Raw genomic sequence first — 288358 nt, 5'->3', positions numbered from 1 at the left:
CGTTCCATACATATGTAGCAACATCCTGTCAGTGGTCATCATAACAGCATTGATGCGTTTTCTGCGCTGTTCCAGTGTTCTTGGCAGTGGGCGTACGTGAACAGGTTCCTTAACGCAACCGCAAAGAAAAAAGTCACCATGCGTTAGTTCAGGCAACTTGCGGAGGGGCAAAGGAACCGAGTCAAATCATCTTCACCACTACGACCAATGCAGCGATGCAGAAGTCAGCCGTTGTAAGTAGGCTGTTTAGGTTCTTATATTGGTAACGCCGCCGCCACGTAGCGCTCTCTGTATGAAAATCACTGGCTGTGCTGTGTGCAGTCTGTGGCTAGTTTGCATTGTTGTCTGCCATTGTAGTGTTGGGCAGCTGGATGTGAACAGCGGGTAGCGATGCGCAGTTGGAGGTGAGCCGGCAGCAGTGGTGGATGTGGGGAGAGAGATGGCGGAGTTTTGAAATTTGTAACACTGGATGTCATGAACTGATATATATATTATGACTGTTAAGGTAAATACATTGTTTGTTCTCTATTAACATCTTGCAATTGCTAACTATACCTATCAGTAGTTAGTGCCTTCCGTAGTTTGAATCTTTTATTTAGCTGGCAGTAGTGGCGCTCGCTGTATTGCAGTAGTTCGAGTAACGAAGATTTTTGTGAGCTAAGTGATTTGTGAAAGGTATAGGTTAATGTTAGTCGGGGCCATTCTTTTGTAGGGATTATTGAATTAGATTGCGTTGCGCTAAAAATATTGTGTGTCAGTTTAAGCACAGTCATGTATAATTGTTCAAAGGGGACGTTTCATACCGTTTACATGGCGGTGCTCCAATGTGGGGATGTCCCACCTCGTTGGAAGATGAAATTCTCGGAATCAGCAGTCAGTCGTGGAAACAACCACAACTGGAACACATCAAGCTAAGCAGTAGCAGTTTTCTCGCAAAAGAAAAGTTGCCCGTACAGGTTCGTGTGTGACACTGCACAGAAAACATTAACCTTCGACGAATCTCGTCCATGCGCCACAATTTCATGAGGATTTTCAGCACACCCACACTCTCATATTATGGCGATTAAAACTTCCAAATAAATGGAAGGTTGCAGCATCGCTCAGCATCAACATGGAGACGAAATATTCATCCTCTAGTACTCCATGCAATGTGTTGCAAAACAGGAGACCGGCCAAACCCCGGCCATTGCAGCACGAGCTGCAGACAGTATGGTTTGAAATGTAACCGCCGTCGCAAAACCTTCCATACAGTTCGCTGCTGTATTCAAAGTTCGTGGCTTGCACGTATCGCTGAATTTCTTGGACTGCGTACGAAACTTTTCCTCAGCCTCTCCATGACTACATAACAATTTGTCGACTGGTGCATTTCTGTTCACAGAGATAGCCAGTGTCCTAAATTTGTTGATAACAATGCAAAAAGTTCCGTTTACATGGTGACTATTTTCCGTAATTCCTTCTGAACGAACGCTGCAGTCCTGTAACAGATAAACGTCTCCCATAGCCCAACACACAAAACTCTCTTCCAGTTTTGTCGCCATCTTGTCAAGCACTACACTCGTAACACCAACTGGTGGTCACAACGCAAAGTCGCGTGTTTACGATCATACGTGTACATCCAATACTTTGGAAAATACAGAACAGTGAAAACGAATGAATCATTTGTTAACAGCCCTGCATTTTTGTTGTATCCAGCATACGTTCAAGGGAGCTAAGCGTTGCTCAAAAGTTACTACTGTTCATCGCTTCACCGAGGCATGCAGTGGGCAATTCACCAGAAAGAAAGCTGTTTCATCCGTTTAAGGGGCTCCGGAGAGGCTCAAAATCTTGAAAAGTTCAATTTTTACTTTTTTGCGTTTTCTGAATCTGCAGACTATTACCTTTTAATAGATATATAATTTATTCAATTCCGAAGACTACAACTATTTTTAAATTTTTTTTTTTTGAAGTGTGTTCTACATGGGCATGACCCACTGTGGCGCTGTTAAACTGCTGTCAAATGGTGTTATTATTAACGTCCGTGTTCATCAGGTACATTTTAGTGATGTGAGATAAAGTATGTGTTGTGGCTAACCTGTGATGGTTCAATATATATCGCTGGTGTGATTGTCGATTGCTTCATGTTTATTTACTCTGTCGTTATCTCGAAAATATTCGTAATTAATTCTGTTTCTTGAGTCTCTGTTTTGTCGAAGTATAATAATGAGTAAAAGTAAAGTTATTAGAAATCCTCTGAAGGCTTTTAAGAAAAGGAGAAATGTTGGAAAGCCAAAGGTATGTGTTATTACTGTAAATAATAACATTCTAACATGGTACGAGCGATGCTTGCTTTAGACAAGGAACGCCTTCGGGCTGCAGACAGGGCTGTAAAGAGTCTAGAAATACAAGCAAGAGTAAACAGGAGGAGGAACAAGAGGAAGCTGGAGGAGGAGTTTGCAGAGGATGAAGATAATCCATCCTATGGACCTGGAATGCACTAAAATGTTAATCCAATCTTTGTCGCTCGATTCCCAAAACTTTTATTTTCTCATACTAATTACATGTTTTCTAGGGATCTTCCAAACATATTTGTTTCAAACTTTCAGTAAATGTTACACAGTACCTTCTGCATAATTTAACACAGCCTTTTTCCAAAAAACGGTATATTTTTGAATATATAAATAAAAAATTGCAAAAAAATGTTGCGAATTTTCATTACAAGTGAAAAAAATCATCTTTAATAACTGAACTAAAATTTTGTAAAATCTCTGTGTTAAGTTGTAGCCCATATTCTAATAAATAATCTGTAAAAAGTTCAACTTCCTACCTCAAATACTTTGTGAGGAAAGATGTAATTTATAAGCGTTATTTTAACATTGCAAGTATAGGGCGTTCCGGAGCCCCTTAAGGAGAAGAGAGAAAGTAAACCAGTCGATACGCAATTCCTATGTAATAATGAAGTAGGTCTTTCCATGTTTATACTTCAATAAAACTTTTCTTCATGCAAACAAAAGAAAAATTACTGGTCATTCTAACTGTTGTGGGTTGGCAGGAGAGTCAACACCGGTATGAGAGGAAGCCGAAAGGCACGCGTTTTAGCTCACGCAGGCTGGCGTGAGGTCAGGAACAGGACAAGGAAATTAGACTGTAGAAAAAACTGACGTAGCTGGTGGAATACTTAACTTTAATCCATAAATGGTGAACGTCGCTCTTGACGGTACATGTTTTACAGCATCAATAGTGACCGGTAATGGCGCCTTGCTAGGTCGTAGCAAATGACGTAGCTGAAGGCTATGGTAACTATCGTCTCGGCAAATGAGAGCGTATTTTGTCAGTGAACCATCGCTAGCAAAGTCGGCTGTACAACTGGGGCGAGTGCTAGTAAGTCTCTCTAGACCTGCCGTGTGGCGGCGCTCGGTCTGCAATCACTGATAGTGGCGACACGCGGGTCCGACGTATACTAACGAACCGCGGCCGATTTAAAGGCTACCACCTAGCAAGTGTGGTATCTGGCGGTGACACCACACTAACGACCTGTATTTTGATAATTTTTTCGTTTAATACGAAGTCTCATTGTGACAAAACTGTGTGGCGTACAGACAGAAATTGAGGTCTGATATGCAATCAGTACCACAAAAAATCATACGACTTAGCTACTACTTAACAAAAAGCAACCAAAAACTGTTTTGTCTTTGGCATGGTTAATTAATGCTGTGACAGTAGAATAGATCAGGCGATCATTGTAGGCAAAACCACCCCTTCCTTCCGCCTCCTTGATTTCTATCTCACCATCTATGGCCGTCCTATCGCCCTCGCCCCCACCCTTAAGTACCTTGGCGTCACCCTCGACCGTCGCCTCTCCTGGACTCCCCACCTCCGGACAATCCAAGCCAAGGCACGCTCCCGACTCAATCTCCTCAAGCTCCTCTCCGGCCGTACGTGGGATCTGGACCCCTCCACCATCCTCCACACCTATAAATCCCTCATCCGCCCTATCCTTTGTTATGCCCATCTGGCTTCGATCTCCGCCCCCCCTACCTTTTATAAATCCCTCCAAATCCTTGAACGCCATGCTCTCTGCCTCGCCTATCGCATCCGTCTCCCCTCCCCCATGCGGATCCTGTATGACCTCATCCCCTTTCCCCACCTCCTCCTTTTCCTTGAAAGGTTACGGATCCTGTACGCCTCCCGTAAACTCGACTCTCCTCACCCGCTCGTCTCCCCGATCCTCTCCCACCCCCGCCCGCTGCCGCGCCTGTATTCCCACGTTCCACCAGGTCTCCATTTCTCAACCCTCCTTACCCTCTCCCAAGGTGGCTTCCACCAGCTCCCTCTCCCTGATGATGTCCTCCTCCCCTCCATCTACCCCTCCTACCAACTTTGATCCTCCTGTCCTCCTCCTGTGCTTGCTCCTCTGGGCACCCTCCCTCCCTTCTCTCCTTTTTCCTTCCCTCCTCCATTTCTCCCCCCTCCTCCCCCAGGCTTCCCCTCCCCTGTCCCTCTCCTCCTGCCCCCATCTCCCCAGCCATTGGCATCCTTTTTCTCCCCTCTCCCCCACCTCACCCCTGTTCCCCTCTTGGCAGGTCCCCGGACTCGCACACGCTAAGTGGACTTTCGCGCGCCGGAGATCACCGCCATAAGTGTTTCGTGTGTGCCGTCATGCTTAGTGTTCAGTGTTCACCGTCACACTCCATCGTTCACCAGTGCCATCGTCTTCTTCAGTGTTTGTGCGTCGTATCAACAGTTTGCAGTGTGGATTATCGTCGAGTGTGAACGGCTCCGTGTTTGTCTTTATGTGTCTACCGTTTTATTGCCCACCGTTCTGTAACTTATGTATCTTCTCAATGTTTCTTCTCTTTGTGTATCCTCTGGCTGAAGAGCGGCGTAGAATGCTGCTGCCAGCCTGCCTGTTGTACAGGTTTAAACTAACAATAAAGTAAAAAAAAATAGAATAGATATCATCAATAGACACTAATGCGAAAATGATCGCGGAATTTTCAAGATGCACTCCAAAACGTATGCGACGGAAGTGGAGGCCAAAATGACTGTCGCATATCACGTTCCTTTGCTAGCAGGTGTCTGCCCTTCAACCACCTACGTATCCGCGCTACACCTAAACTGATGGTTTGACTGACTTACCGCTCCACGTAAAGTTCCTTGAGGTCCTCCCTCTTGGAATTTCAAACACCTGACCGTCGCAGATCTGGACTCTGAGGTTTCTGAAATACCATCATTAACCATCCATCGCAGAGAATCTTTCCGAGTAGGGCGTCCTTATGTGATAACCACGAACAAATACACTGGATTCGAGTTTTCCATGTACTGCTGCTGATATGAAGAACCACCAAATGTGACTATATTTTTATTGACTCATGGGCAAAGCTATCATCAACCTAAAGATTGACCGTACAATGTAAGGTTTCACTGCCGGTATTGTCTTAACTTAAAACTTCCGGGCTGATAGGCGGTGGTCGAAGTATAAAACTCTCCCCTGACGTTTCGTCTCCGACTGTGGGGGACATCCTCGGAGGTACAGCGGCGAACTGCAGTCGGAGACGAAACGTCAGGGGAGAATTTTATGCTTCGACCACGGCCTTTCAGGCCGGAAGCTTTAAGTGAAAACCTAAAGATTGGTTTGAGTACCACAGTGTTTTACAAGGCGTGGAACTGTTTGGAATTTTGCATTTTTCATGTTACAAACACAGCGAGAGGTGAAGTGTGTGCTAAATGAGAAATAAAAAATCCTATTACTGCCTGGGGCACGAACCCCAAACTTGTGGATAGCCGCGCGGGGTTAGCCGAGCGGTCTGCGGCGCTGCAGTCATCGAATATGCGGCTGGTCCCGGCAGAGGTTCGAGTCCTTCCTCGGGCATGGGTGTGTGTGTTTGTCCTTAGGATAATTTAGGTTAAGTAGTGTGTAAGCTTAGGGACTGATGACCTTAGCAGTTAAGTCCCGTAAGATTTCACACACATTTGAACATTTGAACTTGTGGATTCGTGGTTGGAAACTTAACCAATCAGGTAACGGGCAGCAGCCCTATTGATTCACGCGCATGTCACTGGTCTCGCGACTTATCGCCAGCATGCTTATCTGCCCTACATAACTGAGTCAGAAGAACTGGCTGGCACCGGGCATGGCCCATGTGCGTTCCTTTCGTAAAGGGTCAGTCAGCTTTGACCACGAATGCTGTTCTAGAGCAATCCATTTAGTTTAGGTATCTTACTTTATTTAAGTTCGTTAACAGCAAATATTAATCGTAATTTGTACACAGAACATCTCAGTAACCTACACGTATCAATACGTTTCCTCTCTAGCGCGTGGAATATAAAAAAAAAGTTTTTGCAACTCCCCTGCGCATGCACAGTTTGCGATCACCTGTGTAACGGAGACACAAATAAACCTGCCTCGCTATGTCTTCAGTCGTAAATTCAACTTGTTATAGGTAGACAACATTCAGGAAATTAGAAATTGCTCAATATAAAGACAAACCAAAAAGCGGTACTTCGTTATTCACTCCTACGAGGGCGCACTGAAAAGTAATGCCACCGAATTCTTTACTTGAAAACTCAAAGCTTTTCAGATAAAACAAACGTTATTAACAGAGTACATCTTTATCCTTCATATCTGCATATTTATTTCTCAACATACCCTGGCGACGAACACATTTCTCCCATTGACAGACCAGTTTGAGATACTGTCATTGTAGAGTGTTTGTTGACGGAGCCACAACCTCACTTCTGCTTGCACCGTCTCATCGCGATCAAAGTGAAGTCCTCGACAATGTTGTTGAAGTTTTGGAAACAGATGAAAGTGAAATCCTCGACAATGTTGTTGAAGTTTTGGAAACAGATGAAAATCGGATGGGGCCAAGTCGGGACTACATGGAGGATAATGAATGACATAGAAACCAAGTCGTCGGATTGTTTCAGATGTCGCAGCGCTCGTTTGTGGTCTGGAATTTTCTTGCTGGAGGCGAGGGTGCTCCATTTGTGGACGATTACAAAACTCGATTACAGCAAGTCGTTTCTCACGCACCGACATAGTTAAGTTACACAGCACCATCTTACAAGCTACAATTCGGGGAGCTCTAGCGGCAGAGGATTGCAGCTTGCATCAGCGAAGCGGGAAACTTGACCGAATAAAATGCATGACATAATACTTCAACCGATAATGAGAAAAGAATAAAAATTCGGAGGCATTACTACCCAGCTCGTCCTCGTATAAATTACCGGATTATTTGGATGTGTCGATGAAAATTGTGTTGATTACAAATTTTAAATTTTCTCTTATTATATAGAGTGTAAAAAAACTTCGTATACAGAATGGTAGAATGATTAGAGATGATAAAAAGGAACACTTATCATGTGACAAAAATGTCGCAAGTGTAACGTTTCACCGCGAGGCGTCCATAGATTCAAAAATGGCTCTGAGCATTATGGGACTCAACTGCTGTGGTCATAAGTCCCCTAGAACTTAGAGCTACTTAAACCTAACTAACCTAAGGACAGCACACAACACCCAGCCATCACGAGGCAGAGAAAATCCCTGACCCCACCGGGAATCGAACCCGGGAACCCGGGCGTGGGAAGCGAGAACGCTACCGCACGACCACGAGATGCGGGCTGCGTCCATAGAGATTATGACGTTGATGTTCAGAGACAATGTTCAAACTGCATTTTGTTTTATAGCTGTTGCTGACATCCTATGGATTCTTTTTGTGGGGGAATGTGAAACGTGTGGTGTACAAGACACAGATAGATTCTCCACAAGAAGTAGATGCCCATTTGTCAGAAGCTGCAGCCTTATAATGAAACACCTGGTTTTTTTGTTAGATAGTCATTAGCACGCAGATGTCATATATGCATTAATGTAAACGGATGACATTTTCAGCAATATCCCTAAAAAATACTCATCGCGTAGTACTTCGAACACTGTCTCTGGACATCACCAGCGTCAGAATCCAAACAGTGCATCAGTTACATTTTTGTCATATAATAAGTCTTTCGTTCGTTCGTTTGCCAGTGACTTTGTCCCACATTTTGTGCAGGGACAGCATAGTTAACGACGGATTTGGCATGACTACTTTTAAGGGGTGGCTGGATGCCCTTTTTGCAACCACCCCATAACCCCCAGGATGGAAAGAGTGTACCCCAGCTGTCTGCTTCTAGTGGATGTCATGGAATAGTGCGAACGTGTTCAAGATGTCTGCTAGTCGTGTAACTGAGGCGGAATGTGGGGACCGGCCCGGTATTCACCTAGGGGGGGGGGGGTGGAAAACCGCCTAAAAACCACATCCAGGTTGGCTGGCACACTGGTCCTCGTCAGTAAGCCGACGGGCGGATTCGATCCGGGGCCGGCGCGCAGCCTGCATGCAGCGCATTAGTGCTTTCAGCTAACCTGGCGAATCATATAATAAGTCTTTATCTATTCTAAAATCTTGTGTACGTACTTCTATTACACCCAATATGAACAGCTGATAGTGAAGTTACATTAATGCTTAGTATAAAGTAATAGCTAATAACAACAACTGTGCAACGACTTTCAAGTTATCTGCTAGTAATTCGCAGAAATATCAGTGTGAGCAGATTACACCTAGCCATAACTGGTTATTAGTAACCTTACACAGACAGACGTCAGTGGCTGCTACTGCCTTTTGACTTCTGACAAATCACTTATACACTATCCAGCTACATTAATGTAGCCTATGGTCGACATCATCGTGAAACAAACACTCACAGACGGCAGATGGCAGCATTAGCAGGGGAGGGTATATAAAGCACGCCGGGGGACGCGGAAAACAATGCTGTCACAGAACCAAAGTATCAGAAGTGCAAGGTCCATGTTACGATACGGAAACCGACATCAACTCTCAGAATGGCCTGGCAATGAACTTCGAATTCGGGAAAATATTATCCAAGCAATTGCATTGACAATACTATTATTTTCAATTTTGTTGATTCAAATAAAGTATCCAATAGGATGAGAAACAGAATTTATTCCATCAATAATAATCAGATCTAGATTATTATTAAAGATTGGAGCTGCACCTTTTCATTTCTGATTTCCAGAAGTAATAGGAGCTTTGAGATGGAATAATTGACTAACATTAACAACATGACAAAAAATTGCCCCAATAATGGTATTATCCTATTGTATTCAACTAAGAACTTTCATTTGAACAATTATCATTTAAGAATCATTATTGGAGCAATAGGAGGTTTAAATCAAACATCTCTATGGCAACTTCTAGCATATTCTTCAATTAGACATTTAGGGTGAATAATTAGATCCCTAACAGTCAGAGAAAACATGTGAGAACTATATTTTATTATTTACTCACTACTAAGATTAATCATGGTTTTATTATTTAAGCAAATAAACCTATTTTTCATAAACCAAATCTATTCAGCCAGAAATATAAAAACTGAAATTAAATTCATAATATTGTTATCTCTCCTATCTCTAGGTGGTTTTCCAACATTTCTTGGATTCCTGCCAAAATGAATTGTAATACAATCATTAATGGAAAACAACATAACAACTATTATAACCATTATAGTTGTATTAACTACAATTACACTTTATTATTACATATGTATTAGATTCTCAGCCTTAATTATGTCATACACAGAAAATTCATGATCTATAAAGATAAAGTCTCAAAAATCAAGAATTATTCTTCCTATAACAGTAATAATTTCAACAATAGGATTGATTTCAACATCAACCCTAATTTCATTATACTAAGGACTTCAGTTAATTAAACTAATAACCCTCAAAGTTATAATTAAAAGAATAATCTTTTAGGCCTTAGTAAAATTTTACACCTCTAGAATTGCAGTCTAGAATCATAATTGAATATAAGACCAAAATATGGTAAGAGAGAAAACATCTCATAAGTAGATTTACAGTCTACCACCTAAAATTCAGCCATCTTACTGCAAAAATGATTATTCTCAACAAACCATAAGGACATTGGACTTTATACTTCCTATTTGGAGCATGAGCAGGAATAGTAGGAACATCAATATGAATACTTATTCATGCTGAACTTGGTCAACCAGGATCTCTAATTGGAGATGACCAGATTTATAATGTTATTATTACAGCCCATGCAATTGTAATAATTTTCTTTATAGTAATACCTATTATAATTGGTGGATTTGGTAATTGACTTGAACCATTAATAATTGGTGGACCAGATATAGCATTCCCACGAATAAATAATATAAGTTTTTGATTACTACCACCTTCATTAACCCTTCTTCTTACATCTTCTATAGTAGATAACGGTGCTGGTACAGGATGAACAGTTTACCCTCCTCTAGCAGCAGCTATCGCACACGGAGGTGCATCTGTAGACCTAGTTATTCTCTCACTCCACTTAGCAGGTGTATCATCTATTCTTGGTGCAGTAAACTTCAATACAACAGCAATTAATATACGATCAGAAAGTATAACTTTAGATTAAACACCTTTATTTGTTTGATCTGTAGCTATTACAGCCCTTCTCCTCCTTCTTTCACTTCCAGTTTTAGCAGGAGCTATTACTATACTATTAACAGATCGAAATTTAAATACATCATTCTTTGATCCTGCGGGAGGAGGGGACCCAATTTTATACCAACACCTATTCTTCTTCTTTGGACACCCAGAAGTTTACATTTTAATTCTACCTGGATTTGGAATTATTTCACACATTGTATGTCAAGAAAGAGGAAAAATTGAATCATTTGGAACATTAGGTATAATTTATGCTATGTTATCAATTGGACTAATAGGATTTATTGTATGAGCACATCATATATTTACAGTAGGAATGGATGTTGACACACTAGCCTACTTCACATCAGCAACGATAATTATTGCCGTACCTACAGGAATTAAGGTATTCAGATGACTAGCTACACTATATGGAACTAAATTCAAGTTCAATCCACCATTATTATGAGCTCTAGGATTTATTTTCCTATTCACAATTGGTGGATTAACAGGATTAGTATTAGCAAATTCATCACTTGATATTGTATTACATGATACATATTATGTAGTAGCCCACTTCCATTATGTATTATCTATAGGTGCAGTATTCGCAATTATAGGAGGTGTTATTCAATGATACCTACTACTCACAGGATTAACTATAAACAATACATGATTAAAAATCCAATTTACAATTATATTTATTGCAGTAAACTTAACATTCTTCCCTCAACACTTCTTAGGCTTAGCAGGAATACCACAACGATATTCAGACTACCCAGGCGCATATACGTCATGAAATGTAGTATCACGAATTGGATCTACAATTTCTATTGTAGGAATTATTATATTTATTGTAATTATATGAGAAAGAATGGTTACAAACCGAGCAATTATGTTTAGAGGTAATATAAGAAGATCAACAGAATGGCTACAAAATAACCCATCTGCAGAACACAGTTACTCAGAGTTACCATTAATTTCTAGATTCTAATATGGCAGATTAGTGCAGTAGATTTAAGCTCTACAAATAAAGGTTTGACCTTTTATTAGAAAAATATTCTTAATGGCAACATGATCAAATTTATCCCCTCAAGATGGAGCTTCACCATTAATGGAGCAACTATCGTTCTTTCATGATCATACTATGGTCATATTATTATTAATTACAGTAACTGTAGGTTATGCCATAAGTTATATATTATTTATTGCATATTCAAACCGAAACATACTTCATGGACATTTAATTGAAACAATCTGAAGAGCATTACCAGCAATTACCCTAATTTTTATTGCCCTTCCATCATTACGACTATTATACTTACTTAATGATTTAGTAGACTCAATAATTACAATCAAAACCATTGGACGACAATGATACTGAAGATATGAATATTCAGACTTTATAGACGTAGAATTTGACTCTTATATAACACCAGAACAAGACCTAGAAAATGATGGATTTCGACTTCTAGATGTAGATAACCGAACAATACTTCCAATAAATACAGAAGTACGAGTATTAACAAGAGCATCAGATGTTCTACACTCATGAGCAGTTCCTGCATTAGGAGTTAAAATTGATGCAACACCAGGTCGACTAAATCAAGGAACATTCACAATAAACCGACCTGGATTATTCTTTGGACAATGCTCAGAAATCTGTGGAGCAAACCACAGATACATACCAATTGTAATTGAAAGAACTTCAGTAAATTTATTTATCAAGTGATTATCTAAGATAATCTAAGGAGTTAGTTAAAATATATAACATAAGAGTGTCAATCTAAAATAACTAAACAATTAGTACACCTTGAAAGACATCAGATGACTGAAAGTAAGTAATGGTCTCTTAAACCAAACAATAGTAAATTAACGACTACTTCTGCTGGGGAAATTAAATCCAAATCCCTCAAATATCCCCTCTCATATAATTCTCCCTATTCATTATATTTTCAGCTACCTTAATTCTATTCAGCCAAATAAACTTTTTCTCATTTAAGCCTAATCTTATTAAAAGAGCAGAAAAAAGAACAATTGAGATAAAAAACTTATTGAAAATGATAACAAACTTACTCTCAACATTTGACCCATCAACTAACATCTTCAATTTATCATTAAAAACATTGTCTGTCATACACAACTTGAAACAGGTCATGTCGACCAAATCATATGAAAGAACTGACAGCGACTTATATCGGAAGGCAGTAAGATCTCTTGCATTTTGGTTCGGAGGTACTCGATAGCCATTTCTAAGCGCTAGTAAATGAAGAAAGGCAGTGCATTTCTGTTATCAAGTAACGTCTTCATCAATTACTTGAGTTTGAATGTAATCTACGAGTAATTACTGAAGTTTGATATTAACATGAAAAGGATTCTGTAGACAGGGAAAGAACCGTGTTGGGTTCGTATCTCTGTTACAGAACTTCACATCATGCACTTCTTTAAATGCTTGCACACTTTGTTACTTCAGAATAGAGGTATATCAGACATCTTTCGTGGTTAATTAACAGGGACGAAAGGCTCTTGACAGAAGTCCCGGTTTAATGTGATTTGAGACTTTCTCGGCGTATTCCATTCGTGAAATCTTTTCGGGTGATCAGCCGAGTAAAAGCGTCGTCTTCTCGCAACGTTTCGAAGGGTTTCGTACCCATCATCTTCAAGCGAAGTGTCGAGATGCTGTGTTGCGCGGTCCTATAAAGGCTCCTGGACCAGTGACTGATCCCGGGCGCCGACCAATCAGGTACCTGCGGAATCGGCCGCCGCGCCAGTGGTGGGGGGTTCGCGGCGCGGACCGGGCGTCGAGTCCCTGCCGGTTCCTACTACGTCTTTGACCGCTACCGTCTTCGTGCCGGAGCGTTCTCTTCTAATTTTAGTTATTGCGGGATTCCAAGCTGTACTAAGTTGGAAACCAGTGTCTCGATTGATCAGGTTGCTGTTCAACCGAATTTCTACAGCCTCTTTGAAAACCGAATCCCAAAATCCTTTAGCGTCACACAGCTTCTTCGTACCCTCAAAGAGGAAGGTGTGTCCTTCGTTAAGGCTATGTTCCGCAACCGCCGATTTTTCTGTCTGACCAAGGCGTACATGTCTAATGTGTTCCGAGCGCCTCTGCGTGATGCAGCGCTGCGTTTGTCCGATGTATTTCGTACCACATTCACATTCAATACTGTATACGCCCGGAGTCTGCAGTCCTAGGTGGTCTTTGACTGAGCCAAGTATGTCTTTAATTTTACTTGGGGCATGAAAAATTGTCTTGATGTTGTGTTTCTCCAGAATGCGGGCAATCTTGGCTGTTGGCGGTCCCGCGTATGGTAGAAATGCCAGGCATCTGGTCTCATCTTCTTCTTCCGGTGTGTCTACCTTCCTGCTCTTGTGTAGGGCGCGCGAGATTTGCGTCTCATTATAACCGTTGCTGCGGAAGGTCTTCCTTAGGTGTTGTAACTCTGCAGGTAGGCTGTCATCATCACAGATAGACTTGGCCCTGTGCACAAGTGTGTTAAGCACTGAGTTGCGTTGTGCCGGGTGGTGGCAACTCTGTGCATGAAGGTATAAATCCGTATGTGTCTTCTTCCTATACACAGCGTGACCCAAGGTGCCATCAGGGTGCTTCTTGATTAGAATGTCAAGGAAGGGCAAGCTTCCGTTTTCTTCCACCTCCATAGTGAATTGTATGTTGTTGTGTATGCTGTTCAGATGTCGCAGGAAGTCTTGCAGGTTCTCTCTGCCATGTGGCCACACGACAAAAGTGTCATCCACATATCTGTGGAAGGCTTTAGGTTTCAGTGGGGCGGTGTCCAGGGCTATGTCTTCAAAGTGCTCCATGTAAAGATTAGCGATGCCTGGAGCTAAGGGGGACCCCATGGCTACACCATCCACTTGTTCATAAAATTTGCCTCCACATTTGAAGTGGGTGTTTGTTAACACATGCCGGAACAGCTTTATTGTGTCCTCACTAAAGCGTGTTTCGAGCAGCGCTAGGGAGTCTTCCAGCGGTACTCGTGTGAAGAGTGAGGCGACGTCAAAGCTGACAAGAAGATCTTCCTTATCCAGGCGAAAGCCTTGTAGTACCTTCACAAACTCCGCCGAGTTCTTGACATGGTGCTCACAGTGACCCACGATCGGTTTGAGCAGTTGTGCTAGGTACTTGGCTAAACCATATGTCGGTGAGTTGATGGTGCTCACTATGGGTCGCAATGGAACTCCGTCTTTGTGGATCTTAGGGAGCCCATATAGCCGTGGTGGTGCCGGTGCTCTGGGGTACAGCTTCCTGATGACGTCCTTTTCCAGTCCAGAGTCATTGAGCAAGGCGATGGTCTTGCGAGTCACGGAGGCTGTCGTGTCCTTGTCCAGTTGCTTGTAGGCAGTATCTTGTAGCAGTGAGTTTATCTTCTGCCAATAATCTTCTTTCCTCAGTATCACCGTGGCATTGCCTTTGTCAGCAGCTAGAACGACAGTGTCCTCATCCTCACGTAGGGCCTTAAGAGCCTTCCTTTCAGCAGACGTTATGTTGTTCTTGGGCATTTTTGCCTTCTCCAGGACCCTGCACGTTTCTCTCCTAACTTCCTCAGCTGCCTCCGTAGGGAGGCCGCGCACGGCTTGCTCGATGCTGCTGATAATGTCTCGCTTAGGTAGTGTCCTGGGTACTGGAGCAAAGTTAAGTCCTCTCGACAGCACTGATATTGTGGTCTCGTCCAGTTCTTTGCCTGCCAGATTGATGACAGTCTTGGCATTGGTTGTGTGGTCGGCATGTTGCCGGGCTCCAGACAGTCTGGTGAACTTGCCACATTGTTTTTCCGTGGCTTTTCTCTTGTGGATCTCCCTGCTTGCATATGTGTTTCCGTCGATCCACTCCCATGTGTGTGGTGGGAGATAGGAGGCCAATCGAAGGTGTTGAGTAAGCAGCATCCTTCACACGAGTACCGCTGGAAGACTCCCTAGCGCTGCTCGAAACACGCTTTAGTGAGGACACAATAAAGCTGTTCCGGCATGTGTTAACAAACACCCACTTCAAATGTGGAGGCAAATTTTATGAACAAGTGGATGGTGTAGCCATGGGGTCCCCCTTAGCTCCAGGCATCGCTAATCTTTACATGGAGCACTTTGAAGACATAGCCCTGGACACCGCCCCACTGAAACCTAAAGCCTTCCACAGATATGTGGATGACACTTTTGTCGTGTGGCCACATGGCAGAGAGAACCTGCAAGACTTCCTGCGACATCTGAACAGCATACACAACAACATACAATTCACTATGGAGGTGGAAGAAAACGGAAGCTTGCCCTTCCTTGACATTCTAATCAAGAAGCACCCTGATGGCACCTTGGGTCACGCTGTGTATAGGAAGAAGACACATACGGATTTATACCTTCATGCACAGAGTTGCCACCACCCGGCACAACGCAACTCAGTGCTTAACACACTTGTGCACAGGGCCAAGTCTATCTGTGATGATGACAGCCTACCTGCAGAGTTACAACACCTAAGGAAGACCTTCCGCAGCAACGGTTATAATGAGACGCAAATCTCGCGCGCCCTACACAAGAGCAGGAAGGTAGACACACCGGAAGAAGAAGATGAGACCAGATGCCTGGCATTTCTACCATACGCGGGACCGCCAACAGCCAAGATTGCCCGCATTCTGGAGAAACACAACATCAAGACAATTTTTCATGCCCCAAGTAAAATTAAAGACATACTTGGCTCAGTCAAAGACCACCTAGGACTGCAGACTCCGGGCGTATACAGTATTGAATGTGAATGTGGTACGAAATACATCGGACAAACGCAGCGCTGCATCACGCAGAGGCGCTCGGAACACATTAGACATGTACGCCTTGGTCAGACAGAAAAATCGGCGGTTGCGGAACATAGCCTTAACGAAGGACACACCTTCCTCTTTGAGGGTACGAAGAAGCTGTGTGACGCTAAAGGATTTTGGGATTCGGTTTTCAAAGAGGCTGTAGAAATTCGGTTGAACAGCAACCTGATCAATCGAGACACTGGTTTCCAACTTAGTACAGCTTGGAATCCCGCAATAACTAAAATTAGAAGAGAACGCTCCGGCACGAAGACGGTAGCGGTCAAAGACGTAGTAGGAACCGGCAGGGACTCGACGCCCGGTCCGCGCCGCGAACCCCCCACCACTGGCGCGGCGGCCGATTCCGCAGGTACCTGATTGGTCGGCGCCCGGGATCAGTCACTGGTCCAGGAGCCTTTATAGGACCGCGCAACACAGCATCTCGACACTTCGTTTGAAGATGATGGGTACGAAACCCTTCGAAACGTTGCGAGAAGACGACGCTTTTACTCGGCTGATCACCCGAGAAGATTTCACGAAAGTCCCGGTTTATTACAAAAATTGTCGTCTTTTATTTTCAAGTTTAGATTTGGTTACTGGTATAGGCAAAAACTTCGGTAATTCATGACTCTTTATGGCTAGTCATCAATATGATATGATTAGATTAGATTACATTAGATTAATTCTTGTTTCATAGACCCTGAACACGATATTTCGTAATGAACTGGAATGGGTCATTTTAATTAAAGATTTCTTTACATACCATGATTCAATTTCTTTACAATTTTTTACTCTCTCTGTCACTCTCATTCTTTTTTATTTTTATCTCTCTCTCTCTCTCTCTCTCTCTCTCTCTCTCTTTCTCTCTCTCTCTCTGTCACACACACACACACACATTCTTTTTTAATTTTTATTTGTTTGTTGTGCTCGACTATCGGCGAGGCACTAAAACGTCTGTTAATGAATTTCTTAGTTTTGAGTACACTTACGGAAGAAATATAAAAACAACTATGAGAGTTACTGATTTATGATGCTTAGTTTGCAGTCGGTTCTGAGTGTGATTAGTAACTACGCTCCAGTCCCTAAACTTAGTTATAGAAACGCGAATCAGACGCATTACGTATTCCAGGCCATAGAAGCTGCGACTTGGAGACACCAGCTATGGTCACTTCCCAGCCCGCTGTAAGATCACATCGGTTCGTCTTCTTCGTGCTGTTATTGTAACTGGGATTTGGCAACAAGGCAATGTATGCTTGGCAACTCTGTGATCGACGAGTTACTTCCTGGTGTGCACGGAATTAAGCCTCAAAGTTCACTTGATTTTACCTGTCATTTCCATTGAATAATCTGAGTTATTATCGCTTGAGGTGTAACAAAAGATTGTAAATTTACGGTTTTCAGCCCAGAAAAGTCGTTGCACGTTGACATCGCAACTACTCTCGTCCTTCAAATAGCGGTTTACGAGTTCTAGCCACTATTGGCCTCGTAAGAGGAAGCTGAGACACATACTTCTTCATCAGCTCTGTGGCAACGTGCTGACCTATGACACAGTGTCTGTTATGGTTCGCAGTTCCAGTCTCACTGAGTGTAGCGTTTTTATCCCTTCTGTGAAAGGGCTACAAACAGTCATATCAAACATTGATAAGAAAATCGCAAGAAAATAGTTACGGCTCATAGTGCAATGGTGAAAAACTTACAATGCTGCACAACAGGTAACGCCTCTTTCCGCTGCTGACAAGCAAATTTTGGGTTTCTAGGAATACATAACTTTATTTATGAAATGCCACATTTGCATACATCTTGAGTATGACACAGCATACCAATTAAACACAGAACCAATCAAAATCTAAGTGAGTAGTACTTTACCAATTCGTGACGATAGAGGCACGCTTGTGTACAGATACTCAATTTTATTAAAACAGACTTTCGTCGTAAGGGTATCGTGGGTAGTTTTACTTCATTTTTTATAATACAGTTCACAATTTTCGTAAGGTTTCCTTTAATGTTGTTAAAACAATAGTAAACATGAGAGAGAAATTAATCATCAACGATATATGCGAATTCTCTGATGTTATCTATAACAGTCTGAAAATGCACATGCGGTTTATTGATTACATGCATGTAGAAAACCTGTTCTGAGTTAAAGCTCTCAAATAAGGTTTGAAGAAGAATAAAATGCCACTGCCAGACGACAGCTAATGTAGAAAATACTTTTCCGACGTATTTTGGCACGATGCGCTCTACCCATACATAATACAAAAGTTTCGAGATGCATCTACTGTCTGGTTGTCTGTTAAACCTGAAATGAACAAAATGTCGCAGAAGTTAGTCCTTTCTCCACATACGACTATTTTGGGTTGAGAAGTGAAGGGAATTATGTTACAAGATCCATTAGATTGATAACTTTAGCAGACAGCAGAATTGCGTTTTAAAAAATATAGCAGTGAATGTACTCGAACTCGCGACATCTTATCTACCGTGCGCGCCACTTACCACTACGCTACTAGCCGACACGTAACTAATAACAGCTCCAGAAGTCAAAAACAGTTCCTCCAGAACTTCTGCATTCCACAGCGCTGTGGGATAATGCATATGGCCAGATCAATACTTATGAGAGACAAACAGTTATACCTTTTCTTTTGCACTGCACGACGTTTTCAACAAACAGATAGCGCAATAGAGTAGCTCAAGTGGAAAGGAACACTTCGTATTTAAATTTCTGCATCCTACACTGTTGGCAGTTCTGTGTTGGTGGCAGTTACGTGATTTTATTTTGGTGATTACAAATAAAGTTGAATGTATGCACTGGGTAGCCGAGGAAGCTAGTTCATGGTGATTCGGTCAACCAAGTAAATGAATTTACTTAACATGCTGCAAATTGATACAGGGAGACTGTGTGTCAGACTTTTCAGCCAGTGTGGCACAACGGCGTTATGATAGAAAAATGAACCAGTGAAAAGAGGATTTGGTGGTCTGTTGGGCTGATCAGAGGTTCGTATATCTATGGTCTGGGTTCGGTTCCAACTTTGGTCAGTGATTTTAGATAGGGAGAGACAGATTCCATTCTATTCTGGCTATACCAAGTGAAGAAGATATAATAGCATTGTGGTCCGAAATTCGCATTAAAAATGATATTCCTTCTCTACCAAGTAGACGTTAGGTTGAGCCACAATAAATTCTGGAGTGGCGACATGTAGAAACTCTATCACCAGTAACCTTTCTTATACTAGTTATTTATTTCTAGTGACGAAACAAACACTACGTAGGGTCACAGGACACTTATTCCATCTTTTATCTGAGCTTCTGTATGTCAATAAAATTGGTTCTGAACTGTGAATGCAACTCAGACCGCCCTTAACGCGGAATTTGTTCCCTTCGTGACAATACAGCTCGGCTACAATTTGTTGTTTGTTCAAAACTGCTGATTCCTCAACATCTCCACATATTGTGCGTGAATGGGTTCGAATCCTGGCCCGGCACTAAGGATTTCATTATGTATTATCAAGATCTAGCATGAGAACACCTATCTGCTGGTGGATAATAATTTCGATTTTTAATGTATTTTCATTCGTTGTCAACACTAGCGATATTTGACGTTTTTTACTCCCAGTGAGACACAGAACTATTTGCGAGATCACTGTAAGTTCAAGATGTTATTCCGAGCTGCTGGTGGAGAAAAATTCGGTAGCTCACGTCTCTTGTCGTGTAGTCAACAACGATATGTGTGGGGCTCTATTCCCAGTCAGCACTGAACTCTTCGTCATACTATTTCTAGTTCAAACATGCTCACATGTCACTGCTGGTGCAACAAACCCATATTTAACGTTCGTTTTCTCTAGAATATAACAGCGATAGGTGCCGGGTTGGAGTCCTGGGAAGGAAAAAATTAATGTTTCGTCTCGTCATTTCAGTTAAAACATCTAGCTACTGCCGAGAAAATCCGACACGTCACAGTTGATTGTGCTTCGATATCAATCTTATTAGATTCTGGGTTCGAATCCCTGTCCAACACAAAGCTTTACCTCACGGCATTTCAAGTAAGTCACTTGTTAAGAAGCAATATTTAACATCTCTCGTAGTTCGTTAACAGGGACAATAGGTGCTGGATGGGAATTCGCGTCCGTTAAAAATGTTTGCGTTATGTAATTTAAAGTTGATATTTGCTAACTGATACTGTCTAAAATCGAGGTGTATCACTCTCTGTATGCCAAATCAGGAATGACTGTTACCATCAGTCACGAAATCTTTGCTTAGTCTGCATGACCTGGGTTTGAATCCATATGCAGAACGAGACGGTTCGTCGTGTCATTTGAAGTTCATACATATTCTCAACCAGCTGCTCGTGCATAACTTAAATTTTTAATGTCATTTTGTGTTAAATAATATGTACGGTATGTTACTTTGAAGAGGAAATCATGAATACGACGAACTTACTACGTGCATTACCTATCTGACGTAATAATGAGCGTGGTAACATTTCAGGTATGTCATTTATTGTAATAAATGTGAGCTTACAAGCCTTAAGGACAGTCTTACCTGTGATAAGGTGTTCCCTGATATTTGTAGTATCGTAGAATTACTTTACATCTTGAGTTATTGCGATACAGAGCGGTGCTTTCTAGTGGTGACTTGTTGGAACCATTCTCAATAGTCAAACGACTGTACCAAGGAGCGATTAGAGGACATGCTAGACAGCTGCGTTATGTGGATTGCATGCGAATCAGGCGAAATGCAATTCAGGTCGTTCGGATACTTTTGAGCACGACTGCACGTTCACCGCGATGTCGCCAAACACGGATGCGACCACCGCGATGTTGTAAACAGAACCTGGATTCATCTGAAAAAATGACGTTTTGTCATTCGTGCACCCAGGTTCGTCGTCGAGTACACCATCGCAGGCGCTCCTGTCTGTGATGCGGCGTCAAGGGTAACCGCAGCCATGGTCTCCGAGCTGATAGTCCATGCTGCTGCAAACGTCGTCGAACTTTTCGTGCAGATGGTTGTTGTCTTGCAAACGTCCCCATCTGTTGACTCAGGGATCGAGACGTGGCTGCACGATCCGTTACAGCCATGCAGATAAGATGCCTGTCATCTCGACAGCTAATGATACGAGGCCGTTGGGATCCAGAACGGCGTTCCGTATTACCCGCCTGAACCCACCGATTCCATGTTCCGCTAACAGTCATTGTATCTTGACCAACGCGAGCAGCAATGTCGCGATACGATAAACTGCAATCGCGATAGGCTACAATCGGACCTTTATCAATGTCGGAAACGTGATGGTACGCATTTCTCCTCCTTACACGAGGCATCACAGCAACGTTTCACCAGGCAACGCCGGTCAACTGCTGTTTGTGTATGAGAAATCGATTGGAAACTTTCCTCATGTCAGCACGTTGTAGGTGTCGCCACCGGCGCCAACCTTGTGTGAATGCTCTGAAAAGCTAATCATTTGCATATCACAGCCTCTGTAGCAATTTTAATGGCCAGTAGTGTATATTGCAGCAACCAAGAATGCACCAAGTACAGAGCTGCTGGTGCTATGGCTCAACGGGTGTGCTTAATTGGGTCCGCCGGGTTCCGCAAAACCACTATCAGCGTCCGACATAAACTTTCAACTCCACTGCCAACTGTGATGCGCTGGCAGAAGGTATCGATACATGATAGCAGAAGCGGAAATATTTATTTTACTTGTGACAATTCTCAAAATCGATAAAGAAATTTAAGTCAACCTTTCAGTGAGCATACACATTTATTTGTCATGAAGTAGCTGTCACAGCATGGCTATAAACTGAGGTGACAAAATGACAGAAGCCATTGGATAGCAATATGCACATATACTGATTGCAGTAGTAATGTGTACCCAAGTTATAAAAGGGTGGTGCATTGGTAGAGATGTAGGCAACGGCCTTGCCGCAGTGGATACACCGGTTCCCGTGAGATCACCGAAGTTAAGCGCCGTCGGGCGTGGTCGGCACTTGGATGGATGACCCTCCAGGCCACCATGCGCTGTTGCCATTTTTTGGGGTGCACTCAGCCTCGTGATGCCAATTGAGGAGCTATTCGACCGAAAAGTAATGGCTTCGTTCAAGAATACCATCATAACTACCGGGAGAGCGGTGTGCTGACCCCACGCCCCTCCTATTCGCATCCTCCATGAGGATGACACGGCGGTCGGATGGTCCCGGTAGGCCACTCGTGGCCTGAAGACGGAGTGGAATTGGTGAAGATGTCATTTGTACTCATTTGATCTATGTAGAAAGGTTTCTGGCGTGATTAAGCCCATAGGACTTTGAATATGGAATGGTAGTTGATGAATGGGACGTTCCATTTCGAGATCCACGGTGTCAAATGCATGCCAAGAATACCAAATTTCAGACATTACATCTCACCACGAACAGAACAGTGGCCACCGGCCTTCACTTACAGACCAAGAGCAGCGGCATTTGAGTGGAGTTGTCAGTGCTAACAGACAAGAAACACAATATGAAATAAGCACAGAAAACAATGTGGGAGGTACGGCGAACGGCGACAGTGCGGTGAAATATGGCGTTAATGGGCTATGACGGCAAACGACCGACGCAGTTGCCTTTGCTAACAGCACCACATCGCCTGCAACGCTTCTCCTGGGCTTGTGATCATATCGGTTGAAGTCTAGACGACTGGAAACCCATGTCCTGGTCAGATGATTCCCAATTTCAGTTGGCAAGAGCTGATGGCAGGGCTTGAGTGTGGCGCAGATCCCATGAAGGCATGGACCCAAGTTGTCAAGTTCCAATGGTTCAAATGGCTCTAAGTACATCTGAGGTCATCAGTCCTGTACACTCAAAACTACTTAAACCTAACTAACCTAAGGACATCACACATATCCATGCCCGAGGCAGGATTCGAACCTGCGACCTGCAGCAGCGCCGTTCCGGACTGAAGCGCCTAGAACCGCTCGGCCACAGCTGCCGGCTGTCAACAAGTCACTGTGCAAACTGGTGGTGGTTCCATAATGATGTGCGCTATGTTTAAATGGAATGGAGGAGTCCGGTGGTCCAACTGAACAGATCATTGACTGGAAATGGCTATGTTCGGCTATTTGGAGACCATTTTCAGCTGTTCATCGACTTCATCGAATTTTTATGGATGACGGAGTGGCATGTCTCCGGCCCACAGTTGTTCACGATTAGTTTGAAGAACATTCTGGACCGTTTCGGCAAATGATTTGATCACCCAAATCACTCGACATGAGTCCAATATAACATTTACGGGGCATAATCGACAAGTCAGTTCGTGCACAGCCTACGGTACAGGCAGCAATTATAAACGGCTGTAGAGGCAGCATTGCTCCATATTTCTGCAGGGGACTTCCAACGACTTGTGGAGACATGCCACGTCGAGTTCTGCACTACGCCGGGAAAAAGGCGGTCCGACATGATATTAGCAGGTATCCCGTGAGTTTTGTTACGCCAGTGTAGGCTCGCATATGCTTTCTAAACCTTCATTATTTTACTTCGTTTGTAACAGTTGTAACGGCGGATAAATTAATAGAAAACAGTGCATTTACGCAACAAATTACACAGTGCTCTTGTTTATTTTGTAATTGGAACTTTTATCCATTCTTGATTTGGAACACTGTGACTGTCTTGTTAAAGGTTTTAGGAATTACTGCAACCAATCGCCGTTTTTATTTAATTTTTATTTATTCGTGACCGGTTTCGAATCGCCTGGCGATTCGTCATCAAATGGTACAATTTAGTTTGGAGTATTGCGTGGGTCGTGCACCTGTGGCAAATATGCAGACGAAAAAGTAAGCACTGTATGTGAGAAGAATATTAAGATTGTAAGAATAATTTGATTGTATTGCTCACTGTTTTTATTGTTGTGGCAGGCACTGCACTGGAAAACATAATGTATGCTTTCCAGTATCGTTGAATGTCAAGTGAAACAGGCACTTTTCCACCGATGGCGACTCCCACAATATAAACAAAACAAAGAGTGTGGCTGTTGTTGTCTCCAAAGAGTTTTGTAGAAGCAGAGATTTTCTTTGTTAATTTTTCGTTTTGTGCGGCATTCGTAGTAATATATATATTTATTACATTATTTCCTTTATAAAAATGAGTATTATGTTTCACATTGCAAAATTTTCTTATGCTATTTACAAAATTTTCAACACAGTGTTTAGGACAATATTTCTGGTGGTGAAGTTATGCTCGGCATGTTTCTCTTCTTGCTCAATAAAGAGGATGGTATAGATATGGGTAGAGGAGGGGGAGAGAGAGAAGAGGGAGGGAGGGAAGGGAGGGGGAAAAGGGAAGGAGGGAGAGAGAGAGAGAGAGAGAGAGAGAGAGAGAGAGAGAGAGAGAAAAGATTGTGTGTATGTGTGTGTGTGTGTGTGTGTGTGTGTGTGTAGAAAGAGAGGTAGAGAAAATGCTGCCTAGGTGTGGTAATTCAAGGTGGGGAATGAGTACGGGAGTGGATGAGTATAGTATTTATTAGTTTTTCAAATGTAAGGACTCTTTAAAATTTTGGAAGAATGGTTTTGTGGTGTCACCGCCAGACACCACACTTGCTAGGTGGTAGCTTTTAAATCGGCCGCGGTCCGCTAGTATACGACGGACCCGCGTGTCGCCACTGTCAGTAATTGCAGACCGAGCGCCACCACACGGCAGGTCTAGAGAGACGTACTAGCACTCGTCCCAGTTGTACAGCCGACTTTACAAGGAACGGTTCACTGACAACTACGCTCTCATTTGCCGAGACGATAGTTAGCATAGCCTTCAGCATAGCCTTGCTACGACCTAGCAAGGCGCCGTATTCAATTGATATTGAGATTCTATTAATGTATCATTAAGAGCGATGTTCTACAAATGTGGATTAAAGTTAAGTATTCCAGAAGCTACGTACTTTTCTTTATACCATTCATTACGTATCCTGTTTCAGACCTCACGCCAGCCTGTGTGAGTTTAAGCGCGTGCCTTTCGGCTTCCTCTCATTGTGTCTAGGCTGTCTTGTCTAGACACAACAGGTTTATTTGCTAAATCAATTTGTTCATTTAAGATGGTGTGGGGTGTTTTATTGTTATGCATGAAAATTTCTAGTTGTTCCAAGAGGTCCATTTTTATTCCTTTGTCTACAATAAGTGGAGTGTGGAGGTTGGTTTTTATATCTGTGATTGAATGACTATTTTGGGCTAGAAGGGCTGTAAAAGTGGAGTTATTTAAATTATTTAAATGGAGTGCGTCAGTGTGCGCTTTGTATCGGATTTCAAAATTTCTGTCCTATGTAGTAGTAAGAACAACTGTCTCAAGTTAATTTGTATATGCCTGATTTGTGATATCGTGGGCTGTTTTTTTTTTTGTAATTATTTTGTAATTATTGTTATTGTGGTGTACGAATTTATGAAAGAGTCCTTGATTCATTAAGACGTTCACAGAATGCTTCTCGAACTTGTTTCGCCTGCTCTGCATAATTTCTGCTTGCGTTTTGCAAGACAAGCACCCCACTCGCAATAGACATCCACATCGTCGAACGCCGATACTTTGACTATGAAAGCCGTGTTCTAACTGAGGTGTCCCGGACATAATTAGTATTGCACCGTAGTATTGTGCCGTTCCATGGCTTCACACTTGCGCGCAGTGTATCGTCACAATAATATTGTGACATTGACGTGCAGAGTGAGAGGCCGTTTCAGGGTTCTTTCAAACAGTAGGAGGGGCCCTCGTCGATGACAGCTACACGCAGCGGAAAGAATGGAGCCGTGTTATCTAATGGGCCAGCGCAGAGTGCCAGGCAGTTGTCGGCACCGACTGCAGTCGATAGGTGAGGGAAGGCTAACCAGAATAGAAGAAAAATTCCACGTCCGCTTCGGCGGCACCATGTAGTGTACACATGCCTGGTGATCTGCCATCTTTTAGGTTGGTGCATAAGTTCGTAGCGTTTTTGCTTTGCATGTCGGTTTCCCGGTTGTTATGGGTTTATTTATCGACTGTCAATTTTTATTTATAGTTCACTGTTGCTATCTGAGTTTACGTATTGTCATTTTGTCGTGCGGAGACAGTGAGTGGAATTGTGGACGCTAGAAAATAGAGCGTCAAGGGGAGAGATCGGAACGTTTGCGACATATTCTTCCGTTTGAGTTCAGCAGAGAGGTGAAAGCACCGAAGACAGCCATAAGCATTTGCGTCGTGTATGGGGATAATGGCACTGGACAGAACAAGACAAGAGAATGGCTTTCTCGTTTTAAGGAGCGCGTTTGACAGTTAGTGACTCTCAACGTTTAGGACGACCTTCGGGGTTTGATGAAGATCGTTTAAACCAGGGCTTAACAACTGGCCGGTTTTGAGCGCGAGTACTCGCGTCTGCTCAGGCACGTGCTCACGAGCAGGTGTAAGGTCGCAGAGTAGGGAGGGAGGGGAAATGCGTGCGCACGTTTGAATGTGATCACGCGTTCGTAGCAGATTTAACTAGCCATCTGAATGCTTTGAACATTTTACTACAAGGTAAAGATCTGCTAGTTACTCATTTCACAGATATAATACGAGCTTTTAAAATGAAATTGACACTTTGGGTGAGTCAGCAGGAAACAGGAAACCTAGCTCATTTTCCTAAATTATCATCCATGCAAGATATTCACAAAGACTGTGAACGTTATTCACATAGTTTAGTTGATCAGCGCTTTCAAGATCTGACAGCGCTAGACAGTGATTTTGATCTGTTCTCTCCATATTCAGCGAATATTTAAGAGATTCGTCCTGAGCTGCAGCAAGAAATTATTGACCTGCAGTGTGACAGAGAATACACAGACAAATTTCAGAACAAGAAAAACATTTTGGAATTCTACAGACACTTCCCTCAGGATAGATTTCCTCGTTTGCACAAACTGGCGGCTACAATAATATCAATGTTCGGTTCCACGTATGTTTGTGAACAACTGTTCTCTGCAATGAAATGTAACAAGACGCGCCTGAGAAACGCATTGTCTGATCGAAATTTAAACTGCACGCTGCACCTAAAATGCACAAGAACAATTACTCCGAACATAAGACGCAATTGTAAAGGGCAAAAAGTACAAGATAACCGAGAATCCCACACTTCAGTGACACCTTTTATTGTGTAACAGTTCACAAATTAATGCGAATGTAGAGGCGTACACTAAGCTAATAAAATTATGTGGCATGTGTACATTCTCCTTTATTTGTTTCATTTGTCACAGTAATAATTCGTGAGTGATATCCCTGCAGGTGGCCGCGGATTTACATTGACTGGCGGCAGCTGTTGTGTGCCCCACGTGATTTTCCCCACTTTCCGCTCTGGTCCGGTGGTCCGGTAGTGGGGGTAGCGTGCTCGCGCTGCTCCGTACTCGCGCCTTGCTGCTCACAGCTTGCTCCGCGAGCACGTATGTTGTGAAGCCCTGGGTTAAACGTATTAATCCACACTGATCCACATCAGTGTACTCAAGAACTGGCAAAAATGATGAACTGTGATCATTCCACCATCGTGCGACATTTACATGCAATCTCTAAGCTAAAATCACAAAAAGTCAGCGGATTGGCTCGTGAACAACACCGACCATTCGTATCCCGTATCATTGCGTGACGAGAAATGGTGTGTGAAACCTGGTAGTCAAGGGAAGGCAGGATTCGGTTACGATTGTGGACAGGGCCGTAATCAGCTACTATTGGTTGTCTTTTATAGTTGCACACAATTTATTTTAAACCAATTATTCCAGACTCAACCAAAAAAAAAAATACCACACGTTATTAATGAAGGAATAAACAACTCTGTAAATAATAGTTTTTTCAGTGAGTTACAATTTAGCAAATCACCATTAAATACAGATACAACAGATAATGTTTTATAAGCAAGCCACTATGATCTGGACAGAAGGCCTTACACGCCAGGAATGGCAATAAATTAAGAATTGTTTAAAACTCGCTCCAACTTACAAATTACAGGTACTGAAATATTAAAGGCAAGTCGCCACAAACACAGCAGACGGCATCAGACGCCAGAAATGGCAGTATTTAACGTTTTAAAGGCTTACTGCGTAAATACAAATACCAAATTAGAATTTTAAGGCAAGTGACCACAATCACGGGTGAAGGCCTTACACGCCAAGAACGGCAATAAATTAAGAATTGTTTAAGAACTCGCTCCAACTTACAAATTACAGGTACTGAAATATTAAGGTAAGTCGCCACAAACACAGCAGACGACATCAGACGCCAGAAATGGCAGTAAATAAGGTTTTAAGGCTTACTGCTAAAATACAAATACCAAATTAAAATTTTAAGGCAAATGACCACAATCACGGCTGAAGGCCTTACACGCCAGGAACGGAAATACTACAAAAAATTTTGAAGCGTGCTGTAAAACAGCAAATACAATAGTAAAAGTTAATTAAAAAAGACAAGCAACTGATCCAGACGGTGTTCCAGGAATCGACCTCTCAGAAGGTCCGGCAACAAACACTTTCGCGAGCGATGAGATAGGCAGCCAAGAGTTGCATCCATTCCACAAGATGGTAACTCACACTAGTGGCAGTCTAACGACTGACTAATGATAATCTTGACGAAGCTACCTGACGTCCGATAAACAAAATGCAACGGTGGAACAATAGGCCAAAGCCGGAACCGGCGGTCTGCACTATGACCCCAGAATGCTGTGTTTAGAGCGCCCGGTACGAGAAAGGAACCACTACCACCAGAGTGGAAAGCACTCCACTCGCTGCTCTTCCCCTCGGCGACCCTACGAGCAGCAACACGAAGTCACTGGAGAATCGCGAGATACCACAATGCTGAAGGTTTCTCTACTTGGATTGAAATGCGCTCATCTTAAGGCTTGCTGGATCCGGTTTACAACGAGGTCGTGCACTTACAGACAACAAGCTTCGGGCCTTGAAACCTCTTCCCGTGGCTTGGACGTCCTCCTCCCGCCCTTCTCGGCGGGAGAGGTCGTTTTGGCCCGGTTGCGAATTGGACACTGCCGGTTCAGCCATCGCCATCTGCTGACGGCTGCGCCGGCGCCGTTCTGCCCATGTGGGCAATTGCTGACGGTCCGCCACATTTTAACGTCCTGCCGGATTTTAACACACTGCGTCTTGATCTTGGCCTGCGATGTAGTCTAGATGCCATTTTAGCGGATGACCCACGAGCAGCTGCTCGCGTTCTTCATTTTATCAACTTGACCAACCTCTCTAAGGACCTTTGATTATGCTGTTTTTTTTTTTTAATCCTATGCCTGTCAGTCTGTCTTTTATTGTGTTTTCCCTTTTAGTTGCTGTTTTAAACTTGTGCCTGGCGGTGCATTCCTAACGTAGTCTGGGCGCTAATGTTCTGGCACTGTGCGGACCTGACTCCTCCTGAGTCCCCAACCGAACTCCACACTCAACACAACCCGGAAAAACAACGACGTCGCCCCAAGATAGGGCAACAGTTACTACATATCGATAACCGTCACTGCCGCCGCTAGCGGACAGGCAACGCTTCCGAAACCGAGTGGCGTCAGTCAACACGAGGAGAGGACAAACAACCGCAACCGTGCCAACTAAACAATACCGTCTGGCCTGCAGCAGAGGGCGGAGACCTATAAACAGCACCAACGCGAGCCGCGGCGCGGCTCGGTGTGTTTATGCTAACATATGGAAAAGATAGCAGTGTTTGAGCCCAAACAAAGCAGTTACTCTCCGTACAAAGACCTGCGCGCATGTGGTTGAACAGCGACGGTGCAGCTAAGCGGTTCTAGGCGTTTCAAGCTTGAAATTCAGTTTAAGAGAAGCCTAAAGGATTTATTGGTGGCCAACTCCTTCTACTCCATTGATGAATTTCTTAGTAAAACCAACTGATTTGTATATAAGTACAACATAACTTCTGCACAATTTCAGTGCACTAATGTGTTCATTGAAAATTTGTGTGTCTGTGTGTGTGTGTGTGTGTGTGTGTGTGTGTGTGTGTGTTAGTATAATCTAACTTCTGCACCATTTCAGTGCAGTAATGTGTTCATTGTAAATAAGTATTGCAGTAGTTGTATTACCTTATAAACAAATAAAAAACTTTTTTATTTTAAATTCAGTGCATTAGTATTTGTAAAATGACTCTTAGTGTTCATTAAAAAATGACGATCATTCCACTTGGAACCTGTGGAATGGTACATTAGCTTATTTGTTTTAGTTGTAAATATTTGTCATGTATTGTTGTTATTCTGACATGTTCCAGATTCTGGAGGACCTCCTCACTACGGATCAATTGGAATGAAAGTAAATCTAATCTAATCTAATCAGTCCGGAACCGCGCTGCTGCGACGGTCGCAGGTTCGAATCCTGCCTCGGGCATGGATGTGTGTGATGTTCTTCGGTTAGTTAGGTTCAAGTAGTTCTAAGTCTAGGGGACTGATACCTCAGATGCTAAGTCCCATAGTGCTTAGAGCCATTTGAACCATCTGAACGACGGTGCAGTGTGTTACGAGGTGTAACCGTCACTGCTGATATTTATAGTCAATAACAGACACGTCTTGCAGACTAAATCCAAGAGCAACTACCAGGAAGACTGTGTGAAGTGATGCTACTCCACAATAACACCCGCCCTCATTCTCCTAGACTGACAAAGAGCACTATACAGGAGTTGGGCTGGGAAACCATTCCGCACCCACCTTATTCACCTGAATTGGCATCCTCACATTTTCACTTTTTCCCCTCTTTATCGAACTACCTCCAAGGGACTTCCGAATGGAAATGTACTCCGAACATGGATCGATGAGTTCTCGGCCCTAAAACCATGTGATTTCTACAGTCGCGGAATCGAGAAGTTGCACCAGCTTTGGCAGACTGTTGTAAAGAGTGAAGGAGAATATATTACTGATGGCTAAAGTCTCTGTTATGTGTATCTGTTGTATTTATTAAATTTGTGGAAAAACGCTACGAAGTTATTCACCAACTCAAATTTCAAAAGTTTTTATACGAACTATTCGGTAAATAATTGCTTGCTTCGCGTCTTATAGCCTCGTATGTCAGTTTCATGGTGAGCTGTATAATATTTTTTCGTTGGCGTCTCTAGAAGGTGTGGCAGAAAAACACTGTTTTAATTACTCTCTAAAAGTGGAACGGTATTATTAGCAACACTGAATATGTTTCAGCCAGGTACGCCATTTGCTGAGATGGAGCGCTGGAGTGGATATGAAACTGCTTTGTAGACTTGGCCACTGTTTCTATGTTTCGATACAGTGTATCGATACGTGGAACTGTTTCAGTGTTTCGGAACGGCTGTGGTTCACTGTTTCGAAACAGTGGTGTTTCATTCCGCTCCTGTCTCGGAAAACCGGACCACATTCGATCTCGAGCCAGACACAGAAACTGTATCGTTGTTTCAAAATAAGGCTGTTTCAATCCACCTGTGCTTGGAACGGGCTAATTGTATCGAAACAGTGATGTTTCATTCCGCTCTGTGTCGGACGAGATTCGGGCTCGGCACAGGTACTGAAACACAACATACCACTTCGTGAAACACTTTCAAGAGTGTCGAAATCTTTTTGACAAGCAATAGCATGAAGCTTAAGATATCTGAAAATAAAGCTTCGTTTCTAGCTGACTGTCCTACTCCGAAAATGGCGTAACATCTGCTTTATAAACACTAACCAAACTATAAAACAACGCATACTATTCACATTGAAAATAATAAATATGTGAAAATCATTCAGTTAAATTACACTTTTTTATAACATACGCTTCTCTGTTCATGTACAGTAATCATATTAAGAAACGCAAGTAAGCCTACAACATTTTGAATAAAAAAAGCGTAAAGTGACAGTTATTAGACATATATACAAATTTGATGTAGGTATAATTGCAAGCAATCTGTCTGACATATCACTGATAGTGTAATAGTGAACGGGAAGGGCTGGAAAGCATGGTGAATTTATAGTAACGGTTCGAAACACCTTGAAAGACAAAACTTTTTCTGTTATATTTTGCTATTTATTCGAATTATTTGACATTATTTGTAAGTCTACAGTCACTGTGCCTATTATCCACAATGATTCCCGTTGTGTGCATGGAAATTAGCGGGATGGGTATATTACCCATACTAACGGAATGTGGGAATCCCAGTAGCATATCCGCTGTTTCTGCAGTTTCCTCCCACCTCCAATTCTGTTCGTTGGTCTTCTGTCTTCGGCTATGGCTGTCCTCAGCGAATTGAAAAGTATGAAAGTCACACGACACGAAAGCAGCGCATTTGCTGCATGAAATACGAAACTGCCAAGACGCCTAAGTGATAGTTTCATACTTTCTGCGATATGATTAGCGCTCTCGCAGATTATTTGTGTTTATATGGACATACTTATACAGTAGACATTCAAGATGATAAAATGTGTAGGTTTATTAGATTACAAAACACAAACTGTTTCACTATTTCGAAACACCGTATCGAAACATTTCATTGTACTGTTTCATTTGTTTCGAAACAGTTACGTGTTTCAGTTTGCCCATCTCTACTGCTTTGGCTGTGAATGCCTGTTTCAAAAACGGCGACTGCGTTGCTGCTGCAAGGCGGGAATACTTTCGTTATTTCAGCCTCAGACGGTATGACCTTGTACCGTCGGCATATGCAGTCAGTTTATGGGTGAAAAGCTTTGAAGCAGCAGGAAGTGTACCACGGTGGTGCTAGATTTAGAATTCGATATTTTTTCAATAAATTAACAAACGATTTACAAAACTGACTTTAGACCTTTATAGTACATGCTTAAGATTGTATTATGTGTATTTTAAGTAAAAAGCTTGTATCCAGAGGACGCTACACGACAGCGACGAAAGGCCTTCGTGAAGTGCAACGGCTGTTGGTGGGAGCCCTGAACGCCACAATGTTCCTAGAACAAAATTTCAAAAACTGCTTTGAAACTGATGATATTGTCTAACGGAGTACATAGGGATATTTAAAAAGGTGGTTTCTGACAAAATGGAGGCACTCTGAAATGAAAATCATTTTTTTCGACAAAGAAATCGTTATAAAAACGGGCGTCAGCATTCGAAATTTAAAAAATATAGCAATAATCCAACGTACTACAGTAGAAAAAACGCTGACTCACAAGTTACAGAAAGGTACAATGTAAACGCATGTAAACCAGTATTTCGAGAGTGATAACATTTTTGACGATGGCGGGAGCTGTTTTGAAAAAACAAGCGTTTAACGTTTCAACTTGTATTTTTAACAATGAAATTGAACAAACCTTTAATTGGCAATGCCAGCGTCGTACAGTTGGTGTTCCTTTCGCCGATGTGGAAACACTCTCATTTTTACGAAATTGTATCGATTAACTGGCTTCCGCTTAGCAATCAAAGCGTTTTTTTGCACGGTAGGTGTTACTTTTCTAAGCTTTTCTATCCGTATGAATACATTTGTTTGTGATTTTTACATTTTACTTCGTGCAAAAAACAAGAGAAATGAGAAGCAAACGCTAGAAAAGTTCGTGATTTTTTACTGTTTACCATAACGAATCATGTTACGAAGAGAAATCTTGTTGAGAATAGTATTTCAATTGATAGTAATGCCTTCTGTGGTACTATCCGAAATTAACAGGGCCCCTAAGCCGTCGGTAACTACACTCCTGGAAATTGAAATAAGAACACCGTGAATTCATTGTCCCAGGAGGGGGAAACTTTATTGACACATTCCTGGGGTCAGATACATCACATGATCACACTGACAGAACCACAGGCACATAGACACAGGCAACAGAGCATGCACAATGTCGGCACTAGTACAGTGTATATCCACCTTTCGCAGCAATGCAGGCTGCTATTCTCCCATGGAGACGATCGTAGAGATGCTGGATGTAGTCCTGTGGAACGGCTTGCCATGCCATTTCCACCTGGCGCCTCACTTGGACCAGCGTTCGTGCTGGACGTGCAGACCGCGTGAGACGACGCTTCATCCAGTCCCAAACATGCTCAATGGGGGACAGATCCGGAGATCTTGCTGGCCAGGGTAGTTGACTTACACCTTCTAGAGCACGTTGGGTGGCACGGGATACATGCGGACGTGCATTGTCCTGTTGGAACAGCAAGTTCCCTTGCCGGTCTAGGAATGGTAGAACGATGGGTTCGATGACGGTTTGGATGTACCGTGCACTATTCAGTGTCCCCTCGACGATCACCAGTGGTGTACGGCCAGTGTAGGAGATCGCTCCCCACACCATGATGCCGGGTGTTGGCCCTGTGTGCCTCGGTCGTATGCAGTCCTGATTGTGGCGCTCACCTGCACGGCGCCAAACACGCATACGACCATCATTGGCACCAAGGCAGAAGCGACTCTCATCGCTGAAGACGACACGTCTCCATTCGTCCCTCCATTCACGCCTGTCGCGACACCACTGGAGGCGGGCTGCACGATGTTGGGGCGTGAGCGGAAGACGACCTAACGGTGTGCGGGACCGTAGCCCAGCTTCATGGAGACGGTTGCGAATGGTCCTCGCCGATACCCCAGGAGCAACAGTGTCACTAATTTGCTGGGAAGTGGCGGTGCGGTCCCCTACGGCACTGCGTAGGATCCTACGGTCTTGGCGTGCATCCGTGCGTCGCTGCGGTCCGGTCCCAGGTCGACGGGCACGTGCACCTTCCGCCGACCACTGGCGACAACATCGATGTACTGTGGAGACCTCACGCCCCACGTGTTGAGCAATTCGGCGGTACGTCCACCCGGCCTCCCGCATGCCCACTATACGCCCTCGCTCAAAGTCCGTCAACTGCACATACGGTTCACGTCCACGCTGTCGCGGCATGCTACCAGTGTTAAAGACTGCGATGGAGCTCCGTATGCCACGGCAAACTGGCTGACACTGACGGCGGCGGTGCACAAATGCTGCGCAGCTAGCGCCATTCGACGGCCAACACCGCGGTTCCTGGTGTGTCCGCTGTGCCGTGCGTGTGATCATTGCTTGTACAGCCCTCTCGCAGTGTCCGGAGCATGTATGGTGGGTCTGACACACCGGTGTCAATGTGTTCTTTTTTCCATTTCCAGGAGTGTATTACAGTATTACATCGGTTGCATTAGAGCGCTAGGGTGCACCAGACCGCTATGCAATAAATCGCGGTTTTAACATATTTTAACATTTATAACATACATTATAAGAATGAATCTTAAAAATAGACTCCCTAAGTAAAGTTTTAAACCAATATAAAATTAGGCTCAAAAAAATTTGTTCCCTGGTCTACCCTCTTGTGTAATCGCCAGGAAGAGCCAGCAGCTGTCGGGCACATGAAAGAACACAGGAGATGCAAAACGCTGTAACCAACAGTCCAAAGTTTTCTGTGAGACAAAATGCGGCCATAGTGGCAATGTTCAGTCGTAGTGTACACAGAATTTTACGGAATGATTTGAAGTTGCAACCTTACAAGATAGAGGATGTGCAACAGTTAAATGAAAGTGATTAGGAAAGCCGAATGTTGAACTGTTTATTAAAATTAGAGACAGTGAAGTCTTCTTAAATTTGCTATAGATGAATGGCGATGACCATTTTGACCTCAGTGACTGTCAGCAAACGGAACTGCACTTATTGGTGCAAGGATAATCCTCACGAAACCCATCAACGCCGCTTAAACAGCGTCAAAGTATGGTGCGCTGTCTGTTCGATGGGCATATTAGGCCCTTTCTTTTTGGAAGATAAACATGGACGAACAATCACACAGTCACACCTCAACGGTATGCCGGCACGGTTGACGCATTCCTTGCATCTGAACTCGAACGGTTTCCTGCCAGTGAGTACTGGTTTCGACAAGATGTTGCTCTGTCTCATCGTGCTCATATTTCAGTCGCAGCAGTGCGCGTAGTGTTCCGTAACCACCCCATTTCAAGTAGTGGGGACATTCAGCGGCCTCCCAGTTCTCCAGATCTGGGTCTGTGATACTTTCTTTGCAGGATCCTGAAACACAGGATGTATGCTAGACGTCTACACACAACTGCGGAACTGAAAGACATAATTCATGCGCAAGTGTTGTGTACATAGTTCCGTGTAGTCAGCGCGTACACAACTTTCCCACTAGAGCGCACCCCGCTAAGTACAACAGCGTAGGAGCAGCGCTTGTCCGTCTCCACTCTGAGAGATGGCGCTGCCATAAAGACGGACCAAATTCTGCTTCCGCCGATCCGCGTATTAATATGTAACGCAGCCAATGAGATTGCTGCTAACGTAGAACCTTTTCTTTTCGCGGATCACACTCGCACAGTGATACCTGAACGCTCGAGGTATTATAACGAGAGTACAGCTCCCAGTACTTGGGCCACACACCACCATCTGAACTCAACACTCCCATCACTACACAGGACATGAGCCTCACACTCCGCACTAAATTCAACACTGCTCCCGGCCACGACTGCATTACTTACTGCCACCTCAAACACTGCCCTCCGTCCTTCCTTTGAGTCCTTGCCACCCTCTACAATGTCATCCTTGCCACTGGCTTCTATCCCGACCTGTGGAAAACCTCCCGTATCCTGATGTTCTCCAAACCCAACAAGCCTCCATCTGATGGCTCTTCCTATCGTCCTGTCTCTCTCACATCGGTGTTCAGCAATCTCTTGGAATCCATCCTTTCCCGGCGCATCCATCACCACCTCCGCCAAAACCATCTCCTCCCCAACACCCAATGTGGCTTTCGACCTTCCTTCTCTGCCGATGACCAACTCCCCTACCTCACTCATCTCCTCTCCCTCTAGTTTAACTCCCATCGCTCTGCCATTTTTGGCTCCCTTGACCTCGAAAAGGCCTACGACCGTGTCTGGCATCCCGGTCTCCTGTTTAAACTCCAAACCTACGCCCTTCCTATCAACTACATCCATCTGATGGCCTCCTTCCTCTCCCACTGCCCCTCCTATGTTACCATCCATAATGCTAATTCCCACACCTTCTACCCCTCTACAGGTGTGCCCCAGGGCTCCGTCCTCTCCCTGCTCCTCTACCTCCTGTACACGGCATATATGCCCCAACCCCCCCCCCCCTCCAGTACACCTCATGCAATATGCCGATGACACCGCATTTCTTGCCCTCATTCCTACCCTCCAATGGACCCAACGCCTTCTCCAGATTCACCTTGACATTTTTGCTGCATGGTCTAACCAGTGGCTCCTGAAAATCAATCCTTCCAAGACCCAGGTCATCGTAGGTCATACCACTCACTCCTTCTGGCTCCTGGATTTCTCCCTTACCATCTGCACCCGTCCTGTCCACCTCACCCCCACCCTCACCTACCTCGGCCTCACCATTGACCGTCACCTCACCTGGATCCCTCATCTCCGCTCCATCCAATCCAAAGCCCACAACTGCCTCCAACTCTCTGGCCGGACATGGGGGTTGCACCCCTCTACCATCCTCCACACCTACAAATTCTTAATCCGTCCCATCCTCTGTTATGCCAGTCCCGCCTGGATATCTGCCCCCCCCCCCCTCAAATTCTATAAGTCCCTCCAGATCCTTGAACGTCATGCACTCCGCCTCGCCTTCCGTATATGCCTCCTGTCCCCCATGCGGATCCTGTATGACCTCATTCCTTTCCCCCATCTGCTCCTATTCCTCGAACATATCTGCATCCTCTACACCTCCCGCCGCCTTGATCCCCCTCACCCCCTGGCTGCTCCTCTCCTCTCCCATCCCCGCCTCCTGCCACGTCTTCACTGTTGTGTCCCCCCTACCCTCCATCTCTACACCCTTCATCTCCTTTCCCAAGGTGGCTTCCATCAACTCCCCGTCCCGGATGATGCCCTCTCTTCCTCCATTTATCTGTCCTATCAACTCTGATCCTCACTCCCCCTCTTTTCCTCTGTTCTTTTCCCGGGCTCCCTCCCCCTCCCTTCCATCCTCTTTGTCCCCACCTCTCCTCTCTCTGCCTCCTTCTCTCCCCCGAGTCCTTTTGCATTTTGCCTTTTCTCATTCACTCTCGCGTCTGCCCTGCCCCTCCCCCCCCCCCCTTATGAGTCCTCTCCCTCCTTGGTTCCCCCCCTTTTTCGTTTTTTCCTCTCCTCCCTCCTTGTTTTTCCCCCTCCTCCAGGTCCCCCTCCCCCCGTCTGCCCTTGGCTCGGGAGTGTCATCTTTGTGCCGGCATCTTTGTGCAGTGTTTTACAGTGAGTGTTCCGTGTTGTGTGTCTTTTGGGAAGTGTTGCGAATGGCCATTATACTGTCGCTGGGTGTGATTTTTTATCTCTTGCGAACAGAAACCAGACTGTCGCCATGTTTTTTTTAATTGTGTGTCTACTATGTTACTTGTCTGATTCCTGTGTATTTTATTAAAATTGCCAACCCCTTTGCTTTCTGTTTTAACTTTCCGCGTTTTTCCGCCATTTTACGCTTTAAGTCACCGTTTTATCGCATCGCCTGTTTTTCTTGTTTCTTTTCTTCTTCCGTTTTTAAAAAAGTGTGTAGGCTGTAGAGCAGCGTACTAAGCTGCTGCCAGCCCGCCCCCTTTGGGGGGGAATTGAAAATCAATAAAGGAAAAAATACTCCGATTAGTCAGTCTGCATTAGTCTGCCTTAGTCTGCATCAGTCTGCACTAGTCTGCATTAGTCTGCATTTGTCTGTACCAGTCTGTAGTCAAGTTTCAGTCTGCGCCTAATAAGATTATCATATTCCTGTACATAGCCATGAAGAGAAATGTATAGACACTTTGTCAAGTATCAGAGATATGTGAGAATAAAATTAACGTACCAAGACCAAAGGAACTTCAGATTGTCCATTATAAATAGCATCCAGAACCAAGTTAAGTAATTTTTATGCTTGTTATTATTTTAATAAATGTGTGTGAAAATTAATCAAGTTCTGTTTAAAGTTGGGCACCGTCAATCTGCTACTCTAAGCGTGCAAGTGGCATTTCTATCGTCTGACCTAACGGCAGAAGATAAACACGCCACGATAAGACCACGAGACATATTGCTGACACTCGCCTACTTCGTTAGAGCGACAAGTAAAATAACCTGATGGTGTGTGTACCGAAGGTCTTACAGTACGCACAGCACAGCAAGTCAGAAACATTTCTGTAAAGAAGCTCGAACGTACCGTGAACGATTTACATCGCAGTGGTGGACACCTACAAGACATTATTTTCAAAACGTGAACGATTCGAGAAATGGCTGTATGCAAGGGTTTAGTTGTGATTGAAACTGTTTTACAGTATTTGGATAATCCTCGGCTTAATAACACTGGACTCGCATTTGGGAGGACGACGGTTCAATCCCACGTCGTTCCATCCTGATTTAGGTTTTCCGTGATTTCCCTAAATCGCTCCAGGCAAATGCCGGGATGGTTCCTTTGAAAGGGCACGGCCGACTTCCTTCCCTAAACCGATGACCTCGCAGTTTGGTCTCTTCCCCCAAAACAACCCTTCCCCCCCCCCTCGGCTTAATAAGTCAAACATCCGCCTCAGTTGCGAAATGTTACTCGTCTTTACCCAGGTTTCAGCTAGAGTAAACTAGCCTTCTTCAGAAGCATAAAATAGACTAACACATGCCAGAATAAGGCAAGGTCAAACATAAAAAGCTTAAGTACCATGGTACCATGTCAAGCTACGTTACTCAGGTGATGAACAGCCCCGGCCCCACTTCGTGGAAAGCAGGCGGTTACCGCGGACGCTACATTGGAACTGACTGGCACGCGGATATACGAGGTGCATTCAAGTTCTAAGGCCTCCGATTTTTTTTTCTAATTAACTACTCACCCGAAATCGATGAAACTGGCGTTACTTCTCGACGTAATCGCCCTGCAGACGTACACATTTTTCACAACGCTGACGCCATGATTCCATGGCAGCGGCGAAGGCTTCTTTAGGAGTCTGTTTTGACCACTGGAAAATCACTGAGGCAATAGCAGCACGGCTGGTGAATGTGCGGCCACGGAGAGTGTCTTTCATTGTTGGAAAAAGCCAAAAATCACTAAGAGCCAGGTCAGGTGAGTAGGGAGCATGAGGAATCACTTCAAAGTTGTTATCACGAAGAAACTGTTGCGTAACGTTAGCTGGATGTGCGGATGCGTTGTCTTGGTGAAACAGCACACGCGCAGCCCTTCCCGGACGTTTTTGTTGCAGTGCAGGAAGGAATTTGTTCTTCAAAACATTTTCGTAGGATGCACCTGTTACCGTAGTGCCCTTTGGAACGCAATGGGTAAGAATTACGCCCTCGCTGTCCGAGAACATGGACACCATCATTTTTTCAGCACTGGCGGTTGCCCGAAATTTTTTTGGTGGCGGTGAATCTGTGTGCTTCCATTGAGCTGACTGGCGCTTTGTTTCTGGATTGAAAAATGGCATCCACGTCTCATCCATTGTCACAACCGACGAAAAGAAAGTCCCATTCATGCTGTCGTTGCGCGTCAACATTGCTTGGCAACATGCCACACGGGCAGCCATGTGGTCGTCCGTCAGCATTCGTGGCACCCACCTGGATGACACTTTCCGCATTTTCAGGTCGTCATGCAGGATTGTGTGCACAGAACCCACAGAAATGCCAACTCTGGAGGCGATCTGTTCAACAGTCATTCGGCGTTCCCCCAAAACAATTCTCTCCACTTTCTCGATCATGTCGTCAGACCGGCTTGTGTGAGCCCGAGGTTGTTTCAGTTTGTTGTCACACGATGTTCTGCCTTCATTAAACTGTCGCACCCACGAACGCACTTTCGACGCATCCATAACTCCATCACCACATGTCTCCTGCAACTGTCGATGAATTTCAATTGGTTTCACACCACGCAAATTCAGAAAACGAATGATTGCACACTGTTCAAGTAAGGAAAACGTCGCCATTTTACGTATTTAAAACAGTTCTCATTCTCGCCGCTGGCGGTAAAATTCCATCTGCCGTACGGTGCTGCCATCTCTGGGACGTATTGACAATGAACGCGGCCTCATTTTAAAACAATGCGCATGTTTCTATCTCTTTCCAGTCCGGAGAAAAGAAAATGGGAGGCCTTAGAACTTGAATGCACCTCGTATGCCGAGCAAGACGGTGGATCACGCGCATGCGCGCACGGAAAGTCAAAGGTGTCTGCCGTGTTAAGTACTGGGAAATTACCTATAATGTTAAACCGTAATTTGTGAGAGAGCAAGGCGCTAAGTAGATAGACTCTCGATGAGCATTAACTGTAAAACGAGATCTTATTAACTGATAAGAAATTTAATTAGATATTAAGATCAGCTTGTTAGATTAAAAAAGCGCATATGATCACCGCTATATTGTATGGTGCTGCACGATCTCGTGATGGTGTAAACAACGTTTTATGTCCGTAACGCGAGAACTTCTCAGTGTTAGGAGAACGTGGAAATAAAATAATTTCCATTATACATGGAGTAATGCATCACTTTGTTAACGTGAAATATGACTAACGTTGTTATGTTACGGCACTACATTGCTAGGGGCGTAAAGCTTAGGGCATCATTTATGACTTTATAGACAGATGGTGAACGTTGTGTTAGGGAACCTGAAATAACTTAACCAAACATACACTAACTATAAATACACTCCTGGAAATGGAAAAAAAACACATTGACACCGGTGTGTCAGACCCACCATACTTGCTCCGGACACTGCGAGAGGGCTGTACAAGCAATGATCACACGCACGGCACAGCGGACACACCAGGAACCGCGGTGTTGGCCGTCGAATGGCGCTAGCTGCGCAGCATTTGTGCACCGCCGCCGTCAGTGTCAGCCAGTTTGCCGTGGCATACGGAGCTCCATCGCAGTCTTTAACACTGGTAGCATGCCGCGACAGCGTGGACGTGAACCGTATGTGCAGTTGACGGACTTTGAGCGAGGGCGTATAGTTGGCATGTGGACGTACCGCCGAATTGCTCAACACGTGGGGCGTGAGGTCTCCACAGTACATCGATGTTGTCGCCAGTGGTCGGCGGAAGGTGCGCGTGCCCGTCGACCTGGGACCGGACCGCAGCGACGCACGGATTCACGCCAAGACCGTAGGATCCTACGCAGTGCCGTAGGGGACCGCACCGCCACTTCCCAGCAAATTAGGGACACTGTTGCTCCTGGGGTATCGGCGAGGACCATTCGCAACCGTCTCCATGAGGCTGGGCTACGGTCCCGCACACCGTTAGGCCGTCTTCCGCTCACGCCCCAACATCGTGCAGCCCGCCTCCAGTGGTGTCGCGACAGGCGTGAATGGAGGGACGAATGGAGACGTGTCGTCTTCAGCGATGAGAGTCGCTTCTGCCTTGGTGCCAATGATGGTCGTATGCGTGTTTGGCGCCGTGCAGGTGAGCGCCACAATCAGGACTGCATACGACCGAGGCACACAGGGCCAACACCCGGCATCATGGTGTGGGGAGCGATCTCCTACACTGGCCGTACACCACTGGTGATCGTCGAGGGGACACTGAATAGGCACGGTACATCCAAACCGTCATCGAACCCATCGTTCTACCATTCCTAGACCGGCAAGGGAACTTGCTGTTCCAACAGGACAATGCACGTCCGCATGTATCCCGTGCCACCCAACGTGCTCTAGAAGGTGTAAGTCAACTACCCTGGCCAGCAAGATCTCCGGATCTGTCCCCCATTGAGCATGTTTGGAACTGGATGAAGCGTCGTCTCACGCGGTCTGCACGTCCAGCACGAACGCTGGTCCAACTGAGGCGCCAGGTGGAAATGGCATGGCAAGCCGTTCCACAGGACTACATCCAGCATCTCTACGATCGTCTCCATGGGAGAATAGCAGCCTGCATTGCTGCGAAAGGTGGATATACACTGTACTAGTGCCGACATTGTGCATGCTCTGTTGCCTGTGTCTATGTGCCTGTGGTTCTGTCAGTGTGATCATGTGATGTATCTGACCCCAGGAATGTGTCAATAAAGTTTCCCCTTCCTGGGACAATGAATTCACGGTGTTCTTATTTCAATTTCCAGGAGTGTATAATATGTAAGACCGTCCACAAGGGTGACGTGGAACAAACTCTTAATGGAAAACGTTAATTATTAGTTAGTGGTTAGCTTTTTATGTTTGAGCGTGCCTTATTCTTTCATGCATTAATCTATTTTATGCTTCTGAAGAAGGCTAGAATAATCTAGCTGAGGCCTGGGTAAAGACCAGTAACATTTCGCAACTGAGGCGGATTTTTGACGTGCTAATATATCACAGTTGTGACAGGGCTGCAACATGTTAAAAATCCTCGGCTTTCTTCGCTGCATCCAAAAACGCCCGTTTTTCTGACGCACGTTGTAGTTACTGTGATGTTTCGAAGTTAAGTAGCTCAGTGTTCAAAATTTGAAGAGTTTGCCGTCAATAACTGGAGGCCGCTATGAGTTGACGTCTGGCACATGATAGATAATACACAGGTAACCTGTCCAGCCCCGAGTCTATAAAGAATAGAATTCCTGTGTATAGAACTCCTTCAAACGTCCAATTACAAATGAGCTAACGTCTTAAATACTTGACGTTCAGCATATAAAACCTCTATGTTTGAAGACACAAAGCCCCTGTTATGTTCATTCTATTATTCACTCACAGACTAACAAAAAAGTCAGAATCAAAACCGTTTAAAAAAGTTAGTATTTCATGAACCATAGTGTTTATGACGTCGTACAATAACATAATTTCCTAAGTACATTCAGTGATATATGTGGTTGTACTGCAAATAGAGTTAGTAGAAAGGAAATAGTCGATTAAAACATCACGCCTGATGGTGAAGTTTTACTGCTTAAACAGCAAAAACATAGTGATGAGTACTCATTTTCGATCTTTTTTTTGGGGGGGGGGCGTGTCACCGAGAAAAGTATTAAAAGGGTTACATTACGTGTAAAGTTTGTTCTCGAATACTGGGGTAGTATGTGCCCCGTGAGTTACTCTACCTCGAGACACATACACACACAAACACACACACAGACACACACACACAGTTTCTAATTTTGATACTTGACTTACTGTGTGTTGAACAATTAATGCAAGATTATACCTCGCGATGAGGTCTACACCTAGAAGTACACCCCAACATCAAATTCACTATGGAGACTGAAACGGAGGGTAAATTACCTTTCCTTGACGTCTTGGTCAAGAGAAGGGCTGACGACACCCTAGGTCACGGGGTGTATCGGAAGGCAACGCACACTGATCCGTATTTGCACGCAGACAGCTGCCACCACCCTTCACAGAGGAACGGGGTATTTAAAACTCTAGTACATAGGGCGCGCACTATCTCTGACGCAGAGAGTCTACCCCAGGAACTGGAACCCCTGAGAACTGTATTTCGAAAAAATGGGTACTCAGAGTGGCAGATTCAACGTGCTCTCCGCCCAACCACTGCAGCACAACCTGTTGAGATGGATGAAGTCACGAGGGAGGAGGTAGGCAAGGCATTTATTCCATACACAGGCGCACTCTCGGGGAAAATCGCCCGCATTCTGAAGAAACACCAGTCGGAACTGTGTTTTGTCCTCCAAATAAAACTCGTGCATTGGTGGGGAGCGCCAAAGATGACCTCGGTTTGAGGAAGGCCGGCGTGTACCAGATTCCGTGTCAATGTGGCAAGTCGTATATTGGTCAGACGATGCGTACCGTCGAGGATCGATGCCGTGAACACCAGAGGCACACTCGACTGATGTATCCGAGCAAGTCGGCGGTCGCTGAACATTGTTTGTCGTAAAATCACGCCATGGAGTATGACCGCACGAGGCTTCTGGTACAGACGTCGAGATACTGGGACAGCGTTGTTAGAGAGGCCATCGAAATTCGCACCAATGACGACCTCATAAACCGTGATTGTGGCTATAATGTTAGCAAGGCTTGGGAACCAGCGATTGGGTTAATCAAGAGTAAATCTAGCAAACGTATAGTTGTGACGACCACGGCGGACAGAGCCATCACACGGACGTCATCTCAGACGCCGTCGCAATCTGTTCCACCGCGCGACCGTGGCGCGGACGGCGGAGGGAGCGCGCCGCGGGCGGAGGGTATTTAAATCGGCCGCCGCCGCGACCGAACCCAGTTCCCTCTGAGCAGCCATAGCGTACGGATCTCCGTGCCGGCACGTTCACAGGAGCCCAATCCGACAGTTCACCTGATGATGGCGACATGTATGATTGCCGAAATATTGTGCCCGTTGGACACTATAGACCGGCAGCACACCCGTGGATATTTTGATTATCAAATACGCCGGGAGAAACTCAAGAATCACAATAAGAGCGATGTTAACTTAAAAGGCACATTCATGGCAAGCTGAGCCTTTTCCGCTTGCCCTTGCGCTTTCCTTCAATAATGTTTTCAACGAAGCGTACTCCTTTCACCTACCTCCGTAGCGTAGACAGGTATTAGATGCCTGCGCAACGGCTTCGTATCTTTCTATTTTATTATTACTATTATTATGTCCGCTTCTGTAGCGTAGGGGTAGCGTTACCGCCTACCACGCAGGGGGCCCACGTTTGATTCCCAGCAGGAGAGAGGGTGCTGTGTGTCTTTCATCATCATTGATGCCCAAGTCGCCGATGTGGTGTCACCTGAAAAGCGCTTGCGGCCGAACTCCCCCGAACGGGGCCTCCCGGTGAACAATGCCATACGCAAATTTTATTTTTATTACTCGTATTAAGTGCAGAGAAGCAAATGGCACGGTTTTGCATATTGCGTCTGATTTCATATGTGCACAGTTTAATTAACAAGTTGGACAGATTATTTTCACTTGCAAAAAAATTTGAACAAATCATTCATACCGTTAGCAAATTATCGCTTTAGCCAACCAAAAATCCACAAACCAAATCTTCCTGTGGGACCAATACTGGCCTTAGAAAGTCCCCCACCTACAAACTTGCTGGATACGTATTAAAATTACTGTCTGAAAATGTCAAAGTAAAGAGGACAGAACCATCAAAAACACTACACAGCTAATAATCCCAGACACGTCAACACTCAGAAACATACCAATACCAGAAACAATAGAAATCATACATAAGAACATGAGAAGGCATAGTCAACTCCCTGATCAACAGATTAAGAAAATACTCACATTACTAAAGCTCGTAACGGAACAAAATTACTTCCAATTCAATAATGAATTTTACTTACAAGAAGATGGATAACCAATGGGGACCCCAGAGTCAGGAGCCTTAGCAAATATTTTTATAAACAACATTGAACAGACCATTTTCACAAAAATAATAGCAAGAGAATACAATACACTATATTGGCTCAGGTATATGGATGATATCCTCTGCAATAGATGAATCACAAACAGAAATTGAAAAAGTACATATTGACGTCTACAAGCTACATAAAAACATAAAAATCATAATGGAAAGAGAACAGAATAACCAAATTAACTTTGTGGATATAACAATCAAAAAGCAAAACAATAAGCATATGTTTGAAATTTCCCATAAACCCATAGCAACTGACATTATCATCTCTCAATCCTCAAACCATCCACACTCACAAAAGCAAGTAGCGCCGACGTATGCTCCATAGACTAAACATAGTCCCATTCAACAAAAAAAGCTGGCAAAAAGATCTGGACTTAATAATGTAGATAGCCTAAACCAATGTGTACAATTCCCATAAAGCTAAACAACCAAATTAAAATATAAGCAGAAAGCACAAAATCACTGACAACATCGCAACAGAACAAGACACAGTCAGAAAAACTCAGTGCCATAACGAACAACCAGGAAAATACAAGAGGAAAAACAACGTGGCTCACAATGACATATGTACTGAAACTCACACATGAAATCAAAAGACGAGGAAGAAACATAGTATACACAACAGACGGTATGCATCAATTACAGCGTAACACTTATGATGACAGACAAATAGGACAAACAGGCAAAACACTTGGTGGCAGTTACAAAGAACACATGAGAACCTGAAAGTATGGAACAAATCACTCCACATTTTCAGAACACCTAAGAGAACACAGCCACAAACCAACAACTAGAGAATAAGACATGAAAATAACTAGAATCAACCTAAACTTGCAAGAAATTTACCAAGTACAGAAAACCAAAGTAGAAAAGAAAACCCTGTTGAATGGTCAAGTACACATGGCAAACAACTCATTGTTTACACTAATAGATGAAATAATAGAGGAACTCTGCAACAGAGAATTAAAATCACCATGATAATAATATCATCCAACCTCTTTTCCCTCATTTGTCCATGAACTTCTCCACAAAAAATTTAAACCAAAACTCAAATCAGCTGAATAGAATAACTTTCAACTATTCTCTGACAGCCATTACATTCATTTATACTCTCTCTCTCTCTCTCTCTCTCTCTCTCTCTCTCTCGCGTGCTACACGCGCCCGCGCACACACACACACACACACACACACACACACACACACACACACACACACACACACAGATATAAACATAGCAGAAATGAATAGACGTTAGTTTTCAGCATACGCTTCGCTAGGTTGGCAACATGTATGTAAACAAACCAAACAGGAAAAGATAGACAGGAAACTCAAAGTAGTTACGTCTTGAAGTCACAGTTTCCGATCAGATGTCTGTATTAATGACAGAAGACAACAAAAAGGGCAAACAAGAAAAATGTTCGAAACATAAAAACAGGCTTATGTTTTGTAAATAGAGCGGCAGTGCGACCTACAGAATGTGACCAGATGAGAGGAAACGCAGATACCAACTAAAAACGCGAAGAACTGTAAGTAATCTCTTATTTACAAGTACATAAAATGCGAGTAGCGCACTGTTTTATAATCTACGAATAATACATATCAAAACAAAAGTGTATCATAAGTGTATCATTATACATTATGTGATCAGAAGTATCCGGACATCTGCCTGAAAATGACTTTCAAGTTCGTGGAACCTTGAATCGGTAATGCTGGAATTCAGTATGGTGTTGGCCCACCCTTGGCCTTGATGACAGCTTCCACTCACGCAGGCATACGTTCAATCAGATGGTGGAAGGTTTCTTAGGGAATGGCAGCCTATTCTTCACGGAGTGCTGCACTGAGGAGAGGTATCGATGTCTGTCGGTGAGGCCTCGCACGAAGTCGGCGTTCCAAAATATCCCAAAGGTGTTCTATAGGATTCAGGTCTGGACTCTGTGCGGGCCAGTCCATTACAGAGATGTTATTGTCGTGTAACCACTCCTCCATAGGCTGTGCATTATGAACAGGTGATCGATCGTGTTGAAATGTGTAATCGCCATCCCCGAATTGCTCTTCAACAGTGGGAAGCAAGAAAGTGCTTAAACACAAAAATTTAGGCCTGTGCTGTGATAGTGCCACGCAAAACAACAAGGGATCCAAGCCCCCTGAATGAAAAATACGACCTCACGATAACACCGCCACCTCCGAATGTTACTGCTGGCACTACACACGCTGGCAGATGACATTCACCGGGCATTCGCCATACCCACACCCTCCCACCGGATCGCCACATTGTGTACCGTGATTCGTCACTCCACACAAGGTTTTTCCACTGTTCAATCGTCCGATGTTTACGCTCCTTACACCAAGCGAGACTGGCATTTACCGGCGTGATGTGTGGCTTATGAGCAGCCGCTCGACCATGAAATTCAAGTTTTCTCACCTCCCGCCTAACTTCATAGTACTTGCAGTGGATCCTGATGCAGTTTGGAATTCCTGTGTAATGGTCTGGATATACGTCTGCCTATTACACATTACGACTCTCTTCAGCTGTCGGCAGTCTCTGTCAGTCAACAGACGAGGTCGGCCTGTACGCTTTTGTGCTGGACGTGTCCCTTCACGTTTCCTCTTCACTGTCAAATTGGAAACAGTGGAGCCAGGGATGTTTAGGAGTGTGGAAATCTCGCTTACAGACGAATGACACAAGTGACACCCAATCACCCGACCAGGTTCGAAGTACGTGAGTTCCGCGGAGCGCCCCATTCTGCTCTCTCACGATGTCTAGTAGATAGTCATCTCACGATGACCTAGTAGATAGTGTCGGAAGTTCCATGCGGCTTTTCGCGGATGATGCTGTAGTATACAGAGAAGTTGCAGCATTAGAAAATTGTAGCGAAATGCAGGAAGATCTGCAGCGGATAGGCAGTTGGTGCAGGGAGTGGCAACTGACCCTTAACATAGACAAATGTAATGTATTGAGAATACATAGAAAGAAGGATCCTTTATTGTATGATTATATGATAGCGGAACAAACACTGGTAGCAGTTACTTCTGTAAAGTATCTGGGAGTATGCGTGCGGAACGATTTGAAGTGGAATGATCATATAAAATTAATTGTTGGTGAGGCGGGTACCAGGTTGAGATTCATTGGGAGAGTCCTTAGAAAATGTAGTCCATCCACAAAGAAGGTGGCTTACAAAACACTCGTTCGACCTATACTTGAGTATTGCTCATCAGTGTGGGATCCGCACCAGATCGGGTTGACGGAGGAGATAGAGAAGATCCAAAGAAGAGCGGCGCGTTTCGTCACAGGGTTATTTGGTAATCGTGATAGCGTTACGGAGATGTTTAACAAACTCAAGTGGCAGACTCTGCAAGAGAGGCGCTCTGCATCGCGATGTAGCTTGCTCGCCAGGTTTCGAGAGGGTTCGTTTCTGGATGAGGTATCGAATATATTGCTTCCCCCTACTTATACCTCCCGAGGAGATCACGAATGTAAAATTAGAGAGATTAGAACGCGCACAGAGGCTTTCAGACAGTCGTTCTTCCCACGAACCATACGCGACTGGAACAGGAAAGGGAGGTAATGACAGTGGCACGTAAAGTGCCCTCCGCCACACACCATTGGGTGGCTTGCGGAGTATAAATGTAGATGTAGATGTCTAATGACTACTGAGGTCGCTGATATGGAGTACCTGGCAGTAGGCGGTGGCACAATGCACCTCATATGATCACATAGTGTAGATCCGACTGATGATGCGTTAAAGTAAAAAAGGCGAAATTCGTCTATGAGAATAAAATACAGTGCAGCGAGAGAAAGCGGTTTTTTATTTACAAATCAAATAAATTCTCACTTTTTTCCACCGAATCACTACAAAACTTTATCATAATTAACTCCTTTAACATCCGCCAATAACTAATAAGATTCATTACTTAAAACATCCATTACATCTGCCGGCACGTTGTAGAAATCACCGCCAAAAGTTCCGTTAACCTCCACCAATATACCGTATAAACTGCCAGTATTGCAGCGTACAACATCAGAACTCACAGTACACATAAATTCCGCCAAACTCGGATCGAACCCTTTCTCCTTCAGATTTTCTCCTCTATCAGACGCCTCCGCCACCTTATGCGTTAATACGGCGCCTAACACAATTTCAAATTCATCCTTCAACATCCACTTAAAATTGATGTTCTCATCAAGAGCCGCCGGTTCACCTCCTTCAACAGAAATACACTCCTGGAAATGGAAAAAAGAACACATTGACACCGGTGTATCAGACCCACCATACTTGCTCCGGACACTGCGAGAGGGCTGTACAAGCAATGATCACACGCACGGCACAGCGGACACACCAGGAACCGCGGTGTTGGCCGTCGAATGGCGCTAGCTGCGCAGCATTTGTGCACCGCCGCCGTCAGTGTCAGCCAGTTTGCCGTGGCATACGGAGCTCCATCGCAGTCTTTAACACTGGTAGCACGCCGCGACAGCGTGGACGTGAACCGTATGTGCAGTTGACGGACTTTGAGCGAGGGCGTATAGTGGGCATGCGGGAGGCCGGGTGGACGTACCGCCGAATTGCTCAACACGTGGGGCGTGAGGTCTCCACAGTACATCGATGTTGTCGCCAGTGGTCGGCGGAAGGTGCGCGTGCCCGTCGACCTGGGACCGGACCGCAGCGACGCACGGATGCACGCCAAGACCGTAGGATCCTACGCAGTGCCGTAGGGGACCGCACCGCCACTTCCCAGCAAATTAGGGACACTGTTGCTCCTGGGGTATCGGCGAGGACCATTCGCAACCGTCTCCATGAAGCTGGGCTACGGTCCCGCACACCGTTAGGCCGTCTTCCGCTCACGCCCCAACATCGTGCAGCCCGCCTCCAGTGGTGTCGCGACAGGCGTGAATGGAGGGACGAATGGAGACGTGTCGTCTTCAGCGATGAGAGTCGCTTCTGCCTTGGTGCCAATGATGGTCGTATGCGTGTTTGGCGCCGTGCAGGTGAGCGCCACAATCAGGACTGCATACGACCGAGGCACACAGGGCCAACACCCGGCATCATGGTGTGGGGAGCGATCTCCTACACTGGCCGTACACCACTGGTGATCGTCGAGGGGACACTGAATAGTGCACGGTACATCCAAACCGTCATCGAACCCATCGTTCTACCATTCCTAGACCGGCAAGGGAACTTGCTGTTCCAACAGGACAATGCACGTCCGCATGTATCCCGTGCCACCCAACGTGCTCTAGAAGGTGTAAGTCAACTACCCTGGCCAGCAAGATCTCCGGATCTGTCCCCCATTGAGCATGTTTGGGACTGGATGAAGCGTCGTCTCACGCGGTCTGCACGTCCAGCACGAACGCTGGTCCAACTGAGGCGCCAGGTAGAAATGGCATGGCAAGCCGTTCCACAGGACTACATCCAGCATCTCTACGATCGTCTCCATGGGAGAATAGCAGCCTGCATTGCTGCGAAAGGTGGATATACACTGTACTAGTGCCGACATTGTGCATGCTCTGTTGCCTGTGTCTATGTGCCTGTGGTTCTGTCAGTGTGATCATGTGATGTATCTGACCCCAGGAATGTGTCAATAAAGTTTCCCCTTCCTGGGACAATGAATTCACGGTGTTCTTATTTCAATTTCCAGGAGTGTAAATGCACAGACTCCTTCCTGCGAGATCCGTAAATCAGTAGCTTCAACCTTCGCAACATCAGCTCCTAAAGCATCACTTTTACTTTCCTTTAACAGTAAATCGCCCACATCTGTCAATAGATAATAAAATTCATCAGTAGCTGACGAGACTATTGCTAAGGCATCTTCACAAATATCCTCACGTCCTTCCGCCGATAAACCACAAAATTCATCTCCAACTGACGAGACTACAACGACGCCGCCTTCGCATATATCCTCACATATTTCCGTCGATACAGCATCTACATAATTTCAACTACAACAGTTGCTACTGATTAGCGCCTCATCAGAACTCATCATACATTCTATCTCCACCCCATTCAGGTTTACCCCTGCATCTCTTCTGATCACAAAATTTCCCTCCAAACATACATTCATTCCTTCCATCATTCACATCCATTTCACAAAACAAATTTTTCACCCCTCTATCATTATTATCAAATATCTCTACACATTGTACAACATCTCTTGTGCCCTCTTTATGGTTGCGCTGCTTAAAATTATTTCCCGTTTTATTCTTTCTTATTACAACCTTTATCTCCATCATTTGTGGCTTCTTCTTGTAATTTTCGACACCCACAGAATTTTTAAAATAGCGTGTCCGTTTCAACGACAGTTAATTTCGCCACCTCCGGACCTGAGATGGTGCGCTCTCTAATTTCCCGACCTCGTATTCTTGCACTTCGTTGCGAAAGACTCCTGCCCCTCAACTCTTCTTTCTAGTTTTTGATTTCCGTTATGAGAATTCCCATTTCCCCTTCGAAAATCATTGTTACCAATAGTTATTTTGATGGTTATTGTGATGACTGTGGATTTTATTTTGTTCCCATTCTGACTCACACCTTCAACCGGACAATTGTCGGAGACGTGTTTGGAGGCAACTGGGTCAGGCTGAACGCCTCAGACACACTGTCCAGCAAGGTGGAGGTTCCCTGCTGTTTTGGGGTAGCATTATGTGGAGCCGACGTACGCCGCCTGTGGTCATGGAATGCGCCTTAACAGCTGTACGATACGTGAATACCCTCCTCCGACCGACCATATCGGCAGCATATTGGCGAGGCATTCGTCTTCATGGACGACAATTCGATCCCCCATCGTGCACATCTTGTGAATGACTTCCTTCAGGATAACGACATCGCTCGACTAGAGTGGCCAGCATGTTCTCCAGATATGAACCCTATCCAACATGCCTGGGATAGATTGAAAAGGGCTGTTTATGGACGACGTGGCCCACCAACCACTCTGAGGGATCTGCACCGAATCGTCGCTGAGGAGTGAGACAAACTGGGTCAACAGTGCCTTGATGAACTTGTGGATAGTATGATAAGACAAATACAGGCATGCACCAGTGCAAGAGGACGTGCTACTGGGTATTAGAGGTACCGGTAGTACAGCAGTCTGGACCACTGGTGGTCCCGCTGTATGGTGCTACAACATGCAGTGTGCGGTTTTCATGAGCAATAAAAAGGGTGGAAATGATGTTTATGTTGATCTCTATTCCAATTTTCTGTACAGTTTCCGGAACTCTCTGAGCCGAGGTGATGCAAAACTTTCTTTGATGTGTGTATGTAAAATCGTCAACGGAAGTTGTTGGACTGTGGACAATATCTCATTGTAAAAATTCTGATAGTCGTCTCTTCAGCATCGTAATCGCCATTAACGCTCCCAGCGGACGATTTATATATGTCAACTTAACCAATTCTCGCTGATAAAAAATCCCACATAGATCCACTTCCAGTTTTGAAATTTGGTCCATTTAGGAACTCATTCTGAAGTCGTATTTGGTTTGCATCACTTCAGAATATGTTCAGGAAGCAAATCTCAGACACTTCATAGATAGTAAATGAAGCACTCATTAAATTTGGCCATGATTATGCTTTGCCCTCAAGATGTTTTTTAGCGAACTTAAATTTTGCTTCTTCCGACTCCTCTCACAAAAACATCTCTGGATACAGCTAGAAAATCAATTAGATAGCATTTACCATCGTGTGCAAAACAATTTGTCCTTCCTGAATTATCCCACGGAACACCTAATACACTATCAGCCTGGTTTGTTGCTAAAGAATTTAATTATACTCTCACGCCTTTAAATTGCTGTTCACAGTTCACAGATTCTTTAATTAATACAACTTCAAAACGCTCTCCGTTCTTAAGCATCTCCTTCTGACAAATTTTCCTTCAGCATACAATTCTCAACATCGCTAACCAGCTCGTCCTGTAACTTTTCCAACATTTTCCCGAAATCTTTTTCTGTGCTATCGACTCTCGTATTAACCAAGCGAACCTCCTCAAAAATTTTACCCGTGTCTGCCCTTGTAGCTTCTAATTTTGTATCAATAACCATTTCAATATCTGATTTGATTTTGTCCACTTCAGATTTTACACTTTCAATATTTCAGTTGAATTCGGATTTCCCCGTTCGATTTTTGTAGCCAATGGTCCCTTGACTAGACTGCATTTCTTGCAGGATTGGCAATAATTGTGACGATGTATTGTTTGAGAGCTTAATTCCTCTCTCCGATTTTGGAGTATCTGCCGCATCAGTAAGTTCCTTTCGCCATTACCACGCTCAGATTGAGGACTAAATGACTCACTAGCGTTATCTGAATCACTCAGACTGGGCAGGCGTTCATCTGTCGTAGGCTCCTTTACTGACGATGACGCTGCAGATTCACGCATATTAGTAGTATCGGAGCATGTACTTGACGACCACACAGCCTGCCTGTGCTGTGCTGCTGCTGCTGCCGAATGTGCAGATGCTGCTGATGCCGATGCTGATGGACGAACAACCGGTCACCTAGACTCCCACTGCTGCCGTCATCCTCCGGTGCCGCTGTCCGCTGCAGACTCGAAACAAGCATGTCTCTGCCTAGCTTTCTTCTTCATTTTTGAAGTTCCACGCCTTACTTCCCGACTTTTAACTTTTGCTGCCGAACTGATTCTCACGCACGCAGTTGGTGTAAAATCTTATGCAATAGATTTGGGACGTGGATCACAGAATATTGCGAAGTGGCAGAATTACGCCCGCATCTCGTGGTCGTGCGGTAGCGTTCTCGCTTCCCACGCCCGGGTTCCCGGGTTCGATTCCCGGCGGGGTCAGGGATTTTCTCTGCCTCGTGATGGCTGGGTGTAGTGTACGGTCCTTAGGTTAGTTACGTTTAAGTAGTTCTAAGTTCTAGGGGACTGATGACCATAGATGTTTAGTCCCATAGTGCTCAGAGCCATTTGATCCATTTTTGATAGAATTACAGTTATAATTCTAATGGGTTTAAATTCATATCCTGGACGAGCCACAATTGCGACGGTCCCTAATGGGTACTTCTAGTGTAGCTGCCCTACTAAACAGCAGCGCATACGAGCACAGGAGTATCACCCTTACTAGTAGTTACTCGTACTTTAGGCACTTGGGCTACGCACGGCTCTGTTTAAAAAGCAATAGCTCGAAATAGTCACAGGATTCAGCCGCACACGTCTATTTTCACGCCCTGGTACTACTTCGCTGCAAGTATTAACCTGTACTTGTTATCCTGCAGTAAGAGAGTCTATGCATTGACTAGAAGAGCGAATTGATAAAAGACGCAGAAATACAAAGCAAAAGTTAAATGAAAAATTTAATACAAGGATTCTATTCTAACATCTGTAATTGGTTGGTTGGTTTGGGGAAGGAGACCAGACAGCGTGGTCATCGGTCTCATCGGACTAGGGAAGGATTGGGAAGGAAGTCGGAGTGCCCTTTCAGAGGAACCATCCCGGCATTTGCCTGGAGTGACATCTGTAATTGATGCACACGACAGACAATTATGTTGAATAATGAGTATTCAAGAAAGGACATCTCAAATAAATTGGAATTGTTCCTACGATATTCAGTTAAACTACAGACAGAAAATGCCCTTATTAAATGCTGTAAGGTTACATTGAGACCGTTACGAGTATGGTGGCAAAATTCCCTAACTAAACTGTAATCAAAGCTACATGAAAAATAGGTCCATTTTGTAATCATAACAAACGAAATGATTATCAGCTGAAAACAGTCCAAGAGCTCAACGATGATGGTTCACAAACTGACACACATGATGCAAAGAATAGTAACTCATACTCTGTCTATCCTCAGTTCCGTAATACGAGCGGGAATGCTACAGTCCTACTCTGGAGCATATTCAGACGTCTCGAAATATGAAGGCCCTTGAGAAATTAAAGCACGGTAGCAGCCGTTCACCACCCAGAATTTATCAGCTACTCTACCAAAAACCACACGGTAACGCAGAATGGTCTGCCTTTTTCCAGAACGAACATGCAGGGGTTCCCTTCAAAATCTACACTCATGCTCATAAATTAAGGATAATACTGATACATGGTGAAACAACGCACTGCTGGGCGGTTTGCGCGTTTAAATCACCTCGGGGTATGGCCATGCGATGCATTTGACCTCCGGTCGTCGCATTGTGGCGCTGGAAGCAGTCCACATACGCAGAGGTGTGCTGGTGCATGTCAGACTACGGTGAAGCGACGTGCCAATGGTGACTGTATGTTGAAAATGGCTCAAAGAACACATTTTGATGATGTTATGAGGGGTAGAATACTAGGGCGATTTGAAGCTGGTCAAACACAGCAGGTCGTAGCATGGGCCCTCCATGTGCCACAAAGTGTGATCTCAAGATTACGGCAACGATTCCAGCAGACAGGAAACGTGTCCAGGAGCTACAGTACGGGACGTCCACAGTATAAAACACAACAAGAAGACCGATATCTCACCACCAGTGCCCGCACACAGCCACGGAGTACTGCAGGTAGCCTTGCTCGGGACCTTACCGCAGCCACTGGAACAGACAGACAGTCTACAGACGACTGAACAGACATGGTTTATTCGCCCAGAGACCTGCAAGGTGCACTCTAGTGACCTCTGGTTACAGCAGAGCCCGTAAAGCCTGGTGTCACTAACATGGTACATGGTCATTGGAACAGTGGTCCCAGGTTATGTTCACGGACGAGTCCAAGTATAGTCTGAACGGTGATTCTCGCCGGGTTTTCATCTGGCGTGAACCAGGAACCAGATACCAACCCCTTAGTCCTTGAAAGGGACCTGTATGGAGGTCGTGGTTTGATGGTGTGGCGTGGGATTATGATTGGTGGACGTACACTCCTGCATGTCTTTGACAGAGGAACTGCAACAGGTCAGGTGTATCGGGACGTCATTTTGCACCAGATTGTCCACCTTTTCAGCCGGCCGGTGTGGCCGTGCGGTTAAAGGCACTTCAGTCTGGAACCGCGTGACCGCTCCGGTCGCAGGTTCGAATCCTGCCTCGGGCATGGATGTGTGTGAGGTCCTTAGGTTAGGTAGGTTTAAGTAGTTCTAAGTTCTAGGGGACTGATGACCACAGATGTTAAGTCCCATAGTGCTCAGAGCCATTTGAACCATTTTGAACCACCTTTTCAGGGGTGCAGTGGGTCCCACCTTCCTCCTGATGGATGATAAAGAACGGTCCCACCGAGCTGCCATCGTGGAAGAGTACCCTGAAACAGAAGGTATCAGGAATGGAGTGGCCTGCCTGTTCTCCAGACCTAAACCCCATCGGGCACGTCTGGGTTGCTCTCGGTCGACGTATCGCTGCACGTCTTCAAACCCCTAGGACACTTCAGGAGCTCCGACAGGCACTGGTGCAAGAATGGGAGGCTATACCCCAGCATCTGCTCGACCTCCTGATCCAGAGTATGCCAACCCGTTGTGCGGCCTGTGTACGTGTTCGTGGTGACCATATCCTATGTTGATGTCGGCCTACATGTGCAGGAAACAGTGGCGTTTTGAAGCACATGTGTTTCGGGACGGTTTTCTCAACTTATCACCAATACCGTGGACTTACAGATCTGTGTCATGTGTACTCCCTATGTGCCTATGGTATTAGCGCCAGTTTCGTGTAGTGCCACGTTGTGTGGCACCACATTCTGCAGTTATCCTTAATTTATGAGCATGAGTGTAACTGAAAAGTGCTCACAAAATTTAAAGTCTCATAGCTTGTGATCACCACCAGATTAGATAATCTATAGTTTTTGTATGTCCATCCTTTTGACTGGAGGTTTTCGGGACCACGACCGTTCACTATTTTATGAAGATGAAACACCTACAGCCGTCCTTATGATCATATTTATTGTGTAGCTACCAGTTTCGGCACTTCAATGCACCATCTTCCAGCCTTAGCAGTTGATGCTGAAGGGTTATCACGATCCACATACACGCTGCATCAGTGGCCAAGATAACTGGTTTACAGGCACTGTCTGTAACTGTGATGTCAGCACTCCAACCGTCAACTACCAACTGCTGGCAGTTGATGGTTGGAGTGCTGACATCGCAGTTACAGATACTCTGCGTAAACCAATTATATTGGCCACTGATGCAGCGTGTATATGGATCGTGATAACCCTTTCAGCATCAACTAAGGCTTGAAGATGGTGCACTGAAGTGCCGAAACTGGTAGCTGCACAATAAATATGACCACAAGGACGGCTGCAGGTGTTTTGTTTTCTTACAATATCACCTATACGTCCAAATCGCACACGTTACCTTAGGTAGGTCTACCTTCTTCAGGAACTCGACGTAAAGTACCAAGAATCGCTCCCTTGAACTCTTCACTCGAAAAGTCCGACTCTCCAGTTGACTCCTGCAGAGTTCTGCTACTGTCTGCTTTTCCACTGATTGAAGGTCGTCCCCATCAAAAATAGATCATCCTTAAGTTCTGCAGGCATGATATGACTCAACACGACCGCTTCGCGAACTAATGGTTCAAATGGCTCTTAACACTATGGGACTTAGCATCTATGGTCATCAGTCCTCTAGAACGTAGAACTACTTAAACCTAACTAACCTAAGGACATTACACAACACCCAGTCATCACGAGGCAGAGAAAATCCCTGACCCCGCCGGGAATCGAACCCGGGAACCCGGGCGTGTCGCGGACTAAACTAACATATTGCAACAGCAATTAAGTAAAGAATTTCTACAAACATTCGGTCACACTCAGATCAGTCACAATAATTATAAACAAACGTTTGTTCATAAATAAATAAATTAGTATTCTTGCAAAAGGGCACTCACATTGTTGCTAAATTTCGTTTCAACAATTATTGATGCCTTCCTGACAGAAGCGTTCAAAAATGGTTCAAATGGCTCTGTGCACTATGGGACTTAACATCTGAGGTCATCAGTCCCCTAGAACTTAAAACTAGTTAAACCTAACTGACCTAAGGACATCACACACATCCATGCCCGAGGCAGGATTCGAACCTGCGAACGTAGCGGTCGCGCGGTTCCAGACTGAAGGGCCTAGAACCGCTCGGCCACTCTGGCCGGCTGACAGAAGCGTCCGTTGGTTCCCTTTTCAATTGTGGTGTCTGCTAACAAACGAGATTGACCACTTTTAAATTAGCACGGGTTTTTAATAGCACTTGCAATCAACATCTGAATGGAGCTACTGCTAAAATAGTAAGCTGTTCATTAAATAAATACACACATATGGCAAAATATGAGGTATTCATTTGCAATGTAACTGTGGAGAAGACGATGTTTTGACAAACATTTGCATAATAACACAGATATAAAAGATGTTGTAAGCCAATGAATAAAATACATACAAATGAGAAGCTTTCTGGGATAATAGGTGTTGTGATTGCTTCCATCTGAGATACTGTTATTGAATTCACATGAAGATTTAAAAGTTGTTAATTCAGAGGTTCATTGTGAAAATGTTCATTCGACGTGATTTACTAACTTTTGATGTTTTAAATGTATCGAAATTATTGTTGTGTCGTTGTATGCATCCCATTTTTCTGAGACTGGAGATGTTTTCAGATTTCTTTTAATACTTGACTGTGCATTATTGTACGCTAAAGCGCCAAAGAAACTACTTTAGGCATGCGTATTCAAATACAGAGATATGTAAACAGACGGAATACGGCACTGCGGTCGGCATCGCCTTTATCGGACAACAAGTGTCTGGCGTTGTTAGATTGTTTATTGTTGTTACAACACTAGGTAATCAAGATTTAAGTGACTTTGAAAGTGGTGTTTAGTCAGCGCACGAGCAATGGGACACAGCATCTCCAAGGTAGTGATGAAGTGGGGCTTTTCCCGTACGACCATTTCAAAAGTGAACCCCCAGAGAATTGTTCAGTGCAGCCCTTCCGCAAATTATTGCACATCTCAACGCTGGGCAATCAACAAGTGTCAGTATGGGAACCATTCAACGAAATATCATCGATATGGGCTTTCGAAGTCAAAGGTCCACTCGTGTACCCTCGATGACTGCACAACACAAAACGTGGCGCCTCGCCTGGGCCCGTCAACACAGACGTTGGAGTGCTGATGACTGGAAATATGTTGCCTCGTCGGAAGGGTCTCGTTTTTAATTGCATCCAGGAGATGGACGTGTACAACTATGGAGACAGCCGTATGAATCCATGGACCCTGCATGTCAGCAGGGGGCTGTTGAAGCTGGTGGTGGCTCTGTAATAGTGTGGGGAGGGCGCAGTTGGGGTGTTACGGGACCCCTGATACGTCTAGATACGACTCTGACAGGTGACACGTATGTAAGCAAGCATCCTGTCTGATCACCTGCATCCATTCGTGTCCATTGTGCATTCCGACGGACTTGAGCAATTTCAGCAGAACAATGCGACACCATATACGAGGGCAGTTCAATAAGTAATGCAACACTTTTTTTTCTCGGCCAAGTTTGGTTGAAAAAACCGGAAATTTCTTGTGGAATATTTTCAGACATTCCCGCTTCGTCTCGTATAGTTTCATTGCCTTCCGACAGGTGGCAGCGCTGTACGGAGCTGTTAAAATGGCGTCTGTAACGGATGTGCGTTGCAAACAACGGGCAGTGATCGAGTTTCTTTTGGCGGAAAACCAGGGCATCTCAGATATTCATAGGCGCTTGCAGAATGTCTACGGTGATCTGGCAGTGGACAAAAGCACGGTTCTTCCTCATGCACCCTACAGCCCCGATCTCGCACCGTCGGATTTCCATATGTTTGGCCCAATGAAGGACGCAATCCGTGGGAGGCACTACGCGGATGTTGAAGAAGTTATTGATGCAGTACGACGTTGGCTCCGACATCGACCAGTGGAATGGTACCGTGCAGGCATACAGGCCCTCATTTCAAGGTGGCGTAAGGCCGTAGCATTGAATGGAGATTACGTTGAAAAATAGTGTTGTGTAGTAAAAGATTGGGGAATAACCTGGTGTATTTCAATGCTGAATAAAACAACTCCTGTTTCAGAAAAAAAATGTGTTGCATTACTTATTGAACTGCCCTCGTACATCCAGAAATGCTACAGAATGACTCCAGGAACACTCCTATGAGCTTAAACACTTCCGCTGGCCACCAAACTCCTCAGACATGAACATTATTGAGCATATCTGGGGTGTCTTGCAACGTACTGTTCAGAAGAGATCTCCACCCCTCGTACTCTTACGGATTTACGGACAGCCCTGCAGGGTTCCCTCCATCACTATTTCAGAAATTAGTCGAGTCCATGGCACGTTGTGTTGCGGCACTTTTGCGTGCTCGCGGGGGCCCTACACGATATTAGGAAGATGTACCAGTTTCTTTGGCTCTTCAGTGTAGATTCTCATAGACATGTGAGAAGCCATCTTTTAGCCTGTCTGTCACTCCACCATTTCTTGGAGCACCGTCTACAAAGGCCATGTGAGCGACAGCCGTCCAAATTCCCAGCTTTGGGATTTACCCATTTCCGGCAACGCGCTTCTTGTGTCTACACCTGAGCCGACACCCCCGGGATAACAAGGCCGCCCAGCAGTGTTAGTGACGTCACACTAAGCGGCCCATAGCCGACGCAGCAGTCCACGGACACCTCCGTACAGACGCGCCTGATGCTAACGATCTTCTGTCCGTCATACAGAAAGGAGCGAACTATAATTCGAACCAAATACCAAATTATATATATTCTTGTAAACGGCATAAAGGTTCATAACGAAATACCGATTACATATACGGGCAGGAATAGGTTCTAGAACTCCTCTGAAAAGTGTTTATCTTCAGTTCCAGAATGAACATCAAATTGTCAGGTTTTCTAAATAGAAAAGCACTTTGTTAGTAACATACAGCAATAATGAGACTTGCAGTTGGTGATTTCTATGTGGAAAAGGAAATAAGCTGTAGAGAGATTGAAAATGGTAAGTAAAGAGAGCCTCAGCCTTTTGCTCACATTCGTAATGCACTTGGTTGTTTTTCATTTCCTTACCTTTCATAACATTTTTAATATTGTTTAAAGAAGAGTATCTTCAATAGCAGAGTGAACTTCAAATTGTCAGGCTTTTCTTAAAGGAAAGAGCAGTCCCTTAGTATCACAGTGCAAGACAGAATCTTGTGTTCAGTGATGTCTATGTTAAAAGGAGAATATTTGATATCTATCTTTTGTTTCCATTCTTTATTACTGGGGATACACTTGTAAAAATTCTTGAAAAGAGCTGTCACCATGAACATATGAGTAAATTCACAATAGTCATGAGTTTTATGATATAAAGCGAACTCTTGTTACCTTATTGTAAACGAAAGTTGTGAGGGTATTGCTATGTATGACAGTGTTTAAGATAATTTACTTTCAGTGTAATAGCCTGAAAATGTTAAGTCCTGCTGTCAGTTGGTATTTGTCACCACCTGTATGCGAGTTTTAAAGCTAAATAGTGTTCTGACAATTATAAAATAGTGGCAAAGTTCCTCAATCGATTAAACTTATTCCCGCCCTTATATGTAATCGGTATTTCGTTATGAACCTTTATGCTGTTTACACGAATATATATAATTTGGTCTTTGGTTCGAATTATAGTTCGCTCCTTTCTGTATGACGGACAGAAGATCGTTAGCATCAGGCGCGTCTGTACGGAGGTGTCCGTGGACTGCTGCGTCGGCTATGGGCCGCTTAGTGTGACGTCACTAACACTGCTGGGCGGCCTTGTTATCCCGGGGGTGTCGCCTGAGCTCGGCCGCAGTGGCAGCGCGACGTACTCGTCCTGCCGACTCGCACCCACAACAGTGAGCAAATTCAGCTCTCCTCAGCTCGCCCTAGGTGGGCGAAAAGCATGTCCACATACTCCTAACTTTACACGGAGGCAGTGTCACCAGACATGTCCTTCGTTTGGTTTCCTCAAACCGATCGACCACAGATATTGCTTACTTAAATTTATCACTTCCGAAAATGGGGTATTTTAACTGGTAATGAACATCTGAATAAGTGGTAACACACGGATACACAGATGTCTGTGCAGTATCGCATTTTAGTGTGTGCAAGTGCTTGAATTTGCACGTCCAACGACCTGACTGGCTAACGTAAACGCTGATTAAATCGGAAATAGTGCAACGTATCGAATTTTTTTCTTAACAATTATTTCTCAGCACAACCTACCTTGCAACAATCTTACAAGCTTTCCAGACTATTTCTGACCACCCTATATCACACAGCATAAAGAAAAAGTTCTAGAAGAGGAAAATTTACGTTGTTTTAAAAAAAAGTACTCCTCTGGATACAAAAGTTCTATGTTAGCCTTTTTGTCGTCATATTATTATTATTATTATTATTACTATTATTATTATTACTATTAATTCGTCATCTATGTAAATAGTTACAAGAGTATACTGATAATATACGAAGGGCGTGCAGTATGTTATGCAACAGATTTTCTTTTCTCGGAAAATTTCGGTAAAAAAATGCGGAATTTTGTTGTGCAAGGTCGTGGAATATTCTCACTTCAGCCCCCACAGTTTCATGAAGTTCCGATAAATGACGGTGCTAGACGTAGCCTACAAAATGAGGTGTGCAACGAAGGTGCGTTCCAAGCGGAGAACTGTCATCGTGACTTTGTGGCGGGAAACCGAAGCATCGCTTATATTCATAGGCACTCGCAGAATATCTACGGAGACATGTCAGTAAACAAAAACACGGTGAGCGTTGGGCGAGGCGTCTGCCACCATCGAAACAAGGCCGTGCTTGTCTGTCCAGTCCTTCGACCATAAATATAATAGACTGGCCCTGACGTCATTCTCGTGGCTCTAACATCTCTGGGCATGTTGGCAAAAGATGGTTGTTTCGTGTTGCGCTTATGGCTGTACTCAGCGTTTTGTCGGGGGAAATGGCATTACATTTCACGTGTGTTTCTATGATAGTGCAGATGCGTTTATTGAAATCTGCTGAAGTGACTTTTATATTTTTTTTACACTTGAAATAGAGTATCACGTAAATTAAAGTGTTGAAAGTGATGCCTGTAAAGTCAGACTCATATTACATTTTGGAAAGTATCTGTGATAATTCGGTTACAGAAGCGAGTATAACTGTTTCTCGTTCCTACTCATAGGTTCCCTAAGGATGAAAACCGAAGGCAGCTTTGGATACAGGCCCTGAAACGGAAAAACTTTAAGCCATCTGCACATACGCGCCTTTTTGTAGATACAAGTGAGATTATAAGGTAAGAGCACCTATTGTCGACACATGAAGAGAATTTTTTCTACCTTCTAATACTATTAAACAAATGTAGGCTCCAACATTATTTTCTGAAACTTCAAAGTCTCACCTTTCATCTAAAATATAACTTTTTTAAACTGATAGTTTAAACTTTTGTAAAAATAGTAGGAACTGAACCTTCGAAGTGCACCTAAAATTGATACTCTAAAATGGACCTGCTCTTAAAGTCGACAATTTTGGCACCTTTGGTTGACATCATTCCCATATCACATTTTCTTTTATAAGTGACTAGAGCTCAAAACACGGCGAATCCAACATTTAAGTTTTGACACGAGCCCACTCTTACTGTTTAAAAGAATTTTAACGACATTTTACTTCAACTGATAGTTTATAGTAATTTCGTCCCGCTGCCCGCAAGAGGGGCGTTCGATGTATTTGTTAGATTTTATAAATGGTACTGTGGACAAATCCAGGTCAAATGTAGTACTGACATAATTTTTCGCAAATAAAAAAGTAATTTTTGTTGGAAGCGTTTGGCAGTCAATTGAGAAATGTGGGTAAAATACGATACAAACATAGGATGGCAGAGCGCTGATTTGAAATCCCGCCACGTTTTGCCAACAGTCACGTGGTTTATGTTGGAGCCACACCAGCCCTATAGCTTCTGCACAGCAAGGTCAGTCTACTAGTACCTCTGGTCGAAGGTCCAGTCTTCCGCGTGCCGGCCAGCCTTGCATAGCTGTAACTCCTACCATGCTAGAAGGCACGGATGCGGATGCTCTCATTCGAAGTGACTGACTGATCACAAAGAAACACCTTGCTTATTTTTGGCCATAATGGCTACGTCTGTGAACCGTGACTGTGGGATAATTATTTATTTGTAACTTCTGCTACCAGTCATTTTTATTTGTTTAATCTGACATAATACACTCCTGGAAATTGAAATAAGAACACCGTGAATTCATTATCCCAGGAAGGGGAAACTTTATTGACACATTCCTGGGGTCAGATACATCACATGATCACACTGACAGAACCACAGGCACATAGACACAGGCAACAGAGCATGCACAATGTCGGCACTAGTACAGTGTATATCCACCTTTCGCAGCAATGCAGGCTGCTATTCTCCCATGGAGACGATCGTAGAGATGCTGGATGTAGTCCTGTGGAACGGCTTGCCATGCCATTTCCACCTGGCGCCTCAGTTGGACCAGCGTTCGTGCTGGACGTGCAGACCGCGTGAGACGACGCTTCATCCAGTCCCAAACATGCTCAATGGGGGACAGATCCGGAGATCTTGCTGGCCAGGGTAGTTGACTTACACCTTCTAGAGCACGTTGGGTGGCACGGGATACATGCGGACGTGCATTATCCTGTTGGAACAGCAAGTTCCCTTGCCGGTCTAGGAATGGTAGAACGATGGGTTCGATGACGGTTTGGATGTACTGTGAACTATTCAGTGTCCCCTCGACGATCACCAGTGGTGTACGGCCAGTGTAGGAGATCGCTCCCCACACCATGATGCCGGGTGTTGGCCCTGTGTGCCTCGGTCGTATGCAGTCCTGATTGTGGCGCTCACCTGCACGGCGCCAAACACGCATACGACCATCATTGGCACCAAGGCAGAAGCGACTCTCATCGCTGAAGACGACACGTCTCCATTCGTCCCTCCATTCACGCCTGTCGCGACACCACTGGAGGCGGGCTGCACGATGTTGGGGCGTGAGCGGAAGACGGCCTAACGGTGTGCGGGACCGTAGCCCAGCTTCATGGAGACGGTTGCGAATGGTCCTCGCCGATACCCCAGGAGCAACAGTGTCCCTAATTTGCTGGGAAGTGGCGGTGCGGTCCCCTACGGCACTGCGTAGGATCCTACAGTCTTGGCGTGCATCCGTGCGTCGCTGCTGTCCGGTCCCAGGTCGACGGGCACGTGCACCTTCCGCCGACCACTGGCGACAACATCGATGTACTGTGGAGACCTCACGCCCCACGTGTTGAGCAATTCGGCGGTACGTCCACCCGGCCTCCCGCATGCCCACTATACGCCCTCGCTCCAAGTCCGTCAACTGCACATACGGTTCACGTCCACGCTGTCGCGGCATGCTACCAGTGTTAAAGACTGCGATGGAGCTCCGTATGCCATGGCAAACTGGCTGACACTGACGGCGGCGGTGCACAAATGCTGCGCAGCTAGCGCCATTCGACGGCCAACACCGCGGTTCCTGGTGTGTCCGCTGTGCCGTGCGTGTGATCATTGCTTGTACAGCCCTCTCGCAGTGTCCGGAGCAAGTATGGTGGGTCTGACACACCGGTGTCAATGTGTTCTTTTTTCCATTTCCAGGAGTGTACAATGTGTTTCGAATATGTTCTGTTCATCATCAGACGTTTAAACATACATACTGAGCCGTGCACGGCTCGTGTTCATGCTATTTATTGTTTGTCATCTTCTATTACGGTACTGCCCTCTCGTTTTCTTATTGCATTTACTGGCGTCACTAACTTTCTGCCTTACTTGCCCGTGAGCGGCAGCAGCAGCGCGTATCGATAAGCGCACTGTCGTACCATCTCTGGAGCGACCGATAGTATTTCCAGGTCGTCATGTGTCGGACTAGTCAGTTAAAACGGACCAGCAGTGCAGTCGGGTCGCAGCAGCAGTTGAGTCGAGGACGGAGCGCCGGTGAAGTGCCGACAGCCAGTGCTCGCCGACCGCTGGAACTGTCCGACGGAGGGAGATTGGAGCGGGACGACCGTTGGTTGGTCGTTCGGTTGGTCGTCTCATCGGCCGACGTATATTTGGCCCTTTCACCATTTTCGGGCCTGCAGTTCGTCGGTTGGCACGGAGCAGCGAGGAAATCTCCACGACGCGTAGTTTGAGCGAGGCCGCTGGCGGCGTCGACGTGCGGTCGGACTGTGTGGAGCTGTTCCCATTGCTGCGAAGTCTGTGGCTCACCGATCCTGGAGACGAAAGTTGAGTTCTGACTTAATCTACCAGCAAGTCACGACTGTACACATTGTGTCGTTTGGATTTCGTTGTCGGCTGTTGGGACATTCCCATGAGCAACAATGTGTGTTTTCAAGTTCGCAAATTATAGCCACTCTCCAGTGGAGTTTAAATGTACTTGGTTATTTGAATTGAAGTGCTCCAGCGGAATCTTCTGCCTTGTGGCCGTTAACGTTCCGGATACCTGCCCTGGCCGTTGACGTAAATTCGGGCAGTGTCTTTTCCTTATCGTGTTGTCGCTGTCCAGCACGGTGTGTAGTTTGACAGCACAATGTATAATTGGTTGTGGGCGCCAATACCTTCTACGTTGTTCCATTGAACTCCCTGTCGTGTGCTGGTCGGGTGGAGCGGAAGTTGTCTTGTCGGTGGGTCCCTTGTCTCTCTGTCGGTTGGGTTGTTGTCAGATCGAGAATGGTTGAGCTGACTGCCTGTCTCACCTAAATTTTTTTTTCCTTTATTGAATTTCAATTCCCCCTCCCCCCCCCCCCGAAGGGGGCGGGCTGGCAGCAGCTTAGTACGCTGCCCTACAGCCTACAGACTTTTTTTAAAACGGAAGAAGAAACACTTAAAGTGTAAAATGGCGGAAGATTGCGGAAAGTTAAAACAGAAAGCAAAGGGGTTGGCAATGTTAATAAAATACACACGAGTCAGACAAGTAACATAGTAGACACACATTTAAAAAAAACATGGCGACAGTCTGGTTTCTGTTCGCAAGAGATAACAAAATCACACCCAGCGACAGTATGATGGCCGTTCGCAACACTGCCCAAAAGACACACAACACGGAACACTCACTGTAAAACACTGCACGAAAATGTCGGCGCAAAGATGACACTCCCTAGCCAAGGGCAGATGGGGGGGGGGGACCTGGAGGAGGAGGAAAACAAGGAGGGAGGAGAGGAAAAAACGAAAAGGGGGGGGGGATGTCTCACCTAAGCGAGCCTTTGTGTTTAAATTGCAGGGCGACCCTCAGAAACGTCTGAATGCCGTTGGGTGTACTGCCTTTTCTTATTTGTTCTTGTTGTTTGTATTTGTATGCCCTCTAGCCGATATTTAAATTAAGGTTGTTTTGCCCTTAAGGTGTCAGATTGTTTGGGCCTCCAGCATTATTAAAGAACTGTTTTAAGATAAGGCCCTTTGCCTTTTAAAAAATTAATTTTGATTTGAGTCTTAAGAGATGGGACATCAGCCGATTTTTTTATAATTAAAGTTGTTTTGCTCTTGTAAGTAGGCTGTTTATGTTTTCTTATTGGCAACGTTACATAGCGCTCTGTATGAAAATCACTGGCTGTGCTGTGTGCAGTCTGTGGCTAGTTTGCCTTGTTGTCTGCCATTGTAGTGTTGGGCAGCTGGATGTGAACAGCGCGTAGCGTTGCGCAGTTGGAGGTGAGCCGCCAGCAGTGGTGGATGTGGGGAGAGAGATGGCGGAGTTTTTAAATTTGTAATACTGGATATCATGAACTACTATATATATTATGACTGTTAAGGTAAATACATTGTTTGTTCTCTATTAACATCTTTCAATTGCTAACTATGCCTATCAGTAGTTAGTGCCTTCTGTAGTTTGAATCTTTTATTTAGCTGGCAGTAGTGGCGCTCGCTGTATTGCAGTAGTTGTAACGAAGATTTTTGGTGAGGTAAGTGATTTGTGAAAGGTATAGGTTAATGTTAGTCAGGGCCATTCTTTTGTAGGGATTTTTGAAAGTCAGATTGCGTTGCGCTAAAAATATTGTGTGTCAGTTTAAGCACAGTAATTCATTAATTTTTCTAAGGGGACGTTTCACTCTTAATGTCTGAGATTGGGCCTTCAGCCTAATTGAAAGAACTGATTTGAGATAAAGCCTTCTGCCTTTTAAATTTCTGATTTTGGTTTGAGTCTTAAGTTATTAGCTTTCAGCCTATTTAAAATTAAAGTGGTCTTGCCCTTAAGGCATGAGATTGTATGGAGCATTCAGTCAGTAAATTAATGCTGTGTTTGTTTTTTAATTTTCTTGGCTCTTGTAATGTTTGGTCAAATAAATAAAGTTGTTATGTTCGAGTGTAACTGACAGCGACTTATTTTGGCCCCTTTCCACAATCTGAACTATCTTTCCTGTCCTGCAGGTTTAGCAGGCCGTTTCACACACATACATACAAACATACATACAGAGAAATGTTACTTAAAAATAAATTTAAGTTACATTCATCTGTATGTATATATATATGTATGTATGAATGTGTAAACTCATGGTGATAAACGGAAACGCGTCGTATTATGTTACACTAAAAATAAAACAAATAAAAGTGACTAATAGCAGAAATTACAAATAAATAATTAAACACCTTGCTGCTCAACTGGACGTCTCTGTTGTTAGTGCTGGCACATCCGTCCGCCAATTTGGGTTCTGAAAGATGTGTGCCGTCTGGTTTCCTCGCCGCCTAACCTAAGACCATTAAGAACAACAAAAGACCATCTGTGCAGAATGCACTCCGCAGGCAGCTAGCTGCACGTGGCCGATGGGTAAGTTACTGACGCAACAAGAGCGTGGCTCCGCCGTCGACACGTAGAGTTGTATCGAGCAGGTGTAGAGGCCCTCTCAGCGAAGTGGCATAAGTCCGTCGCATTGAACGGAGATTATGTTGAAAAATAAGTTTTGTAGCTAAAGGAGTGGGCAATATTAAAGTGTATTGGAGAATACTAAATAAAATGAATCTGCTTTCAGAAAAAAAAGTGTTGCATTACATACTGAACGCCGGTCGTACTTCGAATTAATTAAAAAATGCTGGCGGCAGAAGAAATTTTCATCGCTAGCAATTGCTACGTTTCTGCCTGCCATATTGGTCTATTTACCAGCACAGTGAAGTCATATGGTCAGTTACCGAGGGCGACGAGAGTCACAGTGAAGTCATATGGTCAGTTACCGAGGGCGACGAGAGTCCACGAGAAAGACAGGCTGCAGCGCGTACGTCGCTCACTCGGCTCAGCCGACGAACTGCGTGTCTAGACCTGCTCACTCGTAACCGGGTATCTGCATACGACCGAAAATTGTATCTTTTACTGGAGTCCGCTATTGTGGAGTCTTCCTGTTCATTAGTCCTGTAACGATCGGAAGTCAAGAGGCCTATTTATAACTTATTATTGCTTTAGAGAAAGCTTTTGACAATGTTGACTGGAATACTCTCTTTCAAATTCTAAAGCTGGCAGGGGTAAAATACAGGGAGCGAAAGGCTATTTACAATTTGTACAGAAACCAGATGGCAGTTATAAGAGTCGAGGGACATGAAAGGGAAGCAGTGGTTGGGAAGGGAGTAAGACAGGGTTGTAGCCTCTCCCCGATGTTATTCAATCTGTATATTGAGCAAGCAGTTAAGGAAACAAAAGAAAAATTCGGAGTAGGTATTAAAATCCATGGAGAAGAAATAAAAACTTTGAGGTTCGCTGATGACATTGTAATTCTGTCAGAGACAGCAAAGGACTTGGAAGAGCAGTTGAACGGAATGGATGGTGTCTTGAAGGGAGGATATAAGATGAACATCAACAAAAGCAAAACGAGGATAATGGAATGTAGTCTAATTAAGTCGGGTGATGTTGAGGGAATTAGATTAGGAAATGAGACACTTAAAGTAGTAAAGGAGTTTTGCTATTTGGGGAGCAAAATAACTGATGATGGTCGAAGTAGAGGAGATATAAAATGTAGACTGGCAATGGCAAGGAAAGCGTTTCTGAAGAAGAAAAATTTGTTAACATCGAGTATAGATTTAAGTGTCAGGAAGTCATTTCTGAAAGTATTTGTATGGAGTGTAGCCATGTATGGAAGTGAAACCTGGACGGTAAATAGTTTGGACAAGAAGAGAATAGAAGCTTTCGAAATGTGATGCTACAGAAGAATGCTGAAGATTAGATGGGTAGATCACATAACTAATGAGGAAGTATTGAATAGGATTGGGGAGAAGAGAAGTTTGTGGCACAACTTGACCAGAAGAAGGGATCGGTTGGTAGGACATGTTCTGAGGCATCAAGGGATCACCAATTTAGTATTGGAGGGCAGCGTGGAGGGTAAAAATCGTAGGGGCAGACCAAGAGATGAATACACTAAGCAGATTCAGAAGGATGTAAGTTGCATTAGGTACTGGGAGATGAAGAAGCTTGCACAGGATAGAGTAGCATGGAGAGCTGCATCAAACCAGTGTCAGGACTGAAGACCACAACAACAACAAGAAGAATTGCTTTAATTATGCCATACATGTCGAGTGAGCCGTGTTGGCTCGTTCTATGTTCTCCATCCTTGCCTAGTCGCCAGGTGGCACCTTGGTGGCCGCTCCGTAGAGTCTTTGGTTCTAGTTCCTTGTGCAGCTTGTTGACGACATTGGCGGTTAGTCGGTCGTAGTCAGGGGACAGAGAGAGACAGAGGGACATGTGATGACGGTGGGCTGTGCGCGGAGTTTACGGGCGGTCGTCACTAAAGTCAGTGTCGGTCGGCAGTACTTGGGCCTAAGGTCGATGCAGCCGATCCACCCTGCGTTAGGAGGCACAGGTGCCGATACGGGGGTTGGAGTGCTGTTCATTTTCAAATGCCGTCTGGTCTGACCTTCCGGGTAAGGTACTCGTTACTTGACTGCCGCGTGTGCCCCCGTGTTGAAGTTGCTCCCGCCACGCTGGATTGTCTGCTTTTCTCCATCAATCTGTTCCAACAACTGAATTTACCTTTTGGTGCCTCTGTTTGACATTATTTGAGTGCCACATCTGCGTGCTTTGAAATTTCCTTTAATTACAATACACAGGATAATTGAAATGGCCTGGGAGTCGGGACAGGTTCCATCAGACTGGACAAAAGCAGTAATCACACCAATCTTTAAACATGGAAACAGAAAAGATTGTAACAACTACAGAGGTATCTCTTTAATCACCGTTGTGGGTAAAATCTTCGCAGGTATTGTTGAAAGGAAAATGCGAGTATTAGTTGAGGACCAATTGGATGAAAATCAGTGTGGGTTTAGGCCTCTTAGAGGTTGTCAGGACCAGATCTTTAGCTTACGGCAAATAATGGAGAAGTGTTATGAGTGGAACAGGGAATTGTATCTATGCTTTATAGATCTAGAAAAGGCATATGACCGGGTTCCTAGGAGGAAGTTATTGTCTGTTCTACAAGATTATGGAATAGGAGGCAAACTTTTGCAAGCAATTAAAGGTCTCTACATAGATAGTCAGGCAGCAGTTAGAGTTGACGGTAAATTGAGTTCATGGTTCAGAGTAGTTTCAGGGGTAAGACAAGGCTGCAACCTGTCTCCACTGTTGTCCATATTATTTATGGATCATATGTTGAAAACAATAGACTGGCTGGGTGAGATTAAGATATGTGAACACAAAATGAGCAGTCTTGCATATGCGGATGACTTAGTTGTGATGGCAGATTCGATTGAAAGTTTGCAAAGTAATATTTCAGAGCTAGATCAGAAATGGTATGAAGATTAGCATCTCCAAGACGAAAGTAATGTCAGTGGGAAAGAAATATAAACGGATTGAGTGCCAATTAGGAGGAACAAAGTTAGAACAGATGTACGGTTTCAAGTACTTAGGATGCATATTCTCACAGGATGGCAACATAGTGAAAGAACTGGAAGCGATGTGTAGCAAAGCTAATGCAGTGAGCGCTCAGCTACGATCCACTCTCTTCTGCAAGAAGGAAGTCAGTACCAAGACTAAGTTATCTGTGCACCGTTCAATCTTTCGACCAACTTTGTTGTATGGGAGCGAAAGCTGGGTGGATTCAGGTTACCTTATCAACAAGGTTGAGGTTACGGATATGAAAGTAGCTAGGATGATTGCAGGTACTAGTAGATGGGAACAATGGCAGGAGGGTGTCCACAATGAGGAAATCAAAGAAAAACTGGGAATGAACTCTATAGATGTAGCAGTCAGGGCGAACAGGCTTAGATGGTGGGGTCATGTTACATGCATGGGAGAATCAAGGTTACCCAAGAGACTCATGGATTCAGCAGTAGAGGGTAGGAGGAGTCGGGGCAGACCGAGGAGAAGGTACCTGGATTCGGTTAAGAATGATTTTGAAGTAATAGGTTTAACATCAGAAGAGGTACCAATGTTAGCACTGAATAGGGGATCATGGGGGAACTGTATAAGGGGGTCTATGCTCCAGACTGAACGCTGAAAGGCATAATCAGTCTTAAATGATGTTGATGATGATGATGATGATGACGATTACATTTCGTTCAATGTCTGCTTATTTGTCAGCTGCGTCTGAAATTTTCATCCAGTGAGACCAAAAAGTATTCGTCTAGTTGTAATTTTTTTTTTTAAACTAAGTATACGTCACGTGGTTCAAATGGCTCTGAGCACTATGGGACTTAACAGCTATGGTCATCAGTCCCCTGGAACTTAGAACTACTTAAACCTAACTAACCTAAGGACATCACACAACACCCAGCCATCACGAGGCAGAGAAAATCCCTGACCCCGCCGGAAATCGAACCCGGGAACCCGGGCGCGGGAAGCGAGAACGCTACCGCACGACGACGAGCTGCGGGCATATGTCACGTGAAAGGAAGCGAACATAAAATGTGAGCATCCAGTCATATGCAACGAACCTTGGTAAGTCATTTTTATTGATGGACAAAGAAATAAGTACATCCATAGCGATAACAGATTTGACAGAATGGAGAATTTATTCAAGGGCTACTTCAAAAACTATTCATCCACCTTATTATTTAATTTACAATCTGAAAAAATGATTTCAATTACAAAAATTAATATTTACTGGGGTTTCCCTTTGCAGCTATTACTGCTTGTAGTCGTCTGGGCATCGACTTCACCAACTTTGTCGTCAGAGAGGCTGGAATTTTGTCCCATTCGTCTTGAGTGCTTCTTTCAGGTCTCTCCTGTTAGAAACGTGTCTTCTCCTGATGCTATCTTCCAGTGCTTTCTATAGGCGTTCACTAGGTTTAATGTCTGGGCTCTCAGGAGGAGGGTTAAGTTGTTTTGGGGTATTGCACAGGAGCCACAGCCTCGTATTTAGAGCCGTATGCTTAGGGTCGTCATCTTGTTGCAAAATGTAATTTCCTTGCGGACGTAATTTATCGGCGCTAGGATTCAGATTGTCCTTCAAAATGTTGATATACATATGGCGATCCATTTTACCTTCTATGAAAAGTAATTTTCCAATACCTGCAGCACTCATACAGCCCCACATCATCAGGGAGCCACCACTGTGTTTAAACGCTGGCACAAGATTGCGTAGCAACATCTCCGCATTTTCTTCTTACGGCGCACTATTCGACTGCCATCGCCTGCCATTCGTTATATTTCCTCTCATCAGAAAATATTACTCGATTGCAGAAGTCTTCCTTTTTGAATCTGTGTTCCATCGTAAAATGAAGACGTCTGTTTCGATTCTGTTCACTGGCCCAAAATTTCTTGCGCGCTACCCGTCCGTGATACCCACACGTTTTGAAAGTATTTCTGATTGTGTTGGCACATACAGGGTGTTTCAAAAATGACCGGTATATTTGAAACGGCAATAAAAACTAAACGAGCAGCGATAGAAATACACCGTTTGTTGCAATATGCTTGGGACAACAGTACATTTTCAGGCAGACATTACAGTAGTTACAATTTTAAACAACAGATGGCGCTGCGGTCTGGGAAACTCTATAGTACGATATTTTCCACATATCCACCATGCGTAGCAATAATACGGCGTAGTCTCTGAATGAAATTACCCGAAACCTTTGACAACGTGTCTGGCGGAATGGCTTCACATGCAGATGAGATGTACTGCTTCAGCTGTTCAATTGTTTCTGGATTCTGGCGGTACACCTGGTCTTTCAAGTGTCCCCACAGAAAGAAGTCACAGGGGTTCATGTCTGGCGAATAGGAAGGCCAATCCATGCCACCTCCTGTATGTTTCGGATAGCCCAAAGCAATCACACGATCATCGAAATATTCATTCAGGAAATTAAAGACGTCGGCCGTGCGATGTGGCCGGGCACCATCTTGCATAAACCACGAGGTGTTCGCAGTGTCGTCTAAGGCAGTTTGTACCGCCACAAATTCACGAAGAATGTCCAGATAGCGTGATGCAGTAATCGTTTCGCATCAGAAAAATGGGCCAATGATTCCTTTGGAAGAAATGGCGGCCCAGACCAGTACTTTTTGAGGATGCAGGGACAATGGGACTGCAACATGGGGCTTTTCGGTTCCCCACATGCGCCAGTTCTGTTTATTGACGAAGCCGTCCAGGTAAAAATAAGCTTCGTCAGTAAACCAAATGCTGCCCACATGCATATCGTCGTCATCAATCCTGTGCACTATATCGTTAGCGAATGTCTCTCGTGCAGCAGTGGTAGCGGCGCTGAGGGGTTGCCGCGTTTGAATTTTGTACGGATAGAGGTGTAAACTCTGGTGCATGAGATGATACGTGGACGTTGGCGTCATTTGGACCGCAGCTGCAACACGGCGAACGGAAGCCCGAGGCCGCTGTGGGATCACCTGCTGCACTAGCTGCGCGTTGCCCTCTGTGGTTGCCGTACACGGTCGCCCTACCTTTCCAGCACGTTCATCCGTCACGTTCCCAGTCCGTTGAAATTTTTCAAACAGATCCTTTATCGTATCGCTTTTCGGTCCTTTGGTTACATTAAACCTCCGTTGAAAACTTTGCCTTGTTGCAACAACACTGTGTTCTAGGTGGTGGAATTCCAACACCAGAAAAATCCTCTGTTCTAAGGAATAAACCATGTTGTCTACAGCACACTTGCACGTTGTGAACAGCACACGCTTACAACAGAAAGACGACGTACAGAATGGCGCACCGACAGACTGCGTTGTCTTCTATATCTTTCACATCACTTGCAGCGCCATCTGTTGTTGAAAATTGTAACTACTGTAATTTCGAAAGTTTGTCCGCCTGAAAATGTACGGTTGTCCCAAGCATATTGCAACAAACGGTGTATTTCTATCGCTGCTCGTTTAGTTTTTATTGCCGTTTCAAATATACCGGTCATTTTTGAAACACCCTGTACCTTCTTTCCCCTAGACTATAACTCCCCAGCCAACTTAAGAGCGCTGATTTTAGGTTTATTCTTCATTTCCCTCATGATAAATCTCACGTCTGCATCAGTCAAAATGCGAGGGCGTCCGGTACATGGTAGGTTTCTTAATAATTTTTTTATCTGATTTTGTTCTATATTGTTCATTGAATTTGTTCATGGCGGACGTCCGATGACACTCGTTCAGTTTGTTCGATGACCCGTTCACTCACTTTTTTTGTTACAGAGGGTAGCTAAACCGTCTGATCGAACGCGCTGAGCTACCGTGCCGGCACCGGTCAGAACCACAACAGACGATAGAGTGGGGGCAGCGCACGGTTGACTCCAGTGTGTGCCGGGGAACACCGTTATAGTTTAACCACTGTGCGCAGAATTTCGGCATGTTCAGGTGGTTGGTCGAATACTTTATGAACTAGCTCTTGCTTTACATTTTCTATTTTGTTAACTTTGCTGTCATTTTGGACGTATTTCTGTACTTGCTTTTCAACAAAAATTACTTGCCGAGGTACTTCTTGCATGACTGGCTCTTTAGATTTTGTAAACATTTCTTTTCATGTTACATAGACTTCGTTTTCCAAAAGATATGCAGCTAGACGAATACTTTTTGGACTCACTGTATGTTCTAGGCCGCCGCGTGTGTTAATGACCACTGAGGTCGAATTTAAATCTGATTTGTAATGGAGGTTGCTGCTTCACTGACTGATGTAGCGACTATAAAATGGCCTACAGCTATGGTCAGCAAATGCTAGAGGCCAGTGAATCTTTGTTCTTCACATAAGGGTTCTTTTACTCTGGTGAGATTTACCCTTTCAGGAAAATTAATATTTATTTCAAATATGGTTATGATTTTAGTTGAGTTCCAGCACTCAAGATTCGCCTGTTGCCTTCTAAGCTAGTTAATTTGACTGAGAGTTCCGTGTGATTGCTACATTGAATTGCTAATTTTATTCTAAGATTAACCGATCGATCATTAATAGTCCTTGCTACTATTCTGCTTTATTCTGATTTAGGAACCAGGTTTTAAATTGTAAGACATTTCCAGGGGCAGATGTGGACTCCGACCACAATCTATTGGTTATGAACTGTACATTAAAACTGAAGAAACTGCAAAAAGATGGGAATTTAAGGAGATTGGACCTGGATAAACTGGCTAAAGCAGAGGTTGTACAGAGTTTCAAGAAGAGCATAAGGGAATAATTGACAGGAATAGGGGAAAGAAATATAGTAGAAGAAGAATGGGTAGCTTTGAGGGATGAAGTCGTGAAGGCAGCAGAGGATCAAGTAGGTAAAAAGACGAGGGCTAGTAGAAATCCTTGGATAACAAAAGAAATATTGATTTTAACTGATGAAAGGAGAAAATATAAAAATGCAGTAAATGAAGCAGGCAAAAAGGAATACAAACGTCTCAAAAATGAGATCGACAGGAAGTGCAAAATGGCTATGCCGGGATGGCTAGAGGACAAATGTAAGGATGTAGAGCCTTATCTCACTAGGGGTAAGATATATACTGCGAACAGGAAAATTAAAGAGACCTTTGGAGGAAAGAGAACCACTTGTATGAATATCAAGAGCTCAGATGGAACCCAGTTCTAAGCGAAGAAGGGAAAGCAGAAAGGTGGAAGGAGTATATAGAGGGTCTATACAAGGGCGATGTACTTGAGGACAATATTATGGAAATGGAAGAGGATGTAGATGAAGATGAAATGGGAGATACGATACTGCGTGAAGAGTTTGACAGAGCACTGAAAGACCTGAGTCGAAACAAGGCCCCAGGAGTAGACAACATTCCATTGGAACTACTGATGGCCTTGGGAGAGCCAGTCCTGACAAAACTCTACCACCTGGTGAGCGAGATGTATGAAACAGGGGAAATACCCTCAGACTTCAAGAAGAATGTAATAATCCCAATCCCAAAGAAAGCGGGTGTTGACAGATGTGAATATTACCGAACTATCAGTTTAATAAGTCACAGCTGCAAAATACTAACGCGAATTCTTTACAGACGAATAGAAAAACTGGTAGAAGCCAATCTCGGGGAAGATCTGTTTGGATTCCTTAGAAATATTGGAACACGTGAGGCAATACTGACCTTACGACTTATCTTAGAAGAAAGATTAAGGAAAGGCAAACCTACGTTTCTAGCATTTGTAGACTTAGAGAAAGCTTTTGACAATGTTGACTGGAATACTCTCTTTCAAATTCTAAAGGTGGCAGGGGTAAAATACAGGGAGCGAAAGGATATTTACAATTTGTACAGAAACCAGATAGCAGTTATAAGAGTCGAGGGGCATGAAAGGGAAGCAGTGGTTGGGAAGGGAGTGAGACAGGGTTGTAGCCTCTCCCCGGTGTTATTCAATCTGTATATTCAGCAAGCAGTAAAGGAAACAAAATAAAAATTCGGAGTAGGTATTAAAATCCATGGAGAAGAAATAAAAAACTTTGAGTTTCGCCAATGACATTGCAATTCTGTCAGAGACAGCAAAGGACTTGGAAGAGGAGTTGAACGGAATGGACAGTGTCTTGAAAGGATATAAGATGAACATCAACAAAAGCAAAACGAAGATAATGGAATGTAGTCGAATTAAGTCGGGTGATGCTGAGGGGAAATGAGACACTTAAAGTAGTAAAGGAGTTTTGCTATTTGGGGAGCAAAATAACTGATGATGGTCGAAGTAAAGAGAATATAAAATGTAGACTGGCAATGGCGGGGAAAGAGTTTCTGAAGAAGAGGAATTTGTTAACATCGAGTATACATTTAAGTGTCAGGAAGTCGTTTCTGAAAGTGTTTGTGTGGAGTGTAGCCATGTATGGAAGTGAAACATGGACGATAACTAGTTTGGACAAGAAGAGAATAGAAGCTTTCGAAATGTGGTGCTACAGAAGAATGCTGCAGATTAGATGGGTAGATCACATAACTAATGAGGAAGTATTGAATAGGATTGGGGAGAAGAGGAGTTTGTGGCACAACTTGACTAGAAGAAGGGATCGGTTGGTAGGACATGTGTTGAGGCATCAAGGGATCACCAATTTAGTATTGGAGGGCAGCGTGGAGGGTAAAAATCGTAGAGGGAGACCAAGAGATGAATAGACTAAGCAGATTCGGAAGGATGTAGGTTGCAGTAGGTACTGGGAGATGAAGAAGCTTGCACAGGATAGAGTAGCATGGAGAGCTGCATCAAACCAGTCTCAGGTCTGAAGACCACAACATTCTGCTTGTTACACGTAAGATTTGGTCGGGGCTTGGGGCTATGCTCACGCCGAGCTCTGGTCTTCGTCTGAGTATTTCCGTATGTTACATGATTATGATGTGTGATTTACCTGTTTGTTTTCTCTCGGCCCGGTCCACGGGGCGTAGCCCGTCCTCGTCGCCTGTGTACGCGCTCGCTGGCGGCGTGCCGCTTCCCGTCTGACCGTAGCCTCTGAGACGTTACGGCCTCCTGGTTGTCTACGTCACACTTTATAAGTTGTTTCTGTCTCGTAGGAATCGGGCTTTAGTTTGCTCAGCTGTGCCCGCTATTTTATTCATCTTATTCAGACCTGGCCTGCCGCACCAGCCTCTTCTGTTTTTTCCCTGGCTGAAGTTCGGCGGTTTTTAACGTAATAGTTATTATGTTGCTGTAATGCACAGCTGTTAAATAGTATTTATTATTATTCCACGCCAGTAGCTTGAATATGCCAAGGAGCCTTCCATGATTCAACGAATGTTCTCAAATTGATTCACTTTGGCCAGAGTTGTAAGAAATTTATCTTTTTGTTTATTTACGTTGAACATATTGTATTGTTTATCTGTAAATCTGCACTTAAGTTTCCTTTTTTGACGTATCTTTTAGAAATGCTCTATTTATGGTGGTAAGATGGAGTAAAAGAATTCAGAGCCGGCCGCGGTGGCCAAGCGGTTCTAGGCGCTTCAGTCCGGAACCGCACGACCACCATGGTCGCAGGTTCGAATCCTGCCTCGGGCATGGATGTGTGTGATGTCCTTAGGTTAGTTAGGTTTAAGTAGTTCTAAGTTCTAGGGGACTGATGACCTCAGATGTTAAGTCCCATAGTGCTCAGAGCCATTTGAACCATTAAAAGAATTCAGAGTGGCGTGTTTTGCCAAGTCGTTTTCTCTGCTTGATCAAATGTTTTCAGAATTCTGAGTTAGCTTTAGCCAGTGCTACAAATAACTTTTACTTATTTTTATTGAATCTATTCTTCTGTTTACCTGTAAATTTGAGTTGCAGTTCCCTTTTTTTTAATGTATGTTTGAACAGTTCTCTATATTCAGTGTGAATGTGTTTTGTCAGGCAAATTTTTCTGTGGACTAAAATATTGTTGAACTTTGTGAAATAGCAAATGACTTGTCATAAATGGCCTGCACCTTCCCACGTCGGTTTAGTTCTCCTTTTATCCTGAGGCGTCCACTGGCATTTGATCGAGCATAGATCTTAACTTGCAGCATACTGCAAAGTTGTGTATTTAATTGTAGTACTACTGATCAGTAAGACTCCATAATAGATTTCTGTAGAAGATGCAATTCTAGTTACTACGTACCTATTTACGAGTTTGTAGGTTTACAAAAGCATTTTGTCTGCTGAGCCAAGTGAACGAGTTCGGGCCTACCTTCGTGACGTACGCACCGCAGCGTGCCTGACTCAGTTACGTTGGATTCGAGTGAACAAGGAGTGTGGCTACACTGAACTAACTTTTCGATTAATTCCTGAGATTGCAGTGCCCTCTGTACGATATCACACGGACAGCTAAGTTTCATGGCTGCAGTTAACGGTCCGCTCTGTCTGCCGTACAGCGTGTATCAGAAAAAGTGGGCCAAGTGCGAGTAGCGCAAAATCTCTACTGTGGTTTGTCAGACTACTCCAGACATACAAAACGAAACAGTTTATACGAGGGGCGTTTGAAAACTCCGTGCAAAGTCTGAGAGATGGCACCATCGGCGCGTATCGAGGTCATGTTTATTTAGTAGCATCTTCGGGAAGAACACACGTCAAGTTTCAGCCATATTGGTCTATTTCTTTGTGTTTGGCATTCGTGTGAATCAAGGAAGTCGAGTGGTTGTCAAAAAATGGACGAAAAAGAATTTCGTGTAGTGATTAAACATTACTTTATGAAATGGAAACCGCCTCAGGAGACTAAAGAGAAGCTTGATAGACATTACGGTGACTCTGCACCTTCGATTAGAACAGTTTATAAGTGGTTTCAAAATTTTCGGAGTGGCTATATCGGCACAAGTGATGCCGAACGCTCTGGACGCCCTGTGGAGGTTACCACTCCGGAAATCATTGATAAAATCCATGATATGGTGATGGATGACAGAAGAGTTAAGGTGCGTGAGAGTGCTAGCGCTGTGGGCATCTAGATCGGGTACATAATATTTTGCATAAACATTTGGACATGAGAAAGCTATCCGCAAGATGGGTTCCGCGATTGCTCAAGCTTGACCAAAAACGGAATCGTGTGAAGTGTTGCAAGGATGGTTTGCAGCTATTCTGGAAGCATCCGCAGGACTTTAAGCGTCGTTTCGTCACTGTGGATGAAACATGGATACATTACTACACTCCCGAGACCAAACAACAATTTAAACAATGGGTTACCAAGGTAGACTCTGCACCAAAAAGGGCGAAGACCATTCCTTCGGCAAGGGATAATCCTCTTCGACTATCTGGAAAAGGGTAAAACTATTACAGGTGCACATTATTAATCGTTTTTGGACTGTTTGATAACCGAGCTGCAAGAAAATCGCCGGCGATTGGACTGCAAAAATGTCCTTTTCCATCACGACAATGCACCAGCACACACCTCAGCAGTTGTGGTCGCAAAATTATTGGAAATAGGGTTCTTCCAACTAGTTTCACATCCCCCCTATTCTCCAGACTTGGGTCCCTTGAACTGCTATTTGTTCCCCAATTTGAAGAAATGGCTGGCGGGACAAAGATTTTATTCAAATGAGGAGGTGATTGCAGCAACTAATAACTATTTTGCAGACTTGGACAATTCCTCTTATTCGGAAGGGATGAACAGATTAGAACAGCGTTGGACGAAGTGTATAAGTCTAAAAGGGAGACTATGTCGAAAAAAAGTAGTTTTTATTTTTGCACAGTCTTATCAAACCCCCCTCGTATATGTAGAGAGAGATGATTTAATAAAACTTTCATTTACTTACTAAAGCATGACTACAACTTACATTTTATGTTTGCATACAATAATAATGTTCGTCAATTATGTTTTTGACGAGTGACGAAATAAAATATACGATCAAGTGGCAAAAGATGTTGATATAATTACAGTTTAACAAGTTTCAAATTTTTTTACATTACTTGTACTGTGAAACCTTGCTTCTTGCCGAATTTCACGATTCTACGTCAACGGGAAGTACATTATAGGTTTAGATTTTCACGAGTATCAAAATACGTGATACAAATTACCAAATCTTTTGATTCTATTGACTTAGCTAAATTTTTTTTACCCTCAAGGGGCCATAGACATCAGTATACGACAAATTTTAACTTCATATGCCAAACAATTCCAGAGAAAAAGGGTCTCAAGAGATGGGGGAGAGAGACAGTTAAAACATGACGACACATATTTTTTTCATTTAATATAGTTACAAAATTAACAATTTTCTCATTTCTTCCTTTATTTCTACTGTGAAACTTTGCTTCTTGCCAAATTTCATGATTCTAGGTCAATGAGAAGCACCTTACGGGTTTTGATGTGAGTTTTCGAGCATCAAAATGAGACATAAACGGCCGCGTCTTCTGATCGGAGATACTTAAAAGCTTAAAATGTGACAGTTTAATATGACATAAAGCTTAATATGTGACATAAATTTGAACTTGATTCATATATCCATTCCTGAGAAAAAAGGTTAACAGTTGGACACGACATAAAGCTTAATAAGTGACATAAATTTAAACTTGATTCATACACTACTGGCCATTAAAATTGCTACACCAAGAAGAAATGCAGATGATAAACGGGTATTCATTAGACAAATATATTATACCAGAACTGACATGTCATTACATTTTCACGCAATTTGGATGCATAGATCTTGAGAAATCAGTACCCAGAACAATCACCTCTGGCTGTAATAATGGCCTTCATACGCCTGGGCATTGAGTCAGACAGAGCTTGGATGGCGTGTACAGGTACAGCTCCCCATGCAGCTTCAACACGTTACAACAGTTCATCAAGAGTAGTGACTGGCGTATTGTGACGAGCCAGTTGCTTGGCCACCATTGACCAGACGTTTTCAGTTGGCGAGAGATCTGGAGAATGTGCTGGCTAGGGCAGCAGTCGAACATTTTCTGTACCCAGAAAGGCCCGTACAGGACCTCCAACATGCGGTCGTGCATTATCCTGCTGAAATGTAAGGTTTCGCAGGGATCGAATGAAGGGTAGACTTGTGGGTCGTAACACATCTGAAATGTAACGTCAACTGTTCACAGTGCCGTCAATGCAAACAAGAGTTGACCGAGACGTGTAACCGATGGCACCCCATACCATCATGCCGGGTGATACGCCAGTTTGGCGATGACGAATACACGCTTCCAATGTGCGTTCACCGCGATGTCACCAAACACGGATGCGACCATCGTGATGCTGTAAACAGAACCTGGATTCATCCGAAAAAACGACTTTTTGCCATTCGTGCACCCAGGTTCGTCGTTGAGTACACCATCGCAGGCGCTCCTGTCTGTGATGTGTTTGCAGTCGGGTGCACCCAGTGCAGTCAAGGGTAACCGCAGCCATGGTCTCCGAGCTGATAGTCCATGCTGCTGCAAAAATCGTCGAATTGTTCGTGCAGATGGTTGTTGTCTTGCAAACGTCCCCATTGTCGACTCAGGGATCGAGACGTGGCTGCACGATCCGTTACATCCATGCGGATAAGATGCCTGTCATCTCGACTGCTAGTGAGACTGCCGTTGGGATTGACCACGGCGTTCCGTATTACCCTCCTGAACCCACCGATTCCAAATTCTGCTAACAGTCATTGGATTTCGACCAATGCGAGCAGCAATGTCGCGATACGATAAACCGCATTCGCGATAGGCTATAATCCGACCTTTATCAAAGTCGTAAACGTGATGGTACGCATTTCTCCTCCTTACACGAAGCATCACAACAATGTTTCACCAGGCAACGCCGGTCAACTGCTGTTTGTGTATGAGAAATCGGTTGGAAACTTTCCTCATATCACTCGTTGCAAGTGTCGCCACCAGCGCCAACCATGGGCGAATGCTCTGAAAAGCTAATCATTTGCTTATCACAGAATCTTCTTGCTGTCGGTTAAATTTCGCGTCTGTAGCACGTCATCTTCGAGGTGTAGCAATTTTAATGGCCAGTAGTGTATATCCATTCCTGAGAAAAAGGGTTAACTGTTGGACACGCACACACACCCACACACACACACACACACACACACAGACACACACACGCACACATACAGCAAAGAGATCGTATTGGGGTTTTTACAGATTCAGTCACGGAACTTGAATTAATTTTAAAAAAACACTTTATCGAATTCCTTATCCATCACTGTTTTACACACCTGATTTGAATTCCCTCTCATTCAGTCATGCCTGTTTTTAGGGTGCCTGACGCCACTGGGGAAAAGTCAGCAGCACACTTCCTGCCCCTTGCCCCAGACCGGAAATAGATATTTATTAAGGTTTGCGTAACATGTGGGCATGTTTTTTCTCTGTGTAATACTCAGCTATGAGCTGCAAACATAAAAAAACGCTATTTTAAAAACTTCAAACAGAAAAACTTAATAAAGTAAATGAGAATAGTATAATTTTGCTTTTGTTAAAATTAAATAGAAACAATATAAACAACTTACTTTATATTTCGAATGGTTCCAGGAAACAAAACAGTGATAAGTAAAACTAAGTGGTTTTTTCCTGTGGACGAGTTTCTGATTTCTTCATAGTTCCGCTTCACTATCGAATGAGACACAATATCAAGGACACTAAATAACTAAGATCTTTTTGTGATACCTTTAAGTAATTATCCATGTTACAGCAGCAAAGGACTAAGTGTGAAATGTTACTCAACAAGGGTAGGCGTTCCATTTTCACTTTCGTTTGGTGGAAGTTTCTTTTTCATCTTTGGGTTTATTTAGGATGTCTGGTCTTTTCTGGTCTCCTACAATTACACTTTGGAAGTCTATTTTTTCTCTACCTGAAAACTTTGAGGATTTTAGAAAAACATCAAGGCGTGGAACTTAACTTCAATGTTTTTTCTTTTTGTTTTCTTTTGCTAGAGATGCTGAGGCACACTTCGTTTCCTTCCAATAATTTTCTACAGTGGTTATCAAAATATCGCAAAGCACCAGCCATTAACGTAGGGCAGGAGTCATATTAGAAGTAACTTGCCATTTGATTTAACGAAATAAAGCATACTGTATTTGGTCGTTCGCGTAAAAATCACGCAGAGTGCGTCTACTTCTCTCTGCTGTTATAGGCGCAGGGCAATGTAAAACAGGTAACAAAAACGCGATTTTAAGTTGATTCATTTGACTCACAATAGTTTGAATCGCTCCGTTTGTAAAAGACGCCCGGAAATTTTCAAAAATAACTGGAAAAAATGTGCATGAATATCTGCTGTTAACAGTTTACTGACAGTTAATGAAACTACGCTGTTGTGGACGTACCTTAAACCTTTTTCAGCCACAATAAAACTTAATTATCAGTAGAAAATGAAACACGTAAAACCGCCCCCTCATAAATATTAAAAAAAGAACTAAGCAACAACTCTATGTCAAACTATTTCTTACATATACAGGGTGGTCCATTGATCGTGACCGGACCAAATATCTCACGAAATAAGCGTCAAACGAAAAAACTACAAAGAACGAAAATTGTCTAGCTTGAAAGGGGAAACCAGATGGCGCTATGGTTGGCCCGCTAGATGGCGCTGCCATAGGTCAAACGGATATCAACTGCGTTTTTTTTAAAATAGGAACCCCATTTTTTATTACACATTCGTGTAGTACGTAAAGAAATATGAATGTTTTAGTTGGACCACTTTTTTCGCTTTGTGATAGATGGCGCTGTAATAGTCACAAACATATGGCTCACAATTTTAGACGAACAGTTGGTAACAGGTAGGTTTTTTAAATTAAAGTACAGAACGTAGGTATGTTTGAACATTTTATTTCGGTTGTTCTAATGTGATGGATGTACCTTTGTGAACTTATCATTTCTAAGAACGCACGCTGTTACAGCGTGATTACCTGTAAATACCACATTAATGCAATAAATGCTCAAAATGATGTCCGTCAACCTCAATGCAGTTGGCAATACGTGTAACGAGATTCCTCTCAACAGCGAGTAGTTCGCCTTCCGTGATGTTCGCACATGCATTGACAATGCGTTGACGCATGTTGTCAGGCGTTGTCGGTGGAGCACGATAGCAAATATCCTTCAAATTTTCCCACAGAAATAAATCCGGGGACGTCAGATCCGGTGAACGTGCGGGCCGTGGTATGGTGTTTCGACGACCAATCCACCTGTCATGAAATATGCTATTCAATACCGCTTCAACCGCACGAGAGCTATGTGCCGGACATCCATCATGTTGGAAGTACATCGCCATTCTGTCATGCAGTGAAACATCTTGTAGTAACATCGGTAGAACATTACGTAGGAAATCACCATACATTGCACCATTTAGATTGGCATCGATAAAATGGGGGCCGTTTATCCTTCCTCCCATAATGCCGCACCATAGATTAACCCGCCAAGATCGCTGGTGTTCCACTTGTCGCAGCCATCGTGGATTTTCCCGTGCCCAATAGTGCATATTATGCTGGTTTACGTTACCGCTGTTGATGAATGACGCTTCGTCGCTAAATAGAACGCGTGTAAAAAAATCTGTCATCGTCCCGTAATTTCTCTTGTGCCCAGTGGCAGAACAGTACACGACGTTCAAAGTCGTCGCCATGCAATTCCTGGTGCATAGAAAAATGATACGGGTGCAATCGATGTTGATGTAGCATTCTCAACACCGACGTTTTTCAGATTCCCGATTCTCGCGCAGTCTGTCTGCTACTGACGTGCGGATTAGCCGCGACAGCAGCTAAAACACCTACTTGGGCATCATCATTTGTTGCAGGTCGTGGTTGACGTTTCACATGTGGCTGAACACGTCCTCTTTCCTTAAATAACGTAACTATCCGGCGAACGGTCCGGACACTTACATCAACACAATGTCGACCTTTTCCGCAATTGGTAAACGGTCCATTTTAACACGGGTAATGTATCACGAAGCAAACACCGTCCGCACTGGCGAAATGTTACGTGATACAACTTACTTATACGTTTGTGACTATAACAGCGCCATCTATCACAAACCGAAAAAAGTGGTCCAACTAAAATATTCATATTTCTTTACGTACTACACGAATATGTAATAAAAATGGGGTTTCCTATTTAAAAAAAACGCAGTGGATATCCGTTTGAACTAGAGCAGCGCCATCTAACGGGCCAACCATAGCGCCATCTGGTTTCCCCCTTCAAGCTAGACGAGTTTCGTTCTTTGTAGTTTTTTCGCTTGATGCTTATTTCGTGAGATATTTGGTCCGGTCGCTATCAATGGACCACTTTGTATATTCGATCTCTTTCTTTCGGATATGACGACGGTCAACGATCCTTACGGGGATCAGAAATTGCGATAAGGGGTTCTTTGGTAAGGGTGACACCACGTCAGTAGCTAATGTGTAACTGGCCGGGGGGAAGAGGGGATGCGTTCTAGGATGGCCGAGGTGGTTAACTGTCGCCCACGTAATGCTGGAATTCTTGATAAGAGTACGGGTCCGGCACAAATTATATCACCTGTTAAGATTGATACATTTCAAGGCCCAAATGCGGCTAACTACGTAGATTAAAACGTTGAACTATTTCTTATTTTTGCTAATAGTATCGTTAATAAACGAGACCAAGTGACACCATTCTGCGTGTGCATCAATATTTCCCAGTGGGCGGGAGATTTAAATTTTAGGAATCTGTACGTGACACGGAAAGTAGTCAGCAATACTAATGTGCGTCAATTAAATTTCCCGTGTGAGCAAGAGATTTGAATTTTAGGAATTTGTGTGATGCCCATGCTTTATATACAACTTTTCACTAATATTGCTGACCCCCTAAAACCTGCCGCCCTGGGAAATTGCCCATCTGCTCCCGGCCCTGCCCCGCTCCCTCCCCCCAAATAGGGCCCAGAAGATACTGCTTATTATCTTTTTAACTGAGACATGATGACAGCAAAACGTACTTTCAGTTCAACAGCGAGTGGGCTCATCAATCCTGTCGCTAATTTCTTTCGCTTTTCCGAGTAGCACGTCACTGCCTGTACAAAGTAGAGCAGAATGTTCTACAATCACCGGGAAGTAAGGACGATTTTGAATTTTGCGCCACTTTGTCATATGACGGTTGGCAGCGGTGGTTTTTTCATGTTTGTTATCCGGGATCCTTCCCTTCAACAACCTGATAACTTTTGTGTGGAGAGCATTGTTGTTTGACATTTATTTTCGTCACGGAGCAGATAACTGAGCAACTTATCCGACTGATAAAAAGTTATTACAAAAACAGTGAAAGTCCCACGGAACCGTTCGTGCCGGCCGGAGTGGCCGTGCGTTTCTAGGCGCTACAGTCTGGAACCGCGTGAACGCTACTGTCGCAGGTTCGAATTCTGCCTCGGGCGTGGATGTGTGTGATGTCCTTAGGTTAGTTAGGTTTAAGTAGTTCTAAGTTCTAGGGGACTGATGACCACAGCAGTTAAGTCCCATAGTGCTGAGAGCCATTTGAACCATTTTTTGAACCGTACGTGAACTGCGTGTGGCACTCAGATGTAATGTTGCACCAACGGAATCATCACTCTGGAAGTTGATCCGGAAGTTGGAGACCACGGATTCTGTTTCAAACGTTAAGAAAACAGGACGACCGCGTTCTTTTCGAACACAAGAAAACATTGTTGTCGTACGTGACAATGCGACCGTAAGCCACACAAAATCGGTTTGCTGACGAGCTCAACAATTGATCACAAAGTTCACAGCATGAAATCCTTTCAAAAGATCTGAAAATGCGTCATACAAGATTGAACCTACACAAGACTTGAAGCCTGCGGATCATAGTAGGAGGCGTCGATTTTCTCAATGAGTCTTGGTTCAAAAAGCGGAGAGCGAGAACTTCACAAAAAGAATAATTTTCCCAGACGAGGCGCATTTCCTCAGTGGGTGCGTCAATTAGCAGAACTGCAGAACTTGGGATAACGAAAATTCCGCGAGTGACTGTGGAAGATGAGACGCATCCACAACGCAGCGCTGTGTGGTGTGGGTGATGGGCAGGAGGAGTAATCGGCCCGTAATTTCTTGAAAATGATGAAGCTGCCGTCATTGTGAACAGCGACCGTTACCGAAACATGCTTCTGATTGGTTTTTCCCTCTTATTGATGAAAATGACGATTTTTGGTTTCAACAAGAATGGGCGACATGTCACTCAACCCGTGAAACGATTGCTCTGCTGAATGAAAAGTTTCAAAAATGGTTCAAATGGCTCTGAGCACTATGGGACTTAACATCTGTGGTCATCAGTCCCCTAGAAGTTAGAACTACTTAAACCTAACTAACCTAAGGACATCACACACATCCATGCCAGAGGCAGGATTCGAACCTGCGACCGTAGCAGTCGCGCGGTTCCGGACTGAGCGCCTAGAACCGCTAGACCACCGCGGCCGGCTGAAAAGTTTCCTCCAAATGTTCTTTCCGCGGCAACCAGGAATGACCTGCCAGATAATGCGATCTTTCGCCTCGTCATTTTTGTTTGTGTGGATTTGTGAAACCAAAAGTGTACGTGAACAAACTGCAAACAATACAATTGAAGGATGAAATCTAAAGGGTTTTTAACGATATCCCACTAGATGTTTGTTAACGCGTCACGGAGAACTTGAATGAACGCACTGTTCGTTGCCGCGTGGCCTTGGATGGTCTTATGGAGGATATAATTTTTGCATATAAATGATAGTTACTAAACGTGTTTGTGAAAAAAAGAAATATGACATTTTCAATAAATTTTGAATGTTCTGTAGCATTTTAATATTCGTCTTCACTTCCCGGACACCGTTTGTGTGGCAACACGAAGCATCGTGGTACTGCCGAAAATCGGAAATTATACAATTTTTTTCACTAGGATTTTTAAAGGTATTCCTCAAAAACTCGTCGCGTAAAAAGACGTGTTTTCAAATTGCCATAGGTGCAGTGCAACAGCTACGATGATACACTGTCTACGCCGGCCGGAGTGGCCGCGTGGTTCTAGGCGCTACAATCTGGAGCCGAGCGACCGCTACGGTCGCAGGTTCGAATCCTGCCTCGGGCATGGCTGTGTGTGATGTCCTTAGGTTAGTTAGGTTTAATTAGTTCTAAGTGACTGATGACCTCAGAAGTTGTCGCATAGTGCTCAGAGCCATTTTTTACACTGTCTACATCTTCACCTTTGAAAGAGATCGTCTACCAGGGAAAAATTACTGTATATCAACAGATACTCTAACTGGATCGCTGTAGGTGATTTACAGACTCTTTTTGCCCACGGCTTGTGAGGCAAAAGAGCTGTAAACTAATGAGAATACGAGGAAAATTTTGATTTTTAAAAAAAAAAAGGCATTTGCATTATATGTGGGTCAGTAAATGAAGAGTTTTACCTGCAATGATTACCGCATTGTGTACACAGCTGTCCACCAGTCTCAGCGCCAGTATTTGGACGGAGGTGGTTACAATCACGGCCTAATCCGTGACGCTCCGGTGCCTGCTGCCCGCCTGATACCTGATCGCTGTGAGGGCTGCCCCTCCCTCTTTTTATTCCGGCTTCCGTGATCGAATTCCACTGTCAGCCGTGTGGTAACTGCCACTTGTACTCATGCTGAAGATGAAGTCAGACCGAACGCCTTGATACGTATTTTAAACCATCAAATCATCTATACTTCGCCTCCGTACATGTAATATTATACCAATAATATTATCTTGGAACTCTTCCATTTGGTCCGTTTTTGCATAGAAAAAACAGTAATATCAGAAATTGAGTCCGCCTTGGTGCAAAACACCTTGTTATTCGTTTATTTATTTATTATCCCAAACTAGTTTCGGCGGCAAATATCACCATCATCAGTGGAGCTTTTTAATCTTATTTATTGTATGTTACAGCATGTTTTAAACAATTATTGGCGCCGTTTGCGACATATACTCTGTGCTCTCTTTTTTCTGTTGCCGTCTTTTTACTCAGCGAACATCATGTCACGTTCGTTGGATGGTATGTGGCTGCTTTTATACACAGAGAAACAAAACTTTTGCACTTTGTTTCTGATCCAAAATATTACGCGAACAGCAAGATGGCGTAATATTATGGATCAGAAACAAAGTGCAAAAGTTTTGTTTCTCTGTGTATAAAAGCAGCCACATACCACCAACGAACGTGACATGATGTTCGCTGAGTAAAAAGACGGCAACAGAAAAAAGAGAGCACAGAGTATATGTCGCAAACGGCGCCAATAATTGTTTAAAACATGCTGTAACATACAATAAATAAGATTAAAAAGCTCCACTGATGATGGTGATATTTGCCGCCGAAACTAGTTTGGGATAATAAAGAAATAAACGAATAACAAGGTGTTTTGCATCAAGACGGACTCAATTTCTGATATTACTGTAATATTATACCAGTTCGTTTGCGCAATATATTCCATATGAACTAACGATTGACGTTGGATAATTGATCATTTCTTTGGTTGACACTGGGTAGCACCACGTACTAACTTTTTTCTGTAGTGTTGCATGCGTGGGAATTAATTTGAGCTGGATGCTGATAGCAGCGAACAGAATAAGTTAGAAAATGGAAAGGAAATAGCGCAAAAGCGTGATGTACGCAGAAAATATTTTTCTGCCGAAAAACCAGATCCTGACAACGAATTACCATATACAGTACATTAAACGTACTTGCAATTGCGAATATGGACTACCTTCAGCTGCAGAATAGACTCACAATGAAAACTTGTGCCGGAGCGGAACGATTTCCCGCTTATCACGAGCGGTTGCCTTACAAACTGGCTATCCGTGCACGACACACCACCAGTCCCAAATTTCCATATGTCGTCAACCGTGCGTCTACAACCTATACTCGCTCATCCATTACGTACAGGGTTATTACAAATGATTGAAGCGATTCCACAGCTCTACAATAACTTTATTATTTGAGATATTTTCACAATGCTTTGCACACACATACAAAAACTCAAAAAGTTTTTTTAGGCATTCACAAATGTTCGATATGTGCCCCTTTAGTGATTCGGCAGACATCAAGCCGATAATCAAGTTCCTTCCACACTCAGCGCAGCATGTCCCCATCAATGAGTTCGAAAGCATCGTTGATGCGAGCTCGCAGTTCTGGCACGTTTCTTGGTAGACGTGGTTTAAACACTGAATCTCTCACATAACCCCACAGAAAGAAATCGCATGGGGTTAAGTCGGGAGAGCGTGGAGGCCATGACATGAATTGCTGATCATGATCTCCACCACGACCGATCCATCGGTTTTCCAATCTCCTGTTTAAGAAATGCCGAACATCATGATGGAAGTGCGGTGGAGCACCATCCTGTTGAAACATGAAGTCGGCGCTGTCGGTCTCCAGTTCTGGCATGAGCCAATTTTCCGCGGGCTACGCGTGAAACTTGCCCGCACGCGTTCAACCGTTTCTTCGCTCACTGCAGTCCGACCCGGTGATTTCCCCTTACAGAGGCATCCAGAAGCTTTAAACTGCGCACACCATCGCCGAATGGAGTTAGCAGTTGGTGGAACTTTGTTGAACTTCGTCCTGAAGAGTCGTTGCACTGTTATGACTGACTGATGTGAGTGCATTTCAAGCACGACATACGTTTTCTCGGCTCCTGTCGCCATTTTGTCTCCCTGCGCTCTCGAGCGCTCTGACGGCAGAAACCTGAAGTGCGGCTTCAGCCGAACAAAACTTTATGAGTTTTTCTACGTATCTGTAATGTGTCGTGACCATATGTCAATGAATGGAGCTACAATGAATGTATGAAATCGCTTCAATCATTTGTAATAGCCCTGTATATTCCCGTACATGTGAGACATTCTACGCTGATGCTCATAAATTAAGGATAATGCTGATACATGGGGAAACAACGCTCTGGTGGGCGGTTTGCGGGTTTAACCCACCTCGGGGTATGACCATGCGGTGCATTTGACCTGCGGTCGTTGCACGGTGGCACTGGCAGCAATCCACATACGCACAGGTGTGTTGGTGAATGTCAGAGTACGGTGGAGCGAGTAAGTGTGCAGACGTTTTCAGACGTGCTCATGGTGACTGTGCATTGAAAATGGCTCAGAGAACACATATTGATGACGTTATGAGGGGTAGAATACTAGGGCGGCTGGAGGCTGGTCAAACACAGCAGGTCGTAGCACGGGCCCTCCGTGTGCCACAAAGTGGGATCTCAAGATTATGGCAACGATTCCAGCAGACAGGAAACGTGTCCAGGAGCTACAGTACGGGACATCCACAGTGTACAACACAACAAGAAGACCGATACCTGACCATCAGTGCCCGCACACAGCCACGGAGTACTGCAGGTAGCCTTGCTCAGGCCCTTACCGCAGCCACTGGAACAGACAGACAGTCTACAGACGACTGAACAGACATGGTTTATTCGCCCCGAGACCTGCAAGGTACCTTCCACTGACCCCTGGTCACAGGAGAGCCCGTAAAGCCTGGTGTCAAGAACACAGTACATGGTCATTGGAACAGTGGTCCCAGGTTATGTTCGCGGACGAGTCCAGGTATAGTCTGAACAGTGATTCTCTCCGGGTTTACATCTGATGTGAACCAGGAACCAGACACCAACCCCTTAATGTCCTTGAAAGGGACCTGTATAGAGGTCGTGGTTTGATGGTGTGGGGTGGGATTATGATTGGTGCACATAAACCCCTGCATGTCTTTGACAGAGGAACTGTAACAGGTCAGGTGTATCGGGGACGTCATTTTGCATCAGTATGTCCGCCTTTTCAAGGGTGCAGTGGGTCCCACCTTCCTCCTGATGTATGATAAAGCACGGTCCCACCGAGCTGCCATCGTGGAAGAGTGCCCTGAAACAGAAGATAAGAGATGAATGGAGTGGCCTGCCTGTTCTCCAGACCTAAACCCCTTTGAGCACGTCTGGGATGCTCTCGGTCGACGTATCACTGCACGTCTCCAAGCCCTTACGACACTTCAGGAGGTCCGACAGGCACTGGTGCAAGAATGTGAGGCTGTACCTCAGCAGCTGCTCGATCACCTGATCCAGAGTATGCCAACCCGTTGTGCGACCTGTCTACGTGTGCATGGTGATCATATCCCATACTGATGTCGGGGTACATGCGCAGGAAACAGTGGCGTTTTGTAGCACATGTGTTTCGGGGCAGTTTTCTCAACTTATCACCAATACCGTGGACTTTTACAGATCTGAGTCGTGTGTGTTCCCTATGTGCGTATGCTACTAGCGCCAGTTTTGTGTAGTGCCACTTTGTGTGGCACCACGTTCTGCAATTATCCTTAATTTATGAGCATGAGTGTACTTGAAAATCGCTTGCCCTCTACCGGCGGATAAATACGTCTGTTATTCTGAATTACAATGCAAAGTTCTTTTAGACATGCATACGTGTCCAAAGAGACTGGCACTGCGGCGACTACAGCCACTATGAAATAAATACATTAAATGTATTCCCAATTGCGAAAACTGAGAACCGTCAGCTGTAGAATGGAACGACGAAGATGAAAATTTATGGTGGACCGGGACTCGAACCCGCATTCCGCGCTTGCCACGAACGGACGTCTTACCATTTGGCTGTCCGTGCACGACTCCTGGGTAGATTCAAACTTCTTACGTCGTCAACCATGCATCTACAACACGCACTCGTACTTTCATTATGCGCCGGCTGACAATTATTAAACTACACTCCTGGAAATGGAAAAAAGAAAACATTGACACCGGTGTGTCAGACCCACCATACTTGCTCCGGACACTGCGAGAGGGCTGTACAAGCAATGATCACACGCACGGCACAGCGGACACACCAGGAACCGCGGTGTTGGCCGTCGAATGGCGCTAGCTGCGCAGCATTTGTGCACCGCCGCCGTCAGTGTCAGCCAGTTTGCCGTGGCATACGGAGCTCCATCGCAGTCTTTAACACTGGTAGCATGCCGCGACAGCGTGGACGTGAACCGTATGTGCAGTCGACGGACTTTGAGCGAGGGCGTATAGTGGGCATGCGGGAGGCCGGGTGGACGTACCGCCGAATTGCTCAACACGTGGGGCGTGAGGTCTCCACAGTACATCGATGTTGTCGCCAGTGGTCGGCGGAAGGTGCACGTGCCCGTCGACCTGGGACCGGACCGCAGCGACGCACGGATGCACGCCAAGACCGTAGGATCCTACGCAGTGCCGTAGGGGACCGCACCGCCACTTCCCAGCAAATTAGGGACACTGTTGCTCCTGGGGTATCGGCGAGGACCATTCGCAACCGTCTCCATGAAGCTGGGCTACGGTCCCGCACACCGTTAGGCCGTCTTCCGCTCACGCCCCAACATCGTGCAGCCCGCCTCCAGTGGTGTCGCGACAGGCGTGAATGGAGGGACGAATGGAGACGTGTCGTCTTCAGCGATGAGAGTCGCTTCTGCCTTGGTGCCAATGATGGTCGTACGCGTGTTTGGCGCCGTGCAGGTGAGCGCCACAATCAGGACTGCATACGACCGAGGCACATAGGGCCAACACCCGGCATCATGGTGTGGGGAGCGATCTCCTACACTGGCCGTACACCACTGGTGATCGTCGAGGGGACACTGAATAGTGCACGGTACATCCAAACCGTCATCGAACCCATCGTTCTACCATTTCTAGACCGGCAAGGGAACTTGCTGTTCCAACAGGACAATGCACGTCCGCATGTATCCCGTGCCACCAACGTGCTCTAGAAGGTGTAAGTCAACTACCCTGGCCAGCAAGATCTCCGGATCTGTCCCCCATTGAGCATGTTTGGGACTGGATGAAGCGTCGTCTCACTCGGTCTGCACGTCCAGCACGAACGCTGGTCCAGCTGAGGCGCCAGGTGGAAATGGCATGGCAAGCCGTTCCACAGGACTACATCCAGCATCTCTACGATCGTCTCCATGGGAGAATAGCAGCCTGCATTGCTGCGAAAGGTGGATATATACTGTACTAGTGCCGACATTGTGCATGCTCTGTTGCCTGTGTCTATGTGCCTGTGGTCCTGTCAGTGTGATCATGTGATGTATCTGACCCCAGGAATGTGTCAATAATGTTTCCCCTTCCTGGGACAATGAATTCACGGTGTTCTTATTTCAATTTCCAGGAGTGTATATGAAAAAGCGTTACAGGCCCTTTCCTCTTTCTTATCAATATAAACGATTTGGGAGACAATCTGAGCAGCCGTCTTCGGTTGTTTGCAGATGACGCTGTCGTTTATCGACTAATAAAGTCATCAGAGGATCAAAACAAACTGCAAAACGATTTAGAAGAAATATGTGAATGGTGCGAAAAGTGGCAGTTGACCCTAAATAACACAAAGTGTGAGGTCATCCACATGAGTGCTAAAAGGAACTCGTTAAACTTCGGTTACACCATAAATCAGTCTAATCTAAAAGCCGTAAATTCAACTAAGTACCTAGGTATTACAATAACGAACGACTTAAATAGGAAAGAACACAGAAAATATTTGTAACACTTCCTGAAATAATAAGCAGATGTGGAGACGATGAAGCGTTCAGAAGAATATTGCGGGAAGTAGAATTTCTGATGGAAGAAGAACAGGCAAGAAAGAAAAGAGGACAGCTCGAGGCCAACTTTCTGCAGATGCTTAATAACAATAACGAGGAGAATTTTAAGACACCAAACAACTGAAAAAGTAACACAACAGGTCATATCATATCGGTTCGCAGTTCAGAATGATAGTGGGCCGAAATGGAACAGTAGCCAACGGAATAATGGGCCACATTTTCAGCAAAATGAAACGGTGCGAAACGGTACACGGCCTGGGGTTCAGATTGTTGAGGTGCGTTGTGTCAGAGAGGAAGAAGGCGCGCAAAACAGACTAGCACAGGAAGCGGGAAAGACTGCAAACGAACCCACAAATGAAACCGGAGCAGTCATCTGAAATTGACAGATTATGAAGACATTTCAGAACTGTTAGTTGAGGAAACGGAGACAAGAAGCAGGCATGACTTGTATCCTATTGTACAAATTACAATAGGCGAAATCAAAATGGGAGCCATTCTGGATAGCGCCAGTCAGCTGTCTCTGAAGATTTATAAAATACTTGTTCAAAATATTTAAATAACCCACTTTAAAAGTTCAGAAAACGAAGATACCAGGGGCAATACAGAAATTAGCGGGCAAAGCAGGTTGAAATTTTTGCGGCAAGGGGACAAGCTTGAAGCTAATTTCTTTGAGGTGCCCGATTTGGCCACTGGCATAATTATTGCTATGCATTTCCTGAGTGAGCATAAAGGAATACTGGACATGAGAGGCGGGCAGATCACATTGGGATAAGAGGTGAAATCATCATTCGATTTGATGAACAAGCTACGAAGAGACTGATTCTAACTAGCTGTGTGAAACCATCGAGGATAACTCGTGATATAACGAGTGAATGGACACCAGTGACATGGATAAGGCGGCAATTTCAGAAACATCCTGGCCGAAGACGTCAAATTAGCCGGCATTACCGGAATCACAGAATCAGAGAAGGCGGAACTGGAGGCAGTACTGTAGCGCATTTCCTAAGTATCTTACTGGGCTCCATTAAGGGCTTCCAGTGCAGCTTTAACGTAGAACCACACAAAACATTCCCAGTCCCGCCACACGCGATTCCTCTGGCTTACAGAAAAAAAGTTTGTCTGGCGCTACAGAAGATGATTGACACTGGTGTAACTGAAGAAGCAATATCTGCATACAACAGACCACTCAGGGTTGTGGACAAACGGGACGGCAGTTTCCGTTTAGTCCTAGATTCGACACAAATTAACACAATAATTGTGGAAGAAACAGATCGACCCGTTCAAAAGACTTGTTCAAAAGGCTTTCACTCTTCGTTCCGTAAGGGATCTATTGTAATTCGATTGCAAGTGACGTCGGTATTAATTACATAATCGAGGTCGAAATTAGGCATCAGTCCTTTCGTCTGTATCTGGAAACACATACACTATTTGATGATATTCTGTACGACGAAACTGAAAGAAATAAGTACACAGGCAGGAGTTTAACGACTACCGCAAGCGTTGAAGTCATGAAACTTAGCCACTGCGCTACACTGGCTTGGTGGGAACGCATTTAATGTTACAAACATAACAGGTATGCATAAAATTTCAGCATCGATTTTGTCCGAAACTAGTGGCCGACGCATGAAAAGGCGCTAGTAAGCCCCTCTACAACATACCGAAGACTCATCAAATTCCGTTATTAACATGCCTGATAGCCCCTTGTAAAAAAAAAAAAAACAAGTACGAAAGAGACACAAAGAGAGAGAGACAGAGAGAGAGAGAGAGTGAGACACACACACAAACACACACACACACACACACACACACACACACACACACAGAGAGAGAGAGAGAGAGAGAGAGAGAGAGAGAGAGAGAGAGACGGAGAGAAGGAAAGCAAAAATCGGAGAAGCACTTGTTTTATAAGGGTCCATACACCCCAGAGTGATTTAAGTGAGTGAGCAACTGTTTCTAATACGTGGCGACACTGTGTGATGGGCCTTGTAACAGACGCCTTAACCTGCCTCTCGGAGCAGATTACGAGCTTGTTTCTGCCTTCCTGGGCCCACGCTGTTGACACGCGGTAAGCTCCCGTTACACACTCATTCGGTTGATGAGAGTTCCAGCCATAACGGAGTACTTCAGCTCCATTCGTGTGTTATCAAGACTCACACACAGCTGTTTTCAGCTGGCAGTCTAGTAGTAAAAAAATCACATCTTGAGGCTTAAATAGACTGCCTGTAAGCAGTTCTGCACCACCTTCATTCCATTTGTGCACATGTGCTGGCTTAGAGTCAAAGGAAGCAGGTAATCAAAGAATAAACCGTATGAAATTAAATGTATAGCTTTAGTGTGAAATAACAACAGAATAATGACCAAAATAAAGGCACTGTCCTCGGCAATGCACAACTTAGCTCATCTATGAATTCAAGATCTACATTTCACAGATCTATCTCCATCATCACACGAATTTTATGTCAATTAATAAGACACGGATGCATCGTATGCACGACTTTTTGAGTAACCTGTGACACTGCTTTCCACTGATCGCAGTTCCCCCTTTCCCGTCGTATCTTCAATTACATACTACACACTGAAAGGAAAACATATAGTGTATTAAGAGCTGGCAAGTGAACACGAAATTTTTCAGTCAAGCCTAATATGAATTGCTCACTTGTAAAGCCAAAGACTTCACTGGTACGAAATTTATTTTGTAATGAATTCCTTCAATACACATACACTCCTGGAAATTGAAATAAGAACACCGTGAATTCATTGTCCCAGGAAGGGGAAACTTTATTGACACATTCCTGGGGTCAGATACATCACATGATCACACTCACAGAACCACAGGCACATAGACACAGGCAACAGAGCATGCACAATGTCGGCACTAGTATAGTGTATATCCACCTTTCGCAGCAATGCAGGCTGCTATTCTCCCATGGAGACGATCGTAGAGATGCTGGATGTATTCCTGTGGAACGGCTTGCCATGCCATTTCCACCTGGCGCCTCAGTTGGACCAGCGTTCTTGCTGGACGTGCAGACCGCGTGAGACGACGCTTCATCCAGTCCCAAACATGCTCAATGGGGGACAGATCCGGAGATCTTGCTGGCCAGGGTAGTTGACTTACACCTTCTAGAGCACGTTGGGTGGCACGGGATACATGCGGACGTGCATTGTCCTGTTGGAACAGCAAGTTCCCTTGCCGGTCTAGGAATGGTAGAACGATGGGTTCGATGACGGTTTGGATGTACCGTGCACTATTCAGTGTCCCCTCGACGATCACCAGTGGTGTACGGCCAGTGTAGGAGATCGCTCCCCACACCATGATGCCGGGTGTTGGCCCTGTGTGCCTCGGTCGTATACAGTCCTGATTGTGGCGCTCACCTGCACGGCGCCAAACACGCATACGACCATCATTGGCACCAAGGCAGAAGCGACTCTCATCGCTGAAGACGACACGTCTCCATTCGTCCCTCCATTCACGCCTGTCGCGAGACCACTGGAGGCGGGCTGCACGATGTTGGGGCGTGAGCGGAAGACGGCCTAACGGTGTGCGGGACCGTAGCCCAGCTTCATGGAGACGGTTGCGAATGGTCCTCGCCGATACCCCAGGAGCAACAGTGTCCCTAATTTGCTGGGAAGTGGCGGTGCGGTCCCCTACGGCACTGCGTAGGATCCTACGGTCTTGGCGTGCATCCGTGCGTCGCTGCGGTCCGGTCCCAGGTCGACGGGCACGTGCACCTTCCGCCGACCACTGGCGACAACATCGATGTACTGTGGAGACCTCACGCCCCACGTGTTGAGCAATTCGGCGGTACGTCCACCCGGCCTCCCGCATGCCCACTATACGCCCTCGCTCAAAGTCCGTCGACTGCACATACGGTTCACGTCCACGCTGTCGCGGCATGCTACCAGTGTTAAAGACTGCGATGGAGCTCCGTATGCCACGGCAAACTGGCTGACACTGACGGCGGCGGTGCACAAATGCTGCGCAGCTAACGCCATTCGACGGCCAACACCGCGGTTCCTGGTGCGTCCGCTGTGCCGTGCGTGTGATCATTGCTTGTACAGCCCTCTCGCAGTGTCCGGAGCAAGTATGGTGGGTCTGACACACCGGTGTCAATGTGTTCTTTTTTCCATTTCCAGGAGTGTATATCCCCTGTGACCTCTTCTGTCACACATCGAATAAAACATTGTTCTTCTATTAGGGGAGTGTCTAAGCGCGGGCCAGGTGTTCATAGGTAACTTCTGATGGTTTTACTACATCATACCATGGAAAAGCAAGGTTCACCTTTTCGAAAGGACGCTGCACAATTTTCCTCCAGTATTCTCAAACTGAATTTGTTCTGCAATAGATTCCACACCGAAAAGGGAAAGAAACTGGTACACCTACCTAATATCGTGTAGGGCTCTTGTAAGCACGTAGAAGTACTTCAACATGATGTGGGCTGGACTCGACTGTTGTCTGAAGTGGCGCTGGAAGGAACTGACACCATGAATCCTGCACGGTTGCCCATAAATCCGTAACAGTAGGAGGGGGTGGAGATCTCTTCTCAACAGCACGTTGCAAAGCATCTCAGATATGTTCAATAATGTTCGTGTCTGGGGAGTTTGGTGGCCGGCGAAAGTATTTAAACTCAGAGGAGTGCTCCTGGAGTCACTCTGCAGCAATTCTGGACGTGTGGGATGTCGCATTGTCCTGCTGGAATCGCCCATGTCCATCGGAATGCACAATGGACGTGAATGGATGTAGGTGATCAGACAGGATCCTTACGTACGTCTCATCTGTCAGAGTCGTATCCAGACATATCAGGGGTCCAATATCACTCCAAATGCACACGCCACACACCGTTACAGAGCCATCATCAACTTGAACAGTCCCCTGATGACATGCTGGGTCCATGGATTCATTAGGTTGTGTCCATACGTGTGCACGTCCATCCGCTCGATACAATTTGAAACTAGACTCGTCCGACCAGGCAACATGTTTCCAGTCATCGGTTCCAATGTCTGTGATGACACGTCCAGACGAGGTGTAAAGCTTTGCGTCGTACAGTCATCAAGGATACTCGAGTGGCTCTTCGGCTGCGAAAGTCCATATCGATGAGGTTTCGTTGAATGGTTTGCTCGCTGACACTTGATGACTGCCCAGGATTCAAATCTGCAGCAATTTCAGGAAGGGTTGTACTTCTGTCGCATTGAACAATTCTCTTCAGTCATCGTCGGTACCGTTCTTAGAAGATCTTTTTCCTGCCGGAGCGATGTCGGAAATTTGATGTTTTACAGGATTCCTGATATTCACGGTACACTCGTGAAATGGTTGTGCGGGAAAATCACCACTTCATCGCTACATCGAAGATGCTGTGTCCCATCGCTCGTGCGCCAACTATAACGCCACGTTCAAACTCACTTAAATCTTGATAACCTGCCATTGTAGCAGCAGCAACCGATCTAACAACTGCGCCAGACACTTGTCATCTAATACAGGTGCTACTGACCGCAGCGCCGTGTTCTACCTGTGTACATATCTATGTATTTGAATACGCATGATGTGATGTATCATGCAGCGTAAACTGCTGTGACAGTACGAGAGAGAGAGAGAGAGAGAGAGAGAGAGAGAGACAAAGATACTGTTTATTACTCTGTGGCGGTCAGCGCTCACATAATTATTCTTAGGATATAGAGCTTTTGTTCTTGTCAAGAGTAATTTTACAAGTGGAGAGCCATTCTTGAGATGTGAAAATCGACGCCATTGCGAGATTTTGATTCACATTGTAAAATATTTGTGTATATGGAAGGAAATCAGTTAATAGAACAATCAAATATTGTTCATTTCAAGAAGGTGTGGTGTCACCGCCAGACACCACACTTGCTAGGTGGTAGCTTTTAAATCGGCCGCGGTCCGCTAGTATACGACGGACCCGCGTGTCGCCACTGTCGGTAATTGCAGACCCAGCGCCGCCACACGGCAGGTCTAGAGACAGATCCTAGCACTCAGCCCAGTTGTACAGCCGACGTTGCTAGCCATGGTTCACTGAGAATTACGATCTCATTTGCCGAGACGATAGTTAGCATAGCCTTCAGCTACGTCATTTGCTACGACCTAGCAAGGCGCCGTATTCAAGTGATATTGAGATTCTATTAATGTATCATCAAGAGCGATGTTCTACAAATGTGGATTAAAGTTAAGTATTCCAGAAGCTACGTACTTTTCTTTATAGCATTCATTACGTATCCTGTTTCAGACCTCACGCCAGCCTGCATGAGATTAAGCGCGTGCCTTTCGGCTTCCTCTCATTGTGTCTAGGCTGTCTTGTCTAGACACAACAGAAGGTACGTGTTATTCTGCAACCAGCGTATATTTCTATTGTGATTTAATAATAAATACCAGCTTGAGAACAGTTACGACGGGAGCGTTCAGTTCTAGTGAAATAGTTCGATGCTTTCTTCGGAAAAGAAGTCACTTCATGGATCATTCAAATCCACAATTGTACCTGGACATTTCTCAGAACTGAAAGCAATCTGATTGCTATGCAACGGAGCCCCGAAGAATATTTCTCCGTACTTTGGTTACCACTTTCAGCTCAACACGGTATCTGCAGCATCTGGAGCAGATTTCTACAACAGCGGAAGCGTGTAATCGCTATCAGTTTCACACATCGCCCTGTGTACGCTGTATGTATTTACCCACAACAGTGAACATACAGTTACTCAAACACATAGAAAGACAATACAAGGTGGTGTGAGAAACATTTCAGTATAAAGGTCCTGTAGAGATAAACAGTAATTAGCCTAGCAGTAGTAGTAGCAGTAGTAAACAAATTTAATTTTTTTCAAAGGAGCCTTTATAATGACTATACTAGTTTCTTTGCCTCTTTAGTGTATTTCGCACGACGTTCAACATTTTTTAAAGTAACTTTACAGGTAAACTCGAGCTAACAACGGTTTTTAATTTTTCACGTAATGTTACAGGCAAATAATTTTACATTTATTATCTCCTTACTTATATGTATCCGCGCAACGAGTTCCGAGTGTATTTCGTGTCTGATAACACCAGTGTATTTCGTGTCTGATAACACCAGTACACCGCCGTCCCACGAACTCCCATGTATAAAACAGCTTCAAATATCTGATTACTTTACAAATGAGATAAGGTGTTAAACATTTGACGTTAAGCGTGAAGTTTAGAAAATGTTTGAAATTATGTTTAAAGTTTGTTGGAAGTCGTTAAGTGTTCTCGTCATCGAACACTGGATGAGTAGCCCTAAAGTCTGGGTGACTGACGCTCCGTTTGAAGAAAAAGCTAGTTTTTCACGCATCTCAGTGCTTATGACATCGTATTTCCTGGACTGTGTCGTACTATTATATAATTTCGTAGGCATATTCAGTGGTATAAGTAAATAATTTATGTGCTGCCAGTAGAGTTAGCAGTTAAGAAGTGATAAAACTTCATGTATTATGTTACACTTTTACTGAACAATCAGCGAAAATGTAAGTGATAAACTTTTCTCCTTTCATTATTTTCTGAGGCGTATCTCGTAGAAAGAACTTCGTAAAGGTTTGAAATTATGTATAAAGTTTGTTGGAAGGCGTTAACTCATTTCGTTCTCAAAATGCTGGACGAAATAATGTATTCTGGATAATTTTCTCTCCGTGAACTATGCTGCCTCAACATGTAACAGAGAGCGTACCGTAAAGCGATTCCCTTGAATTTTTTGTTTTATGCTCAATACGAGTTGAGGTTTTACGTGTCACAAGGACTTACGACCGGGGAGTATGGTGGGATGGTACAGTACTTCCCACTCCCATCGACCGAACAGAGCAGCCGCAGCTTGCGCTGTATGCGCCCGCGCATTGTCGTGCAAATTGATGGGTGGGTTGCGCAGAAAGTGTCGCCGCTTCTTTCGCAAAGCTGGCCGGCCGCAGGGGATGCTCCAAAAACGAACAGTAATACGACTTAAGTTCTTGTGACTTTGATTTGATTCCGAAGGTAAAAGAACCACTTCGTGACATTCGCTTCAGAACTGTTCCAGAGATTCGACGAGCAGTAGACCGCTCCATTCGCACCATCAACAGAATAGGCTCTGCTAACGGTATACTACGCCTTTCCAATCGCTGGCAACGGGTTCTACACAATGCTGGTGGCTACTCTGAAGGACTTAAGGACATCAATAATGTAGGACGAAAAAATAGTTCAAATGGCTCTGAGCACTATGGGACTTAACAGCTGTGGTCATCAGTCCCCTAGAACTTAGAACTACTTAAACCTAACTAACCTAAGGACATCACATACATCCATGCCCGAGGCAGGATTCGAACCTGCGACCGTAGCAGTCGCACGGTTCCGGACTGCGCGCCTAGAACCGCGAGACCACCGCGGCCGGCAAAACGAAATGTAGGACAGCTATGCTGCTAGAATGAACTCAACTAGATACCGTAAAATTGTTTTCTACCAACAGTGAAATGAAATTAATGTATAACATCAATACAGAGTGTTAAATACTCTTAATCTAGCTTTGAGATTGGGAGAACGTCTGTGACTTTCCTCAAAATCGCGCCCCCGTTTTTTAGACGGACACACAAAGTTGGTTAGTATTCATTAGCCATGTGAAACAGAAGACGTACACACTGACTGGCACTGACGGTAAGGACCTCAGTGAACAAGCCAATCGAAAGCAACATAATCGTTCAAGTGGCTCTGAGCACTATGCGACTTAACTTCTGAGGTCATCAGTCGCCTAGAACTCAGAACTAATTAAACCTAACTAACCTAAGGACAACACACACATCCATGCCCGAGGCAGGATTCGAACCTGCGACAGTAGCGGTCGCTCGGTTCCAGACTGTAGCGCCTAGAACCGCACGGCCACTCCAGCCGGTGAACGCAACACATTTACTGTGATTGTTTCCCTACCTGCCAAGTGCTGGAAGACGTGGTACTGTTGCGTCGATCTGCTCGGTACCGTTAGTGTGTGTGTGTAGTCTTAAGGGACCAAACTGCTGAGATCATCGGTCCTTGACTTACACACTACTTTAACTTATACTGAGAACACACACAGCCATGCCCGAGGGAAGACTCGAACAGCCTGCCAAAGAGTACATCACTAGTGATAAATCTGAAGCATACACAGTGGTTAATAAGCAAGGCTGGATATTTAAATTTTTGGGTACATGTGATTATGAGAATTTAAATTGAAAGAAACAAATTCTTGATGTTCTAAGGAAGTCAGTCACATTTGCTCTTTATTTTTTAGTGGGTCTTTGAATCAGATAAATCAGTAAGTTAACATGCTTAGCTTATTTATATTCAGTAAGAAGGAATAATGACAGCCATGACAGCAAAATTAGAAAAAATTGATCCTCATTACTCTTTATTGAAAGTGACTGTATTGCTGAAAGGAATGAATGGTGCTGCTAGTGAATTATTTTATCATTTACCCAATGGTAATAAATGTCTGAAAGACATCAAGGCTAGATTTCAAAGCAAGGTGGAAAACTTCTTTCTGGACAACTCCTTCAATAAAACAGAAGACTTTCTATGTAGAAAATTCTCCCTTATTCAGTGGAGAAGTGTTAAATAGGGACTTCAGTGACAAAACTAAATATTATTTTGTGTTATTTGAACTCATCTGCAAATGGCCTGTCTTCAGCCACCATGCAATTTATAGTCTGTAAACTGAACTGCTCCACATCAGAGTCAGCTTGTAGGTAACTAACTAATCAGTACTAAGAGTTCAGAACTGAAGTGTCACATAAGCAAATTGTGCATTTCAACTAACTTCCATGATCAGATTCAAGAAGACATAAGTAATCAATACAGGACATACAGTTAAATTTATACCAAATCATACCATGTACAAGTGTTACAATTATCTTCTTTATTTGATTTACCTTCATAGCATTTACACACTTTATAGCCATGTTTATATAACAGAACAATGTGTTTCATGGCTGAAGCCTCTTGTTTAAGTGCTAGAAGTCTTTAAGTTATCTCACCCAAATTACTAAATGTCTATATGCATTAGACATCCAAAAATGTGGAAACATTCCACAATATATTTCAAATGCCAGCGTTCACACAGGTCATCAACAGAATGGAATGGTGTGCCAACATTAAGGTTGGGAAGAAGTTTTGATGTTAACAAAGGTGGTGGAACTGGGAACTGTAACATCATCTGCTAACATTGGAACATAAATAATTCTTGTCATTGTCACTCACATTGTTGTACTGGATTTTGTGTCTTTCTCAGTTTTTATTTATTGTTTGCTTTAATTTTTGTGACAGGTTGGGAAGATTCTAAGTAACTTGGCTGTTTTACTTTCTAGTGTTCTTCGAGCACAGATGAGATATCTTTAAGCAAAAAGTTACTTTGCTTCAGTATTGTACCTGGACAAAGAAAGAGCCTACATTTATGAGCCATAAGAATATGAATTATTAAAACAATTTTCATTCAACAGCTAATAATTCACCTCTATTGAAGTAGAAAAATCGCTGTTAATTTTAACCGTATTTGGTATATAGAAAGAAAAACCACAATAGGTGAGGTAAATATGTTGTTTGATGTGTTTGCGTTTATTCTCTAGCAAATAAATGTCTATTTGTTGAAATGTTTGGCTGAAACATTTCCAATTGTTTCATTTCTCAGCAGTTTATTATACACATTTTTTGCAGAATGTTTGTTATGTATTATGCTTCAGCCTTTAATAAACTTTATCTTTTTTAGTTCCTTAATTGTGATACTATATCCAGACCTTTTGTATCACTTAATGTACCATATCTCATAACCTCAATTATGCTGTTCAGTACTGGGATGAACCAATGAAGTGATACGGCGATGTTCCATGTAGTATGAACACATCACCATGTTCCAGCTTCGTTTCCCAGTTTGCACACATTTTGCATCTAAAAAAAGTTCGGATCTACATGTCAGGATCTGTCTGCATGGATGTTACATGCACAAACATTTGTGCAGGTAGACTGTAGCATGTAGATCAACTATAAGATTTTAGATGTCTGTTTTTCAAGTTGGTCGGAGAAAAGGAATTAATATTGAAAATGAAATTGAACCTTTATAAGTTAAAAAGAGAAAAGTACTTGGAGATTTTACTAAATAAAGTTAATTTTTCATTACGCAAATGCAGAACACACATTGATTGAAATATTGTCTGAATTTAATCATGTATTGCAGGTGGCATCACTGCTGAGGTTGACAGCAATATATCACCTATGTTTGGGAGGGTACCTTATGGGCAATGGACATTTCTTTGGCACCATATTAAATAAAAATCTTTACTGTCTCTTCCATGCACTATTTTTATATATCTTTTAAAATTTTGTAGTGCATCACAGTTAAGGGAGAGTACCTTCTAAAAAATTTGCACTATGTACAAAATTTTCTAAAATCGTACTTAAAAATTCATGTTTCATTTAATTTCATAACAGACATGTGGAGGCAGCCAATTTTTACCACACATGATGATTTGATGACTAACATACTAGACCAATTTAATGCCACACATTATGTATATTAACCATAAAAATATTATATTTTACATTTTACTTTTGGAACATGTTGCTAATTAATAACTTTATTTTTCTGAAATTTAGTTGAAACTGCAATGGTCTATGATATAGGTATAGACAATATTGAAAATATGACCTGGACAAGATTAAAAATGGAGATTTGTTTCATATTACATTGCACCAAAGACCATTCCTGAAGCATAGTTATCATCCTGTGGTATTTCTTTGTCTTCAAACTTCTTCTTGTCATTCCTTTCTGCACAGCTTGCTTCTTTGGTCAATGTATATTAATTATATTTATGTTCACCTAGTTCAACAGAAACAACTATTCAGCTTCTTTATGTACAATTATGTTGCTTAGGAGATATATATATTTTACATAGATGAATCGCTTATAATAAATAATATCTGCCTAGCAATAAAACATTGACTTAATTTACCATTACGCACATAATTCCGGCAGATATTGTTGTATAATTTCGTAAGTATCTTCTTTGATAAAGAAATTGTCGAAATGTAAACAATGTGATGGTGTGGATTGTCTGGAAGTAATTGAATAACAAAGTAGTAGGAAGGGTTTAGCATCTACTAGAAACATAGTGACTGCTAATTTTATTTATTTATTTCATTTTATATAGATCCTGAAGTGTGAGCATGTCACATGAGATGTGGCACGACTCATATATACAAAACAACAAAATTACAAAAAGATACGAAATATACAAAACAATCTTCTTTAAATACCTAAACATTTTCTGTGTAATTACACATTCTAACACAAGATTTAAAAGAAAAGTACATATAAGAGCAGATTTCTTTGATTATTACATAACTGAAAAGCAGTACTACAATTTTACATATTTTAAATTGGAAGTAGTACTGACTGCTCCGTTCATAAATTGATCATACTTTATTTTTTTCATTTAATGAATTTATGGATGTATTGGGTTGTTAGTATTTACCGCATGCCAAAAAATTCTACACACACAGAACCTATTTATTTATTTGTCTATAGACCATTCAGTACAACAGTATTAGACTGTCATATGTTAAAGAAATAATATATACATATGTAAAACAATAACAGTGTATGATAGGCTTAGGTGAGGATAGGGCAGGAAGTCAGCTTTGGCCTAATCAAAGGAACCATCCGAATATTTACTTTAGCAAACTGTCAAGACCAGGTATACTAGAAACTCCGCTACTGCCTCTTACTATGGCAACGGTGAACCATCCATTTCCATGTGAGAAAGTCTCGTTTATATCTAAACTAAAATTAAGAGAACATCCCAGAAATACACAAGGTCCATCAACAAGCGCGTGGGCTGCAACACTCTGCACTGGAATGCGATTTTTCTTGTCTCCTGACGTTGTTGTAAGTGCAATGTTTTCTATGGTTTTGCAGACCTCATCTAAGGTATCGTCGCAGCTGCACAACAGTCTACAAAACCATAGAAAACATTGAACTTACAACAACGTCAGGAGACAAGAAAAATCGCATTCCAGTGAAGAGTGTAGCAGCCCATGCGCTTGTTAATGGACCTTGTGTATTTCATGGATTTTCTCTTAATTAAGACTGACATAATCATCTCACTCAGCATGTGACTGGAAGAAGAATCACAAATACATAGTCTATTTTGTGACTGTAACGTGCACAAGAAGTAAATCAATGGTATAACAAGAACAAGAAATTTTGAAAATAATGCTGCTGAAAAAGTGAAAACATATCAACACGTTATGTAACACTACTGAAAAGTACAACATACACAGTAAGTAAACCAATGGTATACTCTAACTAACACATGAAAGTTTGATATAAAACACCCTTGAAAAACTAAAAACATACAAAATACATGACGTACCTAACACTGCTGAAAAGTACAATGCACAAAGCCCGTCAACACTACATCTTTTCACAACTAGGCGAGAACCAGATCGCTCCTCAGAGGAGATGGTATTGCACTGTATCTGTAAGAGCTTAGGCAACATTCTTTCAGTAGAATGTAAACAAAATACTTCACCAAAGTTAAAATAAACAGGTGCAAACATGATGATTTGCGAGTGCTGGAACACCATGGCAGGAATCACATAACATAAAGTCATTGAGGTCACTACTAACAAGTAAAGTCATTGAGCTCAATACTAATAAGGAGAGGTCCCTAGTAGTGGGATCGACTTTTTAAAACCAAATGTACAGTGATGTAGGTTAAGACCCAAAGTATCACATCCTGCATCCATTCACCCTGGTGGGCCCTCGTTTGTGGGTAACTGGCAAAAAAAATTCGGAATTTTAGTGATTCCCAATGGAGTTAGAAAAGCTAATTATGTACTCTGGTTGCATGGTGTACTCGATAGGACAACAGCTTAATATGCAACAGGTTGTGAGTTCGATTCCTATCGGGTGCAGCAATTTGGTTTTTTTTATCTTTATCGAAATGACTTTGATTATTGCTTTTAATTCGCAGTGGATACACCAGTTCCCGTGAGATCAGCGAAGTTAAGCACTGTCGGGCGTGGTCGGCACTTGGATGGGTGACCATTCAGCCGCCATGTGCTGTTGCCATTTTTCGGGGTGCACTCAGCCTCGTGATGCCAATTGAGGAGCTACTCGACCGAATAGTAGCGGCTCCGTTCAAAGAAAACCATCATAATGACCAGGAGAGCGGTGTGCTGACCACACGCCCCTCCTATCCGCATCCTCACTGAGGATGACACGGCGGTCGGAAGGTTCCGATGGGCCACTTGTGGCCTGAAGACTGAGTGCATTGCTTTTAATTCAATTAATTGGTTTTAATGCAACTTTTTTTTTATTTCTACTCCTCTACTTTATATTAATCACAATATGAACTTCTTACATTTGTTTCATTTTTTCTTTATATCATTCTCTTTACAATCGGAATTTTTATGAATATGAATTTAATTATATTTATATATTATTATATTCAGTTATTGGAAAATTCCGATCTATCAGTTAGAAAACAAAAGACCAAATAATCTTTTTATTTATTTATTAATTTACACATCAAGTTCTGTAGGACCAAATTGAGAAGCAAATCTCCAAGGTCATGGAATGTGTCAGTACATGAACTTACAACATAAAAGTAATAACACATAAAAATAAATGTTCATGAAACTGAAAAAAAGTCTGTCCATAAGTTTAAGTAAACGCTATCAGCAATACAATAAGAATAAGCTTAATTTTTCAAGGAACTCCTCCATAGAACTGAAGGAGTGACTCATGAGGAAACTCTTCAGTTTCGATTTGAAATCGCGTGGATTACTGCTAAGAGTTTTGAAACCGAGTGGCAGCAATATTGATTGTGCAGTGGTGTGAAAATGTATTTTTTTGTTGCCAGATATGTAACTTTTTTGCATGGTAATCTTCATACAAACATTTAAAATGTAACATAGTACCTATTGCACAATGCACAAAATAACGAAGGTGAAGATTTAAATGAAAAAGGGGCTTTTAACTATAGCAAAATCCAAACAAAATGAGAAATAGAAGTAATGAATGCAATAATATGAATGAAAAAACAGGGTGATAAAACAAAATAAATTAAATCGAAATTAATACATAAAATTAACTAAAAGCATATGAACAAAGCTTCCAAGTTGAAAAAGAATGACAGGAGGAAAAATGGGAGCAAATCAAGAAGTCGATATAATGAGTAAAATGATGTGACAAAGGAATGGAAAAAATTAAACCTTTAAATCAATTACTTGAATAAAAATAATGATCAAAGTTATTTAGATAAAGATTTAAAAATTTACAGCATGTGGCAAGATCCAAATCCAGAACCTCCTGCGTGTGAAGCTACTATCCTGTCCCTTACACCACAAAACCAGACTATTTAACATTTTTAATGCCACACAAAATTCCTAAATTCCTTTCGTCAATTACTAGCAAATGAGAGCCCACTAAGGTGAACAGCTGCATTGTCTGATACTGCAGATCTTAACCTTCATAACCATATAGATGATTTCGAAAAGTTCATCCCACTGCTGGAGACCTATCCTCGTAAGTATGTGTGTGGGGCCCACTGTATACAATGTACCTCAAACAGGATTGCTGGAAAAAAAAATCCAGTTGCTTTCCAGAACTCTAATGGTTTTCTGTTATTCAAATAAGGTGCAGCAGCAGACACGATCTTCACTCTAACATTTTGTGTCTTACGGTCATTTCTCATTCTGTACCCAGTAAAGTACGTCAATGTAATCAAGAAAGACTATGCAATTTAATAAAATCATAAAAAAATTCTGTTTATCGGTCATTCACAAATACATTGTAGCTTAACACTATTATAAAGGTTTGCAAATCTGTTATGTCCAGCATTGATGCTAATTCTCCACATATCCTGAAGCTTTCTTCTTAACATACACATTCGGAGTTCATTAACACAAACTTCAAATGTTTCAAGAGGAGTTTGATTACTATCCTATAGTGCTCACATCACTCTTCTAATGTTTACTATTGATGATAGCAGTATTTTTGCTAGCGATACTGACTAGCCTACGAGAACCATAAACATGTGATATTTAAATGAAAATAGCAATTTAATAGTCTTCGTTGAAAACCATTAACTTTCTGTCATCATTGCTATTCATCTCAAAATTAATAATGATGTTTTAAAGTGCGTACGTGATTAATCGCTAGCTGAGAGCTGATACGATAAATGAAGACGCATCTACAACTACGGTAGCCAAATTTTTTAATGAAACTTTAGATCAGATGCAAAGCAGAGATATTATTTGAGCCGCAGCTTTTCATTTCATCATAAATTTTCTTCTTAAAACTAGTACTAGTATATAAAATTTACATTTGATATTGTGATCCTTGTATTTATTCTTCAGGTAGACCTAAATGTTTCTTGACGATTGTTTTAAGCTACTCTCTTATGCGCTGGATATAAGGTCTATATGAGAACGTAGATGAGAACTTTCTGAAACTATTTTACTCCATTATGGCTTTTTATAGGTGAAAAACCGTGTAGGAAAGGTCATTGGAAGTGATAGAAAAATCGAGTATCATTACAAAAATGTTTGATTGAACGCTGCGGTGTACTCTTGATGAATCAGCTGATGCAATTGAATTTTGCGTAGCAACGTCCGCAGTATAATGTCTATTACAATTAAAATTTGCTTTTACTTGAACAACGAAAACAATTAAATGAAACTTCTGCGAAACTGAAAGCAACATACCACAATTTGTATCAGCGGCATTTAGGTCTGAGTATTTTGTTTTGACAAATCGCTGTACAGTTGGTAAGACTACTGTGCAGTGGATGCAGTGTTTGTGGCGATGGAGGACTACTCAGCTACGCTAGAAAATATTATACGTAAGTTGTTAATGCTATGTAGCTGGATGATATTAATTCAAAAGTATAGTGCTCAAAGAGGATACCATTGTCAATATTGTTCGTCCAATGAAATGCGTCAGTCAGCAACGAAGATTTTAAAACGTCGCTTTCTATGTTGTTACCTTCTGTTTGACAAGACCTGAGAACCGCTCGACATGAATTAGTTTTGCTTCTTGAGTATTCAGTTATTGTCAATACCATAGAGTTACAATGCGTGGTACATTGTTAGTAGGCGATGTACGAATGAAAAGTTTGTGTTTAGGTGCTACTTCTGACTATGAATAAAAATAAACTATTCATGACTACGAGAACCAAAATTTCATGGAACCTCGAACCTTTCGGAAGATAGCGAAATTCAGTTTTTTTGGCACGACTAGCATTTGGTTACTGCGATGGCATTTCCAACAAAAGAGCAGTGTGTGTTTCTGATTTTCATTACGTTCCATAGAATTAAAGTGAATTTTGGAAAGTAGGACGACACTATAGCGCTAAATAGAGTAAACAATTTCCTTGGTAAACAGTTTCCTTGTGCTTCAGTGATGTAAAAATAAAAAATGGCTACAATAGTTTTTATCAGCAGTTGACTGGTAGGGAGGTTGTAATGCTTACGGAAACTAAAACAAACGAAGTGAGGAACAGCTTCGTAACAAAATCGAATACTTGAGACTTGTCGACTTATGTGTTTTCATATTTCTAAGAAAACATTTTGTAATGACTTGTATTAAAAATCTGAAGCTTTCGACTGTTGTCAATATTTTGATGAAATGCGTACACACAGAATGTCAGCATTGTTCCTGTAACTGTGATGTGCAGGTGTCTGGCGTCAGATCTAATTGTGCTCTCGTAAAAGGTAACTGTGTGCCTGGTTAATCACTGCGTGCAGAAGGATTGTGTTGAATATTTGCTTTTTTGTAGGCGAAAATTGTTTTTGTCTGCATCATCGTAAAACATTTTTTCTTGACAAACTGTTACATTGGGATTGAAATAATTTGTTAGAGAACGTGTGTGGACAGGAATAGTTTTACGCCAGATCCCCAGTTTTGTGCAGTGCGTCCAGAACAAATTATACTCATTCTAGATGTACGTATATTGCTCGTGGCCAAGCGAAGTTAGGATATGAATCGCAAAGGATAAAACAAAAGTTTCATGAAAAGTAGCTAGTTGAGTTAATTTCATGATTCCAAGAATTTAGTACACCACCTTATCTAAAACATAAAGTACACTATTGGCAGTGTGTTGCTTCACTTAGACTGGGATGCAGTTGTGTGTATAACTTGTATTGAGAGTAAACTATCCTTTCGACAAGTTTTGTGTTATTTCAGAGGATACGGTATTAGAAAATAGTTATTTTAATCTTAATTTGGTTGAGAGAGAGCCTAAGCTAAGTATTCATAAAAATCACCACATACAATTGACCAAAGTTCAGAATTATTATTGCCTACTAGTATGCTGGATTCCCTTCTGAGCAGGGTATCAAGAATTTGTTAATTGTGGATCCTTTTTCAATGGAATGGCTTTCGTAATTGGCAGGCCATTAGAAAATAAAATGCATAATAAATAATGTGTTAGTACAGTAGGTCACAATATAAACAACTCAAATCGTATTATCCTCATCATGCAAATCAAAGAATTCTTCAATGTTGTTAGTTGTTTAGAGCTACATGTTCCGTGAATTATAAGTACATTTACTACCAATGCAATATCATTGTCAAGGTAGGACCAAATAAGCCCCATTGGAATTTCATTAAGATACTATAATAAAATGGAGAAATGCACTTTGTTAATGTAATATATGGCAACATGCTGACCATGCATTGATTTTATTATATGATAATGAAACTTAAATTATAAGTTCGTAAATACAAGTACTTTGAATGCGATGCAAGTAGGATGACAGTGCTCCATTCATTTATATGGAGTTTTTTTGCATTTTTCAAATGATGATGATATGAAGAAAATGATCAAATACAAGTAGGTTGTATGAATTATGTGAATGTAATAGCTTACATTACACCACAAGAAGATAATTGAGCTTTTCAGTTTGCTTATTTTCAACGAGATGTATTTTGCACAAAGTAGCCTATCTTTTCATAGATGTTAAGATATGTCGCCATTTTCAGGAGATGATGGTTTAAATTTTCCTCCAGGTTTATTTTTTAACACATTGCCTTCTTTGATTAAGTTGAATGCTTCCTTAATCGGTGTATCCTCCACATAAGTGACCCAATGATGGATCGCTGATAACTCCACTGTTTATGCAGGCTTTGAAAACTTATGCTTCTTATTGTATTCATTGTCTGGTAATAGGAATTGATTTTTCGTGCTTGTGTGATCTTTTTACTATTTTCAAAATCTTTTACGTAGTATTTGAAGTAAATCTCCATTAATTGGTCAGCTGCATCTTAAAAAACTTGGAGATATATCATATAGCTTTTCTTTGTATTGTGTCTGTGTGAATTTTTTGAATGTTTTTGATTTGGGAAAATCAAATGAAAGTCATAGCAGTACTCTGTGGATTGTTCTTGTGTAAACATTTCTTTTGTAATTAATTGTCTAACTATTGTTCTCTAATCTTGTAAGAGTTCATTGAATCCTAACATTTATTGCTCCATACAGAGTACTTGGTCTCTTTGTTTACAGTTCAGTAGGACTACATCAAAGCATTTTACAAGTAGTGTATGTAAAAATGTCGTGTTTGTTCTGTACAGTGTGTGTGAGAAATTCCATGTCTGAATGTGTATTTATGTTTCACTAAATGTGGGTAACCTCATTTAAGTTTGCATTATTTTTCTCAGGTAAGGTGCCTGTCATGTAGAACATTTTTGTTTCAAAGAGAGAAAAAAAGAAAAAAAACTTTGAAATATATTGTCTCTAAACAAGTGCAGAAAACACCAAGTAGATGAAACTTCCTGGCAGATTAAAACTCTGTGCCAGACCGAGACTCAAACTCGTGACCTTTGCCTTTCGCGGGCACATGCTTGGTACAGCACTTGCCTGCGAAAGACAAAGGTCCCGAGTTCGAGTCTTGGTCCAGCACACAGTTTTAATCTGCCAGAAAGTTTCATATCAGCGTACACTATGCTGCAGAGTGAAAATCTCATTCTGGAAACCAAGTAGATGATTGTCAGCTCTGAAAGAATGGTACCATGTTAATATGCCGAAGTCGGGTCTCTGACATTTTAGCACAACAAACCTAACTGTTGAATATGAAAATCAGTGAAAGTGGTTTGGATGAGCTCTACTGTATCTTTTGTGAAAATCCCTCACGGAGAATAATTTTCCTATTTGGGTGAAATTAAGCCAATAGCAAGTTTATGTTCAACAGCAAATATTTTAACATTCATTGTCATTAATAACTAGAAAGCAGATACCTCCCCCCCCCCCCCCCCCCCTCTCTGCAACAGCACAGGGTAATTAATAGATCTGGCAATATAAGGGATGGCTGAATGTCCTTCCTGTCACCAACCTGTAACCCTGAGAATGAAATATGTGTATTCTGACTATCTGTGTGTAGTGTTTGTCACGTGAAAATAAGGGAAAAAAAACAACAACTCTCTCTCTCTTTCTCACGCAAATGCAATTTCATACTCACACGACCACAAAGAAAGAAAGAAAGAGAGAGAGAGAGAGAGAGAGAGAGAGAGAGAGAGAGAGAGAGAGAGAGGGGGGGGGGGGGGGGGGATGGGGTGCAAGTGTGTCTCAATGTTGTCATTGTGAGAGTCCTTTTGTTCTGTGTATCTCCGACCCAGCATCTCCACTATATGGCAAGTAACAAGTATCCTTTTCTTAATATTGTTGCGTTACATCCTAGATTTTCCATTGTTTGATTTCGTTTGACTGTTCCATGTTAGTTAAAAAAATGTGACAGTGAATGTCGGCAACTTTCTTGGCAAAGTCATGAAACCTGGAGATTATTGAGTTACTATCGTTCTTTGTAGAAGGCTGGATAAGTATAAAGAATTTTTCTTCCTCTTCTCAGTAATGACAAAGTGATATAAAATTGTACCTCAAAAGAGTAATGGTTTGTCTCTAGAAAATCAGAATGGAAGCTGTTGCTAGAGTGCGAGAGTACTTAGTACTGTATTAATAAAAATGATGTTCGAGACTATTAAATTTTCAGTTCTGTTGTACCTTAAACGCATGTCCCTAAATCTAGGCAGTTTATTGTATAACACAGGCATTTGCCTCCTCATAAAGGTATTTTAATATGCAAAATGAATTATTTTTCAGATAAAGCAACAAACCCCAGTAAACTTGTACACGACACACAGGCCATATATGAAGCATGCAAGTTTCTGGAAAGAGAAACATTTTGTGCACACGAAGCAACACGCCTGCTTGCAGCGAAAATTCAGTCACCTGATGAAAAGGAAGCCATGCGTGCTCTGGTGGTAGGGATATTACTGTTATTTCTAAATGTGTAGTATTTGCCTAAAATTGTTTTAATTTTGACAGTATGTTGTGTCACAGATGTGTTCTAAGTGTACTTCATTGTGGATCTAAATATTTTTGCTTGTATCTTTGTCAGTCATAAGTTATGTATTTGGTGTTGTGTTAGCATCGTTTCACTGCATGCAAATAAAACATTTTCCATTGTCTATAATTTGTTATCCATATCTTTCAAATCCTCATTAAAGTCATCATTGTGTATTGCTTAATGTATGGAATATGAGACATTTTGTGGGAACTATTGGTCAGCATTGATAAGATTCAAATATTGACTCACTGAAATGGCAAAATGACATGTTAGCCACATTACAGAGGTACAAAAAATTTTAAGAGACCTCTCCTTGTCACTTTTGTGTAAACAAGCCAGAATTTGCAATAAAGTGTCATTATGTTTAAGACAGAAGACTTGTGTTCAGGAGTAGTGTTAAAGCTCTTTCTGGTTATTCAGTACACCTGTTAGATTTCTGCAGTTTCCCCAAAATTGCTTGATGTTATCACTGGGGAGCGGACTTCAACAAGTTCCCTGCCTATTCTGTTCCCTTTGCTGAAATGAATTAGGTAGTGCAATGGTCAAGGTGGTATATTTGTGTTAAAGAAAGGTGAAACTTTGTTCAGCATCTTCAAATCAAATGGGCTAAATACCACTTAACATATAATGTGGTATATGCTAGCAACGTCACGAAACCCACATAAGGCTTGTGCCTTTTTCCTTTTACATATTGACTTCACGTCTGGTATAGTTGGGCCCGTGTGTACTGTGGTTGTTTGAAAACTCTTATTAGGGACACAATCACTTGTTGCTTCCCGTATGTGGATGTGTGGAATATATTGTGTGATATACATAACAATTTTTACTGTGATGAAGCTTGATAATGCCCGAGGGGGTGAAATTAGTTAATTATCAAGTTGTAGAACAAAGTGTTTACTTCAAAGTAAAATAGCAGCCTATGCAGGAAAATGATGTCCTTCAAGAAACAAGTAAAGTAAATTTGCTTTACTCTTTTTTTCAGCACCAAGCAGTGATAGCACACAAAAAGTGTTAACGTGGGAGGGGCAAAAGAACAGTACCTATGTTTCCAGTTACAGTTTTCTTTTTGCTAAACAATTTATTGTTTTCTTCTTTATTACACCAGTAGATAATCCTCAGTCTGCACAAAATGAAAATATACCGAAGGTATCTTTTTTGTATGAAGGCCAGTGCAGGGACAGGCATTATTGAATGTAAAGAAAGTTATATTTTTAAGATGTATAAAATTCACTTTATTATTTATTTCATGCTTCGAGGGCATTTATTGTGTCGCCAATGTCAGTGTCCTGAGACTAGTTTGTCATTGAAATTTGTTTGCCACTAACTGTTCCCGGCCATGTGTTGCTATGACTCAGTCTGGTTAAATGGAAAAGAATGAAAAGAGAAATCGCATTTTTCTAATACATATGAGAACTGGATATGTGTCTTCCCCCATCTCTGTCAATCTCCTCCTCCCCCCTCTTCGTCCATCACCACTTCCCCTCTTACCATCTACTGCTTTCTGTGCTCATGTCCTCCCACTTCCATCACCCCCTCCTCGACAGTGAGTCTTATTTATTGTAATTGCAAATACAGATTCTGTAGTAATATGTATATTCATTGGAGTATAATAATGTGCGTATTTGAATATTTGTTGTAAATAATCCACTACAGTTCAAAAGGAACAATGATGTAGGGCTACATAATTACAGTACCAGAAGAAAAAATGACATTTGTTATTCCACATAAAGTTTGTCTTCAGCACAAAAAGGGGTGTGGACAGTGGAACAACAAAAAATTTTGATCATTTACCCAGTGATATAAAATGCCTTACAGACAGCAAAGTAAAATTTGCAAAGAAACTGAGCAGGTTTCTGCTCGATAGCCGGCCGGAGTGGCCGAGCGGTTCTAGGCACTACAGTCTGGAACTGCGGGACTGCTACAGTCACAGGTTCGAATCCTGCCTCGGGCATGGATGTGTGTGATGTCCTTAGGTTAGTTAGGTTTAAGTAGTTCTAAGTTCTAGGGGACTGATGACCTCGGAAGTTAAGTCACATAGTGCTCAGAGCCATTTGAACCATTTTTCTGCTTGACACTACTTCTATTCAGTAGAAGAATTTCTATCTCTGTAATGTGCAAAAGCTGATGGGTAGGAATTACTAACTCACATCTATTTTCTTTTTGTACAAATTGAAATGTTCAGAATGTAACCATATGTACAAATTAATTTATGATGTGAATGTAAAATGATATGTTCCACATCATTACAATTTATTGTACAAAATGATCCATGGAACATGCAACTAACTAATGGAACATCATTCCAGAATTTCAGAGCAATCTGTGAAGGACTTTTGGAGATTTACTATGATTTTGTAGGAAACAGACGTGCATTTTTATTTATATAGATTGTGTAATATGAATTTTTGTGAGATTGAAAGTATAACTATTTCAGCGACCACAAATTGGTAGACTCATCTGTTATTTTCTTTTAGCTTGGCATGTTTAAAACTAGACTCATCATTATATGGTGATGATCAGGAGGATCAGTCCTTATTTGTCAGCCAGTTGGCAGGTAGTAATTGATTAAACTTTCATTTTATTCAGAACTGATTTACAATTTCAACATCAGTGTGATGTATGATCCCCACAGACACAAGTACTTTCTTATATCCATTGTGGATGGAAGTAAGTAGCCTCTAAATATCATTTTGGGGAATTACATGTCAGGCCTGGAGCACATGCTGTGTCAGTTCAGGTTCGTGAACATTGCTGGCTGGTGGCTGGCATGGAAGTGTATGTTTAGCCATTGCTTGCCAGACGTGCTCTGTGGGTAACAAATCAGGGGATTAGGCAGGCCAATCAAGGATCCATACATTCCTCAAGCAGCTTGTGGTGTGAACTACATAGTGAGGTCTTGCATTGTTGTACCGGAATATGCCTTTTGGAACCCTGCTCATGAAGGGTACAACAACAGGATTTACTGTTCTTGCCACATGGTGGCAAAAGATTCGGCATGTGTTCAACAGTAACCAGATCAATCCAATAATTCCCACACACCATAATCCCAGATGTTGGAGAGATATGGGTCTTAATCATTTCTGCTACTTGTGTTCTGTGAGCAAGCTGTCTGTGGATGTGGTGTTGATCTGATTGCCACAAACAGAAGCAAGAATCCTCTCCAAACACCACAGAATGCCATTCAATGTCCTAGTTGACTCTGGAACTACAATATGCAGCCCCCTGTTTGTGGTGTAGTGTCAGCTGAAAATAGCACATGGCAAATAAAGATCTCAACCCAGATTTCAGTTATCTGTTCCCGACTGTTGTGGTGATACACTACCTGTAACCTTCGACCAAATTTCAACTGTTGCCTTGTGTCTGTTCATCAGTTCTACAATATTCTCATGGTGTAGTCATATTGAAAGGACTCGCAGCTTATCTTCAAACTGAAGTGTTATTGTGGGTCCAGCTTGTCACCACTCGCTCTGCACCAATGTCAATTGTCTGTATGATAAGTTGGTTTCATCATTGTCTATTCATAATGCTAATGACTCAGGCTTTTTTAAAACTCTGAAAGGTGGTGGAAAAACTGTGCATGCATTTTGTGTTGTAATTTCAAACTGAAAAGTTGCCGCAACATTACACACACCCAGTAGCAATCATGTACACGAAACATTCTTCTTCTGTGGGAATGGCTATATACCGTAATGAAAATAAGCTTGTGTGAGTAGTGTCTCCCACATTCAGGGAAATGAGTTCGACAACATTTTTTCAAAGTGTTCATGATATAACATTGTCCATTTCCAATAGTGTGTTCCAAAAAATCTAAATAGCTATCACCTTTAGAATGCCTTTCTCTACTGTCCTTTCCTTCTGTATTTATGCAGTAATCCAATATCATTGTGTGTGTCTCATTGTGTATTCGTGTCTCTCATTGAATTCATTATTCCTCAATTTCCAAATAGCATCCTGATATTGAATGGTCATCAGCAGGTAAAGCATTTGGTTTTGCTCATTCTTTCTTTCTTTCCGTTTAAGACATAATCATGCTCATTGGTGAAAGTTACTCAAAGAATATGATACAGATCGTAAGTTCTTTCATAGCTGCAATATTTATTCTTTGTTTCATTGTAGTTGTTCCTGATGTTCACTGTGTAAGAGATATATATTTCTGAATTTCGGGGCATATTCCATGCAGCAGAAGAAGAAAATAACTCTAAACAACTATATACTTGCTTCCCCCCCCCCCCCCCCCCCCCCCCCTTGTGGATTGTTGTACCCTTCAAAATGTCTCTGATAGTATTAAATGGTTTCACAGAATTTCGTGACATTTTAGTGAAGTGACACTGTATTGGCAGTGTTTGCTGCATAAATCTACTGTTTCAGGTGGTTTAGTAAATGATGATCCAAAGCATCGATTTCAAGAATACGTGCAAGCCATGGAACTGATTTTATTCTTCTGTTAATGTATTTATCTACCTTATGTGGTGGGTCTCGTCCATTTTATCTTGAACACTGTTACTGAAAACATGTGCTTCCTACTATTCGCAGAGACACCTGTTGTAACAAGTCTGAAAGAGCAATCTGTTTTGGAGAACATATAAAGCCACCAGACAGTCCCCTACATTTTCAGCCCACAAGTTGATCTTAAATTGTTGCTGGTATCTTGGCAGAATTGAAAGATTCCAAACACTGCCACATCAATAAGCAACTCTGAATATACAACTGTTGGATTGACACAGTTTGTATCAAACCATCACAAAGTTTACTTCTCTGATCAGTGATAAGCATGTGAAAGACCCCACACATGATGATGATGATGATGATATCAGCACAAGAACTGCATGTGAAATAATTTCCAAGCTGCCCTATGAGCATATCACCTGCTGTGGTGATGTGTATTGTATGTATGCATGGTATCTTTGAATCTGAAGATAGGAAAGGGAAATCAAATGGTCTGAGATATAATCCTCAGCTAGTTCTAGGATTTTTTTTGTCACATTGTGGGTTTTTTGCTCCTGACAATGATTTGTTAAATCTGAAAATGCCGAGTTGTATTAAGGTTCAATATCTGTTAAACTACAGGTCACCCTATCACTGGCTGGTTAAGTCACTTCGAAGGCTGAAGGAAGCAAGGAGTATACCATCCCTAATAGGACAATGTCTAGTAAGACATAGTGGTTTTCAAACTTACCTTTAGGTTGAAGGTGGGCTTCACGTTTACAGTAGAGTACACACAGTTTATAAAACTGTGATGGATTAAAATGGTGTGCTGAACAAGGACTCAAGTCTGAAGCACACACAATAATTACAATCAAGGTATTTTGCAGGGGTTGTGTCAACATTTGAAAGAAGCTACAGCTGCCTGTTGCATGATCTTCATAGTACAGCAGCAGTGTGTCAATCCTGAAGTGTACTACATTAAGCTGCAAGTTGCTTTCACCCTCATAAAGAGAGGAATTCATTTACTCAAAGGTTTATCTCATCAGTGAGGTTTAAAATACTTTCCACACATTAGTTAAGAGTCCTGGTCTAGCACATAGTTTTAATGTGCAAGGAAGCTTCAGAGAGTTGAGTATGATGCTGCTGACTGCAAGAACACTCTAATTTTGCTGTGCTATAACTGTCAACAGAATTTGAAGAGGGAAAAATATTAATCCTGGCCCATGACTGCAATTTAGGAAAGGGGTTAAGCTTGGGAGTAGATTAACAGAGCAGTTTACAAAGCTGCCCCCCATCCCACCTCGGGAGAAATCCGCGCACTTCTTCTGCCTGTGTCTAATTTAATCATATGTTTAAATGTGACATTTAACTGACAGCAGATAGCGCAATATTCGAATGGCGCTGTCTTTGAGTCATCTGCAATGTTATCATGAGGTGGAGCACGGCTTTCTGACGTGTATTGTGATCGCTGACGAAACATGGTCTCACCATTTTGAACTAGAAAACAAGTGTCGGAGCAAGCAGTGGAAACATGTGACTTCATCACCTCCAAAGAAGCAAAAGGCTGTGCACACCAGTTCTGGTAAGATCATGATGTCCTTTTTTTTTTATACCACAAGGGCCCACTGCTTGTTGAGTTCCTGGTATGGGGAACCACCATCAATGCCCAGCATTATCATGCCACTTTACAGAATCTTAGACAAACCGTCATGTCAAAATGCTAAGGCATGTTGTGCAATGGCGTTATCCTCCTGCATAACAATGCCCACCCAAACACGGCCAATGCGGTGAAAATAACATTGCAGCAGTTTCGGTGGGAAACACTGGAACATCTACCGTACAGTCCTGACCTTTCACTGTGCGAATTGAATTGCGCGTGTTTGGACATCTAAAACAAGCTATTCGCAGACATCGATTCACAACGGATGACGAAGTGTGTGACTGGGTCCAGGCTTGGATCTGACAGCAGCCTACTACCTTTTTCAAGAATGGAATTGGATGGCTTGTATCGGAATGGGATAAATGTGCCAACAGTTTTGGCAACTCTTTTTGAGTATGTGTACTGTGTATAACTACATTTTTGAGTTAATGAAATCGTTACTTTACACTAGTAACCATGACAGATGACTCAAAAATTGTTTTCTTGTAGATGACACAAGTGTAACTGTGGAGGAAGTGGAATGTAATATAAGCAGTGGAGCTAATAGCTGATAGAGTAGTAATATCAGCACTTGGTTTTCAGAGGACAGATAAACCCTTAACATTAATAAATTGCTATGCACGTAGGTTCAGACATGGAACTCCAGTAAATATAGAATTTTACTGTCCATTGCTGTTCGACAGTCAGTGAAGTTGATCATTTTAAATTCTTAGGGCTGATTGCAAATGGTAGACTTTCTGGAAGGATCACTGACAAAATCTTGGGCCGAAATCAAATGCTAGTGACTTCACCATAAGAATGATCTCCACTTTCTCAGACAGTGCTTTTGCATACTCTTCTTACCTTCACGTTGTTATCTTACATTGTGTTATATTTTGGGGCAACTCTGTGCACTCACGAAGAATATTCTTAGCTTAGAAAAGGGTGGTTAGAGTGATAGCAGTTTCAGTTCACGAAGTTTGTGGTAGGTCACTGTCTAGGTGTCTTGGAATTCTGACTCTGCTATCCCTGTACAAATATTCCACTGTGGGATTTGTTGTTGACAATATGGACTCATTCACGAGAAACTGCAACTTTCATTCATCAACTACTAGGTGAATATACAATTTGCTCTTGGATAATGCTTGCTGTACAGAAAGGCATGTACTATTCAGCAAGTTTCATTTTGAATAGTCTTCCACCAGAACTGAAAAAAATTGAGTGATAAACCCCAAGTATTCAAATCGCAAGTTGAAAGGTTTCCCTGTTGTTTTTGCTTTTATTTTGTACAAGAATTCCTTGCAATAGTTGAGAACTTTTCTGTGTAATGTGTTATTTATTCGTATACTCCCGTACAACTTTTCCTTTGTTTTATTTATTCTTTCATTCATACATTTTCTTATAAGCATTCTGTAAGCTATGTGCTGACTCATTCTGTGACCAAGTAGCTTAATTAGTTAATTAATTACAAGTGATGCCTAAACCGTTATCAGTTATTTTTCAGTCTTTGTTACACAATGGCTTGTCTTCAGATCTGAAACAGAATAAAACTAAGTATGTACCACCTGATATTTTACAGTAAGTAGAAAAGAATCGTACATAAAAGTAGAAAATGTTGTTCAACAGCAATAGTACAGTGGCTGCTCCTGTGCTACACCGTTCAAGCACACTATTTATGCAGTGTCTTCCGCTTTGCGGCAGTTCAGAACTTGGCTGCCAAGTGGAAAAGGAAAATTGTGCTGTTAGTATTTGTGTGATCTTTTTTAACATCTATGTTATTTAAGCATTTGTTGATTGCATGGTAATAGAAAGAATATACCTGGGATAGGTTTTCAGTATGAGTTACAAAAGTTCCTCCCAGTTGCAAACTAACTGGAGGTTTTCTGTGATGGTAACAGGTGGAAAAGTAACTGAACAATGTTGCACACTGCTTACAGCTTATCCCAGGCAGGTGCAGATTAAAAGAGAATACTATAACACACTCTCACATTTTAAAATCTCATTCGGTACAGTCCCCAACACTTAATCAATTCTCCTCAACCTGTCCGGTAAGTCTCCCCTGACTCGGGGTTGTGGACTAATTTTCCAAACTCTACCCATTATGTAAACCTCACCAGTACATTTTCTTCATCCCTCTTCCTTTCCCTCCAATTCTTCTGCCAGATGAAGGAGCCACTGGCTCTGAAAGCTTCCAAGATTCATTACCTACATATGTGTGTTCTCCTGCTGCTGCTTGGAAACGAGATTTTTTTTAATCTAATTACATTATATTTTCAAAAATTGACTGTTTTCATTAATACAATCTCTTATAAGAGTTACTTGTATAAATCACATAGTAGAAAATCTTTTGACAAAGTTGTGGTGTGTTAGTGGACATTTTAAAGAGGGCAGTGCTACTATTTTGCCAGTGGGCCTAGTTATGGCAATTATTTTTGTACTCCTGAATAACTGTAGTCATCAGGATGAATTTCCCTGTGCACCGGAGTGTGTACTAATAAGAAACTCCCTGGATGATTAAAACAGGGTGCCGAACAGGGACTTGAAGCTGAGACCTTTTAGTCCCGTAAGTTTCGCAGGAGAACTTCTGTGATCGTTGGAAGGAAGATGAGATGAGCTACTGGCAGAAGTAGAGCTGTGAGGATGTGTTGTGAATTGATTTTCAGTAGCTCAGTTGGTAGAGCACTTGCCCATGGAAGGCATGGGTCTGGGATCCAATTCCCAGCCCAGTGCACAGTTTTAATCTGCCAGGAAGTTTCAACTATAGACATACTTCTAAGAATTTTTGGAGAAACAGAAAAGGACAACTTGGACAGCAAAAGATGTAATAATCAAAATACATTTTGAGTTTCCAATAAAAACATAAGAAACCTGTTAAATAAGAAAAATGTTGTTTGCATATTGCTATAGTGTACTGAAGAATCAGAATGTATTGCTACACATGTGTTATGAATAACAGAACATCATTTAGATGTCACAGAAGTTGCACAGATGCACCTATGCGGATACAATTTAGTATCACATTGCCATAGTTATAATAAAAGGATAGGGAAGAAGTGGCTTCATAGAGGGTTTGTCTGGAAAATAATGTATCACTCTTTTTTTTCTTTAATTTATTGCTCAGATAAGTTCCACAACTTAAAATTCTCTGACATGTGGTGACATATGGTCCTTCTGCATCGTACCTTTTTGCCGGTGTGATTTCCAGGCATCATAAGCTTTCTGGAACTTCTCTGTCAGGATGCTTTTCAAGAAAGCTGTTGAAGTAACTTGCACATTGCCCACCAACGTGATGTTTTCCTTTGAGTTTGCTTTTCAGTCAAGGAAACAGATAAAGTGCACTGAGGCCAGGTCAGAGCTGTACGGTGGCTGTGGCACCCTCGTCACACTGATATAGGTCAGATAGGCCGATACAACAAAGGCAATGTCAGCCAGCACACTGTCGGTGCGTAGTTTCCATGATGCAAGGAACTCCTATGAATACAGGCGACCCTGTGAGTCAATCTCTGGAGCACTGTCATGTCCACCTGCGGGCACGGGGGTTAGAATAGGCCCGAGGTATTCCTGCCTGTTGTAAGAGTCGACTAAAAGGAGTCTCACACCTTTCGGCCTTTGTGATGTTCTGCTGTAGGGTTTGACCTACATTTTTCAAAATTTTCCCGAAGAGTGACCCAATTGGTGAAGGGCGCCTTACATGGTGCATCATGTCCATCATGCATTAAGATCTTTAGCCCACTTTCTCATCATGGTATTGCAGTCCCGCTCATCCTCCATCTCCTGAGCGAGGACACCTTCCTGGGTGCATTTTCCTCCACCCACTATGCAGTGTCATTTTCTGCACCGACGAGGACCATGGAATTCTTTGAACCTCATATCCAGCACGGTAGCCAGTCCATTGTGGTGGTGGGGCCACCATGTACCCTGTTGGTTGTAGCTCCCTGACAATACAGGGTCGATCTGCTGATGCCTGTGCTGTTAATTCCTCATGTATGCCATGGAGTAGATGCCCATCACCCTGGGGCATGGGGACTCCCAGCAATGACCATCCTGCCAGGTGGCCCTTGCTGAGGCTGGGTGGCACTCGTGGGGAGGGCCCCTGGTCGGAGTGGTTGGCATCAGGGCGGATGACACACCATGAAGTGTAATACATTATCTATTGCTGGTGGTCCGCCGCCAGCAGTCTCTAAGCAGGCAAAGTCTAACTTCAGTGCTAAGAAATATGACCCCAAGTTGTTCCCCTCCCTGGCCACACCATGGGAGGAACGCCAGGCTAAGGATGGCAGTGACGCTTATTCATCCCGGTACCTCATATGTACGAGAGTTGATGGGTAATCTTTCATATCCATGAAGCCTCAGTTTTTTGTGGAGCATTTGGAGGACAAGTTTGGGGAGGTGGAAGGCTTGTCAAACTGTGCTCTGGGTCGGTCTTGATAAAAACAGCATCCTCTGCCCAGTAATGGGCATTATTCGCTTGTGACAAGTTGGGGGGGATGTTTGTTACCATCACGCCCCATAAGATCTTAAATATGGTCCAGGGTATTATATTTCACAGCGACTTTCTTTTTCAGTCTGACAACGAGCTGCACGCAAATTTAAGAGTGGCGAGGTGTTCATTTCGTCTGGTGTGTACATAGGGAACCGAGGCATAATCAGGTTGCCAATGGTGCCTTTATCTTGGTCTTCGAGGGTGACACATTACCCGAGAAGGTCAAGATGATGGTCTGCCGCTGTGATTTCAAGCCATATATCCCTCCCCCAATGCGGTGCTTTAAGTGCTGGAAGTTTGGCCATACATCTTCCCGCTGTACTTCCAGCGTCACATGTCAAGTTGTGGACATCCATCACATCCCATTACTCCATGTGCCCTGCCTCCCATCTGCATCAAATGCAAAGAGTATCATTCACTTTGCTCACCAGACTGCAGGATTTTACAGAAAGAGAGGGAAATAATGGAATACAAGCCACTGGACTGACTGACCTACACTGAGGCTAAGAGGAAATTTGAGGGCCTACATCCTGTGGCTATGACCTCTTCCTACTCTGCCACTGTGAGAACAGTTGTCGCCTTGTAGGTTCCTTGCATTCCAGTCGCCTCTCAGAACCAGAAGCCTACACCTGCCCCCTTGATGGGGGGGGGGGCACTTCCCTCCCTGTTGCTTCCGCACCACCTATTTCGGGAGCAATACCCCCCCAACCATTGGGGATATCAGTCCCCACTTCTGAGCTGGAGAAGTGTAAGTCTTCTTCGGCTCTTCGGCACTGTCCTTACTGGTCAAGGCAGAGATGTCGAAACTTGACTGTCTCAGTACGACCTTTGCCTCTTAAATACTGGGGTTGCTTACACATTTCAATGTGGCTCATGGTAGCTACTTGGCCATTGATTTATCAATTTGCAGCACAGGACTTCTCCCATCTATCCGTACATGGCGACCTGTGTGGTAGTGACCACTTCCCCATCTTCTTGTCATTGCCTTGGCATCAGGTCCACGGTAGAGATGGGCAAAACTGTTCTTTTCAGAGATTGGATCAGAACTGTTCACTCCCTGAAATGAATTAGCTCTTTTTCATGACTCACCACTCATTTACAATAGAAAATAAATGGAAGGCACATTGCCCTTTAAACTTGGTTTATTCCAGTACTATACCTGTATTTTGATCTTATTTGATCCTATTTTGAAGTAACACAGATAATGAGTAAGAATTTTGTATTGTTTATTGAAATTTCCACGATATGACAAAGTTTTTGATTATTGATTTATTTTGCACTATCGTGGTTTTTTGGGTGATCGGAAAATGTTGTAACTTGAGATTTACATTAACAATATATTTGGCTATAATGTATTAAAATTTCATTAACCTCATACAAATACATCGCAAGCCATATATTTTTAAAGTGAACGTTTCCTTCCGAAGACGCCTAAAATCGCGAAATCCATACCAGAATAAGAAAAAAAAAATATAAATTTGACTGTAAGACGAAAGTGCTGCATATAGCCTTACGCAGAATAAAACAAGGAAAATATTGGTGTATCACATTTTGCGATATGTTTATCGGTTCGCTCGTAATTAAAGCGTAAATTCGAGTGTCCATAATAAAAATCCTATAGTAAGAGGAGTCATCAGGAACCTAATCTAATCAGTTTAAACAAATAAAAATAAAATAAAAACAATTGATGTATACATAACATAATAATGTAATATACATAGCGGTATTACTACGAAGAACAATATCCAGTAGAGACAGACTCCGATGCAGAGGCGCTGAGTCGAGTAGGTCGAGCCGCGAGCTGTATTACTGTGTGAGCTGAGACCGCAGAGACCAGCCGTGACACCTGAGTCGCTTTGCTCGACGCTCTGGCTAGAGTCGAGACGGTGGGGCGAGCGTTGAGCGGGCGAGTTCCGAGGGTGGGGGTAGCGGTGAACTCACCCGCTCCGAGACAAATCGTTCGTTCCCTTGCGAGCAGGTTTTTGCAAGTAGTTCCTATGTTATCCGCTAGGTGGCTCTCTGTCCTGTTGCTCGCATCAACTGCCCAGAGGGCAGGACGTGCGACTGAAACGATCGCCGACAGAGAGCGATGCGAAGTTACGCTGCACCAGACACTGCAGGCGGCAGACGACGCACAGAGACGGCACGGCATATGTGAAACACAAAATCCAATGGGCCACTGCACAATGCAGGCAGCCAAGGTAGAAGCAGGGCAGAGGCCGGCGCTGGCTGTGTTGTGTGGCGTGCACTGTGCTCTGACCAGTAGAGGCGGTGCTGATATGCTCCGTCTCTCTCTCTCTCTCTCTCTCTCTCTCTCTCTCTCTCTCTCTGTCGTGGGAAACGTTTGGAGCTACCGTTCTTTTTTTCTGAATCACTGATTGTTCACTCCTTTGAAAGATTGAACTCTATGAATTAGTTCAAGAGCGGATCTCCCATCTCTAGTGCACGGACACCTGCCCAGATGGGCTTTAAACAAGATGGACAGGGGAACTTTCAGCTCTGCTGTCATAATTTAATCTCCCCCACACGGTAACATCGATGTGATGGTTGAGCAGGTGACAACAATCATTTCTGTGGCAGAAAACAAGATCCCTCGCTCTTTTGGGTGCCCCTGGCGAAAGGCAGTCTCTTGGTGGTCACCGGAAGTCGCTGAAGCAATTAAGGAGCATTGGCGAGCTCTACAGCGGCACCCTTCATTGGAGCACTTCATAGCCTTTAAACAGCTCCGTGCCCACGTTTGCCAACATATCAGACGGCACCTTCCCAAGTCTGAGGAAAGATCAAATGTGTTTTTGAGTACCAGACTCCAACAGGTGTTCCCGGTGTTGACATAAATGGTGTGTTATCTACCAATGCAAACGCGATTGCTGAGCACTTTGCAGAGCACTATGCTCGAGTGTCTGCATCGGAGAATTACCCCTCAGCCTTTCGCGCTCTCAAACTGCAGCTGGAAGGGAAAGTCCTGTCATTTACTATACACCACAGTGAAGCCTATAATGCCCCATTTACAGAGTGGGAGCTCCTCAGTGCCCTTGCACATTGCCCCGACACGGCTCCTGGGCCAGATTGGATCCACAATCAGATGATTAAACACCTCTCATCTGACTACAAGCAACATCTCCTCATCATCTTCAACCGGATCTGGTGCAATGGTGTCTTTCCATCACAATGGCAGGAGAGCGCCATCATTCTGGTGCTCAAACCCGGTAAAAACCCACTTGATTTGGATAGCTGTCAGCCTATCAGCTTCACCAATGTTCTTTGTAAGCTGCTGGAATGTATGGTGTGTCGGCGGTTGGGTTGGGTCCTGGAGTCACGTGGCCTATTGGCTCCATGTCAGGGCAGCTACCACCAGGGTCGCTCTACCACTGATAATCTTAGGTACCTCGAATCTTCCATCGGAACAGCCTTTTCCAGACGCCAACACCTGGTTGCAGTATTTTTTGATTTACGAAAAGTGTATGACACCACCTGGCGACATCATATCCATGCTACATTATACAAGTGGGGTCTCCGAGGACCGCTCCCGATTTTTATCCAAAATTTCCTGTCGCTTCATACTTTCTGTGTCCAAGTTGGTGCTTCCCATAGTTCCTCCCCCCCCCCCCCCCCCCCCCTCCATCCCCTGCCCGCCCCCCATGTCCAGGAGAATAGGGTCCCACAGGACTCTGTATTGAGTGACTCTATTTTTAGTGGCCATTAATGGTCTAGCAGCAGCTGTAGTGCCATCCATCTCACCTTCTCTGTATGCAGACGTCTTCTGCATTTCGTACTGCTCCACCAGTACTAGTGTTGCTGAGCGGCGCCTACAGTGAGCCATCCACAGGGCACAGTCATGGGCTCTAGCCCACGGTCTTCAGTTTTCGGCTGCAAAGTCATGTGTTATGCACTTCTGTCGGCATCGTACGGTTCATCCAGAACCATGACTTTACTGCAACAACGATCCACTCACTGTAGTGGAGACATGTCGATTTTTAGGACTGGTTTTCAACGCCCGATTGACTTGGCTTCCTCACCTTCATCAGCTTAAGCGGAAGTGCTGGCAGCACCTCAATGCCCTCTGCTGCCTGAGCAACACAAACTGGGGTCACGCTCTACACTGCTGCAGCTCTACAGAGCCCTGGTTCAATGCTGCCTTGACTATGGGAGTCTGGTTTATGGTTTGGCAGTGCCCTCAGCATTGTGTTTACTCGACCCACTGCACCACTGTGGCATTTGCCTAGTGACAGGAGCTTTTAGGACAAGTCCGGTGACTAGTGTGCTGGCGGAGGTTGGAGTCCCTCCATTGCAGGTTAGGCATGTAGGCATGCACAACTGCTGCCCAGTTACATTGCACACGTTTGTAGTTCTTCTGCACATCCGATTCACCGTCTTTTTTTCCTACCCACAACAGTTCATGTCCCGCATTGGTGGCCCAAGTCAGGGCTTCCAATTGCAGTTTGTGTCCGATCCCTTCTTTCTGAACTGGAGTTCTTGCCTTTACCACCTATACTTAAGGTTCATTCACATACATTTCTGTGGTGTACACCTAGGCCGCGGCTTTGCCTGGACCTTTCACATGACCCTAAGGACTCAGTTAACCCTGCAGCTCTTCGCTGCCACTTCCTATCGATTCTTGACGTGTACCGAGGCCACGAAGTGGCTTACACCAACGGCTCGATGGCTGATGTTCACGTTAGCTTTGCGTATGTCCATGGAGGACATATTGACAGCATTCCCTGCCCAATGGCTGCAGTGTTTTCACTGCTGAGCTGGTGGCTATATCTCTTGCTCTTGAGCACATCCATTCGTGCCCTTGGGAGTCGTTTCTTCTGTGTGCTGACTTGTTGAGCAGCGTACAAGCTATTGACCAGTGCTACTCTCGTCATCCTTTGGTAGCGATCATCCAGGAGTCCATCTATGCACTGGAATGGTCTAGTCGTTCAGTGGTGTTTGTCCCAGGTCATGTCGGAATCCCAGGCAAAGAACTTGCCGACAGGCTGGCCGAGCAGGCTACGCGAAAACCGCTAATGGAGATCGGCTTCTCTGCAAGTGACGTTCGTTCAGTACTACGCCGCAAGGTTTTGTGACTTTGGGAGACAAATTAGCATAACCTCACCATGCACAACAAGCTGCATGTCATTAAGGAGACTACGAATGTGTGGCAGTCCTCCATGCGGGCCTCTCGCAGGGACTCTGTGGTCCTCTGCCGGCTCCGCATTGGCACGTTTGGGTGACACGTGGCTACCTCCTGCATCGTGATGACCCACCTCAGTGTCGGTGGGGCCCCCGGCTGACAGTGGCCCATATCTTGGTGAGCTGTCCTCCTTTGGCTGTCCTGCGACGGACTCTTCATTTACCAGACTCGTTGCCATTAATTTTAGCTGACAATGCCTCGTTGGCTAATTTAGTTTTACATTTTATACATGACGGTGGGTTGTATCGTTCTATATAAGCTTTAGCGCATTTCCTTTGTCCCTTAGTGTTCTGCACTCTAATGCTTTTGGATGTTTCAGTGTGTGTCACAGAGTGGATGGCTTTTCTTTTTTATTCTCGTGATTGGCCAGCCACGGTCATCTACTCTTTTGATTTTACCCCTTCTACCTCTTTCTTGCTTTTCTCTGTGGTTTTCTTTTCCTGTTTTGTCCATAGTAGTGTTGGTTGTCCTACTGTCATTTTTCTGGTTCTTCCTTTCTCCTGTTATTGTGCTGTACATCTCCTTTCTTTTCTTCTTTCTATTGTGTAATTATTTTATCGGGAACAAGGGACTGATGATTTCGCAGTTTGGTCTCTTCCCCCGATCTTTTAACCAACCAACCAACCAACCAATCACTGTCATGTAAAACTGAGCATTGATGGTCTAGTCTGGGGGATATAAACTCATGATGCATTATCCCCATTGGAAAAAAAAGAAAAGAAAAGAAAAGAAAAGAGCATGGACTTCACCCATGTGTTACTCATGTGAGCCTTCTTCTGGCGTGAGAATGACTTTGTGTGCCATTCTGTACTTTGCCTCTTTGACTCTGAATTGTGCTGAAAGACGCATGCCTTATCCCCAGTGATCACATTGTCTAGAAAATTGGGATCATCTTTGCAGAGTTTCTTAAGTTCTTCACACACTTCCACTCAGTGTTCTTTTGCACACCAATCAATAGTCTGGGTACAAGTTTCATGCAAATATTCTGCATGGCCAAGTCTTCAGGTATAGTCTCATAAACATCCATTATCAGCAAGTCAAATATTTCCAACATCAAGCGAACACTCATTTGACAGCCTGGATTCAGTAACTGGCACACGAGTTGCCTGATTGTCTCTTTGCAATGTTGATGGGCATTCTGCAAAAGCCTCATTGGCGACATCCTCCCGATCTCCTCTAAACACCTTATGCCGCCTTTTTGATTTGATCTGGAAAGGCAAACATCCCCGAAAGTTTCCGTGGCAACTTCAACAACTTCTTGAGTCCATGCATGTTGAGTTGCTGCACTACGCCAGCCAATAGGACATCCAACAGGACTTTTGTCACGAGATTTACTTTGGAGAGCTGTCTTTTGGGAAACCACTAAGAAGCAGTCGTATTCAAATTTCCCTTCTTGCTGCAAGGTCATTTTACATTCATCTTCTTTCAGTCTGGATCTGAGCCGAGGAAGTGATCAGGAACGGATGAGCACTAACTTTTTGAGGCAATGTGATTATTACCGACAGGGCTCTTGGAGTAAAGAGATCTCTACAAAACTGTTAAGCCTCCTGTGGCCACTTGCGGCTAACTACCTGTTGGCTTTTGCCTTGGGTTCTTTGCCCAACGTTTGTTTGATGATTTTTCTGATGTTTTGACAGCACAAAAGGCTGGCATTGTCGAAGCTTCATCCCCCATTGCTGGTGGTGGATTGAAGTTGAGCTCACAGCCACAGATTATATATCCCTGGCGCACAAACGTCCAAAGGCTTTTCCATGGTCATTTTTGGTGCAGTTCTCTTCTTGCTACCTACAACGGTCGTTTGCTACAGGATGGAAATCCAGGATCTGTTCACCTTGAGGCTTTCTCTGTTCATGTTGAAGCTATTCTCAAGTTTGTGTGTTTCTATAGCTTATCTGAACAAGTGGGTGCAATAGCTCTTCTTGACAGCCAGAACTTCTATCTCATCAAATTTTACTATATGATAGGCCTCACACAGCACGTGCCGTGCCACAGCCAATTTGTCCACCTGCACCAACCTGCAAAGCTGCTTATGTTCAATGATGCTGGTGTCAATTGATTGTCCAGTCATTCCAACATAAACTTTCCCACATGTGCATGGTATGTGGTATATTCCCGACATTACAAGTTAGTCTCTTTTTCTCCTTTGCCAATCTGACACTCTTTAATCTACTTTGTTGGATTATAAATAGGCTTTATGCTGTGTTTGCACAATATACATAAAGGACTCAAGACATTTCTTTGAGAGCTGAAGAAACTAAAACTAGGACCAAACAACATTTCTGGTTGGCTTTGATGTTGTTGCTTTGTTTACCAGAGTACCACTTAGTGACACTCTGGAGCATATTGGTTCCATTTGCCTGCAAGACGTCACCACACTCTTTCATGCATGTCTCACCACTAAGTATTTCACATGGAATGGCAACTTCTATGAGCAGCTGGAATATGTTGCAGTGGGCAGTCCTCTTAGTCTAGTGGTGACCAACTTCTTCATAGAACGTTTCGAAGCACAGACACTGGACTTGGCACCTTATATATCTAAGGTTTGGTACAGATATGTTGATGATACCTTCGTTGTGTGGAGCCATCTCCTCAGGTGTGGAGCTCGGTGACCTCCTAAGATACTTGAACAGACTCCATGCCAACATAAAATTTATCACGTAAATAGAAAAAGACAAACAGCTACCCTTTCTAGATGTGCTGTTTACAAGGGATAGTGAAAACCTGGGACGCAATGCGTGTGTCGAAATCCGACACACAAGGACTGACACATACACCAACTGTCAAATCACCACATGAGCCAGAAAAGAGGCATGATTAATACGTTCTTAGAGCAAGATGAATATGTGAGCTGCAGCACCTCAGATGTGAGATGCAACACCTGGAAAGTGCTCTGAGGAGCAGTGGGTTCTCTACCAGTTAAAAAGAAGTGTAACAGTGTCAAACACTCAGTGAATTGACACATCGGAAAAAGAAATGTTGGGTAGGCCTTTCTGCCATATATTCCTAGAGTCAGACAGAATTGGTTGTGTATTGTGCAAAAAATGGTGTAAAGACTATTTATAAACTAACAAAGAAAAGCAGAGTGCCTGAGATTGGCAAAGGAGAAAAGGGACCCACTTACAATATTGGGAATACACCACATACCATGCACATGCGAAAAAGTTTATGTGGGAATGACTGGATGATCAATCAACAACTGGAATACAGAATATATAAGCGGCATTGCTGGTTAGGGCTGGTGGAGAAATCAGACGTGGCAGAGCACGCGCTATGTGAAGCCTATCACATAGTAAAATTCGCCGAGACAGAGTTTCTAGCTGTAGAGTAGAGCTGTTGCATCTGCTTGTTCAGAGAAGCTTTAGAAATGCACAATGTGAGAATAGATTCAACAAGAAAGAAGAAGTCATCAAAGTGAACGGATCCTGGGCTCCTGTGCTGCAGCGAATGACTGTTGCAGGTTGCAAGAAGAGAGCCGTACCAGAAAGGCCCTTGATGTTTGCACTCCAGGTACATATAATCTGTGGCTACAAGCTCGACTTCAGTCCATCACCAGTAATGGAGGGTGAAGCTTTGACAATGCCAGCCACACATGCTGGTGAAACATCAGAAAAATCATCAAACAAACATCAACCAAAGAACTAGAGGCAGACGCCAACAGGCAGTTTGTCAAAGAGATCTATGTTTGACAGAGAAGCTAGAACAATTTTTGGCAGTGAAAATGAGAAGGATCTGGAGAATTATTCAGCCATACACATTCCCAAATTTCCTCATTTAAGTATGCATCTGCCACTTCTTGTGTTGTAAGAAACATCATTTCCTGCATTGAAGAATCTCCCAGTAAATAAATTCTTGAGCCTAAATCATGAGAATTTGTATGATTGTTTATTTATTTATTTATTTATCTATCTATTTATCATATGGATTCTAGTGCTGGGAGTTCCCGAAGAGGTGAATGGCTCACATTTGATGCAGCTCTTTTTTATTTAATCAGAGGAGCTGCATCTTTAAGGAAATTGAAATCTTTCAGGAAAGAAAGGTATTTGGAAAGGTTTGGCTGTGGCCTACAGTAAGCAACCAAACCCGGCCTTTGCCTAAATTGGAAGTGGAACCCTCACAGAAAACCATTTTCAAGGTTGCCAGCAGATGGATTCAAACCATCACTGCTCCCGAATCCAGGGATTGCTACCTCAGCCCCTCGACATGCAGAGCCACCTGAAGCTGGTGGAGAATTTGAAAAGCATGGTTGTTGTACACTTTGTTTTAAAATAAAATGCACCACAACAAAAGATGTTTTCCCATTAATTGTGCATGTTTTAGTCATTTTGATTGTGCATGCATATTTTAGTATGTAATTGTGCATGGAATAACTGGCTTCAGTTATTATAGTATTACAAGAGTGTAAATAGATTTTGGATGAAAAGGTGTTGCAGGGCACAGTCAGCTGTGATGAAGTCAAGAAGCCAGATGAAAAAATCTTTTAGAAACAAACAAACTACGGAATGTGCTGTCAGCACACATATATTCCACTCTCCATAAACCCCTCCCCATCTTTCCTTTCCATATTGGAACTAGTTTTCATAAATGAGTTTGCCCCAGGTGACCAGACTGGATGATATTTTGCCATTTTGGCTAGCAATGATAAAATAATCAGCAAATTTTTATAAAGGAAATGTAACCATAGCCATTTGGGCAGTATATTTATTAATCAATGCAATTTTTAGACTGCACAGGCAAATTCATGCACTGAATTGAATTTAGTGTTGTTTGAAATGATATTGACCGCCCCACTGCCATGCGAAATACTAAAATATTACTACCCCCAAGTTCTTCCAGCCTCCAGATAATGAATCTAGTGCCAAAATTAAAGTGCTATAGCAGGTAATTACACTATTACAGTAGTACATACTTTTAACTTACCATAACTCTAGCATCAGTGTGGGATCCGTACCATATCGGGTTGACGAAGGAGATAGAGAAGTTCCAAAGAAGAGCGGCGCGTTTCGTCACTGGGTTATTTGGTAACTGTGATAGCGTTACGGAGATGTTTAGCAAACTCAAGTGGCAGACTCTGCAAGAGAGGTGCTCTGCATTGCGGTGTAGCTTGCTCACCAGGTTTCGAGAGGGTGCGTTTCTGGATGAGGTATCTACTATATTGCTTCCCCCTACTTATACCTCCCGAGGAGATCACGAATGTAAAATTAGAGAGATTAGAGCGTGCACGGAGGCTTTTAGACAGTTGTTCTTCCCGTGAACCATACGCGACTGGAACAGAAAAGGGGAGTAATGACTGTGGCACGTAAAGCGCCCTCTGCCTCACACCGTTGGGTGGCTTGCAGAGTATAAATGTAGATGTAGATGAAAACCAGTTTTCTTCCTCTTTCTTGTCACAGACTTACCCATAGATAGAAACTAACACAACAGCACACAACACAAAACAATAAGTTGTAGCACTTACATTAAATTCAACTGCAAGTAAGAACTGAACTTATTAACAAAACAACTGAGCTCAAGCAAGGCCAACACTTGGTCTTCACTAAAACAGGGTCGTACTATGGATAAATAGATAGTTTAAATCTGTTGTTGGGCTTGCTGACTATAGATAGTGCGTAACTCTTTTTAATCGTATTACTGAAAATCGAAATATCATTCAATTTCACGACACAGCAACTAGGTCGTGTGTAATTTTGCGGATGTCTGCATGCCTTGGGATGTGCCCCCCCTTCTGGGCTATATATATATATATATATATATATATATGTGTGTGTGTGTGTGTGTGTGTGTGTGTGTCTGTCTGTCACATTTATCCCACCTTTTGACAGAAGGATTTCCGTGTCTGTGGATGAGTACAACAAACTGAAGGGTGTAGTGCAGAAGCAGAAAGATGTCCAGATTGCTGATTGTGAGCACCTTCAGGAGGCTGCTGCTCGGAATTGAGAGGTGCCAGGCAGCGGTTGTGCCTGTGTGGTGGCAGCCTCTCATGGTATTTGTTGCGTACCTCTTGTTTTGTCCACATAATGCGGAGTAATCATCTGTGTGGCAGCAAAAAATCATCCCCATCAATCAGATTTGATTAAGAAGAGAAAAAATGTAATTTTGTAGAACCATCAATGTTGACTCCTCACATTATTCGGTGACAATTTACTGGAAAAACAATATGAAGTAGTTTACTAAGGACACATGGTAGATGAGAAATTTAATTCCATCTTAAAATATTTGTCAAATACTCCGAATCCAGTTCTCTTTTATGTCAAGTCAGGGGAATATACAGTGGTGTGTAGGGGGGGGGGGGTGGAGAGAGAGAGAGAGAGAGAGAGAGAGAGAGAGAGGGGGGGGGGGGGGGGTTATGGGATCTGAAGGGAATTTTGGACTAGTTTTAATCAAGACTTAGCTATGCTACACTACAAACAAAAAATCTGCAGCATTCTACATTGTGTAATGAAACAGAATGAACAGAAAATCAAAATTCCAAGAACAAAGCAAAGATAATTTGGTGTGTTATTAGGTGCAGAATGAATAAACTCGGTAAGATAGTCTCTGCAGTTGCAAGACAGATGGTTTTAAATTTTAAACATTAACCACCATTTCCAATGAATACTTCCTAACATCAGTTAGAGGAATGCAATTTTACTCATCTAGACTGAGGTACAAACACACAGTAAATGTCATCTTTACAGTGTGGTGGTAATGCAATTTAAAGATAAAAAGTTGACTGATAAATATAAAGGTGGCAAACAGAAAAACGTAAGCACTAAACTTGAAAATTGTGCCTGCTTAACAGTTTTCATTAATAAATAAAAGTCCAATAGAAGAAAAGAAAATTAATACCTGACAAGACTATTTAAAGAGGTATTAAACATGGAAAGTGATACAGAAACCAATTGAAAGAAAGAATTAACAATTGCAGCAGCCGCATATATACACGGCATACATAATCACAATAAAATAACAAGAAATGAGTACATACAGGCAAATGGAGGAATAAGAAGGAACAGTTAGTGTGGAATGCAACTGAGAGGATTATGTGGAGAAGAAGGGAAGTATTAAGCTGCGTTTGGTCATTTAAGATTAAATCAGGACTGTAGGCTAGATGTTAGTTGATAACCAGGGCATCCAACAGATTTAGTTTTCGGCCTTTGTATGCTAAGTGAAGGACATGGGACGGTGGCTGGTAGTTGTGGCCCTCACACAGTACATACTAAGCAATTGTGGAGTCCTAATTCTGCAACCTCCTGCTGCAGTCATAATCAGCCAGCCTAGTTGCTACACTAGATAAAACTTATCACAATCAGGAAAAGTAATTTTGAGTACCCTACGGTTAGCTAGTAATTAGTTCTTATCTTTGTTATTGAAGAAAGGAAAAAAAAATTGGGCTGTGAAGTTCTTCATATAGTAGGAAATTCTGTAGTTGAAGGATGCCATTGTTTGTTATAGTCTGTGATACCTATCCTAGGTATGGTATTGTATACCACTTCTTGCAGACAGTGGAGGAGGCAGCAGATGGAGTGAAGAGGAAGGGTATAATTTTCAATTTTTATTTCTTTTGCAAGATGTTGTCAATGAGAACAGGACTGTATCCATTGGTTGTGTCAATAACTTTCCTTTTTTTCTAATTCTGCTGTGAAATCTTCTTTGGACATGGGAACATATATGGGACAGTGTACCATTGAGTGGAAAGTTGCATGTTTGTGTTACTAGGTGTTGTGAGCTAGAAATTATTACTATGTCTGCAGTAGTTATCCTAGGGTGTCCATTTCAGTTTCATTGAAAAGGGGGACATTTAAAATAAATTAGAGAAAAACCTGGGAAATAAATATTGTATTGACTAAATTTAATACACATACAAGTTTACCTTTACAATGTGCACTCAGATGATTCGAAATCACTTTTTACAATTATTCTGCCACACTATCACCGTACTTTTCACTTTGATGTACTTTATCAAGAAGTGCATTTTTGTTTGAGATTGTATCATAAAAGTCAGTACACGATACACCATTAAAGTGTGCTTTGACAATGAGCAAGGCCCTCACTGTTTCAACTTTCATTCTGTTTTTTTCATCTGACCACAAGGAGTTCACTAACGGAAACACACGTTCCACAGCAACATCTAACCCAGGAATTGCCAGACAAAACTCCACCAAATGAATAATGTTTTTACTTTTGAAATAAGCAAATATTTTACACGACGTTGCACTAACACTTTCTTTGTCTCCTTCTTCATTTTTTATGAAGTTCTGTGCACATGAAAATTCATTGAACAGTTAGTCTTCATCAACAGGAAAATTTGGTACAATACTTTTAACAAAAACACAACAGTCCTGAATATCCTTCCACTGTAGCTGCTCCTTTTCAGTATTAACCCACTCAAATGCTTTAAAAGGTGTGAGAAATGGTAAACACCACTCTTTAATATACTCAGTGCAAGAGTCACTGAAGATGTCAGCATAAATATGAAATTGTTCTACAGTAATTTCACCCTCTTCTTCCAGCTTTCTTAGAGTCTCATGTACGAAGGATGTGAGAAATCTTTCAGATTTTCTACATTGTAATTTGCCCAATAATTTGTTTATTTCTTGATAAACTTCCGCTATTGTGATTTCTTGTTTCTCAATACATTTAATTGTTGTGGAGGAAGGTTTTAGCTGGCTAACTAGAAAATGTAGAAGAACAATGGACACAGGGTTATCAAAGAATTGTTTAAGGATAACAGTACCCTTATCAAGGGAAATGAAATATGATTTCAAAGCAGGAAATATCTCTACAATTCAATTCTTTCCAATGCTGGTAGCAGAGATAGCCACCTTGTCTTGCTGTGCCCAAGTACAGTTTTGTATTCAGTTTCAGTAAACTTACAGAGTGACTTCAGAGATTCAACCCTTACTGTATACAGGGTGTTACAAAAAGGTACGGCCAAACTTTCAGGAAACAGTCCTCACACACAAAGAAAGAAAATATGTTACGTGGACATGTGTCCAGAAACGCTTACTTTCCATGTTAGAGCTCATTTTATTACTTCTCTTCAAATCACATTAATCATGGAATGGAAACACAGCAACAGAGTGTACCAGCGTGACTTCAAACACTTTGTTACAGAAAATGTTCAAAATGTCCTCCGTTAGCGAGGATACATGCATCCACCCTCCGTCGCATGGAATCCCTGATCCGCTGATGCAGCCCTGGAGAATGGCGTATTATATCACAGCCGTCCACAATACAAGCATGAAGAGTCTGTACATTTGGTACCGGGGTTGCGTAGACAAGAGCTTTCAAATGCCCCCATAAATTAAAGTCGAGAGGGTTGAGGTTAGGAGAGCGTGGAGGCCATGGAATTGGTCTGCCTCCACCAATCCATCGGTCACCGAATCTGTTGTTGAGAAGCATACGAACACTTCGACTGAAATGTGCAGGAGCTCCATCGTGCGTGAACCACATGTTGTGTCGTACTTGTAAAGGGACATGTTCTAGCAGCACAGGTAGAGTATCCCGTATGAAATCATGACAACGTGCTCCATTGAGCATAGGTGGAAGAACATGGAGCCCAATCAAGACCTCACCAACAATGCCTGCCCAAATGTTCACAGAAAATCTGTGTTGATGATGTGATTGCACAATTGCGTGCGGATTCTCGTCAGCCCACACATGTTGATTGTGAAAATTTACAATTTGATCACATTGGAATGAAGCCTCATCCGTAAAGAGAACATTTGCACTGAAATGAGGATTGACACATTGTTGGATGAACCATTCGCAGAAGTGTACCCGTGGAGCCAATCAGCTGCTGATAGTGCCTGCACACGCAACTGGTTCTCCCGTAGCACTCTCCATACAGTGACATGGTCAACATTACCTTGTACAGCAGCAACTCCTCTGACGCTGACATTAGGGTTATCGTCAACTGCTCTAAGAATTGCCTCGTCCATTGCAGGTGTCCTCGTCGTTCTAGGTTTTGCCCAGTCGCGAGTCATAGGCTGGAATGTTCCGTGCTCCCTAAGACGCCGATCAATTGCTTCGAACATATTCCTGTCAGGACACCTTCATTCTGGAAATCTGTCTCGATACAAACGTACCGCGCCATGGCTATTGCGATGTGCTAATCCATACATCAAATGGGCATCTGCCAACTCCGCATTTGTAAACATTGCACTGACTGCAAAACCACGTTCGTGATGAACACTAACCTGTTGATGCTACGTACTGATGTGCTCGATGCTAGTACTGTAGAGCAATGAGTCGCATGTCAACCCAAGCACCGACGTCACCATTACCTTCTTTCAATTGGGCCAACTGGCGGTGAATCGAGGAAGTACAGTACATACTGACGAAACTAAAATGAACTCTAACATGGGAATTAAGCGTTTCTGGACACATGTCCACATAACATCTTTTCTTTATTTATGTGTGAGGAATGTTTCCTGAAAGTTTGGCCGTATCATTTTGTAACACCCTGTATATGTGGAAATGCTGGCAGATTTTGTTTACAATCAATTGGCAGTCGATGGGTAGGCAATCTGAGCCAGTTTGTGAAACTGCAATTACCTTTCCCTCAAGATCATATTTCTTTAAAACCTCCAGCACATAATTCTGAAGTAAATCTGAAGTTTCTCCAGCTAAATTAACCAATTCAAGCACTTTCACCATGATGCCATTTTCAGGGTTAAAATAGTTGATAAGGAGAGGAACCAACTTCAAATCCAGATGATTCGATGTATCAATCATTACAGAAATGAATCGAGCACTTTTCAGTTCATTTGAAACCTGCTGAGCTGCATATGGTGCAATAACATTTGAAATGATTGCATTACATTTTGTGTGTCCACATGTGAATTTAGGATTGTAAAGTTTTTTAACAACTGCTGTAGTACAGTCCATTGACTTAAAGCTATGGTTATGCATTGCACTGTGGTATGCAAATGTAGCTTCTTGTGCTGCCAACTGCCTATCAGTTTCTGTTACTGATTTTAAGTTTACATAGTAGTCACTCAAGCATTTATTTGCTCTTTTTATTTGATCACTCGTGCGATGTGATTCACAGTGTCAGACCTTCCACCATGACTAATAGCAAATTTTGATCTGCACAACGTACATTCTATAGTTTCTCCACTACCAGTGATAAAAGGAAACTGGTTTTTTATATTGCTGTTAAAATTACACTTTCGTTTTGGCACAATGAAACAGTGACTGCACAGTGCAAAACATTAACAGTGTGATGACGAAAGCCAGAGAGCAAGTATCAGTGGTATAGAGTATCTCTGGACCGAAAGGACGGATTCAGTGGATTGATTTAGAAGAGAAGAATCTTCGTTGTTATTTGTAACCCATAGTGCACTTAAAATTACTTGCGATTTTTGACAGTTCGGTACATGTTTGGAGTATGCTGAAAGTCATCACATGCTTCCTAGCGTAAATAATTGCATAGTTAATAGCAAGTCAAACAACCAGTAGCGTAAAATACTCTAGCCAAGCGGAATCATAAAAACACGGGACATTTGAGCGTCCCCAAAAAACTTTCAGGACAGCGGGACATTTTGGTAAAAAAACGGGACTGTCCCGGGAAAAACGAGACGAATGGACACCCTAAGTTATCCTATAAATTTTGAAACAATGTGTCTGTGTACTGATGTCAGTGATGAAATCTAGGAAGTTGATGGATTTGTTGCCAATCTGCAGGCACAGTAATACCTTCTTGTTCACAACTCCCACTAACACACAAACATGCGGATTTCCACACAAATGCAGCTGGAGGTTGCAGAATTATGACCACATGTGCTGAATATGTACCGAGTGAAGACCACAACTACCAGCCATGGTCCCATGTCCTTAATTTAGCATACAAAGGCTGGAAACTCAGTCTGTTGGAAGCCTATGAAATCAATGAGCATCTAGCCCACAGTCCTTATTTAATCTTAAACGACTTCCCCTCTTCCAAACTTCTCGTAATCCTCTGTTTTCCATTACTTTTGCACACTGGCTGTTCCTTGCTATTCCTCCATTTTCTGTCTGTAATCATTTCTTTTTATTTTATTGTGATTGCCTGTGTACTTCACATATTGAGTTGTTACAATTGTTAATTCTTTCTTTTAATTGGTTTCTGTATTACTTTCCATGTGTAACACCTCTTGAAGTAGTCCTGTCAAGTACTAACTTTACTTTATTTATTTGGTTTGTTTATTTAATATAAAATGTTATATAGGCATGAGTTTAAAGTATAGTGTCTATTTTTCCTGTTTACTCCCTTTATATTATATTTATTTATTTTACAATGTTTTGCCTTTTAAACTGCATTATGACCGCACTGTGAAAAAAGAGATTTATTGTGTGTTTGTGCCTCAGTCTATATGAGTAACATCTTTCCTAATGTCGTTTACAAACACAGTAACTTCTTGGGTGACGAAAGTCAGTTAAAGTGTGATGATGGCGTTATAAGCCGAAAACCAGTTAACTCATTAATTTAATACTGCAGAACATAGAACATTTAGCAATAGACATCACTTTCACCAGCTCAGGTATGAGAGTAAGATTAACAAAAACTTAAAAAACAGTAACTCTTCCAGACATGATGGTGTATTAAGCAGAGTACTGAAATCTTGTGCCGACTTGGTTGTGTGCCATTGAGTTACTTTTGAAATCAGTTGATGAGCAAAGTTGTAGTTCCTGAATGATTGAACTATACAATAGTAACACCTATTTATAGAAGTGAAGATAACAATGACCTCAGTTTGTAGACCTATATTCCATCTTCCTAAGCTTTTTGAGAAGGTAGGTTATGGCAATATTGAACCACTTTTCTGGGAATAACGTTCTAGCCACTGCTTGGTTTGGCCTGCACAGAGAATTCTCTGCGGTCAAAGTAATATGCAATATCATGCGCTAGTTTGTAGAACTAGGCAACTGTTAGCTTTTTCTGTGAACTTGACAAGGCCTTTGCTACCAACAGTAGACATTTTGAACATCTTACCTGACCAACTGTTAACTGGAGACAGTACTTGATTTGCCAAAGATTTTGAAGGTCTTTTCAAATACTGTTACGTTTGCAGGTTATACAAGTATGTGGATGAAGTAACAAAATGCATTTGCATGGGCCTCAGCCTGGAGAAAGATGCAGCTGGTTTACAGCTTGTTCATTGTAAACAGCTTAACTTTTTATCTTACAAAGCCTCATATTATGCCATTCCTAACAAATAAAAATGACTTTAAGGTATCAGAAATAGAGGTCAATGGGCACGCAGTGAGTGGCACATTATGTGTAAAATTCCTAGGTACTTTGGAAGATGACAAACTGAGTAGGCCCATTTCCACCTTCTTTCCATTTAAAAATTTAGCTCATTGCATTGATCTGTGGATAAGATTGTTAGCATACTTTACATATTTGCAGTAGATGCTGTCCTATGGCATCACCTTCTGGAGCAAAGCAGTAAGTTCAAAAAGTAGTTTTTCTACAGAAGTGTATAGTAAGAATATTATATAAATCTGATAACGAGCTGTCTTCAGAAGCCTCAGTTCTGTTCCACTTTCCAGTGCAGTTTTTCTATATTTGTATTACTGCTGGATAGTAAGAATGACAGTAGTATGAACTGTGGAATTCACAACCACAGTACTGAAAGAAAAAGTAATTTCCATGTGGACCATTCATCTCTGTCTATTTTTCAAAAAAGTCATATATTGTGGTGCAAAAGGCCTTAACAGGTTGCTACCAGGCTTCGGTCAGCTGATTGGAAACCTTCAGTATGCCATACTAAAGTAGCTATCTTATAGTCTCTACTGTAATTTGTCATAATATTGGGGCTCTGGGACGAAAATCCTGGCATTGTGTTTTGTATGATGAGATTTATAACCATTAAAAAAGCCCTTGCCCCATGAAATGAACTGGTATTGCCTAACACAGTGCTTCTGCAGCAATAGTATTTATATAAGTAATGGAAGAATTGTTTGTTAAAGTACTGATTTCATTTAATTGCTTATGTGCAATGTGTACTCGAGTTGGCTGTCATAACAATTATGAAACTCCATCACAGATTGCTAACATACAAAACTCTTTTGTTCTAAACTGTCTGAAATAGATATCTTAATGCTCCATTAGCAACTTTAATTTGTATCACCAACATTCAGAAACTCTCTCTTTAATTTGCTGTAGGCCTACATGACAGTTAACAGAGTTCCTGTGCTCTGTTTCCTTCTCATCAAGCACTTTCAATTCTTAGCACTTTCAATTCACACTTTCAATTTTTAGCACGTTCAATTCTTTCTTCCCTTTTCGACCACTGATAATGTCCCTCTGTTATTTACTTCTGTTTCTGTCTTACTAAGGAACTTTATATGTTTTGTTTTCTATTTATTTATTTAAAAAATGCTTTTTTTGTTTTATTTAGCTTCCATTCCTACCTACAGTTTGATTTACATCTCATATACATTCTGGAGACCACTTGCATCTCATAACCTGGAATTCAGAGTGATAATTTGTTCTACCTAATTTATGGTATCATATTTGATCTTCTTTTCTCCTTTTCATACCGCATGTTCAGCTTTTAAAAAAGCTGCCTGTCACTTGTTCTGAAAGATTGAGGTTCATCTCCTTGGCTATTGAATGCCAATCATATTGGCCTAGATGTTCCAAGTTCGGTCATTAAATGTTTAGAGAAAATCGTTAAAAAGAGGTTTTGTATGCAATGTATACATATGCAGATAGGTTGCAGCCACTCTAACATATCTGTCCACTGCAAATGTAAACAATTGAATATTTAGACCACCTGAGGGAAGAGGAGCGGAAGGGGGGACCAGTCTCACCTCCCTCTCACAGGGCTGGCAGCCTATGTCTGTGATTTGTACTTCTGTGAAGGCTGAACTGACATATAACAGTCACAGGGATCACTGATCAGGTTTGGTATCGCGAAGGTCATATTCAGACCCCATCATGAACCAGGATTACTCTCTTCACTCATTTCACAGTAAAAGAAAACAATGAACATTACACAGCACAAACTAGATTGGAGTGCACGAAGTATTTAGCAACGGCTACAATACAGTTTTTTGCTGCTTTGGCAGTGTCATAAACATTGTACACTCCTGGAAATGGAAAAAAGAACACATTGACACCGGTGTGTCAGACCCACCATACTTGCTCCGGACACAGCGAGAGGGCTGTACAAGCAATGATCACACGCACGGCACAGCGGACGCACCAGGAACCGCGGTGTTGGCCGTCGAATGGCGTTAGCTGCGCAGCATTTGTGCACCGCCGCCGTCAGTGTCAGCCAGTTTGCCGTGGCATACGGAGCTCCATCGCAGTCTTTAACACTGGTAGCATGCCGCGACAGCGTGGACGTGAACCGTATGTGCAGTTGACGGACTTTGAGCGAGGGCGTATAGTGGGCATGCGGGAGGCCGGGTGGACGTACCGCCGAATTGCTCAACACGTGGGGCGTGACGTCTCCACAGTACATCGATGTTGTCGCCAGTGGTCGGCGGAAGGTGCACGTGCCCGTCGACCTGGGACCGGACCGCAGCGACGCACGGATGCACGCCAAGACCGTAGGATCCTACGCAGTGCCGTAGGGGACCGCACCGCCACTTCCCAGAAAATTAGGGACACTGTTGCTCCTGGGGTATCGGCGAGGACCATTCGCAACCGTCTCCATGAAGCTGGGCTACGGTCCCGCACACCGTTAGGCCGTCTTCCGCTCACGCCCCAACATCGTGCAGCCCGCCTCCAGTGGTGTCGCGACAGGCGTGAATGGAGGGACGAATGGAGACGTGTCGTCTTCAGCGATGAGAGTCGCTTCTGCCTTGGTGCCAATGATGGTCGTATGCGTGTTTGGCGCCGTGCAGGTGAGCGCCACAATCAGGACTGCATACGACCGAGGCACACAGGGCCAACACCCGGCATCATGGTGTGGGGAGTGATCTCCTACACTGGCCGTACACCACTGGTGATCGTCGAGGGGACACTGAATAGTGCACGGTACATCCAAACCGTCATCGAACCCATCGTTCTACCATTCCTAGACCGGCAAGGGAACTTGCTGTTCCAACAGGACAATGCACGTCCGCATGTATCCCGTGCCACCCAACGTGCTCTAGAAGGTGTAAGTCAACTACCCTGGCCAGCAAGATCTCCGGATCTGTCCCCCATTGAGCATGTTTGGGACTGGATGAAGCGTCGTCTCACGCGGTCTGCACGTCCAGCATGAACGCTGGTCCAACTGAGGCGCCAGGTGGAAATGGCATGGCAAGCCGTTCCACAGGACTACATCCAGCATCTCTACGATCGTCTCCATGGGAGAATAGCAGCCTGCATTGCTGCGAAAGGTGGATATACGCTGTACTAGTGCCGACATTGTGCATGCTCTGTTGCCTGTGTCTATGTGCCTGTGGTTCTGTCAGTGTGATCATGTGATGTATCTGACCCCAGGAATGTGTCAATAAAGTTTCCCCTTCCTGGGACAATGAATTCACGGTGTTCTTATTTCAATTTCCAGGAGTGTAGTTCAGGTCCAGTCTTCACCAGTGTCCTATGCAACCATGATTCAAACCACTTCCTATTTAACCTGTCTCATTAAAGTATCTGCATAATGATACATCATGTTGTTGCACATTTATTAAAACCTTAAATGAACTGCTTCCATTTCCAGGATACTTTTGTACTTTAGAGTAAACACTATTTTTAAGGCACAGTGTTAGTTGATGCCAATGAAATATTGTTTTTGCAGCATCTGAAACATACATTTTTATTTTAAGAAGAATGAAATAAATTGAAACTGCATTGTAAATTTAAAAAAAAACACATGTAGTCCTCTGTACATGTAGGGTTTTTTGTGCATGATAATAGTGGAAAAGACTTGTGTGCTGCAATACAGTAAGAGTCTTTAAATGTGTTCCAGGTTGTAGATACGTGTATGAGGCATAGTGGACCAACATTTCAAGCGGAAGTTGGGAAGTTCAGATTCCTGAATGAAATGATTAAATTAGTATCCCCAAAGTATCTTGGGGCTCACACATCTCCCGTAGTGAAGAAGAGAGTGCTGCAGCTAATGTATATGTGGACAAAAGAGTTTCCCCATGAGACAAAAATCCGTGAAGCTTATGAAATGCTGAAGAAACAAGGTGTGATAAAGGTAATCTTCCCAGTAATGTGTAAGTAAGGAAGTGATCATATAATACAACATAAAATTAAAATTTTCATGAGTTACAACATTTTTTATATATACAGTACTGTGTGTATTTAAATGCATGTTATTTTTGTTAATCAGCTGTTCTGATACTCTTTGTGTCATTTCTTCCTAAATAAACGTTAAGATGGATTATTCTGAAGAAAATCATTTAATTTTTAGGAAGATCCTCCTCTTCCTATTTACCAAACTGACAGTGCAGTAAGTCCGACACCAGCTCCAGCACCACCACCACCACTACCAAGAACAAAAAAGTCTATTTTTGATGATGATGAACAGTCACGACTATTGCAAAGGTTGCTGCAGAGCAAGAACCCTGATGATTTGCAGGCAGCTAACAGACTTATCAAAAACATGGTGAAAGAGGTAAATGATCTCATTTTTGGTTGTTATTAGTTAATTGTGGTTAGTCAACGAGTCACCTACTGATAATTGACATGTGGCACATGGTTGACTTTTCTGAGATATTATGTGGAGCTAAGTTTAGAGATGTCAGCCTTTCTTGGCATAACAGGAAACACCTATCAGCAGCTCACTCTTTGAGAACAATAATGAATAAAACTATTCAATTTATGATGAACATCTAAGTCCACCATGCATTGTGGGCTGGTAAATATTCAAACCAGTAAACCAGGAGGAAAAAAATCATACATGGTCAATTCAAGGTACTTGCAGTGGTGTGTATATATATTTAATAGTGACATTTAGGGCATTAACTCTTTTTTCTAGTTTGAGTACACACACTTGCAATCATTCACCCAGAATCCCAAACACCCAGCCCTTTGCTGTATTGACCCTGTTGATGGACTGGAAAAGAGATGAAAAATGTGGTATGGCTTGAAAAAGGATGTGGGCAGGCTTTTGGAAATAGGATGTAGGAGATGGAGACTGCTTGAGATTTATGCCAGGGAGATTGTTGGAATGAAGGGTATGGTCGAACAACAGTTTTCAGCTACACATTTTAGAGGAGCTGTTACTTTGGGGCAGGATGGACATAGCACAGGCATTGAAATAGCTGTTGAAGTAATTGGTGTTGTCATGTTCACCATTGCTGTGCTGGAGTTTGCTGCTAGACACATTTAAGTTGTGGTCACTTATGGGAGGAGGCAGTGGATTAGCTGTCATACTCACATAGAACACTGCACATTTATTACAGTATAAAGTTATAATGTGGAGCTGTCATATGTGCCCCTTTCATTTGTAGCACATTAAATGGCCATGGCCCTCTGTTTTGTAGCATATTAAGTGTCTGTTACTGAGGTGCAATAGGAGATGGTGGATGGGTATTTGACAAAACTTGCAGCTAGGTCACCTACTGGGAATTGTGTGTGGAGCACAGATGGCTTATGGATAGATGAGAGTATAGCTAAGGTTGGTGTGTGACAGAAAACTACTTAGAGGGATAAGGGTAAGATTTTGCATAGAATATGCCTTGTCTCCAATACAGGGATATATAGACAAAACACATTAAAGATATGTTTGAGATTTTCAAGGCGTGCCTGATAAGGCAAGTACTGGTTGTTGGCCAGGCAATGTGTTGAGACATTTGCTGGTGTTATGGTAAAAAATGGCGTAGTAAATTTCTGTAATAGCTGGGCAAATTATTTTTTCCCTCCCCCTTTTTTCTCCTTGTGCTCCACCCATCAGTTTTGTGTTTATTGCCTTGTTACCAGAGTTCATAATCATTTTTGTGCTGCTAGTTGATACTGAGGGCAGTGGCAACCAGTCCTGAATGTCAGTGACCTTGTCAGTGCTGAGTTGAACATGATAATGTGTGCTTAGACTAGAAATAAGCTGAAAGCTCAAATGCAGGTGTGATTTTCAGAACAGTTATTTGTATTTTTGTGCCATCCAGCTATTATCTGCTGTTGAGTAAGTATTGTTCCTAATTTTAGTTTGCTGTTTCTGTCATGAAATTTCCATTCTTGTGTTGTTAAATACATTGTGGATTAGGCAGACATGTATACCAAAACATAATTCTACATGACTCCTACAAGTACATATGGAACATAAGTATATATTGTGGTTTACGGTAAGGCTATATTTTCGTTAATGGTAGTGGGATGCTTATACATGCATTGTCTTTGTACCTTCAATTCCGAGTTAGTGTTAGTGATTTATTCTTTTCTTGTGTTTGCTGGTAGAATTATTGATTTACTCTTTTCTTATTTTTCCTTTAAGTTACACCTTCATTATTTCTTGCATATGGCATTACAGAACATACACATATATGTGGGGTGGGCACTCTGAGCAGGGTAGCGCCATGGTTAGCACTTGGACTCGCATTCGGGAAGATAATGGTTCAAACTTGCATCTGACCATCCTGATTTAGGTTTTCCACGATTTCCCTAAATCGCTTACGGCAAATGCTGGGACGGTTCCTTTGAAGGACACAGCTGCTTTCTTTCTGCATCCTTCCTTAATCTGAACTTGTGCTCTGCCAGTAATGACCTTGTTGTAAATGGGGTGTTAAACACTAATCTCCTCTTTCTCCCCTTCCTCTTCCTTCTCCTCCTCCAGCATTTATAGTGCCATAACCGTGTTGCTCTTGAAACAAAGGGGAAAATTGGAAATGTTTACATACAAAATTTGCAGTATTCATAAGGGGGGGATAAGAGAGTGACTGTTAAAATTCCTTTCTCAACATTTTTTTCAGGGTCACATTACTTACTTTAAATGTGATTGTGTATTTTCTTCTACAGAAATAGGAAGGACATTAAATTTTTAGTATAAAAGTTGTACTACATTTGTTGTTTTGTAGTTATAGGTGATGTGATATTTGACAAATAAGACAGCAAATGGTTTTCATACATTTTGACTTTACTGGCATCAATTTACATAATATACATACAGTACTTTTACACTGCATAACCATAATTCATTTTCACATTAGAAACAATTTCAGTTTCACAGATGCTCAAAGTTACGACCATTAACGTCGATGCATTTCTGAAAACGTGCTTCAAGACATTTCTTTATTGATTCCAGTGTGGACATTCCTTTTGATGTACATTTTCAGGTGTGACTGGCATTTCGTGATAAAGTTTGTCCTTAACGTATCCAGTGGCCTATGGGCAGGCTCTCAGCATCCTATCCGTCGATCATGATAATCGCTGTTTAGTATTTCTTGAGCTGTAGCTGGGTAATGAGATGGACAACAGCTGAGTAATGAGATGGACAACCGCCGTGTTGATACCGCATGGCACCCTGTTCCGTAAGGGGTACAGCAATGCTGGAAGTTCTTTGTCCAAAAACTTTCTATATCTGCAGCCATTCAGTTTACCTTCAGTGAAGTATGGTCTATTGATATGTAATCCTAGAATTCTACATCAAACATTCATGCTCCACTACCTGTAATGCTCAGCTTCACATAACTATCGTGGATTTTCCTCTGACCAACAATGCATATTATGTTGGTTCACTTGGCCAACATTTGCGAATGTTGCCTCATCAGAAAATAAAATGTTTGAAAATGTACTATGTTCACATTGTACTACAACCCTTTGGCAAAATTAAACATGCTTCTGGACTAATGTGATATGGACGGAATTTATTACACTTAAGTATTCGAAGAACACTCCTTTGAGAAATTCCCAAATCACATTTCAGTTGACGGGAACTTACTTGAGGATTAGTGGCAGTTGCAGCTAATACAGTGACTTCCAAATTTTTATCAGTTGCAGTTCTTTGTCGACTGTGTTTTTTTGCGTAACACCTCTCAGTTTGGTGAATAAGTTGGCAAGTCATTGAAACTTTCTTGCAGATGATTGTCTCCTTTCAGGATATCATTCTCTGTATAAGTCTCAAGTTGCTCCAGCATTCTTATGAGCTTCACCATAATGTAAATCATATCGATTCTATCATTAATTGTGCATCAAACATCCATGATTACAAAACAAGGTGGATCTCATTGAGAATAGTAGGTAATGTTCTTAAGAGATTCACCTTGGCTCTGGATAAGCTTGTACCAATGCCGACAAACCTGTAAACAAATGAGTATCGTTATGGGAATACAAGTAAAAGAACAACAAACCTACTTACATCAAAAAAAGAATTCCCTTCATTGTATAACAATAACAAAATAAAAATAGAGATAGAAAATCAAAGTGCGTGAAAACCATTTGATCTCATATTTGTTCAATGTCATATCACCTATCACCCCTAGTTAAATGTACTAAAACTTTTATACTCAAAATTAAATACCTTTACCATTTCCGTAGAAGAAAATATACCATCCCATTTTTTTAAAAAAAGTAATTTGCCCTGATAAAACTCTGAAATGTCATTTTGAGGATGAGTTCAGTAACTCACTTAGGTTCCCTTATGCCTACTGCAAATTTTGTATGAAAACATTTTCGATTTTCCCCTTTGTTTTGTAGCAAAATGGAAAATGGCCATGACACTATTTAAATGCCTCACCCTGTATATATGCAATATAAGTTCATTGCACAAAAAATTGGTCTCCCCCCACCCATTAAAAGAGCATGCTGGTCACTTTGGAGTGCCAGTGTGGTCTGACATGTAGCAGTTTTGCCTCTCTTTAAATTATGAAAGCTTTGAGTGTGCTGATTGCCCAGAGGGGCATTATACCCTTACTATGTGGAGGGTGTAACTCTACCTGGAGGTTGGGGATGTATAATGACTTGGACACACTCATTCATGTTACTGTGAAAATGAACTAGGCTATTCATTTCAGCATTCTCATAAATTGGGTGTTGCCCTTTCTTCTGCATCTTCATAATGAGTAAGCTGTGGGCACTTCCATTTTATTAGATAACAGCCAACTTCACAGGGCTGGTGCGCATATGTTTCCATTTTGGCGAATGCTTGGCTTGACTGGACTGCTGAATCAATCAATCTTCATCTGGATAAGGCATACCTGGGAAGACTTGAGGACTCCTTTCACCACCAAATTGTTGGTGTTATAAAGGGTAAAGGCGGTGTTGCATGGTATTTGAGTGATGTCCCCTAGGGTAATAATAAAATCTGACAGCCAGATCACAACACTTAGTATGCAAGTCTTTTAGGCCATCTTTCAAAGCATGTACGGGGCAGTTATCTGCTCACAAGAGTCAAATGCAGCACTTTTCACAGGTATTTCCCTTCTTCAAGATGTAGCACCATACTCATGCTCTTGTTCAGACATGATGAATCTTGACCTTTCATGATGGGGGGACATCAAACCATGCAGCCTTATCTGTTGCGTTTTGATTTAAATGGGCATTCTGAAGTGGATGTTGGTTCCAGCTTTTGTCCCATTTCTCAGTGACATCGAAAACGTATGTGATCCGAAGATAAAAACTTCACGTGTATAGCTGGTGGATTCTGAAAAGTGAGTTCTTTTGGGACTTCGTATTTTTTAGAATTTGCCCCTTCATCATTTTTCTCCTGAGATCTGGAGGAACAGGGCACTACTGAATGGGAATTTATCTGCCAGTGCCAGTGATGGTCCTCATAGCCTCATTCAGACTTGCATCTATGGTATTTGTATGTAATTGCACAATGTGGTTGCTGGAATTAATTTGACTTACCTATCTTCATTGTGAATTAGTCCGGTTGAAATTGTGTTCCTTTATTAAAGGTGTCGATTTCCACAGAACATTATTAAGGACTTTCTTTTCTTCTATTTTGAACTAGATATTGCTGTCATTTTATCATTAGTGATACCAGTGATAACAAATTTTGAAATGTAGTACTATCATTGTTTTTATAGAACAGTGGAAAATAATGTTACAGGCACTGAAATAATCACTTTTGAGGGATGGATATTGCAACCGGAAGTGATACGCTACACTTCAAACTTAACAGTATTGTAACATTTTGTTCTGTTTAGGCTATACTAATCTTTCATAATTCTGTTGTTAACAGTTTAATGTTGTGATTTTCAGAATGTATATGGTAGTGTTAGTGTATTTATTGTTCCAGGATGAAAGAAGACTTGAAATGACCACCCGTTGTAATAATGAAATAGAGTCTGTACACAGCAGTGTTAGATTACTATCAGAAATGCTGGACTCTTACAAGCCTGGCGAGACTTCAGAAGAGGAACTTGAACTTATCAAGGAGTTGCATCAAAGCTGTAATAATCTACGAACAAACTTATTTCGCTTTGCAACAGAGATACACAACAATGAACATCTTCTCAACAAAGTACTTCAAGCAAGTGATGCTCTGGGTCATGTGTCTGACAAATACAATGCCATAATTGTTCAAGGTGAACTGCCTGAAACCAAAAGTACGTCTTTGCTGGATCTCAGCACACCAAGTGAAGAAAAGCTCCCACCAGTACCAACGGAACTTCTTGGCAAACAACTTGCTGATTTGGGTAACACTTTAATGTCTTGTAATTGCAAGTCTTAAGGTCCCAGTAAAGCGCATCACAAATTAGAAATATGAATTGCCTTACCAAAAAGGATATATTTAATTGGTGAACCACAATTAATGTTATATTCTCTATTGTTAGGTCTTGATGTAGAGCCTCCAAAACAGTCTGCAAATACGCCAAACGCATCAGTTACACAATCAAACATAGAAGTACTCGGAGATATATTTGGTGGTGCAGATATTGCACCTAAACCTCTTCCTGTTCTGCAGCCTGTCACACTCCAACAGCAGACGCATAAAAGTAGGTATTCATTTAGTACTATCTTAGATTTACTTTTTTATCCATGTTAGTGAACATAATGTTTAAAATAATAACAATGTGTTCCAAAATGTAACAGACAAATCTATTGTTGCCAAATACTGGCTTTATTATTCATGGCAGAGATAATTAAAACTTAGAGTTTTCTTGTAAGCCACACTGTGTTGATTGTTGATAAGTGGATTGTCATTGCTTTATGTAATAATGAAATTTAGGAGAACTCAACTAGCCATCACCTATTTCGTAGAATTTATAGTTAACATTTTGTTTTAGAGAAGTAGATCATGAAAGAAACAAAGCAATATATTTATTTGATTTGGAAGGATGAATGAAAAACGCTGGTTGTGTACTTCTCAAAGAGATGATCCTGACATTTGCGACATCAGCATTATTGGATGGGGATACAAACCACTATTCTTCCAAATGTGAGGCCTATGCACTGTGTTAGTTATTAAGTTGAAAGAAGAGATAGATATTGGAGGACACTGGGCATTATACACTGACGGAAAAAAATCACAACATCAAAAGTAATTAATTTAGAGTAATGAAATTTCAGAAACACATTTGTATAGGCAACATATTTAAATGACTAACATTGCAAGATCATAGGTTAATGTAAATGCGAGATAAACCATTGCAAATCTAAAATGCTGAAATATTAAAAACCAATGTAACTGCCCGAATGTTGAATGCAGGCATGCAAACTTGCATGCATTGTGTTGTACAAGTGCTGGGTGTCAGTTGTCAGTTTGTGGGATGGTGTGCCTGTTGCATGTGTTGGTCAATACAGGGATTGTTAATCCTGCTTGTGGATGATGCTGGAGTTATCAGTGGGTGTTCATTATCATGGTGGAAAACACCCCTTGGAATTCTGTTAATCAATGGCAGCACAAGAAGTCGAATCCCCAGACTGATGTATAATTTTGTAGTCACAGTGTGTGGAAAAACCACAAGAGTGCTCCAACTGTCATACAAAATCGCACTGCAGACCATTCCTCCACGCTGAGGCCCAGTGTGTGTAGCACGCAGACAGGTTGTTTGCAGGCCTTGAACTGGCCTCCCCCTAACCAACACATAGCCATCACTGGGACTGAGGCTGAAGCAGCTTTCATCAGAAAACACAACAGGCCCCCACCTCACCCTCCAATGGGCTCTTACTTGCCACCAGTGAAGTTGCAGATGTCTGTGCTTTGGGGTCAATGGAAGGTGTGCCATAGTGTGTTTGGCTCGGAGTGGTCCTTGAAGTTACTGATTTGTAAAAGTACGTAGTGTCACTAACTGCTGCTCAGATTGCTGCTGCAATGCAGTATGAAGCACCTGAACTACATTCTGAACATGATTGTCTTCCCTCTTGGTAGTGCCACATGGCTTTCTGGACCAGGCCTTCTTGTGACCGTACATTCTATTGACTCCCACTGCCAGCAGTTGTATACAAAGTCTACATTACTGTCAAGTCTTTCTGCAATACTGCAGAAAGAACACCCAGCTTTTTGTATCCCTATTATACACGACCTTGTTCAAACTCTGTGAGGTGTGGACAGTGGCATCTTTGTGGTCTTAAAAGCATTCTCGATTAACATTAACTCACCATGTCCAAATCCCAAAAGTAACAAACACTTATGACTGTTATAGTGTGTATTTAAAGCCAACCTGATTTGCATCCTCTTAGTGGTGCTATTAGCATCACGTGTGAAATTTGAATAGACATCATATTTCAGATGCAAACAAGCCTATCAACTTTCGTTTATGTCGCACAACTCCTTCTTGATGTTGTCATTTTGCAGAAAGTTGGAGAATATCAGAATTGTGCAGAAGAGTGTATAAGCACCATCCAGAAGTAGAAAAAAGTAGTGTAATTTGAAACCTCATAGAAAAGTCACATGGACAGGCTGTAGGAGATATCTGTAGGAAGTAGAAGAGGAAAGTTAAATTAAAAGACAATGTAGTATGCAAATATTAAGGGGCCAAGTCTCTAACAGCCGGGTTGGGACCAGGCGGTCCTGGGGTTCCAGAGCTGTTGGGTGGTCAGCTCAGCTAGTCCTGTTACTGTAATGTCAGGGCATGTTTTGGCAACCACTGTAGGATGTGACAGTCAAATGTGGTGTCTCTTAGAGAGCAGGAGCCTTGGATTATTCTGTACAGATCATGAGGCTGGTACAAACATATATGTTTTTAATTAGGTGCTAGTGAGGTGAATGGCAATTGAGGCAAAATAGTTACTGTAGGGGTGTGTGCATAAGCAACCCCCCCCCCCCCCCCGAACAGACACACACACACACACACACACACACACACACACACACACACACAATGCTAGGGTGAGTGCTGCACTGGGCCACTGTTCCTCCTCCTCACTTTCCCGAGTATAATTTATATACTTGAAAAACTATGACTCACTTCTTTAAGTAATTCTTGGTTTGTGTGCTTTATGCCACTCAAAATGAAAACTATAGTGGCTAAATAACATCAGCATAACTAAATTAACATTAAAATCAATCCTAACTGTTCTAAGTGCATGCCAAAGTGCATACTATGGGTTGAAGTGGCAGAATGATGTCATGTGGTACATTGCTTCTTGCCTCTATGCATCACCCGTCTTACCATAATCTTATGTGAACACAATTATATTTGGCAACTTTTGGGCTAGCTGCCACGCCTCAGCTGTATGAGGCTTACCCAGGCAAGCAGGGTTCTACCTGGGCGTAAGCAAATGAATCTGCACATGTCCAGCAAACACTCACAATTCTTCATGTGCGCTTATCCTGAAGAAGGAAAAAATCAGGAATTGAAAATTATGAGGAGATTACTTTATGGATGAGTAAAAAAGCTTACAAAGCAAAAGCAATTGGCAGCATTCACAACATACATTCCAGAAAATCCTAAAAAATCCATCGCCAAGAGCAAAGCCTCAACCCACACTCGCATCAACATTGGACACAGGCACAGGTAGTTGCATGTGAGAGAGCAGAACTTCCTGTGAACCTTCAAATGCTCTGAAATCTGTACAAATAAAAATATTTGAATATTAAGAAGCTAAAAAGTCAGTGTTCTTGTCCATAAAAAACACCACTACCTCCAAATAAAGAGAGGCTGAGCATCGCCAAAGAAAATCAATTTAAAACCATCAAATTACAATGCAGAGTCACTTTCCAATGTGAAGGCAGTGGTAGGTTATTAATGTCCCTATGGTGCATTCCAGCTCTTTATTTTATCATCTACTGCACATCTCCAACACAAAGAGGAGTAGGAAAAGAAAACTTTCAATGATTGATAGTTTCTGTGATTCGCTGGAATGGAAAAGAATGGAGAACATATATAAGATGAGTTCAGATTCCTAGTACAAAGGGAGCCTTTATGCAAGTGTTTGCAGAAGACAGGCTTGAAAACTATTGACATGCTACAAAGTCAAAGAGCTTTGTGAAATCTGTTAAAAAAGAGTCACACAGCAACTTTTATAAAACATTCTGTAAAAGTAGCCTAGAACACTGTCAAAGACTTCATGAAATTTCTTTTATAAAAGATACTTGATAGAGTTATTCTTAGCACATGCCACACTTCACCTGTCTCATGCACCACCAGCTTACAGGTTATAATTGTTATCATCCATGCATGGCGGAATATCTTCATATATGATGTGTGATGAAAATATCATTCTGAAAAGTTGAGATCTGGAAATGCCTTGTCTGCTGCTAACAATACTGCACCTTGATCAGACACTAATGTACCATATTTATCTAATTATAAGATGAGGCTTTGTGTCCAAATTCATCATTCGAAAAATACATGGTCATCTTATATTTGCAGATCAAACTATTGCTGCCGAGGTTTAACATTTTTATGTTGTTTGTAGAGTATATAGTGGTCATCTTACATTTACAGTTGAAGCTTGGTTATGTGCAGATTTATTTTGAAGAATTTGGAAGGACATCTGGGCAAATGATTTGCATGTTTGAACAGGCTCAAGATTTCCTGATTCGCTGAAGCACTTGAAACAGTATTGGCATTGCTCGAATAATCCCGTGACATTTTACTCACATGGTGCCAGTGCAAGGGGTATGCGAGAATCTATGAAATGGTTGCTAAACAGTTAACTGCTCTGCTTAAAATTTGACAATTTTGTGAGACGCAGGAGGAACTAGTGCTAAATTCAATTGTCTTACAAACTCTTGTTGTATTTGAACTGTTTTGCAATAAAAGTTCTCGTACAAGTTCAGATACTGTGTAGAAATATTAATGCTGCTTTTTAAATAAAGGTTACATTCAAAAGCAGAAATGCTCTTCAATAAATATTACTTGATTCTGAATGCAGATCAATATTTGATTTGATTATAAGAGACTGTAATGACTTATTAAATGGGTTGCAAATGAAAAATTTGGTCACTGTTCACGTATTAGAATACTGGGTTAAAATGTTACCAGCTTTTAATCAGGTTTAGAACATGATGGCGACATTCAGATGAAACAAGAAGAAAAATCGATCTAGATTGAAATAAATTATTTTAAAGTGATTGTAGTTGTTTTCATGAGAATAAATTACATCGTCAAGACCTGTCTTGTAGATGGTCCCAACAGACCTCAACAGATTGCAGGGAGCGTGAAAGTTTGAGAACATGACTTACCATGATTGGGATCTTTTATTTATGTATTAGTTACTGTTGTAACATATTACTTGCTCCCCAGAAGGTATTGCAGTCCATGTTTTACAGTTGCTCAAGAACAGCACCAATGGAAGGGTTGTAGGGGGAAAAGTGATAACAGCTTGGTTGAGAACATGAGTGTATGGAGGAGAGTAGTGAGTGGGCAGCAATTACACTATGTTGCCAACCATGGGTATCTAGGCACATACTGTGGAATTTTAGAAACATCTACCATGTTTAAACTGCAGTTGTCTGAATCCATATGAGGTCGGAATTTAATTGACTGTAGGGACCAATGGTGTACTCAAGTGTTTTGTGCTGCAATGTTGTCAGTGCTCACCGTGACTTACGATGGGAACGAAAGGGGGTGTGACAGCTGCTGGTTCTATACAGCCAATGAGAGAGCAGCAGGCAAATGATAATTTTGAAAGCAAGAAACATTGCAACATTCTCATGTAAGTATCAAATTAAAATCTGATATTCATTTGGAAGGAAACAGCTGTGTTCTCGGGTCCCATGGTAAGCAGAACCTCAGAAATCACAACATGTTCAGAAAAAACAGCCAGATATTAGTGACAACAAGGTATAAATTTCAAGCTGTACTATTAGGATGATGATTAAAAAATGATACCACAGATGATAGGTTTATTAAGTGATAAATGTAGAAAAGGATCAGCCTGAAAATTAATGTAAACCATTTCCTTTCATTTATTTATTTCCTTTTATATTATCAGAATGTAGACACTCAATAACTGTCATAAATTTGGAATAGGTATAAAGTTTACTTTTTAGGGAGACACTTTGTTAGTAAAACAGTGAAATTTTGATTAATCAGAATATGTTAAAAATAAATTTTTCTCAAGAAGCCCCATGAAAAGAAGGGTGTTGTCTTATAGTCAGGTAAATATGTTATATGTATAGCATTTTGTATCAGCCTTATAAAGGATCAAAAGAAACCCTTCTTGGTATTTTCAACCGCATATCATCATAGGAGCTATACACGGATTTGTGAAGTGAATCCATTATCAAATACTCCTCCAAAAACTGGAAAATGGTAGAACCATCATGAGAAATGACCATAGTGGTGCTCTTGCAAGTTAAGTTGAAAATATGCATCTCGTTTGGATGTTGCATAGGAAGAAACTTGTCACCCACCTCCAGTGTGGATTCAGGAAGTATCATTGTGCCCTAGATAATTTGACTTCACTGGAGGCAGCTCTACAGGAATCCCTCCAATGCAGAAAGTACCTATAGGGGTACCCTCTGATACCGGAAAAGTACAAGGTTGTCTTTCTGTTATTCTTATACACACTGTTAAGGAATTTTATACAAGAGAAAGATGTCCCTTAAGGCATTGTTTTAAGTGTCATACTCTTTGCCATTGTTATAAACAATGTAACTGACCCTGTGAACAGTCCAGTGAGTTCTTATTTGTTTATTGACTGTTTTATGATATACTTTTCCTCCCACTGTCTTTCACCCACAAATCATCAGTTATGTTAACACTTCAGAGGACAGGACAGAAGACAGATTGCAAGGTTTCAACAGATAAAACAATGTCTGTTCATTGTGATTGTATCCATCACAGTTTCGGTGAACAAAAACTGTTTTTTAATGGCACCATTTTCAGTTTCAACAAGTATACTTGTTGTTTCAAGAAGGAAATGGTAATTGGTTTGAAGAAACTCATGATAATTTCTGTATGTGATTACTGATGGCAGAATGCTCATGTGGTTAGAACTAAATAATACCCCAGTTTAAGTGGGGAATGGGTGGTTCTCACTAAGCCCATGTCCATGTCCCCCATTATGATGGTGTACTATATGACGTTTTACTATTGAGACTGAAATGCGTGTAATGCTGACTGGAAGCATGACATTGTGTAGTTCTTTGGTGGTTTATAAATGGTGTCAGCTATGTACTGTGGGCTCATAGGCGTAGCTCCATGAATATGGATTCTGCTTACATTTCATCTCTGACATTCAACATTTTTATAACTTTAATTTTGATGTGAGATCTGACATACGTACTACCACTGCAACCATGCTTGTTTAGCTTGTCAGCTCTGAGCACATTGTATCTTGAGAGACTCACAGACTTTAGGACATATGTTGCTTCAACTCTGTTTCAGGCAAGAAGAAAGTGTATAAGTTTAGTTCTTCATTGTGTGCAACCAGGTGCTGAACTTTGGAATGGATGACTTAACAAGTTTGAAGTGTACCTGTGTTTATGTCTAGTGTTACTGGAGATATACAGTTGCAAGGGTATGGAAAGTGAAAAACATATCATACTGTCAAAGAGCTTTGATAAATCTTTTATCAAGCGAGGTGGTGCAGTGGTTAGCACACTGTACTTACATTTGGGAGGATGACGGTTCAAACCTGCATCTGACCATCCAGATTTAGGTTGTCCGTGATTTCACTAAATTGCCAGAATAGTTTCTTTGGAAAGTCATGACCGATTTCCTCCCAAACCCTTCCCCAGCCCAAGCTTGTGCTCTGTCGCCAATTACCTCATTGTCAATGGGACGTTAAACACAAATCTTTTATAATAATTAGTACCATAGCTCAACTTTTGGGGGAAGGATGTAAAAGATACACTATCAAAGATTTTATGAGAGGTCTTTTGTAAATGACACTTGGAAGAGCTCTTTTATTGTACAGTTTTAAATATGGCTGTTACTCAGCAACCACATACAAGTTTCAACATAGGATTATACAGCCAAACGGTTGCAAAAAACGGTTTCGACATCTACTAAGAGTGTCTTCGTCAGAATGAAATTTTGATAAACCTTATAAAAAAATATATGGAAAATTTAGTATGACAAAAAACACATTAACCAAGATGTCAATTGTCATGAGGTACGAAGGTTACTTATGAAAAATTACGTTGTGAAAAGGGAGTGGTCCAATTTTAGAGCAGCTGAGCTCAAGCTAAAAATAAAGTAAAATGTTCCAGCCTTTGCCACGTGTGCCTCACTAGGAACATCATCAGACTTACCAGCCCAGCGGCGTACATTGCCACCACGAAAACAATATAAATTGTGCCGCCCATCGCACACGGACGGTGACATGTGCCCGTTTGAAATATTGTAACGGAAATAATTGGGGAAAAAAAAACCAGTTAATTTTAAAAACAAATGTAAAGGAAGACAGCTTAATGTATAATTGAAAATATACAGTAGTCAAGCAGATGAAGTACAAATAAGAGCCATTTATTAGGCTTTACAGAAATTACTATTACATAAAGGACAGAATAATATAGAATTTTTTTTTTCAAACAGGTGTACAATCCAGAAAAAATTTTCATGAAGGTAACTTCAGTAGCACATGTCTATGAGTGTCAAAGGAAATAGCATTTTGGAACCAGAGTCAGGAAAATGCAGTAAAAATAAAGGATTCAAAATTCTGTGAGCAGTGGATTGAAACCACTGAAAAATTTTTTGTTACGTAGTTGTAACTGTTCATTGAGGATGAGGCCATTGTTCTTAGAAATATGCTTGAAAATCTCCAGCTCTTTGAGTACATCGAGCCTGTGACCTTTCTTTTCTCTATGTAAAATGGAAATTTCTTCGATGCTTTTCAGTTTGTGCCCAAAAATAACCAGGTGATCAGCAAAAGTGGAAGTGCCTCTTGTGGTGTCACCGCCAGACACCACACTTACTAGGTGGTAGCCCTTAAATCGGCCACGGTCCGTTAGTATACGTCGGACCCGCCTGTTGCTACTATCAGTGATTGCAGACTGAGTGCCGCCACACGGCAGGTCTAGAGAGACTTCCTAGCACTCACCCCAGTTGTACAACAGACTTTGCTAGCGATGGTTCACTGACAAAATACGCTCTCATTTGCCGAGACGATAGTTAGCATAGCCTTCAGCTACGTCATTTGCTACGACCTAGCAAGGCGCCATTACCAGTTACTATTGATACTGTGAATCATGTACCGTCAAGAGCGACGTTCACCATTAATGGATTAAAGTTAAGTATTCCACCAGCTACGTCCGTTTTTTTCTAAATTCTAATTTCCTTGTCCTGTTCCAGACCTCACGCCAGCCCGCGTGAGCTAAAACGCGTGCCTTTCGGCTTCCTCTAGTAACACGGTGTTGGCTCTCCTGCCAACCACAACACCTCTTTTTCACAATAAATGTTCCTTGTACCTGGCATTAAAGGACCTTCCAGTTTGTCCTATACAACAAACGGGACACGTATTACAAGTGATTTTATATACTCCCGAACTGTTTATAGGAACAGCTGTGTACGGGAGGTTATGAATGAGATTTTTTATGGGAAAGGTAACTTTGAATCCATATTTTTTATCAGAAGATGATGAATTTTATACAAAATAGGGCCTAAAAATGGAATCGAGGAAACATGGTACTTGTGACTCCCAGAATCATCACTACTGCCTAAAGTGGTCACTTTAGCATCAGTTTTAACTTTGAAGATCTTGTCAACTAACATTGGATCATAGCCGTTATTAACTGCAATAATTTTTGATATTCATCTCTTCATGAAACTTGTCGGGTGACAAAGGTACAGAAACAGCATGATGAATGGCTGAATGGAAAAATGCTTTCTCATAAGAATGAGGATGCACTGAACTAATGGGCACAATTTTATCTGTGTTAGTGGCTTTTCGAAAAATAGCAAAAGTAAGTCTGTCGTTGTCAGTAGCAATACTAAGGTCCAAGTAATTAAGCTGACAGTCATCATTTTCTAATTTACAAGGGAAGCTGATTTTTTCATGAAGACTATTAAAAATTTCAAATATATGCTGAAATCCTCCTCAGGAACCACTGTATATATCAAAATGTCGTCTACGCATCGAGCATAAGACAGAATCCCCAGATCAGCACTGAAAAATGATTGAAGAATTTCTCTTCTAGCAAATTAATGAAAAGGTATTTCTGATGAGCAAATCACTGACGTAATTTGTTTGCTATTAATGGTAGTGAAATGTAACTACTTTGTTTTCAATGGCAAATTTACCACCAGCATGACGGCCAGGCAATGGGTGACCCTCTTGCTGGCACCTTGGATGATATTTTCATTAATACACTAGAAAAAAATTCTTCAATAGTTTTTCAGCTGCTGATACGGCCATTTTGTCATATGCTTGGTACGTAGACGATATTTTGATCATATATTGTGGTTCCCGGGGAGGAATTCGGCATTTGCTTGAAATTTTTAATAGTCTTCATGAAAAAAATCAGCTCCATTTGTGAATTAGAAAGTAACTGTTGTCAGCTTAATAACTTGGACCTTGGTATTGCTACTGACAGTAACAGACTTTCTTTGGTATTTTTCGAAAAACCATAATACAGATCAACTTGTGCCTGCTAGTTCAGTGCATCCTCATTCCCACGTGAAAACATTTTTCCATTCAGCCATTCATCGTGCAGTTTACCTTTGTCACCTGACAAGCTTCATGACGAGGTGAATGTAATAAAAATTATAGCAGTTAGAAACAGCTATGATCCAATTTTAGTTGAAAAGATCTTCAAAGTTAAAATTGACACTAAGGTGACCACTTTAGGCAACAGTGCTGATTCTGACAGTCACAAGTAGCATAATGTTTTTTCGGTTCCACTTTTAAGCCCTGTTTCATACAAAATTTGTTTTCTTCTAATTAAAAAATATGGATTCAAAGTTACCTTTCCCATGAACAATAACTGCAAAAAGATCTCATTCACAATCTCAAGTCCACAGTTTCTCCTATAAACAGTAAGGAGTTTATAAAATCACTTGTGATATGTGTCCTGTTTGTTATATAGGACAATCTGGAAGGTCTTTTAGTGTTGGGTATGAGGAACATTTATTGGGAAAAAGAGGCACTAATATACACAATTCCATTTTTGCTGATCATCTGGTAATTTCCAGATGCAAACCGAAAAGCTTTGAAAAAAATTCCATTTTACTTACAGAAAAGCAAAGTCATAGGCTTGATGTATTCAAAGAGCTGGAGATTTTCTAGAACATTTCTAAAAACAATGGCCTCATTCTCAATGAACAGTTACCACTATGTAACAAAAATTTTTTCAATTGTTTCAATCCACTGCTCGTAGAATTTTGATTCCTTTATTTTTACTGTATTTTCCTGTCTCTGATTCCAAAATGTCATTTCCTTTGAAGCTCATAGATATGTGCTACTAAAGTTACCTTCATACAGATATTTCCTGGATTGTACATCTATTTGCAAAAAACGTATTATTCTGACCTTTATATAATAGTAATTTCTGTAAAATCTAATAGATGGCTCTTATTTATACTTAATCTGATTGACTACTGTGTATTTTCAATAATACATTAAGCTCTCTTTCTTTATATTGTCACAGAAGAAGTTGAGTAGCACCGTGGTGTAGTGGTTATGATACTAAACTGTTACATGGAGGATCGTGAGTTCAAAACTCACCTGGACTGTACAATTTTAATTTCTATATTCGGTTCGAGTAAATTCTAGAATTATCCACAAATGTCAAGAACCATTGTTCTGGAATGTTCCATAGCTGTATATATACTGTATGTCTTTTGGATGGAGGCAGTTTTTGGATGGAGGCAGTTTTTGGACGGAGGCAGTTTTTGGACGGAGGCAGTTTTTGGACGGAGGCAGTTTTTGGACGGAGGCAGTTTTTGGACGGAGGCAGTTTGCTCCGTGCTCTTGTATGTGCAAGTGTTGAATAAACATTCATTAAGTGAAGTTAGTGTCCCTCATTCATCTAATTACACCTTCTTCTTCGTGACATTATTCTGGTGGAGGCACTGAGTATTGGAACTTGTGGTAGCGCACATTATCGATGACACAGTGCCTCCCATCAGGCCACGACAGAGCTGCCATTTATGTGACGAGAAACCTGAGTTCGAGCCATATTCAAAAGATCGCAATCTGTCGGAGACGAAGAAGAAGAAGATGTTACGTTGACAGCAACTGTATGCCACTATGTGAGGCATCCTTCCGGGTTCTCTGGTGACGATGGCCAAGATCCAATCAAGTGGCTGAAGGTATATGAGCGTTAAGCCAAATTTAACAAATGGGATGACACCGTGTGTTTGGCCAACGTATTTTTCTAATTGGAGGGCACTGCCAAGCAATGGTATGAGAACGAGGAGGAAAAATAGTGCAAATGGCTCTGAGCACTATGGGACTTAACTTCTGAGGCCATCAGTCCCCTAGAACTTAGAACTACTTAAACCTAACTAACCTAAGGACATCACACACATCCATGCCCGAGGCAGGATTCGAACCTGCGACCATAGCGGTCGCGCGGTTCCAGACTGTAGCACCTAGAACCGCTCGGCCACTCCGGCCGGCGACGAGGAGAAGTTCACAAGCTGGGAAGTATTCCAGGTGCAACTGCACAAGTATTTCGGCAACACACGATGACAGAAGTGCAAGGCTGAAGATAAATGAAAGTGCCAGACACAGGGTCCAGGAGAAACTACAGCATCCTACATTCAAGACACCTTGGAGCTGTGTAAAATGGTTGATCCTAGAATGGAGGAGGAAGATGAAGGTTGCACATCTCATGAAGGGTATTGCTGAGGACATGTATCAAGCCCTACTCCTGAAGGAGGTTTCGACTGCAGACGACTTCGTAAAATGGTGCCAGTATATTGACACAATACATCAAAACAGAATTACAAGCAACAAGTTTGAACATCTTCCAAATGTCATATCAATGTCTGTGATGGAGGGAGCAACTGATTTCACAAGTGTTCTTTGTCGGATAGTGAGAGAGGAAGTTCGGATAGTGAGAGAGGAAGTTCAGAAGGCACTTGGATTGCACGGTGAGCAGAAAACCGAGATGCTTCAAGAGGTCATAAGGGAGGAAGTGGAACAGACATTGAACCCAATCTCTCGTCCTTAATTTCCCTTTACAACTGTGAAAAAGTTGAGACCCAGGTGGAGTTACATTTGTACAATGAAGCATGAGGAACCTGTTTGGGCACCAAGGAAGACTGACGTCTGGAGGACCCAGAATAACCAACCAGTATGTTTCCACTGCAGACGACTGGGACATGTTGTGCGCTATTCTCGAGAAAGGTGGCGGATATTTGATGACACCCGCGCCAGAAGACAGCAGACCTATCTTAGCAGATGCCAACTCCGGGATGAAGAAGGTGAACAAGATGATGTGGGTGCAGGACGACGTAGGTCACCATCGCCACAAGCTAGCCGCTGGAGAGGATGCACCCCAACACCCCAATCAAGGTCTCAATCACCGTTTAGAAGCTCCAGACGATCACCTAGCCGCCGCAACCTGGAAAACTAAAGTGTGCTACCTTTCTTGGAGGTGAGGCTGTCGATCATTACAAAAATGATAGGAAACTATGTCGATATCCTCATGGATGGCCGACCAGCCCAAGCTTTTCTGGACTCTGGAGCATTATATTCAGTCATTTTGTAGAAGTACCATCGCCAGTTGCAGAAAACTGTATTCGTTGACGACAAAACATCTCTGCTGAAGGTGGCTAATTGGAAATATGTAAAACCTTCAGGAAGATCTACCATTTGTGGGTATAAATGGCCATACACAGCCTTTAGAATTCATCTTCCAAGAGTGTAGTCATGACGTCATTCTTGGATGGGACTTTTTGAAAGCTTCTCAGGCAATTATAGATAGTGGTCGCTCAAAGATTATGCTAGACGAGATGAGATACTGTGGACAGGAATATGCGCATCCAAGTGTGCTAGATGTAGTGATCATTCCTGCAGTCATTGCTAGAAAGGTAACTGTCATGTGTCATGCCATGCATCAACCCATGGATCTTGTAGTAGAATGTAAGAGAAGCATACCACTGAAAAATAACTTGGTCATCCCAGCCTCTGTCATCTCGTTTAAGAACAGATTCGGTGAATTGTGGATAGTTAACTGTCGCCGAGAACCGCAGATCCTTCCAAGACGCATGTGCGTAGCAAACACTGAGCCATTAATTGAAGAACAGCTGAGTGTCATAGAAACCTCCCATGCAGAGTCTGTGGGCGAAATTAGCGCTTCCACTACAAGACAAGATCTTCTTGCTCAACTGTCACCAGATCTCACTAAGGAACAATAGAAGTAGCTACTTGCCATTCTTCAAGAGTTCTCTGAATGCTTCAGTCCACAGCTGAAGAGAAAATTAGACAAATTGATGGTGAAGCACCGGGTTAGCACTGGAGACCATCAACCAATAAGCCAGAGAGCATACTGTGTGTCAGCAATGGAACGTTGAATAATTTGTGACGTGGTAGAGAAAATGGTGAAGAATGACATCATTCAGCCTTCGCAGAGCCCATGGTCATCACCAGTGGTTCTCGTCAGGAAGAAGGATGGTAGTTGGCGCTTTTGTGTTGATTACAAGAAGCTTAATAAGATAACTAAAAAGGATGTTTACCCTCTTCCACAAACTGACAATACACTAGATTGTCTGAAGGGGGCCAAGTTCTTCTCAACCAAGACCATGTACTCAGGATGCTGGCAAATTGAAGTAGATGAGGCTGATTGTGAGGAAACTGCATTCATCACCCCTGAGGGCCCGTATGAGTTTGAGGTAATGCCATTTGGTTTCTGTAATGCACCAGCAACTTTTGAAGGGATGATGGATAGTCTTCTAAGGCACCTGACGTGGACGATGTGTCTTTGTTATTTAGATGACAGTATAGTGCTCTCAGAGACATTAGATGAACATATAAAAAGACTGAGGGCCGTTCTTAAGTGTCTCCAACAAGACAGACTGAAACTTAATCCAAGAAAGTCTCCCTTTAGAGCAAAAGAAATCAAAATACTTGGACACCTTGTGTCAAACAAAGGTGTGCGGCCAGACCCAGAAAAGGTGAATCTTTACGGAATTTCCTATTCCTAAAAGTATTAGAGATGTGAGAAGCTTCCTCAGATAATGTTCTTATTACCGTTGTTTTATCAAAGACTTTTGTATCAAAGCCAGGCCACTCAGAGTTGTTAAAAGCTGATGCTAAATTTATCTGGGGTTGTACTCAACAAGATTCTTTCGATGTGCTGCAAAAAACTCTGACGACTGACCCTCTGCTTGGTACAGAACTACGCACAGATGCCAGCGGGTATGGGATCACTGTCTCTCAAGAAACCTTGTGCAAGACCGTCAAGACTTTGATGAAGATAGTGACTGTCTCGCTGCACTCCAGGATCTCTCTGCTGAGGAGGAGGAGGAGGAGGAGGAGGACGCCAAAATATCTCAAATTATGCTTGCCTTAAATCAGTCAGAGGATGTGAAAGGACAATTTAAGGTAGTTAATGGATTACTTCGCAAGAAAAACTTTGATCCGTTTGGAAAGAGGTGGCTACCAGTGATTCCTAAACACATGCTCTTAGATGTTCTACAGAAATTCCATGACACACCCGAGGCTAGACATTTAGGATTTATTAAGACATACAATAGAATCTGCAAGAATTTTTTCTGGCCAGATTTATGTAGTAGTGTCCGTCATTATGTGTCGCATTGTCAAGAGTGCCAGAGGAGAAAGATAGTTCCTCAGAAGCCACATGGGCGACTCATACCAATTCCAGCAGCCAAAATGCCTTTCCAGCGAGTTTTGATTGACCTCGTTGGACGATTTCCAACGTCTGCTAGTGGCAGTAGATGGATTATTGTTTGCACTTATTATCTGACATGCTATGCCATTACAAAAGCCGTGAAAACAGCCGAAGCATCCAAGGTAGCCAAATTCATCGTGGAAGACATTGTATTAAAACACGGTGCCCCAAGGTCATTAATTATGGATCGAGGGAAAGTTTTTCAATCGAATTTTGTGACAGAGATAAACCTTCGTTGCAACATTATTCATCACATGACGACTACCTACCATCTGCAAATTAACAGGCTTACTGAACGCCTTAATAAGACTTTGGCCAACATTCTATCGGTGTTCATTAATGTTCAGCAGAGCAACTGGGATGAAGTGCTAACTTTTGTGAACGTTTGTCTACAAAACCGCCAAACAAGACACCATTGGACTTACACCATTTTTCCTGGTGCATGGGTGTGATGTGACTACGATGATGGACACTGTGTTTCCGTTACATCCTGACGATGTGGACGACGACTATGTCAGCCAGCTGTTAACCAGAGCTGTGTTGCTCGACTCTGCATGCTGCAGGATCAAAACAATCGCCGAAGGTATTACGCGAGCCATCATCCTATTGTTTAACAGCCTGGTGACCTCGTCTGGATCTTATCTCCTGTTTGGACAGTTGATCTGTCTGAGATGCTCCTCAGGCGCTACTTTTGACCTTATAAGGTTGTAAGACAGTTGTCTGGTGTTACTTATGAAGTTGAAGATTTCGACCCCGACACAATATGACAAAAGACGAGAGATACGGTCAATATCCTTCGAATGAAGCCCTATAAGGATCCCGCAACCCGGGTAAATTCAAAGCTCCATCGACAGGCAACAAGCAGAAAGGTGATGAAGAGCACAGTGGCAAAGGAAGTTCTAAGATCACCGCCAGGGCGAGCATTAGTCATTGGGAGTCAGAGTATGCAGGACCGATGACCCGTTCCCGGACTAGGAGGAACTCCAGTTCTGTTTTTTCTGGTAACTACATCCTTTCGAGTAGTCCCTGGTTGGAGATGCCAATGAGGGACTATTTTGCTTCTAGAATATTGTACTGAAGGAGATGCCATCATTATTAAACTATACAGTTGGGCTGCATGTCCTTGGGAAAAATATGGCTGTGGTGTACCTTTGATTTCAACCATTAGCAGTACCAACATGGCAACATTTTTTTGTTGAGCCAAGCGGTACACCACCACCACCACCTGTGGTTTGTGTGTGTGTGTGTGTGTGTGGGGGGGGGGGGTGTTACACATGTATTTTACACCAATATTGGCTTTGTTGTCATTTGCCCAGATATGATTTGCTCATCTTCTGATAAAAGTTTGTGCAGGTCTTGGATTAACAGCTGCAGTGAACACAGATTTATGAAATTCTGCAGCCCAATGTAAATACTCGGTTGATGTGTTGCATCTGCTGTCATAAGTATATTCTGTGGATAAGATCTTCTGTTATAGGAGCTATCCCTTACTTTGTAAATGTGGCCATTGTTGCTGTTATTTTTTTGGAAGCATAATCCAGCTAAAACAAGCACTAGAGAATGGTACATGTGCTGTATTTCATCAAAAGTCTAAAAATTATTAATGTTGTTGTGACATTTTATACAAATCTCCTTCCATTGTAGAATGGGATATTATTGTAACATGTGTGGCATTTAAATAGTAATTGTGTTACAAAATACTGTTAATAATTCAACTGGATAGATAAAAAATCTACTCACCAAGTGGCAGCAGAACACACACATAAGACGGTTGTAATTGGCAAGCTTTTGAAGCCAGTGACTCCTCCTTCAGGCAGAAGGCTTGAAGGGGAAGGGAGAGGCGTGAAGGAAAACGAATGGAGAGGTCTAGGAAAAAGGGTAGATTTCGGGAGAGTCACCCAGGACTACAGTTCAGGTGCGACTTACTGCAACAGGAAGAGAGGGAAAGACAATTAATGATGTTTTTATCTGCCGCATTACCAGTAAATGTGAACTATTGTGTAAGAAATTGGGTCACTGTGCCATGATTCATTGTGATTCTGAATGTTAATTGATGTTTACATTTAATGATTAATTGAAACTTATTATGTTGCAGTCTCTAATTTGTTGGATCCTCCTGAGAAGCCCAGTAAACAAAAGGCATTGGAGGATCTTGATGTCCTGGGGGAAACACTTCTTAAACAGAGTTTGCCTGCTACATCCAAAATTGGTTCACAATTTTCCAAGTAAGTCACCAGCATTAAAAGTAGATTATAAAAAGAGAATTAGAATTTAATAAAATATTTCACATAGTGACATAAATTTTCTCAAACTTATAATAAGTTGACTCTCCTTGTTAGCTTACTGCAATTTGAGCAATAGAATACTGTTGGGAATAGAGGAAATAATTTTTCTGCATATAAGAAAATAATTTCATGTCTGGTCCTTAGAGTCTTTTCTGATGCATCTGTAACCAGAATCCACACACTCTTTGCAATACTCAGAAACATTTTTCAGTGTGCCCAAATTAATCCTCTACATAGCTAAATTAAATCATTTTAAATAATGGTCACCAGCCTTACCGTAATCCGTGATGCAGGATTAAAATTGTCACTATTCCTGTACCAGTAATAAATCCCCTATACCAGTCTTTTTACTTTGAGATAGATTCTTAGAATGAACTGGAAAATGTGCATCACTAACAGTTTATACACTGCCTCCAGCTGACTATTAGAAACTTTTGCTGTTAGTATAAAAAAAATGCGAAAACAGAAATACAATACAAGATCAACTAGTCCAGAGATACAAAAGCATTTCACTTCAAATTTCTGTGGAAATAAGTGGAATTTGTTATTTCAAGCAGTCTGTGTGTAATCCACCCTATTCAGTAAACACCACTTCAGCTCAGCACACTGAGGCCCTTTTTTTCCGACTAAGTACATGCTCACTAAAATGCAACACTCACCAAGAAAACCTGCAGATTAAGCAAACTTCCAAGCATGTACACATGTGGGAAAGCAATTGTGAACTCTTCCAGAATTTTCTGTGCTGGTGTAATGATAACTTTCTATATCATGAAGGATCAGTCACACTATACCTTCGTATATGCAGCATTCTTAAAACATATCATCGCAAGGCCCATGACTCACCACCACCTTTCTGCTGGGCTGCTTACCAATGCCACAATTTAGTGAGCTCCAAGTTGCTCTGTGAAATTCTTTCAGAATTTAACCCTTTCAGCCAGTCAACCTTGAGATATGAATGCAAGCATTTCATTTGTCAATTCTTACACCTGCTTATAAAATCCTTGTGGAAGGGGCTGCTTATTATCAGAAGTCTAGCTCTTTAGGTCAGCTTTGTAGACATTGACCATAACCCTGTGTGAAGGATTATGGAAAGTCCGATCCATTCTCTCAAGGCTGGACAAAGCTCCCTGCCACAGCATACCAGAATCAGACCCTGTCATCCACTATGGCCCAAATTTTTCACGAGGTGTGACATGTTACAATATCACGGATATGTGCATAGAAAAATGGCAGGAAGCAAGGAAATACAGGTATAACAGAATTTCAGAATTTTATAAAAAAAAAAGTAAATTTAACCTTAGATAGAACTACCATTATTAAGATTTTATGCATCTGTGTTTCTGTAACATAAAAAGACAGAATATATATGTGAAAAGGCACGAAGTCCATAATTGTATTGTGCAGAATGTTAAGCCCAAATATTAATTTTATAAATTCAGATGCCTTTTATTGCTGCAGTCTATTTCATTTGTTCCAAACACTTTCCACTATTTTGCATTAAGTAATGTTTGGTGGATGTAATCTGGAATAATACAGTTTTGCTTTTATATGTGATGTTTGTAAATTAAAAAACAGCTCAGCTATAGCCGACTGGTATGTGGCTCATAGAAACTCTCAACAAAATACAACAGTTACATTAACTTTTGAGCTGTTGCTCTTTCTCTAGAAAAAGTACACACATTCACATGGACAACCACATAGACATCCAAACTCTCACATCTGCAACTGTGGAAAGATTGACTGCTGATTATTGATAGCAGTTCCCTGGGTAGATAGAGGTGGGAAGAAGGTAGGAAAAGGATGCACGAGGCAAAGAGGGGGCAAACAGGACAGTGTGAAACAGCTTGTTCGACAGATGAATCAGTAGCTATACAACAAGATGAAGGGTTTAGCGCATAAGAGATGGAGTTAGGGAGGAGGGGAGGAAAGGAGATGTGGAAGGGGATAAAGGGGGAGACAGGGAGGGAAGAGAAGAGAAAAGGGGGAGAGGGTGTAGGAGAAGGCAGTACATGATCTGGACAGGGAAGGATTGGTGGGGAGAGAAGAAAGAAGGCAAAAGTTAAAGTGACACGATAGGAAATAGGTTAGTGGAGATTTAGACCAGGAGGATTACAAGAGTGCAGGATATAATGGAGAGAGAATTCTCACCTGTTGTTTCAGAGAAACTAGTGCTGGAAGGGAGAGCTTGCATAGTGAAGCAGCTGTTAAGTCATTTATGTTGTGGTGTACAACATCTTCAGAAATGGGAGGATTAAGCTTGTGCTGTACTACTCTTTGGCAGTGGCCATTCATGCGAGTAGATAGTTGGTTACTTGTCATGCCCACTTAAACTTCTACACGGTAATGCAGCACAGATAATATATAACATGGCTCCTTTCACATGTGTCCCTGCCTTTTATGGGTAAGAAAGGCCTGTAACTGGACTGCAGTAAGTGTTGATAGGTGGGTCAATTACAAGGGATGACCCTTGGGGCACAGCAGGGTTGGAGTAGGAATGGATAATGATGTTTTGTAGGTTGGGTGCACAATGAAACACTGGTCTGGTTTATGTGGGTAATGTCCCTCATCTCAGGACATGATGAAAGGTAGTCAGGGCCCCAAAGAAGAATGTGGTTGTGCATTTCAAGTCTGTAGTAATGCTGGGTGATTGGAGTAGTGCTTGTCAGTGGCTGGTTAACAGGCTTCATGCTTTCAAACAAGTAAATTGCATAGGAGATCTATTTGTGGATGAGCTGGATAGGATGCTGTGGCCAGTAAAAGCTCTGGTATTATTGTACGAGGGCTATTCAGAAACTAAGGTCTGATTGGACGCTAAATGGAAACCACAGTGAAAATCTGATGAATCTTTGCACATATATATTGCATATAATGCATGCGCATCGATCACATCACGTTTCTCTTTTCGCTTCTGAATGCACAGTGAGCACATAAAAATGCCTAGAAAATATTGTCTCCCACCAAGTATGAGGGCCTGGTGAGAGATTTCTCTTGATGTCATGCAGCACACATAAAATATCTGTCATGTGTTTCCTTCTTCATGACAATTCTTGGCTGCACTCTGGAGGCATAGCGAAGATGCTCCTACACTGTTTTCAATGTGAAGTGTTCGATCTCTCTCAATACACACTGTAATTGGCTCCCCTGAGTGTCATCTCTGCTCCCATGAACCACTAGTGATGAAGACAACATTTTGGCACAGACCATGAGCTGTAGACTAGCGTTCAGAATTGACAGAAAGCACAGGCCTTCTATGACGAGGCTGTTGGAAAGTAGATACAATGCTACAACAAATGTCTTAACTCAGAGTGGCGACTATGTAGAGAAACAGCTGTAAGATGTAACTAACTGTTGCAAATAAAAAAAATTTGATTTTCACAGTTTTTTCCATTTTGTGAGCAATCAGACCTTACTTTCCAAATAGCCCTTGATTTCCACACCACCTGATTTCCACCGCTGATCTGCCATTACAGGTGGCTAGGCTGTAAGGAAGAGACTTTCTGACATAGAATTAGTGACAGCTATCCAAGTGGAAGTACTGCTGGTGGTTGGTATGCTTGATATGAACAGATGTTTTAACGGAGCCTCTGAGAGGTGAAGATCGACATCTGGGAAGGTGGGTTGTTGAATTGAGAAGGACCTTGAGGTTACGGGGGAAAGAGCAGAGGTCATCCATGCCATGAGTCCAGATAAGCAAAATGTCATCAGTGAATCTGAACTAAACTAGGGTTTTAGGCACTGACTGGATAGGAAGGATTCCTCCAGTTGGCCTATAAATAAGTTGACATAGGATGTTGCCATGTGAATACCCATGGCAGTACCATGGATATGTTTGTATATTTGGCTTTTGAACGTGCTATAATTGTGGCTTGCAGTGTGGTTGGCTAGGAGGATTATGAAAGAGGTAGTGGGTTTTGTAGGAGGAGTATATTGGGAAAGGTAGTGTCACATGGCCGCAAGGTCATGGGCATGGAGGATGTTAGAGTGCAAGGATGTTGCATCCATAGTGACAGACAAGGAGTGTAGAGATAAATGGACAGGAACTGTGGAAAGGTGGTGAAAGAAGTGAGCATGTCTTGAATGTATGATGGGAAGCTACAGACAAACGACAATAGCTGGGAACTGTTGGTCGACAAATGCAGAGGTTCATTCTGTGGGAATATTGTACACAGCCACAATGGGATGATCAGTAGGTAGACCTGTGGAGTTGGGTTTGTGGGGTAGGTAAAAGGGGGTGGGGTTTGCTGGTGTGAGGAGGGAGATGGATTCAAGTGTCAAGTTTTGGGATGGACCTAAGGCATTGAGGAGCTGCTGGAAGTCCTGTTAGACTACTGGAATGTGATCATGGCTGTAAGGTTTGTATGCAGAGGTGTCTCCCTTCCTCTTTTTCCTCTCATCTCCACCTTTGTGTCCTTTCCTACCCCCCCCCCCCCTTCCCCCTCCCCTGTATATGCTCTACACTTTGTACCACTTTTGTCATCTTGCACATCTGCTGATTCGTCTGTCAGAAGACCTGCCTCACACCACCCTCTTACACCCTCCTTGTATCGTGCATCCTTTCCTACCCCTTGCCACTTCCATCTACCCTGGCAACTGCAGTCAGTCTTGCAGTGGCCACAGCTGTGAGCATTTGGGTGTCCGTGTAATTGAGTGTGAGAATGTGAATATGTGTACATTGGCTAGAGAAAGGACAAAGGCTAGTGTAATTACTGTTTTCTGTTGAATATTTCTGGGTACCATACATAAGTGAGCTGTTGTTGAACCTTTATTTTATTTCTTAGTTCATCCAGAAATTTACGTTGTTATTAAATAGTTCATATCACAATTTTTTTTACAAATAAACTAGTGGTTACCCACAGCTGTGTATGCACATCAGTAGTTTTCTTTTGGGATGATTGATGTTCAGTAAGTAAGCTGTTGTATGTGCAGTAATGTAATGATGTCAGTTGCCCTCAAGTGTCTGCCTGTTCTGGTAACTGTAGCTATTGATGTGTGTCGCCAGCCCCCTCCCCCTGCCGCTCCACTTCTCTAATGCAAGACATGGTGGCATGTGCAGAGTCTCTGTCAAGCAGTGTGCGTGGAGGGGCATGGGCAGGAGTGCACGTCTATGCATCGTGCTACTGAAGTAACTGTACATTGTACAGCTGGACATTATATGACAAATTTAATAATATTTTAAGACACTTTATGTGAAAAATGTTTTCCATGCCTTAGTTCACAGTCTGTCTGACTATTTTATTTATTTATTGTTTCTTTTGTTTTTTATTTTCTAAAGTAGCCTATGTTCTACCTCAGAGTTCAAGCTATCTCTTTACTAAACATCATCGAAATCTGTTCAGCAGTGAAAACGTGACAGTATGTTACTTTCACAGTTAATGTTATTAGTCTGGAAGTATGGACGAAACATCTTGAGAATTGTGGCATCATGGTATTCATTTGGTTGAATCATATTATGTAGAACACACAAATCAATAAAAGCATTTTCAAAAATATGATACAGTTCAAACATAAAGAGTAAACAGCTTTTTGAAAGAGTAAATATGTTTCTCTATGTTGCATAAAACTAAATTACATTTTTATTTAAAGAGAGAGAGAGAGAGAGAGAGAGAGAGAGAGAGAGAGAGAGAGAGAGTGGGTGGGTAAAATGTACCAGACATTCGCATGATTGGATTTCTGGTGTAAAGGTTATTTGGAGGGGATCATGGAAGAGTGAGAGGAAAGTGATTTTGTGACATTATTTTAATGCTCAATCGTTGGGATGGTATTCTACTGTTTTATCTTTTAACGTAAATAGTGAAATGTTTGTCATGGACACTTGGACATTCAAAAGGGATTTCTTTTCAGCTTTTTTTTTATATGATAATTTTCTTGCTAGATTATAATGTGTCTCCTATTGTTTATTCTGATTATTTTCATGTCTTTGTCTCTGGAGGGTGGCTTGTGATTTTGTTCTCTGAGATGGTCTACAAAAAATTGATTTGTCCCATAGTTTCAAATTCTTATCATAATTTTTTTTTTGTGGCCTGATGGCTATACAGCCATCTTTCAATGTTTTGGAATTTCACGTAGTAATGTTACATTTATCTGAGAATTTTATAAGTAATGTATTATTTTGGTGAAGGGGTGTTGCTATATGGTAATGGTTGAGGAGATTTTATTATCTGTTGTATGAAATCAGTCTGTGGGTTTGCAGATCACATTCACAGTAAGGATTATCTTGAATGTGTATTCAATGAAAATGGCTTGGTGATTATCCATGATTAAATCTTAGGCAAGGTATGGAGCATATAAACTTTTTATTCGCCTTAATTGTGTGGAATCAGGGTTTCAGGGGAATGTTTAGCTGTATTTAGGCCACAATATTTTCCTTTAATGTGTGTGAACAGTTGATATTTGTCTTCCTATTGGCGCCTTGTTCTTCTGTATGTCTGATAGCGATAATGTGATGTTTTTAAAAGTGCTTTTGTATCTGATAACAAACATTTTACCTGTTTGCCCCATGTATCTGCTGTCACATGCATAACATTGTAATTTGAATGTACGCTGTTCAAAAGATTTAGGGGAACATGACTTCGGCCATCTGCCACACTCCATTGAGCAATAATTCTGGACTGAGTATATTATCAAATTATACTTGTATATTTCGCAAATTAAGTACACCACAAAACATCATTACATCCTTGTTCATTATGCAAAAATAACTGACATGCCTGACAGGTGTCTTAAACAAAGTTGAAACAACCACTCACCCTGTCATCCTGGGCACTTTTAATTGGACTTCAAGAGCTTCAGAAATGTGTATGGCCTCCATGACCATTTATCTACCTGACAGCTAAGTGGCTCACTCCTTATAAGTCTACAGAGGTCACCCTACGTTATCCATTTCCATTCTTCAATGAGAGCCCTTGAGAATTCTTGGAGAGTCTGTGATGGAATAGGGCAAGCATGGACATATCTGTCAACGAATGTCCCACATATGCTCAGAGGGGTTTAGGTCAGGAGTCACTACTCACCATTTCATTACTTCAGTATTCAGATGGTGCAAGGCATACTCGTGTCTCCCACCATATGGGCCCTGGCATTATCATGAATGAAAAGGACTTCATGATCACCACCTTATGCAGCAGCCAACACATGGTCCAGCAGGATCTGTTTGGTGTACTATCACAGAATCTTGGCCAAATCTGATAGCTTCCTGGACAACATTTGGCATGTACTACTGACAATGGCATCTCCACACAACTTGGCCATCACATTGTGCCAGAGGAAGTCTGGACTCGTCTGTGACTAACATGTTTTGCCAGTGATGCGGTTGCCAGCTGACATGGGAATGGCAGGACTGGAGGCAAGCTGCGAAATGTCATGTCAAGCGGGGTACTCAAACAGAATGTCTGAATTGTAAGGTCCTTTCTCGTAATCTGTTCCTTACAGTTTGATTGGACTCAGCAGCAGTTGTCTTGCAGTGTTCTGGTAGTAGCCATATGCCACTGCAATGCAGAGATGGCCAGATATCACTTTCACTCAGCATTGTAATTCATCAGCTACCATGTCCAACTCGCCATATGTACTGACCTGTCTGCCTGTAGCATGTCCATGACCTATGGATGACAAGATGGAGAGACATTGACACCTACAGCAACATGGCGGAATTTTGTTCTTTTTGGATCAAACATACTGCCCTTGCATCTTGCATTGTATTAAAATGTCACATTGCATGTGATTGGTTGAATACAAGGTTTACAAATGACAACTATCATCTGTGTAACTCAGTAGAAAACACTGGAACACTGTGTTTCTCACTTCGTTCTTAGGGTTCACCTGATGTTGTAATGCATAACATGCCCAATAGGTGGTGAATGACATTAGTTGTTGCATATGTTGAAAGTGAAGATCTGAAACTCTTGTCACGCGGGATTAGCTGAGCGGTCTAAGGCGCTGCAGTCATGGACTGTGCGGTTGGTCCTGGCGGAGGTCCGAGTCTTCCCTCGGCATGGGTGTGTGTGTTTGTCCTTAGGACAATTTAGGTTAAGTAGGGTGTAAGCTTAAGTACTGATGACCTTAGCAGTTAAGTCCCATAAGATTTCACACACACTTGAAGCTCTCCAATAAGACCACAGGTACTGCGTTAACTTACTACTGGATGTTGATACAAGTGTTCCCGTAATTCTTTTGAACAGTGTGTTCTCGGATAGAATTGTCTGTTATTCGTGTTATGTGTATGCCTTGTCTTTTGAAAATGGTGGTGATTTTATGTGTGAATGTGTGTTTTTATGTCATTGTGTATCATCTTGAGACATCTTTTATATTTTCCAGATTATTCTCTGCTAATGTTATGGAAGTGTGTGTGTGTGTGTGTGTGTGTGTGTGTGTGTGTGTGTGTGTGTGTGTTGTTTATGGCCCTTCGTTTGATGTTTAATTTTCTTGTTTAACTGTGGATTATGTTGCTTTTGCATTCATTGTTTGTGACTGTTTATGATGTCTAATTCTTTTCAGTAGCTTTTCTTATTGAGTAGCACTATCTTGAGTCTGCGAAGCATGTGTTGAAGTGCTGCTTCTAATTGTGAATTTGGGAGTATTGAGGTTTGTTGGGTGATTGTGTCAGATGCTGTGGATTTGTGGTAAATTTTGAATAGGTGCTTGTTATTTTGTATTTTTTTAATTGTTATATCTAAAATGTTAATTTGATTAATATGTTCATTACCAGTTTTGAATTTCATTTTTTTATGCCCCTTGTTTATGCTGGCATGTACAAGGTACGTCAAAAAAATGTATACACACTTTGAAGCGTCATAGAAAATTTATTTCCCGTTCTACAATGTTAAATTTCTGGAAATGGAAAGCTTAAAGTCCAATTGGAAAAATAAATGTACTTTGCAGATGTGATTAATGTTCAAATTGGTGGCCTTCAGCATCAATACATTTCTGAGTACGAGTCACCACTGATTCCGTACATTGTACCAAAGTGTCCAATGAGATTTCTGCGCACAGTGCCTGAATCTCATTCCAAAGTGTGTCCAGGTTACGTGGTTTACATTTGTACACCTCATCTTTTACTGTGCCCCATAAAAAGAAATCCAGTGGCATGAGGCCTGGAGAGCGTGCAGGAAACTCGATTGGTCCCCTGCATTCTATCCACTGGCCTTGCACATTGTGATCCAGGTATGCTCGTATGTCCCTATGATATGACCTTGTTGGAAATAAAACTCATCATTACCGTATAATGCACGAATGGCAGGGAATATGGAGTCAGCAAGCATTGTTAGGTACGTTTCTCCAGTAACAGTACCTTCAAAGCAGAAAGGCCCAATGAGTCCCCTTGCAGACAAACCACACCACACATTTACACCAGGAAAATTCACAGCCTTTTCAACTGTAATGTGAGGATTATCAATTGTGCCTATTGGCAGTTCCAATGAGTTGGAATTGGGCTTCATCCGACCAAATTATGCTACCCATAAATCCCGGTTCACATCTCACCATTTCCTGAACCCATTCACAAAATTCTAACCTTCAATCTGGATCGTCGTCACTTAACTGTTGCATCAGCCTTGGAATTTACACACGAAACTTGCCTTTCTTCAGAATTTGTAGCACACTACTAGCACTTACATTACTCTCACGTGCCGCTTGCCTTGAAGATTTTTGAGGTGAACGCTGTAACAGTTCCAAGATCGAAGTTGTGGAATCATCACTTGTAGCTGTACGAGGTCGCCCCGATCGACCTTTATGCACATCACACACTGTTCATGAATTTCGAATTTGTCTCGTAGACGTATAATTGTTAACCTTGAAGGTGGTTCTGTACCATACTCACTTCTCCACTGTCTTCGAACCGCAGCTACATTCTCAAACTTCCAGTACCACTTAATTATCTGCTTTCACACTTCAAAGCTCAAACGCACGTCCACCATGTTGCAGTTACTTCCTTGCCACTGCTGCCACCTGTTGAAGAAACACAACATTACTATCTCACAGATATTTAACCTTGTAGAACGGGAAATAAATTGCCTATGACAGTTCAAAGTGTGTATACATTTTTTTGATGCACACTGTAGTTTATCAATTTCTGTTGTATGCAAGAAGATTGATTACAAACAGGATCCCCAGTTTCATGAGTCTTAGCTATTATTTTTATAAAGCATATTGAATAGATTATTGTCAAAAATCAGTTGCAAAAGAACGCAATGTATTATACTGGTTCAGATAAATGGACGACATCCTCTGCATAATAAATGAACCATAAAAAATTGTATCATTACATATTAAATCCATTGAAGCTGTCTTAACATAATAGGCAAAACATGTCTGGAATCATAAATTAAATTACAGCAAGACAAAGGCATATAACTATGCAAACAAACTTGTTAAGTCTAAATTCCATATTTTGTGAGATGAAGGGGTTCAAGTCCAGTTTCCACAAATTTGACTTGAGACCATATACATAATACCCACATACAGTTTCAGGTGTGAAAGAATGCTGTCAGTGCTGTTAGAGCCCATGGTCTGTTGAGACACTGTTACCCATTATTCTCATGATATATGCTTGAGTGGTCCACTTATAGGAAATCAAATAAAATATTCTTATCAGAGGTGTAGATGCTCCACCGTTGGTGTAGATACTCCACTGTTATGTGCGAAAATAAAGCTATATGTGTGAGTACTATTCATCAGCTTGTGAATGAGGATTGGAATGTACATCACCGGCTAAGTATGTCAGTTATTCAGTAAATTTCACTCTGTGGAGTAAACAACGCTCTGTGTAGTCTAAGGATCGAAAATCCAGGAGCTAGAAATCACAAGAGAAATTCGGTATGTGAAAGCAAAAAAGCTTTTAAGGCATTGTAAGCACCTAGATTTTTCAAGTTTGTTAAGAAGCTAAGGCTAATGCATTAACCATGGCACAAACCAATAAGACATGTACCTGCAAATGCACATGACAGGAAAAAAATCTTCCAGTACCCAGAACTGCTCCCAGATAATCGGGAACATTACTGTCCATTAGTGTGCTACCATTAAAACAACCAACATAAAGGGGGGAGGGGGGGGGGAGACTGCAAGGTGAAGAAATTCATAACTACAGGGAAGAAAAGGAGGGCTGCACAGTCAGTGGACCCTCACCCACAATACTAACAGACTTTCAGAAAATTGGCCCAAAGGTGTCGTACTGTGTGGCGCAAATTTTGTTCGAAGAGATTGATGCCGACTGTCCACCTCAAAATATGAATTTTGAAGTTTGCTACAGGGAGCTATCTACCCCAGAAACCACATGGTCAGTCTTCACTATTCTTGTTGAGGTGAGACTTTTGGTGCTGGTGAAGCCCTTGGGTCTTTGTTTTCAGAGACTCATTTCAGACACACTGACTGAGTGAGGTGGTGTGGCACAGTGATGAGACAAAGTACTTGTATTTAGCAGGATGCTGGTTCAAACTCTATCCAGTCACCTTGGTTTAGGTGTTCCATGATTTCCCTAAATTGCTTAAGGCGAATGCCGGAATGGTCCCTCAAAATGAAATGGCGGATTTACTTCCCAAATCATTTCTTACTCCATTTCTAATTACCTTGACATTCTCAGGACATTGAATCCTAATCTTTCTTCCTTTTTCTTCTGTTGTATCTGATTTTAAATATACTGGAGGAGTAGAGTGCACAGATAAGATTCAAGTGATGATCAGATACAGTGGTGTGTGGGTTTATTCCTTCCGTGTCGTTGTTGAGAGAGACCATTCTGAATATGAAACAGCCATTTAAATTTCTTGGTCCATATTTGATTATGAACTGATATGGCTATCTCATATACAGGTCTTAATATTACTGGAACATAGATAGCAGCACATGAGATATTATTGAAAGTATTTTTTAAATCTATCAATATATCAATTATCTATTGACTGTTTTGTACAAGTATTTCAAACTAAAAGTAACTTTCTAAGCATTTTCATTGTTTAAAGACAACAATGCAAGATATGCAGATTTGTCTTATAAAAAGTAAGGTATTTGAATTCTGCTCCTTTAGTCCTTTGTATTTTTCATTAATTATGCAAAGTCGACAGACAGCACAAATATTTAGTGGCCATTACATGCAACATGCTATTAGATTTTGCCCAGTATTCTAATGCACAAGCATGCTTGTCTGTTACAGGTTTTTCAAAATATTGATGTAGGTCAATTATGAAATCACCGTCTGGTGTAACGATATGTATGTTACGCGCTTGCTGATTGGGCAAAAAAATAGACCATCTGATTTCAAATGTAGACGTATTAGCACTGCTCATAGATGCTTGTGTTTCAGGTATTATTCTTGGTGTTGCTGCAGTGATAGCAGCATACTCTTTCTGAAATAATTGTGCAGTGTTGTCTGCCTCTTGAAATGTCCTGAAACCAAGTTTCTTAAACCTAGGATGTACTAATGTCGCATGCATGGTTTCAGACTTCCATTGACTGATGTAATCAATTAATCCAAAACCTTTGTTCTTCATTAGTTGTTGAGGTGCTTTCCAAGTCTGACAACTTAGCTGAAACACCTCGTATAAGAGGTATAATTAAGTAAGCAGTGACATATGACTCCCCAGAGATTGTTGTTGTTGCTACTTCAAAAGGTTCAAGAAGACTCATCTCGTGTATAGCTAAGTAATTTTCTGCTGTGAGGGAAGGCCGTGCTTTCCAACTTTCATTGATTGCTGTCTCAAGCTCACTTCAAATTTCCAAAAGTCTTTTGAGTATGTAGTGTGAGCTGTTCCATCGAGTCGATACCTCTTGTATCAGTTTGTTTGTTTTGTTTTCTCCTTTCTGAGCATTGCGCAGTTTCTCACTGGCTAGTGTAGAGTTACAAAAGAAAGTCACAGTAACCTTTGCTTTCAATAAAAGTTTGGAAAATGATTCTACTTTGAAACAATCGTGTACTGTTGAGTTGATGCAATAGGCGAAACAGGATGAGTGTTGAATCCTTAAGATTTCAGGTGGTTTTTTTTTCCCCTCATAACTGCAGCATTGTCTGATTGTCTGTAATGACTACTACTGTCTTGTTATGAATATTGTGTTGTAGTAAGGTTTGATTGATGACCAGGAAAAAAAATGTAATGTTAAAATTAAGTGCCAATATGTCCAAGATTTTGCTTAATATTCTCATAAAAAAATCAGTCTTCTTATATGAAAAATTACTTTCATATATAAAAAAATAATTCTCATAAAAATCAGGCCAATATATTACTTGTTGATGATAAGTTCAGCTTCAGCATCTTAAAAGCGCAGGGAAATCAGGAAAAAGAGGAGGAGGAGGAGGAGGAGGAGGAGGAGGAGAGGAAGGTTACCATGATGAATAGGTGTGTGAGGGGGTAAATGTTTACTGGTCTGCCATGCAATGCTGCTACCTTACATGTTAATGCTTGCTGATGAACTGCAGCAGATATGATATAAACTGCACATGGGAGTAGCAACTTTAGGGAAAGTGCATTGAAGGGACAAGGGGTGTTTCTCAGTTGACTCTAAATACAAAACAATAGGGCCATTACTCTACTGTAGTGCTACAGCTGCTACATTGCTGAGGTCGGCAGCACTCATGATTTTATTGCAGTCGGCATAAAGTGTATAGCTTGTGGAAGTGTTGTTGGGAGTTTCACCGTTCGCCAAGGGAAGTGTAAAGAGGGGTATAAAGAGAACAGTAGTAATGAAGGGTAAGGAGAAGTACGGGGAGAGACAGCAATGCTGGCACCTTCGCCCATCTTACCGATGTATTCCTATAATATACCCAGGCCACTCAAAGTCTAAACTTGACAGGCCCTGATAGATAGTTTTTTGACGGATTCACTATGTTTGTGATACAACAGCTACCATTACACAACAGCTGAGAGGTTTCCATTACCATTGGAAAATTCTGATTCAATTAATACAGCCTGTGTTAACAACTTGCTATGGTTAGCCTTTTTTGGTGAAAGATATGCATTAATATTGATGCCATTTTATAAGTACCAGAAGGTTTAGTTTTAGTTCTAGTTCTTTACCAACTCGCTAACACAATGGTAGCATTTTCATATAAATTGCACACCAAAGCACATGGTTTATATTCTCGGAAGACAGCAACACAGTAATTGTAATGCCACGACCAGCCGATTTTGCTCTTCTATATTAATTTTGGTTCAGTGTTGTGATTCACATTCATTTCTCTCTTGTTACTCTGTTATTGTACAAACTTGAAATTCATCTCTCAAGTGTAAACTTTGGGCAGTCCGCTATAAATGGTGTGCAGAAGTAACAAGGTTTTGAGAAAGCTCATTATAGAGACATCTGCATTCCAACATTTTGCTTATTTGTAGTAATGGATAAGAAAATAAATTAAGCCTGTTGTAACACAATTATTCAATGATTTGAAATGACACAACGTCTTTAGATTTCTATTGACAAGAGGGGTGGGGGTGGTGGGAGATGAAGCTTCCAAGAACTACTTCACAAGCTGTACAGACGTGAACTCTACAGGCATGTACTGCTCACGAGAATAGACTGAAACTCAACATGATATTGAAAAGTTAGGGAAGCAAACATTTTAAAATATATTACTTATATGTGCCACTGTTATGACCTACAATTGTTGTCACTTTTAATATGAGTGAAACTAATTTTTTGTCCATTATAAAGTGCCAAGTCAATATCAGTACGCCTTTGTTTGTGTTGGTATCCATGTCTGTTGTAACACTCAACAAATTACATTTTGTAAGGGCTTTTTCTAATTTATTTTTTATCTCCTCATGTAGTTTTGGAATCAGTGAACATTTAAGTGTGGTGTTATCTGGCCTCTCATATCTGCTGTCTATGGCATGAACAAATTTTTTTGAACCTTGATTGTTGCAAGTGCTTTACGGCAGCATATCGATAGCGATCATTTGTGCTTAAAGGGAATCAAGTTCTTTTTTTCCTTTTCAACTGGTGTCGTACAACTGACTTCTTTTAAAATAATGCTTTAAAAAACTACTTCTTTCTTTCTTTCTTTCTTTCTCCCCCCCCCCCCCCCCCCCCCCTCGCCCCTTGCACTTGATGTAGCTCATAATTTGACCCTCACCTTTCAGTTCTACTGGTAATCTATGGTTCTCTAGTTTTTCACCATACTTTCTTTTAAGCAATCTCTTAAATTAGTTGTATTTTCTGGATGTTTATATTCTTTACCGCAGATGGTACACTTCACAAACTATTATCTGCCTCCTCCTTGAAAAAAATTCCACACAAACAGAGTAATCTTGGAAACACAAGATTTCCTCAGCCAACAGAGACTCGGTGGCACGCAAAAAGTACAGATCGTTTCATGTCAGCGCCACTCAGAGTACTTCATGGCGACTGTGCTCTTTGTATCATTGCTGCCAACGATAGCGTTTCAACGGCTGTGGCTTGTGGCATTAAAGTTGTGTGACAAAGAATAATCGCGTTGTTGTGTGGCATTTAAATAACAAAGTGAGTGATGAAGAAGCCATTGTTTGCACTGAGGTACCTCCTGCGATATCATGAAGAGCTAGAAACTCGGCATCCTTTCTCCTGGTGCTTGAAAAATTAATCAGGTTGCAGAATGCTGTAAACTGGTGAGCTAATTCACCAACTTCACTAGTTTCAAACAAGGAATTTCATCATTAACGGGCAAGAAGTTAACAAATATCTACAGGATTAGAAATTTTTACAAAAACATTCCTGGACGTTCACCACCAAGTCTTGGCAAGAAGAGGTTAGTTTTATCTTACATCCTTTGAAACACTCACATTTCACCTTAATTACTAATGAATATGGATTGCAATACTGTGAAAGCAGATAGCCTGTAAATACAGTTGTATATTTTAATGATTATATCCAGCCACCTTACAAATAAAAACCTTGGCACTTAACACGTGCTTTTACTTTATTTAGTTTTGTGGGACGTGGTACGCTCTTGAAGGAACAAGCTCTGCTAATTGAATAGAACACAGGTAACCAACATATGAAAGATATTTGTGCTTCTACAAAAGGCAGAAGTGACACAGGGGCATTAGGATTGCATCGATGTTTTGTGTTTTCAAATCATCTTATGCATTAACATGCCTGATTGCAACCACTTGTAAGTCTACAATGAGGACTCAGAAACATAAGAGGTCAATAGTGAGTGTATTTAATTAATAATGATAATAATCATCTTTATTTTAAAATGCATTATGCAGTACAATCATAAATGCTTACAAATCTTTAAAATCTCTCTCTCTCTCTCCCTCTCTCTCTCTCTCTCTCTCTCTCTCTCTCTCTCTCTCTCTCTCTCTCTCTCTCTCTCTTTTTCTTTTTCCCCCCCCCCCTTCCTCTACCTATCTAATTGTATTACAACAACCTTTTTTACTTTTTTATTCCTTGCTACAAGTAAATATCCTCACACGTTTGAAGCATGTGATCGGTACGACATACTCATGACCATGAGTTGTTGTCACTGGAAGACGAACACGAAAACTCCCTCTCCGACGACCTGTTCCCCATAGCAGCCAGTCTATTAACAACATACATTTACACACAGCATAGACTGGCTAAGGCACCACCTTATTTAATGCTGATTAAATATCTCCATGCAATCTACTTCCCTCTGCACTCCACTCGCCATGGAGGTAATAGGACCTGAGAATTTTTCACACACCAGTTAAAGAAGAATTACATTATAAACTGTATGACTATTGATAATTAAACCAGATGACTGATAGTGATGATAGTGCAGACACTATTGATTAATCAATAGTTTATTGATGGTTAAGTAACACTAATAGGTCTCTTATGAAACTTACATATGTTGAAGTGTCTTAGCCACAGTTCTTGGGGAAAATCGGACTACATCTGCTCCAATTTTATAAGGAATTTGTGCAGTCCTGTTTGTATGACATGTTAGGAAAGAGAGCACTCAGTCTGCTAATGAAAGGGCAATCTACTGCTTGAGTGAGAACTTGCCTTCAGTTTTAAGTAATAACGTTTAAAGTTGGAAACACAAATTAACATTTTGCAACTTTTTCCCTGTTTGCACCAAAAGTTTTGAGAAGGAATAACTATGTCTGTAACAGCAAGATTTAAAATTAATTTTGCAGCTCTTTATTTTTTGTCCTTTCTTTCAGACAACTTTTAGACACCTATGCTTTTTAAGTATTTTTCTATTTTGTTACTATTTTATTATTTTAAGTAGTTTATTATTTATGCTATTAATTTTTGAGGAACCTTTTAATTATTAATGTACATATGTAAATGATTACACTGTCACCTGGCCTTACATGCAAAAAGTTCTTGTTGGTAATTTTTTTCTGATATCTGTTAAGTGACTAATGGGTTCAAGTGCCTTCTGATCTTGCCAAGAAACTGTTCAGCTTACCTGACATGAAGAAAAGAAAAAAAGAAGAAAACTGACATGAGTATGAGATGTTCCAGTTAGCTAATAGTATATTTTGTCCTGGCTGTTCAGCAATAACTTTCTCTGTATCTGACATGGCCTTCTACAGTTCAGACAATTTTAGGACCTATCTTTGAGCATATTTTTTATCATTTTTTCTTACATAGTGATAGACTGCTGTTCTCATTCTTTAAGTTAATTTAAAACAATAATGGAAATGCCTGGATGGAGCAGTATGTAAAATAATGGAAAGGCAACCACACTCCTAAAGCAGATTGATGTGTAGAGCACAGTAAAACATAACGAAAAACAGCTTCACACTTTATAAGTTACTGTGCTCCACAAATTGATCTGCCTTAGTTGAGTGGTTGCCTTGAGTAGTCACCTTTCACTTATTTTAAATTAAGTTAAGTAGGGGTGTTATTTTCAAAGTAACAGTACCAAGCAGGGAAAAAATTTCTTCTGTTATGCATTTTTATTTAATTAGAATCATATTGCACCATTCTCAATATAATCATTTATGTCTATACATAATGTGATTGTGTGTATAAGTAGTTTTGTTCCAGTGTCAGCTCCAGTGTCAGCATTTCTCCAACCTCCATATTGATTGAAAAAAATTTTCCATTCAGTGTTCCTTCAACTTTTACAAATAAATCGAAGTTACTTGTTAAGAGAATTGTTTACATGAGTGATGTACTATATTTCCCACCTGAAGAACTGCACCACTGCCTGTTTGTAATGCCCAGTGTGTATGCGGTCATTGTTATGCTGTAAAAAAAATTCCTTGTGACTCCTTCCCTTGCTGTTTGACATGCTTGCGCACACGCACCCCCCAGCTCCCGGACAAGCACACTTTACAGATTACTCTTATAGTATAAATAGCTTTTTATTCCTCAGTATTGAACTTGAAGTTGTGCTTTTTATGTAAACAGGCCACCAGCGAAAATACCCATGAATTTGCTGAGCAGACAGCAAGATGCGGCAAAGCCAGACAATATCACAACATCAACACCCATCAAGAAGAGTGGCAGTGACAATTCATCAGGTGTATTAGATTTGGATCTTCTTACTGGAGAACCAGTGAAGCCCTTAGAAAAAGATTCTGTGCAGAAAATGGAGAGCAGAACATTAGATCTACTTAATGGTGATGATACGATGGTAGATATTAGTGAAGAAACACCAGTACATTCTTTCTCTGAAAATAACAAAAATGACAGTGATGACCGGCTAAGTGTTAACTCAGTAGATGATAAATCTCACAGGACTAGCACAGAAAGTGTAAATATATGTGAACCTAAGCAAATTGAAGTGAAACCCTTGAATGACATCAATGTATCTTTGGACAGTATAAAACCAGGTAATGATAACCTTGTTTTATCATATATCTTATTTAAAATGACATTGTTACAAATCTTTGAATTTAACTTATATTTTGCTCTTTGCCATTTTCCTGTATACACGTGATATCATATCCTAGTTTCTGGGATGTTATGAAGTTTCACTATAGAGAACAAAATCATTTTCTATAGTGTTTATTAATAATTATTTATACAAAAAATGGAGTTTATTTGGAGAGTGGCCTAGTCTAGTTTTGTGTTTTCCTAAGGCACCTATAATGAATGCTAATGCAATTTTTTAATGACACTACAAATACATTAGGAACATTCTTTAAAATAATTTCTGTGACAGTGTGCCAGCCACTATATGCCCAATTTATTTCTTGATTTTTATTTTTAAGGCATTGAAGTGTATGTGGCTAATCACAAATTGAACCATCTCAAAAGTAAATTTGGCAGATTGAAAGTCTTTTCTTTTTGCAAAATCTATCTCACTTCAGAAGGAAGCAAGTGTAGTGAAATCTTGTATGAAGGAAAATATGCAAAATCTCTGCTTCAGTTAATTGAAAAATGAAATTGTAAACAAAGTATGGCAAATGTAAACGTTTAGATTATATAGTGGTGTCCAGATAAGAAGGCTGCTGAGTGATGCATTCTGTGCAGAGAGAACGATGGAGGATAGTTTGTAGTGTTGCAAGTGTGCTCTCTATCCCTGTTGCACACCAGGCTCTCCAGCTGTTGCCTAACCAGGTAACTGGCGATGCTAGGATAGTGGCACTTTGGACCACTGTTCCTACTTCTGCCTAATGGTTTACAGGCTTTCACTGATGACATAACAATGTTGTCTTATATGACATGAAGGCTGGTCAGCATATTTGAAGTGTGTGTTGGTAGTATTTGGTGATGCTCTCTAGTGTTGAATTTTGATGTTTGGAAACTAGTTCACTGTGTTGTTATCGTTAGTGAGAGGTTGCAACTGAAGGTAGATAGTGGCAGTTGCTTTGACTTGTGGTTTGAAATTTTTAGTAGTTATCGTACATATCACAAAGAAATTCAACAGTCATTTGCTGAGTGCTGCTGCGTTGGTATGATCAGCAACTGCGTGCCTTGCTTGGTGAATTCATATACAGTAGTGGAAATTGGTGTAAAGGCAGGTTCCTTACAAAAGTGCTGGTCTTGTGTGTGAAGCATACATGTATCAGTTTTGTTGTGAAACTATTAGACACATAAATGGTAACAATGGAATCACGTAATTTCTTTGATAATACGAGTAACAAAATAAGGGGTTCACATTTCCTGGATGAAAATTGTGGTACATAGGGTCTCACTGTTCTTTTGTGTTACCTTTCCAACCTTTGTTCTTCCTAATTGCCTCAGAAATTCTCTGTGGTGTTGATTTTGTTACAGCCATGATAAACATGCCTTGGAAGTTTTTGGTTGCAGCAGAAACATGCGCAGATGCATTATCTTTTTGAAAAAATTAGAGTTTCGTCCCCTAATGTGTGTGCATTCTTATCAGTTCTATCTATACCACTTCAGTGTACATGTTGAAAGTTCATTCTATTGTTCAACCATGCAGTCCAAGATTTACCTTTAACACAGAAGGCTGTCCAAATCACAATGCTTCCACTGCCAAAATTTCTGCTCATTCTTGCCTGCTGCTCTGTTCTCATATCATGCCAATAATATTGAAATTCATCCAGCCCATCAAAGATAAACTTTTCATAATTAAAGATCACTCTATCCCATTGTAAAGTTCACAAAGTATGTTTTTCAGTGAACTCCAATCTACCATGTTTATGTTTGAGTGTTAGAGCAAGTTTCTGCAGTTGATTCTTGAATGCTAGATGTTTGTCATGTGACAAAATATGTCATCCATATCTGGTAGTTACTGGCATCCGTAAACTGGCAACAAGTTGAGAAGGATAACAATTTGTGGCCCTTGCTTTTCCCAAAAGTAACCATTTTGATACCACAGATAATTTTGAACATTGACTATATTTTCCATTCTATCCATTCTATCCATATTATCAGTCATTGTACTTGAACCATTCAGCTTCTTGGTGATTTGATAATTAGTATCCCATTTCATTGTAACCACGGATTTTTACTTTTTCATCACATGACAAATGTTTTCTGCTTGGCAGTTTCACAGTCGTGCCTTATGTGTACAATACACACTGTCATGAACGGTGTCTTGTTTCCTATCTGCAGTAAAGGAATTTAGTATTTGTCTGAACTGAAGGAAAGTTGCCACCTCTAACTGGGAACTTTACTACCGCCTCTTATGAATTACGTATGACCTAGTGTCACAAATAGGCGAAAGTAGTGCACCTTGCGGTAAATGTGCGAACTAGTGCAAGAAAAAAATGGATGTGGTAATGAAGTGATCTATAGTGCAGCTCAGGTTTAGCTTGAGTTGCAATGTTTGAGTTTGGTTGTGAGTAGATAAAGCCAACGAATATGAATAGAAGAAAATTGTGTGTGGTGACTGACAGATCTGTAGCATAGGCTGAGGTCTAGGTTAAGTTTGACTGTGGCTGTTTGATTGTCCACTCACAGCAGTCACTTTTAAAATGATCATTTCAGAAACTTGGTGGGGTATTTTCTGAGTGTTCCGATTTCTAAGGTGGTGATTAGGCAGGCACTGAGGAGAACAGTTTCAATTTTGTGGAACATTCAAATTTATACTAAAACAGTTGTGATTAGATAGATTGCTACTCACCATGAAGGCGACATGTTGAACTGTGGACAGGCACAATGAAAAGACAGAGCAGCTGGAGATAGCAGTGAGGTGTGCCTGCTTGTGTGAAAGTGTAATGTTTTCCTTTATTTTCTGCAGAAGGATTTTACCACAAGCTCAGTGTGTAACAATCTTTTCATTGTGCCTGTCTGCAAATCCACGTCATCTTTACAGTGAGTAGCAGTCGAATTGTTGTATAACTGATTATATTCCAGCCTGGGCTTTCCATTGTTTACTTTTATATTGTGGTATTTTGAACAACTATTTTTCATTACCGGTATACTATTGCATATTTCATTAACTTGTCATGATGACGTTTATTGAACAGTATTTTATCATTGGTCCTGTCACATTGTCTTAACCCTAACAATTCGAACGCGTTTTCTATAATGCACTTGGGCAGGGGAGTTATTTTATGCCCATCATAAAACAAATCTAAAAAAGTAAAATTAGTTAGTTGCTGTTGAATGATATTAATAACATACTTTTTAAAGAGGTGCTAATGTGTAAGTAGGGCCCAGAATGTGAATACTTTTCAAAGAAGTACTGATGTGTAAGTAAGATCCTGAACCTGAAAATGTTGAGTGTGGTACTCATTGGGAAATGTGACATCTGCTATTAACACTTAATTTTATAAGTTAAGTTTAAATGAAAAATTTAAAACATGTCTGGAATCTGCTAGAAGAAGTCATTAAACACACAAATATTTTTTCCATAATTTTAAAATATAAAAAAGTGACTAGATTACAATATTTTCAAAAGGTGGGCTTAAAGAAACCCCCCTTCCCGGTGGTATCGTGAGGATTAATCAGTCAGCACCATTCTTCGTCTAATACTATCCCATATTTGATGTACTTCTTCTACAACACAATTTCCACGTTACTGTATGATTATTTTGTATGATTTATTTTAGTAAATGTGTTTTTTACCTACATTTCAGTATCCTACATATAATTCTAATATACGAGGCTTGTCTAAAAAGTATCCAACCTTTGGCCAGAAAAAATATTTCGAATACCTGATGGGGTTGGCACCCTAATCTCCTTCAAAGTAGGCCCCTTGTACTTGCACACACTTAGCCTACCGATCCTTCCACTGCCAGAAACACCTCCGGAAGTCTTCTCTTGGCATGGTGTTCAGCTCTGTCGTCGTGTTCCGCGTTATCTCTTCTCTACTCTCAAAATGTGACCCTTTCAGCAGCGTCTTCAACTTTGGAAATAACCGAAGTCACAAGGAGCCATGTCTGAGTGTAGGGAGGCTGGCGAACGGCTGTAATTCCATGTTTGGCCAAGAAATTTTGGATCAAGTTGGTTGAATGTGCGGGGGCATTGTTGTGATGCAGTTGTCAGTATTTCGCCATCCACATGTCTGGTCTTTTGCGTCGAACTGCACCATGGAGTCACCGGAGAACATCTTGATAGTACTCCTTTGTCACTGTTTGTCCTTCTGGTGCGTATTCATGATGCACAATTCCACGGACATCAGAGAAGACAGTCAGCATCACCTTGATTTTGCTTTGCACCTGCTGCACTTTCTTCAGCCTTGGATACTTGGGATGCTTCCATTGTGACAACTGTCTTTTTGTTTCTGGGCTGTACATGTACACCCATGACTCATCTCCAGTTATTACAGTGATCAGAGACCCAGGATTAGTGTTGGTGGTGTCCAGAAGGTCCTGTGCAACTTCAAAACTGAGGTCTTTTTGTTCCGGCGACAACAACTTGGGCACGAATTTTGCAACCACTTGGTGCAAGTTCAAATCATATTGCAGAATTGCATGTGCAGAATCTGTACTCACTCCAACCTCTTGGGCAATCCTCCACATGGTCAGACGACGATCCTGCTGCTATGGAAGTCTGTAAATGTTATTCAACTGGCAGACGTACAAAATGGGGTGAGTGCATGAATGTTCGAACTTAAGTACACCTGCCACTGGAGCTCCAGAGCGGGGATGCTTGCGTCTTATTGGCAGCAGTGTAATTGTTCTTGGCAGCTGTAGGAGATGTGGTGGTGTAACTGGCGGCTCGGATATTTGAAAGTGCGGCTGAGTAGATAGCGGCTAATACCACAGTTTCCCACCAACACCAACTATTCTAGCTGATGTGATATCCATAGTAGTTAAGTTTGATGTATTAGCTGCTGTGAAATTTGTATTTGTTATAAAGCTTGATGGTGAAGCTAGTCTTATTCGTGCCAAGAGATTAACTTAAGTCATACTGTATGGTCTGAGCTGAGAAAGGTAAAATTACCTGTCAAAGATATTTTAACTTTCAGGACCAAGTGCAGTCACTTTGTGGTAAGAATGTGTTCAATCAAATGCATCGCAGAAATGCTATTCACAAAATTGTTTGAGTGCCAAGGATTGTAATAAAGTTGAGAAAGAATTTGCGTAACTACTTGCCATGTAAGAATTTTTTTTTTTCTTCACGCAAGATACAAGAGAAGTGAGACGAGAATTGATCACTTTTGGAGAGACTTATTGAATGGTGATAAACCTGTCAACATTTATGTAGCTATCATGAAAAGTTTCTCATTCTGGGCCAAGGTTAAGCCTTCACAGAGCAAAGTTTTTTCATTAGCTTAATAAAAGGAGTGTGTGGTAGCCAAACAAGAAACCAAGTCATTGTTAGCCATACATCAAGTATATAATGGCCTGAAATTGGCTGGTGGTATCTTCAGGATTGATGTGGCTCTCGCACTGCTTGAGATTGGTATGGCAAAGTCTTATGCTGAAGTGATGTGAAGAAGATGAAGAAGCTGAGAGAGCTAGATGGATGAGGTGCATCATCCAGCTAGTTAATGAACTGAAGGCCAAAAAGTCATGGATACCGACAGAGAGGGCCACAAAATGTGTATTATTTGGCAGAGAAAATGTCATTATCCATACCACAGTGCTGTTATCGTTATTTTGGAAACTTTAATATTAATTTTATTCAGAATATTCCTTTTATGTTTCTTGTCCAATTTGTTGCATTATCTTCCCTGGAAAGTTCATAAATCTTTGGTGGTAGGAGGAGCAAAAACTTGCTGTTAATTCAAAGTTCTAATGAACTCATTGATAAACACAAAAATATTTTAACTAAAAATGGCTTTTATTTTTACAACTTACCTGTTTACGTATTCTTCAGATATCAAAATACGTCAGGGATAAATACTAAACCTGTGTCTGGAAGTCAGAGAATTTCACTTTGGGAAACTTATGACAACCCTGACATTGTAACTGTTATTCATATTGAAAAAAAAAACTGTTGCTCATAATTCGCATAGCCAGAAAGTTGTATTTGTTAAATATTTGCAGAGTTCTAATACAATAATGTAACACTTAGTTGAAAAATGGAGTGCTTTGAACTCAGTTTCTTATTTTTAAATGATTTTTATTCATATTTAATGCTAATTATCTCAGGTTTTGTGAAAGCTGTTCAAAATAACAGGAATGGAATTTCATTATCTTTTGGGGAAGAATTTTCCTCATTAGTTTCCATGCTAAGAGATATTTGCAAAAGATAAGGTGCAGCTCTTCCAGAGATTTTATGCACCTGATGACAAGTAGATGCAATTTTCTACTTTCCAGTGCATTGAGATGATTGATGTGAACAGAAGATCAACAGAAGAGAGTGTGTCTTGTCCACATTGTTCACTAATGTATCATTTGCCTGTACAAATTGGTAAGTGATGCATTTGTCAAGACACTATGTAATGTTTCACATTATTACACCATGTAGGTTGCAAATTTTGACTGAACATGCAAAACTGCAGGTTAGAATATCAACATGTGAAGTTACAGATGGGCACAATTAACAGACACTTACAGAAAGCTTTCGGAATGCTGGTCCAAGGTGCCACTGATGTGTGCAAGAGGTGTGTGTGTGCACGCGTGCAAACTTTTCTTTCTTTTTCTGGTGAAGGCTGTTGCTGAAAGCTTTGTCTAAGTGTCTGTTAACTGTGCCTTATTTGCAATCTTACATGTCATCTTTACAGTAAGGAGCAATCTATCTTTTCCTTACATTGCAAATTTTGATTGGCAAGTTAAATGGCAATTAAACCCTTAATGACAAAAGAAGAAAGCATTCCAACAGGTTTTACAAAATCCTGGATCTTGATGGCGACTTACTGAAGAAACAAATTGAATCATTTCCAAAGTAAGAAACCTGCTTCTCTGTACATAAAAGTGTTAGTTGCTGATTAAAGTCAAATCTTGCTGCTCTGGACATGCAAGTGTTAGTTGCTGTTTAAATTCAAATCTAAGTGTGTTTAATGTCCTTTTCCAGGATAAGTACCCTGAACTAAATACCAGCAAAAATTAGCAGAGGGAGATTTTTCAAATCTTGGTGTGCAAAGGTCAGGTGCATGTTCATATTGTGAGAAACTATTTCAGTGGATGATTAATGCAGATTCTACCAAAGGAATTAACATATTTGAAATGGAAAGCACAATTTACCCTGCTAGGTCCAGCTGAAGTAGCATACAAAACACTTACTGCTGAAACTGGTAAAAGCAAAACAACAATAAGTGACATTTTGAGTTGAACTTCAGCAAGTACTCTTCTGTTCTTAGATTCTCATGTATTTTGTAATTGACACTGCTCTTGTCACAACCTGGAAGTATATAACTGCTAGTAATGCTGTTGTCATGTATTTTTGGCTTGAAATTATTGCCAGAAGAGACAGAGCAAAGATACCTTAATGCATCCTAAAGTATATTCTCTCACACCTGCACAGTGATGATGAAACTCAGAATTCATTAATCTGGTCTGACTGTTACATTGGGCAGAATATCAGTTGTTGGATGATATCCCGTTTTCAAAATCTGATTGTCAATAAATATTTGATTCCTCATTATGGGTAATAGTTGCCTATGACACAATAGCAATTTGCCAATGTGAAGAACAATGGATTTCTTATACTAAAATGTAGACTTTCACGGCCGGAAATATCATGTCCATTATAATATCCAACCGACCACGGCATAACAGCCCGGATAATTATAATGGAAAATGGATTTCTTGTCTACAATGTGGAAGCTAATGATTTCAGGCATTAGCACACTAGACCAAGTGTTGCATACAGACTTATACAAAATAACTGAGTGTATCTGGCTACAAATTTAATCTGATGACCGTACTACACTAAGGACAAAGAAAAGTCGCAACATCGTGAAACTATGGTTTGTCAAAGCATTGTAAAAAAGCTGAGAGGTATTGGGAAAAGAAATCTGCCACCAGCTAACATTTCAGTTTTCCTTGTCTTATATGATAAATCAAAAGCATCAAGAAGAGAGACTCGCTTGACCTGTCAGTATATCCCTGCTGAAAAATGGAATTTCTACCAGCAATTGGCAACTGAATAGTCGATTAACATGCCTATCTGGCAAAACCCATTGTTTGGGGACTGCAAATGGTATGCAGAATGTGCATGTGTAGTATCATTGTGTCAGGAATAGTGTTAAACTTTTTAGTATTGTCTGCTGCATCTTGGACAGATTTGTATTGCAATAAGCATTGTGTATTTTGATCTATTTTCTCAAAATAAGCTTTCTATTTCTGCGAAAAAGTAACACAGATAATCCAGTGTGTTTCAGCAGTACAACTTTGTAACTGCAGATACAATGTTTTTCTTCCAGGAAGATTAAAATTCTGGTCTTTGTTTCAAAGGTAATATAAGCAAATGTGTAATAAGTCTTACAGTAATACGCAGAATAGCATTTTACTTTTGTATACCTTGCCTATATCAAGAAAGCCCAAGTGGGTAATTGAAAAACAATTTTTTGTTCTCGTGTAAAATTTACTTTTTGTTGGGTACAACATTGTTCATCACCAGTTTGTTTATAAAACCCAAAGAAAATAGGCTGTTGCACACACAGTTCAAAATAAAATGTAGGGTGCCTGGTTGACAATGTTAATAACTCTTGTACCTTTGAGAAAATTTATACGTGATGTATACAAATAAACGATCCTTCAGAGCATGTCAAAAAAATTATGATCACATGTTAAATAACTCAGCAGTCAGTGTGGCACACAAACAGATACTACAAAAGGAAAAGATCATTTTAAGTTTTGTATTTGAAAACTACAAGTAACATCATACATTGCTTATTGTCATCATTTGCCTGGAATACGAATACTCAAGTGAGTAAACACTCCCAGTGTTTTAAAACAGTTGAAACTTTTGAAAATGAACTGGATTGGACAGACTTCCCATAAGGCTTTGTAGCTTTGTATCGAGTACTAGTGATACTAGGATAGGGGGGAGGGGGGGGCAGATGTACTAATAAAAGCAGGCAGCAGTTTCCTCTCCATTTCCCTGCTAATAACGGTTATTTCTTATAATTTGCAGTGCTCAGTAGGATGGGTCTGTTTAATTCCTGTCATTAATGTTGTCACTGCCAAAGTGTCTCTGAAGTTGTGTTAAAGTCTCTTTGGCATTTGAGGTAGGATAAGATTAGTGATAGGAAAATGGGTGAGAAGGAGTGAAGACCCTCAAAATAAAAATCTCTCGAATCCCTATGTTTTAACCCACAGTGGGAAGCCGACTATGGAAGACTACTTTTTTATTGAAACACAAACTGACCCTCAGTGTCTGTTCTGTAATGCTATTTTATTGTTGTGGAGATAGTACTCTGTGAAATGACAGTTTCATCTCCTTCGTGAGAAATTTGTGATCACTTTGGATCCTTTGGAAAAGAAGCCCAACTTCTCGAGTTAAAACAGGAGAGAGAGAAAGAAGTAAATTCATGTAGATTTATGTGATTACTTGAAAATATTGCTATTATTTATAAAGCATTATCTGGTTTTGCCTTGATTTTTACCAGTTACTTGTAACGTGTTTACAGGAAGAGAACCAACTCATTAACGGTGATGGTGAAAGGGAAGGAAGCTATCATAGCTCTTAAAATAGCTAAAACAGTGTATCGCTTCAGTGATGGAGAATTTGTTAAAGAGCATCTTGTTGTTGCTGTAACAATCTTGTGTGTAACGGTTCTTTCTGTTACTGAAACATTTGTGCTTTCATGGTGAACACTTTGCAGGCATTTTGAAGAGGTGGCAAGTGTGGAAATGCAACTGAAAGATAAGACTAAGAATTTTGTTTTTTCTCTTTGGGATTATATGAAAGTGTGCATTTAATGGGTGTTGCTGAGCTTGCTGCATTGTGAGAGGTGTCAACACTTGAGATCAGTGACATAGTGGATCACTTGATATAGTGTCAGTGCGTGACACTGTTGTGGCCGATGGAAATATTTTCTTTCTTAGGAAACGTTATTGACAACTATGGCCTTTATTGGGAAAAACTTTCATCAGTTGCAACAGACAGACCTCCTTCAATGATTGGTCAAAACACTGATATGTTGCTTTGATAAGAAAAAAAAAGGTGAAAAAAGTTTATATTCAGCAGGAAATACCAGCAAAATACTGTGTCCTATCTTGCATTAATCTGCTGGTAAAATGTACCAAAATAAGAAGTGTCATGGACATTGTTGTAAAAACAGATAGTAAATTGGATGAAAACAGTTTGGGGCACACACACACACACACACACACACACTGCTGGCTGAAGGCTTATATGTGACAGTCTTTTTGTTGTGGCTTCTGCAACTCAGCATCCCTGATGGTGATTGCAACTTCCCTTTTCATAATATTGTTACATTCCATCCTGGATTTTCCATTGTTGTTTCGGAATGCTTTTTCTTCTTATGTAAAGACATAGCATTATTCAAGGACCTGAAATTAAGGCCAGTAAAAGAATTTGGTGACCCCAGTCGATATTGTTTTTCTAACTCACCGTACAAAGTATCTGAATATCTTGAACACAAAATTGCAAGGCGGGTGTTTTTGACACTGTTTTTGGTTTTCAAAAGAAAATTGCTGTTATCGATAAAGTAACTTTCAGAAAGTCCATATGCACTCTTCTTGAATGTTGTATGAGTTATAAATGAAAGAAATATTGAAAAGCAGACATTCTTTGTGATGTTACAGGCTTTTTTTTTTTTTGAAAACTTTGATAGTAGATGTAGTGGCGTATAATGATTTGAACTTGATCTTAAGTGTTTTTGCAACTCCTTTAGCAGTGGAAATGCAACATGTGCCTCCTGAAATTCAGTTGGAGCTCCTTGACTTTCAGTGTAATTATGTGCAATTGTTTAGAGTAGCTGACTGGAGCAATGCATTTGATGAGCAATAATTTCACTCCAAACATCAAGATGGTACGAAGGAAAACATTTAAATATAATAATTGAATAGACATGGAAATACTCTCTCCTCCTCCCCTTACCTGCCCCTCCTCCATTAATAGTAGGCCAGCTTTAAACTCAACACTTCTCAGTAAGATTACACATATTGACAGATTTTTAGTTAAAAAACTTTTCTTATTACTTAATACCTGTGTTTTATTTGTGACCATGAAATTAACTCAGCAAGAGCTATACTTTTATTCTCTTTTTCTTGATCCCTCTAATTTCACCCAACCCCCACCCCACACCCCTGTTTCCCACTTAACTGGTTGACAGAATTTTGAACTTTTTGTACTGCTTGTAATTGCTGTCCACCTATGCAGTGTACTACTTTGAGCTGCTGCAGTATTTATTATGGCACTATGCAGCGAAAAGGCCATTCTTTATTTGTTTCTTTGTTACTTTGTTGTGCCTCTGTCTTGTGGAGTCCACAGTTGACTGAAATTTATATTCACTCAGTAGTGGACACCACAAGAATGTTATGTCAGCTGTGGACACCACAAGATCCTGAAAAAGATAGCAGCAGAGGGGTCAAAACATAGATTGTATAGAAGTAGTACAGCCTAAAAATCCAAAGTTTTTACTTTTCAGTGAGACAGCCATGAAAACCTGCAGACTTAAATAAAAGTTAAAATTGTTCACTGTGTAGTTAGAAATGTTACCATTTTATCTGTTGTGCCGAAATTCAGCTTGTTCATTTGTGGAAAGCTGGTCAGGACAATTGGAGAATCTTTACATGTCCATTGTTGTAATAAATGGTTACAAGGATTTTTCCTGTTCAGTCTGAAATGAAAATTAAAACTTTTTCATTTAATTTATTTACGCAACCAGTTTCAATGTTCCATTACATCATCTTCAGGCCCCTTGACTAATGTCAATTGGGAGGAATCCAATCTAGTGTGCAGTCATAACAGGAGCCAATATTATATAACCGGTGTCCATAGATACATGTAGTACCATCCTATGCAAACCTGTGTACCGGGTTTGAAACAGTCCTGTTGACTGATTTGAGTTAGAAAAAAGATGCAGGGGGAGGGGTATCAATCTGAAGATTGGTTTGAATGCGACAGTGTTTCACTAACCATTGTCCCATTGCAGATGGTATGCCATTGCCTTTGTGCGACTTTTGGTCTTATGTACAGCTTTCCCAGACAGTTATACGGGGAGCTACAGTTCTATGTTAACTCCAATCCACAGTAAAACTTGGCAGTTTTCACAGCAACAGAGAGTCAAGATGTGATAAGTAACTCATAAAAATCCCAGGAATGACCAGGGATTGAATCCTAGACAATTGGATCCATTATCTAGCCCTCGATCACTGAGCCACATTGATGGGAGCTATGACGACTTCTGTGATTATGAGTCGGAACCAGAAGAAATATTTGAAAACTGATATATTACTGTAAGCTTAAGCTGCTGGATAATTGAGTGCTGCGGTAAAATATACATAAACTACCTGTAGAGACACGAGAACTTCTCTCTCAAGCTTCAACCAAACTGATGAAAGCACTCAAAAGAAATTATTTAAAGACAACGAAGAGTGCTTGGGGATGCACAAATCATGAAGAGAGAAGAATGGGTGAAAGAAAGGGAAGTGGGAAACCATTCAAAACAATCTTGAGAAGAGAAAAATCTAGTATGAGTACTTCATTTTTTGTTAAGGTACCTAAGGAACAGCACTCCAGAAATATTTTGTTTTTCCTTCTCCAGTATTGAAATGTAGAATGCTATTAACTATAAAAATGTGATGTAGATTTTAGTTATGAATTAATATTACCAATATTGAATTACCAAAACTGAGTCACCAATGGATCTGCACATATTAATAAATTTGTTTAAAAGAATAAATGAGCATATATGCCAACCAGTATTGTAATGGAGAAACATATTATGCTCTTAACTCTGCTTTTTGGTAGGAGATAATCAAAAACGAAATAAGTTCATTTGTGCCTTGTCTGTTTATTGAAATAATTTGTCAAGTTTTAATCACCTTTTAAAAATATTTTGTCTTTGTCTTCATCTCCTCTTCCACATTCAGTGTTCTCTGTTTTGTTGTGAAGCAGCAGTCACAGTTCTGACATCACTTATCTACTGGAAGCTGGGTTCACATGCGTCAATCTTCAGCTGCTCCTTCAAGTTTTCTTCATTGACATCTTCAAAACAATTTAAACCCGTTGCCATATTCATTATTTGTGCAGTTTTTATTTCTTCATCCCTGAAACCTTGAAAGTCACTTTTCTCTGTATCTGTAAGAATTTTCCTCCATGAATGAGTATGTGAGGAAAATGTTTTGTTGTGTGTTTATTCAGTCATTTTAAATGTGGTGACCTCACTCTATGTATTGTGACAAATCCATTTAACTTTAATTCATACTTACTTGAGAATTAACTCACCCAGCCTGGCAGATGGATTAATGACTTAACGTGGATCCAGAGAGAATGCAAATTCCCCCCCCCCCCCCCCCACACACACACACACACACACACACACACACACACACACACACACACACACACGCGCGCGCGCGCGGTGTACTAGATGTGCACAGGGCATGAATTGCCATAAAAAGATCTGTGGATTGAACCGTGAATGTTTGGATGTGTAGTTTAACATTTACCTGCAATTCACCAAGCAGTACTAATGTAATTGTAGCATTCTGTGATGGCACTTATGTAACATTTTAAGAGAAAATCATACTACAAATTACTCTTGTAAACAGTCTAACTTCCACTTACAAGGCATGGATAGCATCTATTGAAGTGTTTGTGTATTTAGGGAATCCTTCGTATTTGTGCGACTTGCATAAACTTTAGAGGTCCAGGGGTTGTGCCTTTGACTAAATTATTCTTTAGAGTCCCTGTCCTAATGCTGTTACACGTCATATTTCGTAAAAATATTTCTAATTTTGATAGCAGAAATATCTCTTGTACAACCTCCCTGCCCCCCCCCCCCCTTTTTCATTCTGTGCGTCACTATCTTTTCTTGTCACTCTCCCAATAATTCATGATGTTAATTGATCAGACCTTTTGTCGTACATGCCTAAGTACATATTGTTTCCATTTTTAGTACTTTTTGTTGTATGTACATATGAATTCTGTTGATGCCGTATTTTGCAAAGTTAATGCCAATCAACTTTGCACTTCTTGGTAGAGGAAGGTGTCAACATGCAGTACTGAAGCAAGTATATACTTGAAACCAGTAAATGAATTCACATTTTCACATTACTGCTGTAATGGTTTTGCAGGATCAGTCCCACCGCTGACTGTGCTGGATGAGAAAAACGGTGTCTCCGTTATACTTCATTTTGCAAAAGATAGACCACGAGAAGATGTATCAGTTGTTGTTGTGACAACCATAAGTAAAAATCCATCACCACTAACTAACTACCTGTTCCAGGCCGTTGTTCCCAAGGTAATTGCAATTTACTATCATTAGCAAATAGTATGATATTTATGATGTAATGTGGTATTAAGAATTGTAATAATGATTAGGATATTACATTTCGGTTGTGTATGTATCATTTGTAGTAGATATTGTCAGAGTATTAGTACATATCGCTGAAATTTTAATCCCTGTTTTGATAAATTTTAGTTGAGTCCCATAGTGCTCAGAGCCATTTGAACCATTTGATAAATTTTACGCTGATTTATGAATTTGTCTTGGCTGTTTCTGTTAAGTTAGACTTCACTATATGCAGACGCAATGCAACCATTGATTATTTTATCTAACATCTTTCACTAAGTTTCGCTCTGCCAGTACACCAGTCAATATTTCTAGCATTTGGCTCTTCAAATTTCATGGTTCACAGCAAAAGGATAGTATTAGATGTGTGCTATAAATAAGGCTAAGTTTAAATGTTATACAACAAAATAATTATTATACAGTAAGATGCACTGTACTGAAAAATTTGGGAGAGCTGTACATCTATAAAGCTTATAAGAAGTAATGTAATCCCAAAGAGAAGGCAACTTTGTTACAAAATTTCAGTCTTTCTCACTTTTCACATTGCATTATCAATTGTACTCAACTGTTAAAGCTGTACTAAAATAAAGTATTAAGTTTGAGAACCTCTGTGTGTTATGTGTAACCAAAAAGTAGCACTATTAATCCAAAAGTTCTTATGGAATTACCAGAAAGATGCCTATCAGAGGACATGTCAATTATAATTATCTGGGCTGTTATGCTGTGGTCGGTTGATGAATTGTGTGTCAATTCCCAATGTTTCGTCCCCATCTGCGGGAGACATCTTCAAGGGGGTCTGTAGCTCAATGGAAGTTCCAACACAATTCATCAACCGACCATGGCATAACAGCCCTGATAATTATAATGGACATGACATTTCCAGCCGTGAAAGTCTACATTTTAGTATCACAGGACAACTTACATTGTAAGTGCGAGGCTTTATACATCATCCAAATTATAATATAACTTAAAACAAAGATGATGTAACTTACCAAACGAAAGCGTTGGCATGTTGATAGACACACAAACAAACACAAACACACATACAAAATTCAAGCTTTTGCAACCAATGGTTGCTTCATCAGGAAAGAGGGAAGAAGAGGGAAAGACAAAAGGACGTGGGTTTTAAGGGAGAGGGTAAGGAGTCATTCCAATCCCGGGAGCGGAAAGACTTACCTTGGGGGCAAAAAGGACAGGTATACACTCTCTCTCTCTCTCTCTCTCTCTCTCTCTCTCTCTCGCCCGCGCGCGCGCGCACACACACACACACACACACACACACACACACACACACACACACACCCGCACATATACAGACACAAGCAGACATTTGTAAAGGCAAAGAGTTTGGGCAGAGATGTCAGTCGAGGCGGAAGTACAGAGGCAAAGATGTTGGATGACAGGTGAGGTATGAGCGGCGGCAACTTGAAATTAGCGGAGGTTGAGGCCTGGTGGGTAACAGGAAGAGAGGATATACTGAAGGGCAAGTTCCCAGACGTTGTCACTGTGTAAGTACAGGCATTCTAATCAACAATGGTGTATCCATGGCTTGATAGGGTAAAATGGTGATATAATATTTGTCTCCCTTTATGGGAATCGCAAATTATATGGGAATAAGGGTTGTGACTATGTGATATGAGGAAGTTTGGTTCAGTCCTGGAGGCGTGCTCAGACAGCTGATGTGGTTGAGACGACCACTTGTGACAAACGGGAAATCCGGGTTTGAGTCCTGGTTCAACACAAATTTTCATGTGTCACAAACAGCTGACGTCAAAGCATATTCGCAATATACGAACTTCTTTTGTAATGTCTACCACCGCTGTACTCATTAATGACAGTGTCTGTTACTTGCATGCATGTGTCAAGAACATTGTATTGTGAAAATACAAACCGGGTATAAACACAGACATTGTAACCATCAATGAGGTAAAAACATATCTTGGCCTTTCTTCAATCTAATCTGCTACAAAAAGTTTTAGGGTTAGCATTGGCTCCTGTGTTCCTACCTTTCTGTGAAACCCAAACTGATGTTCGTCAAGATGAGCTTCTACAAGTGTTATCATCGTTATGTAAATAATTTGTGTTAGTATTTTGCAACTCTAACCTGTAAACACTCATCTACTTCGGATTGCTGCATTCCTCTTAAGGTCTCAAGGTATTTTCCCTGCCTCATAAATTTTACATAGCAGCTGTAAGGTAAGGGTTAATAAAGTCCCATAAAGACCTTGTGCAGGTCACTAAAGTCCCATATTTAATATTTTTCACTGAATGTTCATAGGTATGTAACTTCGTCGTCGTCGTCGTCATCACCACTTTGCCTGAAATGTATTTATCACCATTACCTTCAAAGTAGATCACTTGGTGGCATATACAATGTTCCCTATGGTTTTTCCATGAGCTGAAAGTTCCTTGGAATGCTTTTTTCGTGAGCCTGTTTAGTTCCACTTTGCAGTTCTATTTGAATCTACTCAACTGTGTGAAATCTTTGGCTTTTTAACTTGAGTTTCATTTGGGAAATAAAAAAAGTCACCTAATGCGAGGTTGGGTGAACATTGCTGGTGAGGAGCAACTGTCATTTTGCTTTTCACCAGAAACTCCTGGGTGAACAACATAAGTTGTAACTTCACATTGCCATGATAGAGGAACCAGCTGCCTGTGCACCACTTTCAATGGACAAAATCCTCTGACATGTCCCGTAAGACAGCCATATGACATTGCTTATATTCTGGATGGTCTGACTATGATCTTCCATCACCATATTCCAAACAGCAGTAACATTTTCAGCAATAATGCCAGTTGACAGGCGTCCCGAATGAGGTTCATGGTCAAACGATATTTTGCCACCTCGAAAATGTTTAGTACAGTCACAAGTTTGACTGCGACCTAAGATGTCTTCCCCAGATGCATGCTTCAACATGTCATGTTTATGTAGAGGTTTTTCTGAGTCTGAAACAAAAGTTTATGCACATGCATAGTTCCCAGGGATCTGCCATCATCAATTTTGCAAGTTGCACAGCACAATATAATTGGGAAAATCGCATGAAAATTAAATGCAAGCACCTAGCCCAAACCCGCTGGAGCCACTAACTCTCAAGGGATGCATCTACATCTACATCTACAGTTATACTCTGCAAGCCGCCCAACAGTGTGTGGTGAAGGGCACTTTATGTGCCACTGTCATTACCTCCCTTTCATGTTGCAGTCGCGTACAGTTCCTGGGAAGAACGACTGTCGGAAAGCCTCCGAGCGCGCTCGAATCTCTCTAATTTTACATTCGTAATCTCCTCGGCAGGTATAAGTAGGGGGAAGCAATATAGTAGATACCTCATCCAGAAACGTACCCTCTCGAAACCTGGAGAGCAAGCTACACCGCGATGCAGAACGCCTCTCTTGTAGAGTCTGCCACTTGAGTTTGCTAAACATCTCTGTAATGCTATCACTCTTACCAAATAACCCTGTGACAAAATGCGCCACTCTTCTTTGGATCTTCTCTATCTTCTCCGTCAACCCGACCTGGTGGTGTTTTGTCATACTTGATAGACTTCACTAGCCACACGTACATGCCAGGAACCTCTGGGTAGAAGTTTGTAGTTACAGTTGTCAGAATTTTAAAAAAATATGTTTTTAAGGACGATAAACTGTTGACTAAAGGAAAAGAAATTTGCAAATATTATTTTGTTAGAGGTTAGCCTCATGATGGAATGATATACAGAGTGATTCACCTAATACATGCTCTGCCAGTATTTCTGGAATGGAAGGCACCATTGATATGCGGATTTTACAGATTAAATGGCTGGCAGCGGCCTGCCTTTGCAGCCCATACACAGTCTTATGGGAACAATGCCTATTGAGAATATCAGGAGTCTAGTGCAAATAGTTTATGAGATATCATAGTTTTAACATTGTAAATGCCGACAGTTGTTTGTTCAATGTAGTGGCACGCACACTTGTGAATTAGACATGGATGCATATGTGCGGCTGTATACTGATGATAATACACCTCTGTAGGTGTTGTGCTGGTAAATGGGGCATTGCCTAGAACAAACGAAGGATGAACAAAAGTGAATACAATACTTCGGTGGTGTCTTACACATAACGAGCTGGTGTACCCTCAAAGTCTGTGGTCAGAATGAGCACCACTAGTATTAACACAAGCTTGGAGTCTGCCATGCGATGATTGCTGCACACGTTCTAGCATTTGAGTGGAAATTGCAGGGCAGGCAGAAGTAATATTTCATTTCATATCATCTGGTGTCATTGAAATGTCCTTGAAAACAGTGTCTTTCAGCTTCCCCCACAAGAAGAAAAAAGAAAAAGAAAAAAGTCCAGAGGCATCAGAGCTGGGGAATGGGCCACCCAAGCTTCGGGCTCTTTTCTTCCAGTCCAATGATTTGGAAACAGTCCCTGAAGACACACACAGTCATAATTCATGCACTATGGGCCAGACACCTACCATGATGATTCCACAGGTTCCCTCTAGTATGAAGGGGAACTTCCTTTAACATCTGTGGCAGATGGTCTGTTAGGAGGTTGAGATACTAGGGGGAATCAAATATAAATGGAATTTTTGTTCCTGAACATCAACAGTTGGTAGAATTGGCCCCACGCTTCTGCTATGCTTAGGTGGGACCGTTAGAAGTGAGGAGAGCATACTGTTAGATTTCCTTGCCGTTTTGTCAGGAATGCTCATGGTGTCTGAACAACAGGTGCACCCCTCCATTGCGCAATGCATAATTATCAAATTTCTTGCTCGTGAAGGAGTTACAGTGGTGAAAATTTACCAAAGATTGACTGCACAGTTCAGTGATAAAACATTATCAAGGACGCGTGTGTTCCAGATGGGTCCCTAAACTTTTGATCGAAAATCTGAAGTTGAGGAATTTGGAGGTCTGTTAGAGGCTTACAGCAAGGTTTGCGGAAGAAGGTGGTGCATTTTTAATTTGGATCGTCACCTGTGACGAAACATGGGTTCACCACTACACTCCAGAATCCAAACAAGCCAGTAAGGAGTGGCGGAGGAAAGGGGAGGCAGCACCAGTGAAAGCCAAGACTCAACTGTCAGCTGGCAAGGTTCTTTCAACCATTTTTTTCAATCAGCAAGGCATTTTGCTGATTGTGCGTCGCTCCTGCAAAAAATCAATCAATGCTGCTTACTTCTGTGAACTGTTGAACAAGGCGAGGGTTGCATATCGCCGCATAAGATGCGACCAATGAATTCGACAAGTCATCTTCCTCCACGACAATGCATGACCCCATACTGCAGTTCTAACTGTCTCCAAGCTACAGGAAATGCACTGGACTACATTTGATCATACTCCTTACAGACCTGACTTATCGCCTTGCGATTTCCATTTACTTATCGCCTTGCGATTTCCATGTATTCGGACTGCTTAAAGAAGCTCTAGGAAGGTGACGATTTGAAGATGAGATTGTGGAAGACTTTGTGCACAACTGGCTGGTGACACGAACCAGTTCTTTTTATCATGAGGGCATCAAAAAGCTGCCCTTACGCTGGGACAAATGCATTTCCAAAGCAGGAGACGATGTGAAAAAATAAATTATAATTGCCTTGAGTATTTCAATAAATGAATTTAAATAAAAAATAAAATCCCATTTGTATTTGATCCGGCCTCGTACTTGTGTGAATTCAGTATTTCCTCTACAAACAACGGGCCTTTGAGGTGATGGTGTACTATTCCACAACACATTTAAACTCCACGGACGCTGATGTTACACTGATGAAGTCATCAGCTATTGTCAGCAGGCCAGTAGTACCTGTTTCTGAGGTTTATGTTATAACTTCAAGTTGAACAAATATATTTCAAGAAAGACGCAATACATGAAAGTCACAGATCAAGTAAACAGAGTAAGACGTGTGTACACTTTAACAGTGAAATCATAACTTGAGTCCAAGTCTAGCGGCCGCTGGCTGGCTGGCCGCCGCTTAGGTGGCGATGCTGCTGCATGGCTGGCATACAGCGCCGCATGTAGAGGACGCGCATAACTGCGTGGCAGCACTTTGAATGATCAGCGAGTCACAACGCTTTTCCCCCCTTTGAATTTTTTGCACAGGTGTTGATGGAGGTGGCCTGTAGATTGCTAACGTCCATAGGTGTTGTTTGACTGGCCGTAAAGTCTCGAGGAGGAGGCCTCCTGTACGGTCGGAAGTGGCCCCGATGGTAACGGGTCGAGATGACAGGAGACGTGGGGGTCGAATGTGCTGGGGCCCGGTGCACCAATCTGCCCGTTGCAGCAAGTCCGGTTGTTATAACAGGAGACATGGGTGATGTGGCCGCGTCTGTAGGAGAAGGAGGCGAGTAGAGTTGCTCCAACAGATGATGGTCATCAGGTTCCTGCACGTCTCCTGGTGGCATCAGTTCTTGTGCTGGAACTGATATGATGGTGAGAGGACTGTGTTGTGAGTAATGAGAGATTCTAGTATCCCGAGCGTCAGGTAGAGCCGAAGGTGGTGTAGCGGCATCCGGAACAGGCGTTGCCGGCACACAAGACCGAAGCTGGTCTGAATGACACACTGCAACACCCGTGTCCGTCTGGATTTCATACAGGTGTCAGCCACAGTGTTGTATGATGCGATCAGGACTCCAGGTTGGCCGCCTGCCATATCCCAGTACCCATACAAGGTCGTTGGCGGTGAACCGGCCAAGCAAAGGCACCCGCAGCTGTGAGGCGGAAGGCTGCAGAAGATGAAGTAGCGTGCAGGGCTGTCGGCCATGTAAGAGCTCAGCCGGGTTGTGGTCGCCCATGGGGGTGAAACGGTAAGAAGCCAGAAATTGGAGAAGCACGTCAGCAGCAGCAGAAGAAGTCAGGAGTTTCCTCATCTGAGCCTTAAATGTGCAGACCAGTCATTCAGCCTCACCGTTTGGCTAAAAAAGGTCCCACAAAGTCAGAGATGTTGGCCAAGTCAATAAGTAGCCAGGCACAGGGCCTGTTTCAGCATAGTCTTCAATTTCTGGAAAGCCGCATTGCATGACGCGGACCAGTGAAAAGGCACATTTTTATGCAACAGGCGATGCAACGGTTGAGCCACCGAAGCAGCAGACTGTAAAAACTTGTGATGTATGCTATTTACCCCAAGAAGGCAGGCAGCGACCATGTGTGCAATTTCAGATTCAATGCCGACCCAGTACACATGACAGCGCGCCAGAGATTTTGTGCAAGAGACATCCCAGTGCCCTTGGTGAAGGAGGCGCAAGACCGAAGCATGCAAAGACGCAGGTACCACAACATGCGGCGAAGCATTTTCGGTGGAAAGGAGAATAACATCATCCCTAGACGTGAGACGGTAACACAAAGCGTAGTAGTTCCGCAACGGAACAGAAGTCTTAGCAGACGGACGATCTGGCCAACCCTTCTGAATACAGCGTAAAACCCGGGATATGGTAGGGTCAGAACCTGTAGCAGCCGCCAGCCGGTCCCCGGTGATGGGGAACCCGTCCACAACCCGCTGCTCAGCAACATCCAGGTGGAAACACAAAAGTTTGTCCCTATCAAATGCCACATCAGGACCCATGGGAAGGCAAGACAGTGCATCAGCATTCGCATGTTGAGCCGTCGGCCGGAAATGAATCTCATAATTGAAACGAGACAAGTAAAGAGCCCAACGCTGGAGGCGGTGTGCAGCCATGTCAGGAAGTGACGTTGATGGATGAAACACGGAAACAAGTGGTTTGTGATCCGTAACAAGATGAAATTTGGATCCATAGAGAAAAACACCAGACTTATGAAGAGCATAAATAATGGCCAAAGCTTCTTTTTCAATTTGAGAATACTTTTGTTGGGCATCCGTGAGCGTTTTGGGGGCATAAGCAATGGGTTGTTCAGAACCGTCAGAAAAACTGTGCACAAGGACTGCACCGACCCCGTATTGAGAGGCGTCCGTGGCAAGAACAAGATGTTGGCAAAGTCGATAAGTAGCCAGGCACAGGGCCTGTTTCAGCATAGTCTTCAATTTCTGGAAAGCCGCATTGCATGACGCGGACCAGTGAAAAGGCACATTTTTATGCAACAGGCGATGCAACGGCTGAGCCACCGAAGCAGCAGACGGTAAAAACTTGTGATAGTATGCTATTTACCCCAAGAAGGCCTGCAGTTCCTTAACAGATGTAGGGCGAGGAAGGGCATCGATCGCAGTGACAGTTTGCTGAAGTGGACGAATACCATCCCGAGAGAGTTGAAACCCCAAGTACGTGATAGACGCCTGAAAAAATTTTGATTTCTGAAGATTACACTTAAGACCAGCAGTCTGTAAGACATGAAAAAGTATGCGGAGATCTTGAAGATGTTCATCAGTGGTGGAGCCAGTGACAACAATGTCGTCCTGGTAATTTATACACCCAGGGACAGTGAGCAATAATTGTTCCAAGAATCGCTGAAAGAAAGCAGGGGCACTGGCAACCCCGAATGGCAATCGTTGGTATTGGTAGAGGCCAAAAGGCGTGTTAAGGACCAGAAACTGCCGGGAAGCAGTGTCGAGAGGAAGTTGATGATAAGCTTCTGACAGGTGAAGTTTAGAAAACTAGTGGCCTCCAGCAAGTTTAGTGAACAATTCTTCAGGTTGAGGCATAGGGTAAGTGTCGATAAGGCATTGAGCATTTACAGTGGCTTTGAAATAGCCACAGAGACGAATATCACCATTTGGCTTAGCAACGACGACAGGAGAGGACCACTCACTGAAAGTGACAGGAAGCAAGACCCCTGAACCAGTGAGATGATCCAGCTCCCATTTGACCTGATCACGAAGGGCCACAGGAATGGGCCGAGCCCGAAAAAACTTAGGCCGAGCAGTGGGTTTGAGCGTGATGTGAGCTTCAAAGTCGTTTGCACGGTCTAACCCAGGAGAAAAAAGTGACGAAAATGTCGTCGACAAGGATCCAGTTGAGAATAAGGAATAGCATCAGAGACGGTATTGACAGAGTCATCTATGGAGAACCCAAAAATGTGACAGGCATCAAAACCATAAAGATTCTCCGCGTTACTATGGTCGACCAAAAATATGGGGACAGTGCGAATGACAGATTTGGAAAATACCTCAGCATCAAATTGTCCCAAGAGAGAAATCTTCTGTTTATTGTAAGTCCGTAATTGCCTAGTGACAAGTGACAGGATTGGAGAACCCAACTGAAGATACATCTGAGATTTGATGATAGTGGCAGCAGAACCAGTATCCACCTGCATGCGAACATCTCGACCAAGTATTTCGACAGTGAGGAATAACTTCCCTGAAAGGGAAGAAGTACAATTGACAGACAACACAGAATCAGAATCAGTGTCATGTTCATGAACATCATGTATGCGGTCGGATTTGCAAATGGATGACACATGACCTGTTTTTCTTTTTTTTCATTTGTGACACACGGCCCAACGTTGTGGACAATCTTCTCGTGAATGTTTCGTAAAACACCGTGGACATGAAGGAAGTTGCCGTTGTTTTTTCTGCAGTTTCTTAGAGGTTTCTTTACGGTTAGGCCGAGGCTGCGCTAGGGAGCATACTGTGGCCACGTAGGCCGGTGGGGACATGCCACACGCTTCGTCAACATCGCACAGAGGTTGTATTTCCCTGACGTCGCCCCATGCCTCTATTTGTGCTCCAGCGGCGCGACAAAATTTCAGAAGACTGAGCGATGGGTAGGACTTCATCTAGAGTTGGATTTGCCAACTGAAGGGCACATTGCCTAACCTCTTTGTCGGGCGCCGATCAGATAATAGCATCCCGTACCATGGAATCGGCGTAAGATTCTTTGTGAACTTCAGTAACAAATTGACACTTTCTACTGAAGCCATGAAGTTCAGCAGCCCAAGAAATGAAATGCCAAGAAGTGCTGTTGAAGACGTTTTTCGTAATCAGACCAGTCTTCCACCGTCTCATCGTAAGGAGGAAAAGTAGGTAGAGACAACGATGCCACGACGAAATCGCAAATCGAATTTGTGAGAAGCGTTTGCTGCTCTATGAGACCTTGCAATAGTTGCTCTAAAGTAGCCATGGAAACATGTGAGTCAACGATGGAAAAGAAAAATCCCATCCTCGTTGCCAATTGTTATAACTTTCAAGTTGAACAAATATATTTCAAGGAAGACGCAATACATGAAAGTCACAGGTCAAGTAAACAGAGTAAGACGTGTGTACACTTTAACGGTCAGATCATAACTGAGTCCAAGTCTAGCGGCCGCTGGCTGTCAGGCAGCGCCGCATGTAGAGGACATGCGTAACTGCGTGGTGGCACTTTGAAAGATCGATGAGTCACAACAGTTTACTTGGCCACAATTAGTAAATATTGCTTCATCCATAAACAAGAGACATGACACATCTGGAGTATCAAGTTTTAATTTCCATGCAGAACTTGAGGGAGAGAGATGTGATAGGGATGGAACTTATGATGACTTAAAATGCATAGTACATTTGCCCAACTTCGGCCCCTTCCTTGTGTGATTGTACAGGAAGTACTTTGTGGATCTACTGCTACAGCTGCCAGAATATTGATTTCACCCTCCTCACCAGCCACATTTTGTTTAGCTATATATTTTAGGTGCTACACCACCAGTTACATGTGATTGTTTGAAGAGGTTCACAAATAATTGTCATGTTGATTGATGTCTCTTGGGATACCTTTCTGTGTAGACAGTACACAAACAAATGGGATTCTTTCTACATCTTCTTACATTCACCATAAACATGTATGCTTCTTTCAAGCATGTCCCCCTGTGTCCACTATCACACAATAACTGTCAAGACCATCGCAGTGCAATCACAGTGTACAAACAAACAAACATAGCATCATCGCATAGCATTTAAGCAAATATGATGGAAAAAACAGCTGTCAGTGTTTACAATTTTCACTGTATGATAACTCGTAAACTACTTGCACTAGCTTCCTGCAGGAAACACCACTGACATTCTCATTTGTCTTACTTTTAGGATTTTACTGTCAATTGGCTTTGTCCCATTTAAAAATTTGCAACTATTGTAAAATATGTAAATAATAACTGAGATACCAAAAGGTGAAATGAAAACTGGAGAGCCTGACTGGACTACATTACAGAACAGCTTGGTGAAGCAGGCAGTAGAAGTTTGTGAGAAGACAAGTGCGAAAACAAGGGAAAAGGGAATGCCATGGTGGAATGAAAGAGTGATACAGCCGTAAGAGAATCTTGGGCGAAAAGAAAGCGACCAAGAAAAAAGGAAACCAGAACTTACTAGAAATACTGAAATAAAAAACTATGATTTGAAAGAACAGTCACAGAAGAGAAGACCGAGACATGGCAGGTATTTGCCCAGCAAGTTGAGGAGGGTAGCAGAGGCAATGAGAAACAACTGTACAATGTTATCAGAGGTAAAGTGAATGTTGTAAAGGCACTTGGAGATGAAGATGTAAATCTGGTTAGAAAAGAAATTGTCATCAGACAAATCCTGAAGGACCATTTTGTCCAGTTGAAGAACTGAACAAAAAAAAAAAAAAAAAAAAACAGATAATCAAAGCCAGTGAGGAGCTTCCTGCCATCTGGACAGAAACAGAGACAACTTTAAAATCTGTGTTTAGTGGTAAACTCCAGGTGCAGATGTAGTAAATGCAGGCACGATAAAAGGCAAAACATATCCAGAGCCTACAATGGCTACACAAAACACTCAGTACATTGTGGAAAGACAACAAGATTCCCACAGACAGGAGCAATAGTGTTTTAATTCCCATGTTTAAGAAAGGCAGTTGACAAAGAGGAATATCCTAGCTGTCACATGGGATGAAAAGTCTGGAGAAAATCATAGCGTGAAGATTGAGAATGGTTTTAAAATCGAGCAGAACAGCATCAGAAATAACATATAATCAATGGATCTTCCTTGGTACCAGTGTACTAATGGAAAAATACTGGGATGAAGACAAAAACCTGTTAATTGTTTTTTAAGATGTATAAAAAGCCATACAGTAGTGTTCTGAGGAAGTAGATCTGGGAGTGCCTGAGGAAAAGGAATGGACTGGAAGTTGTTGTTGTTGTGGTCTTCAGTCCTGAGACTGGTTTGATGCAGCTCTCCATGCTACTCTATCCTGTGCAAGCTTCTTCATCTCCCAGTATCTACTGCAGCCTACATCCTTCTGAATCTGCTTAGTGTATTCATCTCTTGGTCTCCCTCTACGATTTTTACCCTCCACACTGCCCTCCAATGCTAAATTTGTGATCCCTTGATGCCTCAAAACATGTCCTACCAACCGATCCCTTCTTCTAGTCAAGTTGTGCCACAAACTTCTCTTCTCCCCAATCCTATTCAATACCTCCTCATTAGTTACGTGATCTACCCACCTTATCTTCAGCATTCTTCTGTAGCACCACATTTCGAAAGCTTCTATTCTCTTCTTGTCCAAACTAGTTATCGTCCATGTTTCACTTCCATACGTGGCTACACTCCATACAAATACTTTCAGAAACGACTTCCTGACACTTAAATCTATACTCGATGTTAACAAATTCCTCTTCTTAAGAAACGCTTTCCTTGCCATTGCCAGTCTACATTTTATATCCTCTCTACTTCGACCATCATCGGTTATTTTCCTCCCTAAATTGCAAAACTCATTTACTACTTTAAGTGTCTCATTTCCTAATCTAATTCCCTCAGCATCACCCGACTTAATTTGACTACATTCCATTATCCTCGTTTTGCCTTTGTTGATGTTCATCTGGACTGGAAGGACAGATATGAAAAATCCAGGTGCTATACCACAACTGTACTAGCTGTGAACAAGTTGAGGAGGGAAGATCATCTTATGGATAATATAATAAAGAACACTAAGAAAAGTTTTGGTGAACTCAATACAAGTGATTGTTTTTATTTTGGCTGAGGCCACAATCATAGTAAAGTTTTTGAGTGAGGCTGCTGCCATTTGATAATAACTTTTACTTTATTGTTATACAATCCAGCTTTGGCCTTAGGCCATTTTTAGTTACAAAAACTTATTTGATGTCTTATGATATATATATATATATATATATATATATATATATATATATATATATATATATATATATGTGTCTGTGTATATTGTGTCTGTGTATATGAGGATGGATATGTGTGTGTGTGCGAGTGTATACCTGTCCTTTTTTCCCTCCTTTTTTCCCCCTAAGGTAAGTCTTTCCGCTCCCGGGATTGGAATGACTCCTTACCCTCTCCGTTAAAACCCAAATCCTTTTGTCTTTCCCTCTCCTTCCCTCTTTCCTGACGAGGCAACCATTGGTTGCGAAAGCTAGATTTTGTGTGTATGTTTGTGTTTGTCTGTGTGTCTATCGACCTGCCAGCGCTTTTGTTTGGTAAGTCTCATCATCTTTCTTTTTAAATATATTTTTCCCACGTGGAACGTTTCCCTCTATTATATATATATATATATATATATATGAGTTTTTGTACTTGAAAATGGCCTAAGGCTGAAATCTGGATTGTATAGCAATAAAATAAAAATTATTACAATCAAATGGCAGCAGCATCACTAAATAATAATAATAATAATAAGGCTGTTGCTTTTGCTGATTATGTCATGGTCTGAGGTGATCCAGAAGAGGAAGTTCAGACCAGACTCAAATGTGTGGAAATCCAAGTTCTAGGGTTACAACCTCCACATCAGGGAGACCACGACAGTGGTGATAGCAATCAGCAGAGAAGGGCATTCATCAATCGTGAAATTAGGAGACCACATAGGTAGAGTGTGTAGAAGTTTTAATCTCCAGAACGAGACTGGGCATCAGATCAGAAATGAAATTCCTTAGTTCCACCATCCAGAAGACTTTCCTTAAATCCACCATCCAGAAAACTAAGGTGGATAAGTTAAGGAAAGAGGAGATGAGGAAGAAAGCGGGTATCAAGACATTCCACTTGGACAGAAGCAGTACATACAGACTACTCTGGTAAGGGCTTGTAATGGGTTGGAGACTTCAAGAACAGTCCGAATAGATTTGGAAAGAGAGGTGGAAGAAAAACGCCCATTAGGAAGATCCAGAACCTGTTATTGGACATGTTAAAGGAAGACCGTGCTGACAGGGGAAGGGCAGTGGATGATGATCTCCATGACAGATTATGCATGGACAGAAGAAACGGGAAGATGCTCATTAACAGTACCAAAGGAACTGGAACTGTGCAGTGGTGGTGATGGAGGTGGTGGTGTTTTGTCCAAGGCTTTAGACTGGTTAGTTTTTTTTTTTTTGAGTGGTTGTTATTCTGCTGCCTTCACTATTCCATCTCAAAGCTACCTGGTTGTCTTCTACTGTTTCCTTTCCCCCAGTTTGTCACTTTTACCTAAGGCTCACCTCACTTTGAAACTGATGACAATCTTTGGTGGTGGTCCACCCCCCTCACCCCCCCTTGTCTTTCTGCAATTTTGTAAAGTTTGAATCAGCAGTTCATAACAGATACATTATGATCAGAGTGCACATCTATTTGTGGAAATGTGTTGGTTGTAAAGTCTTTTGTTTTGCCTTTATACAATCTATTTCGAACCTTGTTGTAGCTCCAACTTTTACTTTTCCTATTATCAGGTACCTGTCCCACACAATTAAATTTCCATTTTAACATACTGAATAATTTGTTTAATCTCATCACACACTATTTCTATCTCTTCATCATCTACAGTGTTAGTGGACATAATTCATAGGGCCTTCTTGTACTATTGTAGTGGATCTCGCCTTTGTGTGCATCTGGTCAGCGGTAGTGTACACACTATACTGTTCATAATACACTCCTGGAAATTGAAATAAGAACACCGTGAATTCATTGTCCCAGGAAGGGGAAACTTTATTGACACATTCCTGGGGTCAGATACATCACATGATCACACTGACAGAACCACAGGCACATAGACACAGGCAACAGAGCATGCACAATGTCGGCACTAGTACAGTGTATATCCACCTTTCGCAGCAATGCAGGCTGCTATTCTCCCATGGAGACGATCGTAGAGATGCTGGATGTAGTCCTGTGGAACGGCTTGCCATGCCATTTCCACCTGACGCCTCAGTTGGACCAGCGTTCGTGCTGGACGTGCAGACCGCGTGAGACGACGCTTCATCCAGTCCCAAACATGCTCAATGGGGGACAGATCCGGAGATCTTGCTGGCCAGGGTAGTTGACTTACACCTTCTAGAGCACGTTGGGTGGCACGGGATACATGCGGACGTGCATTGTCCTGTTGGAACAGCAAGTTCCCTTGCCGGTCTAGGAATGGTAGAACGATGGGTTCGATGACGGTTTGGATGTACCGTGCACTATTCAGTGTCCCCTCGACGATCACCAGTGGTGTACGGCCAGTGTATGAGATCGCTCCCCACACCATGATGCCGGGTGTTGGCCCTGTGTGCCTCGGTCGTATGCAGTCCTGATTGTGGCGCTCACCTGCACGGCGCCAAACACGCATACGACCATCATTGGCACCAAGGCAGAAGCGACTCTCATCGCTGAAGACGACACGTCTCCATTCGTCCCTCCATTCACGCCTGTCGCGACACCACTGGAGGCGGGCTGCACGATGTTGGGGCGTGAGCGGAAGACGGCCTAATGGTATGCGGGACCGTAGCCCAGCTTCATGGAGACGGTTGCGAATGGTCCTCGCCGATACCCCAGGAGCAACAGTGTCCCTAATTTGCTGGGAAGTGGCGGTGCGGTCCCCTACGGCACTGCCTAGGATCCTACGGTCTTGGCGTGCATCCGTGCGTCGCTACGGTCCGGTCCCAGGTCGACGGGCACGTGCACCTTCCGCCGACCACTGGCGACAACATCGATGTACTGTGGAGACCTCACGCCCCACGTGTTGAGCAATTCGGCGGTACGTCCACCCGGCCTCCCGCATGCCCACTATACGCCCTCGCTCAAAGTCCGTCAACTGCACATACGGTTCACGTCCACGCTGTCGCGGCATGCTACCAGTGTTAAAGACTGCAATGGAGCTCCGTATGCCACGGCAAACTGGCTGACACTGACAGCGGCAGTGCACAAATGCTGCGCAGCTAGCGCCATTCGACGGCCAACACCGCGGTTCCTGGTGTGTCCGCTGTGCCGTGCGTGTGATCATTGCTTGTACAGCCCTCTCGCAGTGTCTGGAGCAAGTATGGTGGGTCTGACACACCGGTGTCAATGTGTTCTTTTTTCCATTTCCAGGAGTGTAGTTTACCAGCAGCCCTGTTTTCCTGTTCATTGTTAGTCCTACTCCTGTGTTATCCCTATGTCATTTTCTATTGATATTCAGTATATATAACATCAACCTATCCATTTCTCTTCTCAAATTCTGTAGCCTATCTTCCCAATTAAGGGATCTAACACTTCACATTCTCACCTGTAGAATGCTAGAGTTCGATTTTTATGGTGACCTCATCATCGTAAATAGTCCACACCTGCAATTCCAAAAGGGGGAAGTATACCAAAATCAACAAACCATAGAGTGGAGCTGCATGTCTTTGAGAAATATAATGGCTGTAGTCTCACCCTGCTTTCAGCCATTTGTAGTTTTAAAGTGATGATATTTGTAAACGTAAATGGGAATATGAAAGTTAGTCTGACTTAACTGAATTCGTGTTTTATGTTGTTTTTTTTTCTAAAAAAAATAAAAACAATATCAGTGTCAGACTGTTTTATCAAGAGTACTAACTGGTTCACCTTAAGTGCAAAAACTTGAAAGACATACATTTACATTGCAGGCCCTTGTTCAATGATGCTTTGTCTTTTTTTTTGCATGACATATAATTTGTTTTGTTACAGTCGTGCAAGTTAAGGCTTCAGCCTCCATCTGGATCTGAACTTCCTGGGCACAGCCCATTTTTGCCACCTTCCGCCATCACGCAAGTCATGCTGATTGCAAATCCAAGAAAGGTGAGGAATCAAGTCACAATGATAATTTAAAAAGTATTTTGATGACTCTGCCTCAATTGAATGATGAAGGGTATTTTTAATATTTAGTATGGAAATAATTAATTTTGCATATTATTGTAATGTGGTGGTGATATGTTAAAATCTTCAAACCATTTGCATTGACACCTAAACACAAATATTCACATTAGAAAGACACTGTATATTAATCTGAAGACCTAAAAAATTCTAACATTGTTGTGTTAAACTGATATTATAACCTTTTTAGAAAAACACACACACACACAACTAATGTAAAGTATTGAAATCGCAGTTGTTTTAACTTCTAGTATTTAGGTTAACAGCTCAAAAATAAAAAGAGAATGTCTGTTACAGTATCTGTTGGCATGAGTAAACACCTCATACTACGGGACCTTTATAAAATAGTGCTTACATCTATTGACATCTGTTAATGTAACAATATAACACACATATAGCAAAAGTGAGTGGGTATACAGTCAGGTAACTTATTTGCATTTCACACTTCCTGTCTGAGGCTTAAAAAGATTATGGTCAACAAATGCAGACCTTTTGCCCTTTTTATCATTTTGTGCTTATAGTGTTCAGCATTACAACAGTAACAATATACATTTTGTTAATTTTCTGTAGTAAGAATTAAATAAACTTGTGAATGAGCACAGCATAAAACAGAATAATTATCTTTGGTGTACAATATCCTGCTAAGAAAGATAAGTCTGTTCCATTTCAGTACAGTGAGATTTGAGATTTAATTCCATTTGCATGTGATTCAGTGTTAACATCCGAAGGATTTCCTACAAATATTGACTTCTGCACACCTGGTCAAACAATATTTTGATATGACGTTGCACTATGCATTTAGAGCTGGAGAAAAGATAGACTAGGAAGAAAAATTAACAAATCAATTAATAGAAAAAATACTGATTGACATTGCTCAGCAGTGGATATTGAAAAAGACAATAGCTACATTGGTTAAATTTTGAACATCATTCTTATCCTAATGAAGTTTCTTTCTGACTTGGAAGTGATGGAAGAACCCATAATGAATGTATCCAAAAGATTTAGTGCAGGCAGATAGCTGAAGAAAGGTGACATCGTAATTAACAAGGAAAATATCAAATTAAAAGTTCCTGCAGAAAATCTACAAAATCGTATTCACCATTATGTATAATAAGGGTGTAAACCACTGTGGGAGAACTGTACACGACGTTCAAAGTCATTGCCATGCAATTCCTGGTCTACATCTACATATATACTCCGCAATCCACCATACGGTGCATGGCGGAGGGTACCTCGTACCACAACTAGCATCTTCTCCCCCTGTTCCACTCCCAAACAGAACGAGGGAAAAATGACTGCCTATATGCCTCTGTACGAGCCCAAATCTCTCTTATCTTATCTCTGTGGTCTTTCCGCGAAATGTAAGTTGGCGGCAGTAAAATTGTACTGCAGTCAGCCTCAAGTGCTGGTTCTCTAAATTTCCTCAGTAGCGATTCACAAAAAGAACGCCTCCTTTCCTCTAGAGACTCCCACCCGAGTTCCTGAAGCATTTCTGTAACACTCGCGTGATGATCAAACCTACCAGTAACAAATGTAGCAGCCCGCCTCTGAATTGATTCTATGTCCTCCCTCAATCTGACCTGATAGGGATCCCAAACGCTCAAGCAGTACTCAAGAATAGGTTGTATTAGTGTTCTATAAACGGTCTCCCTCACAGATGAACCACATCTTCCCAAAATTCTACCAATGAACCGAAGACGACTATCCGCCTTCCCCCACAACTGCCATTCATATCGCTCTGCAGTGTTACGCCCAAATATTTAAGTGACGTGACTGCGTCAAGCGCTACACTACTAATGGAGTATTCAAACATTACAGGATTCTTTTTCCTATTCATCTGCATTAATTTACATTTATCTATATTTAGAGTTAGCTGCCATTCTTTACACCAATCACAAATCCTGTCTAAGTCATCTTGTATCCTCCTACAGTTACTCAACGACGACACCTTTCCGTAAACCACAGCATCATCAGCAAACAGCCGCACATTGCTATCCAAAAGATCATTTATGCAGATAGAAAACAACAACGGACCTACCACACTTCCCTGGGGCACTCCAGATGGTACCCTCACCTCCGATGAACGCTCACCATTGAGGACAACGTACTGGGTTCTATTACTTAAGAAGTCTTCGAGCCACTCACATACTTGGGAACCAATCCTATATGCTCGTACCTTAGTTAGGAGTCTGCAGTGGGACACCAAGTCAAATGCTTTCCGGAAATCAAGGAATATGGCATCCGTCTGATACCCATCATCCATGGTTTGCAAGATATCATGTGCAAAAAGGGCGAGTTGCGTTTCGCAGGAGTGATGCTTTCTAAAGCATAGAAATTTGGTACGGGTGCAATCGATGTTGATGTAGCATTCTCAACACTGACATTTTTGAGATTCCTGATTTTTGCGCAATTTGTCTGCTACTGATGCGTGAATTAGCTTCAACAGCAACTAAAACACCTACTTGGGCATCACCATTTGTTGCAGGTCGTGGTTGACATTTCACATGTGGCTGAACACTTCCTGTTTTCTTAAATAACGTAACTATCTGGCGAACGGTCCCGACACTTGGATGATGTCGTCCAGGATACCAAGCAGCATACGTAGCACACGCTCATTGGGCATTTTGATCACAATAGCCATACATCAACATATCGACCTTTTCCGCAATTGGTAAACGGTCCATTTTAACACGGGTAATGTATCACGAAGCAAATATGTCCACACTGGCGGAATGTTACGTGATACCATGTACTTATATCTAAAAACAAAGATGATGTGACTAACCAAACGAAAGTGCTGGCAGGTCGATAGACACACAAACATACACACAAAATTCAATCTTTCACAACCAATGGTTGCTTCATCAGGAAAGAGGGAAGGAGAGGGAAAGACGAAAGGATGTGGGTTTTAAGGGAGAGGGTAAGGAGTCATTCCAATCCCGGGAGTGGAAAGACTTACCTTAGGGGGGAAAAAAGGACAGGTATACACTTGCGCGCGCGCGCGCGCGCGCGCGCGCACACACACACACACACACACACACACACACACACACACACTGATATGTTTGTGTGTCTATCAACCTGCCAGCACTTTCGTTTGGTAAGTCACATCATCTTTGTTTTTAGATATATTTTTCCCACGTGGAATGTTTCCCTCTATTATATTCATACCATGTACTTATACATTTGTGACTATTACAGTGCCATCTATCACAAAACGAAAAAGGTGGTCCAACTAAAATATTAATATTTGTTTATGTACTACACGAATATGTAATAAAAAATGGGGGTTCCTATTTTAAAAAAAAAACATAGTTGATATCCATTTGACCTATGGCAGCGCCACCTAGCGGGCCAACCATAGTGCCATCTGGTTTCCCCCTTCAAGCTAGACGAGTTTCGTTCTTTGTAGTTTATTCATTTGATACTTAGTTCGTAAGATATTTGGCCCAATCACTATCAATGGACCACCCTATATACCTATGAACATAAGTTAATGTTCATTTGAAGATGACTAAAAAGGCAAACTTGGTCAGTAGTGTTGAATAAATTATGTTATTTCAAATACATGGACAGCTTAAGCAGAATTTTACAAATCTGCCTTCCTTGAAACAATTTTTTTTTTATCACAATACATGTTTCAACTCGTCTGATACCTCCTCTAGGCTTGACGTTATTTCTTAATTTGTGTTGTTTTTGGCTTAAATTTACAGAACGCCGTTCTTCGGTAAATTATAAGCTGGAAGCAGACCGTGTTTTTACATTATAACTCCCCATGAAGCTTTATATTTAATGCTGAAGTAGAATATAAACTGCCAGTTGTACAATTTCTTGGCTTCACAGATGACCTTATTAATTTTTTATAATGTTTGAAGACGTCATAAAAAATTATTGTGCTTAGTTCTGGCATATACAGACAAGTGTTTGAGGCATATGAGTAGAGCAAATGCCAAGCAAACCCTTACTACATCATTGTAGCTCTGTGTGTGCAGTAACGCATGTTTCCCGACATATCTGGCAACTGGTGAAATGAACCTATTTCTAACAGATCGAGGAGAATGTTGCAAATGGTGATTTGAGAAGCGTTACTTTGTAAGTAAATTTCCTTTTACACAAGATGAATTACGTTACATGTGAGAATGTGCGATGAATTCCTTAAATCACTGTGTGTTGAACTCTCATTCAAAACTTAACACTTTGAGGTCCAGCCACGGAGAAAAATTTCGGATCCAAAAGACCAGCCATTTATGTCATTTTTTAAAATTTTAGTGGCACACTTGTCTGTAATATATCTTAAATGGTAACAAGCACAACAAAGAGCTAATATTATATGTGAAAGCTTAGCTTTGCTTGTAACTAACTAAGAGTACATTAATCTAAAGCATTAACTTTTCCTATTTGTGTGTTCACGCCACTTAACAGGGATGTAGCTATTGGCTGACTGCATCACTTGTCCTATGCTCTGAATATCTGCTGTAATCGGCTGGCAAGATCAGGTGACATGAGCTTTGGTTGGCTGACAAAAGTGCATTGCAATCTTGATTTCAGTGCTTCGGAAATTAATGTGCTGCATTTGGTGGAATTTGCATTTATACTTTCATAATTAGAAAACGTGCAGTGTGCATGTTGCAGTGCATCAGAGATCTTTCCAAAAACATAGTCATTTTTTTTCCATTTCTTAAAGTGCCAGGAAGTTCTACATCAGTGTATAAAACGATTACCATGCAAACAATTAATAACTATTACAGCTCAGAGGGAAATTATGTCAGGTAACATGGAGAAAGTGTATTTTTTAAATGGGAAAAATCTGGCTTTCTTTCTTTCACATCCCCACCCCCCCTTCCCGCGGGTGAAAGACATTAGTATAATGTTATTTTAGTTATTGTTGTTGTGGTCAGAAATGACAGTATGAAAAAAATAACATTCCCACTGTTTGATGTACCACATGGGTAGGAGTGGGACATAAGTGGTTATTTGTAACCTCTAATTTCTCAGAAAATGACTGCACAAAAACTACAAGACAGGTAAAATGCACACACGCATCAGTGGATATTGCATCTCTCCCAGGTTTTTAACTCACACAACAGGTGCTCAGTATGGACAAATGTCATTATATGCATGCACTTCATTGATATAAATAGGCCAGGAAGACGCAACAGCAGCCTGCATTGCAAATCTGTTCATTGGGTTACCTTTCTGCTGGCACAAAGTAATTCAGTTCAAGAAATAGCAGCTACAACCTACAGGTGCAAACTGTAACTGTAAGAATTCTGCAAAATGTTAGCAGGTTTCCCTCTACCAGTGGGACACTGATACAAGCAATAACATGCAGCAAATTCCCAGTGGTTCTCTGATAACCTATTATGGGACATGTACATGATTAAATTACTATTGATAGTATTTTAAACTCCTTAAGAGAAGGAAATTATCATTTTGTCTGTACACATTTACAAGTGAATTATTTTTTGAATGAACAGTCATTGCATTGCTTGTTAAAAGATGAGCTGTTTCACTACATGGAAAAGTGAGATCAGGAGGTGGCTACTGTTCGTCTTATTAAAAAATTTAAATATGTCCACTGTATTTAAAATGATCAATACAGTTGCCGACTGCCTCCATCCCTGCTCCCTTTTTGCCACTTCACTAGCTCTCACAGAAGTGCCAAAGTGCACTACTACACTTCACTTCACTGAACATATGAAGTGCATAATTGATTCAGTGTTTTGCTATCATTTTTTGTTGTTGTTGTTGTTGTTACTGAAAGTTGGACTCGACATTTTTTTACTTCCATTTTCAGGAACCAGTTTCCCTGAAATTCATGATAAGTTATTCAATGGATGATGACACTATAACTGAAATGGGTGAAGTAGAGCAGTTGCCATCTGAAGTGCAGTGACTTCAAAAATAAATAAAAAACTATCATAATGATGAGAAATTATATTATTTGTTGGAATCTGCATGAGTAACATCAAGGCTGGAATTTATGTTGGCTGTTTGTTCTGCAGTGCTGTTGTATGCTGTACATAAAAAAATTAATGAGGTTAAATATGTATTTTTATTGCTGCATCAAACCTTATTGATAATAGTTTCACAAAGACTGTAACACACCAAAACAAAGTGTAATTTTTAAGTGTAATCCATGTACAGCCACCTAAACTACATAAATTGTCGTGTACACTGTAATATTTTAGAAACGGTAGCCATAACTGTATTTCCCACAATGAATGTACTTGAGCTATTTATGAAATATGTTATTTGTTGTTGGATTTCGTGGAGGTGCTTCATCTATGCTGTGTCTGCTTCACTACTCACTTCTATTTCGTTTTGCAGTCTTCTTTCTTGTAGTAGTGCCACAATCACAGAAAACAGTATTTACTCAACAGCCAATGAGCTATAACACCTTAAATTTGTTTTTAAGTGTGTTATTTAAAGCTTTACTCTGAATTGGCTTTATATTAGTTGTCACGTCATTAAGTGACAGAAGACACTCAACAATACCGTGGTGGTATATTTTTGCAGCCATCGGAGCAGTTTCTTATTGCCGTGTAGTTAAATTATTGTTTACAACTTATTGTAAAATTTACTACAATTTATGTGACCTTGTTGAAGCATTGTAGCAATGCTTGTAATTGCCAAAAAATGTTTATAATGTATGTTTATTTGCAAATTATAAAAATTTTATAGTCTATATGGATTATTGTATTAATGCTTGCTGCATGAAGTAATTCATGCAGGGGTTAAGAGCTACAAATTGATCATTTGTTACGATAAATTTGCTTTGAAAATAGCTTTGATGTCACATAGCTATTTCTATAAATATACTTAGTGGAAGCATTGTTCAGTTAGAAGATAGGTAATACATTAACAGGAGTGAGTGTAGCCCTTTGGCCAAGTTTCTCATTTATCCACGCCATACACCATATCTCTCCCCCCCCCCCCCCCCCCCGCCCCCCGCCCCCCTCCCCACTCCTCCTCACCCCACTGCCACCCTACCCCTTCCACTGTGATACAAAATGAGATTGATACATTTTGAATGAGTCAGTTTTATAAAGAGAACATAAAGAAAATATCTAATAGAGTAGAGGTAAGCAAACATAATATTTATTAAATTTAATGAATGCAGCAGTTAAGGGATGTTTGGTTGAAGATTGGTTGGGTGAAAGGTCATATTGTACATCACTGAGTTTAAAAAAAGGTAAATATGGACACATCAAATTTAATCTCAGTTTATACACACTTTGAACACTCTAGTACATAAGTGGATAGTTTTAAACTCAGAATATGTTTGCTGATAATGCATACTGTCATTGACAGAAAAGAATACACTGTATCCAACAGAACTTGGAGGATATATTCATCCCATTTGTAGTGTGAGACAGGGTATAGAATTAAGAATAACTGTGGCCAGCAGTAAAGACTGTAAAGTGAGTAATTTACAGTAAGTGTCGTGAAAAGCAATTCATCAGAAATTCAGAACTTAGTTACAGAGACAGCGAGAAATGTGGAAAATTTCTAAAAGCTAATTATTGTTTTTAAGATAACTTTCTGTATCTTACTGCATTGTCTTGGTGACATGCACAGGGTATCCCTTTAGTGTAGAGACATGAATGTGGTCAAGTGCACATAAAATGAAAGTTTGAAAGATTCAGCATTGACTAGCTGCTTCTGTTTCCAGTATATATCAACATTTTTTACAGAATAGATATTCTTTGGAAATAAGCATTCAGTAGTTAATCACTGTGATGACATGATACACCATGGACTGTTCTTTTTCGTTCGGGGGTACTAATCTGCTTATTAATTTAATTCAATTCAATTTGACAGGTATTAAAGATAATATAACTTTGAGTTCTAGACCAGGAGGAGTCAACTTGCAGTTGTCCTGATTCAGAGTCCATTGAAGGAAATTTAGTTTGTATATCACATTTTGTTACAGACCTACATAGTCAAACAATATAAAATTGCGTTATGCTTCCTCAAAGCAGATTCTGTAGTGTAATACTCAGTGCATGACACTGTTCATTATTGGAAAAAAGTCTTCTAACTTTGCAAGATGAAAATATTTACAACACTGCACAAACGTGGTAACGTAACATTTAGTATAGAATAACCAAAAACAGGTACAAAGACACCTGGTCAGTTAGAATGAGAGATTTTTCTCAATTTGGTGCAGAGAAATGAATTACTACTTCTCATTTGTAGTTTAATAGGTAAACAAGCAATCTTAATTGGTACTGAATAGCATGGCTTTGTCAATGACATGTTATTTGAGCAATGTATTTTTATCCATTTTTGTATTTATAGTAATTTATGTGATCGCATTAATAATGCCACGAGCAGAAAAAAATTGTAGTTAGTTTCTTTCTTTGCAAAGAGGGACTCGTCAGTACATTTGGTAACAAGCAGTTCTACATGATACATTTTACATATTAGGATGTTAATTTTTAATTATTTTATTTTTTCTGGACATTTACAACAAAAAAGTACATATAAATGTTACCCTCAGTCAAAACTACCTTCCTTTTAAGTAATTCATAGTGATACTTTTTACGCTAGGAGGCTACCTGCATCTGGCACTTTTGTTTGTAACATGTACACAGCCTTTCACATGAATTCTTTTATAAAATTTAGATACAGCGATAAGTAAGAATATTTAGCCATAGGTGTCAACACAATATAGGTGGCAAGCATTATAATATGCTTTATGAATTGAAGAATAAAAATTATTAAGAACAGTGCACATTCATGTTACATAACAAGGTTTAATAGCTGTTAAAAAATAAAAAAAGGGGGTGGGGGGGAGGTGAATGTTATGTTTCATCACTGTGGTGATGACATTGTGTTAATTCAGATATTTCTTTATGAAGAGCTATCCGTGGTTTTAATACAATAATAATAAGTGTTCTGGAGCTAAAAATTCTCAACGTCAGTTTGGATCTTACAGAGTCCTGCAGTGAACCACCAAGTTTTGATTGCAGAATGATAGAAACATTTACATCATTGACAAAAGAACTTATTGTCATTGCTTAAAAATTATCAATGGTTAGTACAGAATCCACAGGTAGTTTGTTGCACAGTTTGTGCTGTGTAGTGATCATAACTGATTAGATATAGTTACTAATCATGAATTTATGGAAGCATCGGTGTCAGTAAATTCTCAATTTGTAACTGAATGCAGTCTCTTATGCAATATATTTTAAGCAACTAATTCAATATCAACTTTACGGAAATTCCTGGATGGAGCAGTACATAAAATATGGGAAAGGCAATAACTCACCTATAGTAGGTCAATGTTTGAAGCACAGAAACACATAACAGTAAATAGCATTGTCACCAGGTATTGAACAGCAGCTCTTTTTCTAGCAACAATACACACATTCACACATGCAACCAGACACACCCAAATGTGCACTCGCGTGGCCATGTCTTACTTTCACACTAACTTTTGAGCATTAGCTCTTTTTTCTGGCAATAGTACACACAGTTGTGCACACAGCCGCACAGCCGCACAGACACCCCTAATGCACACTACCATGGCCACGGCAAGGCCCGACCATAGGTGTGTCTATTTGTGTGTGTCTGGAGTTGTATGTTTTAATTTGTATACCATTGCTAGAAAAAGAGCCAGTGCTCGAAAGCTAGTGTGAATGCCATTTCCTGTTACATGATTCAGTGCTGCATACTTTGATCCACTGGAGGCGAGTAATTACGTTTCCCTTATACAGCTCAGCATCAAATTTAGTAAATGGCTTAAGTCTCATTTAGTATTTTGTGTCAACTGATCTGTGCCACTTTTTTATAATAGTACATGTTGGATCAACACATTGTTTAGTATGATAACCCTGCCCCCATCTACCTCTCATGCCCCCTCCCTCCTTCCTCAGCTCTTTCCAACAAAGAGCAAATAATGCAATCATGTTAACTGCAGTGACTCGGATCTATGAAATTTGTAATGATAGACATACTAATAAAATGATATCCTTTCATGCAGATTTGCATGGGATAATGATTACCTAAATTACATAAGGCATTTTGGGATGGTTTCTTTGAAATGGACATGGCCAGTTTTCTTCCCTGATCCAAACTTATGCTTTGTCTAAAATGACCTTGTCAGCAAAAAGTCATTAAATCATAATTTTCCTATTTCATGAGGTAAAGAAAATTGTGTAGTTATATTTGAAGAGATGGTCATATGTGGAAGTACTGAAAAATTCATTTGATTAGCAAATCAATAACCGTATGTGGTATCTTGAAAGCAAAATACAATCGAACATACTGAATGAAAACACTTAGTGATGGCTGGCAGTTATGATGGTTTACCTACTGATCAACTGCATGGAAAGGAGGGGTTGGGAGAAATGCGACAACACTCTCAAGATTCTCTACACTGGCCATTCACTTTTTTTCTGCAACTTACTTATTCTTTTTTCCTTTGCATTTAAATTTATATTTTTTTTGCATTTTCGACCTTTTTTCCTCTGCTTTAAAAAGTAATTTATGTGTCGGGAACCTTTATGATTTTATCACTCCCAACTGTGTCAAGTATTGTTACTTTATAGTGTTCAACATGTGATATTTATTCAGGCATGTATCAGAGTGCTATTTACAAAGGTAATCTTAAAAACTGCGCTGGTGTATAGGTGTGCGTGTGCGTGTGCGTGTGCGTGTGTGTGTGTGTGTGTGTGTGCGCGTGTGCGCGCGCGCGCGCGTGCGTGCGTGCCCGCATTTATTGTTGTGTTCCTGTAGTGAAAGCCATTTTACTGATGAAGATTTGGTCACACCCCAAATATGAAAAAAAGTGACTCCAGCAAGAACACGTCCATGTCATAAAAGAAGACACTTTTTTATGTTATCCATGAAGCAACCCTGATGGATAAAACATACTGAAAACAGCAAATATAATGTTGCAAGACTGTGTACTAGTGAACAATAAGAAGTAGGGGACTCGGGTTTAATACACTGATTCAAAGAACAAGTGAATACACTCATTGGCTCTTGTTTTCATGTCTGAAGATGCAGGAAACTTTCTATTGTGACAGTTGTGTGAGGACAAACTTTTATAAGAGTTTCCTTTTAGACTGCGGTGGCTTGTTCTTAAGTTAACAGCAGCCTCAGCTTCTGTATTGCCTAAAACATGATGGCACATTTCATCTGTATAATCAGCATAACTAAACAGGATAACATCATGTTCACATTTATAGACAGATATTGTTAAACAACAAGGAACTGTAAATTAGCTCACTGACAGACAGGTTTTAAGTTTAGTATCTCAATAAAAGAGCAGAAATTTATAATTAATTATCCCCATTATTCTAGCCATGAGAAAGGGTTAATATCTTGGTCATTTAAAATCTAGATATTTTGTTATGAACAAACATCTGCTGTGTTTGATATTCCACGTCTTGGTGAAAAGTGCAGTCTTATATGGTTGAACCAGTGTAGGAGGACAAATCACATGTGAATTTAGAATATAACACAATCTAAAGGGTATTTGTTGACATTATAAGTGGCTTCTCAATTCTGAACATGGTTTGTTAGGATAATTTTTAACAGGTTACAACTTGTAACACTTTGAGTATTTGTAACCTAACATATGTGGTGTTATCTTCACGTGTTAAGTTTGCAGGTTATTGGGCTGTTCCAGTTCTACTTTGATATACTTGATACTAAATTAACTAAGCAAAGCATTTTAGTTAGCTGTAGAAACTACCACATTTGTAAGAGTAATGTCTAGTAACTTGTTAGTTTTAGCACACACTATGCTTGTGTAGAAACTTGTAAAGTTATGATTTACATTCCTGGTGCATTGGAAATCTAAGTAACTTGTATTTGATGTTATTTTGTAACATATAGTAGTGTGTTTATTGTGGAGTATTATATTGATCTTGTGTAGTTAGAAACTAAACAGTTCGGAATCCCGTGTTATATTATGCCTCGCAGTTATTTCCACAAGGACTTTGCAGTAAACTACAATGTGGACGTGTATAACTTGACAACTTTATGTATATGGAAGGTGGCTTTTATACTAAGTTTTGTCCTTGGGAGAAATGTGATTTTATACATTTTTCATTAGAAAACTGAAATTATGAACATGTGAAAAAAGAATAGAAAATATAAAAGAATTTATCTTTATCATTAGGATTACTGTTGCATGACTTTCCTTGTAACAAGTTGATGATAAAATGTGCAGCAGCATTCTGTGTATTTTTAGAGCAAATGTTGCTATTTGCATGACTTCTCTCATAAATCAAATTTTGGCTTACGTTGTGATGAGTGGTATTCGCTAGCATTTTCTTATACATATAGATCTCAGTCATTATGTAACTAAATTAGCATCTTTTGTTAGATCAAATCAACATACTTGCAAATACCATATGGGTGTGGCGCAAACTGTTACTTAGTGTACATAACTTAAAGTTATCAAATTGAAAGATGACTAATTTTCATCGTGTTTTCGCTCAACCTTCTGTCCTCCTTGAACACTGGTAAATATGTAAAGACTACATAATGTGTCCCTGCACATTTAAAAAAATACTGTATGCAGTTAATTGAATGTAGGCAGCTATAAATGTTTAATGACAGGAATATTGGAATAACAGGTAAGTTGAGAGCCTGGACATGAGGTGTGGCACTACTTGCTTCTCTTTCCATAGCAGAATTCTGTTACTGAAAGAGCCCCTTCAAAATATTCATTTTTTCTGGCTGACATTTATAGACTTTTGTATTTCAGTGGTGAAGTGGTTACCTTTCACCTCTTTTTATATTTGTGACACAGCTATTTGAATATATGCATATGCATGAATATATTTGTGTCATCAGGTTGTGACCTTTTTCTAACTGTGATGTTCATTCGATGGCTGCTCAAAATGTATGTTGCAAAGTTTCCAGAGAGAGAACTACATGAGACATTTTCTTTATTTTTTGTGATATACTTTTTGCTTGTGATCAGTAAAAAATCCTGCTGAATTTGCTTGTAGAACACTGGTTGTGTATGTATAAAAAGTATGCATATTAACAGTGTGACTTTTGTTAAATCAAGTACTTACATAAAAGTATTAGAATTTTGATCTCAATACTGATGAAACTGTACTTTTTAAGGGATGTAAATATTTTTGTACAATAGCATAGTAAATCAACCTCTTGTTTCTTTTTATTGTTATCATTGGTGCTGCTGCTGTTGTGAAGTTTGTTTCAAAAGACATATTTTCATTTTAAATCTTGACAAAGAACAGTTTTCTTGTGTGCAGAATCTATTTGATCAGTGTATGCATTCAGTTTTTGTAATCATAGCAGCAGCTGTTTGAGGCTTCATATGTAGCCTTTAGATTTTTAGCATGTTTTACTAAAAAGTGTAAAATTCTTTAAATATTGTGAAGTAAAATTGAAATAAACTGACTTATATAATGAATTTGTCTTTATTGTCCATGAAACATACTAGGACAAGTTGAGAGGGTCTTGGTCTGAAAGTCTTAAAATGGTTTTCAGATCGTCTCTTTAATTCAACTGATCCAGATGGCTTTGTATTTTTCATTGTTTAACTTTTTAATCTCCTCAATGGAATCAATAAGAAGAATCCTTTTTGCATCTCGGGAAAAACTGGCACAGGGTGACTGGCTTGCACCCTTTATTACGATTGCTTTCAATTTATGGAATCAAGTGGTGGACCCATGTCTCATATTATGCAGCAACTAATTGAGCCAAAAAATTAGTTGCATCAATTTTTTTTAAAAAAATCTGAAAATTTTTGAGTAATTTATTTTCAAATTTGCTTTGGAGTCGGATTTATTTGTTCTATGTTGGGCTCCAATGCCCGGAGACAGTGGCCGTTTGTGTGTGTGTGTGTGTGTGTGTGTGTGTGTGTGTGTGTTTTCTATTGTGGAAGAAGGACTTTATCAGGAAGCTTAAAATTTTAGCAGTCTTTTTGTTTGTGCCTGTCTGTGATTCAATGCCTCCTCTGTGTGATGAGTAGCAATCTGTCCTTTCCATATTATTGTAATTCCATCCAAAACTTTCTTCTGATATTTACGTGGTATCAGATATTTGATACATCCTTATGAGCTGATTTACGCTACAATATTTTTGTTGATGTTTTGTGTGTGGTTGCAGCATCGGTATGTGCCTCAAATGGATCACCTTCAGTTAAGTACAAATTCAAGGAGCCATTTCTTAACTGCAAAAAATGAAGCAGATACCATGTAAAACATTCACCAACTGGGAATGAATGTCTGTTGGTGATAAACTAAAAGAATTTTGTAAATTTTTAGTATTCCAATTCATTCATTTGCCCTAAACACACACAACAGAACAGTTAGAAAACACCATGTAAACAGAATTTTCGTAGATCATTCTGTGTAATTTTTTAGGTATTACGTATAACTGAAAATATTATATTTCCAGATCTGAGAATATTTTAATTCATGTGTGTTTGGCAACTTAGTTTATAAGTGAAAGTTGCTTTAAAACTGAAATATCCTCGCATAAATTGAATGTATCTTGCTTTTAGATTTCTATTATTTCTGTAATATAGAAACTATCTAAGATCTCATGTTTTATTGAAATAATATCTGAAGTTGTAAGTCTTTTCTGTTGCACTGTTGGTCTTACAGAATTATTTGAATTTTGGATGGTACTGGAACTAGCAGATTAAGAAATATTCTTAATGCTATTGCTGTGTTGGGAAAGTTTGTGTCAAATCATTTTTTAAGATATTGCTGGACAATATGTGGATCACAAGACCAACTTTTAGAAAATGTAGTTTAAAGCATTAATTTTAGTATACTACATACCAGTACTGCCAATATCAGTTTTGGTTCTCAAATTGTCTTTAGATTTCAGATGTAAATCTTCACAATGTTTGGCCAATTCTTCTTTCGGGTATCTAAATAATGTAGTGCTGACCAAACTAAAAATATCATCTTCAGTTTTTAGCTTTTCAAGTATCTTTGTAAAGGAAATTCATGTGTGATCTGGAATTCAAAAGAAAACTCAACTTTGTAATCGATTTTCAGGTCTAATAAAACTTTCTCATGATGTTCGTACTGAAATTGTGTCTTCTTGGGCAAAGTATATTTACTGGAGGGAAATCTGTTTCAGCATTTAATTTGTGTACCACTTTGCCACATTCCTGTAAAACGATTTCAAATTGTTCATCTGTGAGATATTCTGTGAATTTTATTAATAAAACTCTTTAATAGATTTATGCATACCTGCATATTAACTGTCAGACTTAGCACCATTTTGCTGAAAGAATTAACTTTGTTCAAAGCACTGAACCAGGTTAGAAAAGAGCAAATAAATTTAAAATTCTAAATTTTGAAAGCAAGTTTTGTAAGTTGTAATGTAACCCCAACTAGGCCAGTTTTCTGATATATCCAACAGAGCATCAAATATTTGTTCAGTACGATATTATAACGGTTTGATTGTGTCAACTCCATCTCGTAGCACTTAGAGCTTCTAATTTTAACCCTGGTAAATGTTAGCAGACAATCAACAATATACTTGGGAGATGAAAAGAATATGTGAATTTATTGATCTACATCTAAGAAATTGATCTTTTTGTGAGAAATACTTGCTCCATTATTTACTGTTGTGTTTAAACTATGAGCTGAGCAAGGAACATTATATTCACACTAATTGATATAAAAAAAAATTTTCTGCAATGTCTTGCGTTTTCCACGCACGTTTGAGCCATTAATGTAAGCTAGCCCTCATAAATTGTGAATATCAAAGTTTAATTGCAAAAGTAAATTCAAAACAAAATTTAATAAACTGCCTCCAGTTGAACAGATAACTGGAAAAAAACCAATGAAGTTTAAATTTTTTTTTTGTTTTTGTGGAATCAAAAAATTTAAAAACCTCTCTCACACCGGCCTGATTTAGCTTCACTGATCAGGATAGTAAGAACATGCGTATATTAAGGGAATTTTCATTGACAAAGCAGGCTTATCACATTCACACAGTTCAATACTGTTCTATCCTGATTAAATTGAGCTTAACTTAAATTCCATAAGGCAGTGAAGCAATTTCGAAGTCTCGGTGCGACGAAAATTGTCAGTCGATCTCCTGGAAACATTTGTAATAATTATTAACTTTCGGTGATCACATGGGGAAGACCAGAGATCTGCTGGCAAGACCGTGTTAGCCTATTTATTTGAAGTAACTGGATATCTTGAGCACACAAAACGGCAGGTTCGTCCAGTGTAAATCAGACGTTCCCCACTGATCCCGTGCAACACAGCGTAGTAAGCAGACACTGTCAATAATAAACAGTTAAATAATTTATAAAATTTCTGAAAGTATCGCGGAGAGACCGCTGCAAGAGACATTACATCGCCCCTCGCAGCGAGCAAAGTTGATATGTATCCACTTTGCGAGCTAACTATTGGCTTAGCTAACTCGTTAGAATTTGTGGAACATACGTTCCTATAAATTTTAAGAAGTTAGTAAGATTTTTTTTTTTTTAATTAGAAGAATTGAAAGAGATTTTGTATCTTCGTTACTAGATACCTAGTTGTTGCTTTCACGTGTACTGGGGCATACCCGCATCCCACGTACACAACCAGGGAAGATTGACTTATATAGTTGTTAATCAGGTCTACCTATTCAGGAACTGGCCTCTGGCCTTCACAGGGAAACCCCGGAAAACCTGGAGGCTTAGACCCCAAATAGGTATCACAGATGATAGGAAAGACAGAATAATTTAGAAATTTGAGAGATATTCTAGAATTCATAGGAAAGATAAAATCTGCCTCATAGCCAAAAAAAAATCTTTACACATGCAAAATTTTTTACAATCTTCTGAAAAATTTTCTTCATCGATGTCCTGCTGAACTGCGGTGAAACTGATCGAACAGGAACATGGGACACGGCACGGAGGACAGGCGTAGCATTGGCATACCGGACGGAAGACGTAACGGATTTGAGAGACCAGAAGGAACCTCAGGAACAGGTACTCAGGATTGTTGCGTGAAACAATCGAAATTCGTCTAAGGAATGGTCAACTATTAAAGATTCCTGGAAGAGAAGGGTTAGTCGAATTTCTCCAGATTCATTTTGAACTCAAATATGGACCTGATCCATCCAATCTTCCATCTGAGGAATGGGAAAATCCATTCGTCTTGTACTTTCCATACCTAGGTGTCTTAATCGATACTGTAGTTGCACAATATCACAACTCTAGATCAGAAAATTTTTGAAAACATGGATAATTTCATTCTCTTCTTGAGTAAGCCGAAAGGTTCTAATCCTGGTTTTAATTATTTATTTATTTAATTTTTTTTTCCTTGGCTTTTCCAAGTGGAAGTAGATCTGAATCTTTCCTAATTTGGTTTCAAGTACGAATGTGGATAGCATGTCAGAATATTAAAAACCTTATTATATGAGACAATTTCCAAAAAAAATTATATGTTGCTCATACTTGAAATTATATGTTGCTCATACTTGATAAAAGTGAAATTTTGCTGAAAGAGAACATTTAATTAAGTCTTGCTACATGACTACTCCAGCTGAAATTAATCTTAATTAGTGTATATTGACAATCAAATTTTTCTCTTTTATACTCCAAATGCCACATTTTCTCATGAACATATGTGAATGCAATATAACAATAAACAAATCCAACTGGAAAATGATACATTATTACAAATTCAATGAAGAACTTTCTTATTAACTCTAATTTTATAAACACACACTAAGCTGGTTAATTAAATTCTCTTGAATAGAATTTATCTCACGCCAAAAAAAAAACAGTGAGTCTTTATATCTGTGGATAGTAGCAATCGATTCTAATTTCCTAACGCGGTTCATTTGTTCTCCTGTGAACTGTCAGTTTACAAACACTAACTTCACACGCAAGCGCCGTATTCGATCATATAGTTTCAGTAAACTTATTCTCACTGGAGATTAACACTCCCTGAATGTAGATTATTTCACACGCACAAGCTTCTTTTGTGATCATCGTGTAGACAGATAATCCGTAAGTCTTCACAGCAGCAATAGCTACAGTTCCACTTACTTTTCTAAATATTCCTATACTATCACAGAAGCAATCGCTTACTGTTCATTAAACTATCACAGATGCTTGGCATGCTGTCATTTAACCTATCACAGTAGCTGAGGCATACTGTCCTTCGCACTTCATACAGACTTTTCATTTAATTTGAAACACTTTCCTTAAAAGTACCTCTTTAGGTCTACATGGGGAAATAATCCTTTTATTCTTCCAGAATCCAGATATGCTAATAAATACGCACCAGGATTCGGTATATCAACTATTATATATGGACCTGTATAAATTAGATTCCATTTTCTGATAGTCTTCTTCAACCTTGATGACTTGATGTGTCTTCTTAAAAGAATTTTTTGTCCGATATTGAAAGTCTGAATCCGTTTGATGTTTCTGTCATGGATTTCCTTTCGCTGTCTTGCTTTCTCCGTAATATTAATGAGAGCATTGCAAATTTTTTCTTCCCCTGACATTTTGGTGTCTTCGAGTTTAGGCAAGTTATCTACCCAAAAGTTTCTTTTGTTATCTCTGAACATCAGTTCATTCGGGGTAAAGTTTGTAGAACTATGAGGTAAATTATTATAAGTCTGCTCAAACTCGGTCAAATAGTTTATCCAGGTAGTTTGTTTATCATGACAGTACGTTCTCATGAATCTGTTTAGTTCTCGAAAAACCCGTTCAATTAAATTCCCTTGTGAATGATAGCAAGATGTAAATATCTGTTTTATTCCTAGTTGTGATACTAATTTTCTCCATAAATATCCAGTAAATATCTTCGCATTGTCGGAGATTATAGATTTTGGAATCCCTGCATGAGGAATGTAGTCATTTACAAACTTTACTGCGGCAGCTCTTGCAGTTGCTGATTTTATACGATATAGTTTAACATATTTTGTAAACACATCACAGAATCCAATAATGTACTTAACACCACCTCTGGCTCTAGGAAGTGGTCCACAAATATCACATGATATAGTAAGTGATCTTGGTGCTTCGGGTATTATTGAGTGAAGCGCAATTTTATTTCCCTTGTTGTCCAGCTTAGCCTTTTGACAGAGAATACATTTCTGTATGACTTTGTGCACTTTTCGCCTTATATTTGGAAAGTAACAATAGTATCTAATCTTATTAGCACACTTTACAACACCAACATGACCCCAGGTCAAATGTGTAAACCAAATTAATCGTTCTTCATATTCTTCGGGTATGCAGACACACCACTTTGGATTCTCATCCTTCCCATATTTAAAAAATAAAATATTATTCACAAGCCGGTAGTATTCCAAATTGACCATAGGATTTTGTTGATTGAATTTTCGTATTATACCATTCCATGTCGATCCTTCTTCTGAAGCTGAGCCATTGTCTTACATAAATGAATATAATATAACTTATAATTATTTTCTTGAAGAAGAAGCACTGGAAATTCTGCCTTATTATTTACATCCAGTTCAGGTGTTATTCCTTCCGGAGATCTTGACAATGCGTCAGCTATAATATTTTCTTTTCCGGCTACATGAATAATTTGAAACTGATATTCTTGCAGTGCCAGCGTCCACCCTGACAAGCGAGGATGCAGCAACTTACAAGTTTGTAAAAAGGCTAATGATTGGTGGTCACAATAAACGGCTATCCTTGAGCCATATACATAATAATTAAACCTTTTCAAAGACCAAATAACTGCTAAAGCTTCCAATTCTGTAGTGGTATATGCTCTTTCACAGGTGGATAAAACTCTGCTAGCAAATGCAATTGGACAAAAGGTTTTTACACCATCGATGTACCTAATTTGAAATAAACAAGATCCTAATCCCACATCTGATGAATCAGTGGCTAAACAGAATCCGACATTCATATCAGGGTGGTATGATAACGGAGTATTTATCAGTTGATCCTTAATTTCACAAAAAGCCTTTTCACAATCATTAGACCATTGCCATGGTACATCTTTCCTCAGGAGCCGGTTTAGTGCTTCAGAGTTCATTGCTTGAGTTTTAATAAATTGACGAAAAAATGAAGCCAAGCCTATAAAGCCTTTCAGTTGTCTTCTGTTTCTTGGAGTTGGAAAATTTTTTATCGCACTAATCTTCGCTTCTGTTGGAAGAATGCCTTTTGCATTAATCATATGTCCTAAGAATTTAATTCTCTGTAGAGAAAATTGGGATTTTTTTAGATTTGCCGTTATACCAGTTTGTTTTGAACACAGCAAAAATCCTCCTAATAAGTTGTACATGTTCCTCCCAAGTTTTAGAGGCAATTAATAGATCGTCCACAAAAATTGTTATTCGACTATGTAGTTCTGGTTCTAGGGCATAGTCCAACGCAGAAATAAAAACTCCAGAGCTGATATTGAGACCAAACGGAACAACCTTGAACTGAAAGCTTCTCCCTCCATATATGAAAGCAGTATATTTTCTTGAGTCCTTGTCTAACTGGACTTGCCAGAATGAACTTCTCAAATCAATACTGGTTAAATAGGATACATCTTGAAATTTCTGTATTAACTCATCGATGTTCTCCGGATGTGTGCGCACAGGTACTATAATTTTGTTAATTTCCCTTGCATCTAATACCAATCGAACTTTTCCTCCTGGCTTTGGTACAACAAGCAACGGGGAACAATATGGGCTGTTCGACGGTTCAATAAGATTCCAGTTTAACATTTTTTGTATCTCTTCCTGAACTGGTTGTTTTAATCGCCAGAGAATGGGATAGTGTGTGCGGCAAAATGTCTTATTGGGGCTTAATCTGTAATGTACAAACATATCCTCTAATAATTCTGGGCTTTTCATCGAAAACTGACTCATATTCTGTTAATATATTGAATAATTGTTCCCTCTGACTATCCGTTAGGCAATCTGACTCAGCAATCTTCTGTTCGACTGTTTGTCTGAAATCCTCTTCTTGAATTGACTTGATCGATAGTCGGTACATATTATTATTTTCAGCACAAATCAACTGCACAGCAGCACCACGGAAATATCGCTCATACACTGCCTCCTTTCTCAGTAAGATCAGTGTAACAAATTGATCTTCGATTTTAAAATGCACCTTTCCTTCTACCAAGTCCAACTTGCAATTGCAGGCTTGCAAAGTTCCAATGCCAAGAATACAATCTACTACCAACTTTTCCACTACAAGGAATGTGCATTGTTTAGCTACATTTCCCAATTTTATCTCTATAAGCGTTTGTATCTTGACGTTCCAGGATTTTGCTCCCACTGCACCTATAACTCGGCAATTTTGTACTGGTAGGACAAGGATTTTCTTAATTTTACTAATTCTGCGAAACAAAGTTCCGGATACTACGTCTGTAGATGAAGCTGTGTCCAATACAACATTGGTTAAAATTCCTCCCACTTCTGTGATGATCTCAGACACGGGAACCCTTTTATCTTCGACTACACAGGCCTCTAAGTCTCTTGTCAGTTCATCTGTCATTAATTCGCCTTCATTATATCTCAACATTGCCACGGAATTAATTTCGTTTAAAACAGGTTTACCCCTTTTGTACTCCCTGGCCGACTTTACGGAGCATAAAGCAGCCCTCTTCAGTTTAAATGTCGATTAGTATTTCCTCTTGAATCATCTACTACTTCTGTTATGACTGGTTGTTGTTGATGACTGGTTGTGTTATTTGCTTCAAATCTAGGGTCAGAATTTCTGTACGCATTATCATTATTTGAAGACTGCTGGTTCTGGTAATCTCTTGCATTTCCAAACATTGGGTTGTATCTGCGACCCGTTCGATTGTCTCTGAATCTGCCCCTCGCAGCACTGTTATTGAAATTTCCATTTCCGTTGTAATTGTTTCCGTTGAATCTCTGACTATTCCTAGTATAATAATTATTAAATCCGTTTCCATTCCGGTTTGCGTTTGGCGCCTCAATCGCTCTCCTCTGCATAACCGGTTGTCTTGGCCAATGTTCATCTTCCTCGATCATATCTATAGTGTCAAGCTTAGTCATGAAAGAGTCAAGGTCATGCTCATTAATATACAGCATTCTATTTCTGATGCTGGCCGGAAGTCGAGATTTTAATATGCCAATCATGTCTTGTAGAGGCATAGGCTTATCGCAATACCGTGATTTGTTTATATATTTCTCAAAGTATTTCTTTAAAGACCCATGTGAAAAGGAAAAAGGTTCCGGGTATAATACCTCCTGCCTTAAACGTTCTTGTACTTCTTCAGACCAGTATTTGGATAAAAATGCTCGTTCAAAATCTTCATATGTGTCCCAAGTTGATATCATATCAGATGCCCATATAGCTCCTGACCCCTGAATGTAACTGGTCACGAAACTAACCTTTTGCCACTCACTCCAATTTTTTGGCAATACTCCCCTAAAACTTCTTATAAACACTACGGAATGAACAATTTTTTTGTCTGGGTTGTAGATCTGGAATTGACGTTGTTTCAACATTTTCTCCTCAGTATTGCTTTTACAATTACAGTCATTATGACTACCCTCATAGTGTTGTGATTGATGTTGATTGCAAAAGCGAACGTGTGCATTAATGTCCCTGTCTGTACTTGGTAGGGTAAATAATGTAGCTTCATTGATAGATCTTGTTATGGGTTCATTTCCTTGCGTGGAACACAAATCTTCTCGAGATAGATTTAAAGATCTCTCAATGTTTTCTTTCCATTGTTTAAGTTCTTCACCTAGTTGTTCTTTGGCTTCTCGAAAACCTTTATTAAATAAATTTTCTTCAGAACTCTCGGTCATAGATTGTATAGCTGCTCTGACCGTATGTTCAATATTGTCTGAACAAATGCTTTGCCTTTCTAAACTTAACTGCGAGAATTTTCCCGCGAGAATGTTTACCTTATGATCAACCTCGTCTTGTCTCTCCTTTATGTTATTTATGAATTTATCCAAATTTTGGATGTCCTTCGGGATCTTGTCTTGTGATTGTCTCAAATCCTGCATATCTGCTGACATCTCGTTTACTTGTTGCTTTAATTCATCTTGAACTTCAACTAATACCGGAATTACCGCCATAGAACATTGCATCTGTTCTTGTGCTTGAACTATCTGTGAGATTGACTCGACCTGCTCTTTAATAGTTAGCTCTAGGCGTAACTGCTTCGCATTTTCATTACACTGCTGAGTGACTTGCTCAATTTGAGCAGCTAATTTTAATTCTGTCTTTTCATTCTGAATTTTCAATTCTTCCGCAGTTTTATTTAATTTATCATCAAGTTTCTGAAAACTCTCTACTAACTTATTATTTAATTCCGCTCGATTAGCTTTTAATTGCTCCTGGACTTTCACTTGATTGGCTGCTAATTGTTCATTCAATTCCCTTTTAGTCTCTATTTGCGCTTTAGTTAAGTCTGTTACATTTTTGGCTAACAGTGTTAACTGCTGCATGATTACAGTCAATGGGTTTATTTCGTCCTGATCAGATGACATTGAAACACTTAAGCTTTGTTGTGGGGCCTGACTAATGCTGCCGCTAGGCACTACTTCAGTTAAGCTAGCGTCTAATGTATCACTAACCTCAGAAACAGCTGAGGGCTGTTGTGATTCGCTCTGCTGTTGCATTGCCATTTTATAAGCCGCCCTAGTAAGAACCATTAATACACCGAACAACAAATATATAAAGTCAGTCGCATCTGAGTTAATAATGTCACTGACCTAAATTTTGCATAATACTCACTTATAATAAACACTTCCTGTCTAAAGTTCAACTCAACATTCACTTAATCAATCTGATTCAAACCGATAGACATTTAAATAGTTATTCTAAATTTCTATCGACAAAAATTTAATTGTATATTGTCTGGCCTGAATGACGTTCTCGTAGGTTGTGGCGAAATTGTGACTTCTGGAACAGGCCTCGTCTTCTTTTCTCTCGTGCACATGCAACATAAAATTCACACAATGTTTAAGTAATGCTCAAAAATGTGTCCTGTCACAGTGAAGCCAAATTTAATATATATATATATTTAATTTAAAAACCTCTGTCGAACCGGTCTGATTTAGCTTCACTGATCAGGGTAGTAATAACATGCGTATATTAAGGGAATTTTCATTGACAAAGCAGGCTTATCACATTCACACAGTTCAATACTGTTCTATCCTGATTAAATTGAGCTTAACTTAAATTCCATAAGGCAGTGAAGCAATTTCAAAGTCTCGGTGCGACGAAAATTGTCAGTCGATCTCCTGGAAACATTTGTAATAATTATTAACTTTCGGAGATCACATGGGGAAGACCGGAGATCTGCTGGTAAGACCGTGTTAGCCTATTTATTTGAAGTAACTGGATATCTTGAGTATACAAAACGGCAGGTTCGTCCAGTGTAAATCAGACGTTCCCCACTGATCCCGTGCAACACAGCGTAGTAAGCAGACACTGTCAATAATAAACAGTTAAATAATTTATAAAATTTCTGAAAATATCGTGGAGAGACCGGTGCAAGAGACATTAAAAAGTGTTCACATACCTCTACTTTTTTATTTGTATAATTTTGGTAAACATGCCTAAGTATTACTGTTATTTATTCTGTGTTGCTTGCACCTGGTGTGCAATCCAGTGTGATATAAAAATGTTTTGATTGACTGACTTTATTCAAAGTATAATAATAATAATAATAATAATAATAATAATAATAATATTTTTTTTTCATTGTGCTGAGGAAATCGGGTAGTTTCGTTTTGAGTGAGATCTAAATAGTGGTCTATACCCATCCGACATGAATCAAATTTTGATTCAATTCTGAGAAGATATTCCTACATAACTGAACAAAACAATCATTTATATCACGTTTAGAAAATTTCCATTATCTTTTTTCAATGCCAGACACAGGCACAATAAAAATTGAAGACTGCAAAATACTTTCTAATACGTGACGACAGTGCTTCACAGAAGCTCTAGAAACATCCCCCAGGTTCGTTTCTTTCAGGAGTGCTAGTTCTGCAACGTTCGCTGGAGAGCTTCTGTAAAGTTTGGAAGGTAGGAGACAAGATACTGTCAGAATTAAAGCTGTGAGAATGGGGCGTGAATCGTGCTTTGGTAGCTCAGTCGGTGGAGCACTTGTTCGTGAAAGGCAAAGGTCCTGAGTTCAAGTCTCAGTCCAGCACACAGTTTTAATCAGCGAGGAAGTTTCAAAGATGATTGTATACATAAGCATACTTTTGGCATAATATTATAAGAAATCAATTCAGAGAACAAAAAGTTGTGTATCATTTATGTACGCACATATCACTGTTTCTTACACCACAAATACTGTGTATACCTCTGCTGTCTAGTAATCATTTCTTGTCTCTCATACAACTTATCAAAATTGCCTTATTATTGTATTATGTTACTGAGTAATAAAATAAAAAACAAAGCATAAAAATAATAATTTTATTATATAAAAAATTTTCACAGGAAGTTCATTACATTTTATACTCTGCAAATTTCATACACATTCTATATGATCCTCCACACTTTTTACAGCATTGACTATTGCAAACAGCAGTTTCTCGCTTTTTCAGTAGATATTTGGAGCAACTCCCAATTTGATAATCAAGGTTTCACTGCTGTTATCTCCATTAATGAAATCAGAGTGGCACCAAATAGTGCTTTGTGGGCAAACTGTGTGCATTATGAATAATGTATCTGTAATATAGCAATCGACCAGCTTCTTATGCTCAGACAGAAGTAGTTCTGCATTGTGAATACACAAGTAACTATCATAAACTTCAAAAACATCAAAGTATTTGGAATTGATGAAGCATTCTCTCTGAAGCGATTGTATTATTCACTCATCAAGTTCTGCAAAAGCTTTTAGATCACCAATAACTTCGTATGTGAGAGCTAAACGCTCTTGAATATTAAACAACAGTCTTCTTTTAGAAATCTAACAATAACGTCATGCTCTGTGTGATACTTTGTAAGTAGAAGCTAACATTTTTATATACACAAACAATTACTTGTCAATTATTTCAAAATCACCTATCTCAATGTTGTTCTCTTTTCCACAGCGCATTGTGCATGCTTTACTACTGTTGAGATAGCGAAGTTCAGTGGAACGGACGGTCAAGAATCTTAACAGTAGATATACCTTGCAGTCCTTCAGATAAACCAGCACCATTACTCCAGATATGGTGGTGATGCGTTTTGTGCTTAATATCGAATGGCCAAGCTCTTTTTTTCCAAAACCGATAGGCTTACAGTGCTTACTATGCCCATCAGGCTCTTCGAGCTCTGTAACATGCAGTCCCTGCTTTCATGTATTACAGCAAGTGATTCAAGCAAAATATATAAATTATTATTAGCAGCAATGCCTGCTCTACTTACATCTTTCGCTAAGACAGAGACTGCAGTGTTGGCTCTCCAAAGGTTCAGCATCAACTGATAGCTTCCTAGCAAGTTTTTTTCCAGCTTTTATAGTAACCTTCCTGCTGACTCAGCAGGAATTTCTTATCCTGTGTGCTGATTCAGGGATCAAACAGTAAACATTCCCAGAAACATCTGTCTCCCACAAAATAGGTAAAGCTAAGCAAGGTGCGACACTTTTTTTTTTTTTTTCCTGAGAGTAAAACAAGGAAAAAAGTGTGTTGAAACTTGCAAAGACTTATTGCACTCAGCTTCTCCTTCTCCCCCAAACTGCAAGGCTCTAGTGAACCAATTCTGCATTTAAAAAAAAATCATGGTGTGAACCCCATCAATATTTATTTGTATTATTGAGAAAGAGTTCTCCCCCATGTAATGAGTCAACATTGGAGCTCACGTCTCAGCAGTGAGAGGAGGCCGGCAACATCCTTGCAAGTGATTAGATTACCCACATCTGTTATCTTGTAGTGTGTCAACTGGAGAACACTTGTCTCTCTCTGCCTAGTTCTGTACGCTTGGTGATACTTTCTCTAACATTTTTTAAAATTCTTTTGCAGAAGCTCATAATCCAGTGCATACTACTGCAATCGAAAAACCAAGTCATGGGAACTGTTTTCAAATCTAGTCTCTTGTTCTAGTACTTTCATCAGACATTATAAAACTTTTAGGCAACAATTATTTCTTCATGAAGTTCTTCAAATTTCATTATCATGTGAATTATCATCTACTGCTTTTAAGGCCAGCAAGAAAGCTGATCACCAGTTAATTCGGATTATTCTGTTAGACCGTCGGATTATTCTGTTAGACAGTCAGTGAGAGGGCACCTCCTGCTGCTTATAAAGCGAATACGCCATTTGTTTGTTACATATTTTTACGAACTTCAAACAGGACTGCCTTATTTACAAATACCTGTGTAGTTTCTAGAGCATTTTTGTAATTTCTTGCATGTTTGAATGCATACTAGGCACAAGCTTTTATTTTAATAACAGTGTAGTGTACAGTACCACCGTTGCTATCGACCCTCGTATCGTACGGGCTTTTGTTTGTTTTGGTTAGTATAGCTCAGTGTCTGTTAGACCGTCAGTGAGAGAGCACCTCCTGCAGCTAATAAGGCAAGTACACCATTTGTTTGTTACATATTTTTATGAGCTTCAAATGGGAGCGACTGCAGTAATGGATAGGAACTGTGATTGCTGTGTACAGATGCGAGCTGAGTTGGCGACCCATCGCTCACAGCTTCAGGCTGCATTGGATTTTGTCACACAACTTGAGGCTGCTGCCAAGGGGCATCACTGTGGGGGGTCGGACACAGGGATGTGAGGAGTGTCGAACACGTCCCAAGTGTCTCCTGATCGGTCCACTGCTGTGGCCAACCCGAGTGCTGCCTGCACTGAGGTTGACCCCTCACCTATGGTCGAGTGGGAGTTCATTCCAAAGTCTGGCAGGCACTGAAAAACTTTCCGAGAGGCCGATCGTAGGGCCTCTCCAGTTTGTTTGACGAACAGGTTTCGGGTGTATATCTGTGGCTGATGATGTCTCTGATCCCGATGCAGTCGTCCACCCTGTTCCAGAGGAAGCTTCTCGGCCTGCAAGGTCTGGGCGTTCACAGAGGGTGGGTTTGCTGGTAGTTGGGAGCTCCAATGTTAGGTGTGTAATGGGAACTCTTAGGAACATGGCTGCCAAGGAGGAGAAGGAAGCCAGTGTCCACTCCATATGCACACTGGGAGAGTCATTGTGGATGTGGAAAGGCTGCTTCTGGATGCCATGTACAGTACAGGGTGCAGCCAATTGCAGGTGGTAGCTTATGTCGGTATCAACAATGTGTGTTGCTTTGGATCGGAGGAGATAGTCTCTGGTTTTGGGCGGCTAGCGGAAATGGTAAAGACTGCCAGTCTCGCTTGCTAGATTAAGGCGGAGCTCACTATTTGCAGCATCATCAATAGAACTGACTGCAGTCCTTTGGTGCAGAGCCGAGTGGAGGGTCTGAATCAGAGGCTCAGGCAGTTCTGTGACTGTGCAAGCTGCAGATCCCTTGACTTGTACCATCGGGTGGTGGGTTTCCGGGTTCCACTTAGTAGGTCAGGAGTCCACTACACACAGTTAGCACCAACACGGGTAGCAGGGGCTGTGTGGAAGGGACTGGGTTTTTTTTTTAGGTTAGAGGGCTTCAGGGAACCACAGAAAAGGTGTCCATCTAAAAGGGGGCAGGTAAAACACAGTAAGTTAGTTGTAGAAACTATCAGTATTGTAGTTGTAAATTGTTGTAGCTGTGTTGGGAAAGAACCAGAGCTCCAAGCCCTAGTAGAAAGTACTGAATCTCAAATAGTTATAGGCACTGAAAGCTGGCTAAAACCGGAAATAGGTTCAGCAGAAATTTTTCAAATGATCCAATAGTGTTCAGAAAGGATACATTAAATACAGTTGGTGGTGGAGTATTTATTGCTGACAGAAGTAGTCTGCTTTGTAGAGAAATTGAAGTAGACAGTTCCTGCGAAGTAGTGTGGGTAGAGGTTATACTTGACAATCGGACTAAATTATTAATTGGAGAATTTTACTGACCCCTGACTCAGAACGTATAGTTGCTGAACAGCTCAAAGAAAATTTGAGTCTCATTTCAAATAGGTACCCCACTCATACAATTATAGTCAGTGGTGACTTTAATCTACCCTAGATATGTTGGAAAAATTATATGTTTAAAGCCGGCGGCAGGCATAAAACGTCATCCAAAATTGTACTGAATGCTTTCTCAGAAAATTATTTTGGGCAATTAATTCATAAGCCCACTCGAAGCGTAAATGGTTGCGATAGCATACTTGACCTCTTAGCAACAAATTGGCTTGGACAAATAGTGAGTATTGTGACGAATACAGGGATTAGTGACCACAAGGCAGTAGCTACTAGGCTGAACGCCGTAACACCTACAACCATCAAAAAGAAACGCAAAGTATATCCATTTAAAAAAGCTGATAAAAATGCTCTTAACACCGTTTTAAGAGACAGTCTGCACTCCTTCCGATCTGATCATATAACCATAGAAAAGTTTTGAAATGATTTCAAAGAGATAGTATCGACAGCAATTGAGAGATATATACCACATAAATTAGTAAGTGATGGGGTACTGATCCCCCATTGTACACAAAACGGGTCAGATCCATGTTGGAGGAGCAATGAAAAAAGCAAGCCAAATTTAAAAGAACGCAAAATCCCCAATACTGGCAAAGTTTTGCAGAAGTTCGAAATATAGCGCATACTTCAACGCGAGATGCTTTCAATAATTTCCACAACAAAACTGTGTCTCAAAACCTGGCAGAAAACCCAAAGAGATAATGGTCATACATAAAGCACACCAGTGGCAAGACACAATCAATATCTTCACTGTGCGTTAACAACAGTGAAGTCACTGATGACAGTGCCACTAAAGCAGAGTTATTAAACACGGTTTTTTGAAACGCCTTCACCAAAGACGACAAAGTAAATATTCCTGATTTCCAATCAAGAACAACTGCGAGGTTGAGAAACATAGATATAGATATACTTGGTGTCGTAAAGCAGCTTAAATCACTTAATAAAGGCAAGGCTTCTGGTCCAGATTGTATACCAGTCAGGTTCCTCTCTGAGTATGCTGATACAATAGCTCCATATTTAGCAATTATATACAACCACTTGCTCACAGAAAGATCCGTACCTAAAGACTGGAAAATTGCTCAAGTCACACCAGTACCCAAAAAGGAGTAGGAGTAATCCGTCGAATTATAGGCACATATCGCTAATGTCGATTTGCAGTAGGGTTTTGGAACATATACTGTTTTCGGACATTATGAAGTACCTTGAAGAAAACGATTTATTGACACATAGTCAGCGCAGATTCAGAAAATGTTGTTCTTGTGAAACACAACTAGCTCTTTATACTCGTGAAGTAATGAGTGCTATCGACAGGGGATGTAAAATTAATACCATATTTTCAGATTTCCAGAAAGCTTTCATCACTGTTCCTCACAAGCGTAATCTAACCCAACTGTGTGCCTATGGAATATCGCCTCAGCTGTGTGGTGTGATTTGTGATTTCCTGCCAGAAAGGTCACTGTTTGTGGTAACAGACAGAAAGTCATTGAGTAAAACAGAAGTAATATCCAGCATTCCTCAAGGAAGTGCTATAGGCCCTCTATTGTTCCTGATCTATATTAACGACATAGGAGAAAATCTCAATAGCCATCTTAGATTGTTTGCAGATGATGCTGTCATTTACCATCTTGTGAAGTGATCAATGACCAAAATGAATTGCAAAATGATTTAGATAAGATATCTGTATGGTGCAAAAAGTGGCAATTGACCCTGAATAAAGAAAAGTGTGAAGTTATTCACAAGAGTACTAAAAGAAATCCACTAAATTTCGATAAGTCACACAAATCTGAAGGCTGTACATTCAACTAAATACTTAGGGATTACAATTAAAAACACCCTAAATTGGAACAATCACATAGATAATAATCAAAATATCCACGGGTATGCTGCCGGTCTATAGTGTCCAACGGGCACAATATTTCGGCGATCAAACATGTCGCCATCATCAGGTGAACTGACGGACTGAGCTCCTGTGAACGTACCGGCACGGAGATCCGTACGCTATGGCTGCTCAGAGGGAACTGGGTTCGGTCGCGGCGGCGGCCGATTTAAATACCCTCCGCCCGCGGCGCGCTCCCTCCGCCGTCCGCACCCAGCGCCACGGTCGCGCGGTGGAACAGCTTGCGACGGCGTCTGAGATGACGTCGGTGTGATGGCTCTGTCCGCCGTGGTCGTCACAACTATACGTCTGCTCGATTTACTCTTGATTAACCCGATCGCTGGTTCCCAAGCCTTGCTAAGATTATAGCCACAGTCCCGGTTTATGAGGTCGTCATTGGGCCATCGAAATTCGCACCAATGCACTGTGAAAATTTTTGCAAGATGGAACAAGCAGTTTCTACAGGATATCAATTGAAAAGGTAGCTAAACTTTTAGAATACCTTGTTGCATGCTGAAATACAGATTAAAGAGTGGAAACAAATCAGACACGAAGGTAAGCTCTACTTTTACATCACATAGTTGTTGAATAAAACCTTGTGTCAGATATTGTGCAAAATAAGTAACCTTGTCCATTTCTGGATAGAAAATGGGTTGTATCAGATCTGCAAAAGGCGAAACAAGTAGTTGCTGCATCTTCCTTTATTAATAAAACAATTGAAATTTTTAAATTATTTCATAGCACATTGTAAATGAGATTAAAGAGTGGAAATAAATAAAACCTGAGCTGACAAGCTTTGATTATCATCTGAAGTTCACGATGGCTGTCGAAAGTACTCGAGTGAAAGACAGGGAAACTGCATATGGAGACCTTCCATCTGTTGACAGATGTACGTAAAATAATTTTTTGCGAGGATTCAGAAACAGTCCGCGTAATTATTGATTTGGATTCAACAGCCCACATTGGGTTATGGGAAGATACAGCAAGAGATCATATTCACTTCCACAGAAGAATTGAAACTATTAGCTAAATAATTGTGCCAGTTTTGTGCCAACAGTGTGTAGTACGAGATGAGCAAGCAAGCACACCTGACAGTCTGTAAGAGATATTGCCACAGCCTCATCTATCACAAAGACACGGGCAGTGCTGTGAGGGCTTGCATTACCGTTCCATCTAAGACAGGTGCACTACAACTTTAAGAATTACAGTGCACTAATTAAAAAAAATATTTTTATCACAGTTTCATTTTCTAAAAAATGCAAAGTTGTGTTGTGAAGAAGCAAGGTCTCAGTGCTTAAACTATTTCTCTCTCCAACACACACACACACACACACACACACACACACACACACACACACACCAAGAGAGAGAAAGATTGTGGTTCTCGGATATCTCGAGGAGGGTTCTTCTTATAGATGTGACTTACCAAACGAAAGCGCTGGCAGGTTGATAGACACACAAAATTCAAGCTTTTGCAACCAACGGTTGCTTCATCAGGAAAGAGAGAAGGAGGGGGAAAGACGAAATGATGTGGGTTTTAAGGGAGAGGGTAAGGAGTCATTCCAATCCTGGGAGCGGAAAGACTTACCTTAGGGGGAAAAAAGGACAAGTATACACTCGCATACACACACATATCCATCCGCACATACACAGACACAAGCAGACGTGGAATGTTATATATATATAATAGAGGGAAACATTCCATGTGGGAAAAATATATCTAAAAACAAAGATGATGAGACTTACCAAACAAAAGCGCTGGCAGGTCGATAGACACACAAACAAACACAGACATACACACAAAATTCAAGCTTTCGCAACAAATGGTTGCTTCATCAGGAAAGAGGGAAGGACAGGGAAAGACGAAAGGATGTGGGTTTTAAGGGAGAGGGTAAGGAGTCATTCCAATCCCGGGAGCGGAAAGACTTACCTTAGGGGGAAAAAAGGACATGTATACACTCGCACACACACACATATCCATCCACGCATACACAGACACAAGAAGACATTTGTAAAGGCAAAGAGTCTGGGCAGAGATGTCGGTCGAGGCGGAAGTAAAGAGGCAAAGATGATGTTGAAAGACAGGTGAGGTATGAGTGGCGGCAACTTGAAATTAGCGGAGGTTGAGGCCTGGCGGATAACGAGACGAGAGGATATACTGAAGGGCAAGTTCCCATCTCCAGAGTTCTGACAGGTTGGTGTTAGTGGGAAGTATCCAGATAACCCAGACGGTGTAACACTGTGCTAAGATGTGCTGGCCGTGCACCAAGGCATGTTTAGCCACAGGGTGATCCTCATTACCAACAAACACTGTCTGCCTGTGTCCATTCATGTGAATGGACAGTTTGTTGCTGGTCATTCCCACATAGAAAGCTTCACAGTGTAGGCAGGTCAGTTGGTAAATCACGTGGGTTCTATCACACGTGGCTCTGCCTTTGATCGTGTACACCTTCCAGGTTACAGGACTGGACACTATCCAAATTGAACCCTGCCTGGAACAGTTCCGTCCTCCATCACAGCGGGACCCACCTCCTCTTCCTCAAAATCACCCCCTCCGAACCTTCCAGGAATTTCTGACTTCCAGCCTTGCCTCTCAATCCTTCATAAAAAACCTTAATCCTACTCCCAACATCACCACTGCTGAAGCCCAAGCTATCCGTGATCTGAAGGCTGACCGTTCCATTGTCATTCTACCGGCGGACAAGGGTTCCACGACAGTGGTACTTGATCATCGGGAATATGTGGCTGAGGGACTGCGTCAGCTTTCAGACAACACCACATACATAGTTTGCCAAGGTAATCCCATTCCTGATGTCCAGGCAGAGTTTCAAGGAATCCTCAGAACCTTAGGCCCCCTACAAAACCTTTCACCTGACTCCATCAACCTCCTGACCCCACCGACACCCCGCACCCCAACCTTCTACCTTCTTCCTAAAATTCACAAACCCAATCATCCCAGCCGCCCCATTGTAGCTGGTTACCAAGCCCCCACAGGACGTATCTCTGCCTACGTAGACCAACACCTTCAACCCATTACATGCAGTCTCCCATCCTTTTATCAAAGACTCCAACCACTTTCTGTAACGCCTGGAATCCTTACCTAGTCTGTTACCCCCGGCAACCATCCTTGTAACCATTGATGCCACTTCCCTATACACAAATATTCCACATGTCCAGGGCCTCGCTGCGATGGAGCACTTCCTTTCACGCCGATCACCTGCCACCCAACCTAAAACCTCTTTCCTCATTACCTTAGCCAGCTTCATCCTGACCCACAACTTCTTCACTTTTGAAGGCCAGACCTACCAACAATTAAAGGGAACAGCCATGGGTACCAGGATGGCCCCCTCGTACACCAACCTATTCATGGGTCGCTTAGAGGAAGCCTTCTTGGTTACCCAGGCCTGCAAACCCAAAGTTTGGTACATATTTATTGATGACATCTTCATGATCTGGACTCACAGTAAAGAAGAACTCCAGAATTTCCTCTCAAACCTCAACTCCTTTGGTTCCATCAGATTCACCTGGTCCTACTCTAAATCCCATGCCACTTTCCTTGACATTGACCTCCATCTGTCCAATGGCCAGCTTCACACGTCCGTCCACATCAAACCCACCAACAAGCAACAGTACCTCCATTATGACAGCTGCCACCCATTCCACATCAAACGGTCCCTTCCCTACAGCCTAGGTCTTCGTGGCAAACGAATCTGCTCCAGTCCGGAATCCCTGAACCATTACACCAACAACCTGAAAACAGCTTTCGCATCCCGCAACTACCCTCCCGACCTGGTACAGAAGCAAATAACCAGAGCCACTTCCTCATCCCTTCAAACCCAGAACCTCCAACAGAAGAGCCCCAAAAGTGCCCCACTTGTGACAGGATACTTTCCGGGACTGGATCAGATTCTGAATGTGGCTCTCCAGCAGGGATACGACTTCCTCAAATCCTGCCCTGAAATGAGATCCATCCTTCATGAAATCCTCCCCACTCCACCAAGAGTGTCTTTCTGCCGTCCACCTAACCTTCGTAACCTTTTAGTTCATCCCTATGAAATCCCCAAACCACCTTCCCTACCCTCTGGCTCCCACCCTTGTAACCGCCCTCGGTGTAAAACCTGTCCCATGCACCCTCCCACCACCACCACCTACTCCAGTCCTGTAACCCGGAAGGTGTACACGATCAAAGGCAGAGCCACGTGTGACAGCACCCACGTGATTTACCAACTGACCTGCCTACACTGTGAAGCTTTCTATGTGTGGATGACCAGCAGCAAACTGTCCATTCGCATGAATGCACACAGGCAGACAGTGTTTGTTGGTAATGAGGATCACCCTGTGGCTAAACATGCCTTGGTGCACGGCCAGCACATCTTGGCACAGTGTTACACCGTCTGGGTTATCTGGATACTTCCCACTAACACCAACCTGTCAGAACTCTGGAGATGGGAACTTGCCCTTCAGTATATCCTCTCGTCTCGTTATCCGCCAGGCCTCAACCTCCGCTAATTTCAAGTTGCCGCCACTCATGCCTCACCTGTCTTTCAACATCATCTTTGCCTCTTTACTTCCGCCTCGACTGACATCTCTGCCCAGACTCTTTGCCTTTACAAATGTCTTCTTGTGTCTGTGTATGTGCGGATGGATATGTGTGTGTGTGCGAGTGTATACCTGTCCTTTTTTCCCCCTAAGGTAAGTCTTTCCACTCCCGGGATTGGAATGACTCCTTACCCTCTCCCTTAAAACCCACATCCTTTCGTCTTTCCCTGTCCTTCCCTCTTTCCTGATGAAGCAACCGTTTGTTGCAAAAGCTTGAATTTTGTGTGTATGTTTGTGTTTGTTTGTGTGTCTATCGACCTGCCAGCGCTTTTGTTTGGTAAGTCTCATCATCTTTGTTTTTATATATATAAACTCTTTGCCTCTACAAATGTCTGCTTGTGTCTGTGTATGTGCGGATGGATATGTGTGTGTGTGCGAGTGTATACCTGTCCTTTTTTCCCCCTAAGGTAAGTCTTTCCGCTCCCGGGATTGGAATGACTCCTTACCCTCTCCCTTAAAACCCACATCCTTTCGTCTTTCCCTCTCCTTCCCTCTTTCCTGACAAAGCAACTGTTTGTTGCGAAAGCTTGAATTTTGTGTGTTTGTTTGTGTGTCTATCGACCTGCCAGCGCTTTTGCTTGGCAAGTCTCATCATCATTGTTTTTAGATATATTTTTCCCACGTGGAATGTTTCCCTCTGTCATATATATATATATAATCAAAAAATAAGTATCAAACGAAAAAACTACAAAGAATTAAACTTGTCTAGCTTAAAGGGGGAAACCAGATGGTGCTATGGTTGGCCCGCTAGATGGCGCTGCCCTAGGTCAAACAGATATCAACTGTGTTTTTTTAAATAGGAACCCCCAATTTTTATTACATATTCATGTAGTACGTAAAGAAAAGTGAATGTTTTAGTTGAAGCACTTTTTTCACTTTGTGATAGATGGCGCTGTAATAGTCAGAAATGTATAAGTATGTAGTACGACGTAACATTCTGCCAGTGCAGACGGTATTTGCTTTGTGATACATTACCCATGTTAAAATGGACCGTTTACCAGTTGCAGAAAAGGTTGATATCGTTTTCATGTGTCTATTGTGATCAAAATTCCCAATGGGCGTGTGCTATGTATGCTGCTTGGTATCCTGGACGACATCATCCAAGTGTCGGGACCGTTCGCCAGATAGTTACGTTATTTAAGGAAACTGGAAGTGTTCAGCCACATGTGAAATGTCAACTATGACCTGCAACAAATGATGATGCCCAAGTAGGTGTTTTAGCTGCTGTCAGGGCTAATCCTCCCATCAGTAGCAGACAAATTGCGCAATAATCGGGAATCTCAAAAACGTCAGTGCTTATATCACATTTCTGCCTACTGATTCAGCAGGGAAGTGTAGTATAAAGTTTGCAAAATCTTACTAGGAAGCTATCAGTCGATGCTGAACTGCTGGAGATACAACATTGCAGTCGTCGTCATTGAAAAAGATGTAAGCACAACAGGCAACAGGCACTGTTAGTAATAAGAATATATATATTTGTGCTTATCAATTACTTGCTGAGAGATTCCACGTTATCAAATTCAAAGAGTCTGGGGAGTGCAGTAAGCTCTGTAAGCCTGTTGCTGTTGGAAAAAAAGCAGCACCATCCGATACTGAGTGCAAAATGTGTCACCACCAAATGGGGAGTAAGGGTGCTGGTTTATCTGAAGGACTGTAAGATATATCTACCATCAAGATTCTTGAACATCAGTCCCATCAAACTTGACTTCCTTAAGAGTGGTTAACTGTGCATAATATGTTGTGGAAGAGAGAATAACATAGAGATAGGTGATTTTGAAATCATTGACCCATAATTGTTTGTTTATATAAAATTGTTAGTTTCTGTTTACAAAGTACCACACACAGCAAGATGTTATTATTAGATCTCTAAAAGAAGACTATTGTTTTATTCTCAAGAGTGTTTAGCTCTCACATACAAAGTCGTTGGTGATCTAAAAGGTTTTGCACAAGTTGATGAGTGAATAAGACAATCACTTCAGAGAGAGTGCTTCACTGATTCCAAAAACTTTGATGTTTTTGAAGTGTATGATAGTTACTTGTGTATTTATTACACAGAACTTTTTCTGTTTCAGCATAAGAAGTGGTCGATCACTACAGTAAATATATATTATTCATAATGTATTATTTAGGAGTAAACAGACGACTTACCGAAAGGCAGAAGCTTTGATTTGTCGACAGATACACAAACAAAAGATACAAAGCTTTGCTTTGCTGGCTTTCGGAATGAAATTCCTTTCTCTAGCTGTACCGGAAACAGACACTCATACGCGCATGCGCGCGCGCACACACACACACACACACACACACACACACACACACACACACACACTATTGGGTAGGGGTTTGGGGACAGCGAGTTATTGTAGGTTTAGGCCAGGGAAGTTACGGGAACAAAGGATGTGCAGCTCAGAAAAGCTGGGGGTTGTGCGGGGGGCGATCCAGGTGGCACAGGCTCATGGGCTGTAAAGCAGCCATTGAAATCTCACTTGTTGTGCTCTGCTGCATGTTGTGCCACTGGTTGGTCCAGCTTGTCTTTGGGAACATTCTGCCAGTGCAGACGGTATTTGCTTTGTGATACATTACCCATGTTAATATGGACCATTTACCAGTTGCCATTCATTCTGGTTGTCAGCTGGTTGGTTGTCATACCAATCTAAAACGCTGTGCAGTGGTTGCAGCAGAGCTGGTATATAACATGTATAACATGGCTGCTGTCACATGTGGCTCGGCCTCTGATGGCATAGGATAAGCCTGTGATGTGCCTGGAGTAGGAGATGCCGGGAGGGTGGACAGGGCATGTCTTGCATATGGATCTTCCCCAAGGGTATGTGGCAGAGGATTGGGGGTAGGGGTGGCATAGGGATGGACTGAGATTATGTGGAGGTTGGGAGGGGAGCAAACACCACTTTGGTGGGGGGACGGAAGTATCTTGGGTAGGGTATCCCTCATTTCAGGTCATGATGAAAGGATAATCAAAGCCCTGACAAAGGGTGTGGTTCAGTCATTCCAGTCCCAGGTGGTGTTAGGTGACAAGGAGGACACTTATTCGTGGTCGGTTCTTGGGATGGATGTGAGGGTCAGATGTGTGTGGAGATATGGCATGGGAGATCTGTTTGTGTATTAGGTCTGGAGGGTATTGCCTGTCTGTGAAGGTCTTTGTGAGGCCTTCAGCATACTGGGCAAGGGAGATCTCATCACTGCAGATGCATCTGCAATAGGTCTCCAGGCTGTATGGGAGGGATTTTTTGGTGTGAAAGGGGTGTCAGCTGTCAAAGTGTAGGTACTGTTGGTGACTGAGGTGTGGATGGAGTCATCTGAGAGGAGGAGATCAACATCTAGGAGGGAGGACCAGGTGAAGTGGATGGGAGAGAAGCTGTTGCGATTGTGGAGGAATGAGAATAAGGTGTCCTGGGTCCAGATTATAAAGATGTCATCAATAAACCTGAACCAGACCAGGGGTTTGGTGTTTTAGGAAGCTAGGATGTTTCCTCCAGGTGGCCCATGAAGAGGGCATAGGAGGGTGTCATGCAGATGCCCATGATTGTGCCATGAATTTGTTTGTATATCTTCCCTTCAACACCTTGGGTTAGGATGTAGTTGATTAGGTGTATGTGGAATGAAGTGGTGGGTTTGGAATCTGCAGGGCATTGGGAGAAGTAGCATTCAGTTGCGACAAGGCCATGGGCACGAGAGATGTTGGTGTATAAGGAGGTTGCATCTGCAGTGACAAGTAGGGACCTAGAAGGTAAGGGTGTGGGAATGGTGGAAAGCAGGTGCAGGAAGTGATTGATATCTTTAATGTGGGAGGCTAGGTTTTGGACAATTGGTTGCAGATGTTGGTCAACAAGGGCCAAGATTCTTTCGGTGGGTGACTGTAACCAGCCACAATGGGGTACCCAGGAATGTTAGGTCTGTGGATTTTGGGGACTGTGTAGAAGGTGGGTGTGCGGGCTGTTGTCGGGATGAGCAGGGGGATGGATTCAGGGGGAGATTTTCTGCATAGGGCTTAAGGATTTCAGCAGGGATTGGAGGTTATGTTGGATTTCTCGGATGGAATCACTTTGGCAGACCTCATAGGTGGAGATGTTGGGCAGCTGGTGGAGGCGCTTCACCAGGTAGTCACCCCGGTTCATCACAACAGTGGTGCAACCTTTGTCTGCTGGAGGATGATGAGGTCAGGATCCATTTTTAGGTTGTGTAGGACAGTCCTTTCTTCTGCTGAAAGGTTGTTGGCCTTAGGGAGGGACCTGGGGAGAAAGGAATTTCATTCTGAAAGCTAGCAAAGCCAAGCTCTGTACCTTTTGTTTGTGTATCTGTTGACGACACAGCACTTCTGCCTTTTGGTGAATCATCTCTTTATTTCTAAATAATTTGTTATTCTCAACCAGAATTTCCCATGTATTATTATTCGTAATGTACACAGTTTTACCCACAAAATGCTATTCAGTGCTGTTCTGATTTCATTTATGTCAATAACAGCAGTGAAATCTTGATTATTTAATAGGGATGTTACAGATATCTTTTCAAACTACAAGAAACTGCTGCTTGTAAATGTAAAATGTAATTAGTTCCATGTGAAAAATTTTATTTAATCAAATTATTATTTTTGTATATTGATTGTTTTTCTCTGCATTCATCAGTAATGTATTAAAATAAAAAGGCAATTTTGATACAGTTGTGTGAGAGACAAGGAATGATTACGAGACAACACAGGTATGTACCGTATTTTTTATATAAGAGCTGTACATAACAGATGCATATTTTTTGACCTTGGGATTTTTTTAAATTATAGTATGCCAGAGGTATGCATATGCACACAGCTATTTTTGACTTTCACAGAAATAACTTAACTTGACAGGATCATAAATTTTTGTAGAGATCTGTAATTATACTTCGAGTGATCAGTGGTGGTCTGTGACCAATAGGCATTATGCCATAGGTATTTAGAGTTTACTGTTTAGCATTTAGCAATTATCATTTACCATTCACTGTTTACCATTTATGATTAGCATTTACTACAATGGAGGTGTGGGTTCTAAAACATAACTCGTCTTTTTCCACTTCCGTGGATTCTAAATACTGTGCTGGAAAGAGGAAGGGTTTGGGTTATAATGCACACAATTGGTCTGTATGTAAATAATGTAACTTGACACAATTTTTCTTGGTGGAAATAATGAATATATTTGACTTTCAAGTGGAATTTACCATAATTTTTATTACATATCTGGAACATCATTTAAATACTGTGCTCTGATGGTTGGGAAAAGAGGAGGGGGAGCGCACAATTAATCTGTTTCCATATAAGGTTGTGAGGGTTTTCCATAAATTGGGGAGTTCCCTGCTGCACTGGTTCAAATCACTGCATGTCAGTCAGTGAGGCAGTCATGATATTCTGCAGTGCATATACATCCAATGTTATTGTGCTTGACATGAATTTGTATCAAAACTTCTACAATTCATATGTTAAGCCAAATGCCCACAATCCCTAACATGTGTAAGCAAGAAGTTAACCAATTGTGGAAGGAAGCTAAGCTGAAGTTCACCAACAAGAATAATCTTAGTGATCATATAAATCAAGAGATTGAAAAATTACATAATTATGTGGTTAAGAGGAAGATACAAATAATGTTGTCTTTCATCTGCAAGGTGAGTAGAGGTTCAGCAATACTCGGTGTATATGATCTATAACTAAAAGGTAAAGTTTTGGGGATCTGTCAAATGCTTAACACTATTTTTGCAGAGCCCATTTGTCCATGTATTTGTCTCTGTCCATCCAAATAGTACTCAGGTTTAGCATGTTTAAAAAAAATGTTTTTAATCATGTGTTAAAAATGATGTTTACTGTAATTTCTATATAAAACATGGTTTTATTTAAATGCTTAAAACAAATAAAAACATTTCATTTTTATGTAATAATGGATGTCCTTTTGCATAGTTGGAAACTTCCACCACCTTGGATTTAAAATACTGCCCTGTGACTAATAAAGAGGGGAAGGTGAGAGGCAGGAGGGGTTGTGGTCTCCCATTGATAAGTATGATGACATCATCATTTCAAGGTCATTAATGACAGGCACAATCTTGGAAAAGATCAGTGACTGAGATCAAAGTGAGATAGTGTGTCTCTAAAGGTTAGAGCTGCACTAGATTGGCAATATCTGTACCACTGTCTAGACAGTATTTCTTTATTTCCGAAAACCATCTGACTCAGTTTTGCACCTACACTTATTATAAAAAGTATGGACAGATGGTACATCAAGTGAAATTTGCAACTGCATTGCAGATTTGTGGCCAAGAAAGAAGCAACATGTTATTTCAGTTGGAGAGTCATGGAAAGATGTAGAAGTAACATTGGGTGTTTCCTAGGAAAGTGTGATAGATCCTTGCTGTTCATGTTACATAATAAATAACCTTGCAGACAATATTAATAATTACCTCAGACATTTTGCAGATGATATGGTTAATAATAATTAAGTATGGTCTGAAGAAATCCACACAACTATTCAGTTGTCTCTTGATAATATTTGAAAATGATGTAAATATTGGTAATTTGCTTTAATGTATAGGTATGCAAAGTATTGCACTTCGCAAAGAAAAAAATAGTATACCATGACCACAACATCAACGAGTCACAATTGGAATCAGTTAACTCGTACAAATACCTGGGTGAACAATTTATAACAATATCAAATGGAATAATCACATAGAGTCAGTTGTTGGGGACCATGGTTCCTTGGTAGAATACTAAGGAAATACAATCAATATACACAGGAAATCACTTCAAAAAAGTTGTGTGACCCATTTTAGAATATGGCTGAAGTGTGAGTGACCCACATAAAATACGATTGACAGGGCTTATTGAACATATACAGAGAAGGGCAGCATGAATGATTAGAGGCTTTTGTTACCCATGGGAGAGAGTGATGGAGATGCTGAGGAAACTTTACTGACAGATGCTTGAAGACTGATGCAGAGCACCCTGAGAAAGCCTACGTACAAAGTTTCAAATCCCAGCTGAAGAATCTAGGGATACACTACAGGGTGGTGCAGATAAAAGTGGCCCATGTAAGTATAAAAGAGATGCAGTGAAATTACAGAAATGGATTTACCATTTATTTACATAGAAAAACAGTAAAGAGAGCATTTCTCAAAGATGTTGAAAGTGAGCCCCTGCAACATCAATACACAGCTGTGCACATCTAAGCATATTCAGATACACTGAGAGTACAGTGTAAAGTTCGAATATTGATGATGGCAACTTCACAACTGATGTTTTTCAATTCCTGTATTGTCTGTGGATTTGTTTAGTAGACCTTGGTCTTCAAGTGTCCCCACAGAAAAAAAATCACATGTTGTTAGATCCGGTTAATAGAACCTGTTTTCACGTATGCTTCTGCAATTTCATTTCTTTCTTCTAAGGAGAAAGTCATTTTGCAGACCACAAAGAGAAACATCTAACTTCACTGACAAAATACACTGAAATTCTGACAGAAGAATGCTAACAATTGATTTTTGCATAAAACTGTCCATTGTTGTAGCTGTTTGTTCTATTTCAGAAGTCGAAATATTGCACTTACATTTGAAGGGGACGCTGGCTACTTTTAAGTACACCGCCCCCTACAACCCCCCATGTATTGGTCCTGCAGCAGTTGCTTACAGTGGATGAAAGTAATAACAGAGGAGCAGGAGAACAGCAGTCTCTCTTCTTGTGCTCCATATGTAAATGGAATGAAAAGAAACACTAATGACTGGTACACTGGGAAGTAACCTCTGCTTGCACTTCACATTGGTTTGCAGAGTATGGATGTAGGTGTATAACTGTCATTACAGAAAACATTGTTTTCACGTTTGTAAGTCATGCATAGAGGACATTCCCACATACCACTAGGAATGAGAAAAGAAGTTATGTACAGCCCTTGTCAACTGCAAATGTGCATATTGGCCTTTTAGTATGACTATGCTTATTGTGTGCATTATACACTGAAGAGCCAAAGAAATTGTTACACCAGCCTAATATCATGTAGGGCCCTTGTGAGCATGCAGAAGTGCCATAACATAATGTGGCATGGGCTTGACTAATGTCTGAAGTAGTGCTGGAGAGAAATGACACCATGAATCCTGAAGGGCTGTCCATAAATCCATAAGAGTACAAGGGGGTGGAGATCTTTTCTAAAGAGCACATTGCAAGGCATTCCAGATACACTCAATAATGTTCATGTCTGGGGAGCTTGATGCCCAGTGGAAGTGTTAAACTCAGAAGAGTGTTCCTGGAGCCATTCTCTAGCAATTCTGGATGTGTATGGTGTCACGTTGTCCTGATGGAATTGCCCAAGTCCATCAGAATGCACAAGGGACATGAATGGATGCAAGTGATCAGACAGGATGCTTACGGACGTGTCACCAGTCAGAGACATACCTAGATCTATCGAGGGTCTCATAGTACTCCAATTGCACACGCCCCACACCATTACAGAGCCTCCACCAGATTGAACAGTCACCTGCTGACATGCAGGGTCCATGGATTCACAAGGGTGTCTCCATACCCGTACATGTCCATCCACTTGATACAATTTGAAATGAGACTCATCCGACCAGGCAACATGTTTCAAGTCATCAACAGTCCAATATCAATGTTGACGGGTCCAGGCGAGGTGTAAAGCTTGGTGTCATGCAGTCATCGAGAGTACACAAGTTGGCCTCTGGCTCCGAAAGCCCATTCGATGATGTTTCATTGAATGGTTTCCACACTGAAACATGTTGATGGCCTAGCACTGAAATCTGCAGCAATTTGCGGAAGGGTTGCACTTCTGTCACGTTGAATGTTTCTGTTCAATCATTGTTGGACCCGTTCTTGCAGGATTTTTTTCTGGCCGCAGCAACGTCAGAGAGTTGATGTTTTACCAGATTCCTGATATTCATGTTACACTCATGAAATGGCTGTATGGGAAAATCCCCACTTCGTCACTACTTCAGAGATGCTGTGTTCTGTCACTCGTGCACCGCCTGTAACACCACGTTCAAACTCACTTAAATCTTGATAACCTGGCATTGTAGCCACAGTAACTGATCTAACAACTGCATGAGACACTTGTCGTCTTATATAGGCATTGCTGGCCGCAGTGCTGTATTCTGTCTGTTTACAATCTCTGTATTTGAATATGCATGCCTCTACCAGTTTATTTGGTGCTTCAGTGTATGTGCCATAAGCTGATTCAGGGGTATGAACCATATTTTTATTTTGAAGAATGCTTTGTGAAGTAGAAGAGATACAATTTTTAAAATCCATATTTGTAATGTAGCTGTAGTCCTTTCCGTTGTAGTTTCTGAAGATCTAGTCATAAGTAAAAATTGTAACTTATTGTTCCCAGCAGAAAATGAAATAAATTATTATTATTTGGAACTACAGTTCTTGTTCAAACATTTCCTGTTCTCTTCATTGGTACACCATGTAAAGAACTCTTCTTTGTATCAGGCAAGTTGGAGACGGGGCCATTAGTGGATGCTTCCTCATTGTTTTGTGAGCATAATTTACAGGACACCTTTGGTGTTAACCACATCCATATTGAGCAGTAAGACCATTGGTGAAGTCATAATGGCCAGGGGGAAGAGGTGGATGTGCCGGGGGAGGGGGGGGGGCGAACTTGGATCCCATTCATTTTATTTGTTAGGAAAGCCATTTTATTCTAACTCATTCTTTCCTAGCATTTAGCCTGTCGTACAGGATCCACTTTTTTTCGTGATCTGGTGATTTTATTTTATTTTCATTCTGTGGCCAGATGCACTTCTGACCACACCAGTAGTCAGGTAACCTGAGAGAGGGGAAGGGGAGGAAGGGGAAGGGGGGAGGTGAGATGGGGGGGTGAGGTTGAGGAGGGGGGTATGTGAAGGGGGAGGGGAGATAGGAGTGGGGGATGGGGATATGGGAGGGGGGAAGGGAGGAATGGAAGGTAAAGTAAAAAGTAAATTAAAAAGTAAAATAAAAAGTAAAGAATAAAGTAAAGTAAGGTGTAAAGTCGTGTGCATCATCTGTCTGTGAATAATGTACATTTGTGTTACATGTTAGATTATATGTTTGTGTACCATATTTTCTGAGGCAGAAATTGGGGAGCAACCTGGAATTGTGTCAAGAAATGCAGAAAATCCTTTAAAACCACACTCAGGCTTGTCAGTGTACCAAAACAAGGGTCGTTTATGAGCTGCATGATTTCAATCCACACATGGCTTACCACCCTGCCTCACAGGCTAGCATGTTGTGTGTTAAGCTGTGTGAGCAGGTTGAAACTGTTTGATTCCAAATACCCTAGAAAAACTCCAGATTTTTCCAGTGCTGCACTTCGTTCAGCGAGATTTTCACATGTCCTGTTGAAGAAGTGTAAGACACTGAGAAATCAATTTAGGTACGGTACTTTCATTGTTAGCTTCACTTAGCGGATACATATCCAGATGAAACAAGCAGTGAAGGGGGCAGGCATCATGAACTGTCCCAAAATAATAAAAGCACTGTACTAGCCACTGATGTAAACAAATTGTTCTGATTATACTGCATTTGACCCTTACAATACCAAGAAGGGTGCTTTGTTCTCACCTATTGGCCATATTGTGATCTAGTCAGGGGTAATTTATATTTTAAATTGCTCAAAAAAGTCTTTATTGGTTTTAATTATGTCTTCTACCATATTCTATAAATGTTTTGAATTTTTCAGTTAAACTTAACTGATAAATTTAGGTCTCAGTGTTAGATGTGACTTTTTACAATTTTCAGGTTCAGGGCCTACTTACGTAGCAATATCTCATTGTAAATTATTTTGAGAGTAAAAGTCAGCAATAATTGACAAAATTTGTGCTTTATTTATTTATTTATTTATTTTTTACTGTGATCACAAAGTATTGGTACTACGCATTACTGAAAATGCATTGGTTTCCTATAAGATATTTTCAATATCTGGGCCCCAATCACACATCAGCAACTCTTCAGAAATTCTGTTGTTAATATAAGTCAATGACAATTAACCAATTTTAAAAAGAAAATTTTTTAAGGTTGGCATAAAGTAACAATCTCCTCTCCCCTCCCTTTGTAATACATATTAATGACAATTTGTTGGTATTGTAAGGGTTAAACATTTTATATATTTTATTCTTAGTATTATTAATATATTAGGTATCTGTTGCACATTATGTGATGGTGACAGCAAATTAAATTTGGAATTGGAGGTGAGGGTAAGGGGAGGGATGGAGACAGACAGTGAAAAACTTCGACCCTCCTCATGAACCAAACCTGGATCTTCGCCTGTCACTTGCAGTGCCACCTCTTTTGTCTGACAGGTCCAAGACCACCTGTCGTCGATATTTATTTATTTTGTTCCAGTTAGAACTCAATTATTTGCATTATGATGTTTCTATCTGATGTAGAAAAAGTATTAGGCCATGATGCTGTGTCAGGAATCAACCCAGCAGACTATTATTCAGAGTGGTTTTGGGTTAAAAAAAAAAGTATGGTAGGGGAGAGTGCTGTACCTTGAGGATGGTGTCCTTGATTATACATGTTGCCTGGCTTTTGTTTTGATCTAGTTACCAATTTTTGAATCACATGAAAGAGAATCACATGAAAGACTGCAAACTGTTTCCGGCAATTTCTACTGTTTCTGTTCTTGTGAGACATGAGGTTATGTTTTGTGTTGTATTTGTTAATTTTTTAGTTCTACACATTTAAGTGCTGTATCGCATGTTAAAGCTGAAAGGTATTGTTAATTCTTCAGTAAAGGAATTTTATGGTAAGTAGAATTCTATTATTTTTTTTTAGAACGAATCATATAACGTGTGGATGGTTAAGCCGTATTTTGCCAGACTGGCACCATCTTACACCTAGAATGGAAGATCTTCTACCATGAAACGTGTGACATTTGAAAATGAGAAGAGCTTCTTTAATGTCTTGAAAATAAAAACTTGTATTACTTTTCAGTAGCTTCTATTTCTGAATGTATTTAATATGTTTTTGATAATATTTATACTTAATTTGATTTCACTTACTGATTATTCATATGTACTGTAACAGAGTAATAATGTAGTATTTAGGCAACTAAATATAGTATTGATAAGGTATTCTCAATTGCAACACTTTTAGATTATTTGTTCCTATGTATCGGGTGGCTATAATTGAACTGACAATGTTCTGACTGCTGTAGTGCGGACTGTACACATTGCTGGGTGCTGAAACACTGTAGGTAAATCAGCACATTCACAGAGTATGGTGAAAAAAGCAATAGCAGCACTTTCTGCGAACAGGTGAAAATGTGGCACTGTATGCAGACAGAATGTGATGTGGGTGCAGGGAAAGGAGAGGAACGATCATACACATGATAACAGTGGTTCTGGCACATTTATTAGGTTATGGTCAACATTTGTTCAACTGAACTCAGCAACATACTACATCCATAACACGGCATGGTTGACAGTGGCTCGCACCATATCCAGCATAATCAGAGCAATATTTCATCATATGCTGTGCTACAGAGTCTGGATACATATCTGGTAGACACGATCTTTCTTTCAGAAATCCCCACAGCCAAAAGTCACATGGATTTATGTCCTGGGATCTGGAAGGCCACGCATCTTTAAATTGCCTAGAGATGATGAGTAGTTTGCAAAGGTTTCTTGAAGCAAATCTTTCACCTGCCAAGTGACGTGTAGTATCTTGCATGAAAATAGTGGTATGGACACAATTTCATTCTTGTAAAGCTAGCATTGTATTTTGCACAGTGAGGTCATTATAATGTGCTGATGTCAGTGTACATCTAATAGAGCTGTGAGGTGTCATCTCCTTGAAGAAAAACGTTATGAGGATAGAGGAGCTTGTGAAACCATGCCACAGTCACATTAAGCTGAGTGCAGTGGATGTTCCTGCACAGGAGGTGGCAGAGAGATCCCCATGTGTGACAGATCTGTGCATTCACAACACCAAGATGTGACTTGCCCATCAAAATAATGTTCCCAAGCCATATGTCAACTATTTTGATGTGTGCCAAAAACTGGAGGGTAAAGTCATGGCATTGTAGTCTATCTTGGGGCTTCATTTGGTCCACATACTGACTTTAAAGGGTCACAAATGTAAAATGTGCTGCAAACTCTTTTGAACTGTTGACCAGGGAGGAGAGAATTCCTATGACACATCTCAAGCACTAGCTGTGGAATTTCATCAACAACTGCTGTGGGAATGGGCTGTCTCCTTCTCCCTGCTGCACCACCTAATTCACCTGTTTCTTGATCATATTCTTGAGCCCATGTACTGATACTGGGCCTCATCGCAGCTGTTTCTGTCAGCAACATTCCCACAACGCAGCACTGCCATTCTGCTGATCCGATAAAACAACTTTACTAGCAGCGCACGGGCTTTCTTCTCAATAGCTATTACTTTTGATATGGGAAATCTTCGAACTTCTTGATCTTTTACACCAAAAGTTTCTTCACACACGAAATCAACATGCTTTGCCAAGTGACAAACAGCATGGTGACGTCAAAAGAGAAAGCTATTCACATTCTGACTGCTTACAGCGCCATATTTTCACCTGGTAGCAGAAAGTGGAACTATTTTTACCAGCATACTCCAGAAGCGCACCGATTAATGAACATACCTACGATGTTTTAGCGCCCTGCAATGTCTACAACCCGCACTGTTGCCCTCAGAACACCGTCAGTTTAATTATAATCACCCGGTGTCTGACAATTTTGTATCTTGGAACATTTTTTCACGTTTCGGAAATCTTACTTTCCTGGAGTAATTTTTGGTTGGTTGGTTGGTTTGAAGATTAAAGGGACCATGTAGTACATGAATGCTATGATTTAAAAATGGAATAAGAAAATATATTAAACTTCTGTGCAGAGCTGTCTAGAACTGAAAGTCTGAAAAGTGTTGCAAAATACGATAATTTCTCTTACGGTACAATTTACAGCACGAGACCAAAGTTGAGGCTAGCTCTCCGAAACTACAATCATGTCCATTGTTGCAGTATGTTGGTTGGTTTCGACCGCTCCAGAATGTATTCACAGGTACAAAATTTTCAACAAACTGTTGGCCTAAATCACGATAGCCCAGATTCCTAAGCTAACAGCTGGCAACAGCTGAAATCGTCACACTCACCTTACGGTTGTGTCCCCTCAGCAACCAGGAGTGCGATTTCCGCAAATGAGACTTCATGCAGACTGTAATATTTCTGCTGGTAAACAGGTGTAAACGACACACAATGGACCATTACAGCATAACACCTGTTTTGCTGGCAAATAATCTTGCTTGCGTTGAAATGAAGTCACGTATCCGGGAAATGTGTCGTTAAAACTGAATCCTTGTATAAAGCTTGTGACAGACACTTGAATATTTCGGTTGTGGGGTAAGCAAAAATAGTGAACATTTCGTGTTTAGATTTACTTGTTTGTTATATGTACTACACAAATTACACGAACTTTTGATACTGAGAAGCAAGAAGTTTGCGTTACTGGGAGAAATAAGAAATAATTGTACAGTTTTGTCCGTGTAATTATACTAGACGTGTGCTGTTCCATAAGTCGACACATTCAGACACATACGCCTGTACAGACATCAAGATTTAGGTTTTCTGCAGTTTGCTTAAATCGGTTAAAATCAATTGAATAGGACACAGCCTATGCCATTCCCCATGCTTGCTCTGACTGAGCCTTTGGTGCATCTCAGACCTCGTCGTCTTTGGCATGTTGAACATTATCTTCCTTTTTTTCGCCACATTTATTCATTACTTGTCCTGTCAGTTTACAAAATCCTGGCCCGAACTTACAGTGTCTCAAATTCGTTAGTAAGTACATAGTGGACTCATAGGCATCTACAGAAATTTTTCCTAGAGAGGACAAAATTGCGAAACTGTCAATTTTGATATAACTGAGTCGGTGTGTTTGAAAATGCGCAATGTCCTAGCGACTAAACCTGACAATAAGGACGCAAAATTTTTATACTGCAGTTGACTGAGAGTTAACCAGTTAGTACTTTAAGGTAGATTGCTTTGATACTCAAACAGTAAGCAAATTTCAATAGTATATGCAAAGTACATCGATTTATACTACTAATACGAATATCAAACCCATCTTTTTGACCCAGCGATCTGAAATTACACGATTACAACCAGGGTATCCAATGAACAATGAAATAAAGCGTGCTGAAAAGTAATGCCTCCGAATTTTTTATGTGAAAACTCTTAATGCTTCTTAAATAAAAAGAACGTTATTAACACTCTAAACATTTATTCTTTGTGTCTACATATTTCCATCGCCGGCCCTTGTGACCGAGCAGTTCTAGGCGCTTCAGTCCAGAACGCAGACTGCTACGGTCGCAGGTTCGAATCCTGTCTTGGGCATGGATGTGTGTGATGTCCTTAGGTTAGTTAGGTTTAAGTAGTTCTAAGTTCTTGGGGACTGATGACCTCAGATGTTAAGTCCCACAGTGCTCAGAGCCATTTGAATTTGAATCACATTTCCAGCCCTCTGTGCGTAAAGAGTTGTGCACTGCAGCGTGTGACATGACGGTGTGTAACGTCCGTTCTTGAGAGTCAGTGTGCTGCAGTCGAGTTTTGAGTTCGTCCACGCATGGAGCACCTTATTCTTCAGGTTGACATTGCCGGGCCACATCCGATGTCTTGGGTTCAGTGTCATTGATCACCCTCCGTACAGTCCAGGCGTAGCCCCATCCGATTTGCATTTATTTCCAAAACTTAAACGCCTTCGAGAACTTCACTCTGATAGTGATGAATCGGTGCAAGCAGAAGTGCGGTTGTGGCTTCGTCCACCAAGTCGAACATTCTGCAGTGATGGTGTCAACAAACTGGCCTCTCGATGGGTGAAATGTGTTTTTTTTATGAGTGACTATGTCAGAAATAATCATTTGGACATGTTAATAACGTCTGTTTTATTGAAAAAGCTTTAAGAGTTTTCACGTGTATAAAATTCAGCACGCCCTCGTACAAAATATCTCCAAAAAATTGTATTGAAATTCCCATAAAATAAGACGGAAACGAAAAATTAAAAATCTGAGACAGAGAAGAAAGTCAATACGACTGAACAAATCCTGTAAGATATCTACAAAAATAACCAAATAAAGCCAAATTCATTACTTTCATGCTTTCAGTTTTTTAAATTTTAACTGGCGTGCCTGACGCACGGAATTTGAGGAATTCTCAGCAAACGGCAAACGGTTCCGGAATATGCAGTTTAGAAGAGTAGCAAGCAATCATTGCTAGAAATTCATGAAAATGCTGTAATAGACAAGTGCCTCCTCTTGCCTCCCCTTGCGGACATCTATGAGCGCACTTGACGATACAATCTCCCGCGTGAACGTCAAAGATTCGCAATTGCAGCTCAGCTGTTGAAGACTTGCAATAGTCACAGCTAAGGGACATAGCAGTTTATACTCCCACAACCTTAACTCACAAAATAATTTAATATCAACCCTATTTGCCAACGAGGAACCTCTTCTTGCTGATAGAGACAACACCACTCCCCCCCCCCCCCCCCAAAAAAAAAAAAAAATGTGCTTAGAGTTATAACTTAGCTGTTTCGACTAAAACAAACAAACGTTGTACGTTTTAACGGCGACGACTCGATTCCAAGCACAAATGTAATAAACGATCAGAAAATGGCCGAGTAAACGAGTTCAAATGCTTAGGAAATCCCATTCCATTCAACTGCTTGGAAAATACCATTTCCTTCATAAACGAAAAACAGATATTGAAGAAAATAAAATATTTATTTGTGTCACAGGGACCAAGTACAGAGTACTTATGAGGTGCCCGCATATTCTCATTGTCAACGATTTCGTCTAAATTTATTGTATACATAGGACTTGACCAGAGCTGAAAGTGAGAGAAATGAGAGCTCCAGATGGCGAAATGTTTAGAAAAAATATCATTTTTAGTGTGGCTCGGCATAGCAATGTGCCTTTCATGTTGGCATAGGTGTCAGGCACGCTTCGTGCAGTGGAAAGAGTACAGAACTCTAATACAAGGCTTGGGGGATGGGGGTGTTGAGCTTTTTTATTTTCAGTTTTTATTTTACACAGCAAAAAACCAAAATAATGCTCATTATATTGTAACTTTAATGTGACCACCACCTGCGTCCGATGTTCACTTGCAATGACTACTCACTGACGGCAGGTGGCAGCACTAGCAGTGGAGGATATATACTGTGTCAGGGGAGAACATGGAAAACAATGCAGTCGTTGTAGAATTACGGAAATTGAGCGATGTATCTGATATGCAAAAGAGTATGGTCATTGATTTTCCTGCCAAGGCTAGTAGCACATCCAGAACGGTTGAGTTTGTAAACTACTCGTGTGCCGCTATGATTAACGTATACTGTGCATGGCAAAATGACACTATCCAAAACTGGCACAGAGGTAATTCAGTGTGGTGCACTGCAGTCAACAGATGACTGGCATGAATGACGGCTGTGGATATGTGTACGGATGGATAGCCATGCAGATATTGACACATGACAGGGGTGAACAACAGCTGCAGATGTGTATACGGGCGGATAGCCTGGTAGATATTGACAGATGACAGAGGTGAATGACGGCTGTAGATGTGTGTACAGGTAGATAGCTGTGCAGATATTGACAGATAACAGGGGCGAACGAAGGCTGCAATATGTGTATGGGCAGATAGCCATGCAGATATTGACACATGACAGGGTGAACGATGGCTGCAGAGATGTGTATGGGTGGATAGCCGTGCAGATATTGACACATGACGGGTATGAATGACAGCTGCAGATGTGTGTATGGGTGAATAGCTGTGCAGGTATTGACTGATGACAGGGGTGAACGACGGCTGCAGATGAGTGTACGTGTGGATGGCCGTGCAGATATTGACAGAGCACACAGGTGCACGACGGCTGCAGAGATGTGTACGGGTGGACAGCATTGCGAATATTGACACATGACAGGGGTGAATGACGGCTGTAGATATGACAGGGGTGAAAGATGGCAGCAGATATGTGTACAGGCAGATAGCCATGCAGATATTGACAGATGACAGAGGTGAATGATGACTGCAGATGTGTGTACGGGTGGATGGCTGTGCAGATATTGACAGACGACAGGGGTGAATGACGGCTGCAGATATGTGTACGGGCGGATAGTTGTGCAGATATTGACAGATGACAGGGGCAATGGCAGCAGATATGTGTACAGACAGATAGCTATGCAGATATTGAAAGATGACAGGGGTGAATGATGGCAGTAGATATGTGTACGAGTGGATAGCTGTGCAGATATTGACAGATGACAGGGGTAATTGACGGCTGCAGATATGTGTACGGGCGGATAGCTGTGCAGCTATTGAAAGATGACAGGCGTGAATGGTGGCAGTAGATATGTGTATGAGTGGATAGCTGTGCAGATATTGACAGATGACAGGGGTAATTAACAGCTGCAGATATGTGTACGGGCGGATAGCTGTGCAGATATTGACAGATGACAGGGGCAAATGAGGGAAGCAGATGTTTGTACGGGTGGATAGCCATGCAGATATTGACAGATGACAGGGGTAAACGAAGGCTGCAGATATGTGTACGGGCGGATAGCTGAGCAGCTATTGACAGATGACAGGGGCGAATGATGGAAGCAGATGTGTGTACGAGTGGATAGCCATGCAAATATTGACAGATGACAGGGGTGAATGATGGCAGCAGATATGTCTATGGCTGGATAGCTGTGCAGATATTGACAGATGACAGGGGTAAACGATGGCTGCAGACATGTGTACGGGCGGATAGCTGAGCAGCTATTAACAGATGACAGTGGCGAATGATGGAAGCAGATGTGTCTACGGGCGGATAGCTGTGCAGATGTTGACGGATGACAGGGGTAAACGACCGCTGCAGATATGTGTATGAGTGGATAGCTGTGCAGATATTAACAGATGACACTGACGAATGATGGAAGCAGATGTGTCTACGGGCAGATAGCTGTGCACATATTAACACATGACAGGGGCGAACGACGGCTGCAGCAGATATGTGTATAGGCGGTAGCTCTGCAGATATTGAGCAACTGATGGCCCATACAGCGAACATTGCTGCGTATGGACCTCCGCAGCAGGCGCCTGATTGAGGCACCCATTCTGACTTCGGTTTTCGGTGACGAAGCTTGGAATTTGCATGTCACTGGAGGTCACATTAACATGACTGGACCATGTATTTACCTGAAAGGTAGGAAAGGGTAAGGGAAAGGAAAATTTTGTAGATGAGTGCATGTTAAATACAGAAATGTTGTCATTACGTCACCAAAATTTGGGAAACTAACAACAACCCCACACAAAAGAAATCTGACTGACGTGATGAAGCATTATATGCAGGACAAACAATTTGTTCTGTTAGCGACTCATGGTGGCGACAAATAAATCCAAAATTATAAGATTGAAATTTTTGCAGGATGAAGAAATATCGCCATCATACAGTATTATCAACCCCCCTCCCCCCCACCCCCCTGCCACTCTTTCGCAGCAGGGTGTGCGATAAGTGTTTAACTCAGCTGTTTGATCATTCTAAATCCACAAGAAGTTAGTTAAGTGCTCCGCGAAAGAATATTAATAGCATTGCTTTTCTTTCGACTTTTTTAATAAGATTTTTAAAATTGAAGTAATCACTGAATAAAACAAGTTTTTCTCATTTTTAAAAATGATATTAATTCTATTAATGTTCAAAATAAACAAGATATTCCATCAGAGTGTCCGGATTCTCAAAGTGTTCCTTCAGCTGTGCAGATGTTGACAGATGACAGATGAAGTGCACAGTGAATTTTAAAATGGCAAACACACATTAGTGTTCAAGACAGTTCACTGCTGAACTCATCGAAATCTTTTAAGAGTCACGCATATTTGTGGATAATTAAAAGCAAAGAGTGCTGCGATCGAGATAAGGATGTAGCTGCTTACAATTCTTTAACAGAGAAATTACCTGTGGCAAACGCAAACAGGAGAACGGTGGTACGAAAATAAATTTACCACAAAGAGCTAAGCAAAGTAATGAACTCTATTCCATTTGGCGCCGGAGACGACGAAATACACGAGAGCGTGCTGAAAAGTAATGCCTCTGATTTTTATAATGTGAAATTTTTAAAACTTTTATTAAAACAGACGTTATTAACATTCCACGTCTTTATTCTTCATGTCTACGTATTTATTTCTCAACGTAGTCGTCCTCTTACCCTCACCTGCCCGAATCTTCTAGCAACTTATAACATTCCTCTCTCTAGTCTTCCAGTATTCTATGTTACCAACAAACTTGACACTAACTACCAGCTAGATTTTCCCTGTTCTCTGATCTAAGTACTCTGCTGCATCTTTACCACCACATTCCCCTAAGCATTACATTTTAATCAGCTCCCGTTACCTGATCATGAAATCAATCCTGATATATACTTGTCCTGCCAGATTTAGGTAAACCCACTACTTCCCCTCTTGTCAGGTCTTCCTTGCTCACCATTCCCCTCCACCCACATTCTAAGGCATGGTTCAGAGCTGTATTCCTCTTCACTGTTACAGATCTTTCCTGCAAACATCCACCCACACAAACCTTGTAACATTATTTGATTGTCTTATCATTTTAAATCATTCACTAATCGAGCAGTCGCTCGGCAACAGCTACAGTTAGCAAATAATGTTGCGAGAATGTAAAAGGTGAACGACCTGTGACGTAACTTGTTTATTGTCGAAGCGCCGTCAGAGATGCAGTGAGTTATTGACTTGGAAAACCGCGGCGCGAAAAACGGACAGAAGAAGAACACTTTTACACATTTTTTTTTTTTGAGGTACGAGATATTCTCGATGAACAGTTACTCATTCTTCTCTTGTCTCCTGTAACTTGTGTCGGACGCGCATGTCTTGCCGCCGTATTATTATTGTTAAAATTAATATTGTTCTAGTGTAAAGTAAATGTGTAATACTAAAAGTGCCTAGCAGTAGATTTATTGTGCGACGTGTATGTGAAAACGTCAAAGGAATTGTTTTCATTAAGAGAAGTGCCAGTCAAAACGGCATCCATGTTAAATCCGTCATTGCAGTGTAAGTTTGTCTATTACTTGCCATAAATTCAGAGTTAAATGGAACTGGTGTATGGACTATTCATTTACTATAGAATCTATGTCTCACTTCTTCATGAAATTATTTAATTTTCTATATGTTTCTGCCAAATGGAGAGTTCACAGTCACGAATTCTTTCGTCGAGTTCGGACGGAAGTTGCATGCGGCGAAATATTTTCTCCGCGCCATATTCTACTGGTAAATGTATGATAAACTACGGTCCCTTAGGAAATTCATGTTGAGCTATCCCAAAATAATTATATTTTGAATAGGCATTTACTCTCCTATGCAATGCAACTTCCGACTGATCAGACGATCCAACAAGAAACAGCCACACACGGTCGGCGTTCGCAAATATGTTTCCACCGCTGATTATAGCTATATGTTACAGCACAAAAGTAACATATTGTTATAATTAGCGACTACGAACGGGGGCATTTATAACTGTATGTTTATGTATACACATTACCTAAACATATCGTTATAACCTCCTCTTAAACATTACCCCAAATCCTAAAATTACAAGAAATCCCACGATACCCCTTTTCCTGGCAGTATGCGTCCACTCATCTTTTCACTTATGTCTGAATAAATTTTCATCAGTCAACACATTTGCTTTTTATCTTTTAACTTATTTAACTGACCATCTGTTGTTTGTATTGTTTTAAATTCATCTGTGTCTATATTTTAACCAATCAACAAACCAGTCTTTTAACTTATGCAACAGATCTTCTATCTTTTGACTTCTTTAACTGTTCATCTGTCTTTTATATTGAGTGAAAAACTTACTTTCTTTTCATCTGTGTTTTGTTCTATAGAACTTGATAGTGGGAAAATGTAGTCCCAAAATATGTTGTGGTAAATAAGTCACAATTTCGACAACTGGTGTGTGTATAATATTGTCAGTGCTGATATTTGATACAATTGTATGATTGCTTCACAGCGGATAAAGTTCTATAATATATACACCAGAATTGGTAATAATTCGCAATAATCACCAGAAATTATCATTGCAGCAGGTTACCGATGTAAGTTTTATTGACACTGTTAAAACTGTAAACCAGTGACACGTAACGAATAGTCAGAGACAGCATTTATAAGCACAGAGATGGATTTGTTGCGCTACCCTCCCAAATCCCATAATATCAATAGAATGCAGCTCCTCTTTGAGAAGCTATAGCAAATAAAGTTTTAAAAAAGTGAATGCGATTTAAGAAATGTACAACATATAATGTTAGCACTATTAACAGCAAGACTGGTTTATTTTATGCAACTTATTTCATGTACAGTTTACGGTATTTCTCTTCTGTACAAACTGGTTGCAAAGGTGGATTGTCTTCTTGTTTGATTGGTTTGCACGAAACATCAGCTGTGTGAAGATTCTCAGCTGGGAATGGTGTGGAGCGGGCAGGATGTTTCCCATCAACTTGTGTCTTCTTCGCGACTGGGCACCACGTATTTGTTTAAACCTGTGCACAAAAATAACGTTATATTATTAACAGTGTGTGACAACGTAAATAAGGTTAACGTAGATTGTATGTTGATGTTGTGTAGGATGTAGCTAATGGAGGGGTAAGGCTGTAGTCATATGAAAGGATCAATATGTGGGCGCTGCAGAAAATCCTTCAGATTAGTGAATAAAGAATATGGTAGCACAACACTGTAGTCAACAGTACGTGCACGCCAAAGCTCGTCATCCACTAGGGAGAATTAAGAAACACTAATCCCCAATGACCTTGGTGGTGACAGAACTTTCTTAAAGTCTATCTTTGCTTTGTTAAAGTATAAACCTGTAGCAGTACTCACTTGATGAACAACGCGGCAATTACGTCGCTCTCTCTGGCCACTTCTTTACGTTGCTGGAAGAACTGGTCGTCTTCATACAACGAGAAGTAACGTCGACCAGTTACTTTGCAGAGTATAGATGTAGATGTACACAAAGAATTTGGATTTTCGCGGCCAGAGCGCACCTGCGGAAGAAAAAGAAAATGAGTAAATAAGCGCTCTTTACAATTGGCTCAAAACGCACACGTTTCAAGCAGTCATCTTTAGAGAAAGGGGCTCACACCTGATAAACTTATCCATTAGTTTTACGGTATTTGTTTCACAATAGAACATTGCGCCCACAGTCTCTGCAGAAATTATTACCGGCAGTTCGTTTTAATTGTGCATTACATTCTAGACCGGAGCATTTTTTTCTGAAGTTTAAGTGTAATGACGCTTAGCAGTGTATAACACTTGTAAGTCAGTTTGTTGATACACCATCAGATATGTACCTGGCAATACAGCCAGAATGTGTTGTTTTCATGGCATTATCAACGCTATGCTACCCAAGTAAGACAAATAAATGTAGAAACAGCATTCAGTACGGGTGCGCGATGATAATAAAAAACTTGCACATATACTGTGTTAGAGGCATACAGCAAATTGCAATGAAAACAAAAATCGAGAAAAACGGTGAAACATAAAAAAAAATTGATATAAAAAATGAATGAGTTGCTTGCTAAGGAGACGGTTAACAAGACGTACAGGATTATCAGTACTTGCGACGAAAACATAGTGGTTGCTTCCACAGCAGTCGCCGGTACAAAGGAAGAAATTCCAAGCTTGAGAATAGGACAATAGTTGTTGATGTGCAAATAAGACAAGGCAGATGGAGTTCCTGCCTGGGGCGAATGGCGCTGAACGATCCGTGATAGAGGGGAGGTCGCAGGTCTCACCCTGCCAGAGGTGAGCACGTGGTTAAGTGAATGTCCCAGTACTTCTCCTGTGCTTCAGCAATAGTTTACAGCCACCGCCTAGTACAGGCATCGGAACGAAAACTGTCTCTTGAGGAGAGTCCATGTGGCACAGTCATTGTTTAGATATTGCTTATGTACAATCATTGTTGTTGTTGTTGTGGTCTTCAGTCCTGAAACTGGTTTGATGCAGCTCTCCATGCTATTCTATTCTGTGCAAGATTCTTCATCTCCCAGTACCTACATCCTTCTGAATCTGCTTAGTGTATTCATCTCGTGGTCTCCCCCTACGATTTTTACCCTCCACGCTGCCCCCCAATACTAAATTGGTGATCCTTTGATGCCTCAGAACATGTCCTACCAACCGATCCCTTCTTCTGGTCAAGTTGGTGCCACAAACTTCTCTTCTCCCCAATCCTATTCAATACTTCCTCATTAGTTATGTGATCTACCCATCTAATCTTCAGCATTCTTCTGTAGCACCACATTTCGAAAGCTTCTATTCTCTTCTTGTCCAAACTATTTACCGTCCATGTTTCACTTCCATACATGGCTACACCCCATATAAATATTTTCAGAAACGACTTCCTGACACTTAAATCTATCTATCTTAAATCTATGTTAGCAAATTTCTCTTCTTCAGAAAGGCTTTCCTTGCCATTGCCAGTCTACATTTTATGTTCTCTCTACTTCGACCATCATCAGTTATTTTGCTCCCCAAATAGCAAAACTCCTTTACTACTTTAAGTGTCTCATTTCCTAATCTAATACCCTCAACATCACCCGACTTAATTCGACTACATTCCATTATCCTCGTTTTGCTTTTGTTGATGTTCATCTTATATCCTCCCTTCAAGACACCATCCATTCCGTTCAACTGCTCTTCCAAGTCCTTTGCTGTCTCTGATAGAATTACAATGTCATCGGCGAACCTCAAAGTTTTTATTTCTTCTCCATGGATTTTAATACCTACTCCGAATTTTTCTTTTGTTTCCTGTACTGCTTGCTCAATATACAGATTGAATAACATCGGGGATAGGCTACAACCCTGTCTTACTCCCTTCCCAACCACTGCTTCCCTTTCATGTCCATCGACTCTTATAACTGCCATCTGGTTTCTGTACAAATTGTAAATAGCCTTTCGCTCCCTGTATTTTACCCCTGCCACCTTTAGAATTTGAAAGAGAGTATTCCAGTCAACATTGTCAAAAGTTTTCTCTAAGTCTACAAATGCTAGAAACGTAGGCTTGCCTTTCCTTAATCTTTCTTCTAAGATAAGTCGTAAGGTCAGTATTGCCTCACGTGTTCCAACATTTCTACGGAATCCAAACTGATCATCCCCGAGGTCAGCTTCTACTAGTTTTTTCATTCGTCTGTACAGAATTCGTGTTAGTATTTTGCAGCTGTGGCTTATTAAACTGATAGTTCGGTAATTTTCACATCTGTCAACACCTGCTGTCTTTGGGATTGGAATTATTACATTCTTCTTGAAGTCTGAGGGTATTTCGCCTGTTTCATACATCTTGCTCACCAGATGGTAGAGTTTTGTCAGGACTGGCTCTCCCAAGGCCGTCAGTAGTTCCAATGGAATGTTGTCTACTCCGGGGGCCTTGTTTCGACTCAGGTCTTTCAGTGCTCTGTCAAACTCTTCACGCAGTATCGTATCTCCCATTTCATCTTCATCTACATCCTCTTCCATTTCCATAATATTGTCCTCAAGTACATCACCGTTGTATAGACCCTCTATATACTCCTTCCACCTTTCTGCTGTCCCTTCTTTGCTTAGAACTGGGTTTCCATCTGAGCTCTTCATGTTCATACAAGTGGTTCCTTATCTCCAAAGATCTCTTTAATTTTCCTGTAGGCAGTATCTATCTTACCCCTAGTGAGATAAGCCTCTACATCCTTACATTTGTCCTCTAGCCATCCCTGCTTAGCCATTTTGCACTTCTTGTCGATCTCATTTTCCTTTTTGCCTGCTTCATTTACTGCATTTTTATATTTTCTCCTTTCATCAATTAAATTCAATATTTCTTCTGTTACCCAAGGATTTCTACTAGCCCTCGTCTTTTTACCTACTTGATCCTCTGCTGCCTTCACTACTTCATCCCTCAGAGCTACCCATTCTTCTTCTACTGTATTTCTTTCCCCCATTCCTGTCAATTGTTCCCTTATGCTCTCCCTGAAACTCTGTACAACCTCTGGTTCTTTCAGTTTATCCAGGTCCCATCTCCTTAAATTCCCACCCTTTTGCAGTTTCTACAGGTCATAACCAATAGATTGTGGTCAGAGTCCACATCTGCCCCTGGAAATGTCTTATACAATTTAAAACCTGGTTCCTAAATCTCTGTCTTACCATTATATAATCTATCTGATACCTTTTAGTATCTCCAGGGTTCTTCCATGTATACAACCTTCTATCATGATTCTTAAACAATCATAGGTGTACTTAATATAGAGAGAAGGTGGTTTGTTACAACGCAGTTGTCAAGGGTCACTGCCAGGCTGAACTGAAAAGAATTAATATGGACGAATGAGTTTTAATATATGTAACAGCAGCAGATAATATGATAAGCGCGATGCGAAAGTCGTATTGTATGCATTCCATCGACCTGTGTACGCTGATGACCTCGATGTTGAGCGCCCATAAGGCCCCCCCCCCTCGACCTGTGTAGGATGTTATGTATCTAGACTGAAGCGGGGAGTGAAAATTTGTACCCAGAACGGGAATCGAACCCACGTCTCTTGCTTACTAGGTAGGTGCTTTAGCCACTAAACACCTTGGTACAGCGGTTCGCAGAACTGCACACACTACCCTGTCACGCCTCCATCCTCGTTCCAAATGCTCACTTCCGCCCCAGTTTTGTTTAAGTTCCCCTTTACACACGAACAGAATTGACGAGGCTCTCCATATTCTGGAATAGAACCTAAGCATCGAACGTAAATGAAACCCAGATGCGGGAACTTATACAAATGAAATTAACAAATTTCAGAGGCGTTACTGATCTCGTACAGATATGACTCTATGTATACAGACTGGGCCGGCAGCGAGAATTTGGATCGATGAGGGAGGCGTGCCAGAGTAATCCGTGCAGTTGTGTGAACTGCTGTGCCACGGTGGCTTAGTGGCTAACGCACCTACCTAGTAAGCAAGAGACGTGGGTTCGATTCCCATCATTGATGTAAATTTTCACTCGCCACTTCATCCTGCATACAGGAAATCGTATCTGTGTGAGACCAGTAAAGCCTCAAGAAATTTATTCATTTCATCCGTGTAGGATGACTGCTGATGCACAGCTGTGATTTGTAGATTTACCACAA

At 41.4% G+C, this 288358-nt stretch overlaps 1 protein-coding gene and 1 pseudogene across 1 annotated transcript; both read left to right on the top strand.

Moving 5' to 3' along the window:
* The first annotated feature begins 22160 nt into the window (after window positions 1–22160).
* Window positions 22161–22278, top strand: LOC126097988 (5S ribosomal RNA; annotated as a pseudogene).
* A 91672-nt stretch (window positions 22279–113950) lies between these two features.
* On the top strand, window positions 113951–231818 carry LOC126165269 (ADP-ribosylation factor-binding protein GGA2). The gene is made up of 11 exons (XM_049920305.1): window positions 113951–114231; window positions 118483–118643; window positions 151327–151560; window positions 151777–151980; window positions 157540–157939; window positions 158078–158239; window positions 175535–175664; window positions 194013–194437; window positions 208628–208794; window positions 225587–225697; window positions 231570–231818. Exons 1-11 carry the CDS (start codon window positions 114195–114197, stop codon window positions 231666–231668), a joined length of 2130 nt encoding a protein of 709 aa, XP_049776262.1. The 5' UTR covers window positions 113951–114194; the 3' UTR covers window positions 231669–231818.
* The last annotated feature ends 56540 nt before the right edge of the window (window positions 231819–288358 follow it).

This window comes from Schistocerca cancellata, chromosome 1 (assembly GCF_023864275.1).
Source record: "Schistocerca cancellata isolate TAMUIC-IGC-003103 chromosome 1, iqSchCanc2.1, whole genome shotgun sequence".
Classification (NCBI taxonomy): domain Eukaryota; kingdom Metazoa; phylum Arthropoda; class Insecta; order Orthoptera; family Acrididae; genus Schistocerca; species Schistocerca cancellata.
The sequence above is the reverse complement of the archived record's forward strand: the minus strand, read 5'-3'. Positions and strand labels throughout refer to the sequence as shown.

Bases quoted from the DNA above. Each gene is read 5' to 3' on its own strand.
- LOC126165269 (XM_049920305.1), top strand. From the start codon at position 114,195: ATGGAGGACTACTCAGCTACGCTAGAAAATATTATAC. The intron at 118,644-151,326 runs GTAGGGATATTA...AATGTGTTCCAG, and splicing joins AAGCCATGCGTGCTCTGGTG to GTTGTAGATACGTGTATGAG. The intron at 151,981-157,539 runs GTAAATGATCTC...TTATTGTTCCAG, and splicing joins TCAAAAACATGGTGAAAGAG to GATGAAAGAAGACTTGAAAT.